Source organism: Stenella coeruleoalba (assembly GCF_951394435.1).
Source record: "Stenella coeruleoalba genome assembly, chromosome: 1".
NCBI classification, from domain to species: domain Eukaryota; kingdom Metazoa; phylum Chordata; class Mammalia; order Artiodactyla; family Delphinidae; genus Stenella; species Stenella coeruleoalba.
Window position 1 is genome coordinate 34,065,601 of NC_137169.1, and position 230,401 is coordinate 34,296,001.

Sequence of the window (230,401 nt, forward strand, 5' to 3'; positions counted from 1 at the left end):
CAGATATGAAGTCATGGAAGAAAGTCTATTAAATTCTTCATACTCATAAGAGTAAAGGTCAAAGTCCGTATTCAAAGCAAGACAAAGGAAATACCAAAGTTCACTCAAGCTGTTTTCATTTCACCCCCAAGAAAAGAAAGAAGGAGGTGAGCATTTCAGGCAGGTGGAAAGCAGCAGCAGAATCACGAGATGGGATTAGGCTCGCGCAAGGAGGATCAGCCTTAGGGAATACAGTGACATCAGATTTTAGCCACAGGCTGGAGAGTGGTCCTGAAATAGACAGATGGGCTATCTGGGCTTCAATTCAATGTTACGCACGGGGCACCTACCGCACACCAGGCCTGGCAGAGCAGAGCCCTGGGACGGATGCTGTGGACAGCTGCCTTGGCTGGCAGTGGTGATGACGCCCTTGTAGACTTTGCCCACTTCTCCCTGACCCAGCCTTCAATCACGGAGGTCGTAGGTCATGCACTGCCCCGCATGGCAACTGTGAAATGAAGGGACCTGTGACAGCACGAGTTACCCCCAGATGAGAACGAGCTCAGGCGGGCCCAGCCCCATCAACTCTCACAGCGACCTCTTGTGGTGGATTCTATCATTATGCCCATTTGATGGAAGAGAAAACTAAGGCTCAGTCAGAGTCGATGTGACTTGCCAAGGTCACGCGGCTGCGGCAGGATCAGGATTCGAACCCAGGTCAATCTGTCTCCAAGGCAGGTGCTCTTTCCTCCATACTGGGGTAGGCTATTGGCTTCTGAAAGTCACCGACAGGTGAGATGGACAATACCTGGCCTGAGTGTACCCATCACCATGGGAAATGGCAGGCAGAGGCAGGTTGAGGGCTGGGCAGGGACTGATCGGGATGGTCCTTAACTAGAACTGGGGAGAGGGGAGTGGGAGAGACATGGGTCTGAGGGCATGGAGAACTCTGAGGTCAGCCTTGTATCTGCCCACCTTGCCCTGGACCAACCTGTCTGTCTGCACCTTTTGACCTGAGAAAGAACCCTAGGCTGAGCTGGGTCAGATGCCTGAGGACCTGCCCTGCTATCGACTAGCTCTGTCACCTGGGACAAGACACTTTACCTCTGGAGCCTCACTTTCCCTTTCTGTGAAATGGCCTCCCTCTCACCCCACTCGCTCGCTGTCTTGTGCACAAGGCAGGCGCTTAACACTGCATCATGCTCGGGTGTGCTCTGGGCCTCCTTACCCCTATCATTCCCAACCCCTTTCCCGGGAATGGGCTCTGGGCTTGTCAGGATGCCAGCCAGCTGTTCAGCCCCACCCTGGCTGGCCAGTTAATGAGTGACCAGGGAGCTGGAACCCGGCCTATAAAGAGCTGTCAGCTGGGGAAGCAGGTGGGAGCCTGGTGGACGGTGGCGAGACACAGAGGGAACGAGATGGCTCACAGGGCACTGTCAGGGCTGCTGCTGTGTGGCGTTGCTGCGGTCTTCCTGGTACTGCTGCAGGGCGCACAGTCAGTCTACATCCAGGTTTGTCCTGAAGGTCCCCATGGTGAGAGGCTGGGATGGAGAGGGAATGCTGGGCAATTCACTGAGGAGAGCTGAGGACCCAGGGCTCAGCCCAACACCCAATCACAGCCCAGGGACACAGCTGGTTGGGGGGAGCAGCTGGGATGTCAATGGGGGCTATGATGGTGATGATAATAACAATAAATTATGGTCGTTCAGCATCGCTCTCCTCAAATGCCCCTCTCGGTCAGAGTTCAGATGTGGAACAAGACGTGATCCCTGCCCTTGAAGAGCCCAGAGGGGAAGGGAGATTTCTTTGATGCTCCCACAACTCTCTGTATTCACCCATGTATGGGGAGGAGGGCGGAGGGTCACCAGAAAAAGTTGCCCTGGCTGGTAACTCGAGCTGACATTGCAGCATGAGCAGGAGGTAGCCCGGCGCAGAGGTCACCAACTGCTCCAGACAGAGGGCACAGCATATGCAAAGGCCCAGAGAGAAGACAGCAGGGAATCTGGGTCTCCTTCCAGGGCAGCTGTGAGACTAGGAGTCTTCTGGAAACAGGGTCTGCCTGTGGGTGTGGCAGGTTGCCCGCTGGGCTCCTGGGTGGCACATTCCTGACTCTGGGCGGGGCCTCCTTGGGAAGGAATAAGGGAATCCTGGGGAAGCGGTGTCAGCTTCCCCCTGCAGCCTTGGCTTTGGAGCCCAGCTGGCTAGACTAGGCATTGCCATCATTTTACCATGTCAGTTCAAGGGCAATCAGGCAGTTATCGAGGGTGCCCTGGGTACCAGGCACCAGAGAGCAGTGGAGTTTGATTATCTCCATTTGTCAGATGAGGCTCAGAGTGGGGAAGAGATGGTCAGCCAGTCGGGAAGAGCTGGGATTTGAACCGAAGTCCCCTGGCCTTCAAAGCCCACGCCTTGAACCAACGTGCTCCACGGCCCTGCTCGACCTCATCTCCCAGTTAGCCTGTGACACAGGGGTGTGAAGTACCAGGCCCCACCTTCCACGCAGGCGGTCTTCCAAGTGTGACCTTGACGTTCCCACTCCGTGAGAACACGGAAGCTCTGCGGGGCCCAGGAAACCCTGGTCTCCCGGCAGTGCCCCACTCCCTTCCTGCTCAGGTTTTGATACCCTCCCGTCTCCTCTCTCTCTTCCTCCAGTACCAAGGCTTCCAGGTCCAGCTGGAATCGGTGAAGAAGCTGAATGACCTGGAGGGGCAATGGGTGCCCAGCCCTGACCTGAAAACCCAGAGATCCCAGTCCTCCATGTGCCACTACCCGTCCCTGCCACTGGACCTCCAGCCCATCTGTGCCTCTGGGGAAGCAGACAGCATTTTCGAGGACTTGAGTGAGTCCCCCCACCCCTGGCAAGACTCCTGCCCCTCATTCTCTCTCCTCCCCACACCCTAGCTCCTCTACCTCGTGTGGTTTCTGTTAAACACCCAGTGGCTGAGAACAGGGAGATTCAAGAAACTCAAGCCCCTGGCCTCCCCGGTTGGGGCACTGAAATCAGGCATGCCAGGAACCCCTTCAGTCCCTGGCAGCCTGGACGGGGTGATCAGCCTACTTCCAAGACTACACAGATTGGGGGGAAAGGGACACAGGAAACGGACCCATAAAAATGATTGCAATGCAGTGGGATGATGGGGGAGGCACAGTGGGGACACGGGAGAGAGATGGCTCACGTCCACAGTGGCATAAGTGTTACTGAGTCCAACTGCACGACAGGCCAATAAATCAGAGACGAGGTGTTGAGGCATGAAATACAACTTTATTTGGAAAGCCAGCAGACCGAGATGATGGCAGACTAAGGTCTCCAGAAAACCATCTTATCGGGGTTTGGATGCCAGTTTCTTTTATAGAACAGAGACGGGGAGGAGATGAGGAAATAAAGTAAAAAGGCCATAAGTTTTGCAAATGTCCCTTGGAATGGCCAGCCTCTGGGAGGGGATGTGTTAATTTCTTCTTTCTTGCAGCCATCCACAGGGTGGACAGTGTCAGGATGCTTCCCTGAACAATAGCACTTTGGTTTAACATTCAGGCAAAGGGGCAGGGTTCCCCAAGGCAGGCCATTATGTGTAGACAGTATCCTTTTAGTGAACAAAAGCAGCGGAAAGAAAAGGATAAAGTAAAAGAAACAACAGATCCAACATGTAGTCAGATTTGACTCTTCCCTGTTACATAACGGGATCTGAAATGTTTCCAAGACGGGGTGACATCTCAGCTGAAATGTGAGGGATGAAACAGCTGGCCAGGAGAACGCGGCAACTGGCTAGTATTTTTTCTTTTTTTCTTTTGATTTTATTGGAGTATCATTGATTTACAATATTGTGTTAGTTTCAGGTGTACAGCCAAGTGATTCAGTTATACATACACATCTATTCATTCTTTTTTAGATTCTTTTCTCATATAGGTTATCACAGAATATTGAGTAGAGCTCCCTGTGCTATACAGTAGGTCCTTGTTGGTTATCTATCTTATATATAGTAGTGTGTGTATGTTCATCCCAAGCTCCTGATTTATCCCCCCCCCCCACTCTTCCCATTTGGTAACCACAAGTTTGTTTTCGACATCTGTTAAGTCTGTTTCTGTTTGTGAATAAGCTTATTTGTAACTTTTTAAATTAGATTCCACATGAGTGATAGCATAGGATATTTGTCTTTCTCTGACTTACTTCACTTAGTATGATAATCTCTAGTAGCTAGTATTTATTGAGCACCTACTAAGTGCCAGGCCCTGGGTCAATCTCTTTGCCTGCAAGCTCTCCTCACAACCCCTCTGTCAGGCTGACACAGTCGAGCAGGCAGGAAAACTCAGGCACAGAGTTTAAGTGACTTGCCCAGGCACTGCTAGGAGGACAGAACCTGGGACTTGAGCCCAAGCTGCTCACACTTCTAAACTTTCTTGCTCTTAATCTATGAGAAGGATGCCAGGCCCCTGCCTCCAACCCTCTCAGAAGCAGGCCTTCTCTGGCTGCCTGGTCAGTGGCTCCTTGGACCACAGATGTTTCAGGTTCAGGTTCAGCTGACCAGTTTTCTCCTCTGCCCAGGGACCATCGCTGATGATGACTGCGAGCTGTGCGTGAATGTTGCCTGTACTGGCTGCAGCTAAGATGGCCTGGGTGCCCTGAGCCCACCCTGGACACCGTGCCCCACCCCCGCCCACTGCCTTCACAGCACCCACCCCCATCCAGGCTCTGGGGGTCCCCGCCACCACGGTCATCCCTGCCCCCCACCCCGCCCTGCAGGGCCCGAGCAGCTGGATCTGACACAAAGCAGTTGGACCCACGGTTGGAGGAGAGTGTGGCCCCTGAGGCAGCCCTGCTGCTGAATAAAGATTCCCCACCTACACGCAGAGTCAGGCGTCCATTTGTTCACCCCCAGGAGCCACAGGCAGAGCTGCCTGGGAAGCTGGGGGGGTTGGGCTCCTGTGTCAGGCGTTTTCATGGCTTCCTCGCCTGAGGAGTTGCTCTGTTTCATATCGAAGGAGTGAGGCTCTGGGTGGAAAGGAGTCGCCCATGATCACCGGGCTGGGAAGCTACAGAGCACCCAGATCCATCTGACCTCCCAAGCTGAGCTCAAGTCCTGGCCCAGCTGCAGCGCCAGAGCTTCTGTGCTCCTGGTGGGGCTGGGGAAGGGACAGGGGGCTCCCTCCCGTAGGTGGGACTGCAGTGGAGGGGGTGGAGGGAGGAACCACGTGGTGTCCCTTCGGGGCTGATTCTGCCCCGGGCCTGCCTGAGTTCACCTTTACCCTCCTTCTGGGGCTCCCCGGGACTGCCTGGCCAGCTCCATATGGAAGGCCTTCCTTCCCTCGCTCCATCCTGGTGGCCCTAAGGAATACTAATAGTACCAGCATCTTCTGAGCATTTGCTATACCCTAGGTACTGTTTTAAACGCTTTGTAGGTATTAACTCACCGAGTCCTCACAACAGTTCAGTGAAGCAGGTAATATTCGCATTACCTTTACGAATGAGGAGACCCAGGTACAGAGAGAACTAATTAGTCCAGGGTCACAGGTTCAGCAAAGTGGCAAAGCAGGCTTCTTCCCAGGAAGTCTGGGCCAGAGTCTATACTTTGAACCATCATGTTACCGCCTCCCTGTGACTCCAGGCCCCAGCTGCAGCTAATGACACTCAAGGGAGGATGTCCTGCAGCCACTGCATTCCCCCAGGGGCCTTCAGTGCTCTACTAAAGGCCAAGAGACAAGACTGGGAATTCCTGGGAGAAGGGCTTTCCACAGGGTGGCTTCCTCCCCGGCCTCTGTCCCGGGCAGCCAGAGAGGAGAAAAGCCAGGTACAAAGGGGCCATGCCCTCTGAACTCAGCTCCCAGGGCCAAGCCCATGGTGGATTCCCCCAGACCAGCTGCTCCTCCTGTCTGCCCAGTTGTGCTCCATCGTCCTGTAACCTCCCAGCCTCCCAGGCCACACCCCTCGGAGCTCTGGCTCCTTCTGGTCCTCCCCCCACAGCAAGTCTGGCTAGGGGCCTTTGCAATGCCTCCTGCGTCTCTCTGGGCGCCTCCCATCCCTCTATCATCACTGCCTCCCTCCCTGTCCCATCCTCTCTCCCCCGCGAGGCCAGAGCTTCCTCCCTGCCCTACATCCTGCAGGCTCTCCATGCCCACCAAGCCAGAGGAACACTGCAGTGCTGCTCCAGCAGTGCCCCTTACCCTTCTGTGCCTCCCCAGTACCAACCCGCAAGTCTAAACTGAGCCCACTCACCATCTGGCCTCGTCTCCCACCTGCCTGGGAAGGAGGCAATAATGGGAACTGCCACTGAGGGAGCACCTGCTATGTGCCAGGCACAAGGCAGAGCCATCTAGACAGAAATAATAATAATAATAATAGCATCAGCACAGTGCTCGCTCACACTGGGCCCGGTGGAGCTCTAAGAGTTTTCCCTGTATTACCTCATTTAATCTTCACTCACCCCTGTGAAGTAGGGGAGAGAACAGGCTAAGTAACCTGCCCAAAGTCACACAGCTGGTAACAAGCAGTGCCTGGACTGACACCCAGAGAGTCTGGCTCCAGAGTAGGAGCATTAAATAATTCTACCCCACCACCCATCTCATCAGGCACCCCTGCAACCTTGGGAGGAGGGATCTCCCAAGAGATCAGGGGTGAGCAGAGGTGAGGGGAGCAGAGGACATAGTGAGAACTATGGCTTGGGGTGTGGGCCCTGGGGGGAGGGCAGGAGGCATTGCTGAAGTGGTCAGGACGGGGCCAGATTCTGAGGCCCCTTGAACACTCTCCGGCCAGGGGCTGATCTCATAGCCCCTCAGTGCTTGTGTCGGTCATCCAAACCAGCACAGGAGCTCACATGTGGCTTACGGATCATGAAAGAAAAGCAGAAGTTCCACCTCCTCCATTGGTGGTCGTTGGATTCAAGTCTCCTCGGCGTCTGTGAGTGGGGGGCAGTACCGATACTGGCTTAGCAGGAAGAGCAGGGTTCTTGCACTTAGCACACTAAACCCTGAGCTGGCGAGGGCAGGGTAGGCATTCATAAAGTGGGATGAAAGAAGGAATGAAAGCAACACCAGGAGGACTCTGGAATCTGGTTTATTATCCGCCGGTGGGGGTGGATCTTGGAAAGTACCGGCAGCTCGGATGCGGGCAGGGGCTGGGCCTCCCCAGGCTGCCCTCTCGTCACTCCTCCATTCTGGGTAGGTGGAGCTGCGAGGAGGGGGAGCGGCCTGCGGGGGAGGGACAGAAGGTAGCGAGCACCCGCCGTCCTAGCATCCAGCACAGGCAGCGTAGGCACAGATCTCACACGTGCTCGGATCCTCGGCGATGGCCTCTGGACAGGAGAAACGGGGCCCCGTGAGAGCAGCTTCCTCTGCCCAAAGCTCCCGCCGTCCCTTGAGCCAGAGTTTGAACATCCGCTACCCAGGAGAAACCCAGGCCTGTCCTCTCTGACCAGCGGCACTTCCCACCCCAAACCAGGACACAAGTACGGCAAGCCGGCCAATCAGGGCGGAGAGCCTACCCAGAAAGGCGTTACAGCCGAGACCAGACAAACCAGGACACACAGCAGAGGGCTTAATCAGAGCAGAGCTCATCCTCGGAATCCCACCAATCAGAACACACCTCTCCTTCAAGTGCCACCAATCAGGGAATTCCTGGGCCCCGCCCTTCAGAGAGGGGGTTACTCACCGAGCCTCTCCAGGATCTCCTGGGCATTGGGCTCCTTGCAGAGAGGCTTGAGTTCTTCGGGAAACCTCAGGGAGCTACAGAGGATGGGAACGAGGGATCCACCAGTATTTCTAGACCTCCTAGGCTCCTGGAGCTGCTGGAGGTCCTTGAGCTTCTTCACTGACTCCAGAGAAAAGGAGAACTCTCCATCCTGAGAGAGACATGTCCAGGGTGTGAGGCCAGGCTACATACAGCCTGCTCCCTGGCCGCTTCCCCGAGGACCGCCCCCTCTCCAGCCCCGGTGCTCACACTCAAACAGTGTTTGCGGCACACGGGAGCCAGGTGCTCCACTGCGGGGCAATATAAGGTGGTCAGAGCTCAGAGCCAGACACTGGGCTTGAATCCTGGTTTTGCTCTGCGACCATGGACGGGTCATTACACTCTGGGATCCTAGGGTCTGCCTGTTATATGAGGAATGGAGAAGACAGATGCGAAGCGGCAGGGACACAATAGGTGCCTATTAGTGGGAGCCACTGTGCTGATTTGTAGGGAGAGGCACAGAGCTGGGACCAAGGCTCAGGCATCCTGAATCCACGTGGCTGTGCCCCAGTTGTCTTCACCCCTGCCTGAGAGCAGTGTGGGCTGATCCCCTGGCCCCCGGCTCCAGCCTGCTGCCTGGCTGATGTTTGAGAAGCAGTAAAAGGCCTCCCGGGGCCTGGCTGTGATAGAATGCGGCCCCCGATGAGTACCAGGCTGGCCTACGGCCGGCATCCACACCAATGGGCACACCCTTCCGTCAGGACCTCCAGGCTGTCCAGGTGATTCCTGAGACCCAGGCCAGGGCTGTGGCTGAGGAGGAAGGTCTGGAACTGAATCAAGCTCCTTCCCTTCCCAACCATGTGCCCACGCCCAGTTACAGAATCTCTCTGAGGCTCTATTTGACGCCTCTGAAAACTGAGACTAATACTCCCTCTTGCCACGGTGATCCTGGCGTCACGGTGACATACTGGAGGAACCTGGTCATGGCAGGCACTCTGTAAATTGGCTAATCACCTGCCTTTCCCAAACTGTTTCTCTTTTCTCTACCTGATGTTCTTTCTCCAAGTTTGAAGAGGAAGGCGTAAGAGGCAGGACTGAGAAGGGGGTCCCTGGGGAAGAGTCAAGCCTTAGACATACTCCCCACTCCGTCCCCAGAGGGGTGCTCTATCAGGGGACAGGCCCTGGGCCCTGGACATAGAGAGCCAGCTGGGCCACAGTAGGGACGGAGAATTTACCTTCACGGTGACTCCCCCTGCTAGGGCGGCCCAGGCCCCCAGGAGGCACAGTGCAGAGAGCAGGAAGGTGTTCGTGGCAGCAGCGCCCAAGAGAGAAGAGGGCTTGGTTCTGCATGCAAGGGGAGAACAGTGGGACTTTTAAAGAGAGCAGGGTTACTGAGTAACCCAGGAGTCTTTGCCAGTGTCTCATCTGCTTGCTTGTCAACTTAACCCTAATCAGATAAGGCCCAAGACAGCCCTGGCCGGTAAGAAATCAGTCGGGGGAGGCCGTCAGAGCCCCAGCCCCTTCCTGGACTCCCACTTTAACCCATGGCTGGGCTGGGTCCTGCATTCAGGACCAACCACTCACACTCACTGATGGCTGTGGGCCACGCCATGCGCCAGGGTGGGGCTGCAGACCCAGCCCAGCCCTTAAAGAGGGAGGACCAGTGGCGATGCAGGGTGATTAGGGGAGTGGGTGGGCATGAGGAATGGAGGGGCCATTCGACCAGCCAAGGGGCGGGGCAGTTCAAGAAGCTTTCCCAAAGGAGGTTTAGAGAATGGGTGGAGATTTTCTTGGAGAAGGGGCTGAGGGTAGAAGGCCGTTTCTTGCAGAGGATACTACACGTGAGACAGCAGGGAGGTGAAATAGGCCTGGAATAATCGAGGAAATGTGAGTAATTCAGCCTGCGGGGGAGGAGGAGGTTGCCAGGGGGCTTCAAGTGTTAAGAAATGAGATTACCAAGGCAGGCATTAAGTTTGGCCACTGTGACTTTGAGGAAGGACTCAGCTCTGCCATCCACAGGCCTGGTTCGAGTCCCATCTACTGCCCCATTCCTATGTGTGTGAATCTGGACAAATTGTTTCCCTCTCTGAACATCAGGACCCCTTGTATCCTCTCTGGGGACCAATATAATAATACGTACCTCGTGGGGTTATTTTGAGAATTAAATGAGGTTATAAAAATGCTTACCTCAATGCCTGGCATACAGAAAGCACTCAGTAAAAGATCCTTCAGTTATCATTACTTTGTTCAACAGCCACAACAGCTTCTGGTCCCCGTTGGCCCCTCTGGAGACCACCTGCCGATCTGAGCCACAGCCTGTTCTCATCTGGTGCTGGGCCTGCTGTCCTGCCTGTCCTGCAGCCTCAGATCATCCTTGGATGTGCTCTCCCCACTCCCTCCTGATTCCCTTGCCCCCTGCCCCTCTAACCATCCCCCCCACCCCCTGCCCACACCGTGTCCCTCCTCTTTTTGCTCTGCTTCCCCCAACTAACTCAGCCTAATCTCCCCCACCCTGGCCTTTCCTGCCAGGCTCAACTCTCCCAGCATCCCTGCCTTTGAATATGCTACTCCATCTGCCTGGAAGGTTTTTCCTTCCTTGTCACTAGGTGAACTCCTACTTAAACTTTAAGGCCCAGATCAAATAACCCCCACTGCATCCTCAGCTAAATAACCTCTCTTTGTTCTCACAGAACCAGATACATTCCCCTACTGGGGATCTTGTTGAGTTGGATTACTTGGGTGTGTGTCTCTGCCCCTCTAGACTCTGACCCTCATGAGGACTGTACCCCGGCATAGTGTGTGCTCATTGTATTCTTTTGTGAGCAGAGCCTCCAGGACACGGAGGAAGGGGAGTCCTGGGAGCTGCTTTGTTCTAATCTACAAACCAATCTGGCTGCAAGCCAGGATGGCTCCAAAGAAAGGAGTGGGGGTGGGAATCCCTGGGTGGGAAAAGTCAACACTGCAGGGGAAATTGGAGGGTACTTCAAAGGGGTTCAGCCCAAGGGAGGGGCAGGAAACACTTGGCCAACCTGCCCTCTCAGGCTAGTCCTCAGAACCAGACTAAGATTCCCTCCCTTTTCTAGTGTGTGTGTGTGTACACTGAGGAGTGTGTGTAAGTTGAAGTGTGTTAGTATATGCAAGGTGTGTGTGTGTGTACGCTGAAGTCTACATGTCCAGTCCAGCCACATGGTGGCCGCTGCTAGCTGAGAGCTGGGTGGGAATGAGCCCCAGCAGAGGGTTAGGGATGGGATAGGGTACCTTAGGGTTACGGATGGAGTTTGGGTTGAAGGTGAGGCTAGAGATACACATAAGGGTAGAATGTATTGTGATTGGGATGGTGGTGAGCACAGGTAGAGATCAGGAGTGCAGCTGAGGCTGGCGCTGGGGTTGGAATTGGGGTTGGGTGGACTTGAGCTGGGTTAGGGTGAAAGCTGGGTTAAGATCAGTCTTAGGTTACCAACTGGGACTGGAGTTACATTAGGGCAAGATGAAGTAGCAGATAGTGATAGGAGTTCAAGTTAGGACTCAGATTGGGGTTTGAGTCAGGGTCAGGATGGAGCTGAGCTTGGGTGTGGGGTGAGGGTCAGGGTTAGGTTTGGAATCAGGGGTGTAGCTAGGATTGGGTCGATGTGGGGATTGTAGCTGACATGGAGGTTGGTTTGGGGTTAGCTTAGGGTTCTGTGGTAGGGTTAAGGCGGGAGCTGAGTCTGCAGTTTAAGTTGGAGGTGTGGGTGGGGTCAGGTTTATGACTGGGGCTGGGTCTGGGGTTAAGTGCGGGGCTCAGGCTGGACTGGGGTTTGGTTTAGCATGAAGGATGGGGTTCGGTGTGGCCGCTGTGGGCTGCAGGAGCCCTGTTTCTGGCTCCCTTTGGCTTTTCAGTCTTTCCCCTCCTAGGTTACAGTGGGATTGGGGGTAAAGGGAGGGGCCTCTGGTTCCTGAAGCCTCTTTCTCCCATAACCCCTTAGCCGGGGCTTACCTGCTGCAAGGCTGGGGTGGAGCGGGTGTGTGGGAGTGATGTAAGCTCCACACTGTGAGAAAGAGGAAACGGCTCACAGGCCTCAGCACTTCGGGCCCTGACCTACCCAACCCTACCTCTGACATCTCCCCTGGGAAATGTGAACCAACGCCCCTCCCACCCCTGCCAATTCCCTGGCCCAGCCTGGGCCTAGGTGTGAGTTCAGACCCCCTCCCTCCTCTCCTGCATCGAAGCTGCTGGATCTTGGGGTCCTCTTGGAAGCCTGGGGTTCTGGATCACCCCAGGCCCCCACCTGAGTCCTGTGGCCTCGGTTCCCCAGCACCCCAACACCCCTCATCATTTCTTAAGGGGGGTGAGTGGGTCTGGGTTGTTTGGGCACCTCACATCCAAAGGCCACCCCTTCTGGCAAACTCTCACACCTCCATAGCCTCCCAGGCCATGCCACCTCTACCTGCCTCCCCACCTGAAAACCCATCAGTGGCTGCCCCAAACCTTCAGAAGGAAGCCCAGACTCCCTGGCCTGGCATTCAAGGCCCATCATGGTCAGGCCCCTGCTCACCCTTCACCCAGGATCCCGAAAGACTCCCTAGGAGTGGGCCAGGAAGAAGGGGCCCATACCTGGGGTGCTGTAGGTGAAAAAGCTCCAGCTTTGGAGCCAGGCAGCCCTGGGGTAGAGTCCTAGCTCCATCAGTGAACAGCTGTGTGCCCTTTCTGAACCTCAGTTTTTGCGTCAGAAAAATGGAGACAATAACAACTACACTGAATTTTGGGTTGCCGAGAAAACTGTCCTCACTGACTTCCAGCCCCAGCAGGCCTGTGTTAAGACCATCCCCACCACCTCTGGGCTCCACCAGCCTCCTATACTCTCCCCTTATAAAACCTACCAAACTATCTGTCCTGCCCACTTTCCTACGAGCTTCTGAGAGCAGAGCCTGTGTCTTGCTCCATCGTGGCCCCAGTACCCATACAAGGCCTGGCACTTAGTGGGTAGCCCCGATCTCTCAGGAGACCAGGAAGGCCGTGGTATTAGTAATAATCATAACATTAAGAATAGCAGCGAATGTTGATCAAACACTCACTCTAGGCTACGTGCTTTACAGGTGTGAAAACCAGACCCAGCCCTGCAGCCCAGCCACCCCTCACCCACTGCTGGCAGCTGCGTGGGTTTCCCCTGCTGTCGGGCCGCCCTCTGGTCTCTGTGAGGATGCTGATGCCATTCCTTTTGGCCTAGAGATTGTTGAACTCTTGTGTTTGGGTGACCTCGTCATGGTTCCAGGGTGCCTGTTAAAGTTGGGTCCACTGAGGCCCAGCCCTCCCAGGCCTGGCTCTGCTTCCCTGCAGGCTGGAGGCCTCAGCTGACCCTAGGGAGAAAGGCCTGGAACAGAGCCCGGGTGGGAGTCTGAAGACTCCCATGCTGATCTGTGTGACCATGAAGAGGCTGTGGCCCACACTTTACAGCCTCCGCATCCTGCTTGCATACATGTCCTGGAGGTTCTTCTGAGAGCCCAGAACTGCATGAGGAAGGCATCACGATGTATGTGAACCTCCCAATAGCTCTGGGAATACATAAGAAATCACTATAGAACCCCATTTTATAGGTGGGCACACTGAAGCTCAGAGGCCCAGAGAGGGTAAGAAAGCATGACTCTCCCGAGGGTGCGGACAGAAGCTCTGGGAGCAGTTTCACTGGTGGCTCTCTGCACGAGGGCACCCAGCCAACAGCGAGGGAAGCACAGACACAGGTGTGCGGCTAGCTCAGCCTAGAGGAAGGCACAACTTTTCAGACTCATTGCCAGGTGGACTTGGCACCAGCTGCAGTCACAAAGCTGTAAATTCCAGAACAGAGGCCAGTTCTCACAAGTGCCAAAGAAAAGCTAAACTTCTATTCGGTTCATACCTCCTGTCCTGTCTTCCTAGCCCCAGACCCCCATCTTTGGGGAAGGAGAAGAAGAAAGGCCTAACCACTGAGTCAGACCCTGTTTTACAGGGCAGCGATACCCGTTGTACAGAGGGGGAAACCAGGCTCCTGGAAGAGTGCCCAGGGCCACAGAGAAAGTGGATGGCTGAGTGGGAATTTGAAGCCTGTTGGCCTGAGCCCAAGTCCAGGCAGGGGTGGCGGGCTCCCTCCCCTCCCCCAGGCGTTGGGGTGGGCAGGATCTTTCCCGTGATGCTCTGCGGGGGCAGCTGGGGAGTAGACAGAGGGTGTGTCTGGTTGTTTGCTCAGCAGTGTCATCTCACATCCCCATGGTCTGGCCGGGACAAGGCACTGGGGGAGCTCCATTCACCATCTGCTCCCCACACAGCAGGGCTTCCTTTTGCCACACCCTGGCCTGCTCTGGGCGTTGGCCATGGAAACAACCCATCACACCCGAAGGCTGTCAGGGAAGGAGGGAGACCCACCTGCAGCTCCTGCCATGTGCCTCAGAGCCCACAGGCTAGAGGGAGGATAGGACACGGGCACAAACTCCCTGGGGCTCCGCAGGGAGAAAAGGTCCCCCCGTGGCCGGGTCTAGGGATGCTTGCCAGACCAGGTGGCATTTGAACTGGGAGGATTTGATCAATGGGAGGATTTGGACCCACAGAGAAGGGGGCTATATGGCAAAGGCCTGGCAACAGGAAGCACACAGGGGAAGGGAGGGAGGATGGGCTGAAGCAGAGAGTGTCTCAAGAGGGGCTGTGGGTGGGCAGCCAGAGGAGGCTTTAAACACCAGGCTAAGGCATTTTGCCCTTCACCCGGTGACAGTGGGAAGCTAGGGGAAGACCATGAGAAGAGCTCTGATTTAGAAAGATCATCATGGCCCTTGGTGTTGGGAGCGGACTGTCTAGGTATGGCTGCTGCACTGGTCCAGGAGGGAAGGGGTGTGTTCCACCCCCAGCAGTACCCTGGGAGGGCCAGGGGTGATTGGAAGGATGGTGTGCTGGGGTATCCATGGGTCTTGGCGTGTGCAAGAGAAGCAAGGGAGGAGGGCAGACAGGGAAGGCAGATGGGTCCTTGGGACCAACAGCGTGCCAGGGCCCGTGCTGGCTGCTTCCATCTGACTTCTCATGGATGAGCCCATCAACACTTTAATCCCATTATACAGATGAGGAGGCTGAGGCTCAGAGAGAGCAACGTCTTGCCCAGATGGAACTTTAGGTTCTTTTGACTCCAGAGTTCGTGTTCTTTCCATTGCCTCATGTATTTTTCTGGGCTTTGACGCCTGCAGAAAACACGGTCAGCCACAGGCCAGCAACTCACAATGGACCAGCTTCTGGTCTGGCCAGGAAGCTTTGCGGGGTGCAAGGAGGAGGGTAGGAGCTGCCTGGGGGCAGGAGCAGGTATAGATAGATCTGGGATCCAGTCCAAAGGGCCACAGTGGGGAGAAGCAGTGACAGCGGCCAGGCCAAGGATGTGATGAGAAAAGGGGAAGAATTCATCTGTATTGGACTTGCAGGGCCTAACCCTGAGTGTGCCTGGGAACCCGGCTCTATCCCAGGCAAATGTCTCTGGGGACGTGGGCTGCTGGGGAAGACTCGAGTGGCTAACAAGGTTAGGAAGGGAGGAGGAAGCCAGAACCTGCGTGGGGAGCCATCCCGCCCTCCCTGCCCTGGGCAGAATGCTTTCTCTCCTGTCTGCGGCTTACGATCACACACAGACACACTGAGGCACACAGACGCAATCATGCAGGCGACACAATCACATATCCAGGCACAGACACACGAGCACACCATCACAAGACACACAAGCACCAACATACAAGGTCTGGCTCACACACACGGAGGGCCTCGTGAGCACAATCGGAGTCACACAAGCACTCGCAGTTACCCTGACTTCTAGGACCTACACCGCACCCCCCCACACCCAGTCACAGAGTTCACGCACTCACACGTTCTCGCACGGAACCAGAGGACCGTTCCCAGGAAGGCCTCTGCCTATGGACGTCACTCAGGCATGGGAAGGGTGGGAAGTGCGCTCGGACGTCTTTATTGCCATTGTCTGGGACAGGAAGTTGCCTCTCTGACATTCTGGGGGCTGCGTCATGAGAGGGGTGGCCTTCACCCAGTGACATCAGCTCAGGCCCCGTGCTAGGGTAGGGTGGGTTGGGATGGGTGTGGTGAATGGCCCTGAGGGAGATCAAGGGCAACTGGGGAGTGCTGTGGAAGAGGCCAAGGCCCTCGGTGGGAAGAGCAGACCAGAATAAGGCAGCTCTGGGTTCCCGTCCCCTTGCCAACCTCTCACTGATGGTGACCTGGGGCAAATGACTTCACCTCTCTGAGTGGCAATGTCCAGCAGTAAAAGGAGGATAATGACACCAACCTCCAAGGTAACTGGGAGTGCTAACTCAGATAATTGCTGTCAAGTACTGGGAACAGGGCCTGGCAAATAGTGGCAATAATCATCATGTTTGTGACGGCCCCGGGACTCGCTGTGTGAGCGTGTGTGGGCTCAGAGGCAGGGCTGGGAGGACAAGGGTAGATGCCCCGTGGCAAGGTGTGTGGCAGGCCCGGCCACTTGCCTAAACAAGACGTCAACTGGTCCCAGGAATGCAGAGCCTCAGGAAACTCAGATCTGGGGTTGATGGTGGGGTGACCTTCCCCACCCTAACCTCAGAGTAGGTGACAGTGGGCATCAGGAGGGCTGGGCCCAGGCAGCAGACTCAGAGGCCACTCTGCAGTGGGCCCCCCCAGTGTTTATCGCCGAGGACTAGAGGGCTCCTCGGCTCCCTCCAGCAAGCTCTGATGCGGGAGCAGAGTCTGAGAGCTGGCCACTGGGGTCCCTACCTGGCTGTAGGAGCTCCCAGCTCTGGGGGCTGCAGAGGAAGAGAACACAGCCCCTGTGGTAAAGGAAACCTTCCAAACAAGGAAAGGCACACAGCTGGCAGCCCTGCGCCCTCTGGCGGCCTCCGGTGCTCACTGCGGCCTCATGGCTTTGTTCTAAGGCTCCCCGTTCTTTGCCCTGTAAGGACTGACAGCACAGCGCACTGCAGTGTAGACACTGGGGCTGGATGGCCTGGGTTTGAAATCCTGGCTCTCCTGCTCCAGCTATTGTTACCTCTACCACTTACGAGCGGATGACCCTGGGCAGGTGACTTAATCTCTTTGTGGCTCAGATTTTTCCTTTGCAATAGGTTGATAACAATAGTATCCACCACACAGTTGTTTTGAAGGCGAAATCGGATAACCCACAAGTACTTAGAATAAGTAACGTGAAGTAACAAGGAATACATGGTGGCCGTCCTACTCTGGACTTCCAGGGTCAGCGTTGCTGAAGGCACAGCTTCAGGGCTGGGTTGAAGCAGCCTTGACCTGGGGTTAGACTCCGGCTCTGGTGCACTTACCAAATGTGTGCTTTGCACATGTTGACTAGTTGCTTATCATGTGAGGGAGACACACAGGGAGGTAAGTCCAAAATCCTCTGGAAAACCCTTTAGGAAGGCACCACACTGGGGAAAAACACACCATCTCAATAAGCCCAACATGGTCATTTTTCCTAATTCTTGGTTACAGTCTGTCTTTGAAGTAGCTGGCTTGCATCCAAGTGCAATGTTGTACAGAATGTGTATCTTTACCCACTGGAACGACACTCAGTGGTGAGACGCTCAGGCAGAGAGGCACCTGGAAGCAGACATCAGTTATGGTCTCAGGTTTGAATCTTCCAACTTGCACTCACTGAGGGGCACACGTTCATCACAGGTAGGTACTCTCACATTAAGATTTCCCTTCTTTCTCTTTTTGGCCAAGTGTGTCTAATTAAATTCCCATGCTTTGATTGAATGCATTCAGGATGCTGCTGCCTTGCGCCTTACCTCTCTAAAGCAGTTTGCTTTTCTGTAAGGCGGAGCAATAACTACAGTAACTATACTACAGCATCACCTTCTTGTGTAGATCAAGACAATGTGTGAGGAATTTTAAATTCCTGCCGGGAAGATGACTTTCTCCACTCCTCCCCTTCCCCCAAATTTCCCCTAACTAATGTATGACTTCGAGCAAGTCACTTTCCCCTCTGGGTCTCAATGTTCTCAACTGCAAAATGTGGGTGTTTTATAATATTAGATGATTTCAAAGGCCCCTCCCAGCTTGAAGCTTTCAAGATAGTTCTGTGATCCTAGGGCCTTTTGATGCGGTCAACCCTTCTATGAATGCTAACTGATGCTTACGTGGTTCTTCCAGGACTGCTCTGTCTGACTGGTAAGGGCACATCTATAAACAGCAGCCCTTAACACACTGCAACATGGTAAAGCCACAAGAATGAAACATGCATCTTTATGATCTTTTTCTCATTTGATCAGCACAAAGGTGCACTTTAGCTGTGCCTGAATCAGCACAAAGTGACCATATCTAACCGTGCCCCCTACTACAGTCTTTCAGAGGCACTGATGGAAAAGCAGAGCTCCTCCAAGTCACACACACACACACAGGATGGGTAGGCACTATCCCTGGGTGGAGCAAAAGGAAATGGGCTTTGGAGTCAGGCCCAGACTGAATGATCCCAGATCCTCCACTACCTATGAGAACTTAATTAAGGCAAGTTAATCTTTCTGAGCCTCAGTTTCCCATCGGTAAAATGGTTAAAAATAGGTTTTCCTGACAGTGTTGTATGGGTTAAGTTAGAAGTAGTGAGGGGTCCTGAGCAGGATTATGGGATTGGTGGGAATCTCTCCCCTTCCTGAGTGAGACAGACCGCAGCTTCAAGTCCACTTCCACCAGTGTCGTTGGTCTGCCCATTGGTAGCCTCTCTGAGCCTGTTTCCACAATCAGGTCGGGACACCAGCACTCATCCCAACTTCAGGGATTGCTGGTGCTTGGCTCTTAACTAGCAAACCGTCACTTCTTTGGCTTCAACCTCACCCTGCGCCCATGCTAATCTAGCTTCCATGCCTGGCTCAGAGCAGTGGTATAAATGGAAACACCTTCTCCCGTTGAGTCCTTTGAAAACTCAACTTAAAAAGCCCATGCCCACCCCAAGGCTTTCCTAAGCCAATGCCCTAGCCTCAGCATGACCTAACTGCTCACCAACAGAATCTTGCCTTGCCAGGGGGCATCTTCAGAGTAGCTTCCCTGGGCAAGTTCCCTGGGCTGGCATTTGCTCCCTGTCCTGGGTAAGTCTGTACCCCCTACAGCCAGGAACCGTGGCTTTTTCATCTCTAAATTTCTCATGGGAAGGGCTGACACAGTGTGGGCTCAGCAAATGTTAAGAAGCTCCACTTTCACCTTTTGGAAAGAGCACTCTGGGAAGGCAGTGCTGGGGGCAAGACTAGGGTCCAGGGTAGGGGTAGAGGGACCGGGGTGTTCCACTGGAAGTAATAGAGGACGGTGTAAAAAACATGACGTTGGAGTCAAATGCTCTGGATTCAAACCTTTGCTCTACCACTTACCAATAAAGGATGTGGGGAAGCCATTATACCTCTACTTGAGTTGTTCCCACATGTAAGCTGAGGATAACAATATCTACTTAGCACAGCATGTGGCACATACTGAGTACTTTTCATGTTTCAGATGCTGTTCTAAATGCCTTAATTAATTTAATCCCTCTACAACTCTAGGAGGTAGGTATTATTCTCATTTTATAGGCACTGTAAATGAGGAAAATGAAAGCTCAGACAAATGAAATAACTTCCTCAAGTTCACAGAGCAAGTGAGATGTTCAATAAACAGCAGCAATGACTGTTCTCAGGCAGCAGTACATGGGACACAACCTCTGAGACCCCAAGGAATGACTAACTCCAGGCTTTCTGCTTCTGGACTAGCTCCAATCTTGTTCCCTCAACTGCAGCAAATGACACAGACCAATTGGTGTTGTAAATAGAGTTAACATAATATATTTATTTTAAGTGCCATTCATGCATATCACTTCTGGCAGCAACAATCCTAATGACACTTGGGATATTTCTTTACAGCACTAAACAGTTACAAAGAATGGGTGCCGTTCATCATAGAGGCAAAATATGAAATCGTGCAATAGCAAAACTGTAGAAACATTAAAACACTGACTGTCCAACAGCAGTACAGAGAGCAGATTGTGTCTGCACAAAAAGCCAATGCATTTTCATCACATATATACAATATAGATATGTACACATCACCCTCTGAATGAACAATATCAAAATACTCTATTCCATTTGAAATAATCCCCAGATTGATTCCCTCCCACTTCAAAGGACATCTGAGAGACATGTATTTACAAGAACATACATGAATACATTTACATTTCAAACACTGCCACAAATGCCAGTCGGATTATTCTCCTGGACAGAGTACCCCCATTTGATTACATGCATTTAGGATTCGTTTCCCCAAAAGTCTTCAGTCAATTTAAGTCCAAGACAGAACTGCTCTGCATTTACAACTACCAACTGAGATGGCCACTAGAGGGATGCTCTGCACCTCACTAGGGAGCCTTGTCTGGCTGGAGCCCGTGAGAAAGCCTGTCCCGGGCTCCCTGGCCACATGAATCACTAGTGTGGGATGGGTCTGGATGGAGGCTCTGCCTCCAGGGCCATTCATGGTAAGTTTAAATTCTCACAAAAATATTGATCACTGCAAATCAGTAAATGATTACCAAATGGGAAATTAGCTTCACACAATTTGTAACATCTTCATCAGCGGTTTCTACTTGAATAACTCAGTATAAGCTACTGCATTCTAACACCCAAATTGTTTAAAGTGCACACTGCTACCCATACAATTTATAGTTTCAAAACAGCTATTTTGGTATCTAGAGAACCGTGACTTGAGCAGACTACTGAGAATCACCCCCTTTTTTCCAAGCTTTTACTCTGCAGGCTGCTATCTCATCTTGATTGGCTGCCTTTCCAGAATCCTCTGATTTTTACTGATCCAAGGGGCTGGAACTGAGTTTCCTTTTTCATGCCAAGCAGGATCCAAACAACAGGAATATAAAGCCCTTCCCTCCTCCCCAACCTCACCAGCCTTTACCATGGCTGGCTTCCCAGTGATTCATTCAAGGCAACACTCCACTAAAAAAAATACCCAAAGACGTTCGCAAACACTCTCACATACACACACAGAGAAACAAAGGTGTTTGTTTAGTTCAAGTAGAGATTACTCAACCACAGAATCAGTAAGGGTAATTAAAGTGACTTAATAAGCATGGCTGATAGAGACTAGAGATGCTAAAAGGCAACCAGTGAGCAGTTAGTACTCCTTGATTTGATGGAACATCGTTTCCCCATTAGAACTGAAAAATTCTGCTTTTTTTTTCTGGTCTAAAGAACCAATTCAAAATCTATTCATTAAAAAAAGAAATCTCATTTCTCTTAGTTTCATTACAAAACTAAGACAATCAATCCATGCAAAGTAACTGTGAAATAAAACAAAACAAAAAACAAACAACTAATAAAAACCCCTAAGAGGCAGGCTGCATTTCAAAGAAAGGAACCAAACGTCATGCATACACAGACACACAGGACAACAGAAACAGCAGGCCACTCGACAGTAACTGCACTGAAGACGGAGGCAAATAAAATCCATGTGTGGCTCTACCCTCCTTTCAGTGCTTCCTAAATGGAAAGAGAATGAGGGGGAAACTTGCTATACAAACACTGCCCTGCTGTCCCGTTGCCCAAATGAACTCTGATTCAAATTCCAGAAAATCCTACTTAGCAAATAAGTCTCAATTAGCAGGAATGCAAAGATAGAGAATATACTCACATGGCAGGAGTAATGATAAAGAGAATGACACAATCTCTCTCTGATTGTCTTGTCTGTAAACTCTTATCAAGAAAAATAATTCTGTGCTTTCAGACACTGCATTTCTCCTTAATGAACCCAAGAGGAGCTGAGCATTCACAGAAGATAGCAATAAATATTAAAATAACACTTTTGAATAATAAATACATAAGTGAATGTGGAGACATTGATTTGTTTCAAAAGCCAAGCAGTGCCCAGCTTCTAATCAAACACATTGAATACTGGCATACAATGCAGACTTAGAAAACCAGATGCTGACACGGTGCAACATGAACTCTAGAATCCCCCAGGCATCAAAAAAACATTGGTCAGTCCTTCATGCTGCTCAGGAACAACATGCCCCTTTGGACTGTTTGGAGAGTATCAAACTCTGGGTTCTCTGGCTTACTGAGTAGAACTCAATACTCACATTTCCGAAAAAGATTAAATAAGGGGAACTGGGCTTTGAAAAAATCTATTTCCTTTCAGTTGCCTACATCAGTTAAAAGCATCCTGCCGAAAATAGCCTAACAAGGAATAAAAACTCACAGTAACTTTTCTTTTCAAGACATAATAATCCAATTAGAAAAAATTGAAGCCTTTCAATAATTTTTGTACATGTATTTACATATATGCATCTATAAACTGCTTGCAGCAAAATAGGCTCTGTCTGAAAAATCAGTCTGGCACTTGTGGTCAACATCAAACTGACACAAATATGCAAAAGCCGTTCAAATCACACAACAATTAGGAGCTACATAGGGCAGCTGGCAGGGAGACAAACATGTAGTACTTGTCTGGGTCAGATAAAAGCAGTAAGTTATCCAGCTAAAATCTTTTTGATTGTCTTCAAAAAAAATTTCAATAACATTGGTAAAATGATTAGAAACTTTGTTTTCTCAACTGGATTCTCTCAAACCTTTCCCTTCACTGCACAGAAAGGTAACGCTTGGGTCTGTCTGGTGCCTTAAGAAACAAGCTCTACACAATTGAATCCCAATCAAAGTCATCCTGGATGTCATCTGGAGGCAGAGAGCGCCGCATCTGGAAGGCTTGGGAAGGCATCATGTGCTGCTGGTTCATGGCTCCGTGATGGCCTGGAAGGAAGGAGGCAATGTCAGCAGTGACTTGGGAGAGGACAAAGGAAGAAAGAAACACACACCTATTGAACACTTCCTATGTGTGCCAGGAACTCAGCGCATATGCTCTCACTTACCCACCCAGAAGCCTCTACAAGGTGGCTCTTCTGATCCTCATCTTACAGGTATTCTGCACCCCACCCCTCTGAAACAGGGAGTTCACCCGCTCCTGAGGCAGCCTCCTTCCCTGTCGGGGCAGCTAAAGCCTTTTTCAATATTAAACTCCAAGTACCAACCCCAACACACCACACCCCAAATCACCTGCAATTGTTGTTCCTGGAGTGCTGAGTGCCTGCGGGATGTGAGGATAACCAGGGGGAGGCATCACTGAAGGAGCGAGATTTTGCCTGGAGTCTATGTACAAATTTCCTGATCAGATTGTGAAGAAGACAGAAGGAAAACATAGTACCGTAAGTAAAGCAAATCAAACATAAAAATCTTAATAGAACTGTTACCTAAAACTAAATTAAGCTGGTAAAGTGAGGAAGGAAAGGGAAGGAAAGATCACTCCTTTTAGATGCTACAACTCTGCCAAAGGTGGTGCTGGATTTTCAAACATGGTGCCAGGCTGGGTGTGAGTACACTGGTACTAATTCTGGCACTGCCTCTAACTCTCTGGAAGCTCGTAGGTAAGTTATGTCTGTTGTTGTTACATACCTCATTATAGTTCAAAAGCATTTTCATATCCCATTACTTCATCTGAGTCTCCCCCTAGACCCACAGTGAAGGCAAGACAGGGATTACCCCCATTTTATGGATGAGGCAACAGAGGCTCAGAAGGCTGAGGAGATTTGCCCAAAGACACATCAGTTTGACAGGGCCTAGGGCTAGAATTCAGTTCTCCTAACTCATGGGCTCTTTCCAGTAATGGTTGTCTCTATTGCCCTGATTTTCGCATCCTTAAAGCAGACCTAAGTGTGCCCTAGCTGATTAACAAAGTGACTGGAGGCACAAAGTGACAGGAAAGATTTGCATAAAGTAAAAGAGCTATATCAAAGGTGATTAAAAACATATTATTTAGAAGATGTGTAGATGGAAAACACAGATCTCATTTAAATAGCATTTCAGAAGGTTCTTAAGTTAATATGCTTTCACTGACAGCAGCCATCAAGTATAATAGCTCCAGAATGTCAATTATATTGCATCCTAATGCAAAATAGAAAGGGAGGGGAGGAAACATCATGCAACCTCCCACAATAACTCCTGGGGAAGAACCACCGTAACACTGGTTTATATTATATGAAACATCCAGAATTCTGGAAAGGCTATTTCCCTAAGGTATTCTAGTGTTTCACACAAACTATACTTGCATTCTAGGAATGCTGTAATCAAACTAGAAAACAGCAATCATTTTCCCAGAGGAAACTAGAAAGGGAAGAAAAATCTCCGTTTTATATTCATGGTAGGGCACACTATATTTGGCTGCTCACAAGTTTCCACCTGCCACTGGAAAGTCAGACTGTCCAAGTGTGAGACAGCCTCAGAGATAATCTAATCCAGCCCTACTTCTGTTCATGTAGGTGAGGAAATGAGACGAGAGAAAATGAGAAAGAACCAGGAACAGAACCCAAGAGTTCTGACTTCCAGCCACTGCCTCCCAAGATAACATGTCTTTTTAGAGTAAAGTTTAAAGTCAGAACTGATCTCTCTGACCAATTTACCACACTGAAGATTTAGGAAGAAAAGAAGAGAAAAGTTATACTAATAAAAGTTATACTAAGTTACAGCTCTAGTATATTTGTGCAGGAGAAAAAATGTGATCGGCCTTCACGTTCGTGGCTGATGTACCTTTTAAAGGTTGCATCCGGCTAGAGGGGCTGCCCTCCTCTGAGTAATATGGTCATTCACTTACGAACAACATCCCAGCCTCCATCCTGCAAAATCTTAGCTCTCTTTCTACTTATCCTTAACAACTCAAGTCATAAGACAAAACCTAATTTTTATTGGAGATTAAATTAATCTGTTTTTATATATTTTTTTTTCATTTCTCTTTTTTTTGGCTTAGTAATTCTTACCTTAAAGGAGGAGACAGGTGAGAATTAGAGAATTATGGAAATAAACAAGATTAAGGGAATAAACAGACACCCACATTAAACAAATGGCCTTAACTTTTTGAAACTTGTCACATTCATAAGACTTTATTTTCATATAGAGATTCTCATTACTCCTCATTTTTTCCCCATGTTCTCATTACAGATTGAACAATGAGAGTCTACTTGGACTTTTTAAGCAAGAAATTAACTTATAATGCAGTTTCAAAGATGTCTGAGATCCTATAACATTTAGAATGTAGTTATGAGAATTTATAAATCTATACTGTGCTGTACACCTAAAACTAATATAATATTGCAAATCAACTATACTTCAATAAAAATCTAATCACACAACATATTTCTTGAAAGTAGACTGTTGTTGAATGACCATTCATTCATTCAAGAAGTATTTGTGCTAGGCACAGCTCTATGCACTAGAAATACATAAATAAAGAAACAAACTCCCTGTCTTTTTGGAGCTGGTTCTCAGGGGATTGGGAGGGGTGAAGACGGGAGGGAGGAAAATAAAGTAAATTATATAGTATGTTATACACGCTACAGAGAAAAATAAAGCAGGGAGAGGGGAAAAGGAGAGCTGAGTAGGTGCCATTTAAGTAGGATGGTCAGGGAAGGTATCACTGTAGTAGGTGCTTTTTTACGGAAAAACTTGAGTCATGTGTCTATCTGGGGAAGCTCACTCAAGATAGAGGAAAGAGCAAGTACAAAGGCCCTGAGGTAGGGGGAGGGGAGAGGAAGGGAAAAAGAGACAAGGTCAGAGAGTAATGGGGGACCAGACTCTGTAGGGCCATATAGGCCACAGTAAGGTCTTTGGTTTTTACTGAGAAAAACGGACACTAATAAAGGGTTTTGAGCAGAGAAATGATCAGACTTCTCTGTCATATAGAATCCCACTTATCCTGCAAAGTCCAGCTGAAATGTGTCATCTTGTATGAAGCTTTTCTTTCTCCCTAGGACAAGTAAGCCCCTTTCTCTTATTCCCATTGCCCTGTGGTAGAAATGTAGTCCTCATAATACTGTATTTGATAGACTTGTCTCACCTATCAGGCTGTGAGCTTCTTGAAATTAGGGATTATTCTAGAGTCACCTCATTATTCCTAGTCCCCACTATGTAGTCAGGCACAGGAAAGGTGTAAATAAATGTTTGCTGAATTAATGCACTTCTACTTGTATTTAATGACCTTTAAGCAGAGCATCAAATTAAGAACAGCACAACTAGAGGACTTAAACATTACTGGAGGATTTAAACATTTTGGGCAAGACAAATTGTAAATACAGGTAAAATGATTTAGGAAGAAGAGGGAATACACTGTGTACTACAACATCTTTTTCTCCTTCCCCCTTCCACACTAACACATTACAACACTAGTTTCTGGCATCTCTAAGGAGGCCAAAGAGGTATTTACCAAAAGGGGAGTCTTGAAGACAGACGGGACAGGGAAAGTTTGAAGGATATGGAAAGGCTGTATTCTGGGAGTCAAGACCTATATCTAAATGAACTTTGTAATTTCAGGCAAGTCACTTTCTCTCTTTGGATCAGTTTCCTTACCTGTTAAATAAAAGGATAACAGCTTTAACAGCTCTCTGAAGTCCCCTCTTACACTACATTTCTAAGAAAATGTGGTAAAGAATTATTGGGTGGTAGAGATAAGAGAAATGAGATATCTGAATAAATGTGAAACACAGGGATGCAAGAAGGAGAATAAAAGAATGACAGAAAGTGGCTAGGACTTAAAACAAAAGGAAGCAGGCTGGCATGTAAAAAACCTGAACATGGGACTTCCCTGGTGGCGCAGTGATTAAGAATCTGCTTGCCAATGCAGGGGACATGGGTTCAAGCCCTGGTCTGGGAAGATCCCACATGCAGAGAAGTAACCAAGCCTGTGTGCCACAACTACTGAGCCTGCGCTCTACAGCCCGTGAGCCACAACTACTGAGCCCACGTGCCAAAACTACTGAAGCCCACGTGCCCAGAGCCTGTGCTCTGCAACAAGAGAAGCCACCGCAATGAGAAGCCCAAGCACTGCAACAAAGAGTAGCCCCCGCTCACTGCAACTAGAAAAAGCCAGTGTGCAGCAACAAAGATCCAATGCAGCCAAAAATTTTTTTAAAAATTTTAGTTAAAAACAAACAAACAAATAAAACCCCTGAATGTTTGTGAAAAGACATCAGCAGGCATGAGGTGATAGATACTTAACACCAGAGCTGATCACACAAAGTGTTGACAAAGGTCAACATGGCTTGGCAGGTCAGGGCTCGCTAAAGTTCTTTTGACTCAGAAGGGAAAGACTAAAGGGGAAGGAAATTGGGAGACAAATAAACACTGAGGGAAAACTACAGGTCTTCTGCATCTAATAGGCTATGAATGGAGTAGCACTGAGAATCAAGGAGGAGCTGGGGGGACCCTAGAGGGAAAGGAAGTGCTGGCAACAAAAGGGAAAGATGGCAGAAAAAATTAAGAGAATCATAAAAACCAGAACCAAATAATCAAGGTCAAGGATCAAGCAGAGATGACCACAGAGGTCTACTAACAAAGGGCTTTAGGGGAATAACCCAGGATCTCAGTCTAGAGAGAATCTAGAAGAGATGCCTGGCCACTCTGACAGAGGACAGCAGCAGATGGAAAGTGCTTTTTCCATGACCAAGAGTACCCAGTTCCAAAATCAAAAGGTACTTTTGGACCTTTCTTAGAGATTTAGGCCACAAACTTGAAGAAAGTCTTGTTTCATCCTACAGCTTTGAAATTGCAGAAAGGGGAGCTACTGGCAAGCATGTACAATGGCCTTCTGAAATGGCCTTAAGACTGACCCACATCTTCTACCTGTCTTTCCTAGAATTCCCTGATCTGAAGGCAACGATCTGAGCAACACAGGGGCTCACCCCCAAACACACATGCATACTGATGTACATATAAACTACTCAAATTCACTTAGTACTTTTAAGGTTGACTGAAATGGTTTAAGGTGATTTGGAAAAGAGAATGTGGCAGCACTTAGAAGGGACAATTTTCGTTGAACAGGGAAAGAAAGGAAGAGAGGAGAACGAAGAAACAATGGACAAAGTATGGTACACCTGGTCTAGGACTTCAAGCAAGCTAGAAAAGTAAGTGATGTATCCTGAAAGGGACAAGTTATAGGCTTAGAACCTATCAGAGGACCAAAGATAAGCTGTCCACATAGAAGAATAGATTAAAAAGATGGAATGGAGGGCTTCCCTGGTGGCGCAGTGGTTGAGAGTCCACCTGCCGATGCAGGGGACACGGGTTCGTGCCCTGGTCCAGGAAGATCCCACATGCTGCAGAGCGGCTAGGCCCATAAGCCATGGCCGCTGAGCCAGCATGTCCGGAGCCTGTGCTCCGCAACGAGAGAGGCCACGACAGTGAGAGGCCCACATAACGCAAAAAAAAAAAAAAAAAAAAAAAAAGATGGAATGGAAGAAGACAAATAAGTAAAAATACATGCCAACATCAACAGTCAAAAACAACCAAAAACAGTAACAAAATCCTGCAAACCCTTGGGAAGAGGAAGAATCTGATTTCCACAGGTATCACATTAATAGATTCAAGTGTATAGTTTTCAACAACAACAAAAAAAATCACAAGGCATAAAAATAAACAGGAAAGTATGACCCATTCAAAGCAAAAACAAATCCACAGAAACCGTCCTTGAAAAAAAATCCTAATGGCAGATCTACTATACAAAGATTTTAAAACAACTTTACAGATGTTCAAAGACTAAAGGAAGAGGTGGAGAAAATTAAGAAAGCAATGCATAAACACAATGAAATATCAACTAAGAGACAGAAAACATAAAAAGAAACCAAAAAGAAATTCTGGAACTGAAAAGTACAATAACTGAAATTAAAAATTCACCTAAGGGACTCAAAGAAGAGAAGGCAGAAGAAAGAATCAGCAAATGTGAAGATAGGATAGGACAATGGAAATTATCAAGGCTGATTAACAGAAAGAAAAAAGACTGAAGAAAAGCAAACAGAGCCAAAGGGACCTATGAGACACTATCAAGCAGACCAATTATGCATTGTGGGAGTCCTAGAAGAGAGAGAAGAGGGGCCCGAAAGAATATCTGAACAAATAAGAGCTGAAAACTTCCCAAATTTGATGAAACACAGGAATATAAACATCCAAGAAACTCAGCGAACTCCAGGTAAGATGAAGTCAAAGGGACCCACACCAAGACAGATTATCATCACATTTTCAAAAGCCAAAGATATAGAGAGAATCCTGAAAGCAGCAAGAGAGAAGTGACTTGTCACATATAAGGGATCCTCAATAAGACTATAAGCAGATTTCTCATCAGAAATTTTACAGGCCAGAGGTAGTGGGCCAATCTATCCAAAGTGCTAAAAGAAAAGTGTCAACAAAGAATCCTATACCTGGTAAAAGTGTCCTTTCAAGAGTGAGAGAGAAATTAAGACATTCCCAGATAAATAAAAGCTAATAGAGTTTGTTACTGTTAGACCTGCCCCGGAAGATAATGCTCAAGAGAGTCCTGCAGGAAGAAATGAAAGGACACTACACAGTAACACAAAGCCGTATGAAAAAAGTAAAGATCTCAATGAAGGTAAATACGTGGGCAATTATAGAGACAGCATTAGCATAACAATGATTTTTAACTCCACTTTTTGTTCTATACATGATTTAAGAGGCTAAAATGTTTTCTAAAAACTATTAGTATAAAAGCTCATATTATTGTAACTTTGGCTTGTAACTTCACATATTGTTGTCTACATGATTTAAGAGATTTAATGCATTTGAAATAATTATTAGTATATGTTTTGGGCCACACAATGTAGAAAAATGTAATTTTGAGACATCAACAACCAAAAGAGGTGGAGGTGGAGCCGAAAAGGAGCAGAGTTTTTGCATGTTATAGAAGTTACATTGGTATAAATTCAAATTAGAGTGTAGTAAGTTTAGGATGTTAAATGCAATCCCCAAGGTAACCACAAAGAGCTACAGAACATACACAAGAAGAAATGAGAAAGGAATTTCAACATTTCACTACAAAAAATCAACTAAACACAAACGAAGACAGTAATGCAGGAAATAAGGGACAAAAAAGCTACAAGCCACAGCAAAGAAATAGCAAAACACAGAATTCACTCCTTACCAGTAATTCTTTTAAATATAAATGGATTAAACCCTCCAATCAAAAGACAGAATTGGCAGAACTGGATAAGAACACATGATCCAACCATATGCTGACTATAGAAGACTCACTTTCTGATCCAAAGACACAAACAGATTGAAAGTGAAAGGATGAAAAAAGATATTCCATGCAAATAGTAACCAAAGGAGAACAGGGATTGTCGTACTAATATCAGACAAAATAGACTTTAAATCAAAAAATGTTACAAGAGATGTCTTGTGAAGTCCTACTTCTTGTAAAGAAGGACATTATATATCAACAAAAGGTGCAATACAGCAAGAAGACAGAACAATTACAAACATTTATGCACCTAATAACATACTGCAAAACATATGAAGCAAAAACTGACAGAACTGAAAGGAGAAATAAACAGCTCTACCATTACTGTTGCAGACTTAAATACCCACTATCTCAATAATGGATAGAGTAACCAGACAGAAGATAAGCAAATAGAGGATTTAACACAATAAATCAACCCGATCTAACAGGCATATATAGAACATTCTACCCAACAACAACAGCATACACATTCTTCTCAAGTGCACATGGGACATTTTCCAGAACAGACCATATGTTAGGCTACAAATCAAGTCTCAATAGATTTTAAGTGATAGGTACCATATAAAGTATCTTCTCTGACCACAGCAGGATGAAGTTAGAAATCAAAAACAGAAGTAAAAATGGAAAATTATCAGATTTGTGGAAATTAAACAACACAAACTTAACCAATGGATTAAAGAAGAAATTACAAGGGGAATTAGAACATACTTAGAGATGAAGGAAAACAAAAATACAACATACCAAAGCTTACAGGAAACAGCAAAAGCAGTGTTAAGGGGGAAATTTATAGCTATAAAGACTTACATTAAAAAACAGACCTAAAAAAGAAGAAGAAACCAAACCCAAAGCTAAGAAAGGAAGAAATAATAAAGATTAGAGCAGAGATAAATGAAACAGAGAACATAAAAACATTAGAGAAAAATCTTTAACACCAAAAGTTGTTCTTTGAAAAAAAACAACAAAGTTGACAAACCTTTAACTAAATGGACTAAGAAAAAAAGGACTCAAATTACTAAAATGAGAATTTAAAGTGGTGACATTACTATTGATTCTACAGAAATAAAAAGGATAAGAGAGTTCTTTGAACAACTGTATACCAACAAACTGGACAACTCAGATGAAACAGACAAATTCCTAGAAACACAAAATCAACACAGACTGAATCATGAAGAAAGACAAAAATCTGAATAGACCTATAACGAGTAAGAAGATTGAATACTTAATCAAAAGTTTCCTGTACAAAGAAAATCCCTGGATCTGATGGCTTCATGGGTGAATTCTACCAAACATTTAAAGAAGAACTAAAACTACAGACCAATATCCCTTATGAACCTTGATGCAAAAATTCTCAAGACAATAGCAAAATGAATTCAATAACATGACAGAAGGATTATGCACACCATGCATGACCAAGTGAGATTTATTCCTGGAATACAAGAACAGTTCAACATATGAAAACTGACCAGTGCAATATACCACATTAACATAATGAAGGGGATAAAAACCCACATGATCATCTCAACTGACACAGAAAAAGTATTTGACAAAAGTCAACACATTTCATGATAAAAACACTCAACAAATTAGGAATAGAAGGAAACTACTTCAACATAACAAAAGCCATGTATGAAAATCCCATAGTGAACATCATATTCAGTGGTGAAAGACTGAAAGCTTTTCCTCTAAGATCAGGAACAAAGCAAAGATGTCCACTTTCACCACTTCTATTCAACACAGTACTGGAAGTCCTAGCCAGAGCAATCAGGCAAGAAAGAGAAACAAAAGGCATCCAAACTAAAAATGGAGAAGTAAATTTATCTCTGTTCACAGATATAATCTCATACATAAAAATCCCTAAAGATTACACACAGAAAAACTGTTAGAATAAATGAATTCAGCAAAGTAGTAGGATACAAAGTCAACATGCAAAATTCAGTCACATTTCTATATACAAACAATGAACAATCTGAAAAGGAAATTACAAAAACAATTCCATTTTTCACTGAGATCAAAAAGAATAAACTACTTAGGAATAAATTAATTACAGATGAAAAACTTGTACAATGAAAACTAAAAAACATTGCTGAAGAATTAAAGAAGACATAAATAAACAGAAATGCATCTCATGTTCATGGACTGCAAGAAAATATTGTTAAGATGTCAAAGCAATCTACAGATTCAATGTAATCCATATAAAAAATCTCAATGACAGAGAAGGAAAAGACCTATAATAACGAACCCAAAACAATTTAGAAAATGGGAATAGGAACATACATATCGATAATTACCTTAAATGTAAATGGACTAAATGCTCCAACCAAAAGACACAGATTAGCTGAATGGATACAAAAACAAGACCCTTATATATGCTGTCTACAAGAGACCCACTTCAGACCTAGAGACACATACAGACTGAAAGTAAGGGGATGGAAAAAGATATTCCATGCAAATGGAAACCAAAAGAAAGCTGGAGTAGCAATTCTCATATCAGACAAAATAGACTTTAAAATAAGGACTATTAAAAGAGACAAAGAAGGACACTACATAATGATCAAGGGATCGATCCAAGAAGAAGATATAACAATTGTAAATATTTATGCACCCAACATAGGAGCACCTCAATACATAAGGCAAATACTAACAGCCATAAAAGGGGAAATCGACAGTAACACATTCATAGTAGGGGACTTAAACACCCCACTTTCACCCATGAACAGATCATCCAAAATAAAAATAAATAAGGAAACACAAGCTTTAAATGATACATTAAACAAGATGGACTTAATTGATATTTCTAGGACACTCCATCCAAAAACAACAGAATACACATTTTTCTCAAGTGCTCATGGAACATTCTCCAGGATAGATCATATCTTGGGTCACAAATCAAGCCTTGGTAAATTTAAGAAAATTGAAATTGTATCAAGTATCTTTTCTGACCACAATGCCATGAGACTAGATATCAATTACAGGAAAAGATCTGTAAAAAATACAAACACATGGAGGCTAAACAATACACTACTTAATAATGAAGTGATCACTGAAGAAATCAAAGAGGAAATCAAAAAATACCTAGAAACAAATGACAATGGAGACACAACGACTCAAAACCTATGGGATGCAGCAAAAGCAGTTCTAAGGGGGAAGTTTATAGCAATACAAGCCCACCTTAAGAAGCAGGAAACATCTCGAATAAACAACCTAACCTTGCACCTCAAGCAATTAGAGAAAGAAGAACAAAAAAACCCCAAAGCTAGCAGAAGGAAAGAAATCATAAAAATCAGATCAGAAATAAATGAAAAAGAAATGAAGGAAACAGTAGCAAAGGTCAATAAAACTAAAAGCTGGTTCTTTGAGAAGATAAACAAAATAGAAAAACCACTAGCCAGACTCATCAAGAATAAAAGGGAGAAGACTCAAATCAATAGAATTAGAAATGAAAAAGGAGAGGTAACAACTGACACTGCAGAAATAAGAAAGATCATGAGAGACTACTACAAGCAACTCTATGCCAATAAAATGGACAATCTGGAAGAAATGGACAAATTCTTAGAAATGCACAACCTGCCAAGACTGAATCAGGAAGAAATAGAAAATATGAACAGACCAATCACAAGCACTGAAATTGAACCTGTGATTAAAAATCTTCCAACAAACAAAAGCCCAGGACCAGATGGCTTCACAGGCGAATTCTATCAAACATTTAGAGAAGAGCTAACACGTATCCTTCTCAAACTCTTCCAAAATATAGCAGAGGGAGGAACACTCCCAAATCCCTTCTACAAGGCCACCATCACCTTGATACCAAAATCAGACAAGGATGTCACAAAGAAAGAAAACTACAGGCCAATATCACTGATGAACATAGATGCAAAAATCCTCAACAAAATACTAGCAAACAGAATCCAACAGCACATTAAAAGGATCATACACCATGATCAAGTGGGGTTTATTCCAGGAATGCAAGGATTCTTCAGTATACGCAAATCATCTCAATAGATGCAGAGAAAGCTTTTGACAAAATTCAACACCCATTTATGATAAAAACCCTGCAGAAAGTAGGCATAGAGGGAACTTTCCTCAACATAATAAAGGCCATATATGACAAGCCCACAGCAAACATCATCCTCAATGGTGAAAAACTGAAAGCATTTCCACTAAGATCAGGAACAAGACAAGGTTGCCCACTCTCACCACTCTTATTCAACATAGTTTTGGAAGTTTTAGCCACAGCAATCAGAGAAGAAAAGGAAATAAAAGGAATCCAAATCGGAAAAGAAGAAGTAAAGCTGTCACTGTTTGCAGATGACATGATCCTATACATAGAGAATCCTAAAGATGCTACCAGAAAACTACTAGAGCTAATCAATGAATTTGGTAAAGTGGCAGAATACAAAATTAATGCACAGAAATCTCTGGCATCCCTATATACTAATGATGAAAAATCTGAAAGTGAAATCAAGAAAACACTCCCATTTACCACTGCAACAAAAAGAATAAAATATCTAGGAATAAACCTACCTAAGGAGACAAAAGACCTGTATGCAGAAAATTATAAGACACTCATGAAAGAAATTAAAGATGATACAAATAGATGGAGAGATATACCATGTTTTTGGATTGGAAGAATCAACATTGTGAAAATGACTCTACTACCCAAAGCAATCTACAGATTCAATGCAATCCCTATCAAACTACCACTGGCATTTTTCACAGAACTAGAACAAAAAATTTTGCAATTTGTATGGAAACACAAAAGACCCCGAATAGCCAAAGCAATCTTGAGAACGAAAAAAGGAACTGGAGGAATTAGGCTCCCTGACTTCAGACTATACTACAAAGCTACAGTTATCAAGACGGTATGGTACTGGCACAAAAACAGAAAGATAGATCAATGGAACAGGATAGAAAGCCCAGAGATAAACCCATGCACATATGGACACCTTATCTTTGATAAAGGTGGCAGGAATGTACAGTGGTGAAAGGACAGCCTCTTCAATAAGTGGTGCTGGGAAAACTGGACAGGTACATGTAAAAGTATGAGATTAGATCACTCCCTAACACCATACACAAAAATAAGCTCAAAATGGATTAAAGACCTAAATGTAAGGCCAGAGACTATCAAACTCTTAGAGGAAAACATAGGCAGACCACTCTATGACATAAGTCACAGCAAGATCCTTTCTGATCCACCTCCTAGAGTAATGGAAATAAAAACAAAAATAAACAACTGGGACCTAATGAAACTTCAACGCTTTTGCACAGCAAAGGAAACCATAAACAAGACCAAAAGACAACCCTCAGAATGGGAGGAAATATTTGCAAATGAAGCAACTGACAAAGGATCAATCTCCAAAATTTACAAGCAGCTCATGCAGCTTAATAACAAAAAAACAAACAACCCAATCCAAAAATGGGCAGAAGACCTAAATAGACATTTCTCCAAAGAAGATATACAGACTGCCAACAAACACATGAAAGAATGCTCAACATCATTAATCATTAGAGAAATGCAAATCCAAACTAGAATGAGATATCATCTCACACCAGTCAGAATGGCCATCATCAAAAAATCTACAAACAATAAATGCTGGAGAGGGTGTGGAGAAAAGGGAACACTCTTGCACTGCTGGTGGGAATGTGAATTGGTTCAGCCACTATGGAGAACAGTATGGAGGTTCCTTAAAAAACTACAAATAGAACTACCATATGACCCAGCAATCCCACTACTGGGTATATACCCTGAGAAAACCGAAATTCAAAAAGAGTCATGTACCAAAATGTTCATTGCAGATCTATTTACAATAGCCCGGAGATGGAAACAACCTAAGTGCCCATCATCGGATGAATGGATAAAGAAGATGTGGCACATATATACAATGGAATATTACTCAGCCATAAAAAGAAACGAAATTGAGCTATTTGTAATGAGGTGGATAGACCTAGAGTCTGTCATACAGAGTGAAGTAAGTCAGAAAGAAAAAGACAAATACCGTATGCTAACACATATATATGGAATTTAAGAAAAAAAAATGTCATGAAGAACCTAGGGGTAAGGCAGGAATAAAGACGCAGACCTCCTAGAGAACGGACTTGAGGTTATGGGGAGGGGGAAGGGTGAGCTGTGACAGGGCGAGAGAGAGTCATGGACATATACACACTAACAAACGTAGTAAGGTAGATAGCTAGTGGGAAGCAGCCGCATGGCACAGGGATATTGGCTCGGTGCTTTGTGACAGCCTGGAGGGGTGGGATAGGGAGGGTGGGAGGGAGGGAGATGCAAGAGGGAAGACATATGGGAACATATGTTTATGTATGACTGATTCACTTTGTTATAAAGCAGAAACTAACACACCATTGTAAAGCAATTATACCCCAATAAAGATGTTAAAAAAAAAAATCTCAATGACATTTTTTGCAAAAATAGAAAATCCCATCCTAAAATTCATATGGAAGCTCATGGGACTGTGAATAGCCAAAACTATCCTGAAAAAGAACAGCAAAGCTGGAAGACTCACACTTCCTGATTTCAAAACTTACTACAGAGCTAACTACAGTCAGACAGTGTACTGGCATAAAGACCAATGGAACAGAATAGAGAACCCAGCAATACATACATAGATAGTCAAAATGATTTTTAACAAGGTGTCAACACCATTCAATGGGGAAAAGACAGTCTTTCAAGAAATGGTAATAGGAAAATTGGATATCCACACACAAAAGAAACTGGACCCTTATATAACACCATATACAAAAATTCACTCAAAATGGGTCAGACTTACATGTAAGACCTAAAACTTTAAAACTCTTAGAAGAAAACAGAGGGCAAGAGCTTCATGACATTGAATTCCATAATGATTTCTTGGATACTATACCAAAGGCATACACAACAAAAGAAAAAAAAAAAAAAAGACACTAACAACACAGTAAAAAAGAAAACAAAAGAATAGGAGAAAATATTTGCAAATCATATATCTGGTAAGGAGTTAATACCCAGAAATACAGAGAATTCCTAAAACTCAGCAGCAACAAAAACCCAATCAAGAAATGGGCAAAGCTATTAAAAAAAAAGAAAATAACAAATGTTGGTGAGGATAGAGAAAATGGAACCCTTATGACTGTTAGTGGAAATGTAAAATGGTACAGCTGCTGCGAAAAAGAGTATGATGGTTCCTCAAAAAATGAAACATAGAATTACCATAGGATCTAGCAATTCCACTTGAGTATATACCAAAATAATTGAAAGCAGGGTCTTGAAAATATCTGTACACTCATGCTCACAGCAACATTATTCACAATAGCTAAAACATGGCAGCAACCCAAGTGTTCATTAACAGATGAATGGATAAGCAAAATGTGGTATGTATTATATATACAATAGCCTTAAAAATAGCCTTATACATACATTCAGCCTTAAAAATGAAGAAAATTCTAACATATGCTACAATATGGATGAACCCTGAAGACATTATGCTAAGTGACAGCCACAAAAAGACAAACATTGTATGATTCCACTTATACGAAGTACTTAGAATAGTTAAAACTCAAGACACAAGAGGTAGAATGTTGGTTGCCACGGGCTGGTGAAGGGTTGAAATGGGTGGAGAGGTCTTGTTGAATAAGTATAGAGTATCTGCTTTACAAAAATGAAAAGAGTTACGGAGATGGATGGTGTTGATAATTGCACAACATTATGAATGTATTTAAATACCACTGAACTGCACACTTAAGGATGATTGGGACAGTGAATTTTATGTGTATTTTACCACAATAAAAATAAAGTTTTTGAAATTTATTTTAACAGGAACCAAAAAAGAAGTGACAAAAGGAGAGAGAGAGAGAGAGAGAGAGAGAGAGAGAGAGAGAGAGAGAGAACCTAAAGAGTTATTAAAAAAAAAAAAGTTTACTGGCTTAGTATCTGGCACATAGAGGGCATTCAATAAATTCAGTTAATACTAAGTACCTCCTATATATGCCAGGCATTGAATGAGGCTCTTCTATGAATATGATTTATGAAATGAGTAAGTCACCAAAATCACACAACCACTGAGATTTTCAAGTTAGGTAAGCTATTCAAGTGGAAGAAGCAAAGATGGAAGGTTTCTTTTGTACCAAAAGACACAAATGAAGATTTCACAAAAAGGACTAGGGATCTTGAGAACTTAGAAAAACCAAGTATGTGAAATAATTTAGGATAATGACTGAAGGAAGCCACTCAGGATAGAAAAGAGAGCTTTTTAGCATCAACTCTAAAAACTAGACAATGTACAGAAAAGAAGTCAACTTGGAGATAAAAGCATCAAGAAATTAAAATGAAGAGAGAAAGAACTTGGATATTAAACACAGAATGTAAACTTGAGAAAACTGTAGGCTCTGCAATCAGAGTAAACGAGATGGCTACAAGGGTAAAAAGTAAAGGAAGAAAGTAAGATGAAAAAATACAAAGCACAAATTTTGAGTTCAGAGTAAAACATAAATGAGACTACCGTTATGTATACTCTTCATATACACTCTGAACTTTAATTTTTTTTAACATTCTTAGAAGATATATAAAGATATGTTGATTTTCATTGCAAGTCTATACAAATTTAAATTGGTAACACCTCATAACTATGTTCTTCTTAAAATTAAAATGTACATATCTTTAAGACATTTAATTCTTGTTTGGTAACTTGAAAGGTTAAAGTTCACAAAGGAAAGTCAATTATAAACAATAAAATAATCATGTAAATGAGAGAAAAACATACAGTCTCTTTTATCTCAATTTTTCTAAGATATATCTTAAATAAATTACTTGATTTCATTCATTTCTTAGAAATAAAAAGATATAAATGGATCACTACTATCATTAACAACATATCAAGCAGCCCCAGACAGTTACTGAATTTCATATGAATGAGAAAAAGAGAAAATCAGGAAGATAATTAAATCCATACCTGTTCCAATGTGTTGGGAAGGTTTTGTTGGATGCATGGCACCATGACAGACATTCTGCTGAACATTACTCTGTGAGTGGATAAGGCCAGTTTGTGTAAAGAACTGATTAAGAGAAGAACAGAGATCAGCAAATTGAACCTGATCTAAAGACCAGTTCTTGAGATCTGCCTGTCTCATACTCTCCATCAAACCTATGAGGAAAGCATTAGAAATACAGTTAGCATGGTTCTGCAAACACTGCAAAGAAAACAGCACTTCTTTTTTCCAGCCCTCAAAATTTCCACCGGTAATCTTCTGCCCATGCAATGAAGAATGACATTTTAAAAATTATTCAAAATCTGATTCTTTTAAATGTGGCCAAATTTCCTTCAGAACTCTTGTCTGTGAACCTCCACTACATCACCTGGCTGAAAGGCTTCATTACGAATTTTGCAAAGTGTTGTTTTTAAGCATACTACCAACTGCAAAAGAAACACTATATAAGGAGATACTTATTTCCACTAAAAAGAGACTTAAAATCTATTCAAAAACACATGATATGTGTATTTGGTTATAAGTCAGAAGGAACCAATACTCACCTTGGAACTGTGAAAGGTCTACATCTGACCAATTAACACTGCTGGCGATTCGACAGCTTTCTTTTAGCATATCAAGTGTTGCATACCAATCATTTGAAACACCTATAAAAATAATATTGGCAATCTTATAAATCTTGGATAGCAAAAGTTTGAGCTGGCCTTACTCCTGATATTGGCCGATCCCAATTCAGTTTTACAAATGGATTCAAAGCCAATATATCATGCATTGGGGCAATCTGCTCTGTGAGACAGGCAGGAAAGGTATTATTTCCCTGCATTTTACAAACAAAAGAAAGGAGGGGGCATGACTTAGCAAGGCCACTATGATGAATCCAAGACTTGAAGCCAGCTGTACTCTGCACCATTCCAAGAGGCCCCATTCAACTTGTAGTCTATGTCTGTGGTACCCTCTGGAGTTCTGCAGTGCAGAGACTGCCTGGTCTGTGAGCAATGTCAGTTAAGCATCTCACCAGAAACCATCAAGACCTATCTTAAGAGAAACAGACATTTTTTTTTCTTTTAAAATCAGGGTATGAATCTATCATTCTAAACGAAATACTTGGCAGGAATATGCAAAGAAAGAAAAAGTGGGAACATTCACTGAATACGTAAATGCAAGGTACTAGACTGGGCATTTCATATTTTGTATCCTCAATATGATCCGCATAACAACACTGTATACCCGTGTTGTTCTACAGCTAACAAAATAATAAGACCAGAAGAGTTAATGCACCAAAGGTCATAAAAAGCCATAATGAGGATTCGAATACAGGTCTTTCAGACATAAATCTATACTCTTTCTTCTATATCACACTAAATCACAATAGATTGCAGACAGACTCTGCATTCCACTCTTCTTTCAAACGCTCACAAAAACATTTGTTTTCCAGAAGGACAAAAGAGTTAAAACCAAAACCTGCAGGGGTTGCTGAGTTTGCCTATGTTACCACATAAATTGTAATCAAGACAATATCCAGGGGCTTCCCTGGTGGCACAGTGGTTGAGAGTCCGCCTGCCGATGCAGGGGACGCGGGTTCATGCCCCAGTCCGGGAGGATCCCACATGCCGCGGAGCGGCTGGGCCTGTGAGCCATGGCCGCTGAGCCTGCGCGTCCGGAGCCTGTGCTCCGCAATGGGAGAGGCCACAACAGTGAGAGGCACGCGTACAGAAAAAAAAAAGGTGAATCTATAGACTGAAGGACTTAACAACTCTAGGACTATGGCAAGGAAACACAAAAGAAGATGGATAAGAAAAGTACTGGTAGAAAATATATATAAGCCCCAGATAACAGATCCAAATTCACAGTTAGCCAAACACACGTCAGAAGACAAAAACTTACCAGAATTACAGGATACCTGTTGTGGGGGAGGGGGTGCCTGATGTGTTAACGTCTGGTGCTGATGGTTCGGATGGTGCTGTACGTGCTGGTGTGGAGAGGGATGCTGGGGGTGAGGGGACTGGAGCTGGCTGTGTTGCTGCGGGTGTGGTGCTGGGTGCTGGGGACGCTGTGGATGCTGTGGTAAACCATGCGGTCGATGGGACGGATGTGGAGACGGCTGTGTGTGCATCTGGGGGTGGGACAGTGAGACCTGTGCAACCGAATTACTGCCTGTGGTGTTGAGGCCACTGCCATGATTGTTGGTCAGGCTGCTTTGGTTGCTGTGTGGGTGAGAGCTCACTGTACTGCCGGGAGAGTGCTGATAGGAACAAGAAGTGTGGGACTGCTGGGAAGATTCAGAAGGGATGTTCATCAAACCTGAAAAGAGACAAAGCAAGATCACTGATGGTCAGATTTCAGTTATACCTTATGACAAACATTTGCAAAATTATTTACAGAGCAAAGGTATATGCTGTCAGGAAGCGATTTTGGTTCAGTTTAACAAGTACTGATAGAGTATCCATCATACCCTGGGGCTCTGGGGCTACCAAGAAAAAACATCATTCTCTGCCCTCAAGTAGCTCGTGGTCCAGTGGAAGAGACAGACACTTGAGGAGATTACGTCCAACACTGTAAATACTAAGGCAAAAGTATACAGAGGGTATACAGGAACTCTGCTTCTTCCCCGTTTTACCTAGGAAGGGGCTCTGAATACAGAGAAGCCTTCCTTGAAAAGGCAATATCTGGGTTGAGTCTTGAAAGATGAGTAAAATGTTAAGGGAGAAGTGGGAGAGGTGTTGGGTCACATTGAGGATGGTTCTCTATAGGTCTGAAGACCTTTGACAAAAGAGGAGGGTAGAAATAAAGCCCAGTTATTTCTGATCTCTTTCTCTGACTACTCCAAAAACTTTAAGTCCAAGATGGCTAGAATCCTTAAGAATAAGCAAAACAAAACAGCCATCTCCACTGCTCTTTTTCATTACTCTTATGGAACATTCTTGAGACAGACACAGTTTAGGGATTAAGATTACATATTTCTTAACACCAGAAAAGAGGAACTAAAATCTCTGCACTATAATTTACACATTTGGTAACTCTGGAGAATTATTAACCGCTCCAAGCCACAATTACCTCAATTATAAATGGGTATGATAATAGTACCTGCTTCGTAGAGTTGTTGTGAGGATTACATGCCATGGTACAAGCGCAGGCTGTAGCCTTAGCTCAGTAAATATTAGCCACTATGATGATAATGATGATTAGGCCAGAAGTGCTTAATGTTAAAAATAATGTATGTTTGGTTTACAGGTAGACACTCACTTTAACAAACCTTATTGCAACATGTGGTTCTATATAACTACACTATTTTCATATCCCATAAGATAACATATGTTTTGCTGAACCAAACACAAAAAAGTTTTACTTGAATGAAATGAAAATAAAGCCCCATACCATACTGTCAGTCAATAAAAGAATCAAAAATTTTAAACAAAAATAAAAGTATTCTCATACTTGTTATTAGGAGTAAAATCATATCAGAGTACATTATAAGATAATCTCAAAACATAATAAATTAAGGTTTTATAGGTAGAAGTGTTAATAAGAGTGCTTGCCTTAACCCTGGGAAAAATGTCATTTACAGGGAATCTATAGGGTTACTACAATAAGATGAAAGAAAGCAGTTATTTCATTATCTATTTCCAATAAAGTCCTAACATTTTAAGAGGGCACCCAGATATAATCTCTACCAACATTTTTTTTTTTTTTCGGTACGCGGGCCTCTCACTGTTGTGGCCTCTCCTGTTGCGGAGCACAGGCTCCGGACGCGCAGGCTCAGCGGCCATGGCTCACAGGCCCAGCCGCTCCGCAGCATGTGGGATCTTCCCGGACCAGGGCACGAACCCGCATCCCCTGCACCGGCAGGCGGACTCTCAACCACTGCGCCACCAGGGAAGCCCTCTACCAACATTTTTAATCCCAAATTGTTTTTAAAATAAAACAAAACATCTTTTAGAAGCCCAGTATGTAAAACTAATAAATGTAAAGTTGTTTTCTGGGAAGCCATGAAAAGGAACCTGTTAGGTCTCCCTCTTCATCTGCACCCTTCTCTCTGAAACCTCCAGAAAACCCAACAGCTCCAAAGAGAACAATTTGGAAAGCACTGATCTAGTCTAATCTTCTTCACTGTACAATGGGAATGCTTAGGTCTAAAGAGGTGAAGTTAACTCAGTTGACTTGATGGTAGAACCTGGACTAGAACCCAAAATTCCTATCAATATTCTTTTCTTTTTTTTATTAGTGTAATGAAATAGCATTATGGGTTTCAGAAATTGTCGCCATTGTTATTTCAAAGCCAGTATTTTTCTACTATGATCAGCAAAGCTGGATCTGCTTAGCAAAGTCTTAGTTGTTTTTTTTTTGTACTTTTATAGAAAATTTAATATAAAATTTGAGAAAATACACGACACTTTAACCAGAAAACCAACTTCCTAAACAAACTACTGATATTCATCAATATATATAACACTTACATATAACATTAACTTTCATAATATCTGACAATGATGTGTATTAAAATGTAAACTCGGGGCTTCCCTGGTAGCGCAGTGGTTGAGAGTCCGCCTGCCGATGCAGGGGACACGGGTTCGTGCCCCGGTCCGGGAAGATCCCACATGCTGCAGAGCAGCTGGGCCCATGAGCCATGGCCGCTGAGCCCGCACGTCCGGAGCCTGTGCTCCGCAACGGGAGAGGCCACAACAGTTAGAGGCCCGCATACCACAAAAAAAAAAAAGTAAACTCTTTAAAGGCAGGGATTTTTTGTCTATTTTGTCTACTGCCGTGAGGTAAACCCTCTGAGTTGGGGTGTAAGTAGTCAATCTGCCAAACAAAGCAATGCTTCATTGTTTGAGTTCCCAACAATTTCTGGCTAGTGTTCGTTCTATGGTGGAACAACGAGACACCTTGATCCCATTAAATGACTCTGATTAAAATTAAACCAGCAGCTAATAGGACAGTAATACATAATAGCAACAATCTAGCATTTGGTTGAGATAATAGTACATCTCAACCAGTGTCACTTTTAGTGTTAAATCTGACTTAAGTATGTTGTACAAAATAATGACCACTAACTAATGTGTTCACTTATAAGTGCCGTACATGAAACTGCAAATTTGGTGCTACCATATTCCAAAAGTTATCTCTTTGCTAACAGCAGTCAGAACAGAAAAGCAAGGCACATCTATTCTTGTGGTGCAACATTTACCACTCAAACACTTCACATGCTAGACATCACTAATTAATCATGGCAGTCTTTCCCACATGGCAATAAATGCAGTGTCAGAATCCTTTAACACAATGCTTCAGGACACCACTAGTAATCAAACGAAGTAGGCATGCATGAAGAGATAGATTTATCTGCCATTCTTGTGCTATGATAAAAATATATACAGACTATAGTAAAGGCACAAAGAACCTTCAGTCCTTATCATGATGGTAATGTTCTAAGATTAAGGAACTATAACAGCTGCGATGTGAAAATAATTCTTTAAAAAATTTCAATAAAAAATGACAAAAGAGGTATTAAAAAACTCACCTTGTTGACTAAGTGACTGCTCAAAAACTGACTTATAAAGGCTCCGAAATGAGGCACTGAGATCTTCAAAATTATATTCTGAGAAAAGTAGTTGTTTGTCTCGGTCTGAAAGGTTGTACTGTGGCTGCTGTTGAGGAGTTAATGACTGAGAGACTGGTTCTGGATGATTTGTCACCTAACATTGAAGAAAAAAACTACTAATTTAGTAGCTCTATATCAGAATTGGTTTATTACATATGATATAAAACTGAAAATATCAGAACAGTTATTAGAATTCAAAGGAATTAACTTCCCTGTCTTTGGCTTTCCTATCGTCTGTTAAGTTGGGTATACATAAAAGGACAGACCAAAAGTTGTTAACTTAGGTCTTGAAGAATCTCAGAAATCTAATCCAACCTCCACATTTCACAGTAGGGGGGAAAATTCAAAGTTAAAGGACCTTCCCAAGGTCATAATAAGTGATAAGCTAAGCCTGGAACCCTTCCAGTTTCTGTGGAGTCTTCATCTTGATTTCCACAGAAGCAATTTCATCTCAAACTCACTATACTCTGAAACTACTAACATTTCTCATTCATTTATTCAATTAATCTTTAAGTATTTAAACTCAAATACTGTGAGTCAGGTTGTATGGCACTGCCCAAAGCAGCAAGGAACTTCAACACACCTAACTCTTCACTGTAGGTAAATTTTTCTTTTTTAAATGAAACTTAAGGAAAGTAAGAAATGAAGGGTAAAAGACAAAGGAGATTCTGAGAAAAACAGAATAGATCAGGGCCTCGAGCTATGCAAGGAAAAAGAGCACCATGAACACCTAAAAAATAAGAATTATCTCTGAAGACAGCACAACTAGAAATAAAATAAAACATGATCCAGCAATATATCTTAAAGATCATATCAAGCAGTAACAAACTACCATTGGTTTAGTGTTTTGAAAAAATTAAGATATGAACACTGGCTACAGATTTATGCAGCCTTTCAAAATGATGCTCACAAGGAGTCTACAATGACATGGAAAAATATGAGTTTTGTGTAGGGGAATGGCTCCACCACTGGCACATGACTTCATCATTACTGAGTACTTTAATTCACCACCTGATCAGCTAAATATGTAATTTTTTTCAGGAAGGGTGCATGAAAACAAGGGTAGGATGCTTTCTAAACTCTGTGTATCAAAGAATTAATGTCTTTTTCTTGACTTCACAACTGAATGAAAATTTGGTGGGCCTAATATTTATAATTCCAAATCTATTCCCTTGACACTCTGTATAAAGTGCTCCATCATTTTCTGGCATTTAGTATTATGGAAGAGAGGTATGATTTGTGTTTCTCTGAATGTACCTTATTTCTTCTGCTAGAGTATCTATGATTACTTCTGAAATTTAAAAATTTGTCATGATGTGTCTAGATATAGTTTTTTTCCCATTAACTTTTCTTAGAACTCAGTAACCCTTTTGTTCTCTATTTCTTCTGAAAACTGCTTCTGTACCAACTATTTGGGGACACCTATAATTCGCAATTCTCCATATCTATCGTATTCTTTTACATAATTGGTATTCCTTTATCTGTTTCTTCTGCATTCTCGAAAAATATTTAAAATTTTTTCCCCCAGAGCACTGTTAACAGTTTTGCGTTGTCTTCTTTCTCCTACATTCAAGGTGAGTTTTAAAACTGCTCTCTGAATTTCTGTTTTCCTCGTGTTATTTTCTTATTTCAGGTCCCCCATCCCCCTTATATCTTTTCTCTGTGTAAAGTTTTTACCTATTATTCATCTTGGAACAGGGAGAGATGTGATGAGATCAAATTTATACCATGAACAGTGTGGTGTATGGCTCTCTCGGGCTCTGTTCTGTCTACCCAGGAGGACAGGTGCAAGATGATTTGAAAAGAAGTATCAGATAAGGGAAGGGTCAGCACAGGAGCAAAAATACTCACACAGGTCCCTTTATAGCATAGCTTTGTTTTCCAGACCCAAACTGAAAATACAAGACTGGTTAACAACTGAGTACCAGGTCATCCTAAGCTTTGGGGTTTGTAGAATCCCCTTCTTAGATCTGCTTCTGGAAAACTAGGTGATATACATATCCTCTAAGCTCTTTTACCAAGGACTGTAAAATATCATTAAACACAGCTTTAGAAGACTAAAGTAAAAATTCTTTTCCTATTCCAATTGTGTTTCACTTGGACAGAGAACAGATGAAGTAGACCAAAATATATAACATAGTACAACAATATATTTGTATCTAACTTGCTAAAATATAATAGAAATCTGCTCTACTTATCTAAGCTAATGATCAATTTCATCAGTGAGAAATATACATCTTCACTTTTTATTTGTATTTCAATTACGTTTGGTTCCATTTTAAGCTCTAAATGAGTACTCAACAAAGGAGTTAACTTCACCAAGGCTTACCGGTGTGTAACTATGCACACTTCCAACACTGTTCAAATTAACAGATGCCAAACTCTGATCTGAGAGACTGTTGTTAAGGCTACTGCGTGGGCTATCACTACCATCCTGATCAGTGTTGTACAATGTTACCTACAAGGAAAAGAACAGCAATATTTGAATAAGTAGTTCCTACTCTAAAAAGTACTTTTTAAGCAACTCTAGAAGAATACAACTAACCTGGTAGATGGAAGGAAAACAAAATGTTATTGGTCTTTCCTTTGGTGTTTACCTACCCCAAATCCATGCTCTACATCGCTCACTCCATGTTCACCATGAAATATTGATAATTTACTTTCAAACTAAAGGATATATCCCATCCAGAGGTATATAAATTCAATTTTCTAAAAGGTATAATTAGTTCATCGACATTTAATAAGAGGGGATTATAACAGATTTTTACTGTTAAATATTTCTATAATGCATAAACTTATTTTTACTCAAGCTTTAAGCAAAATCAGTTTTCTTCTTTAAAAATCTTAGGCATCAAAAAAAAAGAACACAAAAAATAGAATTTAGGCATCATAGTGTTTATAATATTGAAAACTGTAAACTGTCCAACACAATTGCAGAATCATAAATATGTGATCTGATTTTTAAAATAATAATAATATGCTAACATATGCGTTAGACATGAAAGAACTATGTATCAAACTGTTAACAATGGTTAACTGGCAGGGGGCTGGGTATTCCTGAAGACTTCTGTCACTGATAGTGTATATTTTTACAATGCTTGAGTATGTTTATAATGTGCATTATCATTTTTAATTAGAAACAACAAAAAAGATATTTTTAAAACAGAAAACTCGTCTAAATATCCTTTAAAGTTCCATTCAGATGCTACTACCAATTTTCCTTTCTATGCTCCTACTTTCATGGGAAAAATTAATACTTTTGATTTTATGGTGTAACTAATTTTTATCAAATTTTTATCCACTACTAGACTGTTAGCAACTTGAGTTCCCCAATAAATAATCATAAGCAGCATAATGTTTTCTACTCAGTATACACATAAAAAATACTTGCTGAATTTAATGACCAATTGAGCTATTACCACCCTTCTGTCTGTGCTGAAAATGGGGTCATGCTCAATGCTCATTTGCCAAAAGAGGCCAAAACCTGGAAAACTAGGCATCTATGCCTCAATACTTAAGGCAAAACCAAACTGTCTCACATTCACATCAGCTAGGAACAATTATGTGTCTAGGAACTAATAAGGGAAAAGAGTATAAGGAAATTGAGAGAAAATAAAACTATGGCAAAGATTTTTCTGGTCAATTATTTCCAGTGTAAATTTCATTTTTTAAAAAACTCAACCTTATGGGCTCTTAAGCAATACAATATCAGCAAATTACAAGCATCCCATGGTCATTCTGTTGGCTGCTCATTCTCTCCTGTGCATGCTTAGTTACCTATCAGTCAAGTCAGAAATACTTCCCACCATCTTAGACAAATCCTCATAGCAAGGAGTATAAGATTTTTATTAAAATGTAACATATTATGGAGAGGAAAATACACGAGTTGTTATAGTTTATTAATTATAAAATGGGCATACTCATGGAATCATGTAATCAATAGCAACTCTCAAACTTTGATCTTAGAACCCTTTTACAGCCTTAAATATTAAGGAGTCAAGAAGCTTTTGTTTGATATATTTATCAATAACTGGCATATTAGAAATTTAAAAAATTTTAAATACTAACTTAAAAATAACTATTACAAACTCAACTATATGTTAACAAAAAAAAATTTTCTCTCAATAAGTAAACTTAGAAGGGTGCCACTGTTTTACATTTTCGTAAATTTCAAAGCCTGCCCTAACAGGAAACAGCTAGATTCTCATATCTGCTTCTGCATTCCATCTGTTGCAATATGTTGTTTAGGTGGAAGTATAGAAAGAAAACCCAGCATCATATATACATATATATGTGTGTGTGTGTTTGGAAAAGGGAAGCATATTTTAATAGACTTTTCAGATAATTGTGGATAGTCTTTTTTGATACTACACGAAAACATGACAAGTGACAATTTTTTAAAGATTAGTTGCAATGTAAAATCTGAAACCATATGAATAAAATTTTCACACTCTTTTACATTATAATCCACTTTCCACCTCGGACTCTGAATGGATCATTTACCCACGCATGATTTTATAACATTATGCATTGGTCATTTGGAAAATATCATTCACTAAGTTATGCACATCTTCCAAATACTGACATATTTCATTACACAACATCAAAACATCACACCTGTTAACATTACCAATAATCTCATTGGAAAAGTGTGTAAAGACTGTGAAGCTACCAGACTCACTGTGGTGGATGTAAGTTTTCCGAACCTGTATGTTTTGCTTAAAAGCTCAAATTTTACCATTGGCAAGAGATTCTGTCAATTGTTTTCCTTTAAGTGAGAGGCTTACTTTATTCATTTTCAAGAAAATATCTGCCAAATACCCAAATCTGAATAATAGTGTCAGTTGTTCTTTCAAGTAAAATCAATGCTCCATGAACAAAGTGGCTAGTTCAACACAAATGCTCTTCGTTGAAGCAACCACTGTACCTCGGTATACACAGTTTAAGCGTTTTATGTGTACTTCCCATTTCACCATACAGATTCTTAAAAACGTTTACTCAAAGGTCACAATTTAATAAAATTATTTTTCCTGCATCACCAAGGATATTCTTAACTAGTATTTGTTTTTTTTAATCTGAAGGGTGTGTGGTTGTGAAGAACACAATGACTACTAGTACAGTCAGGTGTCACTGCCTTGACTTGTGCTAATGTTTACATATTATTGCTTTTGCTGCATCTGTGAAAACACAAAAATAAAGGAAAAGGCAAATAGCATTTTAGTATTATCATGGAATCCCCAAAAGGGTATTGGTTACTCAAGTGTCCACAGATCACAGAACCACTGATACAGAACATACCTGCACACCAGAAGGCCCACTCATGAACTCTCCCAATCATCATTCACCAGCCAGTCATTATCCATCCGCATATCTCCTATTACAGGTAACCACCATACAGACTTCTACCATTAATGACTGGTTTCATACAACGTATATATATCCTTCTCTGTCCTTTTGCAGTAAATTTAGCTAAAGGATTATGTAAAGCTTTGTTGTGTGTTGCGTTAGCATCGGCTCTTAATCTTTTATTACTTCCTTCATTCCACTTTTTAAAACATATTTTATTCTTTTTCATCCATCTGAGAACTTTATCATTTATATTAAGGTCTCAAATCCATCTGAAATTGATTTTTTTTAACATCTTTACTGGGGTATGAAACTGATTTCTGTGCAAGAAAAAAATCTCACTTTTCTATTGATTCAGCACCATTTGTTGAAAGACATCACTGAACTCTGTTCCATAATTCTATGTGTCTATTCTTATGCCAATATTACACTTTCAATTATTGTAGGTTTACTCGATATTTGGAAGTATAAATCCTCTTTTATCTTTTTCTTCAACATTTTCTTCAACTACTGTTTACCATTTGGAGTCTCATTTATCTTTCAAAATCAGCTGGTCATTTCCTAATATCTTCTTTCCCCTAAAAAAAGCACTGTGGAATTTTGATTGGGATATTATATCTGTAGATAAACTCAGGAAAAACTGACTTCTTTACAATAATCTTCTCTATGAAAATTATATACCTAGTTATTTATACACCCTTTGTTCTCTCTCAGTAATTTTTTATAGTTTTCTGTGCAGAGTTCATCTTTCATTTAATCCTAGCTACCTCAGAGATATTGCGGGTTTGGTTCCAGACCACTGCAATAAAGCAAGTATTGAAATAAAGCAAGTCACATGAATTTTCTGGTTTCCCAGTGCATATAAAAGTTACGTTTACAATGTACTGTAGTCTATTAAGGTGCAATAGCATTATGTCTACAGAAACAATGTATATACCTTAATTTAAAAATACTTTATTGGTTAAGAATGCTAACCATCAGCTGACAACACAGGGTTGCCACAAACCTTCAATTTGTAAAAAGCCCAATATCTGGGGAGCACAATACAGCGAAGCACAATAAAATGAAGTGTCTCTGTGTTTGATGTTTTTGAATGCTAATGTAAGTATTACCTTTTAAATTGTATTTTCTAACTGTCCATGACTAATACACAGAAAAATAACTGACTTCTAAAATCCAACACTGATCTAATATTGACACCTTGGTAAATTCACTTATTAATTCCAAGAGTTTGTCTGTAGATTCTTTTGAATTTTCCATATGAATAATGATGTCTTCTGTGAACGATGGCTTCACTTTTGCCTTCCCAAATTTTAAACATTTTCTCTTTTCATAACTTTCATTTCTCCTCTCCTTGCCCCAACACTACTGTCATATATTTTACTTCTATGTGTTATAAACCCACAATGCATTTTTGTAATTTTTGCTTTACAGTTATCTTTTAAAGAGATTTAAATTTTAAAAAAAAAAGCTTTATATTTACCCACATAGTTACCATTTCTGGTGTACTTAATTGCTCTGTATAGATCCTGATTTACATCAGGAACTTCAATTACACATATTACAGGTTGCCTGAAGCTGTCCCCACAGCTCACTAATTTACTTTCTTCTTTCTTTTTTTTTTTTTCGGTACGCGGGCCTCTCACTGCTGTGGCCTCTCCCATTGCGGAGCACAGGCTCCGGACGCGCAGGCTCAGCAGCCATGGCTCACGAGCCCAGGCGCTCCGCTGCATGTGGGATCTTCCCAGACCGGGGCACAAACCCGTGTCCCCTGCATCGGCAGGCAGACCCTCAACCATTGTGCCACCAGGGAAGCCCTTTCTTGCCTACTTTTGGATTAACCAAGGATTTATTATTTTTCCTTACTTGGTAATATTCTTTTTATTCTTGTAGTAACCTAGAGCAGTGGTTCATAAGGTAAGGAACTTGGACCAGTACGTGACCAGTATCTGAGAACGTGTCAGAAACGCAATTTTTCAGACCCCAACTTAGACCTAGAGAATCAGAAACTCTCAGGGTAGGGCCCAGTAATCTGGGTTTTAACAAGCCCTCCTAGTTATTCTGATATATGCTGAAGTGTTAAGAATCACTGCCCTAGATTTTACCACATGCCCTTGACTTAGTACTTTTACCACTTCCCATACAATGCAAAGACATCAACTGCAATATATTTGCTAATGCTTTACTCTAGTATTGTCACGTACTTTAACCTCTACAAGTATTTTAGACTCCAAAGCATTGTGTTCTATAACAGCACTGCTATTGTTTTAATCACTCGATACATATTTTTATTTACTGACATGCATACTCTTTTGGTGTTCTTCATTCTTTTCTGCACAGGATAATTTTCCTTCTATCTGAAAAATTAACCTCCTTTAATTTTTTAATACTGTTATTCTCTCACATTTTGTTTCTGTAAAAGCCTATTTACTTAACCTTCATTTTTCATAGAAATTCTAATTTTAGAATTCTGGATTGGCAGTTATTTCCTTTCAGCACTACAAAAATTTCATTCTGGTGGTATCTGACTTTTATCATTTCTATTCAGAATTCAGTGTGTTCCTTTGAAGTTGCCTATTATTTTCCTCTGATTTTAAGATAAAAAAAAAATCCTTGTTTTTTAGCAGTTTGACTTTTATTTGCCTGATAAGGTTTTCTTTTAATTAGTCCTTCTTGGGGTTCTCAGAACTTCTTGAATCTGTATTGTGTTATCTTTCATCAGTCTTAGAAAATTCAAATATTGCTTCTTCTCTATTCCCTTTTGCTTCTCTTCTGGAACACTAATGACAAGTTTGTTAGATCTTTTCCCTGTATCCCATTTACCTCTTAAGCTTCTCTGAATTTTCCATTCTTTTGTTTTTCAACCTGCATATTTTCTATTGACCTATCTTCCAGTTCACTGATTCTCTCCTCTGCTGTGTCTAATCTGCTGTTAAATCCATCTATTTAATTCTTAATTTCAGTTATTATATTTTTCAGTTCTCTTGATTCTTCCATACAGATTCCAATTCTGATAAATTTTCTATAATTCATCTATTTTCTTCAACATATTAGTCATAGTTATTTAAAAATCAATATCTAGATCACTTGTGGATATGTTTATACTATCTTTCAATCTTGGCATTTAATTATTTGGTCTTGTTTCTTGGAATGTCTGAAAATTCTGACTGAAAGTAAGACCTTACTTATGAAAACTTGCAAAAGCTCGGGATATGTTATCTTCCAGAAAGGATTTAGTTTTCTTTTGGCAAGTGGAATATTAGCATACCACCCTAATAACAGTTTGCGACTGGTGTTATTTTGATTTGCTCTTACGTATAGAACATAATCTTTCTTAAGTATCAATTTGTAAAACTGGGGTGTTTACCATGGCTCCCTCTTTAAAGAACTACAACTTTTGTCCCCCCCACCTCTGTGAGACTGCTGAATTCTGGCTAGTGAAAAATCCACATGATTTGCCTGTGTCTGAGTTGAAGCACACACAGGTTAGGGATTAGCAAATGCCTTAACTGGATATCGCTTGCAAAAAGTTGAGGTAACTTCTGAGATTCCTCAGGATCTTGGTCCTTAAGCCCTGGCTCTTTGGTAGCCTCACACTCTCATTTTTACATCCCTAGCTCAGTGACTGCTCTAGGTTGTAGCTTTCTGTGCAGCCTCTATGCCATGCACTGAGAAGTGGGAAATGTCCCCAGGGAAAACATGTAGGGCTTATCTCAATGTGCTTCCCTTTTTTCTGAGATCTTTGCTTCTTAAGTCCTGCTTGTCTTTTTCTCCAATGCCTTTCTTTTTTATTGGTGGGCAGGGTGGTAATTTTATATAGATAGGGAGAAGGGTTAATCCGATACTAGCTATTCTATCATATCTGAAAGCAGAAGTCCCAAAACTCCAGTTTCTTTATTTAGTCACAAAGTCCCAGCATTACTACTTTCTAATTGTTTCCTAATAGCCACAACTGTCTATGTTTAGGCCTCAGTATCTCCTGCTTGGACTATCGCAAAGAGCAGTACTGGATACCTCTGATTCCAACCCATCTATTTCACTGGAAATTCTCAAGTCTAGCTGGGTATCATTAGGGATGATTTTTAAAAGTACAGATTCCTGGGCCCTACCCACAAGGATAAAGTAACTGATTTGGTAGGACTGCAATGGAATCTGGGAATTACTACCACCACCAAACACACGTACACACTAACAACCCCACCCCTCCCTCAAGTGATTCTGATGGAATCAGTCCATGTATTGCTATTTGGGAAAAATTATCACTTTACACCTCAGTTGCCAGTTTCCTATCTAAATTGGAATTCTGATTAGTAACTCTGATTATAATCTGTCTTCTATCTGCTTATTCAATACCTTTTATCAATACAAAGATACTACGTATATTAGTGCAACTGAGTATGTATACATGTTTGTGTTTTATGCGTGTGCACAAGAAAGTAGAAGAGTGAGATTTAAAACAAAAAAAAAGAGCAACTGAAAGCAAGGGAGATGGGGAGAGGGTAAAAGCAAGACTGACAGACCGTATGAGTACAAGAGTGAGAAATATTACGGCTTCAAGGTGCTCTTGATGGTCTAGTAAGGGAGGAAATAGATGCACAGAACTGAGATATTTTATGAACCTCCCAGAGCCTTTTTAGGGTTTTGAGATATGAGATTAAGAAATTACCTTGTAAAGAAGAGATATTTGTACCCTACTAGGTATCTAATGAGTTAGCACAAAGTTCTGACCCTTGCTTCAATAACAAAAACAAAACAAATACTGCAGCAGACTACCACATACTACACTTCTGGGTATGTACCTAGACTTGAATATCATGAAAGAGGGTGACCACCGTTCTAATGGACTCTGAGTTTGTCTGAATTATTTACTTTACTGGATTCTGTTGACGCCCTGGTTATTTGTCAATCTCTTTTTAAATCACATATTTAGAGGGGTAATCAATGATTTTGAAACAAATTGATTCAGTAAAATGCTGGACTCAAAAATTCAATGGGATTGGTAGTGTCAAGAATTTAGATTTAATATAGAGCTTCCCAATAAGCATCTTCCAATTTTTCTAGAGAATTATTTATTTACCTCTAACTTGTGTAAAGCTAAAAGCATTGTGGATTCAGCTTTCAAACTGCCATGTATGGTTTGGTCAAATTTATATCATCTTTAAATTCAACCATACAGAAATCTACTGTTACTATAAAAGCAAATTAAATGTATTACTCAATGACATTTCAAAAGTGTTCAAAAAATAGAATTACTTTGTTAGTCACAGTGTTGATTGCCAGAGTTGGAGAGGCACTTCCCGAAATAATACACTCCATTCCCAAAGAATCTGAATCTATGCTATATGGAGTTGAGGCCTAAAATACAAGAACAAAATAAATAATTATTAGCTCATAAAACCACCAACTTTAACACAATTTTAAGTTATTTCATCAAATTCTCCAACATCCAGTTTTGTGCTTTGTTTCTGAAAATAAACTTAAAATCATTACTGAATTCTCTTCTACTATATTTTATTATGCTACTAACCTGATAATCACCAAGTCCATTGGTATGGCTACTCCTTACCAACTCTTTTAACTGGCTGTGGGATAGGTTTGCAAAAATTAGAGATAAACTTCTGTGGTGGAGACGACTAATAATCGGGTAACACTCATTCTCCCCTCTTCTCCCTTTTAGCAATAGATCCCTGTAGTTATCAATGCATCTCTAGCCAGCTAAAGACCACCTTTTCCAGACTCATTTGCAGCTAGCTGTAGCCATGTGATTAAGGTGCAACAAATGGGATGTGAGGAAGAGTGATGTGTGCAACTTCTGGGTCATGTCTTTGAAAGGAACTTGCTTGCCCTCCATCCTCTTTCCCTCTTATTGCAGGCCTGTGACACAGATGTGCTGGTGGTGATCCTGCATAACCAGAAAGCTGAGGGTAATACCCTGGGGAACACCATAAAGATAAGATTAGAAGGAAACATCTGAATGACCTTGTGGAACAGAGCTGGTTATCCATCTGATTCACCTCTCAGCTTGGACTTTTACCTAAGAGAGAAATAAATCTCTCTGGTTTAAGCCTTTCAGATGTAGTTTTCTCTTCCTTTGTCTGTTAATGCAACTGAACAATATCCTAAATAACACAATTTCATATACATTGTTTACAAAGCTAACATGGGTGTCAAAAATCAATATAGGTTTTCTACATTTAGAATTCTGGATATAGATTGTGACAACTCCTTTCTCTCTCTCAAAAGAAACAGTAATTTCACTGAAAAACATTTCTAAGGTTGATTTATTTATCACTTAATCCCTTGGCATGAATTTCTTTCATCAGATAATCCAAGAGGGTAGGGAACAGACATCTTGAAAAAAGGAAAAGACAAGGGTCACCCCAAGAAGGTAGAATCTAGTACTTACGTGCTGGGTACACACTGAGAGTTAGGTGAACATGGAAAAGCACTTCAGAAATACAAATGGAAGAACTACAAAGACAGCTCTGTCTATGCCCCAACTTTGGTGTCTGCCAATTTAGCTACAATTTATGCCCCAACTTTGGTGCCAGCTAATTTAGCTAAATTAACACAGAAGATTACTTTAGAAAGCTGCAAATCTCATGTTCCTCTAACTCAACTCAGTCATCTCGCTCCAGACTACTGGTTCACTATCTAATTCTCACTCCTCCCCACTGGTAACAAGAAGCAAGCCTGTGTTGTGTGATTTCATGCAAATTACTCAACCTTTATACTCTTTTCCTCATGTATAAGAGGATTATGCCACTTCCTTTAGAGGTCTGTAAAGAGCATTAATGAAATAATTCATGTAAAGCACTTAGCATAGTACCTGAAATGCACAGCAAGTGCTGGCTTCTATGATGACTACTAACATGTATATACTACTGATGCTGAGAACCTACTGATAGAGAGGAATATTCAATGGTGATTAATGAAAAGGAGACAGCTTTGGTATGCGGCACTGCATTCCCACAAGACCAGATTCACAGCTTTAGCTAGAAAATCTTTTAATTAGATATTCTTCATGGACACTAAAAATCTGGTACAATCAAGAGAATAAAAGACATTCACAGAAAGACAGACAAGATGAAAAGGCAGAGAGTTATGTACCAGACGAAGAAACAAGATAAAACCACAGAAAAAAAACTAAATGAAGTGGAGATAGGCAACCTTCCAGAAAAAGAATTCAGAATAATGATAGTGAAGATGATCCAGGACCTCGGAAAAAGAATGGAGGCAAAGATCGAGAAGAAGCAAGACATGTTTAACAAAAACCTAGAAGAATTAAAGAACAAAAAAACAGAGATGAACAATACAATAAATGAAATGATAACTACACTAGAAGGAATCAATAGCAGAATAACTGAGGCAGAAGAACGGATAAGTGACCTGGAAGACAGAATGGTGGAATTCACTGCTGCGGAACACAGTAAAGAAAAAAGAATGAAAAGAAATGAAGAAAGCCTAAGAGAGCTCTAGGACAACATTAAACTCAACAACATTCGCATTATAGGGGTCCCAGAAGGAGAAGAGAGAGAAAGGACCCGAGAAAATATTTGAAGAGATTATAGTCGAAAACTTCCCTAACATGGGAAAGCAAACAGCCACCCAACTCCTGGAAGTGCAGTGAGTCCCACACAGGGTAAACTCAAGGAGAAAAATGCCGAGACACACAGTAATCAAATTGGCAAAAATTAAAGACAAAGAAAAATTATTGAAAGCAGCAACGGAAAAACGACAAATAACATACAAGGGAACTCCCATAATGTTAAGAGCTGATTTCTCAGCAGAAACTCTACCAAGCCAGAAGGGAGTGGCATGATACACTTAAAGTGATGAAAGGGAAGAACCTACAACCAAGATTACTCTACCAGGCAAGGATCTCATTCAGATTCGATGGAGAAATCAAAAGCTTTACAGACAAGCAAAAGCTAAGAGAATTCAGCACCACCAAACCAGCTTTACAACAAACACTAAAGGAACTTCTCTAAGTGGGAAACACAAGAGAAGAAAAGGACCTACAAAAACAAACCCAAAACAATTAAGAAAATGGTCATAGGAACATACATATAAATAATTACCTTAAATGTGAATGGATTAAAGGCTCCAACCAAAAGACACAGGCTTGCTGAATGGACACAAAAACAAGACCCATCTATATGCTGTCTACAAGAAGCCCAGTTCAGACCTAGGGACACATACAGACTGAAAGTGAGGGGATGGAAAAAGACATTCCATACAAATGCAAATCAAAAGAAAGTTGGAGTAGCTATATTCGTATCAGATAAAACAGACTTTAAAATAAAGACTGTGGGCTTCCCTGGTGGCGCAGTGGTTGAGAGTCCACCTGCTGATGCAGGGGACACGGGTTCGTGCCCTGGTCCGGGAAGATCCCACATGCCACAGAGCGGCTGGGCCTGTGAGCCATGGCTGCTGAGCCTGCGCGTCCGGAGCCTGTGCTCCGCAACAGGAGAGGCCACAACAGTGAGAGGCCCGTGTACCGGAAAAAAATAATAATAAAAAATAAAGACTGTTACAAAAGACAAGGAAGGACACTACATAATGATCAAGGGATCAATCCAAGAAGAAGATATAACAATTATAAATATATATGCACCCAACATAGGAGCACCTCAATACATAAGGCAACTGCTAACAGCTCTAAAAGAGGGAATTGACAGTAAAACAATAATGGTGGGGGACTTTAACACCTCACTTACATCAACGGACAGATCATCCAAAATGAAAATAAATAAGGAAACAGAAGCTTTAAATGACACAATAGTCCAGATAGATTTAATTGATATTTATAGGACATTCCATCCCAAAACAGCAAATTACACTTTCTTCTCAAGTGCACACGGAACATTCTCCAGGACAGATCACATCTTGGGTCACAAATCAAGCCTCAGTAAATTTAAGAAAATTGAAATCATGTCAAGCATCTTTTCTGACCACAACACTATGAGATTAGAAATGAATTACAAGGAAAAAACACAAACACATGGAGGGTAAACAATATGCTACTAAATAACCAAGAGAAGACTGAAGAAATCGAAGAGAAAATCAAAGATTACCTAGAGACAAATGACAATGAAAATACAATGATCCAAAACCTATGGGATGCAGCAAAAGCAGTTCTAAGAGGGAAGTTTATAGCTATACAAGCCTACCTCAAGAAACAAGAAAAATCTCAAGTAAACAATCTAACGTTACACCTAAAGGAACAAGAGAAAGAAGAACAAACAAAACCCAAAGTTAGCAGAAGGAAAGAAATCATAAAGATCAGAGCAGAAATAAATGAAATAGAAACACAGAAAACAATAGCAAAGATCAATAAAACTAAAAGCTGGTTCTTTGAGAAGATAAACAAAATTAATAAACCATTAGCCAGACTCATCAAGAAAAAGAGGAAGAGGACTCAAATCAATAAAATTAGAAATGAAAAAGGAGAAGTTACAACAGACACTGCAGAAATACAAAGCATCCTAAGAGACTACCACAAGCACCTCTATGCCAATAAAATGCACAACCTGAAAGACATGGACAAATTCTTAGAAAGGTATAATCTTGCAAGACTGAACCAGGAAGAAATAGAAAATATGAACAGACCAATCACAAGTAATGAAATTGAAACTGTGATTAAAAATCTTCCAACAAACAAAAGTCCAGGACCAGATGGCTTCACAGGTGAATTCTACCAAACACTTAGAGATGATCTAACACCCATCCTTCTCAAACTCTTCCAAAAAACTGCAGAGGAAGGAACACTCCCAAACTCATTCTATGAGGCCACCATCACCCTGGTACCAAAACCAGACAAAGATACTACAAAAAAAGGAAATTACAGACCAATATCACTGATGAATACAGATGCAAAAATCCTCAACAAAATACTAGCAAACAGAATCCAACGACACATTAAAAGGATCATACATCACGATCAAGTGGGATTTATCCCAGGGATGCAAGGATTCTTCAATATATGCAAATCAATCAATGTGATACACCATATTAACAAACTGCAGAATAAAAACCATATGATCATCTCAATAGATGTGGAAAAAGCTTTTGACAAAATTCAACACCCATTTGTGATAAAAACTCTCCAGAAAGCGGGCAGAGAGGGAACCTACCTCAACATAATAAAGGCCATATACGACAAACCCACAGCAAACATCATTCTCAATGGTGAAAAACTGAAAGTATTTCCTCTAAGATCAGGAACGAGACAAGGATGTCCACTCTCACCACTATTATTCAACATAGTTTTGGAAGTCCTAGTCATGGCAATCAGAGAAGAGAAGGAAATAAAAGGAATACAAATTGGAAAAGAAGAAGTAAAACTGTCACTTTTGCAGATGACATGATACTATACATAGAGAATCCTAAAAATCCCACCAGAAAACTACTAGAGCTAATCAATGAATTTGGTAAAGCTGCAGGATACAAAATTAATGCACAGATATCTCTTGCATTCCTATACACTAATGATGAAAAATCTGAAACAGAAATTATGGAAACATTCCCATTTACCATTGAAACAAAAAGAATAAAATACCTCGGAATAAACCTACCTAGGGAGACAGAAGACCTGTATGCAGAAAACTTTAGACATTGATGAAAGAAATTAAATTGGTACCAACAGATGGAGAGACATACCATGTTATTGGATTGGAAGAATCAATACTGTGAAAATGACTATACTACCCAAAGCAATCTACAGATTCAATGCAATCCCTATCAAATTACCAATGGCATTTTTTACGGAACTAGAACAAATCATCTTAAAATTTGTATCAAGACACAAAAAACCCTGAGTAGCCAAAGCAGTCTTGAGAGAAAAAAATGAAGCTGGAGGAATCAGACTCCCTGACTTCAGACTATACTACAAAGCTACAGTAATCAAGACAATATGATACTGGCACAAAAACAGAAACATAGATCAATGGAACAAGATAGAAAGCCCAGAGATAAACCCATGCACCTATGGTCAACTAACCTATGACAAAGGAGGCAAAGATATACAATGGAGAAAAGACAGTGTCTTCAGTAAGTGGTGCTGGGAAAACTGGACAGCTACATGTAAAAGAATGAAATTAGAACACTCCCTAACACCATATACAAAAATAAACTCAAAATGGATTCGAGACCTAAATGTAAGAGCGGACACTATAAAACTCTTAGAGGAAAACATAGGAAGAACACTCTTTGACATAAATCACAGCAAGACCTTTTTTGATCCACCTCCTAGAGTAATGGAAATAAAAACAAAAATAAACAAATGGGACCTAATGAAACTTCAAAGCTTTTGCACAGCAAAGGAAACCATAAACAAGACGAAAAGACAACCTACAGAATGGGAGAAAATATTTGCAAACGAATCAACGGACAAAGGATTAATTTCCAAAATATATAAACAGCTCATGCAGCTCAATATTAAAGAAACAAACAACCCAATCCAAAAATGGGCAGAAGACCTAAACAGACATTTCGCTAAAAAAGACATACAGATGGCCAAGAAGCACATGAAAAGCTGCTCAACATCACTAACTATTAGAGAAATGCAAATCAAAACTACAATGAGGTAGCACCTCACACCAGTTAGAATGGGCATCATCAGAAAATCTACGAACAACAAATGCTGGCGAGGCTGTGGTGGAGAAAAGGGAACCCTCTTGCACTGTTGGTGGGAATGTAAATTGATACAGCCATTATGGAGAACAGTATGGAGGTTCCTTAAAAAACTAAAAATAGAATTACCATATGATCCAGCAATCCCACTACTGGGCATATACCCAGAGAAAACCATAATTCAAAAAGACACATGCACCGCAATGTTCACTGCAGCACTATTTACAATAGCTAGGTCATGGAAGCAACCTAAATGCCCATCGACAGACTAACGGATAAAGAAGTTGTGGTACATATATATAATGGAATATTACTCAGCCATAAAAAGGAACGAAATTGAGTCATTTGTTGAGATGTGGATGGATCTACAGACTGTCATACAGAGTGAAGTAAGTCAGAAAGAGAAAAACAAATATCGTATATTAACGCATGTATGTGGAACCTAGAAAAATGGTATAGATGAACCGGTTTGCAGGGCAGAAGTTGAGACACTGATATAGAGAACAAACGTATCGACACCAAGGGGGGAAAACCACGGTGGGGTGGGGACGGTGGTGTGCTGAATTGGGTGATTGGGATTGACATGTATACACTGATGTGTATAAAACTGATGACTAATAAGAACCTGCAATATAGAAATACAAACAAAAAAAACAACTAATACTAAACTTTCTTTGGGTTATTTGTATGGAAATATGTTAATATAAATGTTTCAGACATCACATGAAATTTCTAAAAATTTTATATGTTCTGGTATAATGTTATAAGTCATAATTCTAGTTATTACTTTAAGATGTATATCTCAGAAATAACTAAATTTCCTTGTCAATTGCATTATTATGAACTTTCATCAAATCTTTAACCGTGGTCATTTTTAAGTCTTGTCATTTACAGACAGTTCTGGGTGTACGCTGATGCTTTTGCAAAAATGTTCCTATAAAAGGGTTTCATCTTCAAGGAATTCATGGAAAAAACTCTGACAAGTACAGGTTTCTGGTAACTGACTATACTGCTGAACTGAATGAATAAGCATTTTCAGAACTCTAATAGAAAACTGATGAACTCATAAAAGTGCTAACAAAAGATCAAGATAAAAAAAATTAATTACATGGGACTGAGTGAACTGATGAGGATGATTATAATTTTTGTGACTTTGTTTGAAAAAAAAAATCCCACAAGGACTCAGAGGCAAAAAAATATACAAATCAATTTTCACTGCAAAGTAAAGGAGCTGTTACAGTGGAGGATTACTGGACTGAATGTCAATATTATGACATAGTATGAGTGTGTTTCGTGTTTGGTAATTGCAATCATTGTTGCTTTTGTTGTGGTCATCCATTTACAATGCTTGGTGTCAGTTTATTTATCTCTTGTAAAAATAAAATACAGTGTAAGAGAAAAACCAAAAAAACAAGAGAATAAAGGACATTCTCTTTACATGCACTGATATGCTCAATAGTATGGTATATATTTTTATTTGTAGATACACTGATTTGATGTTATTAATAGACAAGTAGCCTGATTAGGAAAGTTAATTTAACTTGCAATCTACAGATCCCAAAATGTATTTGAATAACTGTTATTACTGCAGCCAAAATCCAAATTACGGACAAAGAAAAGTATCAATGAATCTAATCTAGGTGGCATCACTCAGCTTATGAAAGATCATTTCTGGAGTTTCCTCATACCTCATGTCAAAATCCTACTCATTCAGTTTCTACTTCCAAAACGGTAGTGTGACACCTACCTTCTGCTGATAACTACCAATTTGGGGTGGGGGAAGCGGTAAGGGACGTGGGATGACAACTAGCTGAGGAGTCTGATGGATAAATAAAACAGGCAGATTGTGGAGAGAAGGCAAAATTTGGGAGAGACCTGCTTGAATTTCCTGTTTTGCTGTAGCTTTTTCCCAAGGTCAGGCAGTAGATGCAGAGTATGAGCAGCTAAAATTGTCTTTCTGTCAGTAGGAACTAGGGAAAAGAGCCCAGGTAAACACAACCAGCTACTAAAGAGAGAAAGGAACCTCACAGGGGATAAAGTCAAAAGAGATCCCCTAAAACTGTATACGAAACACTGCAAAAGTCTCAGGCTGACCCCTGAACCATGCATATGCAGATTAGAATAAGGCAGAAGCTTAAAGAATCAAATTGAAATTGGAACCACTGCCCACAGACGGTGAGAGAGAACTTACAGTTTGAGTCTAACATGGTTAACTGCCAGCTAAAATAAAAATACCAATATTTTACTGAAGATTATAACAGAACCCAGAGTCTCTATAACATTCATAATGTCCAGGATACAATCCAAAATTACCTGATATATAAGTAATAGAAAAATGAAACCCATTCTCAAGAGAAAAGATAATCTACAGAAGCCCACCACAAGAAGACTAAGATGTTGGAATTACGAGAAAAGGATTTTAAAGTAGCTATTATAATTATGCTCAGTGATAAAAAGGAGAAAAAATCTGAATGAAAATAACATAATAATAGAAATATCAGTGGAGAAATACAAAAAAATATAAAAAGAACAAAATTTACCAATGAAAAATATAATATCTGAATTTTAAAAGTCAATGGATAGACTTAATATCAGAATGGAGATTAAAGAGGAAAGAATCAGTGAACTCAAAGGCAGATCAACAGAAATAATCCAATCTAAAAAGCAAAAAGACTGATTCTTTTTAAAAAAGAGAGAAAAAAAGAAAAAGCCTCAGAAAGCTATGGGATAATCTCAAAAGGCCTAGCATGTATATATGAGTTCCAGAAGGACAGAAAAGAGAGAAAACAGCAGGAAAAAACATGGAAGAAATGATGACTGAACACTTCAGAAATTTACTGAAAGACAAATTTACAGATCCAAGAAGCTCAGTAAACCTCCATCAGGATAAATTAAAAGAAAAATCACACTTGGATATATCATAACTGAACTGTTGAAAAATAAAGGTAGAAAGCAGGCAGAGAATAATGGCATATCACATAAAGAAAAAACATTGATTGGAAAATGTCTGAATTTCTCATAAAAATAATGGAGGTCATTAGACAGTGAATATCGTTGAAATACTGAAAGGAAAAAAAATACCTAGGCTGTATATCTAACAAAAATATTATTTAGGAAGGCACATTTTCAGAAAAGGAAAACTAAGAGAATTTGTTGCCAGGAGATCTACAACATAAGAAAGTTCATTAGGCTAAAGGGAAATTATAGCAGAGGGAAACTTGGACCTTGAGGAATGAAAGCACCAGAAATGGTAAATATCTATGTAAATTTAAAACACCACTGTTTTCTCTTAGGTTTTAAAAATCACGTTATCTTTATTTAAGGCAAAACTTATAACACTGTCTTCTAAGATTATCAGTATACACAGATGTAATATTATGGGGAATGGTGAGGAAAGGGACAAAGGAGACATATATGATTGGAAGATCTCTACATTTTATATGTACAATATTAACTCTGAATAGACTGCAGAAGGTTAGGAATATATACTGAAATCCCAATATATAAATATAAAAAGAGGTATACCTAAAAAGCCAGTAGATAAGAATACAAAAATATATCCAAACAATCTAAAAGGCAAGAAAAGTGGAAAAAAGGAACTAAAAATACAGAGTGTTACCAGAAAAACTGGGTTCGCCTCTTGGTGGGTGTAGAGCTAAAAGACACAACCAAGGCAAAGAGTGGGAGAAGGAACGATTTATTACTTGCAGCAAGTAAGGGGATCTTTCCCAAAGCAGTGTCTCTGCCAACAGCAAAAGTGAAGCAAGTTTTAAGCTAAGGGTACATGCATATTCATGAAGGGGATGGGGGTGGGGCCAGAGAGTCCAACCTTTACTTGACTGAAGTCACTTGACTGAAGGGTCAGAAAAGGTCAACATCATCCTCCCTTAGGTTCCAGTTGATCTGGTACTTGAGCGCCTGCCAGAGGGGTTTAAATTCTGCAAAAACAGCCCAAGAAAGCACTCGGGCTAGCCTTTGAAACAGAACTGGGAATGTTACAACTGATTTATTATCTTTGCTATTGTCACTTCTCATGACTGGTAACAGTTTGTTCTTTTGTTCTCTTAAAGATAATTATTACTGAGACCTGTTCAAGAGCAAGCATTATGGCCAGGCTTAGATCACAAAATGGCTTAGGCCAAAAATGCTTTTTCTTATGTCAAGAAAGCCATGTCTGGTTCTCTTTCTCTGGGAACCCCCTACCTGCTTATGAGATATCAAACAGAAAACAGTATCATTAATTACATTAATAACAATATCGATAATTATGTTAGGTAGCTAGCTAGTCAGACAGGAGGGGGTCCCGCCCCACCCTGGATGGTTCATCTTTCCCTGCCCCACCTGGACACTGGTGATTGGAGCACACCCAGAGTCCTCCCTCTGTGGTCAAGGACCACCACTAGGTTTCCAGCCATATCAGGACCAAGCAAGATGAAACCACCAGCACAGGTTGGCGCAGGCACACCAAGACCTAAAAGGTGACTCAAGGTAACATAGGGTTCATTATGCTTTATAGGTAATAAATTAGCATTACAGTTTTTGCATCCCCGCCCCCCTACCGTGGGTTTCACTTGGGTGCTTATGAGTAAGCACCTGCGCACTAAGAGAAAAGTGATATAACCTAAAGCTGTCAGTCAAATGATGCAAGACACGGAGGAAACACCACTCTAAAAAACCCAACCCTACCCCATCATGAGGCTGCTTCTCATTTCCAGACAGCCCGCTTTCATCCTTTCTCAGGAGTGTACTTTCGCTCTACTTAACAACACTCTTGCTACTTAAAACTGTTCTATGCCTTCTCGACTAAATTCTTTCCCTCAAGAAGGGCAAGAACTGAGGAAATCACCCATTTTGCCGGTGACAACTGCATTAATGTTGATGGTCTAAACACTCCAATAAAAAGGCAGAGATTGTCAAAAAGATGTTAAAAAAGCAAGACTAAGCTAAATGCAGCCTACGAGAGTCACAACTTCAAATGAGACTAATAACAGAGCTTCAAGATATATGAAGCAAAAACTAACAATTAAAAATCAGTAAAGAAAAAGAACACGAATAAATTAGTAAATGCCTTGATCTAATTGATATTAGAGAACACTATATTGAACAACTGTAGAACACATACTCTTTTCAAGTGCACACAGACATTCACCAAGATACAGCACATGCTGAGTCCCAGCACAAGTCCCAATAAATATGTACAGACTGAAATGAAAAAAAAATTATATTATAAAACAGTAAGATACCTAGGAAAACCCAATATTTGGAATATTTGGAAAAAGTAATTCATGGGTCAGAGAAGACTCAAAAGAGAATTTTTTTAATATTTTGAATTAAATGATAATGAAAATGCAACATACCAAAATTTGTGAGATGCAGTTAAAGCAGTGCTTAGAGGTAAACCTACAGCTTTGAATTCTTATATTACAAAGGGGAAAGGTCTCAAATCAATTATTTAAGCTGGAAACTGAAGAAGCTAGAAATATTAATAAGAAAAACTGGTAACTAGAAAGAAGTAAATGATAAAGATAAAAGTAGAAATAAAACAGAAAACCAACAACAGAAAAAAATTTTTAAAGACAAAACCTAGTTCTTTGAAAAGACAAACAAAATCAACAAACCTTTAGCTATACCAAATGAAGAAAAAAAGAGAAAACAAATCATCAATATCAAAAAATGAAAGAGGATTTATTACTACAGATTCTATAAATATTAGAAGAGAATATTATGATCCACTTTACACCAATAAATTCAACAACTTAGATGAAAGGGACAAATTTCTTAAGCATACAATTTACCAAAACTGGAATAAAAAGAGAAAATTTGAACAGTCCCATAACAAATAAATATCAAAAACCTTCCCACATAAAAACAACTTCAGGTCCAGATGGTTTCACTGATGAATTTTCTCAAACATTCAAGGACGATATACCAAACTACAGAAACTTTTTCAGAAAAGAGAAGGAAAATGGCCCAACCAGTATTATGAGACCAGTACAACCCTAACATCAAAACCTGACAGATACTACTGCAGATGAAAAATATCACCAGCCATATCAGTAAACAAAGGATGTTGAGGCCATCAAGCCATCAGCCACCCTCAAATGTGCACCTTGAGGTGAATCTGGAGAAAAACAGGACACTAGCCCGAGATAGTTAAGGTGCACAACAAAGGAATGATTTCAATGAGCCCAGACTCAAAGGAATGATTTCAATGAGCCCAGACTCTTGCATCTTCCCATATACAGAAAAGCACTAAATTCATTAACTTGAGATGTCAAGTTTTCTTTAATTAACAGTAATCTTTTGATGTCCCAACTACCTGGTTTTTGTTGCAAAAACTATATATCCTGGCTCCTCCCTTACCTCCTCAGAGCAGTCCCTCTAAGCTATCTGAGAAGCTGCCTCCAGGGCTTAAGCCCTTATCAAGTCCACCAAATAAAATATAATTCTCAACTTTAACGTTGTGCATTTTTTTTCAGCTGACATTACAAAGAAAGAAAATTATAAATCCATGTCCTTCATGAACACAGATGCAAAAACACTTAAGATATTAAGAAAATGAATCCAGCAATACATTAAAGGGATAATATAGCATGACTCAGTAAGGGTTTATCCAAGGAATACAAGGTTTAACATTCCAAATGCAATCAATGTTATTCAACATGCAAACAGAATAAAGAAAAGCCATATAACCACTTCGATGTTACAGAAACAGCAGTTAACGAATTCTACACCCATTCATGATAAAAACTCTCACCAAACTGGGCTTACTAGAGAACTTCCTCAACGTGATAAATGGCATCTACAAAAGCCCTACAGCTTATGTCACACTTAGTGGTGAAAGACTGAACAGTTTCTTCCTAAGAATGGAAATAAGGCTGGAGGCCCACTTTCACCACTTCTAGTCAACACTGTACTAGATTTTGGTCACTGCAATAAGGTTCTAGGAAGGGACAGGGGAGGAGAAAGGAAAGGCACAGGAAAAGTGTCTATTTGCAGATGACATAATTGTTTATACAGAAAATCCCAAGGCAACTTTAAAAAATACTAAAACTAACAAGATTGTAGTATACAAGGTTAATATACAAAAATTAAATACATTTTTATTACTAGTAGCAAGCAACTGGATTTTAAAATATATAGCATCCAAATCCAAAATATTCAGGATTAAATCTAACTGGAAACATCCAAGTCCTCTACACTGAAAACTAAAAAACATTCCTGAGAGAAATTAAAGACATAATTAATAGAAAGATACAACACTTCCATGGCTTGAAATAATATTGTTAAGATGTCAATTCTCCCCAGATCAGGTTGCCTGGGGATAAGAATGGAGGGAGGCACATGTTACAAAGGGGCATGAGGAAACTTTTGGGTATGACAGAAATGTTCAGTGTCAACTACTAATAACTTCACATGTCAAAAATCCTCAAACTGTAAACTTTAAACATTCAATTAATTGTACATAAACTATCTCTCAATGGTACTGTAAAAAACAGAGAACTAAATCTCTGATCAAAATAACCCCTTATGAAACACTTTCTGGTCTACAACTCTAACTGTGTAGCATTTCTCCTGCTTTAAAAAGAAATTCTATTTCTACATATCTCCTGGAGGCAACATGTAGTGCCTCCCACCTAATGTACACTCAGTATGCTTGCCCAATTGAAATAAATGTTTTTTTTCATCCTAAGAATAAGTATGTAGACTGCATTCCTTCCTCTGCTCACTTATACCTTTAACTGAACCCTCCCTCATTCAGACTCAGCCTCAGAGAAGGAAGGCACACAGTGGGGGATCACTTAAACAACAAAACCATTCTATGTAACAGTGTGGGATCTTAGTTCCCTGACCAGCAATGAACTGTGCCCCGCTGCAGTGGAAGCGCTGAGTCTTAACCACTGGACCCAGGGAAGTCCCCCATCATTTGCTATTTCCCATGCCAAAAACTTACACTTCTGTATCAAATTCTAAGTCTCACTCCTCTTCCTATAGGCCTTTCCAGGGCAGCATTATCTATTGATATTTTGAGTCACTTTAGTTACCACTGTTTGATCTAACATGTTGATTAATTACTTAGTAATGTGCTCTGTCATTTTTATGACACTTAATTATATATATATGAAGATTAAATGTGGGGGAGTCTCTTAAAATCAAGGACCATTAACCAAAACCAGACAAAGACACTACAAAAAGAGAAAATTACAGGCCAATATCTCTGATGAATATAGATGCAAAAATACTCAACAAAATATTAGCAAACCGAATTCAACAACATATAAAAACACACACATAAAAGCATTTGACAAAATTCAAATCCACTCATGATAAAATCTCTCTTCAAAGATGGTATAGAGGGAAAATATCTCAGCATAAAAAGGTCATGCATGACAAACTCAAAGCCAACGTCGTACTCAATAGTGAAAAGCTGAAAGCCTTTCCTCTAAAATCAGGAACAAGAAAAGAATGCCTACTCTTGCCACTTCTATTACACACAGTACTGAAGTCCTAGCCACAGCAAGCAGACAAGAAAAAGCAAACAAAAAAACCAAGGCACCCAAACTGGAAGGGAATAAGTAGAACTGTCACTACTTGCAGATAACATCATACGATACATAGAAAATCCTAAAGTCTCCAGCAAAAAAACTATTAGAATAAATGAATTCAGTTGTAAGATACAAGATTAATATACAGAAATCTATTGCTCTTCTATATACTAACAATGAACTCTCAGAAAGAGAATGCAAGAAAACAACCCCATTTAAAATTGCATCAAAAAGAATAAAACACCTAGGAATACACTTAACCAAGGAAGTGAAATACCTATACTCTGAAAACTGTAAAACATTGATGAAGGTTTGAAGATGATACAAAGAAATGGAAAGATATGCTGTGTTCCTGGATTGGAAGAACTAATATTGGTAAAATGGTCACACTACAAAGCAACCTACAGACTTAATGCAATTCTTATCAAATACCCATGACATTTTTCTTAGAAGTAGAACAACTAATCCTAAAATTTATATGGAACCACAAAAGATCTTGAATTGCCAAAGCAATCTTGAGAAAAAAGAACAAAGCTCAAGAATTACACTCTCTGGCTTCAAACTATACTACAAAGCTAGAGTAATCAGAACAGCATGGTACTGAGACAAAAACAGACACATAGATCAATGGAGCAGAACAGAGAGCCCAGAAATAAATCCATACACTTATGGTCAATTAATCTATAACAAAGGAGACAAGAATATACAATAAAGAAAAGAGTCTCTTCAATAAATGATGCTGGGAAAATGGACAGCTACATGTAAAAAGTATGAAATTAGAACATTTCCTCACATCATATGCAAAAATAAACTCAAAATGGATTAAAGACCTAAATATAAAATCAAAAACCATAAAACTCCTAGAAAAGACCACAGGCAAAACATTCTTTGAGATAAATCATAGCAATATTATTTTGGATCTGTCTCCTAAGGCCAAAAATTAAAAAAATAAACAGGATCCATCAACAAAACGAAAAGACCACCTACTATATGGGAGAAAAAAGTTGTAAATGATATGACCAATAAGGGGTTAATACCCAAAATATATAAACAAGCTCATACAACTCAACATCAAAAAAACAAACAACCCAATTAAAAAATGGGCAGAAGACCTGAATAGACACTTTTCCAAAGATGTACAGATGGCCAACAAGCACATGAAAAAATGCTCAACATCACTAATCAGAGAAATACAAATCAAAACCACAATGAGATATCACTGCACACCTGTCAAAATAACTATCATCAGAAAGTCTACAAATAAATGTTGGCAAGGATGTGGGAAAAAAAGGAACCCTAGAATGCTGCTGGTGAGATTGTAAATTGGTGCAGTCACTACAGAAAACAGTACGGAGTTCCTCAGAAAACTAAAACAGAGAACTACCATATGATCCAGCGATTCCACTCCTGGGTATATATCTGAAGAAAACAAAAACACTAATTTGAAAAGATATACACACCCCAATGTTCATAGCAGCATTATTTACAATAGTCAAGATATGGAAGCAAACTAACTGTCCCTCAATAGATGAATGGATAAAGAAGTGGGAGATATATATATAAAATACTCCATTTTACATATATACATATATATATGCATACAGGTATTATGTATAATGGAATATTACTCAGCCATAAAAAAGAATGAGGGGGCTTCCCTGGTGGCGCAGTGGTTGAGAGTCCGCCTGCCGATGCAAGGGACACGGGTTTGTGCCCCGGTCAGGGAAGATCCCACATGCCACAGAGTGGCTGGGCCCGTGAACCATGGCCGCTGAGCCTGCGCATCCGGAGCCTGTGCTCCGCAACGGGAGAGGCCACAACAGTGAGAGGCCTGCGTACCGCAAAAAAAAAAAAAAAAAAAAAAAAAGAATGAGGGACTTCTGTGGTGGTGCAGCGGTTAAGAATCCGCCTGCCAATGCAGGGGACACGGGTTCGAGCCCTGGTCCGGGAAGATCGCACATGCTGTGGAGCAACTAAGCCCATGCGCCACAACTACTGAGCCTGTGCTCTAGAGCCCGCAAGCCACAACTACTGAGCCCGCATGCCAAACTACTGAAGCCCGTGTGCCTAGAGCCAGTGCTCCACAACAAAGAGAAGCCACTGCAATGAGAAGCCTGCGCACTGCAACTAAGAGTAGCCCCCGCTCGCTGCAACTAGACAAAGCCCGCGCACAGCAACGAAGACACAACGCAGCCAAAATAAATAAATTTTAAAAATAAATAAATTTATAAAAAATAATAATAATGATGAAATTCTGCCATTTGCAACAATGTGAATGAACCCATAGGGTATTATGCTTAGTGAAAAAGGTCAAATATTCTATGTCATCACTTACATGTTGAATCTAAAGAATAAAATGAATGTATACAACAAAACAGAAATAGACTCACAGATACAGAGAAAAAGCTAGTGGTTACCAGTGAGGGGAGGGAAGTGGGGAGGGGCAAGATAGGGGTATGGGATTAAGAGATAGAAACTACTATGTATAAAGTAAATAAGCAACGAGGATATATTGTACAGCACAGGGGAATATAGCCATTACTTTGTAATAACTTTAAATGGAGTATAATCTATGAAAATACTAAATCATTATCTCATACACCTGAAACTAATATAATAGTGCATATCAAGAAACTAATATAATAGTACATATCAACTATACTTCAATTTTAAAAAAATTTAAATAACATTGAAGAAAAAAATTAGTATTCAAATCCAAAAATAAATAAAGGCCCATTATCTCACAATAAGATATGCATATATAAAAAGAAATCTAATTCAGTCTTGTGATCTTCAGCATAGCAAATACTAGTGGCAGTATAACGCAGTTGTAAACAGCATAGACTCTGAAGGCAGACTACCTGAGTTCATAATCCTGGCCTTGGTACTTACTGTCCTTTGTACCCTTGGATAACAACATCCGTGCCTATCGGTTTCATCATTTGAAGTTACTATAAAAATTACATGAGTTAATATACATAAAATTCTTTAAGAAAAAATCTAGCACATAAACTCAATTATCATTATTATTATTATGCTGTTATCTTAGTTCAGGTTGCTGTAACAGAATACCATAAACTGGGTGGCTTATTAACAACAGAAATTTGTTTTTCACAGTTCTGGAGGCTGGAAGTCCAAGATCATGGTGCCAGCACGGTCAGGTTCTGGTAAGAGCCTTCTTGCAGGTATCTTCATTGCTATTCTCACATGCTAGAAAACAGCTAGCCAGCTCTCTGGCTATTCTTATAAGGGCACTGATCCCATTTATGAGAGCTTCATATTCCTGATCCAATTACCTACCAAAGGCCTCACCTCCAAATACCATCACACTGGGATGAGGGTTTCAACATAAGAATTTGGGGGAAACACAAACATTCAGTCCACAGCAGCTCTTAAGATTTTTATCTTTTCCTTTAAAATAGCTGAGAATACTGAAGCTCAAAAAATCTAACAACGTGCCAGAAGTCACAGAAGAAGTAAATTGTAAAGCCAGAAGAAAAACACAGGACTCCTAGTCAAGGAGCCCACTCATCTTCACCATGCTAAACTTTATCAATAATTCTTTTTAGGTCTTCAGGTCTACTTTATGATAAATAAAGAAAACATGGTAACAGGATGAAAGAAATTAGAAAAAGGAAAATGAAAGGCACTTACATTATTCAAGGATTAAGAAAAAGAAAGGATTACCACAAGGCCAAGAGAGAACAAGGGTTTGTGTTCATGTAAATGGAGGGAACAGGAAGGCAGTCCAGACAACTGCATTAAGAATACTAGACTGGAGATAACAATCAGGCTTTAATTTTCATTTAAGACATAAAGATACTGTTACTTGCATTTTTAAAAATTGCTTCTCTTTACATGAAAAGCTCTTCTCTCTTCAAAAATGTGTGAAATACTTTGATGTTTCACATATAACTCTGATATTTACACATGGACAAAGAAGTAACATTTCAAAAATTTAATAAGGAAATTTTAGGGACGTCAACATATTTACCATCTGCATTTTAAAATCCTTTGAAGTTTCAAGTTATGGGTCATGTTTCGTTTTTGACAAAACTTTAAATGTTTAAAAATCGTACTCACTATTTGACCATCTTAGGCATTTCCTTAGATAACCCAATGGTTACTTAAATACAAACTCTGTCCTAATAAAAATACTACCCCCCCCAAAGCCTCTAAAAAAAATAGACATATCAGTTTATCAGGACACAAAATTATGTTTTTTAAGAAGAGTATCTTTCAGAGTGTTTGTTAAACAATATCTGTCTCCCTGTTTAGACATACTCTGATTACAGCTGTTCTCTTTCTATAGGTTTCTCTCCTACAGTAGCAACCAACACATAGCTCAGGCCAAAATAAATATCAATATACTAACTGAAAGGCTCTGGTACTGGATATATTATGGAACTACACTACAAAGGCAAATTGTTGAAGATTTTACATGCTTTAAACTTAAAAGATAAAAAGATAAACAGCAGGAAATAAATACAGAAAATATATGTCCAAAATGTACATTCAAGAACATACATAAAACATAATTCTGTAATCAGAATTCTATATTTCTCTATAGACTTCCATTATAAAACTGACAATATGGTCTTCAGGAAAAAAAGGGGGCTCTCAGAAATAAAGAAGTATTGCTCTAAGAACTATGAAACAAAGCAACAGAAAAAAAGTCAGGCTTAATATCCAAAAGGAATGCCCAGTTGTCAACCCAACTAAGAATTCAATTTTCCAAAAATAATTCAAGTTCTAGGAACTTCAGAAGAAGAGAGCAAATGGTAGAGAAGACCACAATTCCTCAGCCCTTCAACATATACATCCTTGCTAATGCTCTGAGTTAAACAATGTGGATTCTCCTCTTCCTTTTAAAATCTGGCAATAGATGCTAAACATTTTATACTCCACTTTCTCACACAATTAAAGTCCATGTGCTCAATATGTTTTAAAAAGCAAAAGATGGAAGGCAATAAGTGAGATTCATTCCCTCTCAAATTTTTACATACGTATCTCAGCCTTAAAACTCTATTACCAGAAGACTATGCCACCAATACTAAACTTTATCTTTTTAAATTTTGGTTTGTATAAAACCAAAAAGTGTTCTGACCTAAGAGTTCACTTCTAATTCTGCAGAGCTTAGTAACTGGAGTACTGAATTCCCTCTGCTGGCACCATAAATCTGCCTGACTAAATCCCGTTGCTGCTATACCTCATGGCTCACCCAATCCCAACTTAAACTCAGCTTGAGGTCCTTAGAGACTCTGTGTACAAAATAATTATTACATGGTTGGAAGCAGGAAAAAACATTTTGAGGATAATCAGGAAAATTCAATATAATCAGAACGATTATCTTCAGTGAAAGGGAACGGTTTTGTTATATAAAACCAGTCCTCAGTGGTGTAGACACAGAGTAAAGAGTACCAATTAAAACTCAAGAGACCTGGATTCTCCCTCAGTTAAACAACAGCTGTGCCCTAATTACAAAACAAACAAACAAACAAAACCCCTTTTACTTAATTCCTAAACTGCCCACCTCATTCAAGAGTTGTTGAGATCAAATAATAAGTCTGAAAGTGCTTTGAAAAAATAGAAAATGCTATCCAAATAAAATATTACCTTCATTACAGTTATACTTACTGTATTACTGGAAATGAACTTTTAAGATCTATATTTCTGACATAATAACCCCATCAAACTAAATATGTGATAAAGAGCTTTTACCCGTTCTACAGATCGTGCTCTCTTCTTTGGCCGAGTAGGCAGCGCATCTTCCTTCGGATTGGTGTCTATTGCCCAATAGGACCCCTAAAGGTAAAGAAATAAATTATATTAACAGTATTTTACAGGAACTCTGTAACATTAAAATGGACTTTCACAATCCTCTGCTTCAAAAGCAAACATTCTGCAGTTACAACAATGGAAAAGTAGCATGAGAAGAAATACTAGTTTTGAATGGAGAAAAGTAAAGTTTATACAAGAAAAAAAAGTCCATTTATAACTATGTTATTAAAGAGAGGAAAAAATCACAATCTGAAGAAGCCAAGTCCAAGAAATCTGCCACAGCCAAATTAAAAACGGAAATGATCAACCGAACACATTTAAAACATATATATATTAATTCTTAATTGAACATATAAGATAATTACAACAGCATATGACATTCAAGTCTAACAGAATTTTGTATTATATGTAGTTTCTGCACCCGGGGACCTCACAAAACTAAACAGGTAAGTGAAACAATTTATAAAAACAACTTTCTTGACCACGTTTTAAAACAATAAGTGCAATGGTCTGCACATAAATCTTTTATTGCTTATTCTATCACAGTTAATTTTAACTATCTTCTCTTACGTTTTGATACAAATTCTCAGACCACTCTTTCAAAAACACATACTGAGGACCTACTGTGTTCCAGGCACTCAGAAATTGTGACTCCCTTGAAAAATAACTTGAAAAGCATAGATCATACAGTTTGCACATATACAAATGAGACCAAAGCTCAGAAAAATAAAAGTGGTCTGTTCAACCAAGGATTTGAGAGTCAGGACCAGAATCATGTTCTTTGCCTCTATCATTTCATTAATCTTCCTAAGCTGCTTTTTCAGGCAATATTTGACAACAAGGGGAAATACAGCTTTCATCTATCAATTTTCACACTTTGTGCCCAACATGAATTATCTCCTTATATCTCCTTAAATATATCATGTTCTTTCATGCATCTGTGCCTGTCCTACATACTTATCTCCTTGCCTATAATATCCATCTTACCACTGACAAACTCATATTCTACCTCCAAAACTTAGCTCAGATGTTATCTAAAGGAATCCTTCTCTGATCCTCCTACAATACTCAAGAATTCATCTCTCTCTCCCTCTGCAAGATCTCTATACCATTTATACATTTAGATGATTGTCTGCACTTAACATTACAATTTTATTTACAGGTCTGTATCCCTTCTAGGCTACAAGTTCCTTAAGTGTAGAAACTCATTCCTATATCCACAGTGCACGACAGAATCAGACACAGAGCAAGTACTCAATAAACATGTGTTAAAATGGCGGGGGTGGGGTGGGCGTGGGGGAAGATGTTGAACAAATTGTGCCAAAAATGTCAGAGTACAGGGTATAATGCCAGGCCTCCCCAGGTCCTAATCTAGGCAGTATATGAACTCAGCACTCACTTCACACACAGCCATACTGGGGCATTCTTCCATGTTATCTTTTCTGCATTTCAGCTAATGAGCCTACCGGACCTGATGTAAACTTGCCAAGAACCACGTAAAATGTTAAGCACTAATTATGAGTATGAGTATGGTTATGAGTATGGTTCAGGCTAGCAAGTTGCAAAATAAACAAAGCAGGAAAATGTGCTACACTCAGTTGTTGCTGAAGTTGAAACTGAAGCAGGAAGAAAAATACCCAAACTCACTGGACAACAGTTTAAAAACCACTGTTTATGGAAATGATAAATTTCAGTGTTTAGTTTGCTTTGCATGGTTGTGTATATTTGTATTAATCTGGGAAACCACTCACTGTCCAAACATTTCACTGATTTATTAAACATTTTAATAAAACTACAAAAACAAATATGTATCTGTCCTTCCACACAAAATATAATTGGCTGTAGCTTATCACAAATCAACAAAAGAGAAAAAAATCGTTCATAAGCCTAACCCATCCATTATGTACTTACAAAACCCTGAATGCCCATATATCTGAACAAAACTGTATTTCGAAAAGATACATGCACCCCTATATTAACAGCAGCACTATTCACAATAGCCAAGACAGAGAAACAACCTAAATGTCCACTGACAGATGAATGGATAAAGAAGATGTGTTATATATATACAATGGAATATTACTCAGCCATAAAAAAGAATGAAATAATGCCATTTGCAGCTACATGGATAGACCTAGAGATTATCAGACTAAGTTAAGTCAGAAAGACAAATACCATATGATATCACTGTTACGTGGAATCTAAAATGTGACACAAATGAACTTAACTACAAAACAGAAACAGACTCATATAGAGAACAGATTTGTGGTTGCCAAGGGGGAAGTAGGGCAGGGGAGGATTGGACTAGGAGTCTGGGACTAGCAGATGCAAACTATTATATATAAAATAGATAAACAACAAGGTCCTATCATATAACACTAGGGAACTATATTCAATATCCTGTAATAAACCATAATGGAAAAGAACACATATGTATAACTGAATCACTCTGTTGTACACCAGAAACTAACATAACACTGTAAATCAACTATACTTAAAAAAAAAAACAAAAAAACCCCTGAAAGCTCAAATGCAAAAGCAATTGAAATGATTCACAAAAGAAATTGTAAAATCTTCCACCTAGTGGCTCTTGCTAACCTATTATCTGAGTTTCACCTGTGAACTCACCCGTTTGGATTAAATGACTTAAAACTTCCCTTCACAAATCAAAACTGCAAGGTAACATTTGATACCCATTAGGATATCTATCATCAATAAAACAGAAAATAACAAGTGCTGGCAGGGATGTGGAGAAACTGGAACCTTTGTGCATAGCTAGTGGGAATATAAAGTGGTACAGCTACTGTGGAAAATGGTATGGCAGTTGCTCAAAAACTTAAACATAAAATTACCGTATGATCTATCAATTTCACTTTAAGGTATATACCCAAGAATCAAAAGCAGGGACTTGAATAGATATTTGTACTCTCATGTTCATAGCAAGTTATTCACAATAGCTGAAACGTGAAAGCAACCCAAGTGTCAATCGATGGATGAACATATAAATAAAATATGGTACACACATACAATGGAATATTATTCACTCTATAAAAGGAAGGAAATTCTGACACATGTATGCTATAACATGAGTAAACCCTGAAGACATGCTGAGTTAAACAAGTCAGTCACAAAAAGGAAAATACTTTGTAATTCTACTTACATGAGGTACCTTAGACAGTCAAAATTATAAAGACAGAAAGTAGAATGGTGGTTGCCAGGAGCTGGGGGGAGGGAGGATGGGGAACTATTGTTTAATGGGTACAGAGTTTCAGTTTGGGAAGATGAACAACTTCTGGAGATGGATGGTGGTGATGGTTGCACAACAGTATTAATGGACTTAATGCCACTGAACTATACACTTAACAACAATGACTACAACAGGGAGATGAACTCAATGCTTTGTGATGACCTAGAGGATGGGATAGGGAGGGTGGGAGGGAGGCTCAAGAGGGAGGGGATATGGGGATATATGTATACATACAGCTGATTCACTTTGTTGTACAGCAGAAACTGACACAACATTATAAATAAAGCAATTATACTCCAATAAAGATGTGGGAAAAAAAAAGTTAATCAGAAAAAAAAATGATTACAATGGTTAATTTTATGTTATATATATTTTACCACACACACAAAAAATCCCTTTCAGCTACCTTTAAAAAGCAGCTACCTTTTCTCTTCCATATTAAACAATATTTCTCGCAGAAACTGAACTGCTTAAATACAGCCAATCAACAAACACACATTCCTTCCCAGAGTAGGGCCTACTCCTCTAGGCTTATGTGGAGCAAGTAAGAAACAAGAGTTTTCTGTTTTCTGGTTTTATTTTTTCAAGTCAACTTTACTTAAGTATATTTTTTAAAAAAATAACGTGCACCCATTTTAAGCATACAGTTAAAGGCGTTTTGACAAATGTATACATGCACGCAACTAACACCAAAATCAAGATAAAGAACATTTCCATCACCCTAAAAAGCTCCTTTGTGTGACTCAACAAGCAACCCCTCTTCCTTTGCCCCCACATGTCCATCCCATACAACTACTCATCTGCTTCCTATTATTATAGTTTTGCATTTTATAAAATTTCATATAAATAAACTCAAACCGTCACACTATTTTCTACTACTATTAGCAATGTAAGAATCGAGTTGCTCCATGTCTTTGCCAATACTTGGTATTTTAAGCCTTTTCAATTACAGCCATCCTAGTGGATGTATAGTTGTACCTCAGTGATTTTTGTGTGCATTTCCATAATAATGTTGATACGCATCTTTGCAAGTGCTTACTGGCATCCATGTATTATCCTTTGTGAAGCAGTTATTCATAAATTTTGCTGCATGTTTTATTTGGTTTATAAGATTTTTTGTTTTTTGTGTTACAAGGATTTTTTTTATACTTTTTAAATAGCAAGTCCTTTGTCAGAGATAGATACATAGTTAAGTTTCTGTGTAAGTGTGAGGTAAGGATCAATACAAATTTTTCTTTCACCAAGGTATACACTATTTCTTGAAAAGACTATGTCCTTTCCCCATTGAATTCACTGGCATCTCTATCAAAAATCAGATGAATATATATGTGAGTCTACTTCTGAACTCTAGTCTGTTCCATTGATCTACATGTCTACCCTTGTGCTAATACCATTTTGTCTTGATTATTGTAGCTATATAGAAAGTCTTGAAATCAAGCACTGTAAGTCCTACAACCTTGGTTTTTTTCAAAATTGTTTTGCCTGGTCTAGGTCCTTCGCATTTCCACATGACTATGAGAAACAGCTTGTCAATTTCTAAAAAAAAAAAAAAAAAAGAAAGAAAATGAAAGAAAGAAAAAGAAGTCTGCTAGGACTTTTAAACTCTATAAATCAATTTGAGGAAGACTGACATCTAACAATATGTCCTCTTTTCCACATGCTATATCTCTCCATTTACTTAGGTCTTGTTTTATTTCTCTCGGTAATGTTTTACAGTTTTCAGTAAACATGTCTGCATATATTTTGTTAAAACATATCACTAAAGTATTTCATTATTTTGGATGCTATTGTAAATGAAATTGCTTTATTTTCCAACCATTAGTTGGTAGCATAAAAAAATTATACTGACCTTGTATCTTGCGACTTTGCTAAACTCATTTATTACTTCTAGTGGCTATTCCATAGACTCCTTAGGATTTTCGACATATGCAATAAAGTTGTTTGCAAACAAAGAAAATTTTACTTATTCTTTTTCAAACTGGATGTCTTCTATTTTTTTCTTGCCTTATTCCATTGGCTTGGACCTCTAACAGAAGGTTGAATAACAGTGAATGCAAGCATTCTTGTTTGTTCTCAACCTCAGAGGAAAAGCTTTCAGTGTCTCACCATTAAATATGATATAAACTTGGTTTTTTATAGATGCCTTTAATCAAATAAAGGAAATTCCTTTTTATTCCTAGTGTGCTGAATGAGTGTCAAATTTTGTCAAACTTTTCTACACTTGAGATAACATGATTTTTCAGTTTTCTTCTACTCACATGGTGAGTTAAATCAATAGGTTTTTAAATTTTAACCTGCACTGCACTGCTGGGACAAATCCCTCCTGGTCATGATGTATTCTCCTTTTCATATATCAATAAATTTAATTTGCTAATATTGTGTTAAAGATTACTGGGTCTATGTTCAAAGATTATTGGGTCTATGTTCACAAAGATATTGTTCTGTACTTTTCTTATTATTTCTTTGCCATCATAGTGATGGTGACCTCATGAAATAAACTGAAAACTGTTCCTTCATCCACTTTTTTGTGGGGGACGGGGGGTGGTGGTAAGAGTTTCTGTAAGACTGGCATTGCTTTTTCCTTAAATATTTTAGCTTCTTGTTTCATTGCTTTTTTGTTCATTTTCTGTTTTATTGATTTCCCTTTATTATTTCCTTTTTTCTACTTACTTTGGACTCACCTGGCTCTTATTTTTCTAACTTCTTAAGATACATGCTTAAGTAATTGATTTTGGACCCTTCTTATTTTTCAACTAAAAGCATTTAAATTTTGATATTTTCTGCTCTCATCACTCAGCTCAAAATATTTTCTAATAACCCTTATGATTTCTTCTTTGACCCAGAGGTACTTTAAAACTATATAAATTTCTAAACTTTTGAGATTTTCTAAGCATCTTTTTGTTTTTTATTCCTAATTTAATTCTGCTAGTCAGAAAACATGCGTCTGTAAAATTTCATCATTTAGAAGGGATTAATATCAACTTAACAGCTCATACAACTCAACATCAAAAAAAAAAAAACCCTGATAAAAAAATGGGCAGAAGACCTGAATATTTTTCCAAAGACATACAGATGTCCAATAGGCACATGAAAGGATGCTCAACTTCACTAATCATCAGGGAAATGCAAATCAAAACCACAAGATATCACTTCACACCTGTCAGAATGGCTATCATCAGAAAGACCACAAATAACAAATGCTGGAGAGAGTGTGGAAAAAAGGAAACTCCTGTACACTGTTGGTGGGATTGTAAATTGGTGCAGCCACTGTGGAAAACAGTATGGAGGTTCCCCAAAAAACCTAAAAGTAGAACTACCATGTGATCCAGCAATTCCACTCCTGGGTATATATGTATTAAAAAAAATGAAAACATAGGGCTTCCCTGGTGGCACAGTGGTTGAGGGTCCGCCTGCCGATACAGGGGACACGGGTTCGTACCCTGGTCCAGGAAGATCCAACATGCCGTGGAGCGGCTGGGCCCGTGAGCCATGGCCACTAAGCCTGTGCATCCGGAGCCTGTGCTCCGCAACAGGAGAGGCCACAGCAGTGAGAGGCCTGCGTACCACCAAAAAAAAAAAAAAAAAGGAAACATTAATTCAAAAGATACATGCACCCCAATGATCATAGCAGCATTATTTACAATGGTCAAGATATGGAAGTAACCTAAGTGCCCATCAACATAGAAATGGATAAAGAAGAGGTGGCATACATACACAATGGAATACTACTCTGCCATAAAAAAGAATGAAAGTTTGCCATTTGCAACAACATGGATAGACTTGGAGGGTTATTATGCTTAGTGAAATAAAACAGAGAAAGACATATACTGTATTTTATCACTTATATGTGGAATCTAAAAAAATAAAACAAACTAGTAGATATTAAAAAAAGAAATAAACTCACAGATATAGAAAACAAACTAATGGTTACCAGTGGGGAGAGGGAAGTGGGGACGAGCAAGACAGGGGTAGGGGTTTAAGAGGTTGGAACTACTATGTATAAAATAAATAAGCTACAAGGATATATTATACAGCACAGGGAACATAGCCAATATTTTATAACAACTATAAATGGAGTACCTGAAACTTATATAATATACCACATCAACTACACAATTAAAAGTCTGTGGATTTGTTGATTTCTCTTTTTAGTTCTGTAGTTTTTGTCTGGTGTTTTTGAAGCTCTACTTTTGGGCACATACATTTATAATTCTTAGATGTTCCTGATCAATTGATCTTTTCTTCTGCTGTATGCAATATTCTGTTAAGGCCATTCAGTGAACTATTCATTTAGTTATTGCATTTTTCAGCTCTACAATTCATTCATTCATTACGAGAATATGTTTTATTTTAATTCTTTCAACATATTTATAATGGCTGTTTTGAAATTTGTGTCTGCTAAATCCACTATCTGGGCCACCTGTTCCACCTGATTCAGGAGCTAACTCCAACTCTTATCTAAGCCATACTGATATCAATCTCTTTCACTTCCTTCACTTCAAGGCAAGCTCCCCATAAAGGTTTCTTTAAGTAATATACAATGCTGAATTCCAACAAAAGTACTACAGGCATACCTCAGAGATACCACAGGTTCGGCTGCAGACCACTGCAATAAAATGAATATCACAATAAAGCAAGTCATGAATTTTTTAGTTTCCCAGTTCATATAAAAGTTATGTTTACACTATAGTCTATTAAGTGTGCAATATCATTATGCCTAAAAAAAACAATGTATGTACCTTAATTTAAAAATACTTCATTGCTAAAAAATACTAACCATCATCTGAGCCATCAACTAGTCATAATCTTTTTGCTGGTGGAGGGTCCTGCCCCAATGTTGATGGCTGCTGACTAATCAGGGTAGTAGTTGCTGGTAGCTGTGGCAATTTAATAAAATAAGACAATAATGAAGTTTGCCCCATCAATTGATTCTTCCTTTCATGAACAATTTCTCTGTAGCATGCAATGCTGTTTGATAGGATTTTACCCACAGAATTTCTTTCAATAGTGGAATCAATCCTCTCAAACCCTGCTGCTGTTTTCTCAACTAAGTTTATGTAATATTCTAAATCCTTTGCTGTTGTTTCAACAATCTTCACCTTCACCAGGAGTAGATTCCATCTCAAGAAACCATTTTCTTTGCTCATCCCTAAGAAGCTACTCCTCAACCATTAAAGTTTTGTCAAGAGTTTGCAGCAGTTCAGTCCCATCTTCAGGCTCCACTTTTAATTCTAGTTCTCTTGATGTTCCCACTCCACATCTGCAGTTACCTCCTCCACTGAAGTCTAGAACCCCTCAAAGCCATCCATGAGGGTTGGAATCAACTTCTTCCAAACTCCTGTTAATGTTGATGTTTGACCTCTTCCAGTGAATTCGTGAGTGTTCCTAAAAGCATATGGAATGCTGAATCCTTTCCAGAACACTTTTAATTTCCTTTGCCCAGATCCATCAGAGGAATCACTATGGCAGCTATAGCTTTATGAAATATATTTCTTAAATAGTAAGGTTTAAAAGTCAAAATTGTTTGTTGATCCATGGGCTGCACAATGATGTTGTGTTATTAGCAGGCATGAAAACAACATTAATCTCATTGTACATCTCCACCAGAGCTCTTGGGTGACCAGGTACAATTTCAATGAGCAGTAATAGTTTGAAAGGAATCTTTTTTTCTGAGCAGTAAGTCTCAACAGTAGGCTTAACATATTCAGTAAACCATGTTGTTAGCAGATGTACCTTGGTGGTCAGAATGGTAAATGAGCACTGCCTTCAACTTAAATCCACCAGTTACATTAGCTCCTAACAAGAGAGTCAGCCTGTCCTTTGAAGCTTTGCAGCCAGGCAGTACTTCTCTTTAGCTATGGCAGTCCTAGACGGCACCTTCTTCCAATAGAAGGCTGTTTTGTCTACACTGAAAATCTATTGTTTACTGTCACCATCATAATGAATTATCTTAGCCAGAACTTCTACATAACTTGCTGCAGCTTCTGCATCAGCACTTGCTGCTTCACCTTGCACTTTGATGTTATAGAGACAGCTTTGTTCCTTAAACCTCACGAACCAATCTCTGCTAGCTTCAAACTTTTCTTCTGCAGCTTCCTCACCACATTCAGCCTTCATATAACTGTAGAGAGTTAGGGCCTTGCTCTGGATTATGCTTTGGCTTAGGGGAATGTTGAAGCTGGTTTGATCTTCTATCCATACCACTACAACTTTCTCCATATCAGTAATTTCACTTTCTTATCATTTGTATGTTCAGTGGAGTAGGACTTTTAACTTCCTTCAAGAACTTTTCCTTTGCATTCACAACTTGGCTAAATGTTCAGCACAAGAGGCCTAGCTTTTGGTCTATCTCAGCTTTCGACATGCCTTCTTCACTAAGCTTAATCATTTTCAGCTTCTGATGTAAAGTGAGAGATGTGCAACTCTTCCTTTCACTTGAATACTTGGGGGCCACTGTAGGGTTATCAGCTGGCCTAACTTCAATATTGGTGTGTCTCAGGGAATAGGGAGGCCCAAGGAGAGGGAGAGAGAAATGCAGGAAAGTCCAGTAAGTGTAACAGTCAGGATACAAACAACATTTATCAATTAAATTTGCAGTCTTATGTGGGCATGGTTCATGGTACCCCAAACAAGAGTAACATCAAAGACCGCTGATCACAAATCACCATCACAATTATAACAATAATGAAAAAGCTTAAAATATTGCAAGAATTATCGAAATGTGACACAGAGACGTGAAGTGAGCAAATGCTGTTGGAAAAATGGTGCCCAACAGACTTGCTTAACACAGGGTTGCCACAAACCTTCAATTTATTAAAAATGCAGTATCTGCAAAGCACAATAAAATGATGTATGCCTATACAATACTTAAAAGGTCATGTGATATCCTGAAGAGATCATCTATTAACCCACAGACCTGGATTCAAATCCCAGATCTGGTTCGATAACCTCGGACAAGTTACAAAACCTTTGATCCACTTTCCTCATATCTCTTTCATAGAGTAATCATGACAATCAGCCCTAAGTGTACATCAGGAAAACTAGTCATCAGCATTTATTTACCACCTGTGTCCAATAGACACTTCTTGTTTATAGTTAAGTCACTTTGCAAATAATTTACAGAATAAATAACAAAAGGATTGTGGAAAAAAACCTTGTATGAGATATTTTAGTAGGAATTTAAACATATCAAACCCCCCCAAAAAAATAAACATAGCAAACCCAAACTTTCTATATTTTATATATATAATACATATTTAAAACAGTCAATTTTTCTGGTTTTGAAGGTATGTATATCAAATGGTCAGTATCTTTTGAATGTAAGTGCTTAAACTGTCGTGTATGAAACTAAAACATCTATCTTGTAAATACTGATTCCAGATTTCCAATCTCTAAAATGTTCTACTTTATTACTTGTGGGGTTTTTTTCCTTATATTTTGCTATCAAAAGGCAATGCTGATTCCAGATTAGAAATATATATTTAATAGATTCTAGCATATTATTACTTCTTGTTCTTCATCTACTTTTCAAAATGCAATACATTTGTAATTTCTGATGGCTCAGAATTTTGTTGAAGGATGGCCATCTCTGCTCCATAACTGCAAAAAACATTTTCATATTTGGTTTATAAATCCCAAATAGAATGATGAATCCAATTAATGTTTTCATTTCTATATCAGTTATTTCCTTGTAAGCACTTCTGTTTACACATCAGACTTCAGGATCTGTCCACTTATGAACCATATCAAGTGAATTTTGGTGCACAAACATCATAAAAGGTGAAAAATACTGTAACATGACTTCCTAGGGAAAAATGGGATGATTCAGATTCTAGTCACAAAGTACTGCATGATGAACACCTTCTTGTTGAATGACTAAATGGATGAGAATAGCAGGTATCTTTTTGTTCTTAGAAATATATCACTAACCCAGTATTTCTTGGGTTTGGGAAAACTAATCTATAATATCATCCACTCAATTTCACCATCATAATTAGAGTGTTGCTCTCTGTATTTATCTTCTGATTCTACTGATAACAGTAAACAATTTTCCTCTGTCAATTTTCATCTCTTTGCCATTTTGAGCAGGAAAAAAATACCTAAACTCTCAACTATGTTCAATGAAAACTAAAGGGGAAAAAAACAAAAAAAGACTAGACTTAAATGGCATCTACAGACTTTTATTACACCTTCTTGAAGGATGCTATACTTTGGGCAACACAATAAGAAAACTGAAGGATAATAGTGATAATTTCGTTACTTCATTGTCCTTCTAGGTCATTCAATCATTCTGCTATATTCTTGTTATTTTAGTGGTTGGGCATGATGGAGAAAAACTGATGGGTAATGATGAAATAATTCTTAAGATGATGATAAATTTTCTAATTGTGCTTTGGAAGACTTCTTATAAAGAATAAAAGTCATAAAGTAAAAATCTTAACAAATTAGAACCACTCAAAATACATACTCAAAAACGAAATTGGGTCCAACAGACCCTGATGATATACTATGGGTTAAATAAAATATATATGAAATATTCCCTCCTCCATTATTTGATCACATATTATTTTGTATTAATCTTCTAGTATTCTTTCTCATCTCCTACAATTTCTATCAAAGAGCACGCTAACATGCACATAAAAAGATGATCATCATCATCTGCCGTCAGGGCAATGCAAATCAAGCCCATTATACAATGAGATACCACTTCACATCCTAGGATGGCTATAATAGAAAAGGCACACAATAAAAGGTGTTGGCAAGGATATGAAAAACTGGAAGCCTCGTAATTGTTAGAGTAAACTGGTGCAGCCTCTTTAGAAAACAGTCGAGGCAGTACAAAAGATTAAACATATGACCCAACAATTCCACTCCTAGAGAAATGAAAACATGTCCAAGAGAAATGAAAACATTACGGCCCTACAAAACCTTATACACAAATAATCATAGCATTTTTCATAACAGCCCAAAGTGAAAACCACCCAAATGTCCATCAACTGATGAACAGATAAACAACTGTGATATACCCATACAATGAAATATCATTCAGTCATAAAAAAGGAATAAAATGCCGCTATATGCTACAACATAGATGACCCTGAAAGCCTTACATTAAATGAAAGAAGCCAGACACAGTAGGTCACATATTGTATGATTCCATTTATATAAAATGTCCAAAATAAGCAAATCTATAGAGATGGAAAGTAAATTACTGGTTGCCAGAAGTTTGGAGGATGAGGGAGGGTACCTGGTAATGAGAAGTGGGTTTCTTTTTGGACTGATAAAATGAAAATGTCGGACTTCCCTGGTGGTGCAGTGGTTAAGAATCTGCCTGCCAATGCAGGGGACACGGGTTCGAGCCCTGGTCTGGGAAGATCCCACATGCCGCAGAGCAACTAAGTCCATGCACCACAACTATTGAGCATTCACTCTAGAGCCCACGAGCCACAACTACTGAGCCCACGCGTCACAACTACTGAAGCCCGCGCGCTCTAAGGGCCCACATGCCGCAACTACTGAGCCCGTGTGCCACAACTTCTGAGTCCGTGTGCTGCAACTACTGAAGCCCGCACACCTAGAGCCCGTGCTCCACAGCAAGAGAAGCCACTGCAATGAGAAGCCTGCACGACACAACGAAGAGCAGCCCCCCTCACCTCAACTAGGGAAAGCCCGTGCGCAGCAACGAAGACCCAACGCAGCCAATAAAGAAATTAACTAATTAATTAAAAATGAAATGTCCTGGAATTAGATAGTGGTGGTTGCACAACTTTGCAAATATACTGAAAACCACTGAATCACACACTTTTAAAGGGTAAATTTTAAGGTATGTGAATTATATCTCAATAAAAAATATTTTTTAATTAAGAAAAAAACTGGAATCAAGGAGCTCTAATCTAATATAGTGGTATGCCCAACAGAGTCAAAAGTCACTTGTCACAAAGCAAAGTAGGTGGTAATGTCCATAAAGAATTCAAGTTTCTTGATTTCAAGCTGTTTCCTGGCTTTCCTTTGGACCACATTAGTCTTGATAAAAGTTCTAAATAGTCATTAATGTCAGAGTAAGTCAAGCAGTTCACCCACCCAAAGAATAGGAACTCCAAAGTCTCTCAAATTCAAAGTATATGTGAGTTAATATTAAGAAGTGAAATAAATTATCTTGACCCCTGGCTTGCTGATCAAAAGAAAAGGTCTGAGTGAAAAGAAGCAAAGTGACAATTTCTAGAACATCTAAAGACCAGCCTTTAATTTAAAACAGCAAGAGAATTAATATACAATTAGAAAAGTTTCCTTAAGAAGAACAGAACAGCTACTTCTTAGTTAATTAGGAAAAGACATGTTTATTCTTGTGATAAACATGTATTAAACATCTGCTATGTATCAAATATTATGCTAGGTGCTACGGGCCTATGAAAATGAAAAAGACCCAATCCTTGTCAACGAAAAACTCACAACTGGGTGGAATAGATCAAAATACAGATAGCTACACCATTTAGGAGCTGTAACAGTGGTATATTCAAAGAACTATGGTAATAAAAGGAAGAAAGAGGTGAAAATAGGGAAGGAGGGAGGAAGGAAAGCAGGAATGGAGGGAGGGAAGGAGGAAGGAAAAAGGTGAAACAAAGAGAAAAAGGAAGGTTACCTCCTTTCAGAGTAATGCTGACACTTGAGCTGGGCATTAAACAATGAGTAAAATAGAAAGGAAGACTACCTAGATACAATGAAGAGTATGGGCAACAACATGAAGATATTTAACTGCATCATAAATCCAAAAACAATGGTGCAGTATAGCATCAATATAAAGTTCAGGGAGATGAAGCTGAGGGCTAGGGTTGAAAATGTGGCATTAGAGGTAGGTCTGTGTGTTTATTAGTGTACCACAGCTTAAGGCAGCAATGTTATAGATGGAGCAAAGGTAACAGAGATTAGAGGAAGGAGACAATTGGAGGTGACACAATAATCCATGCTATTTATCATTAAAATAATTGTTTTTTTAAATCTCATTTCTTCTAATTACTTTGTTTTCATATAAAAACCCAGAATCTCAAAACATCAGGGATGATGTAAGGAATCAGATGAAAGAATGGATTAGGTTCTAAACCCTATATAGATCAGGACACTACTACATACCTTCTTCTTATAAAAAGCCACAGTGAAGCAGAAGCTCCTAGGCATGTCTCATGTCCACAAACTGGCTGGAGACAACACAGAAGCCCTAATGTTCCAGCATCAAAGCAAATGGTTAAACTCATTTCACCAATTTTCTCTTAACATACACAAAAAAGGATCAAATGGAAATTCTAGAAACAAAAAGTCCAATAATTCACCAGATGTGACAGAACAGAGTCAGAGAGCCAGAGATCTTGAAGCTAGATCAGTGAAAAGTACCCAATATAAGAAACAAAAAGGAAAAGAACAAAGGAAAATTAGTAAAGCCAGAATGACCTATGAAACAATGTCAAATAGTCTATCATATTTTAATTGGACACTAAAAGCAAAGGAGAGAAAATGGGGCCATATTTTTTTTAAAAGAAATAATGACCAAAAATATCTCAAATTTGGATGAAAACCCCTTCTTATTGATCCTAGGTTAGCAAATTCCAAGCAGAATAAAGAAAACCACACTGAGGCACATCACAGACTGCTTAAATCTAAAGATAAAGAAAAAAATCTTGAACGCTATCAGAGGAGGTAGGACTGGGGAAGGGCATATTACATACAAGAAAATAAAAGTATATTATAAATGACAGCTGACTTTTCTCCAGAAATAATGGAGACCAAGGATGATGGAACATCTTCAAAGGTCTGAAAGATGGGGAAAACCCAAAAAACTCAATATTCCACACCCCCAAAAAATATGAGGATGAAATAAAGACCTTTGCAAGTAAACAAAAGCCTACAAAATGTGTTGCCTACAGTCCTGCACTACAAGAAATGCCAAAGGATGTTGTTAGGCTAAAGGGGAAAGATATCAGATTGAAATTTGGATTTATAGAAAAGAACATCAGAAAAGATAAAAAATTAGGAAAATATTTTAGTCAAAATAACTTCCTTAAAACACAACTAACCTTTTAAGGCAAATAAAACAAATCCTAAGGTAGGATTTATGATGCAAGGAGAAGTACAAGATATGACAACAGCACAAAGAAAAGGATGGGTAGATAAATGGAATTATACTGTTGTAGGGTTATTACGCTTGTGAAACGGATGGGAAGAGGCAAGTAGTAAGTGGTATGAAGTGTGAGGTGTAAAGTGAAAAGTGGTATAATATTACATCAAAATAGACTCTGATAAGTTAATAATACATACTGTTAAGCTCTAGAATGACTACTGAAAAATAAAGAAAAGGAGCATATAGCTAATAAGTCATTAGAGAAAATAAAACAGAATACTATATTTGATTAACCACAAAGGTTGCAAAAATGAAGCAACACAGAAACAAAAGGAAAAAAAAGAACAACCAAACCAATAATCATATTAAATACAGACTAAGCACTCCAATTAGAAGGCAGACTGTTACCCTGAATTTAAGAAGGAAGAGTCAATGGCTACATGCTGTTTATAAGACACACACTTTAAATACAAAGACATTTATAGATTAAAAGCAAAATACTAGAGGGGCTTCCCTGGTGGCGCAGTGGTTGAGAGTCTGCCTGCCGATGCAGGAGACACGGGTTCGTGCCCCAGTCCGGGAGGATCCCACATGCCGCGGAGCCGCTGAGCCTGCGCGTCCGGAGCCTGTGCCCCGCAATGGGAGAGGCCACAACAGTGAGAGGCCCACGTACCGCAAAAAAAAAAAAAAAAAAAAAAAAAAAAAAGCCAAATACTAGAAAAAAATATACCATGAAGTTGCACAAGAAAGCTTTAGTAGCTATATTAATATCAGACAAATAAAGTTTTAAGACAAAGAGTATTTGAAGAAATTAAGAAAAACATTTCATAAAGATAAAAGAACAATTCAACAGGAAGATTAAACACTCCATACATAAATATTAATTTGAAATGGATCACAGACCTAAATGTAAAAACTGAAACTATAAAACCTACAGAAGAAAACAGAGGAGAAAATATTTATGACCTTGGTTGATTTCCTGGACAAGACACACAAGTCGTTAATCATTAAATGAAAAATTAATAAATTAGACTTCATCAAATCTAAAACTTCTCTTTTTAAGACATTATTATGAAAACAAAAAGGCAAATCACATTTTGAAAAAATGTTTACACAATATAAATCCAAGAAAAGACATATCTAAAATATACATAAAACTCTTACAACTCAGTAATAATGACAACCAAATTTTAAAAGAAAAAAATTGCAAAAGACTTTAAAAGAACTTTAAGAAGTGAAGATATACAAATGACAGCTAAGCACATAAAAAAGATGCTCAAAATCAATGGTCATCAGGAAAGTTCAAAATAAAACCATTATGAGACACTACATCACATCCTCTAAAATGACTAAAATTAAAAAGATAGAGGGAACTCTACTCAGTACTCTGTAATAACCTATATGGGAAAAGAATCTTTAAAAAAGTGGATATATGTATATGTATAACTGATTCACTTTGCTGTACAGCAGAAACTAACACAACACTGGAAATCAACTATACTCCAATAAAAAGTAATTTAAAAAAAGATAGGTGATATCAACTGTCAGTCAGGATATGGAGCAACTGGAACTCACATGTCTTGCTACTGGGAATGTAAAATACACAACCACTTTGGAGAAAGATTTAGCAGTTTCTTATCAAGTTAATGTTCCATCTACCCTTTAACATAACAATCCTTCCATTATTCAAGAGAAACAAAAGCATATGTCCATAGAAAACTTGTATAAGAATTTCTTAGTAGCTTGTTCATAATAGCCCTAAACTGAAAACAACCCAAATGTCCACCAACAGATAAATGGACAAAAAATTGTGGTATAGTCATACAATGGAATACTACTTAGCAATAATAAGAAACAACTGACATATGCAATAGCATCACAGACATTATGCTGAATGAAAGAAGATAGACACAGAGTATATACCAAATGATTCCATTTATGTGACGTTCCATTATATGAGATTTACGTGAACTAATCTGTTATGGAAAAATCTACTATGGACTTAAAGATCACTATCTAAAACTGAGGCCTGAATACAACTTTGTTTTAAAGATTGAGATAATGCATGTAAAATAGCCCCCTTGGGCTTCCCTGGTGGCGCAGTGGTTGAGAGTCCGCCTGCCGATGCAGGGGACACGGGTTCGTGCCCCGGTCTGGGAAGATCCCACATGCCGCGGAGCAGCTGGGCCTGTGAGCCATGGCCACTGAGCCTGTGCGTCCGGAGCCTGTGCTCCGCAACGCGAGAGGCCACAACAGTGAGAGGCCCGTGTACGGCAAAAAAAAAAAAAAAAAAAAAATAGCCCCTTAGTCTGTAAAGCTATATACAAATGTAGGCATTATTATTAACTTACATCAACAATTCTGGTACAGCAAGTTAACGTCCTCCTGGAGAAGAAGGCAATGTCTTAGTCTGTAAAATCCCAAAGAAAGATCACAAACTAGAATTGTCCAGCTCTGAACACATCTTCCAAAACCGAATCACCTGCCAACTTCAAGATGTATCAAAGATGAACAATGGACTTAAATGCCTTTATTTTCATCATTACAAAATATCACTTCAAATAAAGTACAATTATTCCAATAATTTCTGACTGAAATTTTATGTCAGTACAAAGCCCCCTGCTCTACTACACACTGATATGACCTTTCTTTAACAGCTCTTAGATTAGAAACAGCCTAATAAAAATGCCATTACCTGATTAAATATAAATAAACCCAAGAAGTTAATATTAATTTCATATTCCTGGGGAAAGCAGTCCCTGTCATAAATAGCTAGCCATTCCAAATGGCTAAATCTGTGAATTTTATGTTTTAACTAACTATATTATCATGTATATATGCTCATTGGTAAAGTGAATCATCACAGACTATTCTCTGCTCTCAGTGCACACCGTATCAAGAGCCTCAGACATAGTACTGGATCCCTTTTGCCCCTGACTTCTTTGGCTTCAGACCATGTGTCTCAATGTTTTTTCTCTCCCAGTTTAGATACGGCAATCCAATTTTATAGGTTTTTTTTTTTTTTTTTTTACCCTCCATCATCTTAGGGTGCTGCTCCTGGGTAGCTGCCCACAACTCCAAGGTACAGCATTTGCATGCACCAAATAGACAGAGTGAACATCCTTCCCGGTTTTAGTTTTGGTTTATACCTATTGCCTATACATAATTGAGAAAAATGTCTTTTTATTCTCAGAAGTTTCTAGTTTGGGCAACAGGTTAATAATCACTCTACTCAGACCACAAAAATAGGCTACCAACAGTCAATACACAGTAGGCACTCAAAGGCAGGTAGCTTGGGTGGCTAACTGGCTGAATGAATGTATGGACAAAAACTATTCCAGGGCTTCCCTGGTGGTGCAGTGGTTGAGAGTCCGCCTGCTGATGCAGGGGACACGGGTTCGTGCCCCGGTCTGGGAAGATCCCACGTGCCGCGGAGCGGCTGGGCCCGTGAGCCATGGCCGCTGAGCCTGCGCGTCCGGAGCCTGTGCTCTGCAACGGGAGAGGCCACAACAGTGAGAGGCCCGCGTAATGCAAAAAAAAAATAATAAATAAATAAATAAATAAATAAAAACTATTCCAATGCCAGCTCAGGTCTCTGGAACATTCTTGTTGAACAAATAGTCTTTTATTACTTTTACATTGATTATCAAATTAATCTAAGTGTTGCCCAGAAAAGATTATTAAGGAACTCACTCTTAATCAATGGATTAAAAATACTATGTAAGAGTGAAGTAAGTCAGAAAGAGAAAAACAAATACCGTATGTTAACACATATATATGGAATCTAAAAAAAAAAAAAAAAAAGGTTCTGAAGAACCTAGGGGCAGGACAGGAATAAAGACTCAGACGTAGAGAATGGACTTGAGGACATGGGGAGGGCGAAGGGTAAGCTGAGATGAAGTGAGAGAGTGGTATGGACATATATACACTACCAAATGTAAAATAGCTAGCTAGTGCGAAGTAGCCACATAGCACAGGGAGATCAGCTCGGTGCTTTGTGACCACCTAGAGGGGTGGGATAGGGAGGGTGGGAGGGAGACGCAAGAGGGAGGGGATATGGGGATATATGTATACATATAGCTGATTCACTCTGTTATACAGCAGAAACTAACACAACACTGTAAAGCAATTATACTCCAATAAAGATGTTAAAAAAATTAATAATATGTAATTAGTATACTGATTGTAGTATAGTAAATGGTTTCTCTAAATGTTAAGGATACTTAAAAACAGTATATTCTATTAAGCAATTAATAGTTGGCCACATTTTGTTTTTAAATCATCAGTGCCTTAACCTAATCTTTTTAGAAATTATTTAAGTTGAAGATAAATAAGGTTTTACTACATCACAACTGATTTCCAAGAGACAGACAGCTCACCTATATTTACTATATAACTCATATAATATTTACTATAACTCACACATGATAGATAGTATGACTTGTATGTTACTAGTTTAGGTTAATTCAACACTGTCTTGTATCTCAGTATTTATCAAATTAACTATTGAATCTAAGCCTAAAAGAAAAAAACTTGATGCTCAAATGAACTTATGACTGGCAACAACCCACATGCTCTTCAAATGGTGACTAAACTGGTAAATCCATAAGATGAACTATATGAAATAAAATGGAACTGCTGATACTAACAGCACAGATGGATCTTAAATGCATTATGCTAAGCGAAAGAAGTCAGACTCAAAAGGCCACCTACTGTATGAGACCCACTTATACGAATTTCTGGAAAAGGCAAAATTATAAGAACAAAAAATAGATCAGTGGTTGCCAGGACTTGGAGTGGGAGCAGGGGGGCACTGACTACCAAGGGGCAATACTGTTCTGTATCTTGACCATGGTGATGCTCACACTGTATGCACTGGTCAAACTACTAGAATTACACGCCAAAGAGTAAATTTTACCATGTATAATTTTTAAAAAAATTAATCTGAGGGCAAAAAAATTATTTTTTAAAAAGCAGTTTAGATCTGGAAAAGAAAAAAGGCCAACAGCAACAAACTGTTATTTCCCACCCTTAAGAACAGAGACTACTGCATGTGCAAGTAAAAGGCAGCTCTAACTAAACTGCTTTGACTAACAGTGTATTGTCAGGGTCTGTGCCAGCACTACTTTCTGTTTCTGCAGTGTTGTCTCTCTGAATCAGACCCTCATCTCTTATCTAACCCAATTTTTCAAATCCTCTCTGAATGCCTCTCTCAATGCTTAGTCTGGGTTTTCTAACCCTGGTTTGTCTAACTGACCGCCTTACATTCATAATCCACTTCTGCCTTAACATGCACTCTTGGCATCAACCCATTTCTTCACTCTTGACCTCATGTTAGTACTTACATTAATTCCCTTAATTCCTGATTCCATCTCAACTTTGTTCTGATGGGTTGCTCTTGATCATGTCCTCTTCTCAGCCTTCAAAAGGGAGTTCTTACCTATCATGAGTTAAAACTACGAAGGGTAATAATTTCTGCTCTCCTTGAAGTGCTTTAGAAGTGGCAAACTCTAAAGCCTCCCTTGGGAACCCTATGAGTGTTTTTTCACTCCAATAATATGATGTACTTATTTCTGTCCAACAGAACTCTTGCCTATCTTTAAGTTCTACTTCCTGCTTGGTTTTATTCAAAGACACAGATAAGACATCAACTTCTTCCTTACAAAAATCATACATCTACTTTAAGACTATTATTAAACTTAATACTATCTTCCTTCTTCAAGGTACGTACCTATGATTCCTGCAACACTGTTTATCACTTAATGCTATATCTTATGTTCTCTCAAACCTCTCCAGTCTTTCTACAACCCTTTACAAATGAAATGACCAAAACAGGATACTAACAAATAACAGACAATTGACAAATAAATACAACACAATACTAACATGGCCAAAAAAGAATACCCTTTGAACAAAAGCAATCAGTCAACTATGTTATGGTCTCTTACATTATGACAGAGGGCAGGAGTAGAAAATAATCACAATCTCAGAACTTCCAAAAGTTAATTCTCTAGCAGTGAGCTGCTGTCTCCTCACAAACCAGGAGACCCCCAATCTCCACAGCCATTGAGCACTTACAACCTCCCCACCCCAGGGAAGAAAAAGCATCCAAAAAACAAAAACCTCTTCTTCCTATGAATTCACTGTAGTTATCTCTCCCAGGCCAGGCAGGGGGCCTTCAGGGGGTCTTAAACTTCTTAGCTATCATCTCATTTCTCTTAGAGCCCAATTGCTGCTATTTAATTATGCAATTGTTAAAACTACTTCTTATCATCTTTTATTTCCTTTAAAGTCAAAGTATCATTTTCCTGAGCCAGAGAAGAGGGAACAAGGTTGAGAAAAGATTAAGCTGGAAAGCAAAAAAGAGAACTCTAGTTTTTTAGAACACTGAATTTAGCTGATAGGATTTGTCTTTCCATAATGTGAGCAAAATACTTACCTTGAAGATAATTAAGAGGCATTTGTGAATTCCAGAATAAGAAGGCTTTTACCAAAAAAATTAGATCAAAAAACCAGACAAAAATACAAAAAACAAAGCTAATGATAAGAGGAGAGATAAGAGACAGAATTAAAAAACAAAAAAACAAAACAAACAAACAAAAAAACAGACTGCAGGATACAGAAACAGGGCTATAATCAAGGGAAAAGAAAACAGAAATCTATCCCCAAAAAAGCAGCAGAGCTATGGATGCAAAATGTAATTTCATTTTGGGTTTCTTTTTAAAGAAAGCAATAATGTAGCTGTTTGTATTTAGTTTCAGGGAACTGAGAAAAATAGATTTCAGACCATCAATGTACATGGGAGAGTATCAAATATTAAGGGCTTTTATGACAAAAGCTTCTAGAAAATAAAGGATTGAGTCAGGAATAAATAATCATATAAAAGCACCTGTAATTAAACAATACTTTTCAAGTTGAAGTTGGCTTCTACACTTCTCCTGGTAACACACTGAACAGAGTTATACCATAAAAGTATAGGGAAGAAGAAGCTGTATGAGCTACTTCTAACTCTACCTCTTGGACCCATCTGGATCATGGCAGCAGGTAGCAAAATCCTAAGGGGTTAAAGTACACCCATCACCCAAGACCAAAAACTACTCCCACCCCACCTTGGCTCAATGGTTTTCTCCCACTGTGGTGAGGGTGGTTTTGGAAAAGCTCCTCAAATGCCAGGAAACACTGTAATACAAAAAGAAAAAACAATTCATAAGTACCAAAACTTAACTAACATTTTGGCTTCCCTTTCAAGGAAAACTGGTATAGTGGAAAAAACACCAGTCTAGGAACCAAGAAACCAAGTGTATTCTGCTTGTTGGGCACTCATTCTAAGATGTTTGTGGTACTCCAGGGGATTTGGTGGGGAGGGCACCACTCACTCACTCACTGCTAAGGGTTACTAAACTAGTAGAATATATGCCAGAAGCTCCTGATGGCCATCTCTGTCACGAATTGGGCTGAAAATGAAGCCATCAGAGAAGCTAGCAGGACTAAGGGATGTAAAGAGACATCTCCGGTGATACAACTGAAGAATCCTCTCCAGTTCCAGCCCTTCCTGCAGATATTTTCTCCCTTAAGTTAGTCTGTAATAGGTTTCTGTGACTTGCAAGTAAGTCTGGCCAATACACTTGGGTTCTAATTCCACACTGAACTTGGGCAAGTCATTCCTCATTTACTGGCCTTACTTAGTTCCTCGTCTATAAAATGGGCCAGATCTGAGGTTTTCAAAACTTTTTTTAAGCAATAGAACTTTTTTAAACAAAAATCTTATTTTGATATCAAAAACTAAAATGATTTTATTCATATAAATGTATTTTATAAGATCAGATTTACAACATTTACTTCTGACCAAAATTAATAAGAACAATGGGTATTTAAATCTCACCTTGAGACTGAAAATAAAGATGACTGTTAGTAGAAATGTATTATCAAATGTATGATATTTATCACATCAGTGATAAATGTATGATACTTATCATATCAAATGTATATTTACTATAATCACCAAAGTCAATGAGAACAATGATGTGTTTTGATAAAAGTGAAACTTTAAAATTAAAGACTAATGGTAAAAGTTGAAAGCTTTTATTAACCTCCCAGGATTCAATTTATTTCTGTACTGTTTTGGTTGCATAGGAGTAAGACAACCCTGATTCAAAATGAATAGTTGCAAAGAATAACATGGTATTACTTATTCACCTGCCTTACCCCATGATATTATTTAATTAAAGGTAGAAAAAGCTTTTAAGTTCTGCACAAAAAAAAAAACCTAACAGCACAAGATTTTTAAAATAGATATCCAATTGGTTAAAATTTAGTACATAATATAGTTCAGCATTCATGGGTGTTGTTTTTTTCTTTTTTAATGATTTTAACCTCATTTAAAAATCAAATCTGAATCAAATGTTTACAGATTCCAATTAGTATCTTCACAGAACTCTAATAAAACAGCTAATCTCTAAACTCGTTTAAGAAGATTTTTAGTCAGATTCACATACACTCACTACCCATCAGAAATTGTAATGAAGCAAATATAAAAAGTTATAATTCCTCTTTTTTTATAATAAGCCTGCTTTAAAGGAAAGAAAAATTTCACCAATTCCTATTCACAATCTTAGAGAGTTATGAATACAGACAAATAATAAACTGGGTCAAATAAGACTATTACAATAATCTATTCAATCTTATTGAGAACCAACTTGATGGGGCAGATCATAGAAGGTGCTATAAAACATTCATCATGTAAGAGTGCCTGCTTTACAATTGAGATGAATAACTCTCCATGCCCAACCTCAAGAAGTTAACAGTCTAGCAGAGGATACAATACAGCTGACCTTGAACAACACAGGTTTGAACTGCACGGGTCCACTCATACATGGATTTTTTTCAACATTAAATACTACAATTGCAGTTGGTTGCATCTGGAGATGTAGAACTGTGGATTCGCAGAAACCGTTTATACCAAGGGCTGACTATAAATTATACTTGGGATTTTCGACTGTGCAGAGGGTCAGTGCCTTTAACCCACGCATTGTTCAAGGGTGAACTTTACGTTCATTCACTCATTCAACAAGAGTGTCTCCTCAGTGCCACCAGCCACTGTGCAAGAAACAGGGGCTAAAAAGTGAACAATACACATACTGTCCCTACCCTCTTAAGTTCAGACTTTAACCTAAAGGCAACAGATAACCAATGAAGATTTTAAACAAAGAGACCATATGATTAGGTTAACCTTTCTGAAAGATGGCTGGCTACTATAAACTGGAGATACTAAGCCCCAGGATAGAGAAACCAGTTAGGAACTACTACGATGCTGACAAAGTAACGGGAACTCAAAAGATGGAACAACAAACTCAGCTGAAGTATGTGAAAACAAAAAAACTTCAGAGGGTAATGTTGCAGCTCAATCTTAAAAAACAAGGAGTATGCAGACAAGTAGAGGGAGTTTGTGCAATAAGAGAAAACCATAGGAAAGGCATGTCTGGGAAACCTCAAGTATCGATAGTTCCTCACAGTGAGTCTTGAATGAGGTAAAATCATTGCTAGAAAGGCAGATTAAGGAAAAGATAGTAAAGGATATTTTATAACAAAGAAACATCTCCAGGACACTGGGGAGTGCTTTTAAGCAGGGTGATAACATGACCAGGCTTACATTTTAGAAAAATTCTTCCAGGGACAGTAGCCTGAAGAAGATGACAAGAAGTCTAACCATCCAAAAAAGAATGCGTGCTTGACAACAGATAATCTATCTCAAAGTCTTAATCTAACTAACAATTTATCATGACAACCAAATATGGCCCAAGCAAGTACTCTGAGCTTTAGAAACCAAGCAACTAGTACCAAGTTCAGGCCACATGTATTTGACATGGCTTTGAAACCCAAAAAAAGGGACATTTCTGCAGATAAAATACTAAAAATGTAACAATGGCAAAAGATAAATGGAATGAAGAGGAAAAAACAGCAACTAAGAAAACAAGGATATAACAGAGAAAATTTTACTTCAGGGTAAGAGTTACTTCCACTTGTCAATTACATACAGATTCTCTTCTTCTATGTAATAATAAATTGTGGTTTCAACAAGCAATTCAAAAGCCAAATTTAATTTAATGCATAACACTTAAGAAAATAACCAAACAAAAACTAGATTAGAAACAGCAAACTATAACAGAGGGCCAGCTCTATACTAGCTAGCTAGCTTCTCACTGCTTAAAAAGAAATCTCTCCCTGCCTGGCTGGTCCTTGAAGCATATCAACTAAAAGGGTAAGGTAAGGTGAGGTGGAATAGGGCAGGGTGGGTAAAGGAGGACTTGCTCTTTCACAAAGGTTCCTTATCAATGAACTAGACGAGTTCCTAAATGCTTTCATTCCAATTCTGTTCCTAAATGCTTTCATTCCAATTCTCTTTCTTTATATAACAAATATAACTCAGATTCAAACATGCCAACAGATACAACGAAGAATCCAATTATTTTATCTTAAGAAAATGAATCCTACCTTTCCGGGGTCATCCTTGGATCGAGGCACTTTAAGGAAACACTTGTTCAGCGACAGATTATGTCGTATGGAATTCTGAAATTTAAAAAGAAAGAAAAGCCATAAGGTCATTGGAATCCAAAAACCAAAACCCCCTTTAGAAACAATCAGAAACCTAAATATCTCTATGCACTGGAATACAATTACAAATGGAATAAGTTGTTTAAATGAGCTTCAAATTTAAACCTTTCTGATTTTCAAATTATGAATGCTACAAAGGGGAGTAGTTATTGGAAAAGACAGTTTCTAGTGCATTTTGCAAAACTCCAAATAATGGACTATATGTCCCATTTTAAATGTTTAGTAAGACCTTTCAATGATGCAGGAAGATGTCTGTGATTAACGTTAAATACCAAATATAAAATTGTATGCATATTATGATTTTAATTGTGATATATATATTTATTAGCTAATTTATTTATTCTTGGAAACAAGCCATAATGCAAAATGCTAAGAGTTATTCTACATGGAATTATAAGTGATGATTATTTTCCTCCATTCACTTTTCTGCAATGTTCAAATGATTTACAAGGCACATGTGTTACCACTTTTTAATGAGTTTAAAAAGTTATAAACAAAAAAATGTCACTGCTCCATTACAAGAGTACATAAAAACCAATTAGGTTCTCACTACAATATTTAAGAAAGAAAACCACATGGGAAGACACTGACTAGAGAAGCCAGCAAGAACATGTAGGTTCCTCAATGTAGCAAGAAGAATAAACAACTTGGATGGAAGGAAAACGCACTTAGAGACCTGGAGAATCTGTGAAACAGGAAATCTTTCATGAATAAACAGGACTATGCCACAACTTTTACAGAAAATACCCAAAGGCCATTTCTTCTTAATTAAATGCTCTAAAATCCATTTCATAATTTTGTTTGTTCCAAAATGGCCAGGTATCTGGTGGAGGGGCTCCAATTGCATTTAGCCACTACTTAGAATTGGATGTTGGGCAGAGGGTTATTTTTTGGCATAATGTCATTTTATTTTTAATATAAAATTCGGAACTCTAACAATGCCTACATTAAAACTTGCCTCTCATGAGGCAATATTGGGATTAAAGAAGTTTTTAAAAGATGACCAGAGAATGTAAATTCAAGCCTATCTTATTACCAAACATCAATTAAAACTTATGAATGGGAGTTCCACCTCTACCTGGAATGTAAACAGCTACAAAGACTGATGATCCCTCCCAAACAATGAGAAACCAATGGGTAAGCCAAAAAAAAAGTCTATTTTTAAGCCACATCAGAGAGCTGAGGTTGCAAAGCAGCCCAACAAATAAAATTCCTAAGAGGGATAAGCCCATTCAAGGAGAAAGGGGACAAACTGTCTCACTTTTCGGCAGAATATGGGAGAAAGAGATGGCCACCATCCAAGCACCCAAGAAATTAGCTAAAATTTGAAAGGCCAAGCATGGTATCAGTTTAAAGTAGCAAGGATCCCAGACACAAGGGAAATTTCCACTCACTCTCAAGCTCAGAAGAAGCTCTTGGACCTTCACCGTATGCTCACAAGAAAGATTGGGGGCAGGAAAGGAAAACAGAGAAAGTCTCCTTTGTGGCATAAGCAGGAAGGAGGTAACTGATGGCCACGAGGGGGAAAAAAGCCACACCACCTTCTACAGATCTTACAAAGCAAAAAACTTAAGTTTGAGGTAGGGGTAACAAAACTTCCCACCCACAGGGCTCTGGCAAAGATTACTTCTGAGGAAAGAATGGAAACAAAGCCCTTCTGCCTCTAGGGAGGGATAGGAAACACCTTCCCAGGATACAGGCAAAGACCTGCTGATGGAGGAAGCAAAATCCTTTTACCTACGAGACAAGTGTCAGAAACTACCCAGGGGCCAGTATCCTACACCAATACACCATGCTGAGGTGGAGGGTGACTGTAGCTGGGAAAGGGACAGGAAACTCCCACGCAAAGGTAACTGGATAAGCAAGGATAACTAACCTGGCTGAGGGGAAAAAAACCACTGAAAAAGCCCCACCCCCAAGTCCAACGGCCTGAATAAGACTAAGGCTGGATCAAGACACCCCACCCCCCACCAAAAAAAAAAAAACACCAGCCCCTACCACAAGCCCAGCAGTGAATAACAAGTAGTGACAACCTTCAGAGAGAGGAGGGGCAGGAGCATGGACAGAGACCCCTATCTGTAGCAAGGTGGGCAGAGACAACTAAACCTAAAGAGAAAACAGGAAAACTGAGAAAACCCTACAGCACCCAAGCCTCCCACTCCAAGCACAAGGTAACAGGAGTCTACTGCAGGAGGAATGTAAAGTCTGTGGTATACTAAAGGCAAAGGTACCAACAACAAAACCCAAATCCAGCTCAATTACTGATGAGTGTAATTCGACTCCCCACACAAATGGCCTGTGAAAAAAGATGCTTGTCCATTTACAGGTACAAATAGCATTTACTTCTATCTCTACCATTCTTCTACACATGTAGCTGGAACTCAATCAAAAACTGCAAGACACATGGAAAAGCAAGAAAAAAGAAAAAAGCCCATTGTCAAGAGATACAGTAATCAACAAAACCCAACTGAGAGATGACGCTATCAGACAAGAACTTTTAAAAAGCTATGACTAATATGTTCAGGCACCAAGTAGAAAAAAGTGCACAACTTGCATAAAGAGATGGGGAATTTCAACAGAGATGTGTAAGCTATAAGAAAGAGTCAAATGTCAATGATAGAAATAAAAAACATGATAAAAGATAAAGGATTCCCTAGATGGTTCATCAGTAGACTGGACCCAATTAGGGAAAGGCTCAGGTTATCTTGAGGCTAGATCAATAGAAATTATCCAAAATAACACACATGCACGTAGGCATGCACATATACACAGATACAAAAAAAAAAAAGATCATCCAAGAACTGTGGAACAATACATGTAATTAGAGTCCCAGAAGGAGAAATGGAAAAGAATAGGGTAGAAGAAAAATTTGAAGATGTAACAGACAAGAATCATCCAAAAGTAATGCAGGACGTCAAATCACAGATGCAAGAATTTCAGAGAACACCAAGCAGAAGGAATTAAAAATCCACACAACTATATTCATTATAGTCCAAAAGCTGAAAATCAAAATGAAGAGAATATCTTGAAGGGCAGCAAGAGAAAAAACGAAAGATTATGTACAGAGAAATAAAGATTAGAATTACAGTGATGTCTCAAAAACCATGCAAGTTAGAAGACAACAAAGTGACATCTTTAAAACACTAAGAGAAAAAAAAAGTCAATTCTATATGCAGTAAAAATATCTCTCAAAAATGAAGGCAAAGTAAAGACTTCTAGACAAACAAAAGCTGAAAGAAGTCATTTCTTGTACCGCCAGTTGGCTGGCAATATTGGAAGGAAGTTCTTCAGGCAGAAGTATGATACCAAATGGAAACCTGGATCTACAAAAAGAAATAAAGAGTTCCAGAAACTGTGAAAATGAAAGCAAATTTTAAAAATCACTTTTTCTTATCTGTAATGCCTTTAAAAGATAACTGTCTAAAGCAAATATAACAATTATTTATGAGATTTATAACATGTAAAAGTAAAATGTACAATAACAATAACACAAAGGTTGGCTCAGGGGAATTAGAAGTACAGCTGACCCATGAACAACACGGGTTTGAATTATATGGGTCCACTTATATGCGGACTTTTCCAATAAATACATACTACAGTACTATACAATCCAAGGTTGGCTGAATCCACAGATGAGGAACCATGGATATGGGGGGCCAATTGTAAAGTTATACATTCGACTGTGCAGGGGTTAGTGCCCCCTTAGTCCTCGGGTTGTTCAAGGGTCAACTGTATAAGGTTTATAAAGTTCTTACACTATACATAAAATGGTATAATGAAGGTAGGGTGGGATAAGTTAAAGAGGTGGGTGGTAAACCCTAGAGTAATCACATCTTAAAACAAAATTTAGGAAGAGGTATAACTAATAAAATAATAGTGAAGATAAAATGAAATCATAAACAATACTCCAAATCCAAAAGAAGACAAGGAAAAGAAGGAACTAATCAGAAAAATTACCCATCTAAAAAGTTCAAGATGGGAAAAAACCAAAATCAAGATGGTCAGAAGAAGAAATCAAAATGGTCATGTTTTCTAAATGGCTTCACAGTGGAAGAACACATCTCTACTTAGATCTTCCTCCTCTACAAAAAGCTTAAAAGCTGGAAATCTTCAAGACTCTGACACTGTCCTTTTTTCACTTCTACATTTGCTGCCTAGGCAATCTCATCTACAGCCATGGCTTCAATAACCATCTGTGACCTTTCTCCTGAGTTAACACATATTTTCAACAATCTACTAGACATCTCCAGAAACACCTCCAACTCAACATGTTTAAAACTAAACTCAATCTTTATTCTCAGTGTGGTCTTCTGCCAGTTTTCCCTTCTCTATTTAAAGACAGTTATTCATATAACTGTTCCAATCAGAAACCTGTAAGACCTCCTTAACTCCTCCCTCCTTCTCACCATCTAAAACAAATCTGTCACCAAATCTTGTAGGTCTACCTTCAATCTACCTACTTTATCCATCTCTTCTGTTACTACCTCAGTCCAGGACACCAGTCTCACCAAAACTAGTACAACAGCTTCCTAACTGGTGTCCACCCTCTACCTTCCTCTCTTTACCCTTCCTCCACCATTCTCTACCCAACAGGCAGTTACCTCTTCACAAGGCAAATCTGACATTACTGTTTCAATTAAAACCTTTCAGTAACTTCTCATTGCACTTAGGATAAAACCTAAAATCCTTAAAGCCTCCACAAGACTCTTCATAATCTCACCCTATCCTGCTGTCATACTCTCTATACTAACCCCTTCCAATGGTCTCTCTCACCTCTAGGCTTTCTATTTATTGCTCCCCCTGCAAAAGTTACTGCTGCCAGCCTTCCTCCATCCCTTTCACCCAACTGAGTCTACTTAACTTTCAATTCATTCTTGGTTTAAACATTAGTTCTTTAAGGAAGTCCTTTCTGACTTTCATAAATTATTAGCTTAGGCCAAGTGTGGATTTCTCACCACACAGTTATTTGTTTAATGGTCTTCCTCCTCCATACTGTATTCTATATCAAAATATAAGTAGGCTCCATAAGGGTAGGGATCTTGTCTACCAACTCAGAACCTAGAATATAATGCTTTTCATATGGGAATCACAAATCTGTTGGAAAAAATGCCAAAAGCATATTTAGAAAATAAAAACACCTGGAGAGATATGAGAGCCAACACATGTATTTACAACACACAATGAAGAAAAGAGATGACTTCAGACCTCACAACTTGGGGAGACACTACCTCTAACAACCCTAAGAAAAGAAGTTGGGAGAGCAGAGGTAGAGATAACTAGGATGGCAGAGAGTAAGCTGGAGGAAAATGGCCCGGGTTAAATAACTGATAATGGTATATTGCTTGGCCTTGAAAACCCAGCTTCAAAAGTAGTTTCTCAAAAGTACAGTCTACTTACACCAGAATCACTTGAGATGAATTTTAATGCAGATTCCTAGGTTCTAAGATGACTAATTCAAAATCTCTGGAGTTGTGACCCAGGAATCTGAATTTAAAAGCACTCTCACTGATTTTTATTTTCACTTGAGTTTAAACTGGCATCTCTCATTCAAATCAACCACCACATTCCCACCTTTACTTCTCTTCTCCCACTGTGAGAGCCCTGACTCCCCAAAACACTAATATACGTACTCATTTGTTCTATCCTACCATGCACATAAGATTGTTTCAGAATTGCTCCCAACTCTCAACTTCTTTTCTTGTGGTCACACAAGGTACAGACTGCCTCTAGCAAATTACCACTACCAAAGACAAATCTACTAAATGAAGTCCATGATTCTTTTGTAATTCTTTTCAACCTTGGTATGCTCTTTTCAAAACTTCTTGAATTTTTCTGTGCGATTATGTTATACATTTGATATAAGGCTTATTTATTTCTACTTATATTCAGTTTTAAGGTTTTCTTTTTTCATCCTTTTTGATTCCCTTATATTTTTTTGGATGTGTAAAACACTTAGATGTTTCAAAACTCAAAACTATATAAAAAGGTACACTCATAATCTTATTCCCTTCCTTATCTCTTCTACCTCAGTTCCGTCCATCCCTATAGGTAACTATGTTTACTATATTTCTAGTTTATTATTCCTAACTTTCTTTTACAACAATAAGCAAACACATAATATATTCTTATTTCTCTTTTTTCTTCACATAGAAAAGTAGAATACACCCCCACATGCCCATACCACACTCTTTTATATTTTTCTTTTTATTACTCTAAATTCCAATAACTTAATAGGTTAATTTTCTTTAGTAAGGTGAACAGCATAAAAAAAATTCCTTTTCCTCTAGTTCAGATTACAAAATCATTCAATTATGGAAATTCAAAGAGTTTTTATAACTCTTATGGACTATTCAAAGAATTGTTTTTAATATGTAATCTCCCTTCAATGCCCTGGCACAAAATGAAAGGGAGTTCATCTAAATATTAAAATTCTATTTGAATCCTTTTAAGCGACCACGACAACATTTTCTCCTCTGGGTGACTTTAGTTGGCTCTACATTTCTGGAAAGGTGGTTGACAACTGCTTTAGGATCTTTCTTCCATCCTCTCTTCAAACAACACAAGCTAATTTCACAAGTTCTATATGACCTTCCATTTTCACCTAACCCATCCCTTCCATACCTGAAGGAGAAACAGTAAGCAGCAAGTTGTACAAGTAATGCTAAACAAATCTTAGGACAGTGAATGGGAACTAAAACATGAAAACAGAGATAGGACCTGAGCAAAGGAGAAGATAAACCACTTTCCATTTGTCTCCATGTGAGATGTTCAAAATATTTCTATGTTTACAAAAATAAAATTTAAAGTAATCATGGCAAGTTCTAGGCTCCTGAAATTGGGTGGAAGAAACTTTTTTAAAAGAATAATTATGAAACCGCAATCCCCAGGAATATTCAAGGTCTGCCTAAAGCAACAGACTGGACCAGATAATCTCCCTGGCGTATCTTTTAGTTCTAAAAAGCAACATTATCCTTCTCAACCTATTCCCATTTTTCGCTTTCCATCCTTCCTTCTTCACTACATCCAAACCATGTATCTTCCAGATGAAACTGTATCACTACTTCTAAACCAGTTTCAGACCATAACTTGGGGTGGCCAGCAGCAAGAAATCCAGCAGACTGAATCTGGCACTCTCAAGGTGGACTTAGATGAAACAAGATCCCTGAACAAAGATCTGTAAGTTCTATAATAGAGTTATTAATAAAACATATGGAAACACAAAAGATTAATTCTACAGGGAAAAGAGAGATTACATATGAGCTTAAAGAATAAACAGAATAATGCCAACTGGACAAAGGGCAAGAGAAAGTCCAAGGACAAGTAAGAGAAAAACAAAAGCAAGAAAAATCAAAATATTTATTTCTAGGACAACTAATAGGCTGGAATATGTAGAAGAAACAGTACATGAGAGGGAACTAGCAAAAATTAAAGCTAGGAAAGAAAGCTGGGACCAGGATTCTGGCCTTCATTCAAGCTGCATTTACTGAGGCTTACTAAATGGAAGTACTGTGCTAGTGCATGGAATAGAGGAAAAGATACAAAAAAAATCCCTTCCCATAAGGTACTTGATTATCTGGCATGATATACAGCACACATCACGGGTGCAGAGTAATTCAGTAAATGCCTTTAATAAGTATATCCAAACAAAAAAGACAAAGGTGTTGAGACATGAAAGCTTAAGAGAAACAAGTGGAACTACCAGCTGATGGCAGACCTAAAGCCCCGTAAGTCCCCTTCTTCCACATGCACACACACAAATACACACACCCCACACTGCACACAACTGGATAACTCCTACATAAGAATATGAATGTAAAATGTGCAGATACAAAAGAAAACTGAATTATTTGTCATATAACATAGATTAGGTAGGTAACTAATCTGAAGGTTCCTCAAAAAGCTTCGATGAGGAGCTAAGCCTTCTTTAAGAAGTAGCTGATTCTAGAGCTGAGGCAGGAAAGGTACGAGATGAGCCTGGAACATCTTGTGGTGCCAGAAAGTTAAGAAGTGGTAAATAAACAAAAGAACTCTACCGTATCAAAGGGCACAGGAGCCAACCTGTAAGAGCTCCCAATGCAAAAGCAGCAAAAATCTGAGCAACAAATAACGACAGCACAAAAAATAAAATAAATATCCATGAGTGCATACTATTACAAATATACGATTGAATAAATAAATAAAAGGGGAGGAAGGGACAAGGCTTCCATATTAATTGGGAAGGATCCCAATTAATATGGAAGGAATAAAGGAAAAAAGAAAACCACCACTAGAAAACAATAAAAACTGCTGTAATGATCTACCAACGAACACTAAAATTAATGAACAAAAATTTAAGAAAAACAGGGTACTGCATGCTGTCAAAGTATCTCCTCCAAAACATTTCATAATTTACAAAGTGATAAATAGTAATTTTATAGTGGAGAAACCTCGCAGACACCACCTTAACCAAAGAACCATGGTGAACATTACCAGTAGTAAGACATACTGACATCAAGTTCCCCCTGATATGACTGATAGACAGAGAAGGGCACATCACCTCTGCATTATTCTTCCCCAAAATGCATTACCTCAATCTAACTGAGAAAATATCAGACATATCCAAACTGAGGAACATTCTACAAAATACCTGACAAGTACTCTTCAAAAGTGTCAAGGTCATAAAAGACAAGAAAAGATTGAGGGACTGTTACAGATTGGAGAAGACTAAGGAGACATAACAAATGACAGCTAAATGTAATGTGGGATCCTAGATTAGATCCTGAATTGAATCCTGGAACATAAAAAAAACATTAGTGGGAAAAACTGGTGAAATCTGAACGAAGTCTGTAATTTACTTAGTAGCTAACAGTACTGCTTAGTCAAAAGTATTAATTTCTTAGTTTTGATAATGGTACTATGGTTATATAAGGTGTTAAAAAAGAGGAATTGGTTGAAGGATATATGGGAACCCTTTGTACTACTTACAAAACTCTGCTATAAATCTAGAATTCTTTCAAAATAGAGTTTTTTTAAAAAATCTTTGATGATAAAAACAGTACTAGTTGCAATACTATGCTATTTTTTTTTTAAACCTCAGACACACTATCAACTTAACTGAACTGTGGGTATTGTTTTCTAGTGAATGCTACATTATCTCTGCTCCAATACCTTATGCTATGTCAGTCCTCTAATATAAGAAAGCTCTAACAAATTAATATTCTACCCAAAATAAAGTTATTCATCTAATTTAAAACATTTAATTTCCTTTTTTAACCCTAAAAATGACTAGTAATCAGAATTTCATCTTTAATTATATAAGCCTCCACAAAGCTTTATCTTCAATAAAAGCTAGTATTGTTATTGTTTACAGCATAAAAATAAAAATTTAAATAAAATCCTTACCTTCCATCCACTGCCAGCCTCTCTATAATATGGGAAGTTATCACAAATCCACTGATAAATCTCACTTAGAGTCATTTTCTTTTTGGGTGAGCTATTAATTGCAAATGTAATGAGGCTGGCATAACTGTATGGAGGCTTCCCATCTTTGTGCTGTTGGACTTCTTCCTGGTCCAGGGTTGTATTTGGGTCAAGAAGTGTATTCTTCTTGGAAATTCCTGTTCCATGTGCATTTTGTGTAGCATCAGATTTTTGGATGGCTGCTCTCATGGTGAGCTGTGGTAACCAGTCCATAGATGTTAGGCTGCTCTCCAGTTCAGATGTCATCCTGAAGGTAAATAGACTCCTTAGTCAATATCAAGGAAAGAACCCCCGCTTCTCAAAATATCCAATATTCACAAATCTAGGAGTTCCAAAGTGAGGGAAAGCCTGAGTTAAATCTGGAGGAAAAAGATTGAGTATATTAATGACCAAACCAAATATTTAAGGGATCAACATTTCCAATCTTTTTTCTTAATTTCTTCCTCTCCAAACACAACAAATTTGGTTTTAAACTGTTTAAGAGATAGAACAATACATACACACAAAGTGATTCTGAGGCCAGTTTTCTTAAAAAGACTATCTGTCACTTTAAACAGGGAGACAGGATCATAGTATGAATAAATCTGTCTGCAGTCCAGCTCTTTACTCACCAACACTGCAGGCCCTTTTAAAACTTAAGATTGTATATCTGGCATTTCTTTTACACAAATTTTAGGGAAATCATACAAAAGAATACCAAAATTAAAGTGTAGGCAAGAGGTCAGAGAAGTAACTGAGGAATTTACATGGAGGAAAGAAGGTAAAGTTGAGCAGGTGGGAGATAGGAAGAGTAAAGCAGGGTAGACAAGAATAGCAAGGAGACAAGCTAGCTGGGGGAGTTGACTGAAAAAAGAAATGCAAACTCAAGGACACTGATGAACTAGAGAAAAGGAGAACAGGCAGTGCCAGGAAGTTTAAAAAAAAAAAAAAGTCAAAGAACAAGCTTAAGAAAACTAAAGATCTGGGAGTGTAGGATATGAGATAAAATCACATAAATGGACAGCAAGAAAAGAAACATTAAAAACTCAACGACAGGCTTACAAAAACATCCAGTGATCTGGATTCTGTAATCTATTTCTCTCCAAGGCTGAAAAATTCAAACCATTATCACCCAAAGAAAGAAAAAAGAAAAAACAACATCTGCCAGGTTAACACATATTCTGGAGAAAGAAGGAAGCCGCTCTAAGAATGGAAGATAAAAATATAGAAACAAAGATTGACACCTCACACTGGAATGGCAAACTTTCAACAAAAGGTACAAACTTTCCTATCCTGGGATCAAAGAAGCAGGAAAAGTGAGCCTGACAACAAAGCAGAGAGGAATGAAAGGCTTCTAAGTGATATAAAAATAAAGGGAAAAAGAAAACAAAATAAGAAACTTAAAGTATCTCAGTAAAAAGAAAAAAACTGTGGCTAAGAATCCCATATATACCCTTCATTCCAAATGGCTGCAGGCAAAAAGCAACCTGGAGTATGTGCTTAGGATCTGAACTTCTGGGAGGCAATGTAGATTAATAAAAAACACAGGCTCTGGAGTCAGGCAGATCAGAATTCAAGTACTTATGCTACCAGTTACTATCTGTGAGACTATGAAAGTGTTACTATCTCTAAACCCCATCTCATCTGTAAAATGAAACAATAATAGTACCTACGGTTGAAATATTACTTTGAGAAATAAATGGGATAACTTATGCATAGAAGAAACATTCAATAAGTATTAGTTAATAATATTACTCTAGGAGTATCTTGGGAGGGTACTAATGAACCATAAAGTAAATAAGATTAAGCAATAGCAATTATAAATCAAGAGCTAGCCACGAGGATTCTATCTGCATTGCCAGTAGAATATTAACTACTGGCAATGCAGATAGAATATTTTCCAATATTTGATTAACAGTTTTACATTTTTCATTTTCCCTCCCCATCTCTGCTGTATGCATTCCTCTGAAACCTGAACTTTAAATTCCTCTATACAGCACCTTGCTCTACAATCTCAGCCAGAAATGCTTGTTCCCATCATGAAATAAGTGATAGAAACTTGTGGAATAAGAAGCCAAGATAATTTAGAGATCACAGAATGTCAAAGAGTGGGCAAAGTATCCTAGAGATTAGAGAACAAAGCCACCAATCTAAAGATGAAAAACTAAGGTCTACTGAAGTTAAAGACTTGTCCAAATTCACACAAATAGTTAACAGCGGAACTAAAACCAGAGCTCAGATCTCCTGATGCCCAACCCAGCAGTTTTTCTACCATACCTTACCTGTAAAATTAAAATAATAGTACCTACCTCTCACTGATATAAAGTACTCAGAACAGCCACTGGCAAATAGTAAAGAGTCAATAAATGTTAGCTACTGGTAGTGGTGATAACAGTAGTTGCTGCTATTATTATTCACATTTTATTCTACGAACATTGGCTATTATTATACCATGCTATCATCCTATTTGCCTCAATTAAGTCTCCACTGAGTAGCTTTATTTTGTTCAAATTCCCAAAGCAGCCAGTCACATACATTTTCAAAGATAATGTAAAAGTACATTCCAAATTGGAATATAACTGATACAGCAGATGCTCCCTGTTGAGAACCATCTTTAACTTCTGTTTCCTTCCCCCAGTGCCACTAACTGAGACTTTAGGAGAGTCTCAGTAATATAACATGAACACATACTAAGTAGGTACTTAATACTGTTATAAAAATAAACAAGAATTTATAATTACACACGTGTACAAGGCTATCCTAGAGTAAAATCTTATACACACAGCAAGTATGATAAAAATTTCTGTCCTCTAGAAACCTGTACTCCAATTAGGAAGGTCAAACACAAGAAAGAGCTGGAAAAGAGCTCTGGGTGCTGCAATGGCTCAGAAAAAGGTGGAGGACAACATGGGCTGCAGCCTTAAGAGGTAGAGAAGGAAGAACTTCAGCTAAGACTTAAAGAAAGTTAAGATCTAAATAGGCTGGAAAGAATTTGGTGCCTAGCCATCAAAGGCATCATGAGTAAGAATTATTCATTGAAGTAGAGTATAAAAATCTTTCTCAAATTTAAAATCTGAAAAAGCGGGGCTGCTGTTTTCTTTGCAATTTGTTATATTTTACATATTCTTGGTAGTGAGGTAAAAAGTGCCTCTATTGTTGCTGCTTAGGCTGGTTATTGCAGTGGTTCTCCACTAAGAACACAAAAAGTGACCATTAGATTTGACCAGATCTTCAAGTAACTTTAGAAAGAAACCTCTTAGTGGAATGGTGATGACAGAAGTCCACTTGTATAAGAGAACAGATGGTGGCAGATTTAAAAACAGCATGGGAGGCTCTGAGGAATCTGGTTATGGAAATCTGGTTAAGAAATGTCAGGCCCTCATTACCTCACCTCATTCCAAAAGCTTCCTAGCTGGCCTCCTAGGCTCTGATTTCTCACCACTCCTCCCTGCTAATCACCTCCAGAGTACATGTATATACTCCAAGAGAAATGCCAGCAATGTTTTCATGTCACTGTGCCCAAAAACTTTAAATGGTTCCCCTTCTCATATTATACTAAATCTGAATGCCTCATTTTCAACTACTTTAGCTTCATTAACCTTTTATTAATCCTTCTCTATTAATTCCTAGAGCAATTATAACCTCAGTTTGGCTTTACCATGCTGTTTCACATGTATAACTGGAACATAAGCTTTCTACCCTCACTCCCTTTTCCCCCACCTCCCCATTGAGGATAGTGACCGTACACTAGTACTTCAGATGCTACCCAACACCATGCCAGGTACACATTATCTGAAAAATAACACAGTATTTGGATAAGGAATGAGTCTTCCTTTCTGGAATGCCTTTTCCTTCCCACTCTGTCTAGCTGGCTTCTATTTTTTCATCAAGACTCAAACCAAACACCTCCCCCTCCAGAAAGCCTGATCAATCCACTCTTCCCATCCTCCATCTCCTAAATTGAACTAGATCCTACCCCCATTGACTATAAATACTTCTATCACAGAACTTACACAGAATTAAATTACCTTTATCTACCTCTCTCCCATGAGGCCATGAGCTCCTTAGAAGAAGGAACTTTCTTATTCTTTTCTGTTCCCACAATGCCTAGGAGCACAGTAGGTAAAGGGTCAATAAATGGTGGTTAAATGATTGAAACAGTGACTAGCCAATGAAGGTGTGGGTGTGCTGCTCCCCAAGCAAACAAGACCAAACCCATTTAAAAGCTAAAAGGAAGAGGTGAAAGAGGACTCAATAGTATGAGGTAAGGATAACCACAGGATAGAAGTCCTTTATGAACTGGAAAAAAGCATGACTCAGCACAGACTGACAAGTTAGTACTACACAGGAACAGAGAGTTCTACTGAAAAAGTAGAGAAAAATGGGAAGATGGAAGCCAAAGATAAGAAGATAATGTTACTTGTGGGATAAACCAAGGCATGAAAAAATTATGTCTGAAGTTCTTAAATCTATGATGGTATCTATTGCTTAAAAGAATAAGGAATTTTTTCTGCATACAATGAAAAGGTAAAGAGCATCCAGATATAACAACTCCACACTAATTTATGACATAAGAGGAGGGAGGGGGTTCTGACCTCACTTAATGAAATTCTGCCACTGATACAATCCCAAATATGCATTTTAGCTACTTTAGCACATTGCCTGGCTTCCCTCTGTAACTTCCCTAACAACTGAGGAGTAGCCAAGGCTTACACAGAAAATTTGCAACAGGATAAAAAGGTAGGAAATGGGTAGAGATATTGTTGGCTTTCCTAAATGGAGGTAAGACGAAGACATCAAGGAAAATAAAGTAAGAATAATGAAGGTAATGATGATGTGACCTAGATATTCCTGAATCCTCTCCCTCCCTTCCTAGCACTTGGCATTTTGTCTTAACACTTGGCATGTGAAAAACTGAGCAACTGAGAACTCAAAAGAAATCCTTGTAATTACCACAGCAGTAATTCTGATCACACACATCTCAGGGGGTCAAAAAATACATATATTTAAACATAATATTCATATATAAAAAACGTAATTCCTGTTACTGCATCTCGGCAGCCAGAAGCAAGGTCTATGGCAGAGACCACTAACTGCCACTTCATACCTGTTCTGGCCTTCTTCCTTAGGAATACAACCCCAATTTTATTCTGGATGGTATTATGCCTTTTGCCCTTCCTGCTCTCTGGAATGTGGATACAATAGCTATTGCTCCAACAGTCATCTTGGACCATAAGGTGACCTTTGAGAATGAAAGCCATACACTGAGGACATGGGAGCAGAGAGAAAGGATCTGGGTCCCTGATTTTTTTGGTGAAGCAATTGTGAAGTTGCCACCCCAGCCCTGAACTGCCTACCTTCCAGACTTTTTATGTGTTTAACCACTATAAAAAGATCTCTACCAGCAGGTGAATGCAATTCCTAACAAACATGGAATGTGGGACATGGAAGTGAGGTGATACAAGTAACAGGACCTAAAATAAGACACTCTCTTAGAGGAATTGATGAGGTAAACATTAAGAACTCTAATACTGCAGGATGGAAAGCTTGTTACACTTATTCAAGAGTGACAAAGGATTTGGTCAAATTGTCACCTACTGTAACTGGAAAACAAACCATATGCCAACTGAGGCTATAGAGCAAGGAGAGAAATACTATAGGAAAAATTGAGAATATTGGCATGTGTTGGCTCCTTCTAGCCGCTTAAAACAAAGTCCTAAAAGGCAAATAAACTTCAATTAAGTTGCAAGCAGAGAAAATGCAGGTTTGCTAAGGGAGGTACTCCCTGCCTATGGCCTGCAATTCAAGCTAAAATTCCTGTAATTTAAAGCCCTACATGGTTGAAAAAAAACCACCAAGTGCTTCTGAAGTAGCAAACTTAAGTAACTGAGTGATAGCTGCAAAACTACAGCCTTGGCAGTAGAGAAGACTGGTGCCTTGCCACACAAAAGCAATGTTGTGAGGGTGTTGACATTCCACCCAAGACTATCACTTCAAATGGCCCCACCCAGAGCCATCATTCCCTTAGGAGCTAAAAGAGGTGAATGAACTTGGATGGGGGAAAATATATTCTTTATTTCCACTAACTTGTAACTGAAACTTAGCATTTCCTTTAATTACAAAAGTAGACAACAAATCACAGCAGCATTAACAAGTACCTGTGACTTTGCCATCAATAAAAATCACAAATATATTCATATGTGACAAATGCTGCAGAATCTCAACTTTTTAAACTCATCGACTACTTCAGATTTATGACAGTGTATAGATTTGCCACTAGATTTTTTATTTAATGTGTTAATTCAAAGGCATATATATTACTATGTTTTAAAGTTAATATTTTGCTAACCATATTTCAATATAATTAATTAGTTTCTTCTGTAATCCTAAGTATTTTATTTTATGAATTTTGAGACCTTATTCTGAGAAGGGTCCACAAGTTTCACCAGACTTTGAAGGGGTTCCATGGCACCAAAAGGTTAGAAATCCCAGAGGTAAGTAGAGCACAAAGGGCAGAGTTTTCATATTAAAAAATTCTGCCTAGGCATGTCCTCTGGCTCAAAGCAGCAAAAAGTCTAGAAACTAAGCTTTTTAAGATAACTGTAAAGCGGCAGAGGGGTGTCTAGACTGCAAAAGTCTCTTAAGTTTCCAAAATAATACCCAAGCTAATCAACAAGAAGTGAGCTATAAAGCCTATGCATTTCCCAGATAGGGCATCTTCACCAATACCCACCACAGATGTGGCCATGGAGGATACTGGACAAGGTGAGAACTTTCAGAGGGCACAGGGGACAATGGACAGCCCAGCAAAGAGCAGAATCAAGGAACTTATTATACTTTCATGGAGTCTCTGCCACTGCTACCCAGGAGGATTTTATAATCGATATGGCCTAGTGACTATTTTGTGTTTCCCATTATCCTGTTTTCTGAATAAAAGATTTTATTGCTATTATCCTATTCCTTCACCACTATAAACCAAAAAGCCACTCTGGGATCTAATGAAAGTGAATGCACCCAGAGAGCTTAGAATTTCGGCTGGATATAATAACTGGATGAAACTCTGGGTTGTTTCCCTTGGGAAAAGGGCAAGTAAGTTCTATTTATAGGAAGAACAGTACATGTGGATATTCAGGTACCCAAGGCTGATTGTGGCAGAAACCTAACAAGAAAGAAAATAAACTACTACAGATTGACCTTACATTTTGGAAGCATGTGATATAAAAAAACAATTTTTTTAATTTATAAATGAAGCAATAATTTAAGCTATTTCCAAGCAAAAGTAGCCGCTGTTATTTTTCAAAATTAGTTATCATACACCGGCAAAGCCAAAGTTTCTACTCTTAGTTCAATTTCAGGAAAATAACACAGTCAATGTCCTACATTAGAAAAGATATGGTGATTAAGAACACAGGCTCTGGAGCAAGACTGCCTGGATTGGAATCTAAGCTCTTCCACTTTTAGCTATGTGACCTTAAACAAGTAAATTAGCCTCTCTATACCTCAGTTTCCTCATGTGTAAGGTGAGGATTAAAAGCAGTACCCACCCCAAAGGATTGTTGTGAGGATTAAATGAGTTAAATATACAAAGCACTAAGAAGAGTTTCTAACACACAGTAAATAAGCATTCAATAAATGTTAGCTATTATTCCTATCAAATTCTTACTCTTCAGAATTTTCTAAATTTTAAATGACTGTCACTCTTACTCAGTGGTTTTAGACTTACATGCCCTAAATCACACAATAATCATTTATCAACCTCAATGGAAATGAGCCCCTCATTCAATTATTTACTCTAAAGAAAAGATCCAGAAAAGACTGTGCTTTTAAATTTTGTTTGTAGATTGCATATGAAAATTGAACATACACTTTTCCCACAGAAATAAGATTCTATGATGATGATTCCTGAAGCAGCCCACAAAATCCTACCTATTCTATAAAGGAGTTCTATAAATCAAATTTCTAAGAGTATAAAAGCCCCAGTTGGATATTCTGCAGCAGAGAGACAGAAGTGTAACAAGGAAAATAAATAAGTTTTTCCATTTTCCTGGTGTAGGACCAGCTTGTTCCTAATAAAATTTCAATACACATAGCTTATATCTGGCATACTTCTAAGTACCTTCTTCTATACCTTGGCTCTCCCATCTCACACTGCCATAAGCCTCCAAGATTGGCCCCTAAAGTTGGTATTATAAACTCCAAAATTAATTACTTGCTCTTCTCCTCCAGGAAAAACTCTAACCTTTTCAAAGCAGTTGATCTCTGCTCTATTTAGGAAGAAAGTGGACAGCATCAAACTAATCACCCCTAAGGTATGAATAACTGAGCCTTTAAATTTCCTATGAGCAATGATCTTTTTAAAGGACAAGTCCAAAAAATCCTCATTGGTTTGAAGTGAAAATATAGGAAGAAGAATCATAATTTAGGATAGAGAATCCAATACACAAATAGAAGTTCACATTTCAAAACTCTTGACTTTCACAACTTTTGTTTCACCCCTAAGATTCCAAAAATATTCACAACACAGCTTATGCAAAAACTTGAGGGATTTAGTGAGACAACTGTTATTTGTAAACAGAACTGTGGTTTCAGAGCTATTTATCATAAAATCAGAGATGAAAAAGAACCTCACTATGTCATTTTTAAAAGCCCTGCTATTACCTATTTTGGAAACCAACAATATTCTTTAACTCCAAGGGAAGAAAAGTTCACCAAATGTATACAGTAATTCATTTTGTTTAAAATAATAATAAATTTTAACAGACTAATCTATGTATCTCCCTTGCTACAGAGAAGAAAATTTCTTTAAATTCTATCCTGGAAAGTGAGAACTGGTCAGAGTTCTCTTCACAACGATGCTTCACATATTTTACAATATTAACACCATTTAGGTTCCTTCTCAAAAGTTTGAAGTCCAGAACTCCAACAGGATCTGATTTAAGAACCATAATATAGTTACTGCTCTTCTCTAGATTCTCTCCAAATTACTCTATTACTCAAATATATAATCTTAGAGTCATAAAACTGTATTCTAAATTCATACAAGCCATACTCATAGTTAGAACTCCGTTCAGGCTAAAACTTAGGGATCATATGGTCAAAAGACATCTTTATGCCATAAATGTAATTCTTATCTTAAAAATATTTTACTCTACAATTTAAGGAGGAAAAATAAATATTTTTGGACATTAACCACTGAACTACATTCTGTCATCAAGTAAGTACCGTATTTTGCATTTAATCTCACTCTATCTATTGGAATCTCTATGTCTCTTGAGTAGCTGGAAAGCTAATAAGAGTCCCTTTGATACAAGAACACTCAAAGCCATCTTTGCAGATATTATTTAAAAACCCAGACAGAATCTGCTATTAATACTTCTTATACTTAGTTTTTAAAAATATGTGTAGAGTCCATGAGCCACAACTACTGAAGTCCGCGTGCCTAGAGCCCGTGCTCCGCAACAAGAGAAGCCATCGCAATGAGAAGCCCTTGCACCACAAGGAAGGGCAGCCCCCACTCGCCGCAACTAGAGAAAGCCTGTGCGCGGCAACAAAAACCCAATGCAGCCAAAAATAAAACAAATTAAAAAAAAAAAAGAAAAAGCCTCAAATTTTGATAAATACTGACAGCCAAGAGGCAGAATTTAGTGCATGGGCACTGGAGCAAGACCTCTGTATGAATCCCAGCTCCGTCCCTTATTCATTGCATGTCCTTGAGTTGCTGAACTTTTTTACCTCTGTTTCCTCATTTGTGAAATGAAAATAATCATAACACCAACCTCATAGGGTTGTTAGGGGAAATTTAATTAATATACCATAAAATGCTTAAATAATGCCTGGTCTAATATATTAGTAAGAACACCATAAAGCTAGTTATCCAAGTCAATATTTAGTCCCATAAGTAACTTTTATAATATGTCCTTAAGTCAGTGACTAGTCACTGGTACTCTTCAATACCTTATGCTCAGAAATGGAAGCCCAATAAGTCAGCTTAAAGATTAAATTACATTTAGGATGCTCTAGACCAGCACTGTCCAACAGAACTTTTCTACAACAATGGAAATGTTTGTGTGTTATCCAATATGACAGTCAGTAGCCATGTGTAGCTAACCAAGCACTTAAAATGTGGCTAGTGTGACTGAGGAACTGATTTTTTTTAGATTTAAACAGCCACATGAGGCTAGCGGCTACCATATGAGACAGTAAGCCTTAGAAGATAAGACAAAAAGTTCAAAATACATTTTAGAAAAAGTCTCTGTAATGGTCAAAATTAAGACGGTTTCTCATTACTCTTCATTTAATTGGAACATGTCAGAATTAAACATGCAAATTAATAGATTTTATCAATTATAAAAAAAGTTTGATAAATATAACAATGATGAACTACGGCATGATAATGAAAGTTATTTCTGCCAGTGTGTGGGACTGACTTAAAAGCATATAACTATATTAATTATAAATATGATAAAAATGTAGTATTAAATGTCAGCAACATCCTTAGCCTGAGGTCAGTTGCAAACCTGAATGCTACTGGTAGATACTCTAGAATCTAAGAATTTAGATTATCATACTAGAGATTATCAAAATAAATGAATTAAGCCAGACAGAAAGGCAAATATCATTTGATATCACTTATATATATGTAGAATCTAAAAAAATCACACAAAACGTATTTAACAAAACAGAAACAGACTCACAGACATAGAAAACAAACTTATGGTTACCTGAGGGGGGAAGGGGAGGGATAAATTAGGAACCTGGGATTAACAGATACACACTACCATATGTAAAACATAAACAACAAGGTCCTACTGTATAGCACAGGGAACTATATTCAATATCTTGTAATAACCTATAATGGAAAAAAATCTGAAAAATATACATATATATGTGTATGTATAACTGAATCACTTTGCTGTACACCAGAAACTAACAACACTGTAAATCAACAATACTTCAATTAAGAAAAAATTTGTTTTAATTTTTAAAAATAAGAATTTAGGGTAAAGGGGAAATAGAAAGAAGGGGAAAAAGAAATCGTCTTCTACCCCATGTTCTTGAGCTGAGAGCAAAGAATACAAACATGTCCTTTTTTCTTTTTCTTTTTTAAGTCTTTTTCATTGAATTTGTTACAATACTGTTTCTCTTTTTTATGTTTTGCGTTTTTTGGCCCCGAGGCAAGTGGGGTCTTAGCTCCCCAACCAGGGATGAACCCGAACCCCCTGCACTGGAAGGCGAAGTCTTAACCACTGGACTGCCAGGGGAGTCCCCAAATATGTCCTCTTTTATTCTAAAAACAATAATTATCCCTTTTGCTTTCTACTATAGGAAAATGCAAATATGCCAGATGCTTTATGTAATCAATATATAGTTTATCCCATGAATCCTAACAGGCCAAGGAGGTAAACATTAACATCCCTATTACAGCAAAACCAGGAAAAGTGAAGTAACTTACCCATGATCATATGAATAATACGCGGCAGAGGTCTGAACCTGCATCTACCCAATTCTAAGACTAAATACCAGAGCTGCCTTAACAATAACAAGTCTGCTACTAGAAACAAGACAGCAAGACGCCTTAAAATAAATCTACCCTCCTCTGGTCATTCTAAATAGCAGGTTATCAATATCAAATGGAGGGAAATGAGAAAACAGATGGACAGGAAATTCACTTGGGACACAACACACAATCTTCTCTGGTGCTAAAAATCCCTATGTGTTCCCCAACATATCCTAAACAAACAGACTGGATCAATAATAAAAGGCATCTTTAAGGGAGAAGCGTAACAAAAAAGGAAAAGATGAGTGTGAACAAGAAAGAAAGAAAAAGATAACAAAAGGAAGAGATCTCAGGTAGAAGATCAGAAACTACTTAAAGTACTACTGATAACTCAGCATCCTAGGCCGAATACACATGTGAACCATAAAATCAATCCTCATAAATGTTAGGCAATTCAGAAATGCAGAAAGGGCCCCATTTAACAAGTCCAAAGAAATATCAAATTTTATTTTGCTTTAATCAAACCAAATTATAACAGTCTAATGCCATAATATGTGAAAGAAATATGTTATATACATATATGTGTTTACCTGTCTACATAAAGCAAATGTTCAAGGAAAGCTTTTGCTTTTTTGGTAAGCTTTTGCTATTACTGAGTCTATACCTGGAAATAAAATGCAGGTAACCTCAGGATTCAAATCCATCTTATATAAACTCAGTAACCGGATTCTGCTAAATTTTTAAGATTCTATTGTCTGACAGAAACTGTATCCATCATTATCTGAACTCTCACTCTTGCCTTCCAAAACTCAGGAATTAAATAGATGTAGATGACCCAGTATTCACTATCCAGACTTACTATCCAAACTCAGGATACGAATGCAGTAGATTCGGATTGCAAGGAATACTTGCAAATCTTATATAAATTTTTAATATAATTTCACGTGATTTACAAAATTAGCATTTTTAGCAACATGCAAGTATCCTACTAAAATCACATAAACACTGGCTGCAAAACAGATCTGAGAAAACTTTTTTTTAAATATTTTTATTTATTTGGCTGCGCTGGGTCTTAGTTGCAGCACGTGGGATCTTTGTTGTGGCATGCATGTGGGATCTAGTTCCCTGACCAGGGATTGAACCTAGGCCCTCTGCACTGGGAGCGCAGAGTCTTAACCACTGGACCACCAGGGAAGTCCCAAGAAAACACTTTTTAATACCATATTTCTTAGTAATTTGCTGAAACAAGTTATTAAGTTATTGCTCCTCAATTCCAAACCCGCATCCCTTCTTCCCAATCTGCCTTAATGACACTGGAACTGGGACTCTGCAAACCACATTTCTACTTTGCCAGCTGACTTCCTATAAGGCTCTGCCAAGAGGAAGCACTAAAGATGGACTGCAAGCCTGGAGAAGAAAAAAGATACTTGGGCCTTCCTGTCTATTCTTTGGACTTCATAAGAGCATTACCCCAGCAAAGGTTTCTTCACCCCTGCAGAAGGTCCCCCTCACAGTAGTAAGTGAATAAAGTTTGCAGTTTTTCTAACACTTATGGAACTAGCTTAATCATACCCCACTCAAAGACCCCAGCACCAGCCAGCACCCTTCCCCAGAGTTCTGAGTTTCAAATCTATGGGATTTCTATTCTGAGCTCGACACAAGCACTAGCATGTAGTACCTTCTCCTCGGAGATCTGAATTTTGTTTCCACAGGACCCTTCCTCTAAGTCTCTAGGTTTTCCCTTTGGTCCCCAAGCACTTAGGGCTCACAGCTGCTTCTAGAAGTGCCTATCTCCATGATAACTTCAAGTTTTATTTTTATCCTTTCTGTTACCTAGTTAACAACTTTAAATCTAGTTAATGATTCTATTAAAGTCTCTGTTCAAATAACTGGTGTGGTTTCTGCCTCCTGATAGAACCCCAACTGATAAAAGAAAACAGTCTCATTATACTGTAATAGTATATGATGTTATCATAATAACGTTTGTTAAAATGCAATTCTACCCATACTAGCAATTAAAGAAGAACAAAATGATAATTAAGAGCAATTTGATTAAAATTAAGAGTATACTTAGCTATCACTACAAAATCTTTTGCAACCATTCTTTTAAAGAAAATTTGGGGGGGGGGGTGCCTTTTTCTAACACACATAGCATCTACTGGAATAAAATTACATAAGACAACATTAACAAGGGCTATCTCTGTCTTCCCAAATTTTCTACAATAATTGGGTTAACATAACTTTTTTTTTTTTTTTTTTGAGGTATGCGGGCCTCTCACTGTTGTGGCCTCTCCCATTGCGGAGCACAGGCTTCAGACGCGCAGGCTCAGCGGCCACGGCTCACGGGCCTAGCTGCTCCGCGGCATGTGGGATCTTCCCCGACCAGGGCACGAACCCATGTCCCCTGCATCGGCAGGCAGACTCTCAACCACTGCGCCACCAGGGAAGCCCTAAGATTACTTTTTAATCATAAAAATACAGTAAGTAAATTTTTAAAAATAATTTTAAAATGTTCAGATTAAACAAGGATCCAATATCATCTATAGAAAACAATATTTAACTTGTTTACCCTAAATATTTAAAGGGCAGAGGAAGAGATTTAATTCATTTACTAAGTACCCTCTCCTACCCAACAAATTTTTAAAATGTCACATACTTTCATTCCACCCCCCATCTTCACTTCACATAAGTCATCTACTCCACTCCCACCTATGTTTACAACCCCCCACCTGCCTACCCATTTTCTCATTCCTAGACACACGGTCCAGTTCTTCTCCACCAACTCAAATGCTTTCCTGTCTTGAGGCTAGCCACTTTCTAGATATATAGGTAGTATATGCAGGCATACACAAGATATAAAGGTAGTATATACAAAGAGAGTTATGGCAAACAAGCAATGTTTGTCAGCGGATTTGAGATTTCCTGGGGTTCCCTGGTGGCGCAGTGGTTAAGAAACCGCCTGCCAATGCATGAGACACGGGTTTGAGCCCTCGTCCGGGAAGATCCCACGTGCCACGGAGCAACTAAGCCTGTGTGCCACAACTACTGAGCCTGTGTTCTACAGCCTGTGAGCCACAACTACTGAGCCCACGTGCCACAACTACTGAAGCCCACGCGCCTAGAGCTCATACTCTGCAACGAGAAGCCACCGCACCGAGAAGCCCGCACACCACAAAAAAGAGCAGGCCCCGCTCGCAGCAACCAGAGAAAGCCCGCATGCAGCAACGAAGATCCAATGCAGCCAAAAATGAATGAATTAATTTTAAAAATTTTTTTAAAAAAGACTTCCTGCTCTACTTCTATTTGGATAGTATAGTTGGGAGGTCGTTTCTGGCTTGAGGAAGACTCTATGGGAAAGTAGACTAAAATTTATTGTGGTTTTAAGTAATCCAGTTTCTCTTCCCTTTACCAAAAAATAGTTATTCTTTTCCTTTCCTTATATCAAACCAAAGCTAGCTTTCAGTTAGAAAAATCAATGACAAACAATGGTCTTCTACCCATACATCTGAGAATGCGAATTCTCTGCTTCACAGAAGGACCATATAGAATATTACAAAAAATGAAAGATTAGGATATAAGGATACTAAATATCTCAACTCAAATGCCAGAGAGTTTCTCAGTTTATTAACTAAATGCTAAACTTATAGGTATATCCACAAAAATTTGATTCTAGGATATTATACACTAGAATTATAACAGTGAGCAGGTTATAAAATAATTCATGGCATCTCTTTCATCATCTCTTCCAATTATATAATTCTATCAAGCAAAAAAGGTTAGGCATATATCATTCCTAACCCAATGTCATATACAATCTTCACCTAAACATAACTATTCAAATTAAGGGATTTAAAATCCCAGTAAATGACTTTAATATATGACTGTTTTGGCATAACCCACAAATAAAATATCTTTAAGGGACTCTATGATCAGTGGAAGATCAAAGTCTGCAAAAATATCTTGATATGGTCATATCTAAAGTTTTAAATATTCAATAAAAGGGTAAAATGATTCCTCCAACCACATTAAACAAAAGGACTCAAGTGAAATTAGTTCTACAGCAGCTTTGGGGATTAAAGTCTTTTTTTTTTTTTTAAGTTCTTTTCAAAACTATACAGGTGTCCCTTGTTGGGAGGTGGGGGTGGGGGCACATGGACTCCAACAAGATAGAAAAGTAATCACTCTACCTACTTCCATTATAAGCTGGAAGATGCATTCTCAGGCAAAGAAATGCCATAAGGATGTGGAGTAAAGCTCTCCTACTGAAGGAAAGGAGAGCCAGCCTTAGTCTCATAAAAATTCAAGTATATAAAAACTAAAAAGGCAACTTTATTTTTCTTTGGTGGCATTCTGAACCACCAGAATTTCTTTCATGCCTAAGGACTCCTTGACTTCACATTCATGGCTCTAATAATTTTGTATCCCTCCTCTCTCTCTTTCCTGCCCTCCAAAGCTGGTCAATTCCACCTCTCTTCATCACTTACTCTGTTCCAGCCACAATGACCTCCGTCATTGCTCCTCCAACCTAACGAGGCAAGTCTCCTGCCCCAGCAGCTCCTGAATCCCCTCTGCCCAGAACGCTTATCTTCTACCTACCCAGATATGGTTCATTCCATCACTCTTTCAGGTCTTCATTCAAATGTCGCCTGTTCAGTAAAGCTTTCCCTGGCTACCCTATCTAAAATAACCCTATCTATATTTCCTATTCCCATTCTCTATTTTATTCTTCATCTTAGCTCTTAACACTGTCACTATCTAACATATACTTCTTACTTTTTTATTAATTACCCCGTCACCAAAATGTAAGCCCAATAATTACAGGATTTTTATCTGTTATGTTCACAACTGTAGTCCCAGCATTTAGAATAGCTCCTGACAACATATTAGGTGCTCAATATGCTGAACAAATAAATGATACAGCTAGCTACAACACCACATGTAACTGGTAGGTGCTGCCATCAACAATTCATATTCTAGTCTGAAAGATCCCAATTAACAGATTAGATTTAGGTTATTTTTTCAAACTGTGTGCTGGGAGCTAGAGTAATCCCTCAGGGGCAACCGTGGGGGTAGAAAATGGAAGCCCAAGCAAGCAGAAAAGCCCGGCATTCATCTGCTTTATTCACAGGTTTTCACTTAAGATTTAATTTATAGAAAGGATTTAGCAACTTGGAAAAAATCTAAAACCACTGGGTTGAATACAACTTAGTTCCTATTTTTTTACATTTTACTTATTTATTGTAAATGAGGATAATCTAGGTATCACATTTATATCATCCTTTAAAGAGATTTAAATTACCATCTAGTCTTATTTAATAATCTGCTACAAAGGCAATAAAAATTTACTATGTATTTTCTAATTAAACTAAGTAGAAACAAGATTAGTGTTTTTTTAAAAACGGAATAACAAAGAAGAGTAAAATTGTTATTTCATGTACAAGAACATATGTAAATTCACTAAGTGGAGATTAAGATCCAAATCCCACTACCACAAATATCTCTGTAAGCAAAAATATGTCCCAATCTCACAAAATAGCACTATTTACCAAAACAGACTACAATATTTTATTCTGAACCTTACAGTAAAACTGATTCTAATATGACTTGACCAGCATAACTTTTAAAATGTTACATGTTCTAATAAAAAGAAGAGCACTAACCTTAATGAAGTTACAGATGGACAAGCCTGTCCATACAAACCCATCTGGCCACAAAGAGAATCTGAAAAGTAAAGGAGAGTTAGTTATCAGATGCTCCAAAATAAATTAAACTATAAATCACACTACCATTCTAAAACAGAAATAGAACGCTAAAAGATTCACCATTATTTGAACACATACCCACAAAATTTAAAAATGCTGTTAAGCAATAAGACATTACGCTGAGGAAGACTGACAATACGAGGAAGCACAAGAAAAATAGGCACACTATAACTGTAACATCCAAAAAAGCTAAAAACTCATAAAATTTAACAAACTGTTATTACGCTTAGTTACAGATAGAGAGTGTCCCAACTGTTTAGTAGAATCCCAAGGATTCCAGAGAGGTGCCTAAAGGCTACCAAAGAGCTGAGCATGCAGGTTCCCATCCCCACATAATTGTCTCCCATCCCATCTACCCTTCAATCAAAGCAGTGCTATCTTTGTTGGTTTTGCATAATGGACTTCACTAAAACTTCATTTGAAGAACAGTTCCACTGCTTAAAAAAAAAAAAAACGTTAAGAATAGCATTGAACAGAAGGAGCTTTGTTCAAATTCTAGCTGTGACACTAAGAGACCTTGAAGAATTTATATAACCTCAGTGAACCTCCATTTCTTCATCTGTAACTTGGGGATAATACCACCTGTAACTTTATTTATTCATCAGGGATAAACTGCAGGTTTGTTATTAGAATTAACCAAATCACTAAACAAATGTGAAACTGTCTATTAGCACTACTACCTGGCACAAGGATGATCCACAAGTGTCTACAGGTAACATGAATGAGAGAAGCTGGAATGGGTATAAATATGCATACACAGCACAAATGGAGATTGTGTGCCTGCAACTAAAGAAAACAGGTTCACTCTGAAAAGATCAGCTGCTATTCCCAGTTCTAGCCAATTGTTGCTAAGCAGGATTGAAAGCCCAGTACTGTTAAGAACTTCTAATTTTTCAAGAGAAGCAAGATACCCAAAATTTTATCTGAAATCTCCTGATTTTTATTTTCTAAATACTATGTGGGCCAAACAAACCACTGGATGTTGTCCCAAGTTTATAACTTTTAACTTAGTGGCTGACTGAATTCCCTGCATCTTACTGTCCCGTGCATGCACTGAAGAGAGATGGACACTTTACTTCTGCTAGAACAACAGAATAGATAGCTTGATCAACATGCCCACTGGAAATAACAAACGCTGGATAAATTTTTTTAATCTTTACATATTAATCAATAACCTGAAAGAAAATAAAGTATGATCAAGGCTAAAAACTAAGTGAAAGAGGGAAACTAGAGATGTATGCAGAGTACTGAAACCAGCTTTCATTCACCTTCAGGGCATTTTGCCAAACCCTATGAATTTCAGCTTGCAATTCCAAGGCCTATTAGGGCTCAAGGTACAAGAGGCAAAGTCCAGGTGTTACCCAAGAGAACTGCAAGGGAAACTTAACCTTGGCACTGAGTGCTGGTGAGGGATTGGGGGGCTATGAGAGCAGTTCGACAGTATCTCCTCAGACACTCACAACCAGAAGCTGACCCTCACCTAGATTATGGTTTAAAAAGCTTCATACTTAGAATTTTGTTTAGGGTAGTCCTAGAATGGTAATGTCTCCCACCCAAACTTGACAGAAGGAAATGAAAATCCTCTCTGGGGAATCTGCCTTTGATCTAGGCCTGGGAGAATTCTCAAGGATAAGGTCCCAAAATAAATAAATTCACAATCAAAAATCACAAAACCAGAAGGAAACAAGGCACTCAAGAGTAAGATACAGCTGAAACATCAGCTGGCAGACTCAAAACCTCAAAGACCTCAGATACGGGAATTACTAGTCACTTTTCTCTACTGTTTTTTACTTTATGGGTGACTTACCTACTCTTGTATTTCAAACGCCTATAATGCAGATGAATCTCAAATCTACATCTCTATCAGGGATCAAACTCCTGATCTCTGAACATAAATATCTAACATTCCCTCCGGAAATCCCAAATTTACTATGTCTAAAACTGAATTATCTTTTTTTAATGTATTTCCTATCTTGATAAAATGGCACAGTCCTTTATCTAAGAATGGCTTTCTTTTCCTTTGTTAGAGCAGGAAACTTCTTTTCAATTCTTGATTTCTATGAGGAATGACTTCTCTAAACATCCCTGGGCTCCCAGCCCACTCCTCACCAAGTGCGTAGAGCTAACTCCAGGACTCTACATCCAGTATTCTACAAGGTAGTTACCTGGGTATGACTGCTCTGTTGACTCTAACAACCTAGACATCAGGTAAGCTGTCCAAATTGGGTGGGCAGGGACAAGAGAATGTGGAGAGTCAGCCAGCCCATTTGTCTCTTAAACCTAAATCACATTCTACAACATTCTACAATATCAGCTTTATCAAAAACAAAGGTAAATTCTTACAAAAGATATCACAGGACCCAGCAATTCTACTCTTAGGGGTACGTGTGTGTGTGTATTTTTATGTATAAAAATTTTAAATATATGTATATATACATATATATATATATATATATATATATATATATATATATATATATAAATCCTCTTGGGAATACATATATATGCACATATATGTATCCCCAAGAGAACGTAAAACATATGTTCACACAAAAACTTGCATACAGCTTCCTTTTCCAGTAAGCAGCCTGAGGTGACCTCTAAAAATGGTTCGCTATTCACTTGACCCAGAAAACCCCACAAAATCATGCAAGTCAGGAGGTTCAAATCTTCGTGTTCACTTTAAGAACACTCATGAAACTGCCCAGGCCATTAAGGGTATGCATATCCGAAAATCCACCAAGTATCTGAAAGATGTCACTTTAAAGAAGCAATGTGTGGCATTCCATCATTACAATGGTGGAGTTGGTAGGTGTGCCCAGGCCAAACAGCGGGGCTGGACGCAGGGTTGATGGCCCAGAAAGAGTGCTGAATTTTTACTGCACATACTCAAAAATGCTGAACGTAAGGGCTTAGATGTAGATTCTCTAGTCACTGAGCACATCCAGGTGAACAAAGTTCCCAAGATGCAGCACAGAACTTAGAGAGCTCATGGTTGGATCAACCCATACATGAGCTCTCCCTGCCACACTGAGACGGTCCTTACTGAATAAGAACAGACTGTTCCTAAACCAGAAGAGGAGGTTGCCCCAAAGAAAAAGATATCCCAGAAGAAACTGAAGAAACAAAAACTTATGGCCCGGGAATAAATGCCACAAAAAATAAATGCAAATAAAAATAAATTTAAAAAAAGAAAAACACAAGCAAAAAACGTGCATACAAATGTTCATAGCAGCATTATTTATAAAGCTAAAAGTGGATATAAACCAAATGTCCATCAACTGATAAACAGATAAACAAAATATGACATATCTGTACAATATCCATATAATATACAGTGGAATATTATTCAGCCATAAAAAAGGAATGCCGTACTGTTACATGCCACAATATGAATGAACTTTGAGAGCCTTATGCTTAGTGAAAGAAGTCAGACACAAAAGACCACATATTGTATGACTCCATTTATACAAAATATTCAGAATGGGGCAAATCCTAGAGATGGAAGGTAGATAGTAGTTGCCAGGAGATAGGGGGATGGGAGGAGGAATGGGGGTAGGGAATGACTGCTAACAGGTTTCTTTTGGGATTGATGAAAATGTTCTGGAATTAGATAGTGTTGATAGTTGCACGACCTTGTGAAGAAAAACCTTTTGTATACAACCACCAAATTTTACACTTTAAAATGGTGAAGTTTTACTACCAACTCCAGCTCCTAAATGTCTTTCTAATCTACTGTGGCCTCAATGCCTTAGTTTCAGTTTTCTCCACTTTTAATTTAGATTACTGCGCCTAAATGGTGTCTTGAACACCAGTCTGGTTAACTGGAAGAACAAATGTACCAATCATCTTCTCCCTACCCAGGCAGATGCCCAGCAACATGGAACTCTCACAAAAGAAGGCTATGATTCACAGTGAAATCAGGAAAATCTCAGTGTCCTCCAAATCACAAACTCACATTTCTGAAGCCAACTATGTTGAACAATTATATTAATTTGTTCAATTACATCCAAAATTCATACAGTTTAAGTTGGTGCCAACAGCACCTAGTAGCATTTTCTGCAAATCCTTTGAAAATCAACATACAAGAAACTTTGCATAGCATGACACCACCAGAGGACAGGGAGTAAAAACCAGTCATTCACTGATGGGTATGCTACAAGAAAAACTACTGCAGTATATCCCATCACCAACAGAAAGAATATGGAATTCCTTTTAATATAAGCAGTCTTCATGTGTACATTAAAATGAGTTACAAACTATTCACATTTAGGAAGCAGATGTTTAACTAACAGGTATATAACAATACATTATCTGGGAGGAGGAGGTGAAATGGGACTAAGAATTTTGAAAAAGCTCCCAAGTAATTCTTATGAGCCCTTCTCTCCTCTCTCCCACCACACAGATATGCTTTATAGTTTACAAAGAACTTGCAACATTCATGACCTTGCATCAAGAACCCAACTGAGAATCTCAATTGTGACCTTGGGAATACTGTTAAAAGGAAAAATTCATGCCTCAGTTACTGTGATAGTAGCTTGAATGAAAGTAACACCATATCAGATAAAAGTAGGAATTAGGGCTTCCCTGGTGGCCCAGTGGTTGAGAGTCCACCTGCCGATACAGGGGACGCGGGTTCGTGCCCCGGTCCGGGAAGATCCCACATGCAGCGGAGCGGCTGGGCCCGTGAGCCATGGCCGCTGAGCCTGAGTGTCCGGAGCCTGTGCTCCGCAACGGGAGAGGCCACAACAGTGAGAGGCCCGCGTACCGCAAAAAAAAAAGAAAAAGAAAAAGTAAGAATTAAAACTTTGTTGAAAATGAATACTATAAGCACTAGAGGTCAAGAGATTATTCCTTCTTTTTCTAACTTCGGAATTTAGCTCTTTCAAAAGACCTGAAAGTAAAAAATTCACTAGCACCCATGAAGGAACAACCCCTCTGAATCAGGTTCCTTGACTGAACACTGTGAATTGTTATACCATTAGTCACAGGTAATCATTAAAGCAGTCATGGAAATAACCCGTGTCTTAATCAGCCTAAACAGGAAAAATCTGTCAGAGGAAGGCATAAAGGGAAAAGAATCCTGCTGAGTGAGTAGCAATCAAGCTGTCCACTGCAGCTTCACTAGTTAAACCTGAAGGCAGTGATGCAGCTATAGCTAGAAAGTGAGAACTCAAGAGTCACATGCTCTCAGAAAGCAAAAAATCATGTGAGAATGATCAATTCACCATGGTAATGTTAGAGGGAGAAGAGAGGCCAAAACTTAAATTTGGAGAACTCTAACAGATTTAGAGAAGACGAACCAGTTAAATAAAAAAAAAAACTTGAGAAAACTGTACTGGAGGTTGCAGCAAGTGATTTAATGGATAGAAAGGCAATAGTGCTACACACAGATTAAGATGGGCATAAACTGAAAAGACAATACTGGCTTTTAATAGAAGATCATTATTACTATAGAGGGTGGATCTTGTGGACTAGTGAAAGCAAAAATTAGACTGCAAGGGTGTTAAGAATAAGGAGAGAGAGTGAAGTAAAAGTTTAGCCACAAACTACATACAATGAAAATAAACAGAAAACGCAAAAAAGGTCAAACAGAGCAGAGAGGAACAGATTAAGAAATCAGGAAAGGTGAAGAATATGTTAGAAAGCTCATCACAGTATATCCCCATTATCCTGTTTTATTCTTCATAGCTCGTCATCATCTGATATGATTTGATATGACTTTTGTTTCACTATCTGTTTCTCTCCCGCTAGAATGCAGATAAAAGTTTCTGTTTCATTCTCTGTTATATCCCCAAATCCTGGTATACAGTCTGCAGCCATATTTGTTCAATGAATGGATAAACCAGGTTCCTCAAGAGTTGGAAAAAGAGAATAAACGTAAAATAAGAACAACTAAAATCTAACTGAAAACTCACCAGATTTTTTTTAATGTAGTCTTTGTATCCATTACTTCTCTCTGCCTCCAAGCAAGTAATTTCAGACAAATTCACAGTTAGAAAAGCAAGTTAGGTATCCAGAATATATAAAGGACCCTTACAACTCAATAATAAAAAGACAACCCAACTTATAAATGGGCAAAGATTTGGAGATACAGCACAGAGGAAGAGCATTTGACTGCAAAAAAAAAAAAAAAAAAAAGGGGGCAGAGATTTGAATACACATTTCTACAAAGAAGATATTAAAATGTCCAATAAGATATGAAAAGATGTTCAACGTCATTAGTTATTAGGGAAATGCAAATCGAAATAATGAGATACCACTTCACACCAGCTAGGATGGCTATAATCAAAACAACAGATAATAACAAAGGTTGCAAAGATGTGAAGAAACTGAAGCCCTCATACATTGATAGTGAAAAACGTAAAACAGTGCAGCCACTTTGGAAAACAGCTTGGCAGTTTGTCAAAAAGTTAAACATAGAGTAATCATATGACACAGCCATTCCACTCCCAGGGAATATACCCAAGAAACGAAAACATACCTCCACAGAAAAATCTGTACACGAACGTTCACAGCAGCAAAAAATCATAATAGCAATAGTGGAAACAATCCAAATGCCCAGTAACTTGACGAATGGATAAATAAGATGTTATAACCATACAGCAGAATATTATTTGGCAATAAAAAGGAATGGTACGTGCTACAACATATATGACCCTTGAAAACATGCTAAGTGAAAGAAGTCAGTAACAAAACTACACATTACACGATTCCATTTATATCAAATGTCCAAAACAAATTTATATTAATAGTTAGATTATGGATTAGTAGTTAGATTAGTAGTTTCATAGGGCTGGGGAGGCAGGTAAAGTGGATTGACTGCTAATGAGTGTGGGGTTTCTTTTAGAGGGAGAGGAAAACATTCTATAATTAGACTGCAGCAATGATTACACAACCCTATGAATATGTTAAAAAAAAAAACATTGGGGCTTCCCTGCTGGCACAGTGGTTAAGAATCCGCCTGCCAATGCAGGGGACATGGGTTCGAGCCCTGGTCCAGGAAGATTCCACATGCTGCAGAGCAGCTGGGCCCGTGCACCACAACTACTGAGCCTGTGCTCTAGAGCCCGTGCTCTGCAACCAGAGAAGCCACCACAATGAGAAGCCTGTGCACCGCAATGAAGAATAGCCCCCACGCTCAGCAACAAAGACCCAACGCAGCCAAAACTAAATAAAATAAATTTATAAAAAAACAAAACCATTGAATTTTACACCTTAAACAGGTGAATTATATGGTATGTGAATTTTATCTCAATAAAGCTGGGGGGGTTCCTTTGGTTTTTTTAAAAGAGCAAGTTTAAGAACCATCACACACAAAATGTTCTCTTGTTCTGTAAGCTGCTGCTTCACTAGTGCCATATGAGTGCCCCCCGCACCCCACAAAATGGAAAAGGGGAGAGTAAAAGTAATGACTTCACCAGAAAGCAACTCTACTATAGCAATTATTTTGAAATCTATAACCCCTTGAACCATTAGTGGTTCAAGAAAGTTTGTTTTCTGGTGGGCTCCACCATTTCCAAACCATACTGTTTATTAATTAAACATGTTTAATGAAGATACACTTATGTATACACCTCTATATACCCTGAAAAAATTCTATAGGAAACCACTCTAACACTATATATCAACTACTTAGGTTATAACCCTCTCTTCCTAAAAACAACACTAGGGCCAGGTGTTGTTATTCTCTTATAACAGAAGATGAAAAAAAGCATGCCAACCAACAATCAGCTTCAGCTTTATAAGACTGTTCCTGTAGGAGTAGGAAGTGTAAGGCTGAACTGTCTCTTTACCCTCCATAGTTTAGGATTGCTGTCAATAAAACAGGTGGTAAATGTGGGTGAGGGGAGCTTCTTGGCCAAACATCACAGAGCTGTAACTTCTTCCAAACCCCAAACCTAACTTCCTGAAATTTATGTAAGCAGATCACAGGCCACCCTCTTCAAACCAAATCATAACCCAAGCAAATAACACAGGATTCTATTTCTGGGTCTGTCATTAACTCACTGGATAGTCCTGAAACTTCAGTCTCTCTACTATGCTCAATAACTTAACCACAATTTCCAGTCTCAAAATCAAATCATGTGGTCTAATAAAGAACATTTCCCCAACTTGTAGGTGTACTTTTATGGAAAATCTAACAAAGGTGTATGAAGTTAAATCACATTATATGTTTAAATCATCTTTAATGAATATACATGAAGTATGAAAAATTCAAAAGACTGTTTACTCCAAAAATGTTGAACTCTTCCATTTTAAAGTTTTAAAGGTATTCACTAAACAGAGAAAGAATAAGTTTCCAGAGGGCTGAAGGGTTCTGAGGCTTTAAATTTAATCTCAGTTATATTTAGAAAACCAAGATGCCACCTCTCTGGATCCCATATCTTTATCTTGGGCATTTGATGCATGTGTTTTGCCTGGTATAATTCAAAGCAAGAGATCCTACCATATCTCTGAAATGTAAATTGAACATATCAGGGATTTCCCTGGTAGTGCAGTGGTTAAGAATCCACCTGCCAATGCAGGCAACATGGGTTCGATCCCTGGTCCGGGAAGATCCCACATGCCGCGGAGCAACTAAGCCCATGCACCACAATTAATGAGTCTGCGCTCTAGAGCCCGTGAGCCACAACTACTGAAGGCTGTGCGCCTAGAGCCGTGATCCGCAACAAAAGAAGCCACCAAGAGGAGAAGCCTGCGCACCACAATGAAGAGTAGCGCCCGCTCACCGCAGCTAGAGAAAGCCCGCACACAGCAAAGCATAACCAACGCAGCCAAAAATAAATTAATTTAAAAAATAATAAAATAAATTGAACATGTCAGAACAACATATTGGTTGTCAGAGGAATGAGATGCTATACACCTAAAAAGATGGGCAGCTATAGTCTCCACTCCTAGAGCTGTTTAACAAAATTAAAATTACCTGCCTGGTCCTCAAAGCAAGTCTACAAACCATGGCCAACTTTATAAGAATCATTTCTATCCAATTCCTGGAAATCCTAATTCAACAGTCTAGAGCAAAACCTAGGAAATCTATTCATTACAAGTATCAGGTGATTCTGATACACAGCTTAATTCAGGAACTATTGGTTTAGGAGAAGGATAGCAGAAAGGTTTCATATCATTTGCCAATTATACTCGATAGGTAGTAGCTGCCTGAAGTGCTACACTGCGAAGGTCATGTCTAAAAACAAGAAATTAGTAGTTTGCCATGGACACGGTGATGGGGAAGTGGCAACATCCAAACCATGTATCTGCCATTATGTGATTCAGACCACTGAATGGGCTTTTTTCTATTTTTAAGGAGGCTTTTGGGGTAAAAGAAGAGACCCAGAACTGGATTATTTACTTTTATTTTATTTTATTTATTTTTAATTTTTGGCTGCGTTGGGCCTTCGTTGCTGCATGTGGGCTTTCTCTGGTTGCGGCGAGCAGGGGCTACTCTTCTTTGTGGTGCACAGGCTTCTTATTGCGGTGGCTTCTACTGTTGTGGAGCATAGGCTCTAGGCACGCGGGCTTCAGTAGTTGTGGCTTGCGGGCTTCAGTAGTTGTGGCTCGCGGGCTCTAGAGCGCAGGCTCAATAGTTGTGGCGCACGGGCTTAGTTGCTCCACGGCATGTGGGATCTTCCCAGACCAGGACTCGAACCCGTGTCCCCTGCGTTGGCAGGCAGATTCTTAACCACTGCGTCACCAGGGAAGCCCCTGGATTATTTACTTCTAACTGGCAGAAGCTCTGTCTCTGGAAAGGTAGTAGGCAGGAAGAACAGCCCTACTGGCATATGTGCCAGGACTCTCCAAAAGTTAATTATTAAGCTTTCCAATATTATACAGAAAAAGAAGACAAGATTTTTGCTCTCAAAATATCTATAATCTTGTTTGAGAAATGAAAATTCTACATGACAATATAAATTTGGTCCAAAAAAGGATATTTGTGTCTTGAGAAGTTCCACGTTCCACTAAAGGTGGGAATTAGTGGAGCATTGAGTGCCAGGCCCAAAACAGTATAGTTTGGATTGATTCAAAAGGCAATCAACTGTGGGATCCTGATCAGGACATGCCTGAAGTAATGTACTAAGAAGATACCACTAGCAGCATTTTCCAGGAAAATATATGGGAGGATATATAATCAAGGCATGACCCATCCGAAGGCAAATAATCTCTTTCGTATTGTTTCTGTATGTACCTGTCTCTGCCACTGGATTGCAGGCCTCCTAGTAGGCCAGGCACATGTCAAATTAACCTTTCTACCTCCCATAATGCCTAGGACATGTTTTGTACATAACAGTCCAAAATGTTTGCTGAATTCCTGTAAATGAAGGAAAACTCTTAGGGCTATTTCAAAAGAAACAGTAACAGAACTTGGTATAGAGACAGGAAAGGTCAAAGAAGTGGACACAATGAAATTATGCCAAAAAGTAAGGGGGGAACTGTGTTAGGCTAAAAGAGACAACAAACGTAACAACTAGATGTAATGCGTAGACCTTGTCTGAATCCTGATTCAATTAAAAACCGACTGTAAAAAGACACAAATAGTCAAGGACACATTTATTATGAACTGGATATTGTGATAACACTAGTAGGAAATATTGTTAATTTCGTTAGCTACAATAATGGCATATGGTTATGTAAGAAATGTCTATACTTTTTATAGATGCATACTGATGTTTGTAGGGGTGAAAAGACAATGCCTATGATTTTCTTTAAAACACTTAAGCAAAAGATAGTTGAGGCATATACAGCAAACAGCTTAATAATTATTAAATCTGTAATGGGTATAGAGGGATTCATTATATTTTATCTAGTTTTGAGTATACTCAGCAGTGATGGACTTTTATGTTACTCCAGCATTGTACAACTAATTCTTTTTCTTTTCTTTCTCAGATTTCAGGAAACTTAAGAATCACTAGTACTTCTGAGAAAACAACCTAGACTCAATCAGAAAAAAAAATGGGCATTCATGTGTTAGCTCTACTAATAGGAAATCAGAGAATCTACTCAAAGAACTTCTTGTAAATGAATATGAGAACTGAATATGAGCCAAGACAGTGACTCAGCTGCTAAAACGAAAACACAGTCTTAGGGTTCATTAGAAGAACAGTATCCAGATCAACGAGGGTAGCAGTCCCATTCACTCTTCACTGGTTAGCTCACAACTGGAGTATTGTGTTCTGTTTGAGTACCACGTTTTAAGAACACTTATGAGCTAGAATGCTTGCAGGGAGGGAAATCAGCCTAGTGAAGAGTTTAGAAGCCAAATGTCAAGTATAGAATGAAGAAAATGGGTGTGTTTAGCGTGAAGAAAACACTTTCCAGCATTCCCTGTCTCCTCTACCGTAGAGACTCAGTGTAATATTTTCCAGAGCTGTTAACAGGCATTCCATAATCAAGTAAGTTTGAGTCAAGTATTTTTTTTCTCTCTAAGGGACTTATCAAAGTGTTCAATATCCTAAAGCGCTTTATCACTCTTCAAGAAGTTGTTCAGTATTTCCCAAATGTAACCATCCATTCATTCAACAAATATTTACTGAGCACCTATTATTTACGAACACTCCTCCAGGCGCTGAGAATAAACAATGAACATTTTCAATATCCTTGAGGATAGTTTGTCAAACAGCCAGGCTGGGCCTCTTGCTACTCCTCTAACTTGCATTGTTCTTCCTCATCTCTAGGTTTTTGATTATGCAGTCAGCCTAGTCGACCCCATCACTAATCTTAATTCAAACATTATTGTTTCCAAGAAGTTTCCTGATCATCATAAGCAAAACCACTCTTTTCAACAAACCCATGACTTTCTCTGTATCAGTTCTCTGAGAAGAGACTATGCCTCTTAATTACCTTTGGATCTCTCACAATGCCCCGGACCATGTTTTGCATATGTAGGTGCTGACAAAATATTTGCTGAATGAACAATCGCATTCATGTATTTAGAGTTATCTTGTCAAAGAAGGCAAACTAGGTGTCTAATGTTCTGCAGAGAAGGACTAGGAAAAAGAGATGAAGTTACAAGCAAATTTTGCCCCAATTAGAGCTAACAACAAACAGGCTACCTTACGGCTATCGGTGACTACAGGTGTTCTAAGAGTAGGCGAATGACTCTTTCTCAAGTGTTTTAGTGGGATATCTCGCTGGCCTGAATAAAAGATTAACTCTTAAGATGTTAGGAACTACTATATATCTATATATTACATATATAGACATACATACATATATATATTAGACAAAAGGTAACTTTTGATACAATGTATCGATGTTAATATTCTTAAAGTTAAGCTCAAATATGAAATATCCTTCCATTTACTAGTACAGTTGATCCTGGAACAACATGGGGGTTTACCCGAGTATAACTTACAGTTGCCCCTCCATATCTGCAGTTCCTCCGCATCGGCAGATTCAAACCATGGACCGTGTAGTACTGTCATAGTCACAATAAAAAAGTATCCTCCTACAAGTGGTCCTGTGCAGTTCAAACCCTTGTTGTTCAAGGATCAACAGTAGAGAGAATAAAAGACAACAAAAGACACTGTCTCCATCCTAGAAGAATCAACACAGGTTTCTTAATTATGCTCCCAAAGCAAATCGGATATAAATATAAACGCCTGGGTCATCTACCTCAGTAAACAACGCTCCTTAGATAAGGCAATTCTCTAGATCAAGGATTTTCAATATTTTGGAGTCAGAAAAATAATTATGAAACCATCAGCTCCTCTTAAAGCCATCTAACCACACCACCAAAAGCATTAAATTCTTCAAACAAGCTAGTCATGCTGCTTTTTAGTTAAAAACTAGAAAAACAGAAAAAATGGGTCTCTCCATATGCCTAGGATCTCTCTTCTGATGTCTCTCCCAAACCAAAAGCTGTAGTCCTTGATGGCAGGGACCCTATCAGTTACTTGTGTCCCCAGCATTTAGTACAGTTCCCAGGACATAACACATGGTGAATAAATGAGCAAATGAATGAGAGAAACTGAGTCCAATGTCCCCAGATGAAAACAAGTACCTTAAAGAATCAATGACAATTTGGTTTTTCTTATTAGAAGTCTGCCAAGGAAATTAAAGCAGATGAGTAGGTTCTTAAATCCAGTTTTCACTATAAGTCAGAGTGCTACTTTTAGGTCATTTATTGATAAGTAATTACTATATGTAAACCTAAGTTCCTGGTTGCTTCTGGGGGACTAAAATTAATTTATTGACCACCAGAGCTAAATGACCAATTTCTACAAAGAAAAACCCAAAACACTTAATACACCCACAACCTGACCTATAAGATTATAATCAAATAATTTATCAAACTGATTTATTAACATAACTGCCTAAAAAGCAAAATACTTTGATAGCACCAGTGTTTAAACTACTCTTCAAAAGTGCTACGATTCACATTTTTCCAAATTCTCATTTGAACCATAAAAATCATACATGTTTATTTTTTAAAGACTAGAAAACAGAAGACTATAAAAATGATATATGCTCACTGTAGAGAACTTATAGAAAATATAAACAGGTTCAAAGGTGAAAATAAAGACTACCCAACGTGATGCTTTCTTTCCCAGTCTTTTTTTCTGTGTAGTTATAAGTTCTTTATATACTGTCACTCTTCCTGCCCATCGGCAAAAAACAATATGTTCGCACTATGGCAGTAACCCAAGCACCCTCAATCTCTAAATGTTCCAGATACAATTCCTCATTCTCTATATTTTTATAGATGTATACTTTCATAATAATAAGACCAAATCTGCTATTTAGTAATCCTTAAAAGTTTCCCTTCTGATTCCATCTCCTCACTTCCAGAATTCACAAAGAATGCAAGTTCAAGTAAAAATACAACCAATTACTGGAAATGGACCCAAATTTAACAAAGGAAGAAGCTGCTCTCAACAGTTGTATGTACCCTAGTCTGACATTATCACAAGACAATGCTCCAAGGAGCCCAGGTCCTTTGGGGTTCTTAAACTTTAATTTCTACCTCAGAAATCCAAGCGTGTGCTGCATAAAAACCTTGTCAGCTGGGCTTCCATGGGGGCGCAGTGGTTAAGAATCCGCCTGCCAATGCAGGAGACATGGGTTTGAGCCCTGGTCCGGGAAGATCCCACATGCCACAGAGCAACTAAGCCTGTGCGCCACAACTATGGAGCCTGCGCTCTAAAGCCCATGAGCCACAACTACTGAGCCCACGTGCCACAACTACTGAAGCCCGCGTACCTAGAGCCTGTGCTCTACAACAAGAGAAGCCACCAGTGAGAAGCCCGCACACCACAAGGAAGAGCAGCCCCCGCTCACCACAACTAGAGAAAGCCCACGTGCAGCAATCAATCAATGAATAAATAAGAACGCAATGTAAGTTTAAAAAAAAAAACCTTGTCAGCTTTCTACTAAAAAGTACAAGACTAGAGACAGAATGCAGGATCTAGGCTCCTGTCTCTGCTCTATTAAATAACTAAGTGACACTAAGTCAATCTTAGCTTGTATCTCATTTTCTCCATTTATCAACAGGAATACGAATATTATTGCCTTACCTATATCACAGGACTGTTTTTCTAATAGATCAGAGAAAAAGCTTTTCATAAAGTATTATTCAAATTAAGGTGGAAATCTTTCCAACGCACACACGCCCTATAACAGACATAAAACATGACTTCCCTGATACACAAAGACGCCATTTCTGATGGTGATTACTATCTACATATACACGTGAGACAATACCATCAACAGGTCCTTACACAGGGTAGACAAGTAAAGCATGTCACAGATTCACAGACCCAACCACACTAGCAAAAACTGATGCCATATATGGTTTATCTCCTGCCATGACAGTCTGCTCCATCTTCATTCAGAAGAGTCAACCTGCTCCTGACTGCAGCATATTTGACTGTTGTGTCTGTAATTAATTTCCCAAAGTTCTACAGACAAGCCACAGAAACTTTTTAGTTCTTTTTAATAATTTAATAAGCACCCATATACACACCAGCCAAAGTCTAGGATATTAATAACTTCTTTCTACCATACTGCACCCCTCCCAATCCCATCTCTCTGTAAACAAACAGAATTTGAAATTGTTATTAATGAGTTCTAGCAGTCTTCCTCCCTTCATCCATGCTCTCATAAATCTATGTTTCACAGTAAGGCCAGGTCTCAGCCGTAGAAAAAGCCAATTCCAACTTCTGAAATGTTTAATAAGGTGACACTGGCACCACACTTTACCAATCAATCAGAAGATCAGTCTTATATCCTTGACACCACTATACCACTGGGCAGGACTCCATCTAGGTAGAATTCATTTACACGTTTTAGCTTTGTACTCCAGGTAAAAACTTTAGCTAAAACTAAGTTACTAGATAAAGTCTCCTTCACACACAGGGTCATCCTAGGATAATCAGTCAAGTCTTCAATGGAATCCATGACATATATATTATTTGAAAATAATGAAAAAATAGCCAATGCTACAGTTTAAATGTTTGTGTCCCTCCAAAATTTGTATGTTGAAATCCTAACCCCCAAAGATGACGATATTAGGACGTGGGGTCTTTGGGAGGTAGTTAGATCATGAGGGCAGAGCCTTCATGAATAGGACTAGCCTCTTCTAAAAGATCCAGGAGGGATCCCTTGCCCCTTCCACTATGTGAGGACACAGCAAGAAAGTGCCAATTATGACCCAAGAAGGGGACCCTCACCAGAAGGTGACCATGCTGGCACTTGATCTTAAGACTTTCCAGCCTCCAAAACGATGAGCAATAAATTTCTGTTGTTTATAAGTTACCCAATCTGTGGCATTTTGTTACAGCAGCCCAAACAAAGACAGTCAACATGCCAGGTTTCTAGACTCTCTCTAAACACTTCCACCCAAGGACTTTGCCCATCTCCAAATTGTTAGCATTCAACTCAGAAGAGTCTTCTAGGACTATGTTCTAACAAGTTTCTCTTATTGCATCCCACAACAGACCTGTTGATGGGAAATAAGTCAGACAGAGCAGTGTTAATGTAGGTCTGATTATACCAAAATGAAATCACTTTAGATTTACAGTAAAATTCTTAGAGCAACCAAAGTAGTTTAGTAATTACTAGAAACTAAACTTAATGGTGCCAAAGAGTTCTTATTGAAAATGGTCCTAATTAGCTTATATCATATTCATACTTACCCAGTATTTTCTGTTGTTACAGCATTAAAGTTTGACACCATATATGAGTCTCATTTGCTCTCCATTTGTTGTTTTGTCTCAATTCTACAGAAAAGTAATAACCACTTTGAAAGACATTGCTTTCTCAGGTTATCAGCTGATATACCAAGTAAAATAGCAGCCAAGGTACGTAACTACAAAAGATTACTTAAAATAAGTAGAATGCCATTGTTATAAATATAAATACATCGGGTTCCATATAACAAAGCTATTTCCATGTCCCAGCAGATGGCTCACAGTAATAATGCTCAGTGGATCTGGTTATAACAAATTCTATTAAATCCAAAATCCTGTATAGCAGATGCCTTTTCCAATTTCAGTATAAGTCAATCTCTTTAACCAAAACACTGTGCTTTGGTTCTTGTTATTTGTGCACTAAAATCCAGTTCTGCCAAATAAGATGGTCAAATTTTTTGACCGTTGTTATAAAATGCCTCTGTGGTGTTTTCTGAGTTTTGGGGTGGAGGAGGTAAAGAGTACCTCCATCTAGGACTGAAAGGCTAACTGTTCAAAATGGAAAACAAAGATTCACAGTTAAAGGGAGGCTCAGGAGAGGTTAAAGTAAGCTTCAGCTGTCCTAAGCCAAGGTTTCTGAATAGCGACAATGTGGAAAGCTAATGACTAACAAAGCTGACAGTGAAGAGCACTGAAAATAATGCAGTTTCTGAGTTGAGAGGCTATTAGCAGGGATAAACAGAAAAAAAATGTACCTGGATGCCTACACAACACGTATCTCTGTACACTGAAGTGTTAGATTGATATTTAAAAGAAATATGGATGCAATGTCAACTTAATTTTGCTGTTTGTTTCCCCAACTACATTCAAAATCCAATCTTCATATTCTGGTCATACCCTTACTTGAAATAATACCCTCTATTAATTCATAACACAGTTAACAGTACAGTGATTAAGAGTCACTGAGTTCTGAAAATAGACTGCAGGGGTTCAAATCCTGGTTCTTTCCATCCCTAGCTACATACCCTTAGGCAAGTTACTTAACCTCTCTATGCCTGTATCCTCATCTATAAATTTTTGATAACAAAAAAACCTACCTTTTAGAGTTGTTGTGAGGATTATATGAATAATAAATGAAAAACAGAACACTTTCGAGCCCATCCTAAGGCCTCAGAAAATGTTAGCTATTATTATTACCACTACCACTATCACCATCATCACATTAATCCCCAGTAAAGTTCTGAAAGAAAGGCAGAAATATGAAATGACTTATCTAAATCACAAACAAGTGACAGAACGAAGTAAGAAAAAATCTCATTTTATGTCCTGAAGATCAAACATTACAAGTTACTGATTCCCTAAGCAAGGGGATTTTCCAACTCTCTAATTCTCCAGGAATTCACAAGAGGCTCCTTTAAGTTAGAATAGCAGCATAGAGAAGTGGAAAGAGCAATGCGCATGCACTAAGATGATCTAATTGCTCCAACACTGACTTAACTGGGCAATCTTGGGCAAGTCACCTAATCTAAACTTCAAAATTACTCATCTTAAAAAACGCTTTGCCTACATCACAGGGTTGTTGCATGATAAAATAGATAACACATGAGAAAACATATGTAAACCATAAACACACCATATGAATGTTCAAAAGCCATGTCATACTCATCTTTATATCCCCAGTGCCTAGCAGAATGCATAGTAGAGGTTATAATCTAAAAGACAAGCCATGAGAGGGATGGAGTTGGCAGGGTGAAGATTAAAATGAAGATAGGGAGGATTTTTAAAAGAGTAAGAAACCCCGATGTCCATCAACTGATAAGTAGATACTTAAGGTAGTAGAGCCATACAATGGAATATTCAACAATAAAAAGGAATGACATACTGATACATACTACAAAAATGGATAACCCTTGAAACACTATGCTAAGTGAAAAAAGCCAGACACAAAAGACCACATGTTGTATGATTCCATTTATACAAAATGTTCAGAATAGGCAAATCTACAGAGATGGTAAGTACATTAGTGGTTGCCTAGGACTGGGGAATGAGGGGGAAATGGAGAGTGACTGTTAATGGTTACAGACTTTCTCTTTTGGGATGATGATTGTGGTGATGGCTGCACAATTTGGTGAATATACTAAAAATCACTGAACTGTATGTACACTTTAAATGGGTGAATTGTATAGTATGTGAATTATCTCAGTAAAACTGTTTAAAAAAAGAATAAAAAGTGTGAGAGAAAGTATTAAATCACTGGCTTTAGAACATGTTTCTTTTTTTTTTTTTAAGAAAAAAGTGAGTTTTCTGATATTTGAGTAGCTTGGACATGTGGACAAGAATGGGACTGGAGGAAGCAATAGGAGAAAATACTAAGAATTACCACACCAGACCACAAAATCTCTACAAAGCCTTCTGCGGAAAGCAAATCTGGCATCTCTTCTTATCCTTCCTTTCAAAATTCTAAGGTTATAAATCACCTCCTGGTTCAATAGTCTTTTCATCATGATGATTGTTTCTGAACTTTGAGACTACATCTGATACTGTCTACCACACTATCCTTCCTATCCTTGGCTTCTGTGGCACTGATGTACTTCCTGGTTCTTCTCAGAATGCTTTACCTATTAGCCTATAATGTCACCCACAGTTCCAAACCTCAAAGTTCTCTCGCCATCATGCTACTAACCTCCCAACACTCATCTACTCACATATTTTTTTTTACTACCAAATACAGTCCTGGTAAGTGCACAATCTACATTGCATCTCTGTTCATCTTATAGTGATATACTACAGGATTCCTCTATTCAAATCTTATCTTCACTAAGGTTGGGAAGCAGTGGTATGACTCAACCAAAATAATTCCTATATATTTTTTCTTTTGAATAGATCTGTTTTTCTAATTGTTGTGCTTAGATTAATATTAAACTAGCCTGCATTTCCAGAGCAAAACCAGCAAGGAGAAAAGGCTATCGGGAGTTGCAGAAGACTAGCCTTTTATTGAAAACTTGATTGAATACAATCGAAGTGCTGACCATAACCCACCTTAGCTCATTTATCTTCACAGTGACGCTTTCCTAATTTCCTCATCATTATCAGCCATTCTCCCAGGATTCTAGGCTTTAATCTTTTAATGTTTAATTTGCTCTCTTCCCTTGGCACACATTCAATCATCACTAAGTTCAAATTAATTTTTACTCAAACATACATCCTCTTATATATTCTATACACCCTTTCATAGGACAATATAAAGATTAAATGCATAGGCTCAAAGGCAAGACTGCCTGGGTTCAAATCCTGGCTCTGCTGCTTACTCTCTATAGGATTTAGGGCAAGTTACTTAACCTTTCTGTAACTCGGTTTCTTCACAGGAATAATAAGACCTTATTATGAAGATTTTATGAGTTAAATACATGTGAATACCTTAGAACATTGTGCCTGGCATACAGTACTCAATAAATGCTAGCTATTATTTTATTCCAAACATCACCATTTTATCTCAGACTCTCATCATCTTGTTCCTAAAATTCTCCAAGAGCCTTCTAGTCAGTCTTCCTACTCCAGGACATTCAACTAATTATGAAAACCTTCCTCAGGAACAATATGCATCATCTTACTCTCAATCTTTAGAACCCACTGCGGTACCCCATCAAATTAAACCCTATATCCTTAATAAGGTCCTCCACCAATACACACTCACCAAGCCTAAACTCATTTATTCTTATTCACCAATACAGATTCCCTATGCCAGTCAAACTGCTCAATATCTTTTGTACATTGCCACGTCTATGTCTTTGCAAATACCCCTTAACTAAATACATCTCTTGCCCTTTGAAAATTCCAAATTTTCCAAATCTCACTTATACCTTTGACTTTGGCTGCACTGTTATCCCAACCAGGAGCTTGATGTTGCTTGGAATTATGAATGATGCATGTTACATGTTGTTTCCCCAACAGAAGTGTGAAGAGACCACATATTTTATTCCTTGTGTCTCTTCATACAGACCACTTCACACGTAGCACTGTATTTTGCAGAAGTACACAAATGCTGACTTAACTAAATAAATATGCCTCAGAATGTATCAGAACTGCATTCTCTATTTTCCACTGCCCCACCCATACTTACCATGGTGAGGGCGGACAGAATCTGTATTTAAATATTTTTATTTTACATACCTAGAAAGAGAATATACTAACAATTGTACCAGATAAAAGAAAAAACAAACATACACTTAAAGAGAATGCACATGTGAAAAACCAAGAAAAAGTGAGAACTGGCCATTTTGGAATCTAAAAAGTGACTTCAAAATATGAGGATTTTTCATTTCACCAAACTAATGAATCAAAAAGAGCCAAAATAAACATGTCCTGACCCCATCCAAAAAAAAAACCTAATAAAAGCATGAGGAAGACCCCAGCACCTTCAGCAGCACAAAACCAAGAAAATGATTCACCTTAACTCCAAGAACACAAAAAGAAAACAGGTATCTAAAAAATTCAATCAAATCTCTAGATACTACCCAAAGAGAAAAACAGAGAGGAGTTATTGCTTTTCTATAAATATCTGCTAAAGTCTAGGAGGAATACAAGGCTTCTCTCACTGCTGCCGTGTCCTGCTCCCAGTTAAGGGAGCAATCTGTGGTCACAAAAGAGCAAAACACAGGAAGATGGAAACCTTAACCTGGAAGAGACATTAAGGAAAGAAACTACTCAAAACACGTTTCAAAAACAGTTTCAAAAACCAGAGAGTGCAATGATACTCAACAGAAAGAGAGGAAAAGTGAAATAAAAGAGCTCCCACGAAATGAGTGACTCAGTGAAACTACCTAGTGCTGCCTTGCAAATAAAGAGCTATGCACGTAACACATCCATGACATGCACGCCTGCTTCACTGGCAAACAAAACAGAAGGAAAAAATAAAGTAAATGTTAGGAAAAGACAAGGAAGATGCCCACCAATCTCTAACTCCCTGGCCAGCCCAACTCAGCTCATTCAGGAATCCAACTAGGAACAACTGAGACGTGGATTGCACAACACAGAAAAGAAAACGCTTCGCCAATCATACACAGAAAAAGTAAAATGGAGAAGTGAAAACTATGCACCTCAATGCATCAGCAGCTAAAGCATATTATTCTCTCTTTAGGATTAAATGGTAAAGAAAAGAACAAGAGCTAAAGGAAGAGGAGGAAGATGTCAATGAAACCAAGTCCCCTACTGGTCTCAATTTCAGAGACTACAAGTCTTGCTTCTTCCAGCTGACCAACAGTACGCCTCGGCAAAGCAAAATGACCCTAACACATTCCACGCCACCCGGAGGAAATCAGAGTAAAAACCACCCCGCTTTAACCTCCCTCCTCACTAGCTGCAAAAATGGAGGGGGGGGGGAACACCCTACCACGTGGGCAGGATGCAACACACACAGGACAGCAACACGTCCGCATGGAACGGCTGCCTCTGCCCAATGCCGGTAAAGGACACGGCGACAGGATGGGTGGGAACGCAGGCCCCCGCACGGGCCTCCTCACCCCGAAGGGCACCCCCGATGCGCGAGATACTGGCCGCCTCGCCGGCCGAAAAGCACCCCGGAGCTTGAAAGGAAGAAGCTGCATCGTGCCGGGAAAGGGGGCTAGTCCAGGCCAGAGGCAGGTCACGGAAGGAAGACGGCCACTGTCCTCGGACTCTACGCCCCCGGGAACTCAGTCTGGCTCCCCCGGGCCCCGCCTGGGGGAGGGGCGGGAGGTGCGGAGCCGCCGCTTCCCCGCTGAGGAGCAGCAGCAGCTGAGAAGCGCCGCGGGGGAGGGAGCGACACAGCCCTCGCCGCCCGCCAGGCCTCAGCTTGGGCCCGGGCCCCCTGCCCCGCCCCGCCCGCCGCCGGCCCCGCGACGCGACCGCGGCTGTGAGGAGGGAGACGGCGTCTCGAGGAGGGCAGCCCCTACCTCCGTCCCGGGAGATGCCCCGGCCCCGCCTCCTCGCCCGCCGTCCCGGCCCGACCACCCCGGCAGCGGGCGCTCACCTCAGGCTGCGCAGGCCGGTACGGCCCGGCCGAGCCCCCGGCCGCTGTGTGCGTCTCCGCCCCCCGGGAAACGTCCCAACTGTGCCTGGTGCGAGCGGCCGAGGCCCGGAGCAGCGCCGAGAGCGGCGGCGGCAGCGGGAGCAGCCAACATCCGGGGCCGCGCACCCGGAACTACTTCCCAACCCGCTCCCCCTCCCGCCCCCGCCGCCGCCGCCGCCGCCCCCGCCCCCGCCCCCGCCTCCTGCGACGTCGCTGCGCCACCGGCACGGCGTCAGCGGCGTCACGACTCCTCCGCGGTCACAGTCGTGGCAACGCGCTTGTGATCCTTCCGCTGGAACAAGTAGTGCCCTGGGACTCCCGGGGCCTTGGTTCTGTGCTGCGGGTATCAGCCAGCCGCCGGCACCTCCGAGCGACTTGGGGCGGGGATGATGGCTTGGACCAGGTCTCTGCTCCTCAGAGTGGCGGCCGGGGAGGGAGGGCGGCGGGGGCGGCTCTTTAGTTGAGGACAGCAGGGACCTCTGCCTGGGATCCTGCCCAGGGATTCCAGAGTCCCGTCCTCCGGGGGAATGGCGCCTTGTGACCTCTCCGCTAACCTCCTCCACCTCACCTTAGCGATAGGCACCTTAGCCTCTCCGGAAGACTGGGCACCACGGATTCTACGACCCCCACAAAGGCACCTTGGGCCTTCAGGACACTTCTTCCAGAACGTCACAAGTCCCGGGTTCTAGACCCATCTCTTCCGAGGCCTCTCCCGTACCTAGCCTTGGTTTCCTACTCCTTAAAACAAAGGATTTGTAACTGAAAGACCTTCTGATTCTAAAGCTGCTGCCCAGGTTATGGTCCTTGCTGTCAACAGGTGGAGCGCTTAGAAGGGTAGTTGGGCGACTTGTGAACTTTGGAATTTAATTCTAGTCCGTCTTCACTGATTCTTTCTCTAAAGTATCAGCACTGCAAAGCTTCCCTGTAATTTCACATTTAATTACATTCAGACTTATTACTTGCTGTTGCTTCTTCGCGTTAGTCACATATAGCACCAAGCATGCTTTTGAACTCATAATAGGTACTCAATATTTGGAAACTCAGATAATTTGTTAGATGAATACTAGGTTGATTGGACGAGATGAAAAGGAGAGGCCTGAGTGAATTGACCTTGGGAACCTCTTTTGATGTAGTCTCATATAGATAGATGAAGACCTCTGGTAAAGAGCTGAGTACCCAATGGCTTCAGCAAACATTGAACACCTGCCATTTACCAAGCATTTCTAGGCACTGAGGATTCAAAGTACTCCTATATTCCTTTTCTACATAAGACTCCAGCAAGATTCTGAATATTAAAAGATTCATTCACTCATTCATCCAACAAATATTTGCTGATCGCTACTAAGGTTGTCAGACACTATTTTAGTGTTTGGGTTGGATCAGTGAATAGAAGAGTGGGGCAGGGTGGAAATACCCTTCCCTCTTAGAGCTATCATCTGAGTATGGAGAGAAAGATGATAAACGTAACAAGAAAAGAATTTGGTGTGATAGAAGGTGTTCAGTGCGGGGAAAAAAAATAGACCGGGGTAAGAGGTATGAGGAAAACTGGAGGTAGGGGGGTGGGATTTTTTTTTTAACATCAACCATTGCTTCATCAATAATGTGTTCATTTACTTCAACTGAACCATGTGTTAGGTGCTGGGGTTTCAGTGGAGAATAAGCCAACCTTCTGCAGCTAGTAGAGACCACATGCCAGGTGCTTTCACTTGACCTCTCATTCAGTGCTTTCACCAGGTCCCTAAGGTAGGACTCCTGTGTTCATTTTTACAGCTGATGAAATTGAAGCTGAGAGGGCTAAAAAGTTGAGCCGGGACTCAAACCTAATGTCTTCTGAGTCCAACTCCCTTTCCAGCTTCTCCTCAGCTGAGAACACATATTTTTCTGTTTCAGTACACCTCACCTCTTTCGTCAAGTAAACTCATGCATTAATATAGGTGAATGGCCTTAGATCTGCACTGGAGCAAAAGGAAGGAAGAAAGGAAAATATTTAGAGGAAAAGAGGGGGCAGTTATCCAAAAAAATCTAGACTCAGAGCAAAGTAATAGGGTTGGCAAAGAAGACTTAGTGGAAGAGAAATGAAGGTAGATTCATAACAGCTATTCCAATTCCAGTTTTACAGAATGGGATTTTAAATAGAGCCATCAGGCAGAGCCCAATTCATAAGGTGACTTTAATGAGCAACTTGAAAGAGGTGAGGGAGTGAGCCATGCGTTGTATGGGAAAGAGTGTCCCAGGCAGAAGGAACAGCTAGTGGAAAGGCCCTGAAGTGAAAGTATTCCTGGAAGTGTTAAAAATAGTGGAGGCCAGGACAACTGGTGCCGGGTAAGCAAATGAGAGAGGAATAGGAGATAAGGTCAGAGAGTGGGGTCTTGTAGGCCATTGTAAGGATCTTGGCTAAAGAGGAACCACCACAGGGCTTCAAACAGAGGAGTGATATGATCCGATTCGTGCTTTCAAAAGATCACCCTGGCTGTGTGCTAAGAGTAGATGGTGTATGGACATTGGTGGAAGCCAGAGGCTCCATTAGTTAGGTGCAGGATGATGGCTTGGACCAGGCTGGTAGCAGTCAGTAGGATAAATGAGATACAGTCTCTATACTTTAAGAACTCACAGTCTAGCGGGAAGCAAATGGATAATTACAGTACACTGTGATAAGGGAGATAGAAGTGGCCACCCTTGCCAGCTTGCCTGACAGAAGGATAGAATTTCCCTTTTCTACCGAGTTGCCAAGGGAATTGGAAGTTCCTGGTTCTTTGTTGGGCCACTGGGTGGATCCTTTATAACACAGGTAACACTTGTCTTCTTCTCAGCCCTTTAGGTCTGAAAGCCCACTATCATCTGAGTGGTGCTATAAGCAGAAGGGTACTGAAGGACAGTCTGGGTCATGCATTTAAGGAGATGGGCAAAACTGAGACTATACCTATTTGCCAGAAGAAGAAACTGAGGCCAACAGTCACCAGGTTTTAACCTGAGACTGGGAATCGAGGTTATCAAAGTCCCAAACCAGGAATCTCTCTGAGCCACTTGAGTGGAGTTAGCCGATGATGGAATAAGAGAGTAGAAAGACGTTTCTGGATAGCTGCCAGGGGCTTGGGATCAGCAGTCTTTGAGAATGAAAGAATCACAAGCCCCAGAATGTCAAAGGCTGAGGAGTACCCCGCCTCCCACCGCCCCTAAAAAAGTTGTAAGGGCCATAGAAGCAAGGGGGATTCTGGAACAGCGGGGGCGGGGTTGGGGATGGGCAGGAAAAGCTTAAAGCTCAGATTGAGAAGACAGACTTGGGTTCAATCTCACGTTTTACATCTTACTTCCTGTGTGCCTACGTCAAGTTATTTAGTTTCTCTTAGTCTCCATTTCCTGGCCTATTAAATAGGAACTATAATCATAGCTATGTAGCAAAAGAGATCAGGCACAGGCTGCCGTAAAATAAAGGCCGCCAAAGACAATCATCATTATGGACAAGGTCGAGCGTCAGCACAGAAGAGTAGTTCATAGTCTCTGGAGATGAGAGTGGTCTGGGAGGGAGAGTGTGGAGCAGGTGAGCCTGCAAAAGAGACAATGGTATCCAACTCAGGGGACAGATCCTTAAGAGAAATAGATTGCTCAAAGCAATGAGATAGAAGTTTTATTGTTTTGTGTTGTTTGCAATCTTTTCCCAGCCTCGCCTGTATTATAAATTCCCTAAAAGAAACACAGTCCCAAACTGGACTGCGATAGCCCTACAAAACCTTGATTCGGCATTGGCTGTGCATCAGCAGTGGGGTGTTCAACACTTCACATGACCCACAGCCGCCTTTAGACAAATGAGGATTCACCCGACCCTTTCTCCCTCTTTATTTATGGTAAGAGGAAAGCAGAAAATGAGAAATGAATTTAAAATGAGCCAAGACCTGCAAAGGGGAGAGAGAAAAACATGAGACAGCCCTTCCTATCATTCCCAGCCCTGAAGGAGCCTTCCAGGTTCCCTGGGTATCTTTATATAATACTTGATATTTCATGTATTAGATTTTCTAAAAATACAGAGGCCACTGGGAAGCTCTCAGCACCACTAACTGCTATTTAATGATAACACTTGGGTGTTAGGAGTTGGTCACTCTGCATAGTTAAAAAGCATTCAAGAATCATTTATCAAACAACGACTCTATACCAGGTGTTGGGCTAAACACTAGGGAATCAAAAGGGGATAAATAAATTTCCCACCTTCAATGGGCTCCTAGCCTTCTGGAAAAACAGACATGTCAAAAGTTAATGCCTGTGTAATTTGTAGAGATTTGTACTTGTGCCATGGGAACAAAAAAAAAAGCAAGGCTTAACTCTGTCAGATTGGATGGGGATGGGGACACCAAAGAAAGCTTCACTCTTAAAGGTAAAGTTAAGGCTAAGTCTGACTAAATAAGTAGGAGTTTGCCATAGAGACAGAAGCAGGCCTGGGAGTAAAGAAAGAAAATTTGGGGTACAGGAGGAAAGCCTGTGCAAAGAGGTTGGGTGGGTATGAGAAAAGTAGAGGCCACAGAAATTACAGTCTTATAAGTGGTCATTAAACACTAGTGGCTGATGAAAAGAACTAACTGATGAATCTAGACTATATCTCTCTACGTAAACCATCCATAAATTGAGTTCCTGCCCTCTAGGAGCTTGGTGTTAACCTCAGATTTTATCAGTAAGGCAAAATGTGATCCTTCCCAAACACTCTACTGCTTAATCATTCTCACAAGAAAGGGGTAACTTAGACTATTTCTCCCCAATAGAAGGCAGAAGCCTAAATTTTTTTCGTAGCTCTGGCAATGAATTTGCACTAGTGCACTCATACCACCTACCTCCCCAACACCCCCTCCCATCCATCTTCCTTGTAACTACCTGGCTCAAACCTTGGCTTACCTCCACTCTCAGAATCAACCGAGCTAATTAAAAGCATAATGAAAGACACAACAGCATGGAAGCAGCTGAACAAACATGAACAAATGCATAGATTAAATAAAGTCCTTACATTACGTACAAGCAATGGTGAAGATGAAACTTGGGTGGTGCTGGGAAGAGTGAGTCAGAAGATGTTCAAGTACAGTGGAGCAGAGGAGATCTCCTCTCTTCCTGTGAGTAAGCAGCATCTTTTGGAATCATAGAATGAAAGGAAACTGGTGAGTAGGAAAGAGCAGCCAAGATTTGCAACCTGAAGGATCCTGAAACTCGGGGTACAAACATGGTATTTAAGAAGCAATTATTTGATTTCAAGTTGTGAACTTATTGACCTACTCTGTGCCTAATGGGCTGAATAAGAATGATCAAGAAACCCCAATGCTGGGTGGAGAGTGGTGGGGAGTGGGTAATATTTATTGAGCGTTTCTTGTGTGATTAGGAACATGATAGACCCTTGGCAAATGTTTTCACTTACTCATTAGAGCAAAACTACGAGGTGGTTGTCCCCATTTTAAAGAAGACGAAATACAGAAGCTCAGTAGTTTGAGAGTGGTAGAGTGAGAATTTACCCAAGAAAGTTTACCCAAGAAAGGGTAAAGTGACCATATTATTGTTCCTAAACATTTCCTATGTCTCCGGGGGAAGGGAGGGGGTGAGTCGATTTTACTTCCCCAAGTCCCTCGACAGCAGGCTTGGTTATGTGATTTGCATTAGTCAGTGAAATGGGAGTGGCTGGATGAGCCACCTCCAGGTGGAAGCTTTGAGTCAAGCTGCAAGGTTTGAGTCAGAGTGCTTCACTATGATTTCCTTTCCTGCTGCCCTGATGACCAGCAACATTCAGGATAGAGACTGATCCATCTGCCTCTGTCCCAGAACAAAGACCATGTGCAGCAAAGCTGACCTGGGAAGGACACACAGCATAAGTGAGAAAAACAACTTTTGGGGCTTCCCTGGTGGTGCAGTGGTTAAGAATCCACCTGCCAATGCAGGGGACATGGGTTTGAGCCTTGGTCCGGGAAGATCCCACATGCCTCAGAGCAACTAAGCCCGTGCGCCACAACTACTGAGCCTGTGCGCCACAACTACTGAAGCCCGCACGTCTAGAGCCCATGCTCCGCAGCAAGAGAAGCTACCACAATGAGAAGCCTGCACACTACAACAAAGAGTAGCACCCACTCGCCACAACTAGAGAAAGCCCACGTGTAGCAACAAAGACCCAACAATAACAACTTTTGCTGATTGGGCCATTGAAAATTGGGAGTTGCTCTCATAGTGTAACAGCACCTATACTGACTAATGCAGACCCTTACTGATTTTTTTTTTCTTTTGCTTATGCAAATTTCTGGTGTCATCCCCAGGTGAAAGAGGTTGCTTGGGAATTATGAGAAAATATAGGAAATGGGATGGTTGGTGTAATGTAGTGAAAGGCTTTAAAATACAGGATTTGAAATTCAATCCTGATCTGTGGGCTCAGACAAGCCTTTATAAGATAGATTCCATGGACCAAATCATGTCCCAGAGGAAGTTACAAAGAAGGTTAAAATACAGTCCCTGTTCTTCAGGCAAGGCCCATCTCATTCATTTTTAAACCTAGAACCCTACTGGGTACCTGGCACCCACTAGGTACTCAATAAAATTTTTTTAAACTAATGCTAAGGAATGATCTGGAACCATAACTCAGGTCTCCTAACTTCCCAAAAAGGCTCTTCCAGTGTTATGGTATATTGCCCACTTCGGTTAAGGGATCTCAGAGGGAGGGGAAGGCTGTGGTAATATTGTTAGCCAATTTTTATATAATACTTTACAAGTTATATGCACCTCATTTATATGAAATGCCACATAATTGAAAAATAGCTGGAACATCAGGATCTGCAGGGCTGGAACAGAGTAGGCAGTCAGTAAAGGCACACAAATCTCCCTGAGGATATTACAAAGAGTAGAAAACCTTGAAGGAGAGCCCAGGGGACTTGGCAAGGAGAACACTAGCTTGAAGTGCACTGTGGATCAAGTTTTTTAATGTGCCAGATTAAGAGAATATGGAGGTGAAGGTTAAACTCAGGCAAACAAAGGAGCAGGGCCCCAAGGCACCTCCAAACAGTACAGGGCAGTAACTGGAAAACTTTCCATGAAATATCCTTGAAGCAAGCATTGAAATAAGTTCTGCATTGAAGGAGAAAAACCATATGATCATCTCAATAGATGCAGAAAAAGCTTTCGACAAAATTCAATACCCATTTATGATAAAAACCCTGCAGAAAGTAGGCATAGAGGGAACTTACCTCAACATAATAAAAGCCATATATGACAAACCCACAGCCAACATCGTCCTCAATGGTGAACAACTGAAACCATTTCCACTAAGATCAGGAACAAGACAAGGTTGCCCATTCTCACTACTATTATTCAACATAGTTTTGAAAGTTTTAGCTGCAGCAATCAGAGAAGAAAAAGAAATAAAAGGAATCCAAATCGTAAAAGAAGAAGTAAAACCATTACTGTTTGCAGATGACATAATACTATACATAGAGAATCCTAAAGATGCTACCAGGAAACTACTAGAGCTAATCAATGAATTTGGTAAAGTAGCAGGATACAAAATTAGTGCACAGAAATCTCTTGAATTCCTATACACTAATGATGAAAAATCTGAGAGAGAAATTAAGTAAACACTCCCATTTACCACTGCAGCAAAAACAGTAAAATACCTAGGAATAAACCTACCTAAGGAGACAAAAGACCTGTATGCAGAAAACTATAAGACACTGATGAAAGAAATTAAAGATGATACAAGCAGATGGAGAGACATACCATGTTCTTGGATTAGAAGAATCAACATTGTGAAAATGACTATACCATCCAAAGCAATCTACAAATTCAATGCAATCCCTATCAAACTACCACTGGCATTTTTCAAAGAACTAGAATAAAAATTCCACAATTTGTATGGAAACACAAAAGACCCCGAATAGCCAAAGCAATCTTGAGAAAGAAAAACGGAGCTGGAGGAATCAGGCTCCCTGATTTCAGACTATACTACAAAGCTACAGTAATCAAGACAGTATGCTACTATCAATGGAACAGGATAAAAAGCCCAGAGATAAACGCATGCACATATGGTCACCTTATTTTTGATAAAGTAGGAAAGAATATACAGTGGAGAAAAGACAGCCTCTTCAATAAGTGGTGCTGGGAAAACTGGACAGCTACGTGTAAAAGAATGAAATTAGAACACTCCCTAACACCATACACAAAAATAAACACAGAATGAATCAAAGACCTAAATGTAACACCAGACAATATAAAACTCTTAGAGGAAAACATAGGCAGAGCACTCCATGACATAAATTACAGCAAGGTCCCTTTTGACCCACCACCTAGATAGATGGAAATAAAAACAAAAATAAACAAATGGGACCTAATGAAACTTAAAAGCTTTTGTACAGCAAAGGAAACTATAAACAAGATGAAAAGACAACCCTCAGAATGGGAGAAAATATTTGCAAATGAAGCAACTGACAAAGGATTAATCTCCAAAATTTACAAGCAGCTCATGCAGCTCAATATCAAAAAAGCAAACAAACCAATCCAAAAATGGGCAGAAGACCTAAATAGACATTTCTCCAAAGAAGATATACAGATTGCCAACAAACACATGAAAGAATGCTCAACATCACTAATCATTAGAGAAACGCAAATCAAAACTACAATGAGGTATCACTTCACACCAGTCAGGATGGCCATCAACAAAAAATCTACAAACAATAAATGCTGGAGAGGGTGTGGAGAAAAGGGAACCCTCTTGCACTGTTGGTGGGAATGTAAATTGATACAGCCATTATGGAGAACAGTATGGAGGTTCCTCAAAAAACTAAAAATAGAACTAACATACGACCCAGCAACCCCACTACCGGGCATATACCCTGAGAAAACCATAATTCAAAAAGAGTCATGTACCAAAATGTTCATTGCAGTTCTATTTACAATAGCCAGGACATGGAAGTAACCTAAGTGTCCATCAACAGATGAATGGATAAAGAAGATGTGGCACATATATAAAATGGAATATTACTCAGCCATATAAAGAAATGAAATTGAGTTATTTGTAGTGAGGTGGATGGACCTAGAATCTGTCATACAGAGTGAAGTAAGTCAGAAAGAGAAAAATAAATACCATATGCTAACATATATATATGGAATCTAAAAAAAAAAAAGGTCATGAAGAACATAGGGGCTTGATGGGAATAAAGATGCAGACCTACTAGAGAATGGACTTCAGGATACGGGTAGGGGGAAGGGTAAGCTGGGACGAAGTGAGAGAGTGGCATGGACTTATATATACTACCAAATGTAAAATAGATAGCTAGTGGGAAGCAGCACATACACAGGGAGATCAGCTCAGTGCTTTGTGACCACCTAGAGGGGTGGATAGGGAGGGTGGGAGAGAGACGCAAGAGGGAGGAGATATGGGGATATATGTATATGTATAGCTGATTCACTTTGTTATAAAGCAGAAACTAACACACCACTGTAAAACAATTATACTCCAATAAAGATGTTTTTAAAAAAAAGAAGAAAGAAAAAAGTCCTGCAAATGAATTAGGACTGCCCAAATTTGTAAATCAATGTTTCAAAACCAGGAAGAGATTCACCTGTTACTACCACTCACTCTAACAGTTAAGATACTGCAAATATGACATGCATCTAATTCCAAAGTATAACAACGCTAGGCATAATTAGTATATTCAAAGGGCTAACACAAAGCACAGAAATGAAGAGTGATCCAGTGAACCCATTAGGGTTAACCTTGATACGTTAACCAAACTGAATAAGATGTGCAAAACAATTATTTTTTTTTCACCAGGAGATTACATTGGGGTTTCTTTTGGTGTAAAGTAACAGAAATCCTTGCAATTAAAATATTTAAGATGAACTGACATGTCTGAGATTTGCTTTGAAATACTCCAGAAAAAAAGAATGTGTGGGAGATCTATGAAACAAGACAGGCAAAATGTTGATGTCTATAGAAGTTCAGAGGTGGGAACAATGGCTTCCATCAAGAACAGGAAGTAATATTTTACTTTACTAAATCTCCACAATGATCCTAAAAGTTAGAGATTGTTGTCCCCATTTTATAGGCAAGAAAACTGAGGTCACGTTGCTAGCAAATAGCAACGTAAAGACTTGAGCGTCAATCCTATGGCTTCCAAATCCTTCCTTTTGCTAATATCCCATACTGATTGTCCAAGTGTATTTTCTCAGATTCTGATATTTTAATGGAAAAGGAGAAGAGTTTTTTTCTATATAATGGAAACATTTATAATTCCTGTATCTTCTACTGCTCCTTATAGGTTCTCATCTCCACTTTTGAGCAACTAGCTTGAATACTTCTTGACTCAGGAAGTTGTTTTAATTTCATTTAATCGAAATTCATGCTCTACCTGTGTCTTCCCCCACCATTCAGTGTAGTAAAAGGAATGTGGAATGTTTCTTTTTGTAATGATTCTCAAGGCAAGAGGTGACAAAAGGCCTGCATGCACACGTATGCACACACAAACACAAAATTTATGTTCAAGTACCTAAGTACAGTTTTTCCTTTTTAACCATTTAGCAGTTAATTTATGGCCTACATGCCCACTCCCCGCATCTGTCTCTTTTACTGCCACTTTGAGTAGAGCCAAGCATCGTTCTTCTAGTGGGGTTTCTTGCTCCTTGTTACCTTGAAATATGTCATCCTTGTGCCGGATCAAATTGCATCTGGATCTGATCTGTTTCTAAAATGAAATTTGCTAGAAATGCTGATCAGATGACTTTCCATTCATTCAGTCACCATGTATTAAATGCTAACTCTAGGCTGGGTACTGTGCTCAGGGCTTGGAGTACAAAGATAAAAGCAGTAGCTAGGGGGCAGCCCAGCATAACAGTGATTGAGTTTGTGCTAGTGATAAGTGAATAATAGTGATAAGTGAGTAAGTATGGGCTCCCTTGCTTGGCATTAAATCCCACTCGCTAGCTCAATGACTTTAGCTGGGCAAAATTGGTTAATTTCTCTGAGACTCAGTTTCCTCATATGTAAATGCAGATAATGGTATCAACTGCAAATGCACATGTAGAGTCCTTAACACCGCACCTAGCACGTAATAAATGTTATAAATGTGAGCTCTTCCTATTCCCCTGTATGGTTCATAGAGAAAGAAGAGGGGAGGAAGGAATTGGATCTGACTGGGGATGGATGTTTTAAGGAAGAGTTCGCAGACACAGAAATATTTGACCTCAGCCTTGAAGGATGAGTTCAAGTTTGTTGCGGTAAAGAGGGTGATTCCAAACATAAAGGCCTGGCCCCACTGCTCAAGGAGGGACATATTGGAAGAGCCCTTCCATCTTCTGAGCTCCCAAGGGGTTGGGGGTCTGGCTCAGATGAGATCTGTTTGGCAACTGTATAACTGTTCAACTCCTTCCTCTGCCCACTCCTCTTTACTTCACTCCTCGACTAGGACTGATCACAAAAGCATACCTCTCTACCCTCCCCCTAAAAAACATCTTGTCCACACATTCCCTCTCAGGGAATGTTTTTCTAGGAATATAACTTACAACATCGTTAGTGATACTGATTGTAATTTGAAATAAAAAAATATCATTGATGTGTCCAATGTAGAAACCGCACTTTGGAGGACTAGCTAGGGGAAATATACTTTAATTTATTCATTAAACCATCACAATACATTTGTCCACCACTGTACCAAAGAATAGTCTGTATTTCCTTACATCTGAGCATCTTTACTGTGCATACAATCTTGGATGAATGCACTTAATCTTTTAAATATAATTCCTTAATCTTTTCCAAACTTCTTTATTTTCTATGAAAAACTTCAAGCAGATGTGCAAATAAACAAATAGCACAATGAACCCTCATAGCCATCATTCAGCTTCAACAATTATCAAGTTGTAGCCAATCTTGTTTCATCTAGATTCCCACCCTCACACTCACATTGTCCCATCTCTGTTATTTTGAAGCAAATTCCAGATACCATACTTCATCAATACACACATATTTAAAAACTGTTCTCTCCAAAAGATAAGAACTCTTATTTTACTAAGACATACCATTTTCTTATCTAAAAATGAATGAGAATTTCTAAAGTCCCTGGTATCAAGATGTATCTTTGACCTATCCTGTCAGTGTTCAAATTTCCAATCACCTTATGAATTTTTAAAATATTTGTTTGTTTGACTCAAGGTTCAAATAATGCATGGAAATTAATGATATGTCCCTTACATCTCTTTGTTTTTTTGGGTTTTTGTTTGTTTGTTTTGTCTCTTAAAGGGGTGTATATTTCATGTATTTCCTTAGACTTCCACATGGAATTCCAAACCTGCATATCATTCAGCAACTTCTGTTGACCACAGTGCATTTTATTATGCCATAACAAAACGCTTAAATCTTTTTTAATTTATAAGTTCCCTCTCTGCTCTTTTTTTCTTGCAAAGTGTTTGTTGAAGAAACTACACTGTTTTTCCTATAGTATTTCTCACAATATGGATCTTGCTGATTGCTTCCCCGTGGTGGTTTTTAACATGTGCTCTGCCCTCTGTGTTTCCTGTAAATCAGTAATTGGATCTAGAGGCTGAATTAGATTCATGTGTGATTTTTTGTTCTGTTTTGGACACAACTAGTTCATTGGCAGTATGTTCTTCCCTCAGGAGGCACAAAATACCTAGTTATCTCTTCTCTCGTTTTTCCTAATTAAATACTTTAAATTTTTTTCTCCCAAGATGTTACAATCAGCATAACTTTGATTGATAGTTAAGACTGCAGCTGACATATAGTTGGGCCACCATAGGACAACAGAACTTTAAGGACCCTGAAGATTAAATCTAGTCCTACTGTTATCCTATCATCTGTCATCATTATCTTATTACTTATCAAGCATTACCAACATGGGCTGGGCACCATATTATAATAATTGGGACCATTTACTGAGTCCCCACTGTAGGCCAGCTACTTTATGTAGGTTATCTGTAATCGTCACAACAATCTCACAGTGCAAGTTTTTTTATCCTTGTTTTATAGAAGAAAATGAAATCTCAAGAAGATAAAATGACTTTCCTAAGGCCACACAATTGGCAAACGGCAGAAGCAGGGGTGGTAAGTAAACACACATATGTCTGGCTCCCAAAGGTCTGTCTTTTTCCACTAACCCCCGGTCTTTTAAAAACACAACTGAATTATATGATCCCTGCCTTCAACAGGATTATATCTGTGTAGGAGAAAGAGTTAAATTAATAAACAATTAAAGGGATTTCCTTGGCGGTCCAGTGGTAAGACTTCGCCTTCCAGTGCAGGGAGTGCGTGTTCGATCCCTTGTCAGGGAGCTAAGATCCCACATGCCTCGCAGCTAAAAAACCAAACCGTAAAAACAGAGGCAATATTGTAACAAATTCAATAACGACTTTAAAAATGGTCCACATCAAAAAAAATCTTAAAAAAAATAAATTAAAAAAAACAATTAAAGACTATCAGATAAGGAAACACTATATGGAACATGAACAATGAAAATGTGTGCATTTTGCAAGCAATGATTTCTATAAATGAACAGGAAGAAGGAGGGAGGACATCGATGTTCATTGAAGTTCCTGGGGGAGGTTTCATCAAATGATGCAGAAATTATTGCAAATATAAAAGCTTTAACAATGAGCAAAGGGTCCTTTGCACAAGCATCCTCTCCCTTGGGATCCATGTCACACTGACACAAAGATTTTGTCACCATGGCAACTGGTCATTGAGCCAATGAAATAATCAGTTGTTATGGCAACACGATCTCCATCTTACTCCCACCAGGCACCTGTTCCAAATCATCACATCCTCCAACAACCTCATACCACTTTAGTTCTCCTTTCTTCTTCCCCCTAGTCACCCTATTATCCCTAGCCACCTGTATCTGAGCCCCTAAATTTATGGCTAGATGTATATATGAGACTATTAAAGGCAGAGCAAAGGAAAATGTAGTGTAAAGCTTCACTACAGACAGGGGGAATACCTCTAAAATATAAGAGTTGAATGAGCCAGAGCATTGAAGAAAGAAATCACATGATGCTTTTCCCCCACTACATTTTCCTAAGTGAAATTCCTTTGGATTTTGAAACATTGCACTACCTTTGTCTACTCCTTCACTGGCTCATTTTCCTCCTCCTGTCTTCTAAATGCAGAAGTCTCTCAAGGCTCCATTCTTTGCGCACTTTCTCTAAACTGCACTGTCCGATATAGTAGCCACTAGCCACATGATGGTTAGAGCCCTTGAAATTAATTATAGATGTGCTGCACTGAGATATGCTGTGAGTGTAAAATGTACAACAGATTTTAAAGACTTTATACCAAGAAAAAGAATGTAAAATGTCTCATTAATAATTTCTATAGTGATTGCATGTTGAAATGATAATTTGGATATGTGAGTACAATGAAATATATTATTAAAATTTAATTTCGTCTGGTTTTTTAATATGTTTTTAATGTGGTTACTGAAAATTTTAAATTGCAAATCTGGCTCACGTTCACGGCTTGTGTTATATTTCTATTGGACAGCACTTCTGTAAACTTTCTCCTTAAATCCATCTCACCCATTCTCTAGGTGTCAAGCATCTCCTCAATGAAATTATTCTAGAATCCCAAATCCCAACTTCTTTTCTGAGATCCAAACCCACATTTCCAATGACCTTCTGGCACTTTCACAGATAACCACCAGCTCCTCAGCTCAGCACCAGCAAAGCCAGAAACTTGCCCTCAAAACCTGTTCTTTCTCCTGATCATCTTTATTAACTTTTTTTTATTACTTTCTTACTGCTGCCTTAACAAATTACCGCAAGCTTGGTGGCTTAAAACAAAGCAAATGTGTTATCTTATAGTTCTGCAGGTCAGAAGTCTGAAATGGGTAGCACTGGGCTAAAATCAATGTGTCTCAGGGCTGCATTCCTCTGGAGGCTCTAGGAGAGAATCCATTTCCTTTCCTTTTCCAGTTTCTAGAAGCTGACGGTATTCTTTGTATCATGACCCCCTTCCCTCTTCAAAGCCAGCAATGACTGGTGAAGTCTTCCTCATGCTGCATCACTCTGGCACTGCTCTCCTGCTTCCTCTTTCACTTTAAAGAACACTTTTTTTTTTTTTTTTTTGCGGTACGCGGGCCTCTCCCGTTGCGGAGCACAGGCTCCGGACGCGCAGGCTCAGCGGCCACCGCTCACGGGCCCAGCCGCTCCGCGGCATGTGGGATCTTCCCGGACCGGGGCACCCCTGCATCGGCAGGCGGACTCTCAACCACTGCGCCACCAGGGAAGCCCTAAAGAACCCTTTTGATTACACTGGGCTCATCAGGATAATCCAGGCTAATCTCCCAATCTTACGGTCAGTTGATTAGCAATTTTTTTTTCATCTTCAGTCTTAATTCTCCCTTGCCATGTAAAACAACACAGTCACAGTTTCCAGGGACTAGGGAGTGGACATCTCATCTGAAAACGCCAGGCAGAGAGGGAGAATCTGTGTGTAAGGTCAATAAGAAAAGAAATGGTCATGAGGGGAGATCAGAGGATAGTTCTGCTTTCAAGGCAATTGCTAACAGATAGGGAGCAGTTAAAGTGGCCGATTGGTGTAGATATCAATGGTCCAACTCCTCTCAGTTCATAGCAGAATCTATCTCCTCTTTTTTTTTTTTCTATCTCCTCTTAAACTTGTTTCCTGATCACTCTTTTCCCCCAGTTACACCTTCCCTCCATGATAGCTTTTGTACCTCCTTAGACATCCGTCTTACTCTTTCTATCTCATTGTGACGTATGTAAGCACTCAGTCTTAACCTCTCTACAAGATTGCAAAATATTTTGTGAACAGGAACTATCTGCTTCACCTTTGTGTTTAACCATGATGCCTAACATGGTACTTAATGCATAGTAATTTCTCAAGAACTATTTCTTGAACGTGGTTGGATGGAGACAACTCATGTTGACTTACAGAACATGTTCTTTGTCACCCTGGCCACTGATTTCCTTAAACAGTGAACACTTTGTTAATTGACTTCCACTTAACTGATATTCTCCATTCTCCGTTCTGTCTTAAAAGAACCATCAGTGTAATCCTGGTGGGTAATGGGCTGCTGTGCACTTGAGTTTTATACTTATCCAGGGTCAATTGTATTTTATTTCATAACCTACTGAGGCCAGGTGCACTTGATATTGTAATTATATAATTTAAATTAAAATTATGTCAAGCAATGTAATATGAATGTCAAAAGAATGAGGATTGTTTCTACAAAGAATAAGTTGATTATCCGGGAAATACAAGGAAATGCAGCATCCTAAAATCTACTGACCATTTAAACAGATTAAAGGAGAAAAATTGACCATTCCAATGAATGTCAAAAAGACATCAACAAAATTTAACACTCATTCATGATTTTTACAAATCCTTACAACTGGGATTAGAAGGCCACTGTCCTTATTTATAGATAAATATGATTGATTACATACAAAATCCTAAAATAATCCACAGAATAGAATCTATTAAAACTAATAAGGGGGGCTTTCCTGGTGGCGTAGTGGTTGAGAATCTGCCTGCCAATGCAGGGGACACAGATTCGAGCCCTGGTCTGGGAAGATCCCACATGCCGTGGAGCAACTAAGCCCACATGCCACAACTACTGAGCCTGCACTCTAGAGCCCATAGCCACAACTACTGAGCCCACGTGTCACAACTACTGAAGCCTATGCACCTAGAGCCTGTGCTCCACAACAAGAGAAGCCACCACAATGAGAAGCCCGCGCACTGCAAGGAAGAGTAGCCCCCACTCGCCACAACTAGAGAAAGCCCGCGCGCAGCAATGAAGACCCAAAACAGCCAAAAATTAATTAATTAATTTTAAAAGATAAAAAGAAAAACACACACACACACACGCAGACCTGAATAAAAGGAGAGATCTATCAGGTTCATGAACTGGAAGAGTCAATACCATAAAGTTGTAAATTCTTCCCAAGTTAGTTTATAAATTCAATATAATTCTAAATAAAATCCAAATATGACTATTTGTGGAACTAAACAGACTGATCTTAAAATTCATATAGAAGAGGAAAAGGACAAGACAATTTTGAAGATACAGAACAAAATAGAAAGACTGTCCCACCAGATATCCACTTAGTTTAAAGATGCAGGGTTTGAGATGGCCTGATATTGGTGTAGGGACAGACAAATTGGTGAATGGAACAGAAAAGAGACCCCAGAAAGAGGTTCATGAATATGTGCAGATTTGATATATTCCAAGGTGGCATTACAAATGAACTATTCAATAAGTGAGAACATTTATTGGTAAGGATCCAAATAATGCACCTGGACTCACCTCTCCATTGGGAGCCCCAGTCGCTACTGACGTTTCTTCATCTCCTAACACCTCTAGTTGTCTCAGTCTTACCACAGAGCAAGAGTTCAACTTTGGTGTGGCCTCCATTGCTCCCAACACAGCAGAAGACACAATGGCTCTGATGTTCAGGTCCCACCCTACCAGACTCATGGAGGATATGGCTTTTCCATCACTATCAGGCTCAAATAAAGCAACAGGCACCATCTAACAGCCCTGGAGACGGGCTTCCCCCCTGGGTTGGTGTAACAACACAGAAGTGACTTAACTTCCAATGGAATAAACTTCAACCGAGAACAGGGAGGAGAAAAGAGAAGGCAGAAGATAAATTGTTCAACCTTCCTCTTCTCTCTGATGGACTGTTCTGAGGTGTGGTGCTTCCATAGAACCTGCTGGGAAGATGTCCTGGGTGACCAAGGCTGGATTTCCTTGGGAAGCTGTGGCCAGCTTGGTAACATATCAACTTGTATTTGCTTTCTTTTCTCTCACACCTCACTTCCCTTTTCCCTAATTATTGCTGCTCGGGCATTGCCCCTCTTAGTACCTTAGCATGTAGGTGGCACCTCAGGCTCTGTTTTTCAGAGAACCTGGGGTAAGACGACTGTATATACAGGAAAAAAAAAAAAGGAAAAAAACTAAGTTAGGTTCCTATCCCCAAAACATACCCAAAACCATATCTATGTGAAACAAAGACATAGATGTGAAAAATAAAGGTTCAAAACATTTTGAAGAGAACATAAGGAGAAACTTTCTCTCAGAATAAGCAAGTATTTCCTAAAACCCAAAAGTATAAACCATGACAGAAAAGACTGATAAATGTGATTAATTCTATTTTAAAAACATTTATTCAACAAAATAAGACATGAACAAAGATAAATTACAAGCTGCAATCTGAGAAAGATATTTGCAATTTAACTGACAAAGATGGATATCTAGAGTTTAACAAAATTTCTGCAAATCAAGAATAACAGATAAACAATAGAGAAATGGGCAAAGGACAGAAGCAAGCAATTTCTAGAAGAGGACATCTGGATGGCCAATGAACATATGAAAAGATAATGAACCTCATTATAGATAAGGCAAATCAAAATAAAACCACTTGAGATACCATTTCACACCCACCTAACTGGGAAAAAAATTTTAAAGACTGATAACATGAGTGTTGAATATAGAGCAATGAACTCACTCACTGCTAGTGAGAGCATAAATTGTTACAACCATATTAGAAAATAATTTGACAATATACTTGTGAAGATGTGCATGCCCTTTGTCCCCCAAATTCCATTTCTTGTTATATTTGCTAGGCTAGAGAAACTCTCACATATATATACAAGGAGATATATGAAGGAATGATCACTGCAGTATTGTTTGTAATGGGAAAAGAATGGAAATAACCCAATTATTCAACCAGAGAGAAAATAAAATAAATAAGTTTTGGAATATTTGCAAAATAGAATACAATGCAGCAGTTCAAATGAGTAAACTAGAGCTACATTTATCAACAAGGATAAATCTCAAACACATAATGAGAGAAAAATACAGTATGATACAGCTTATACATAGATTCAAAACATGTAAAACAAAGCCATATATATATATTTATTGGTACACATATTACTAAGTATAAAAATGCATAGGGGAAAGCTAAACACTGAATTCAGGATAGTTGTTACGGATGGGGAGAGTGGAATAGAAATGAAATCGGTGTGGAGTGTGCAGGAGGTTTCAACTCTCTGTAATATTGATTCCTTTTTGAAAAATCTGAAGCAAGTATGGTAGCATTCATACAGCTGAGTGTGGGAACAGGTGTCCTTTCTATTTTTCTCCTTCTATGTTTACAACATTTCATTAAATTGTTTTTAAACTTAGTGGAATGCTTTGAAAAGACAATAAAGACTGAGTTACTGAAAAACAAAAAATAAAAACAAAAGCTATCATTGAAATAAGTGTGGGCAAAACAACTGTAAAAATTTGGGTAAATAATTCTAAGTAAAGTCCTGCACACAGATTTCTTTCCCAGGTGTGTTTAAGCTCTTGCTTCACTTTAAAGAAACCCAAACTGGAAATCATAAAAATGCATGCTGTGAGTATGGTATGTTCAAGAAAGATAATGCAGAGCTCCAATCCATGGACTCATTCTCAACCTTGTTTTACATTAAAACATTGGTGAATGAATATATATAAATATGCTCAAAGTTAAAATAAAATATTTAAAGTAAATATAGATGACATTTTGTGGTTTCTGAGTTTAACTGAATTATTCCATTGACAGTCCTGATCCTGTTGGATAAGAAGGCTTCTACTGCAGTCATTCCAGATCTATTAACACATAGTAAAAGCTTCCGTGCTCTGCATCAAACTAGATGCTGGTGGTCCCCTGAACCAAAGAGGTGGGGGGTGCAAACATCTTGGGCAGAGGATTAAATGGGAACAAATTGAGCAAAACATGGGCAGGAAACAGCATGGATTTCTCCTACTAGAAGGTGTAGGAGGAGGGGAGAGAGAAGGTTGGGAAGATAATTTATGGTAAGACTTAAGAAAGAGGTACTTGAATTTTGTCTTAATCTCAATTTTAACATACTGTAGTTTCCAAATTGAAAGCATTTTATTCATTGTTGTGTCAGAAAGTTGTCGTGTCAGACAGTAGTCATCTCCAGTTTTCAAAGCACTGTGAATAGGCTTATGCTGATGTCTTTTCTAAGACTAACAAATTAAGTGCAATAAGTTATCTCTTTAACCTTCTATGATAATTGGTAAGTTGTCATTTCTTTTTAAATAAATTTTTATTGACTCAAAAAGTTCATGCACCTTAAAAAAATAAAGACATTACATATTAGGCCATGATTCCCTTTGACCACCACCCCAATCCCAGTCCTCCCTTCCCACATATAATCAAATTTAAGACTGATAACTCTTGGAGCTAGAGTATCCAAGCTTGAGTCTGGATTCTGCAACTTACTCATGACTTTGGACAAGTTATTTAATCTCTCTTCATCTTAAACAGTTGTTCTAAGGATAGAATGAGTTAAATCTCACAAACGGCTTAGAGCAATTTCTTTTAATATTATAGAAAGCACTCAATATCATGTTAATGGCCATCATTCACTATTAGTTCAATAGTATCTCAGACTTTCTCTTATGTTTAAATGACATACCTGCAGATAACATTGTTTTATGTGTTTGTTTTTACAACATGGTATCATATCAAACATATTATTCTGCAGATTTGCTTTGTCACCCAATAATAAATCCTGGAGGTCATTCTCTATATATAGAAATGAACCTTTTCTTTTAAATTTTACATAGTCAGTCCACTTCTGAATAGACCTTAGACCTTTAGATTGTTCCCAGTTTGTCCTGCGATGACAATACTACAATGAACACCTTTGTACAAGTGTCTTGTGCACATGGGTAAGTTCGTTACTCCAGTAGATGCCTAGAGGGGGAATTCCTAAATCATAGTATACACACATTTTTTGTTTGTTTGTTTGTTTGTTTGCTGTGGGTTTGTCATATATGATCTTTATTATGTTGAGGTAGGTTCCCTCTGTGCCCACTCTCTGGAGAGTTTTTATCATAAATGGGGGTTGAATTTTGTCAAAAGCTTTTTCTGCATCTATTGACATGATCATATGGTTTTTATTCTTCAATGTGTTAATATGGTGTATCACATTGATTGATTTGCATATATTGAAGAATCCTTGCATCCCTGGGATAAATCCCACTCTATCATGGTGTATGATCCTTTTAATGTGTTGTTGGATTCTGTTTGCTGGTATTTTGTTGAGGATTTTTGCATCTATATTCATCTGTGATATTGGTCTATAATTTTCTTTTTTTGTAGTATCTTTGTCTGGTTTTGGTATCAGTGTGATGGTGGCCTCATAGAATGAGTTTGGGAGTGTTCCTTCCTCTGCAATTTTTTGGAAGAGTTTGAGAAGGATGGGTGTTAGCTTTTCTCTAAATGTTTGATCGAATTCACCTGTGAAGCCATCTGGTCCAGGACTTTTGTTTGTTGGAAGATTTTTAATTACAGTTTCAATTTCATTACTTGTGATTGGTCTGTTCATATTTTCTGTTTCTTCCTGGTTCAGTCCTGGAAGTTTATACCTTTCTAAGAATTTGTCCATTTCTTCCAGGTTGTCCATTTTATTGGCATAGAGTTGCTTGTAGTAGTCTCTTAGGATGCTTTGTATTTCTGCAGTGTCTGTTGTAACTTCTCCTTTTTCATTTCTAATTTTATTGATTTGAGTCCTCTTCCTCTTTTTCTTGATGAGTCTGGAGAATGTTTTATCAATTTTGTTTATCTCCTCAACGAACCAGCTTTTAGTTTTATTGATCTTTGCTATTGTTTTCTTTGTTTCTATTTCATTTATTTCTCCTATGATCTTTATGATTTCTTTCCTTCTGCTAACTTTGGGATTTGTTTGCTCTTCTTTCTCTAGTTCCTTTAGGTGTAAGGTTAGATTGTTTATTTGAGATTTTTCTTGTTTCTTGAGGTAGGTTGTATTGCTATAAACTTCCCTCTTAGAACTGCTTTTGCTCCATCTCATAGGTTTTGGATTGCTGTGTTTTCGTCATCATTTGTCTCTAAGTATTTTTTTATTTCCTCTTTGATTTCTTCAGTGATTTCTTGGTTATTTAGTAACATACTGTTTAGCCTCCATGTGTTTGTGTTTTTTATGTTTTTTTCCCTGTAATTGATTTCTAATCTCATAGCGTTGTGGTCACAAAAGATGCTTGATATGATTTCAATTTTCTTAAATTTACTGAGGCTTGATTTGTGACCCAAGATGTGATGTATCCTGGAGAATGTTCCGTGCACACTTGAGAAGAAAGTGTAATCTGCTGTTTTTGGATGGAATGTCCTATAAATATCAATTAAATCTATCTGGTCTGTTGTGTCATTTAAAGCTTGTGTTTCCTTATTAATTTTCTGTTTGGATGATCTGTCCATTGGTTTAAATGAGGTGTTAAAGTCCCCCACTATTATTCTGTTGCTGTCAATTTCCTCTTTTAGAGCTGTTAGCAGTTGTCTTATGTATTGAGGTGTTCTTATATTGGGTACATATATAATTGTTTTATCTTCTTGGATTGATCCCTTGATCATTATCTAGTGTCCTCCCTTTTCTCTTGTAACATTCTTTATTTTAAAGTCTGTTTTATCTGATATGAGTATTGCTACTCAAGCTTTCTTTTGATTTCCATTTGCATGGAATATCTTTTTCCATCCCCTCACTTTCAGTCTGTATGTGTCCCTAGGTCTGAAGTGGGTCTCTCGTAAACAGCATATAGATGGGTCTTGTTTTTGTATCCATTCAGCGAGCCTGTGTCTTTTGGTTGGAGCATTTAATCCATTCACGTTTAAGGTAATTATCAATATGTATGCTCCTAGTACCATTTTCTTAATTGTTTTGCATTTGTCTTTGTAGGTCCTTTTCTTCTCCTGTGTTTCCCACTTAGAGAAATTCCTTTAGCATTTGTTGTAGAGCTGGTTTGGTGGTGCTGAATTAACTTAGTTTTTGCTTGTCTGTAAAGCTTTTGATTTCTCCCTAGAATCTGAATGAGATCCTTGCTGGGTTGAGTAATCTTGGTTGTAGGTTCTTCCCTTTCATCACTTTAAATATATCATGCCACTCCCTTCTGGCTTGTAGAGTTTCTGCCGATAAATCAGCTGTTAACCTTATGGGAGTTCCCTTGTATGTTATTTGTCATTTTTCCCTTGTTGCTTTCAATAATTTTTCTTTGTCTTTAATTTTTGTCAATTTGATTACTATGTTTCTCGGCATGTTTCTCCTTGGGTTTATCCTGCCTGGGACTCTCTGTGCTTCCTGGACTTGGGTGGCTATTTCCTTTCCCATGTTAGGGAAGTTTTTGACTATAATCTCTTCAAATATTTTCTCGGGTCCTTTTTTCTCTCTCTCTCTTCTCCTTCTGGGACCCCTACAATGCAAATGTTGTTGCATTTAAAGTTGTCCCAACCATTGTAAAGCAATTATACTCCAATAAAGATGTAAAAAATAAAAAATAAAAAAAATAAAGTTGTCCCATATGTCTCTTAGGCTGTCTTTATTTCTTTTCACTCTTTTTTCTTTATTCTGTTCCATGGCAGTGAGTTCCACCATTCTGTCTTCCAGGTCACTTATCCATTCTTCTGCCTCAGTTATTCTGCTATTGATTCCTTCTAGTGTATTTTTCATTTCATTTATTGTATTGTTCATCTCTGTTTGTTTGTTCTTTAATTCTTCTAGGTGTTTGTTCTTAAATTCTTCTAGGTCTTTGTTAAACATTTCTTGCATCTTCTCGATCTTTGCCTCCATTCTTTTTCCGAGGTCCTGTATCATCTTCACTACCATTATTCTGAATTCTTTTTCTGGAAGGTTGCCTATCTCTACTTCACTTAGTTGTTTTTCTGGGGTTTTATCTTGTTTCTTCATCTGGTACGTAGCCCTCTGGCTTTTCATCTTGTCTATCTCTCTGTGAATGTGGTTTTTGTTCCACAGGCTGCAGGATTGTAGTTCTTCTTGCTTCTGCTGTCTGCCCTCTGGTGGATGAGCCTATCTAAGAGGCTTGTCTACACACATTTTAAATTTCAGTCTGTGCTGCCAATTTGCCCTCCAAAGAGGCTATACCAATTTATATTCCTACAGCAGTCTCTGAAAATTACCCATTTCACCTTCGTGAAAGTTTTTCATATCCTTTTTAACACAATATTAACAAACTTTTAAATTCCTTAAAAATCTGATGGGTGAAAAAAAAATTTTTTTTGGCCTTATGGCTTATGGGATTTTAGTTCTCTGACCAAGAATCGAACCCAGGCCCTCAGCAGTGAGAGTGCAGAGTCCTAACCACTGGACTGCCAGGGAATTACCAAAATTTTTTATTTTAAATTTTCCTGATTCCTAGGAGAGTTGGTCAAATGTATATTTTAATATGTATATCAGCCACTTGTGTTTTCCCATTTGTAAATTGTCTGTTGGTATCCTATGTTCTTTTCCTTTTTAAATTAATTATAGCAGTTTTTTATACATTTTGAGTCTTAATTCTCTGATACTTATACTATAAATATTTTCTCTCAGTCTGTTACCTGCCTTAAGCTTTAGATACCATAAACGTATTTATTGTTTTACAGAAGTCTTTATGACTGATATAGTCAAATGTATAACTTTTCTTTTAAATCTTTTTTCTATTTGAATCTTCTTCCACAAGATTTTCCTTACTCCAAAGGCCATAAACATTTTTTCTACAGTTTTCTCCTAATAAATTCATAGCATTTTTTAAAAACATATGTAAAAAAAATTTTTTTTAACTTATTTTTTGACTGCACCATGCAGCATGTGGGATCTTAGTTCCCCGACTAGGGATCAAACCTGCACCCCTGCATTAGAAGCGCGGAGTCCTAACCACGGGACCAACAGGGAAGTCCCTCATAGCATTTTTTATATTTAGGTTTTTAATTTATCAGGAAGGTATATTTTTAGTGATATTGGTAAGAATCCACCTTGACTCTTTTCCTCAGTAGGACTTCCAACACCATTTTTTGGGTATCAGCTTTATTGAGAGATAATTCACATCTTTATTGAGAGATCATTCACATTCAAAATGTACAATTCAGTGTTTTCTAGTATATTCACAGAGTAGCACAATCATCACTACAATAAATTTTGGAATATTTTTATCATCCCAAAAAGAAACCTCGTACCCTTTTTACCCCAACTCTTCCTGCTGCCCTAGACAACCATTAATCTACTTTCTGTCTCTACAGATTTGCCTGTTCTGGACATTTCATATAAATGGGATCACATATCATGTGGTTCTTTCTGACTGGCTCCTTTCACTTAGCATGATGTTTCAATGATCATCCATGTTGTAGCATGTATCTCACTCCTTTTCATTATCAAATAATATGCCACTGTATGGCTATACAACATTTTATTTATCCATGCATCAGCTGATGGACATTTGGGTTATTTCTATTTTTTAGCTATTATGAATGGCGCTATGATGAACATTATGGCTCCAAACAATCACTGATCTGGTTCCTGTCACTGTAGGTTAGTATTCCCTTTTCTAGAATTTCATATAAATGAAATCATATAGTATGTACTCTTTTGTGTCTGGCTTTTTCCATTGAGCATATTGTTTTTATGATTCACCCATGTTATTGTACATATCTGTAGTTCACACGTTTTTATGGCTGAATAGTATTCCATTGTGTAGAAACATCCCCAAATCTTTTAATTTTCATGAAATCTAATTTACCAATTTTTTAAAATTTTATGCTTTTTGGATCTTATTTACAATGTGCCTTTAAAATTTATTCATTGGGACACTTTCCCTTCCACTCCAGATGAATCTTGGGCATTCACATGGTGCTTAGATAATAAAGGGTCCCATGGTCATGACAGTCTCTGTTCAGGCATTAGAATGCCCAATTATATAATAATCAAAATGACAAACTTTATTTAAAGTGAAAACTCCTCTCCTCCCCTAACTTGGACCTTCTTCATGAATACTTACAGCAGGAACGGAGGGTGGTAGGGCCATAGTTATATTCTCATTTTCTACCTTGGGTATCTATCTCCTTCTGTCCCAGCTGGCTCTCTCACATTTGGGAGAGAAACACTCTTGTTAAATAGTCTCATGTTCTCTGGGATTGGGAAATATTAAAAGCTGACTCTTCCTCACTTGAGGTATGTTTGTGGGTTCTGCAGAGGCTCCCAGTAGGAACATTCTGTTGTTCTTGCCACTATGCAGGTGACACCATTTCCCTTCCATTGGCCTCTCCCATCTCAGCTTTGGTTTTTGGTGGTCCATGCTACACTGGGTCATTCTGTTGGAGTCCCATGGCTCTTCCAGGCAGTTCTCTTGGGCAGGAGTTGAAAGGATTTAAGCCAGCTCTCCCTCCAAAGAAACCTTTCACCCTGACTTACTCTTGGAGTACAGGCCACTTGATTCATTTCCCCTTTACCCTTGTGACAGGATCAGCTAGCCAGCCCATCTCTGCCTTTCACATGTTCCAGGCATGAGTCAGACACTTGTCTACTACCTGGAGGAGTTATATATCAAGGTATCCAGAGTGTCCCATTGAAATGGCTCCCTCTTAACTTGAGGAGAAGGGGAATGCATCCCCTACCCCTGCTCACTGAGAGAGAGGAGGAGAGACACTCACAGCCTAGCTCTTTCCAGAAAAGTCCTATTTACAAAGTCCTGCACCAACAACTTTTACACCCTGAGGGTAAGGGAGTTGAGAATTGTGAAACTAGGTTTTGACTCTCTACTCTGAAATTCTTACAAAATGGTCTACTGACAACATTGTTATCTAATATCTACTGCCTTGGTGTTTCTGGCTGAAACTTCCAATTTAAAGTCTTTTTACACTTGCATTTGTTGGCTAAACTCTACTTGGATGTGATGTATTATTCTTTTACTATCTTAATGGATTAAATTTGCCAATGTTTTATTTAAGATTATGGAATCCATGTTCATAAATGAAATTGACCTATAATTGTGCTTTTTTTTGTACTGACCTGTGTCATCTAGCAGGATAGAAATTTGCATACCATGACTCAGAGGTACAAAAGAAAGAATATAACATTCATTGTTTTTCACAATTAATTCTTAGACTCAAGCCTCTACTCCTGCTAGTAGCAGAGAAAACATTGTGTTTAAGTCTTTATGAGTTTAAATTAAATTTTGTCAATTCAGAATTTACATTTCCTGCTGGCTGTTTTTCTCCCTCAGTAAGAGTGGGGGAGGAAACCCACACTGTCCTGTGGCCTTCCCTGCTCCCACTTCTGAAGCCCACCAAGGGAAGGCTGGTTCCACCTTATCTTTTGGAGTATCATTCTGATGTCTACTATTGATTCATCCTCTCTGCATTCTGAACTTCCCTCATGTCAACTTCAGGCAGGGAAATCATTCAAATTATTAAGAAGGGAAAATGCTTTAAGTGATGTTTCTAAACATTTTAACTAGCTCACTTACATTTAAATCCAAGACGTTTATTGTTCTTATGCTTTTGTTGCTAAATCAAGATCCAATCACATATAATGGTCCTCCATTACACTGGCACTATTTCCTACAAGTGCTTTAATCAGCTCCTCAGAATCCTCTTGTGAAACTTATGCTAATAACTATTCCATATAATAGCTATGGCCCAGGTGCCTTACTTATATTTCTTTCCTTGCAATAACCCAGTGGAGTATATAATTCCATTGCCATTTTACAGAAGAATAAATCGAGGCCCAGATAGTTAGCTGTATTAGTTAGGATACAGGTTAAGTTGCTCTAACAAAGAGATACCAAAATATAGTGACTTGAACAAGGTGGAGGTTTATTTCTCTCTCATAAAACACAACAGTTAGACAAAAAGTCCAGGATGGCGGGTGGCTTTGCCTCACACAGTTATCCAGGGACCCAGTAGTTTCTTGCTACCTCACCATCATCAAGGGCGTTATCCTCATCTGGATCGTAAAAGCTGGCTCACCACTACCCAGACATGTCCCAGCCTGTGGGAAGGAGGAAGAGAGAGGATGAAGGACAGCCAGTTCCTTTTTCCAGGAAACTGCACAAGGACACTTCAGCTCACATCCCGTTGTCCGGAAAGATCACAGTCACGTGGCCACAACTAACTGCAAGAGAGACTGAAAAATGTAGCCTCTACTTAGTAGGTACTAGCCAAGGTAAAACTAGTGGTGGATAGGTATGGTGGTGATTCTGTTACTAAAAGAAGAAGGAAATCATGGGCGTTGGGGATTGTTTAGGCATCTCTGCCACAGAATCCAATGTGATTCTCTCCTTCCAAAATTGGAGCAGTGTGCCCCGATGAAAACACTACATTTCCCATATTGCCCTTACAGAGAGGAGCAGCCAGATAGACAGAAGCAGAAGTCACTGGGTGGGGCTTCCTGGAAAGTTCTGGTTGCTCTTCAGCCTTCCTGCTGCTTGGAAAGCAGATGAGGTGGCTAGAGCAACAAAAGCCATATCAGATCATGAGTGACCTAGAATATGGAAGCTGTGTGCTAAAGATCGTGGGGCATGCAGAAAGGAAGAACCTAGAAACTTAATGACCAAGGAGCCACCACAAGTCCTGAACTGCTTAATTCTGCACTTCTTTATTTTGAGGAAGAAGTAAGACTCTTTCATATTTAAATTGCTTTAATTAGAATCTTCTGCAAATAACCAAATGTAATTCCTAACTAACTCTAATGATTCAGTGAAGCAATATATTTGAAGTCATGCAGCCAGTAAGATGTTCATACTCAGACTTACCTAGCTCCAAAGTCCATATTCTTGCCTCTCCAGGATTATATTAGTCTTTCACAAGACAGAAATGGTTTCCTTTTAAAATGACTCTCCAATACAATGAAGAAAGTGTAGTTGGCTCCACCATATTTAGAAAGATATTTATCCTTTACATGTGGGGTTCTTTACATGAGAAAGCCTTTTGGCTAGCAAAGTATTCCTTTGCATGCAACATGAAATTACAGAAAAGCACCATAAGCTATCAGACTAGACAGGATTTGTTATTTCTTTTCCTTTTTTTTTTTTTTTTGGCCGCACACACAGCTTGCCGGTTCTCAGTTCTGCTACCAGGGATTGAACCCAGGCCACGGCCGTGAAAGTGCCGACTCCTAATCACTAGACCACCAGGGAACTCCTGACTTGTTATTTCTTATCTGTTAACTTTCTTGTTAATATTAATTGGCTTCTTGTTCATTTCTTTTGTTGTCAGCTAGCATGTGTTGACAGACTAGCAGTATGAGGTTATCAGCGTTAAGGAAAATTAATGGGGAACATTTTTGAAATGTATAACATTCTATTCATCACTATAACTTTTTTCTCCATTGGGGAAAAAATTCACAAGTATTTAAATTTAAGTCTAATATATTGGGTCTGTCTTATGGGACACATAATTGGAGATTCCCTGATCTATGTGATTGACTGATGGATGGGGCTTATACTTCCAGTATGGAAAAGATGTAGAAGATAAGAAATAGGCATTGAGAGCCATCATGGCCCTATGAGCCTGGATAAAGGCTTTAGCCTTTCTTGTTTAGAGATCATTTGGTTAGAGTAGGAAATCAACCACATGAACTATTTAACCTGAATTTTCTAAATGGCTACTGGGCAAAATATCACTAGAATTAGTGAGGAAAATTGTGCTACTTTTCTGGGCAAAATACCAAAAAGTGGCATAAGTTGTTTAGGGAGGTTTATCAAATAATATTGTTATTATTAGCTCTTTTGGGGAAAAGCAGAAATGATTGTCTGAGGCTGAAAATGTTTAGATTTAGAATGTCCTGTGTGGCATAAAGGAAATAGGTAAAACTGATTTATCAGCAAATGTCACGTTTTGGTTTTAGGATTTTGTGGTAGATAGAACAATGACCTTCCAAAGATGTTCATGTTCTAATCCCCAGAACTTGTGACTATGTCACCTTACATGACAAAAGGGACTTTGCAGATATGATTAAATTAAAGGTTTTAAAATAGGGAGATTATTCTAGATAATCTGGGTGGGCCCAATGTAATAACAAGGGTCCTTAAAAGATGGAAGAGGAAGGCTGAAGAGAGAGAAAGAGAGGATTGACTATGAAAGCAGAGGTTAGTGTGATACCATAGCTGGAAGGCGGCCATGAGCTAAGGAATGCAGATAGCCATAAGAAGTTGAAAAAGGCAAGGAACCGATTCTCCCCTAGAACCTTCAGAAGGAACGCAGCCCTGCCAACACTTGATTTTAGCCCCAGAAGACCCATTTCAGACTTCTGCGCTCCAGAAGTATAAGATAATAAATGTGTGTTGTTTTAAGCCACTAAGTTTATGGTAATTTGTTATAGCAGCAATAAGAAATAGCATATGTTACAGCAACAATAGGAAACAAATATAGACTTCAAACTTTTGCGGGGGTAAGCAAGGTAATATAGCTGAATCAGTAAGAAATGGGAACCCACCCGTTCTGCTCCCAATCTCCCTCACCACGTTTTAATGAGTTTGTTGTAGATGTAAATATCTAAATCAAGAATGAACTCTGCCTCTTTGGAAAAATGGCTTATTCTAGGATTGGGATGGGAAATATACAACATGCACCTGAAGTATCTTGTAGTGCTAAAAAAAACAAAACAAACAAAACAAAACAGATAAACACAATAAGACGAAGATGGGGGTATGTCAAAGGGACGATGGGAACCAACTGAAAGAGCTCCTAATGGCCAAAGTTGGAACAATTCAAACAGTAAAATAATCAAATCAGTATTGGGTTGTAATCCAACACACAAAACAAATATCCGTAAGAATCCAGTTTGAGTTTCTCCTGAATTCTAAGCATGTGGCCAGATGAAAATCTACATGTAAGAAGTCAGTGGGTGATATAAATAAGTGACTGAATAAATAAGTAAATGGGGAAGACGAGACATACCTCCTGTGCAAAAAAGTTCCAAATAATTTATGTAGATGTTCTGCCCTCTAGGAGGTGGAGCATAACTCCCCATCCCTTACATGCGAGCTGCACATAGTAACTTCCTTCCAAACAGAGAAGTATGGAAAGGGGGAAAAAAAGAGTAATTTTATGGTGGAAAAACCTGACCAACACTACCTCAGCCCGGTGATCAAGGTCAGCATCAGTAGTAATAAGTTAGGTTGATGGTATGTACTCTTGATTTGATGTGATGAAAAATGGTACCTTGCTTCTCTGGTCTTCCTCCCAAAAGGCCATAACCCCTGTCTAATCATGAGAAAAACATCAGACAAATCCAGTTGAGAGACATCCTACAAAATACTTGACCAATTTTCCTCAAAACTGTCAAGGTCACCAAAAACAAGGTAAGTTCTGAGAAAGTGGCACAGCCAAGAAGAGCCTAAGGAAGTATAACAAGTAAATGTAATGTCGTATCCTGGATGGAATACTGGAACAGAAAAAGGGCATTTGGTAAAAACTAAACAATCATCACCTCATACCTGTTAGACTGGCCATCATCAAAAAGACAAGAGATACCAAATGCTGGCATAGATGTGGAGAAAAAAGAACCTTTGTACACTCTTGGTGGGAACGTAAATTGGTGCAGACACTTTGGTAAAGCGTATGGAGATTCCTCAAAAAGTTAAAAATAGAGCTACTGTATGATCCAGCAATTCTACTTCTGGGAATACATCCAAAGGAAACGAAAACACTAGCTCAGAAAGATATCTGCACCCAATGTTCACTGCAGCATTATTTACAATAGCCAAGACACTAAAACAACCCAAGTGTCCATCAATGGCTGAATGGATAAGGAAGCTGTGGTATATATAATATACACAATGGAACACTATTAAGACATAAAAAAAACAAGGAAATCCTACTGTTTGTGACAACATGGGTGGACCTTGAAGGCATTATGCTCAGTGAAATAAAGCAGACAAAGAAAGACCAAAACTGTATGATCTCATCTATATGTAGAATCTAAAAAAACAAAACACCAAATTCACCTAAAAAGAAAACAGATTTGTGATTACCAGGGCAGGGGGTGGAGGGAGGGAGAACTGGAGGAAAGTGGTCAAAAAGTACAAACTTCAGCTTATAAGATAAATAAGTGCTAGGGATGTAATGTACAACATGATGACTGTAGCTAACACTGTTGTATGATCTATAGGTAAGTTGTTAAGAGAGTAGATCCTAAGACTTCTCATCACAAGGAGAACTGTTTTTCTTTTTACTGTACCTATATGAGATGATGGATGTTAACTAAACTGATATGGTAATCATTTCATAATACATGTAAATTAAACCATCATGCTGTACACCTTAAACCTAATACAGTATGCACGTCAATTATTTCTCAATAAAACTAGAAGGAAAAAAGCAAAACAAATCTGAATAACATAGACTTTAGTTAACAATAATGTATCAATATTGTTTCATTAACTATAACAAGTGTACCACACTAATGTAAAATGTTACTAATAGGAGAAACTGAGTTTGGGATTTATGGGAATTCTCTTTACTACCATGGCAAAATCTAAATTTTTCTGTAAATCGAATACTGTTAAAAAATATATATATAAACCTTATTTTAAAAAAAGAAAAAAAAGTGAATCCTGGTTTCTGAGGTAGTACCCTTAAGGAGAATGGGCCAAAGATAAGCAAGTTTTTGATTTTGTGTCAGTTGGCATGTGAATACCATACTCTGGGATGGTCCCACTCTATTCTTTGGTTTTCCCTAAAATAAAACCCTCCAGGATCTCTGGACAAGAATTCAGATGCTGCCAAGTAATTATTCAGTAATTGTTACCATCCCCATACCCTGTGCCAGCCACGGTTATCCCAAAGGAGGAACGGACCCTGGGATGCAGTGTCGGAAGAAAGCAGGACGGGCAGACTATTTCCTTCTTTGTTTACTGAACCCCTAATGAACAGTTTTCTGCCTAGTATTATGAGCACTTAATTTGTTTTGTCCCAAGGGGTGGGTTAGAAAGGGAGGAAATGTGTCGTTTCACTGCTGAAACTTTAGGTCTCCCTATGAGCCTGGGAAAAGGTCTTGGGCTTTGTTAATGGGGAAGGGAGGCTGGGTGGAGCGATGCTTCCTCTCAATTTCAAATCCCTTCCATTTGGCAGGAGCAGCGTTATTAGCATAATACTGGGGAAGACAGTAATTTATCTGACTGGTAAGTTTGGAAAGACAAACTAGGCATGCACAGCAGAACACCTTCTTATCTCCTTCCTTTGGGGAGCAGGTCTGGCTACAGATAGCAGGTTCTCTGCTCTGCTTCTCCTTCATGTTGTGTGTTTCATAAATGTCCTTCCCTTATGGAGGAGTCCTACAGAAATTCAGTGACTTCTCTGACCAGGTGGTAAGTCTGTCTGACCCTGAGGTTCAGCATTAAGAAGACAGCTTGACTCTCACATCTAAGTCACATTCTCCAATACATTGAAAATAAACATTAATTTGTCCTCCATCTGCCAGCTCTTGTCTTGCTTATTAGGTGGTTCAGAACTTGTATGGAAAAGAGAAGTGTTATCAATCACCCCCAGAAGGACTAAGTTTTGGGGTAGTACTCCCCAGGGAAGCCATGGCCATGGTATACTGAAAGCAAGTGATTGCAGTAGGATGCCTTGACTCAGGACTCTTGTATTGGGACATAAGAGTTGGTACGTAGACTGTGACTGTCTTTTGGAAATGGTGGTATTCAGAAAGACTTTCTAAGCCTCTCATTTGTCTTGTCTGCAGTCTCTGGATATGTGATGTGTATTGCCCACACCTAGACTAAGCCATAGCTCCTGTGAGCTAGGGCCCTTTCTCCTATTCTCAGAGACAACTACGAGGGCACACAGAATCTAAGCTGTGACATCAACAAAGTACACATTGTATCTTGTGAATATGAACAAGACTGTAGATCAAGCAAGGTCAGGGGGTCCCGCTAACCTTTGGGCCACAGTTTGATACAACCAGAATGGCCACAACATAGTTCTTTATGCTAGCATTACCACTTATCTGTTATTTGTACACAGCCTCTATAGGTACCACAAAGAACTTTACTGGGTGAGTAGGTCTTTTTGGAGATATTTCCCTTGAGATGTGATATCAGACCAAAAAGTGTATATACATAGCAAGTCATGGGAAACATTTAGTTGTATCTCAAGTCTCATACCTAGACTGAAAGGAACATTTAGTGAGCCCATGACTAAATTATTTCGCAGTACTATCTGTCACGCCCCTGTGCCCAGCCATCACACAACTTCCTGGAAAACAAGTGTGGACTTTGTAGCTACATCTCTGGTCTTCACCATCGTGGGTTTGTTTCCTCTTGGTAGTTGGCTCAGTTCAGCTAATTTGCGCTTGATCCAGGTGTTTGTCTATGAGTTTCTTGAACACCTTGTGCCACTTCCAATGAGACTATGGAATTAGCATTTTAGAGCTGGCCTTAGAAGTTAGTTAATTTAAATAATAGGTTATCTAATTTTAAACCCTTCACTTTACACTTAAGGCTAGTGGGTTTAAGTGACTTTCCTAATGTCATACTGCTGGCTAGTTAGCAGTGCTAGGCAGGACAAGAATTTGGGTCCCCTAGTTCAGTGTTTTTTTCCTACTACCTTTGCTGCCTCCTCTATATTCAACCTGAACTCTGCTGTGTACAGTACATTCACTTCCACTGAACGTGACTAACTTATATGATGCTGTCAAATAACAACCGTTCCTAGGAACCTGTAGCTGGCTTCATGATTAAAACAAATAAAATCGGAAGGCTTCAGCAAGACGTGACAAAATAAATACCAAACACTGATAGTATGATGTCAGCTTCCCAGGCAAGAAGGGACACTATTAATTTTTCCAAGTAATGGGTGTGAGTCATCTAACTTTTGCTTTTTACCAAGAATTTAGCTCAGCAGGTACAGGAATGACTCTCAGTTGGCAGATCAGTTTGAAAGCCAATTATCCAAAGTTGTTTCATTTCCATTGCTGAAATTATCTTTTCTTTTATTTCCTTTAATCTGATCAGTCAGAGCTAAGCTCCCATGGTTAGGGGCATCTACTTCACTGTTCTCGCTATCTCTACATTAGGTCCTTCTAATCCTCTTTGCTGTAGTCAGGAACTCCTCAGGACACATCCCTTCCACACCTCCCTCTTACCCTGTCCTATCCTCGGCTAGAACCCCATCTAGTTTTATTGGTGATAACACAAAAGGGACACAAAAGAATGTCTCTGGGTGGCAGATTAGGAAGCACCCCTACTCCGTCAGTTTCATGCCCTTCTGCAGAAAAATAGAGTCATAGGGGAGCAGTATGAGAGACACAGATTGAGAAATGTGCACATGTGTTTGACCACCTTTGATTTCACTAAGTCACTGGTCCAAAGGACGTACCATGTGGCACCAGTAGCCACATTCTCTTCTATTGCTATTGAAGGTAGTGCCTACTGGGATGTAACTGGGATTTGGATATTGCTGGAGTATAGTGAGATAACATCTCTTCCAGTTTTCTACTGCACTCTCTGTTTTGCCTGTTGAGAAGACTTCTAGGGAAAGAACTCAAACCGTATCCACGATTCATGTATAGGTACATCTGAAGAGATGGGGAAAACAGGCAGGGGGAGAGTTGACAGGGGCAAATTGTAGGCAGGACTCCAGATTCCTAGGAGATCATTCATCATGAAATGGTGTGGTGTGACCAGCCACAAGCAGCATCAGGGCTGGAGGACTGGTCAGCATGGAAGTTGTAGAACCAACATGGTGGCTATTACCCAAACCTGTCCAGACCCAGCTACTGCCCATTGGTGTCTTGCGTAAGTTCTGGGGAGGAGGGAGAGGGGCAGGTTTAGGCTGCAGGTAACACTAAAAGACCTGCCTGTGAGAGCTATCACAATCTGTGTGATTAAATGTGAACCTGGGTTACTTGGGCGTGGTAATGGTTGGTATCTCTGTGAGACGATTCTCATAGTTTTTCTTTGTTTTTATTTTCTATCTTGATGAATAATTTGCCAATTTCATAAGACAGAGAACCCAACAGGCTTTCCATTTACATAGCTGATTTCTGCATGCTTTTGATAATGCTGTCACATTTGTGATAGTCTTTCATTATTTTTTGCTCCGGCATATTGGGAGGGCATGTGAGGATGTTATAGTTAGATGGTGGGGTAGGGAGCCTGTGATCCTTGCTGTTCTCCCAGCCTTATGTTTATGGTAGTGGCATCCCTCTGATACAATAGCAAACAGAAGAGAAGGAGCTGTTCCTTTCCTTTTCAAAGGAAACAGCAAGATCTTCACTACTGCTAGCCCTTAGGGAGCCTTCATCTGAATTAGAAAAAGTCATCTGGGGGGATTCACAGCTCCTGGGAGCATGGATTGGTACCCCTGTACTAGTAGAAAAAGTGCTTCTTCTTCTTGGAGTACATGTGGGAGGGTGTATAACTTGAGCTTAGTGAACTGCATTTCATGCTAGATTTTAGTCCCCATGTGTGCCCTTGTGCACCAAACAACCCTCACAACTGTGAATGATTGCACAACCGTATGTACTGGTCCCTGTCAGAACATCTGAGAGGCTCATGGGCACATCTCCAAATAGAGCACTGAGAGGAGAGAGGTCCAGGAAAAAAACGCAGCACAAGCATTGGCCTGAGCAGCAGAGTGGCCAACAGTGGTCCAGCTAAGTGGTATCAGTGTTAAGTGACAGTCCAAGGGAATCATGGAGCAGGAATCCACACAGAAGGCAAGTACTGGTCAGTGTGGAGCAGTAAGAGTAGAAGCAAGCAAAAGTATGAAATAAAGCCTGGGCTGTTTGGTGGGGACACCTAAGATATTTACTGGGGACTCTCAGGCCTTAGACGGGAGAGCGTGGTGGGTACGTCTTGTTTTGTCTGCCCAAACCCACACAAACTGTGTGAGCCTGGTGAGGCTGCTAATCACACCATCTTGCTTCACAGCCATAGGGCCCAGCCAACCAAGGTACCACACAGCCTTGGCCAGAATGACTGGTCCAGGGGTAGGCCGATCAAAATTCTTCTGGGGATTCTTTTTGTTTAGAGGTAGAAAAAAATGCACCTGGTCTTCCAAATAAAGCACATTGAGAATGTGAAGGGGTCTAACTTCCCTGCCAGGTTGAAGAAGGTACCTCTTGTGGAAGAGAATGGGATCAACACACAGAAATAAGAAGAGTGAGAGCGAGAATGAGAGCGAGAGAGAGACAGAGAGAGAGAGAGACAGAGAGAGAGAGAGAGACAGAGAGAGAGAGAGAGAGAGAGGGAATGGAGGGGAAAGGGGTTGAAAGAGTGAGAAAGACCAGTTTGGAAAATGTATATTAGTCCCTAGATCTAGTTGTGACTGAAGTCCATTCCTACACTTCCAAGGACTGAAAGCCAGTACATTCTCTTTTTGCTTATACTAGTTTAAACTGTATTTCTGACATTTGTAAATGAATGACTTCTAACTAATACAGGCAGGGAAACTTGGAAGGGCTCTGAGCACTTGAGCTATGCAGCTATCTCTAACTCTTAAGTGACCTTTTGAAGCTGGGAACTTAGCTTCAATTCATTACAAATTGCCAATACATCTTCATCTCATCAAGAACACTAGGGGGGGTGTGGCCAAGATGGCAGAGTAGGAAGACCCTGAGCTCACCTCCTCCCATGAGCACACCAAAATTACAACAATGTACAGAGCAACTATCAATGAGAATGACCTGAAGACTAGCAGAAAAGGTTTTCCACAACTAAAGCTATAAAGAAGGAACCACAATGAGACAGGTAGGAGGGATGGAGGTACAGTATAGTCAAGACTCAGGTAGGTGAACCACAAATGGGAGGATAATCACAACTGTGGAGATTCTCCCCAAGGAGCAAGGGATCCAAGCCCCACATCAGGCTCTCCAGCCCTGGGGTCCTGCACTGGGATGATGACCTCCCCAGAATGTCTGGCTTTAAAGGGGGCTTGCATATGGGAGACCCAGAGGGCTGTGGGAAACAAAGACTCCACTCTTAAAGGGCTCCCACAAAATCTCACGCTCCAAGATCCAGTATAGAGCCTGGATCTTGAAAGGAGCCTGGGTCAGACCAAATTGCTGATCCTGGAGAGCCTCCAGGAGAATCAGGAAGCAATTGTGACTCCCCCTGGGGACAGAGGTGTTGGTGGAAGTCATTTTGGGGAGCTCACTCTACCGTGAAGACACTGGTGCTGGAAAGTGCCATTTTGGAGCCTTCCCTCTCCCTTATTAGCACTCAGGGCTCATCTGCCTACCAGCCAGTTGGCACCAGTCCTGGGACCCTGTGAACTGCGCAGCCAGCTGCCCCAGGACCCAGCCCTGCCTCCCAGTGGGCTGGCAGCCTCTGCATGAGGCAGGACCTGGCAACCAGCCAGGCCAATATGCCCAATATGGTATTTACCAATATGCCCACAGTAGTTGACTCTTTTACAATAGAAGGGCCTATGCAGCCCACATAGAGGGCACCCCTAGAGCATATAGCTCTGGTCACCAGAGGGGCAGTGCCACTGGACTCTAAAGGATGTCACCTACAAAGAGTCACTTCTTCAAGATTGGGAAACAAAACCGACCTACCTGATACATAGAAATAAAAACAGAATTAGACAAAATGAGATGATAGAAGAATATGTTCCAAATGAAGGAATAAAATAAAACCCCAGAAGAAGAACTAAGTGAAGTGGATGAAGATAAGCAATCTACCCAATAAAGAGTTCAAGGTGATGACCATAAAGATGCTCAATAAACTCGGGAGAAGAATGGATGAACACAGTGAAAAGGCTAGAGTTATAAAATACAAAAAAGAACCACAGACAAAGAACACATAACTAAAATAAAAAATACACTAGAAGGAAACAATAGTAGATTAGATAATACAGAGGACTGGATCAAGAGTAAGAAGAAGACAGAGTAATGGAAATCACCCAAGCTGAACAGAAAACAGAAAAAAGAATTTAAAAAATGAGGATAGTTTAAGTGACCTCTGAGAAGACATCAAGTATGTTAACATTCTCATTATAGGGATACCAGAAGGAGAAAAGAAAGAGAAAGGGGTAGAGAACTTATTTGAAAAGATAATAGCTGAAAACTTCCCTAACCTGAGAAAGGAAACAGATATCCAGGTCCAGAATCAAAGAGTCCCAAGTAAGAAGAATCCAAAGAGATCCACACCAAGACACATTGTAATTAACATGGCAAAAGGTAAAGAGAGAATGTTAAAAGCAGAAAGGGAAAGGCAACTAGTTACATATAAGGGAACTACCATAAGACTACAAGCTGACTTTTCAGCAGAAACTTTGTAGGCAAGAAGGGAGTGGCACAATGTATTCAAAGTGATGAAATGGAAAAACTTACAACCAGGAATACTCTACCTGGCAAGGCTATCATTCAGATTTGAAGATGAGATAAAGAGTTTTACAGACAAGCAAAAGTTAAAAGAGTTCAGCACCACTAAACTGGTTTTACAAGAAATGTGAAAGGGATTTCTCTAAGTGGAAATGAAAAGGCCAAAAGTAGAAATATGAAAATTTAGAAAGGAAAAATCTCATTGGTAAAGGCAAATATACAGTAAAGGTAGTAGATCAACCAATTATAGAGCTAGTCAGAAGGTTAAAACAAAAGTAGTAAAATCATCTATATCCACAATAAGTAGTTCAGGGATACACAAACAAAAATATGTAAAATATGAAGTCAAAAACATTAAATGTGGGGCAAGGGGTAAAAATGCAGGGTTGTTAGAATGCATTCAAACTTGAGAGATTATCAACTTAATACAATCACATATATATGGGATGTTATATATAAACCTCATGGTAACCACAGATCAAAAATCTATGATAGGGCTTCCCTGGTGGCGCAGGGGTTGAGAGTCTGCCTGCCGATGCAGGGGACACGGGTTCGCGCCCCGGTCCGGGATGATCCCACATGCCGTGGAGCTGCTAGGCCCGTGAGCCATGGTCGCTGAGCCTGCGCATCCAGAGCCTGCGCTCCACAATGGGAGAGGCCACAACAGTGAGAGGCCCGCGTACCACAAAAAAAAAAAAAAAATCTATGATAGATACACACAAAAAAAGGAGAAAGGAACCCAAACATAACAATAGAGATTACAGTCATCAAATCACAAGGGAAGAGAGCAAAACAAGAAGAAAGGAACAAAAAAGAACTACAAAAATAAACAGTTAACAAAATGGCAAGAAGTGCATACCCATCAATAATTACTTTACACGTAAATGGACTAAATGCTCCAATCAAAAGACATAGCATGGCTGAATGGATTAAAACAAACAAACAAACAAAAACAAAACAAGACCCATGTATATGCTGCCTACAAGAGACTCACTTCAGGTCTAAAGACACACAAAGACTGAAAGTGAGAGGATGGAAAATGTATTCCATGAAAATGGAAACAAAAAGAAATCTGGGGTGGCAATACTGATATCAGACAAAATAGACTTTAAAACAAAGACTGTCACAAAAGACAAAGAAGGACATTACATAATGGTAAAGGGATCAATCCAACAAAAAGATATAACAATTGTAAATATGCACTCAACATAGGAGCACCTAGATACACACAGCAGATATTAACAAACATAAAGAAAAAAATGGACAGTAACATAATAATAGTAGCGGACTTTTAACACCCACTTACATCAATGGCCAGAAAAATCAATAAGGAAACATTGACCTTAAATGACATATTAGAACAGATAGACTTAATAGATATCTGCAGAACTTTCCATCCAAAAGCAATAGACTACACATTCTTTTCAAGTGCATATGGAACTTTCTCCAGGACAGACATAAGCTGCCTCACTGAACAATGACTAAAGTTATACCCAAAAAAGAGAGAGATTAATTCCCAAGACTGGTCAATCCTTTTGTGAAATAAAGAATATGTGCCAAATGAGAATCCCTCTCAATATACTGGTTTTGCATACTCAAATATTCCTATTTTAAAGGCACATATATTTTAAGATACATATGTTTTAAGATATATATATATATATATATCTTCATCTAAAGAAAGCCTATACAAATTGCATTTTGTGTCAGTGATATGCCACAAATCTGAGAATCCGTTCCCATCTTGGACCAGTTAGCTTCAAACACAAGGTATCAACAATACTTATTAATCCTAACATGGGCAAATTCATTCATAGGTCAGGCATGATAAAGCCTTAGCAGGATGAACCAGTGATAAGGGGGAAATAGCCAGAGCCCAGTAGGAGCAGAACTGGGGGAAACTGACCTAGCCAGGGCTGTGTCATGCCCTGGCTCTGGGTTAGCAGTCAGCCCCTAGGGAGTAACAAAACAGGTCTTAGGCCCCCCAGAGGCAGGAATTCACAAAACCTAGCAAGAGGATCAGTATCCTAGGTCAGCAGGGGTTTCAGGCTAGTGCTTCCATCCAAATGGAAAGAATGCCCACGTATACAGTCTGGCCATTACAGGTGAAAGCCACAACTCAGTGGGCATGCAGGGGGTCAGGCGATAGTGCAAGTTATTTTCCCCACTGGTGGGCAAAAGGAATTTAGCACAGTTAGGTACTAAGGATTCAAATAAGTCTGCGACAGAGCACATTTGCTCTCAAGTTGCTTACAATCTAGATGGAGACGTAGCCATAAAGAGATGATTTCGAGCTTGTGCTGATAGTGGGGGAATTTGACAAGTGCCAAAGGAGAGGAATGCATAGTACGCTATGAGAACACAAAGAAGGTTCACTTATGCCAAACTAAGGTTTAGAAGACTTCTTGGAGAAGATGCTGCTTGAGCTGGTTGTAGCAGGCAAAGAAAGGCGAGCAAGATTTACCATGAACAGTCACGGAGGTAAGACACACAAAACTGTATCCAGGGCAGTTCAAGGAATTCTATACTATTAGAGTGGAAAGCCGAAGGTCCATAGGGTCACTTATGCCATGCTAAGAAGTTTATCTCACACAGGGATAAGGAGCTATGGTGGAAACCACTCATCATCCCCATCTCCAGTTCCTCTTCCTTTTAGTAATAGAACCCCTTCTTCCCTCCACTGAGTTTTAGGTGGGCACATATCTGTCCAATTAAAGAATACATTCTCCAGCCTCCCTTGCAGTAGATGTGACCATGTGACCAAGTTCTTGGGATGTAATGAAAGTTAGGAGTATAATGTTCATGTTACATCATTAAAAGGAAGCTACTTGTCTCCACTTTTTCTTTCTCCTTCCAGAGGTCTGGAACACAGATGTGGTTGATAAAGCCAGCCTCGAACATGCCAACAATGACCACATTGCTGGAGCAGGCAACACACTAAGATGGAAGGAACCTGGGTCCCAGGTTGAACAAGGGGAAGAAGCTACCTTTTCATGCCGGACACCCACCTTACTAGACTATTAAGTGAGAGAGAAATAAATTCCTTGTAGAGTCTCTTTGTTATAGCAGCATAGCCTGTATCGTAACATGAGAGGAAAGGAAAGATAGTGCTGAGGCTTCTAATATAATTCTTGATTTGTCAGAAATGGCTAAGGAACTAGGAAAGACTGAGACAACGAACATCTATCTTTAATGATTATAGCTGAGTGAGGCTAAGGCTGGCAGAGAGCAAGATAAGCAATTACGCAGCCTTGTCTCAAGAGAGATAGGGCAAGCCCCTTGAAAACTAGAAACTTCTACCTGGTTCTGAGAGCCTAGCTCATCCAGAGCCAGACAGCAGCTAGCAACCACCTGAATGTCTTCCTTGCACTCTGCCCTGCAAAGCTGTATCTACTGTCATCTTCAAAAGCTGACTCCAACAAGCTTCCAATGAAGACTTCATTGACTAACCCCATTTAGTCATTTTGTGTTAATTGTATCTGCAACAGGGAAAAATTATTTATAATCCCCCTCTATTTCCTGAAGAAGATGGATCTGTTAATTGAAAGGCTTGTTTTGCTAAACAGTAATTCATCAGGGGTGCAAGTTTGGAAGTAGAGCTGGGGTAAAATGCATTCCTCCCAATAACGAAAGGTTGAGGAATCTGCATAGGACTCTGGGAAGGGAAGTTAAGAGCAACAAGACTGGAGGCTGGGGAGTGGAGTGGAAAAAGAGCCGTACTGGCAGAAGCAGAGAGTACTCTGAAAAAAGAGGTGTGTTGGGATTCCCTGGTGGCGCAGTGGTTGAGAGTCCGCCTGCCGATGCAGGGGTGCCCCGGTCTGGGAAGATCCCACATGCCACGGAGCGGCTGGGCCCGTGAGCCATGGCCGCTGAGCCTGCGCGTCCGGAGCCTGTGCTCCGCAACGGGAGAGGCCACAACAGTGAGAGGCCCGCGTACCGCTATAAGAAAAAAAAAAGAGAGATGTGTTGTAGGGTATTTTCAAGTGAATTACTGCAGTGTACAAGATGTACATCGTGTCTCCCCTTCAGTAAATTCTGCCTTGTTCCTTAAGACCCTGGTGTGAGAGGGAATAAGGGGTGGGAGCTTGAATAAGAGGATGAGGGAAAAGCAGACATCTGGATTACTAGACCAAGGAAAGTGAGAGAGTCAGTGCCAGTAATGCAAAATTCTAGAATTTGAGACCGCTTCCTTTAGTCATTAATTCTATAATTTTGAAATTATGTATATTGGATTTTCATAATCTGAGAGTTACCATTCACCCAATAATTACTGAGAGCCCATGACTAGAATAAAATTAATTATATTTCATAATTATAATTAAATACCTATTAATTATAATTAATGTAAGCTAGCAGTTATTAACTGCTTATGAGGATTCAGAAACGGAGAGCTTTCCTCTAGGTGAGGGTAAGGTAAATTTTAGGAAAGATAACGTGGAAGAATTGTATCTCAGCTGGGTCTTGAAGAGTGGATAGGCATTGATCACGCAAAGGCTTTCGGAGGGACACAATAGCATGAACAATCTGACCAAAGCCACACAATTTTTTTCAATAACTATTTATCAACATGCAGTGTGCCGGGCACCGTGCTAGGTCCCAGGGATATGAAGGTGAATTTGGCCTTGTAGACTTCTGTTAATATAGCCCACCATTTTTCTATTCATTGTGTTATTGGTTTGCCACAACTGTCAGGTCTTTCTTGGCCACATTCCTGCATGGCCAGTTTTCCTCTCTTTAACCTACGCATGTGTGACGCTTCTTTTGCTCCTTCGATGTACCACTTTCCATTTATCCTAGTGCACTTTAACCTGTTATTGATGACCATTTTTCTAATTTATTGAGGTCAATTGAATTTTGATCTTCTAACTTGACATATCAATCTGCTTGGGGTCACGTGTAATATTTACAAAGACTTTCACTTTCTTTCCACTGTCCAGACCCACATGTCAGCACCCTTTTGTGCCAATATATAGAAGGTTGGAAGTAAGATAAGAAATAGGGCCCCAGAATCCCAGGTTACAAAAACCTAGTATATCTGTAACTGACCACAGTTTTCTCAACTGAAATTGCAGTGATGTCTTTTACACGACAGTCCTAACTTTATCAACAGATACTTGAGTACCTACCATAGGTGGAAACAGTGATGCACGATGCATTGGCCCTTGTTCTTGAGAGGCTTACAGTCTAGATGAGGAGGCAAATAGACAAGGCATGTTCGTTTGTTTGGCAGAAGACTTTTCTACCCCTCTTCCTAATGGATTAAGAGAGAACAAAATTGAGAATGTGAGAACATAGGAAGGAATTCCCTTTTCCTCTGCCCTGGCCTCTGACTGGCTACCTTCAGAAGGAAGACGTTTTCAATCTGATTGGTCAGAGCCCAGGACACTAACAAGTTCACATCTTTCTGGTGGTTGGGTCACTTTGTGTTGAAAGGGCACATGGTCAGGAGCCCTTGCTCCAGGTAGGACCAGCCCAGTTTCCATTTGACTCTCACTTGGTTGAGTAAAGCTGGTCTGCTCACAGATCTGATCATCTTCTCCCCTCTTTCCACAGGCATGCCTATGCATGACAGTCCCAAAATCTAGAGGGTGGAGGCGAAGCAGGGAATTACGAAGCTTCACTTCAGCCTTACACATAAGCTGTATGATTCAGTCTTTTGGCACAGTTCTGTTCTAGAGGTTACTGGGTGCTAGCTCAGTTATGAATAAAATGATCCTTTGGTTTCTATTCCAATTTCTTTCTTTTATATAGTTCCCCTGGGAACTCTAAAGGGAGTAGAGACGACTAGCAGAGTAGGATTTGGCTATTTCTCATCCTTGAGTGTGGCAGACTATATTGTTGGTTATAGTTTTTCACAAATTTTTGTTGCCCTTGCCAGGAAAGAATAAGACTTTGCTACCCTACTAATGTCAGACTTGGCCAGGTGAACTTGTTCTGACCGAGCAAATGTAAGCTCTAGCATGTAAAAGTTCCAGGCAGCAGCATTAAGAACCAGCGTGTGAGTCACCGTGATCATTTTCCCCCTTCCACGAGACCAACATTATTCCAGAAAAAGGTTACACTATCAGCCTGGGTCCTGGCATGAAGACAACCTCAAATATGCCAAACTGATCTGTTATGGGCATGTACAGTATTTCAAGAAATAAAACTTTGTTGTTGTAAGCCACTTTGGAATCACTTGTTACCACAGCCTAACCTGGCTTATCCTGATACATTTACCTTATTGCCCTCTGTATCAAACACCATTGTTTGTCCTCCCAACATTTATTCTCCCTTTATTCCTAAGAGAACCCCAATTTTGCCCAGGTGTTCACTTAACTCTACATGTGCTTGGTGGGATTCCAATTCCCAGCCACAGTGGGTAAACCATGATTACATTAAGCCACTCATGATGGCTTCTTACTCTCTGCTGGTGACTGGTTTAGATGTGGGAGAGTGTGAGAAGCCTGCCTGCGGTCTCCTGAGACAGGTTTTCCTTGCTAATAAAGAGAGACACAGGGAAAGAAACAGTTTCTCTACTTCCATTGGACATTGTATGTATGCACGTGTCAGCTGAAATTATGGCAGCCATTTTGTAACTATGAGGGGCCTAAGGTAGTCAGAGTGAAAAGATGGAAAGAATTTGGGTCCCTGATAAATTTACTGAGCTGTTAAATGAATAAACCTTAGAACTGACCTACCTGGATTTCTTGTTACATGAGATAATACATTTTCCTTATTGTTTAAGACAGCTGAATCTGGAATGAAGGGGAAAAGAATGAGTTTAGCTCTAGGGACATTGAGGTGATGGCAGGACAGCATGTTTCTATATTGTTGAAGCTCAGGAGGCATCAGGGTCAAAATTGAATTTGGGGACTTCCCTGGCAGGCCAGTGGTAAGACTCTGCGCTTCCACTGCAGGGGGCATGGGTTCGATCCCTGGTCAGGGGACTGAATTTGGGAGTCATCTATGCAGAAATATTATATAAGGTAATACATCTTAGAAAATAACCCAAATCTGGGGCAGTTACCTCTGTGCTTGATAATTTTGATAATAGAACAAACCATAACAACATAAGTTTAGCTATGTCCTAACTGGATATGCCACTGTCCCACGTTCTCACTTATCACCCATCCTAGAAAAGGGAGATCACAGCGGTGTTAGCAACCTTCTAGAGAGGCTGAGCAAAGACAGTGAAGAAGTGATCACAACATCTGGATCCCCAGATCCTGTTCTCCTCAAGCTTGGGTTTTGGGAATCTTGGCATCCATCTGCATATGAATTAAACATTCTCGACTTATGAAGATGACTATGAAAATGGATTGTAAGCAACTTCTAAATTTAGTGACTCTTATATACAAATTATCGTTCCAGACAGCCATGGTTCTGATCATCTTATAGACAGCCTATGTATTATGATCCTGCAGAAGCAAGTAGAAAGCATCAGGGTGTACAAAATACATACCATAGGACATGAAGGAAATGATCAAGGTACAAGATAGAGCCTCTAGTGCCCAAGTTGATCTGTGGTTAGAAGATAGTTTTGAAAGTTACTAAGTCATAGGGCACTAGGTTACTGTTACTTTAAGAAAATACATTCATGGGGGGGCAGGTATTTTGCAACACAAAAAGATTTACTTAACATTGCTGGAAAAATAATTAATGTTTGAAATTCCATTTAGACAGCATTTTTCCAATGGCACATCAAGTGGGTCAATGCACACACCTGCAAAATATATATAGTGAAGCCTATACCTTACCTGAGATATCTTACCCCTTTTCTAAATTATTGTTTGGCCTGCTTTGAAATTCCTCTTGCCCCCCTAAGCCAAAAAAAAAAAAAAAAAGACAAATATTTTAATAAGCCAGAAGAGCAAATGCAATCTCCAAAGATGGCTAACTTCAGTCTTTCAGTTATTTAGAGAGGGAAGTCAAACATAGTTGATTCAAACATAGTTGTTTGTTGGCAGAATTTGCGATTGGCTAGGACCAAGGACAGTATTTAAAGATGACTCAGTTGTACGGGCTGAGGGGATGGGGGAAGACCAGCTGGTGGTCCTTCTAACTAAAAGGAGTCCATTTTCTTCACATTGAGGTTGTGCAGGCCCAGAACCGCTGAATCCTGGGAGGGGGTGTCCAGTTAAAGAAAACCTGAGACCCTGAGAAACGCACCTTCAAATTATCTGAACCCTCAATCCCCACCCCAGCTCCAGGCCAGGATTTGGGCAGAGCATTCCAAGGCCAGGGTCCACCTGGAGGCCTAGCTGTGTGACCTTCGCCAGCCGCCCGAGTCTCCTTTGGGACGTCCCCGAGGCCCTGCCCCAGGCTCTGTAGGGGGACGCCAATGCTCCCAGCCCCCGGGTGCTCGGGACGGCCTTTGGGAAGCATCCCGCTGCCCGCTGCGGACCACTATTCCATCAGCCCGGACACCCTCTCGGCTTCACTGGGTCGCCGCCCTAGCCCCTCCCGCTCCGGCCGCCCCACCCCGGCCAGCAGCGCCACGCCCGCCGGGGTCCAGCGCGGGACAGGGATGCCCTCCCTCAGCCTCCCCGCCGCACTCCTCGCTCGGGGCTTCCCGGGGTCGCTAACCCCACCCGGGTCTCCTCTCCCGGCCGCAGCAAGCTTGGGCCCTGCCGCGGCCGCCTCTGCAGCTGGCCCCGCGGCCGGCCCGCGCCCGCCGCCGCGCGCTGATTGGCTGGCCGGGATCGGCGGCGGCGCTGAGTGGCCGGGCAGATTCGCTGGGTCAGGGCTGCAGAGGCTCCTGGCGCACCGGCGGGAGCGGAGCCGCGGCGCGCGCTCGCCCGGGACGCCGGCCGCCCGCCAGCCAGAGCGAGCGGCCCGGGTCGCCGAGGGGGCCCGCGCCCCGCCGGGCGCCGCCGCCCTGGCCGCCATGTGCTCCCAGCTCTGGTTCCTGACGGACCGGCGCATCCGCGAGGACTACCCTCAGGTGCAGATCTTGCGCGCCCTGAGGCAGCGCTGCTCCGAGCAGGACGTGCGCTTCCGGGCGGTGCTCATGGACCAGATCGCCGTCACCATCGTCGGCGGCAACCTCGGTGAGCTAGGCGGGCCCGGGAGGGCAGGGAGGCGCTCCGGGATCTCCGAGGGCCAGAGGGTGGGCGCGCGCACCGGGCCCCCCCAGGCCAAATCTCCTTCCGGGCCTCCAAACCTGCCGCTCTCCCCTGAGAGACCTCTTTGGGTTAGAGAAAGCCCCTAACCTTGAGAGCTTCTTTGACCACTAGCATCTGCCCTGAGGCCAAGATTTGAGAACAGGATTTAATTCACTTAGGAGACTTAGTTTGGAAGGAACTCAAATTCACCTGAAGCCTCCTGGAGGTCCGAAGAAAATCAAGCTAACCCCAAATTAGCCAATTGTGCTCTCACTGATACGCTGTCAGTTTAGATTTATAGAAACCCGCACTAAATTTACAAAATTGCCATTAGGATGAATGTTTTTAAAAGTTTTCCAAGAGTGTCTAAGCATCATTAATGCGCTACATAGAATATTATTCCCAAGCTAGGAACCTGCAGATGGGGAGAAATCTGAGAAAGATTGGAGTCACCTCTTGAGGGTAAGGTGGGAGAGAAGACCTTTGATGGGTTTTCTTTAAACTCATCCTCCTCCCTGAAGGTACTGAATTCCGATTCCAGAAAAGCCAAGATTTCAGGTACAGACCATTCTGGCCTCACCGATTTCTCTACTGCTGTGTCCAAGAGATTTTTTGGGGTAAGACATGGTTATCATCTGTGACCATGACCTCAAGAGGTTACGTATGTTTTTAGATATTCTTAATTATCCCAACACAGACAATCTCTGACTTAGGAATCCTGGCTTAGGAACCTCCCCCTGGCCTGCAGTTTTGAGTCTCTCCAGCCTCCAGTCTGGAGGTATCCAGTCACTTCAGGGGGTCCAGGACTCAAGGGGCGTTGGGCCCAGTGAGAGTGCTTCTTGGAATACCATTCATATTATTTCAATCATGCCTGGTTAAATTAACTCACAATTTGTTACTTTTCTTTGGCAGGGGAAAGGGGTTCCAAATTCTGAACAGGCTCCTTAGAAATGAGATTTTGAATATGACCTGTTTCTAAGTAGAACATATCTGTCCCGGATGTTTCATCTATAAATTTATCTAAACCCTTCATAAGTAATATCAGATTGTATAGTCTGTTGGAGAAATATACTACAGACATCAGGTATCATACATTTAGTCTAAAACAATGGCTGTCAGCCATAAAGGGCACCATCTCTCTAGTCTTGATTTGCTAAAACTCTCAGTTAGTTAATATAGAACTAATTCTTGGACAGAGAATCAGTAGAATTGGATTCTTATTACAACTTTGCTGCTAATGAGTATCTTGGCTTTGCCTTGGCCAAGTCACTTTATGTCTTTGAATCTCAGGTTTCTCATTTATAAAACTAAGGGTTAGGGTTCCTCCAGCTCTAAAATTCTGCATCAGTACCATACTTAAATGGAATAATCTGTTATATTTTACTGATCTAAATCTAGTATACACATCTTTCCACACCAAGAGTTTGCTCTTTATTTATTTGTTTTACAGCCTATAAATATGCCTTTATTGAGTTACAGGCATATCATTCCACATCATGTTCCTTTTTGTAGACCCATCATGCATTCTGTGAAGGAGAAGAGGAATGCTGTTTGTTTTGTATCTAAAACCCCATGTTAAAGAATCAGTCATAGGAAAAGAAAAAATTAAATTCTAATGCTGCAGGAAACATTTCACCCCTTTCGTTTAGTGTCTTAAAATTGTTCTGGAATTCATGTGTGAATGTATCCCAGTCTATTCAGAAACAAGGAGTTACTTCTTTTTAAACTACATAGTTATTTACCTAGTCGATGGAGAAACTGAAGACAGGGATTTTTGGAAGCAGTTTTCATTTTTTTGCTAATTCAGAGATTGCCCCACACAAATCACAACACATAAAACAAACCTATTAGATCACTGTTTCTGCTGTCCAAAGCAGTCAAAAGATTTATTTGGTGCATGACGGGATTAATTAAACACAAGGAAGTGAATTCCATGAGAAGACTGAGCTCGTTTGCTTTGTTCAGGGCTGTAACAGTGTCTAAATAGTGCCTCACACCTTAATAGGCACTGAAGAAATATTTTTGAATGAATAAAGATATGCAGTCTACTTCCCAGTTTCTTCTAGAGTCAACTGTAGAAAACTGTTGGTAATTTGCTGAGCCAAAGTATTCCTCCGAAATAAACTCTAGAACTTACTAGCTTCGAAATAGAGAAAGAGTTACAATGATATCGATGCTATTTCCCATTTGGGAATTATTGTGAGAGCTGGGAAGGAGTTTGGGATCACCCATTCTGACCTCTTCATTTTACAAATGAAAAACCTGGTGCTCAAAAAAACGAAGTGACTTGCTCAGTGCCATCCAGCTAGTTGGCAGCAAACTGAAGTTTAAAAACCTGGTCTCCTAATTCCCAGCCAGTGATAATGGAATAAGTATGCCTTAGGACATCAGATGTGGAACTGAACTGAATTATATTAAATTGAGGCTAGACAGTGACGTTGCAAAGTAATGTGATAGTTTAGGAAGTTAAGGTACCACCTTTACTCAGGCTCCTTTCTGTTCTTTCTTGAGATTCGTGTGGGAGTAGATGAAGGGGACAGTTTGGGACAGGTATGGGCGGTGACTCTACCAGTTTCTTAAATTCATTGCCAGTCTTCCCTCCATGGAGGCTAGTGGGAACTCAAATACAGAGATGAGAATTTCAGGTTATATCTGAAATAGATTCAGACAAGAGGTTAAAAGTTGGGGATTTAAAGATTGCAGTTATTTTAAACTAGATAATACAAGTAAGCTGAAGAAGCTGTGCAAATGTAAGGTTTTATGGTTATTCTTTTTAACCCAGTGGTCTGCCCTACCCAGCATAGATTTGGGTGGGGGAGACTACTGGGAAGAGTGAATGACCTTCAGATGACTGAAGCAATCCTGCAGAAAACACTTTCCCTTCACCTTCCTGCTGGATGTAGCATTATGAGAATCCTATCCATTGCCATTTCCTTCTTAGAAACCACAAGTTCTTCATTCATTCAACACATATTTATTAATTTTTCTCAATCCTGAGAATAAGGTGGTGATGAACGCGACACCAAAATGCACATAGTAATATTCAAAGCAAAATTCGTGGAGTGTTTATCATGAGCCAGGCGTAGGTCTAGGTTCTTTTTACACATTAATCTGATAAACGTCAGTCAGGGTGTCTGGGCACATAGTGCTGGCTGGCAGTTGGGACCAACACTCAGTAATTCTGGGCTCAGCACTTTCTGTTTCCTCTCTTCCACTCCACCCTATGCTTCAGCCTATACTGACCTCTCTGCCCCTTGCACTGAAATTGCCTCTGCCTGAGATGCCTGTCTGGTCCAGCTCCCTCCCCCATGGGGAACTTTTATTCACCCTGCATATCCAGCTCAAGTCACGCTTCTCTATACAGTCTGTCTTGACTCCTTACCCAGCCCCCAGGAATCTCTCTCTGCTATCTGCTGCCGAACAACATTGTGCAGACCTTCAAAGGTAGCATTCATCATGTTTTACTGTAATTTATCTATTTACAAAGTTTATCTTGGGCTTCCCTGGTGGCGCAGTGGTTGAGAGTCCGCCTGCCGATGCAGGGGACACGGGTTCGTGCCCCGGTCCAGGAAGATCCTACGTGCTGCGGAGCGCCTGGGCCCGTGAGCCATGGCCGCTGAGCCTGTGCATCCGGAGCCTGTGCTCCGCAACGGGAGCGGCCACAACAGTGAGAGGCCCATGTACCACAAAAAAAAAAAAAAAAAAAAAGTTTATCTTCTCTCACCCCCTAAATGACTGGGTATTCCTCAAATATATGCTCTGGAACAGGTACATAGTAGGCCTTCAGTTGATGTTTGTTGGATGACTGAGTGAAGTGCCTTAAAGGCTAATTCAGGTATGTGAGATGTACTGTAATTAGCTGCTGTGTCTGGGAGATCATGATTGGACGCATAACTGTTTTTGTGACGAGCACATTTACTTATTGGAGGGCAGAGTCACTGGTGCAAATCAAGTTTTTTGACCACCCAAAGGTCTTTACAATTAGCTGTCTCAAGAAAAAAGTATAGTCCCAAACTCAGGGACAGATACCAAGACAGAAGAAATGAACCTGCCCTGGAAATGAGGATGTGTTACAGTTCGGCTTCTAGGAGCAGGGTGATTCAGCATTCTTCCCTTACTTTCAGACCTAAAACCTTGGTGGCCATATGGCAGTTTCTAGGTCAGGTTCTTTACGTTAAGGTGTTCTGGACTACTTTCACTTTGTTCTTTGTAGTGACCAGGTGAGTAATATTTTAAAAGTTTGGGTAGGGGGAAATCCTAAGTAAACTTGAATGAGGAAATGGTCTTATCGCAGCCTTCCAAAAGACAACAGGGGCCTCACAGAGAAAGGATGGACTCCCATTACTGTGCAAGAAGACACTAGCAGAAAAGGGTACCATGCTCACCTTTGTGCACAAAGGTTGATCTTTAACCTCAGTCCCTGCTAAAGGCCTGTGCCTGACACCCTGTAATCCAAAGAAACCACCATCCAGCACTAGTGGAAAGGTCAGTAGGTGGAAGCACCAACCATGTAATGTTTCCAAACATGTGAGTGCTGAATGGATACGCTTTACCCTATGGGTCCACATTTATAACTGTGGGCTGACCTCAAGGGCTGAGGATGGGTTGAAGTGTTGATGTTTCTAACAGCTGTTTTTAGGGACAGCTCATGAACTGTGTTGGAAAACGTTCTAGAACCAATAGATTGGGATCCTTAGTGGATCTCAAAGCCCTGCTTTATAGGTTTCTGAACCACCTGTTGTTGCTACCATACACCTCCACCAAATTTGTTAGGCTTGCCTGGTGGAAGGGACACAGCCATCATCAGAGAGGTCCACGTCATCTCCATCCGTCCATACCTCCTTGTCATCCCCCTTATTAGCAGAGAGTCCATGGACATCCAGGTACATCACTGCTAGCCTCACATCACTCCACCCACTCCTCCAGTAGGTAGGTGGGTCACCTTACCCACTTCCTGGAGAGACTTCACCTTATTAGGGCTTTATATTATTTAATACAAAACTTCACCTTATTAGGGCTTTATATTATTTTAATACAAAACTCCAACAAGATCTGAAATTCTCAATCTAGTTCTACTTGTTCCTTCACTATTAAAAAGTAATTCAAGGGGCTTCCCTGGTGGCGCAGTTATCGAGAATCTTCCTGCCAATGCAGGGGACACGGGTTCGAGCCCTGGTCTGGGAAGATCCCACATGCCGCAGAGCAACGAGGCCCGTGAGCCACAACTACTGAGCCTGCGCGTCTGGAGCTTGTGCTCCGCAACAAGAGAGGCCGAGATAGTGAGAGGCCCTGCGCACCGCGATGAAGAGTGGCCCCCGCTTGCCGCAACTAGAGAAAGCCCTCGCACAGAAACAAAGACCCAACACAGCCAAAAATAAATAAATAAATATTTTTAAAAAAAAAAGTAATTCAAGACTCCTGCTATGAGGAAGTGATACATTTAAGTTACTTTGCATTGCGGAATGAACGGGAATAATGGTTCTTCATTCCTGTAACTCTGTTATTAATACTTAAATATCTTTTATGTGTCAGTTAATCTTCACAACAATCCTATTCATTCCTTTACTTCATTCCACAAATATCAATTGGGTGCCCACTCTGTGCCAGGCCAGGCACTGTGCTAGGTGCTGGAGATATAACAGAGAGTAAGAACAGACACAGTCTCCCTCATTATAATGATTTCATTCATTCATTTGCTCAACAATATCTGTTGACTGCCTACTACGTGAGGGGTGTTGATCTAGGCACCAGAACAAAACAGGCAGAAATCCCTGCCTCTGAAGGAGATTACCTTCTAGATGGGGAGATAGAATACAAACAGGTTAAAACACATTAGTATTTGGTGAAAAGAGCTAAGGAGGAAAAAAGTAAGGAAGGGAAAAGGAGGAAAAAGTAGCACATTTCTGGGGGCAGGAAAAGGGATTGTAATTTTAGGTGGGGTGGCTGGAGTGGTCCTCACCCAGAACATGATGTTTAAGTAAGACCTGAAGGAGATGAGGATGCAAGCTGTTTGGATATCTGGGAGTAGAGTGGTTCAGGCAAGAGGGAACAACAAGGAAACCAGTGTGGCCAAAGCAGAGAGTTAATGAGCATTAGGAGAGGTGGTCAGAGAGGTGGGGTGGGGGGAGCCAATGTATAGGGCCTTGTGGGTCATGGGGGGAGCCAATGTATAGGGCCTTGTGGGTCATGGAAGGACATTGTATTTTACTCTGGAATGAGCTGGGAATCTACTGAAGAGTTTTGAACAGAGGGGTGACATGACCTGCCCTATGTTCACAGGGTCACACTGGCCACAGTGTTGAGAATAGACTGATGACAGCAAGGGCAGAAGCAGAGAGATGGCTTAGGAGTTTCTTGCTGCAGTTCAGGTAACAGATGATGGATGATGGTTGTTGGACTAGAATGATTTCAGGGGAGGAGGTGAAAAGTGACTGGATTTTTGGATATATTTTGAAGACAGAGTTGTCAGAATGTGCCTACTGGATCAGACATTGGATGTGTAGACATTGGACTGATCAAGGAGGACTCCAAAGTTTGTCCTGAGCAGCTGCAAGAATAAAGTTTGCCATTTACTCATATGGAAAGTGTGTGAGAGGAGTAGGTTTGGTCAGGTGATGAGGATCAGGTCTCAGTCTAAGGTACCCATTAAACATCCAAATGGAAATGGCAAGTAGGCAGTTGATCATATCCACTTGGGATTCAGGGGAAAGCCCTGGCCTGAAGCTATCAAAAGTAGGAGCATCTCCATACACCTATCGTGGGAGTGACTGTCGACAGAAAAGAGGTCCAAGGACTGAGCTCTGGGGCACTCCACTGTTTAGTGGTTGGGAAGAGGGGGAGGAACCAGCAAAGAATTCTAAGTAAAAGAAATAAACCCTGGAGAGTGTGGCGTCCTGGAAGCCGAGTGGAGAATGTGTTTAAAGAAGGAAGACATGATGAGACTGTTTCAGCTATTGCTGGTAAATCAAGTTAAGATGAGGACTGAGAACTGAACATTGGATGTAGAATGTGGACTTAGCATTAGTGACTCTGATAAGAGCAGTTTCAATGAAGTAATGGAAAACAGGGAATATACACACTGCCTTAAGAGTTTTGTTATAAAGAGAAAGTGAAAAATGGGTTGATAACTTGCTATGGACTGAATTGTATTCTCCCAAAATTCATACGTTGAAGCCCTAACCCCCAATGTGATGGTATTTGGAGGTGGGGCCTTTGGAAGGTCATTAGGTTTAGATGAGGTCATGAGGTGGTACCCTCATGAATGGTATTAGTGCCTTTATAAGAAGAGATGAGAGAACTTGACACCTCTCTCTCCCTCTCTCCCTCTCTCCCTCTCTCCCTCTCTCCCTCTCTCCCTCTCTCCCTCTCTCCCTCTCTCCCTCTCTCCCTCTCCCTTTCCCTCTCCCTCTCCCTCCCTCCCTCCCTCTCCTTGCCATGTGAGGATATAGCAAGAAGGCTGCTGTCTGCAAGCCAGGAACAGAACCCAATAATGCTGGCACCCCGATATCAGACTTCTAGTCCCCATAACTGTGAGAAATAAATGTCTGTTGTTTAAGCCACCAAACCTATAGTATTTTGTAATAGCAGCCTGAGCTAAGATATTGCTCAAAGATGGATTTGAGAGGATTTTCTTAAAGAAGGGAGAAATAACAGAATATTGCATGCTGGTGTGAATGATCCAATAGAGAGAGAAATTGGTGATGTAGGAGAGAGAGGTGACTTGCTGGAGCAGTGCCTTACGTGACTGAGAGGGATTGGGATCTAGTGCCTATTTCGAGGAGTTGACCTAAGCCAGGAACAAGGACACTTCAGCCATTATAATAGAGAAGGTCACCTATTGGCACAGGTGCAGGTGGGTAGATGTGATAGTGGGAAGTTACAGAGAAGTTCTTTTCTGATTGCTTCAGTTTTTCTCCCTGAAATAGGAAGAGTGAGAATGAGGAGGAGGGAGGAAGAAGTGAAGATCTGAAGCAAGAAAAGAAAGTGTGCAATAGATGTCCGGTGTTGAGGGAGAGTGAATGGACTAGGGAAACAGTGCTTAGCAGGCAGCAACAAGGATGCCCTTGAGATCAGTCAGCAGGTTTGTGTATTTTTTCTTCAGACATGCTCCATTGCACAGGAGGGCACATGAGGTAGGCAGAGTTGGATCAGTCCCACTGGGGTTGTGGTTTAGCCAAGCAAGAAATGGGTGCAAGGATTTGTGGATATATGTTGTGGTGCTTGACTATGGAAATGAAATAGGGTATGAAGGGGGCGAGGGACAGTGAAAAGATGGGGGAGCCATGCATGGTAGTTCCAGGTGGTGTCAAAGTGTGGCTGGAGTTGGGGTACTATAGAGTGAGCTGGAAAGATAGGAGACGGTGTTTGGAGATGGGAGTTATGATCACTGCATAAAGTCTAGAATGTAACTGGTACTGGTGGCTGGGGTGGGATGGTGGACAAGATCCTTGGAGGAAAGGAGGTCAAGAAACAGAGAGGCCTGGGAATTGGAAGAATTCTTCATGGGGATATTGAAATCACCAATATCTGTGACAGCACAGGAGAGTCAGTGAGTCTGGAGCTAGAGCTTCAAGGACAGGGAAGTGACTGGGGTCTTTAGATGACCTGTACAAGTGGGGAGATGTGTGGTGTTGTCAGATGAGAGGCAAGTTGGGTGTTTTAGGAGGAGAGAAGGATGCTGGTCAAGCTGCGATGAGAGTAGGAAGGAGCACGTCTCTCCTACCTCTAGGCCCAGTAACCCCAGGTGAGAGGGAGAGGAAACCCGCCACAGCTTGGGAGGGCTGGTGGGGAAGCAGAGTCAGGGTTCAGTTAGACTCAGAAAAAGAAGGGGAAGGGAACAGTTGCTGAAAAGTTCAAGGACAGGAGATTTGCTGTCCATTGAGTCCCATTGATTGAGTCCCCGAGGGCACCGGGGAGATGGGCAGGAGTGGAAGGTGGGAGTAGAAAAGGCAGTGTCAGGGACTTCCCTGGTGGTCCAGTAGTTAAGAATCTGCCTTCCAATGCAGGGGACATAGGTTCAATCCTTGGTCAGGGAACTAAGATCCCACATGCCTTGGGGCAACTGAGCCCGTGCACTGCAATGAAGTGAAGATCCAGAGCAGCCAAAATGTTAAAAAAAAAAAAAAAAGAAAGAAAGAAAGAAAGAAAAGGCAATGTCAGAGCCAGGTGGGGTTCAGAGTCCAGGGAAGTGACACGGCCTTGGAGACTGGAATCCTGAGAGCCTGAGAGGAAAAGAGAAAAGGGCCTGATGAGATTTGTCTTCGTGGCTGCGAGGAAGCATTGTGTTGGTGAGGTGTGGGAGAGAGGAAGGTTTTCAAGTTCTTCCATTTTACAGAAGAGGAAACTGAGACCCAGGGACATTTTCTGTGTCTTGCCAAGCTGTTAAATGACGGCGCAGAACTAAATCAAGTCTCTGACTTGGAGACCAGGACTTTATCTACTTTGCCATAATTGCCTTTCATCTCATGTGTCCTCAACTTCTTGAAAGGCCTTTGCAAATACGTTTGCCCTGAGCTGTCGCAGAACTCAGTGCTTATGTGTTGCCATGCCTTTACCATCGACTTGTTTCTGAAGGGTAGACATTATGCATTTATTAGTTTTACACATTTCTTCTGTGCCCAGAAGCTCTACGAGTCCACATCTCCTTTCTGAAACTTTCCTTGATTCTCAGAAATAATCACCTAACTGTTCCCTCCTCCTTCGCTGTCACTGTACCCTGATATATATGCCTGCTAGAGCAGTTCTCACGTTGCATTAGAACCTCCCCACCCCCTGCCCAAACCAGACTGATAACTCTTCTTAATACCCAGGTGCTCTGCATAGAGCATCAGTGACATTAGTTACAGTTGTCTGTTTTCTTTCTTCTTAAATTCCAGGGATATTGTTTGTTACACTCACACCTCAACCCCTATGCCCAGCCTTTTAGACGGTGCCTGTCAGAGGCCCTCCCATGTCCCTTTTGCTCTTACCATTTGATGGCATTGTGTCCGTCCTCCCCTCTTGCCCTACACTGCCGCCGCCACCGGTCTAACCATCAGCACCTGAATCTCTGCCTGAGGGCTTTCTCTGGTCACAGAAGCTCACTTTGCCCACACATGCATGGCAAGCCGGAAGGACCAGGGAATTAATACCACACCCCTCGATCAGCTCTCAACCAAAGACAGGGTTGGTATATAAATATTATAAATTGCTAGCTTCATCGCCCCTTGGGTGGGGTAACCAAGGAGTGTGCACTAAACCGTTTCTTATTGTCGCCCAGCAAGATTAAGCCCTGGGTGCCAAGGTGATCACTCACTTCATAACACACCTTTTATTTGCAGCATTGCCTTCTCTACTTCCCCTTCCAGTGTTTCCTGAAATTGCCACCGTGATAATAGACCTCTTGCACTTCAGTCCTTATCTCCAGCAGTCCTTCTGGGGAAACCCAAACTAACACTGGGCTTGGCCCAAAGTAGGTGCTCAATAAATCTTCACTGAATGAATGCATGAAACAATAAATATGTGTTGAGTGACTGAATGAATTAAAATTATGTTGATATATTTCTCTGTAAGGAGATGATAAGCTCCTGGTATGCAGAGATCACCTGGCTCATCTTTGTATTCCTGCTTCAGAGTATGTCTGATTCATCTCAACAGTTCAGTGAAGGTTGAATTGAATTAAATGACCTCAAATTAGCAGTTGGTGGAAAGAGAAGGTGGCCACATCATGACTGTGGGTCTTAATGAGGTAGAGGTGAGATGTCTCTGGGCATCGTAACAAAGACCTTTAAAAGGGAAAGAGGAGTGGCATAGCATCTACTCGGTAAGAATAAAAGTAACTTCCTTATGAGAAAATGCTGTGGGGTAGGGTAGAAAGAGACCAGAGAAGAACTGGAGAGTGATTGAGCAGAGCCAGATCATGTTTGGGATGACACCTCTCCCTCCTAACACAACACAGTCATGTGCAGCACTTAATGGATTATTATCCGCTTATGTTATTTGTAGTGTTGATTCATTTTTAACAACTCTCAGAGCTTCGCTACCAGCCATGGTTACATGATCCTGCCCAAATGTAATGGTCCTAAAAGCTGCTGTAAGTGAGGTCCTTGCTTGCTCTCCTGCTACAGTGTCCTGCTGTTTTCTTATTTCTGCCACTTGCTTTGTACATGAAGGGGTTTTGTGGGGTTTTTTTTCCTAGCGTACAAGAAGCCAGTTTAGTTTTGAAGCTTGCTTTTTAGTTGTGAAGCCAGGGATGCATATGTGTGTACATGAATGAGTGTTGTGTGCCCACTGGTCTGGACCCACTGTGCATCAGTTCTGTGTAAATGCAAAGACTTTGACAGTCAGATCTAGTGCAGGGATGCATATACAAGATGTCTTCTTTTTTTAATTGAAGCGTAGTTGATTTACAATGTCGTGCTAATTTCTGCTGTATGGCAAAGTGACTCAGTTATACATATATATACATTCTTTTTTTATATTCTTTTCCATTATGGTTTATCCCAGGATACTGAATACAGTTCCCTGTGCTATATAGCAGGACCTTGTTGTTTATTTACTCTAAATGTAATAGTTTGCATCTGCTAACCCCAAACTCCCAGTCCATCCCTCTCCCTCCCTCCCTCCCCCTTGGCAACCACAAGTCTGTTCTCTATGTTGTTTTGTTTTTTTTCTTTAACAAGATGCCTTTAATTTAAATGCAATAATACATATGAATGTTCTTGGCAAAGTTCCTCAGACACAGTAGATGATCAGTAAAAATGTTAGGCAAATGCAGATCTGGATGACTGCACCTTTTATTTTCCATGCTTCTTCCCTGTATTGGTATGAATGATTGAGAATGGGTTTTAATTCTTAGAGCTCTACTTTCCAGTAATGACTTGTTTCTTTCTAAAGCTATTTCTCTGTATTATTAACACATTTCTTTGCTGTTGTACATATAAATGCAAAAGTCTAGTTTTGTAGAATTAATTTAATCCAATATATAGGTTAGAAAAAAAACAGCCTCAGTTCTTTGGAAAAGTTACTCATTTTTCCATCTTGTTTTTAATAATTAAAATATTTCCAAATATAAATAATAGAGTCAAAAACATAATTACCCATAAAAGTATATTATTCTTTTTAGAAGTAATATGGAGAAAATATTGTGGTTTCAAAAAGTTGATTTAGACTAGGTTGGCTATTGGTCATTATACTAACTAGTTTGGGGACTGATCTTTTTCACGATCTTATTGACCTGTTGGGGGACATAGTGATCATTTTAGTTTTAAAAAAAAAGTGGTTTGAGGCTAAATAGTAAATCTCAATCCCAGTCTAGCAATCTGGGAGATCCCCAAATATCCCAGAAGTAACTCAGCTCCTTTCCCCCCACCTTGCTTCCCAGGTCAAGGTGATGCCTGAGGGCACTAGGGCACTCAATCACGTGAAATCCCTTGTTATTGAGGGCACGAGGCCCTCATTGTTCAGGGCTTTCCTTCCATTGCTGGCAGCCAAGCAGAGCCCTGCCCTCCTTGGGGTCCTGCATCAGCACTTCATTCCCTTGGTTTAAGGCCCATAGATTGCAGTGGGAACATTAAGGATCCCAGGAAAGGTGACACATTAAGCTCCATCCTTTCCCAAGAGGAGATATCAATGGGGAGAGGGAGAGAGATCACTAAGTGGTTAAAGGCTTCAGAATTCACTGACAGGTTTGCCAAGTGCCAGCCTTAAACCCAAACTGTGCTTGGCCGTGGCTCTGTGGAATTGCTCTTCCTGCTAAAGGATGCCACGGTGAGCAGCAGACTCTTGTCTCCTACTTCTAGAAATGGTGATTTAGACAACGTGCAAACAGCAAAGAAAATGGGCATGAACATGGGACAAGTGATGTTGCCCCTTAGCAAGGATGCTGGAGCTGGGTCAATGGGCAGAGAAGTAACTGGTTGTGCATATGTTTTCCCTAAACACGTCACGTCCCTCTCTGCACAGAGCCGGACGGCCAGCACAGCCAGAGACCAGACCTGTCTAATTGCTTGGGAGAGCCTTTTCAGCTCCACGTTAACCCATTCCATTCTTCATTTATTAAAGGCTTCAGTTGGAATGAGCCAGGCCCAAAGATTTACCTTTGGAGAAGAGAGATGAAATCCTGGTAAGACTTCCTAGGTGTACGTGAATCTGCTTATCGAGGCTGAGCTGTCTCTCTCCACTTGTGGTTGGTATTTCCAGAAATGACTGAATTCTTTTCTTCCCATTTAGAAGTTTTACCGTTTGTCTGTGGTCTCATGTTGAGATTTAAAACCCAGACGTTTCTGCTGCTTCTCATCTCTCTAGGTCACTTTTCTGTTGCAAAGCCATTTTTTGTCATCAGGTGGTACAAATCTCCATACAGTGTCCTACCTTGCTCTGCAGAGTGTCTGTGCAATAATAACGCCAGTGCCTTGCATATCTATAGCGTTTTGTGGTTCTCAAAGCATTTTTGCATATATTATCTCATTATGTAATGTTGTTCTGGGCTGTTGCTTTTCCCCTCAGTGTTCTGTATTTTACTTGCCATTTTCACCAACTTGAATACTTTTCTTTCTTCTCCTACCAGTTTTGAGGATATTATTCAGGGTTTACTCTTTTCCCCCTTTCATATTATTTTCCCCAGGGGCGCTAAGTGGCAAAGGAAAAAGCATGTATAAATGATACTGTTTTCTGATGGCAAAGTAAAGATAACCTGAATGCTCTTTACAAATCACCCCTGAGAATTATATTCCATTTCCTTGGGTTCACACTATCAGCAGAAGTACTAAAAACAATTTAACTTAATGATTGTGCTTACTCTCTTTTTTTTAAATTGGTGAAACCTCTAGAATGAGAGGAAACTGTGCAAGTTAGATCCATGTAGTAGTTTTGTGGTTTTGGTTTTTCTGTTTGCTTGCTTTTGTTTTGTTTTGCTTAGAGTTTTTATATTGATATTATTCATCCCACAATAGAGGAATAGTAACTTCCTTAGTACCTTTTGTTTTCTTGGAGTTGTATGGTTGTACACTTTTATCACTTATGAAAGCGAAGGTGCTTTAGGTTAAAGCCTAAAAGACGGTTCTCAAACTGTGTTTAAAATGTTTTCTGTAGAGCACTTTAGAGACTCCTTTAAGGTTCACTAAGGCAGACCAAGTAGTTCCCTGAACTCACTTCTCATTGCCCTATCCAGTCTATTTCCTGTCTCCATCATTCCATCCCCAGATGCTGGGTGCACCGGAGATGCCTACGTAACTACTTAGAGTAATGCAAACCATAAGATATCAGGGTTGAAAGAGATCAGGCAGGTTGCTGTGAACTTATTAACTTTTGCATTCCTTCTGTGCCATCCTCGGATGACTCATGAGCCTCACTCAGCCCATTCCATCCTAAGGCAGAGGAAAAGTATCCCTTTTGTTGAGCCCAAATCTATCTCCATGTAGCTTCTGTATAATTAAACAAACACTGAGTGCCTATCAAGCAGCAGATACTGTTCTAGGCGCTGGGGATACAGAAGTGAACAGTCAGACAAAATAATGCTCTTTTGGATAGCTCCTCAGCTGTACCTCCTGAGGTCATAGAAGACAAGCCAAATAATTCTTCTGCATGGAGCCGCACAGATAATTGAGACTGCACTCCTGTTCCTCTGAGTCTTCACTACAAGCTAATACTACCAGTTCATCCAGTATCATACAGGTTTAAGTCCTTTGGCTATATAGACCAATTGTTCTGTGATGCATTCTAGTTTTTCTTAATATTGAATTGATTTTTAGTATATTGATTTTTTTAAAGTTTTTTGGTATCAAGGTAATACACAGTTGGAGATATTTTGGAAAATACTGATAAGTATAAATAGAAAATCATCTATAGTCCCATTACCCACTGTTAAAATGTTGGTATATTTCCTTCTAGCGTTTTCTAACTTGTACTGATAATTTTGTATCCTGTTTTTTTTTACCTAACATTGACATTTTTACATTCATTATATTCGTAATATTCCAGATGACTTTTAAAGATGAAGTCATAAGAGTGGTAAAGATACCATAAGTGACCTACTGCATTCCTTGTCATTAAGTCTCCAGCCTCCTAAGCCACTACATTTTGAGTAACACTAGTCCTACATGGAAGGAGGGTGCTGGACTGCATTGTCTCCTATGGATTCTTCTAACTTGGATTATTCTTGATATGCTGCTCTTCCCCCCCACCCCCGACCCCACCCTGTTCATTCTTTTGTGTTTCCTCAATGTCGTGCTCTGCCCATGTGTTTGGAGTATAGGGTGGACGGTAGCTTCTCATTACAACAGGATATCCAAGTGCCGTTTTCAAGGCTATCTTCCTGCTAGGTTCAGTCTTGAGGAGTCTGTTGGAACCAGTGCTTCTGGTGGGACTAGATGATGGCCAGCCCAGAGCTCATTTTCTTCCTTTGATTGCAGGCCTGCAGCTGAACCAGAAGGCGCTCACCACTTTCCCAGACGTGGTGCTCGTCCGGGTGCCCACACCCTCAGTGCAGTCGGACAGTGACATCACCGTCCTGCGACACCTGGAGAAGTTGGGCTGCCGCTTAGTCAACCGCCCACAGAGCATTCTAAACTGCATCAACAAATTCTGGACATTCCAGGAGCTGGCTGGACATGGGGTCCCCATGCCGGACACCTTCTCCTATGGTGAGTGTCCTTAAAATAGGATTGAGACTTGTCTTTCCAAATAGCCTGCATCCCTATGTTCTCTCTCCCCAGAAGGCCTCTGGCATCTCTTGTTGGTTTTCAAGGCGAATCTGTTCATCTTAGATGATTCAACACCTTGAGTCTTTATCATAGTCATTCCCTCTGTCTGAAATGTCTTTGCTTCTTTCTCTCTGGAATTCATTCATTAAATATGTAGCTGGTACACACTGTGTGCCAACTACCACAATAGGCTCTAGGCTCTAGCAACAAGTAAGAGAGTCCTACCCTCAGGGCATTCCCAGTTCATCAGAGGCAGTTTCAGTGCAGTGCCAGGATAAGAGTTAGCGCAAGGTGGTATGGGAATACACAGGAGAGCTCCTAATTTCGTTTAGTAGGTGATGAGGAAAGAAGGCTTCCCAAAAGAGAGAACATCTAAACTAGCTGAAGTTATCCAGCTAAAGCAAGGGGGACAGGGGAGCAGTCTAAGAAGAAAGCAGAATATAGAAAGACCTAGAGGCAAGAGAGAACATGACCGATTGGTGGTATTTTGAGTAGTTTGTGGAACGTCAAGGAGATAGGGTTGAGATATAAGGCTAGAAAGATAAGAAGTCACCATATACAGTACATGAAAGAGATCAGGGGTAATCCTGAGACTAACAGGAAGTTATTGGAGGGCTTTAAGCAAGGAAATGGCCTGATCGGAGTTCAGAATGTCACTTTGGCTACACTGTGGAGAAGGAATTGGACCAGGGGCAAAGTAGAGACAGGATATGTACTGGTAGGCTTTATAAACAATGCAAATGAGCAATGATAGTCTAAACTAAGGTGGCCATAGTAAGAATGAAGATAAGTGAACAGATTCAGGACTTAGGAAGGAGACAGAAATATTAGGACATGATGATTGAGTGGCTATGAGGAGCATGGAGAGGAATCAAGAGTGACTCTGGTTTCTGGTTTGGGCAACCAGATGTGAAAGCGAACACTCACTGAGACTAGAACCAGCGGGGAGGAGAAACAGATTGGTGGGTAGGGCAAGGCATTGTCGGAAGAGGTTATTATAGTCTGGGACACATTCTGTTTGAGGTGTCTGTAGTATATAAAAGTAAAACTATTCAGTAGGCAGCAGATAAATGGATCTGGAGCTCCTGAGAGAGGTGTAGACGAAGGAAGTGGATTTGGAAACTTCCATTATGTTAAGTGAAGTAGCAAGACTGGACGAGATTACTCAGGGAGAAGATGCAGAATGAAGAGAGGCCTGAGCTGTACACCTAAAATGGTTCAAATGGTAACTTTTACGTTATGTCTATTTTACCACAATAAAATAACAACATTTAATAAAAGAGGGTTCGAGAGGGAATCCTTTAGGGAATAGGAAAAGGAAGAAGGACCTATGCAAGAGGCCAAGTAAGAGCACCTGGAGAGGTGAGAACAGAAAGAAGAGAGATGACAGAAGCCAATGGAAAGAACATCCCAAGAAGGATGGTGTAATTAAAAGGGGTGTTTAATTCTGAGAGGATGCGTAACGTACTCATGGAGATGTGTGTTGGATTTAGCAACAGGGAATTCAATGAATACAGCTTCAGTTCAACCATAGGGAGAAAAGCCAACTTGTCAAGGATGAGGAAGTGAATGGGAAGTGAGGAAACTGAAACCCTTTGAGTAGCTTGATTGTAAGGATACAAGGTTGTAGTTAAGAGATGATGCAGGGTGAAGGAATGGGTTTTATTTGTTTAAGATGGGAGATTACTGAGCATGTTTAAAATGCTGCTGGAATTCTGAACTGAGAGGTTGAAGATACAGCAGAGAGGGGACACTTAATGGTGCAAGATCCCTGAGGAGGTGAGAGGGAAAGGGGTCCGAGGCACAGGTGCGGGGATGGCCTCAGATAAGCAGGACCCCTCTTGCACTGTATTATAAGGGAAGGACAAAAGGATGGCTAGAAAGGAGTTATATTTATCAGTGGGTGTCAGGAAGCTGGGAGTTCTCTTCTTATAAAATGTCCTCATTGTAAAGATGCCCCTGATTATCTACACAGCCTTTTCATGCTGCTTTATTTTTTTTTAATCATTAGCACTTTTGGGACAGGTCTTATTAGTATCCCAGAGTATTTTGCTTTGCAAAAAATTGATGAACTGGGCTTCCCTGGTGACGCAGTGGTTGAGAGTCCGCCTGCCGTTGCAGGGGATGCGGGTTCGTGCCCAGGTCCGGGAAGATCCCACATGCTGTGGAGTGGCTGGGCCCGTGAGCCATGGCCACTGAGCCTGTGCGTCTGGAGCCTGTGCTCCGCAATGGGAGAGGCTGCAGCAGTGAGAGGCCCGCATACTGCAAAAAAAAAAAAAAAAAAAAAAATTGATGAACTACAGTATCACCTGTGGTAGGTAGAATAATGGTCCCCCAAAGATTAACATTCATATTTTTTAAATGAAGGCTTAAAGGAGTGTAGTGGAGCCAATTCGGGCTTTCAAATCATGCCTTACCTTTGGGTGAGAAATATCCCAGGCTTGGTTTCTTTGGGTATTGGTTTTCTACTGCAGTACAACAATCTACTGAAAACTTAGCAGCTTAAACAACACCCATTTATCATCTCACAGTTTCTGGAGGTCTGAAGTCCAGCCACAGCATAGCTGGACTCTTTGCTTAGGTCTCGCCAGGGCAGCTGGGCTGGGACCACATCTGAGGTCTGGGGTCTTCCAGGCTTACTGTTGGCATTCAGTTCCTTGTAGTTGTAGGACTGAGGTTCCCACTTACTTGCTGGCTGTCAACTGAGGGCCATTCTCAGCTCTTAGAGGCTGCCTGTTGGCCCTGTCACATGGACTTCTCTCCAACATGGCAGTTTGCTCCCTCAAGGCCAGCAGGAGAGTTTCTCTGATGCTTCACCTTCTTTTACAGGGCTCTCCTGATTAGGTCAGGTCCACCAAGAATCATCTCCCTTTTGATTAACTCAAAGTCAACTGATTATTAGCCTAATTGCAGGAATGCTATCCCAGCATAGTCACTTGTCCCCCCTACACTCAGGAGAGGGGGTTATACAGAGCACGTACACCAGCAGGTAGGAATCTTGGGGGCCTTCTTAGAATTCTGCCTACCACAGCCAAGGTAAGGGAAGAATCCCTGCCCTGCCTGCGGGGTTGTCATGACGACTGCGTGAACCAGAGCGCGTGAAGCCGCTGCCAGGTGGCCGCGCGTGGTAATGCTGCTTTCCTGATCTCTCTGTTCCCACCTTTTGTGTGGCACTTGCACAGTGCATGTCTGTCCGATGGAATGGGTTCACATTGCCTTAAGCAGAGGGATGTGAGGGCTCCAAAGAATTCCCCCAGAGCCCTGGACCATCAGCCTCACCTTCACTGACTTTTGCTTTTCTTGACAGGTGGGCATGAAGACTTTTCAAAAATGATTGATGAAGCCGAGCCTCTGGGCTACCCAGTCGTGGTGAAGAGCACGCGCGGACACCGGGGTCAGTGCCCCTCTTCCCGGACTTCTGTTTGGGCCTCCTCTCTGCTCGGAGGAGACGGAGCTCCCCCTCGCGGAGCTTGTGGTGTAGTCCCTACTTCTGTCCCCTCCTCGCTGTCCGCACTGTCCTTGCTTTGTTCAGACCCTTCCCAGCCCTTCCCTGGACTCTGGCAGCAGACTCCTGACTTGATTCTGACTGCTTTCCCTAACTTCACTGCCAGGGCATCCTGTATTCGTTGGGGGGAGCAATTTCTCTGAAACAAAGATCTCTTCTTGTCACTCCTTTGCTGAAAAACCCTCCCAAGAACTGGTGTTGCCTATTACATACTGTTTATATTCCTCACCGTGGCACTGAAGGCCCTGGACTAACAGCATCCATCTTCCTTTGCAACTTTCTCTAGCCACGTGAACCCTCTGTAATCCATTCCAGACTAGACCATGTATTCTGCTGTTTTTAAACCTCTGCTCTCTTCCCTTTGCTGGGAACGCCATCTTCCTCTGCCCTCTAGTGAACTTCTGCTCGGGCTTTAAGGCCAGCTCCACGTCATTTCTTCTCTGTCCACATCCCTGGTCTCCTTCCCTCTCTTCCAGACAAAATTAATTGCCCTTCCCTTTGTGTTTCCGAAGCACTTCATCCATGCCGCTAGCATAGTACTACGGCTTATGACAGTTATAGATTTATGTGCCTTTTCCCCTTTTTGACTGTGAGCTGCTCAGGGGGTGGGAACCAGGTCCTGCCCATCTCTGTCTCCAAGACCTACTACAGTGCTCAAGACATAGTAGTTGAAGAGGACGTATGCAGCAGAAAGCCATCCCCCTCCCTTGTGGTATGAGAGCGAGTACCTCCTGATGATACCCAGATGGCATCCTTAACTGCTCAGGGCGTCTGGAATGAGAGGAGGTACCCTAATGGACATGGAATGAGCAGTTCCCATGAACTTGACACACTCACTGCTCTCATCTCCATTGTGTAGAGAGTAGAGAAGTAGCACTTCAGGGCGATGGCTGGTGAATGCCTGTCTGAGCCAAACGGAGGGAGGGGCCCACTCTGCCCTGAGTCAGGGAAGGCTTCGGTGGAAGAAAAGGAGACTTAAGTTGGAATGTGGAGTTTGAACCGGATGAGCAACATACAGAAACAGGTGTGGGCAAAGCAACCTGGGAAAGGAAAGGGGTCCTGCTAAGAAGTGAGAGAAATGAGTTTGGGTGGCGAGATGGGGCTGAGTATGATTCACATGTACTACAGTGCAAAAATGCAATGTCTCAACTGGTTTTTTATTGTGGTAAAATATACATAAAATAAAACTCAGCTAATCTTTATTGAGTGCCCACAAAGTGCCAAGGAGATACAGAAAGGAACAGAACAAAAATTCCTGCCCTCCAGGAGCTCACATTGTAGAAGGGAAAGACAGACAATAAACAAATTAAATAGAAGATATAGTATTTTTAGATATTTTTAAAATTGAGATATAATTCACAAAACAAAAATGTACCATTTTAAATTATATAATTCAGAGGATTTTAGTATCTTCACTCTTCTGTACAACCATTACACTATCTCATTCCATAACATTTCCATCACCCCAAAAAGAAACCCTGTACTTGTTAAAGGTCAGTCCCAAGGGCCCCTCCCCTAGTCCCTGGCAACCACTAATCTGTTTTCTGTTTCTATGGCTTTGCCTCTTTTGGACATTTCATATCAATGGAACCATACAATATGTGGCCTTTTGTGTGGGTTTCTCTGACTTAGCGTAATGTTTGCAAGGATCATCATGTTGCAGCATGGATCCATTTTTTATCCCTTTTTATGACTCAGTAATGTTCTATTGTATGGATATGCCACATTTTGTTTATCTGTTCATCTGGTGGTGGACATTTGGGTTGCTTTACTTTGTGGCTATTATAAATAATGCTGCTATGAACATTCATGTACAAGTTTTTGTGTGAATATATGTTTTCTTTTCTCTTGGGTATACACCTAAGAGTAGAATTGCAGGGTCGTATGGTAACTCTGTGTTTAACTTTAGGGGAGCTGCCAAACTGTTTTCCACAGCAGTTATGCCATTTTACATTCCCACCAGCAATGTATGAAGTTCCAATTTCTTCACATACTAAACAAAACTTTTATATTGGGTATATTAATTTGCCTCGACAAATTATGCAAATGGTCACCATACCTCCACCATAAAAACAAGCCACAAGCCACAATGCGTGTTTTCCAAGCATTAGTAATGTGTGGGCTCACTTTATATATTTATTTTTAAAGTCTTTTTTAAACTTGAAGTATAATTGACATGCAAACATTATATTAGCTTCAGGTGTACAACGTAGTGATTCGATATTTGTCTATATTGCAAAATGATCACAATAGGTCTAGTTAACATCTGTCACCATACATAGTTACATAATTTTTTTCTCTTATTATGAAAACTTTTAAGATTTACTTTCTTAGCAACTTTTAAATGTGTAATTTGTTTTTATTATAGCCATCCTACTGGGTGTAATGTGGTATATTATTATGGTTTTGATCTGTAGTTCCCTAATGACTAACATTGAACATCTTTTCATAGTATTGGCCATTTGTATATCTTCTTTGAAGGAATGACTATTCAAATCCTTTGCCCATTTTCCAGTTGGCTTATTGGTCTTTTATTGACTTTTTTACAGCTCTTTATATATTGTGGCTACTACTGTCTTATCAGATACATAATTTGAGCATGATGTTTTCCCACTCTGTAGGTCGTGTTTTCACTTTTTTGATAGTATTCTTTGATACACAAAAGTTTTAATGAAGTTCAATTTATCTATTTTTTCCTTTGGTTACTTGTATTTTTGATGTCATTTTGTGCTTGCCTAATCCAAGGTCACACAGATTTACACCTATCTCTCCCCCTAAGAGTTTTACAGTTTTAGCGGTTACATTTGGGTCTTTGAGCCATTTTAAATTAATTTTTGTATATGGTGTGATGAAGGTCCAACTTCATCCTTTTGCCTGTGGATATCCAGTTTTCCCAGTATTATTTGTTGAAGAGACTGTTAGTTCCCCACTGAATGCTCTTGGAATTCTTGCCAAAAATCAAAAATTGACCATCTGTACGAGAGTTTATTCTGGGCTCTCAATTGTATTCCATATCCTTATGCCAGGCCACACTATCTTGTTACTGTAACTTGGTAGAAAGTTTTGAAATTGGGAAATACAAGTCCTCCAACTTTGTCCTTCTTTCTCAAGATTGCATTGGCTATTTGGGGTCCCTTGCATTTACATATGAATTTTAGGATCATCATATCGATTTCTGCAAAACAGGAAGTTGGAATTTTGGTGGGGATTGCCCTGAGTTTGTAGATCAATTTGAGGAGTATTGCCATCTTAACAATATTAATCTTCCAATTTCTGAACATGGAATGTCTTTGCATTTATTTCAATCTTTAAGTTCTTTCAAATATTTTGTAGTTTTCAGTGTATAAGTCTTGAGCTTCTTTGGTTAAATGTATTCCTAAGTTTTTTTATTCCTTTTGATACTATCGTAAATGGAATTGTGATCTTAATTTTATTTTCAGATTGGTCGTTGCTAGTGTAGCACACACATCTTAGGGAAAATGGATAGGGAGTAAACAAAGTCACAGCAGTTGTTAGGCTCTAGTATATGGAAATAAATCTAAAGAAGGCAGTGGACTCATGCAGGCTATGCCTTTGAGAAAGTTACTAATCCTGTGGACCTTTATTTTCCTCTTCTGTAAAACAAAAATAACTATCCTTGTCCTAATGGCTTCATAGAGCTAGTATGAAGTGTAAGAGAAATAATTTTTTTAAAAAATAAAGTGTTTGGGGCTTCCCTGGTGGCGCAGTGGTTGAGAGTCCGCCTGCCGATGCAGGGGACACGGGTTCGTGCCCCGGTCCGGGAAGATCCCACATGCCGCAGCGCAGCTGGGCCCGTGAGCCATGGCTGCTGAGCCTGCGCGTCCGGAGCCTGTGCCCTGCAGCGGGAGAGGCCACAGCAGTGAGAGGCCCGCGTACCGAAAAAATAAAAAAATAAAAAAATAAATAAATAAAGTGTTTGGCACACAGTAGATTATTAACTAATCTTAGTGCCCTTCCCCCTGCCCAGTTTTTTTCCTCCTTGCTTTCAAACTGTAACTCCTTTATTAACTGCAGACTAAGCCCCATATTAGAACCTCTGTGCCAGGAACCAAGGAACAGAGTCCATATTTTTAGCCCCCATCTCTGCTGAAAATCCTACCTATGTCCAGAGAATCCCCAGTGCCTATCATTGAATCCCAGCCATCTGCTGCCAGATGCCAGATCTCCTGGTGCCAGATGTCCAATGATTGAGACATGTTTTGGAGGTTACTTTTTGGTCTTATATGCCACTAGGGGCTGATACCCATCCCTCTTTTTATTAAGACTTCAGAAATGTCCCACTCTTTTTAAGGTGGTGACACATATCTTAGGAAAACCGTCTCTTTTTTCCATGTTTGCGAACAAGAAGGATCAGGGTATGGTATGCTTATGTCAGGTTTACAGAGCAAACCTGTCAGGGCCCCCTGCTCATACCTGTTAGCTAATATGCAAATGGAAAAGCAGATGCCAAATAACTGCAAAAGCGTAAGTGATTCAAGCAGAAAATACAGAACTTGGAGTCAGGAAGGAATGCTTTTCCCAGAGATCAGTAGAAGTATGGATCATTCCTTTCAGAATTAAACGGGTACAGCCAAATAATAAGTTTCTTATGTTTAAAAGGAGGAAGCACGTCTGGCAGTGGCTCCCTCTTTGAACCCCCATAGTATCTTGCACAGACCTCTCCTGATGCTATATCAGCCTGTGTCATTATCTTTTGTGGGTCTCTCTCCATCTTGACTGGGAATTCCTCTAAAGTATGTTCAGTTAGTTATGTTCTGTAAGCATTGATTGACACTTGCTTTGTGCATCGAGCCTAGTGTGAGGTGTGAGGATTTAGAAAAAAAAGTGAGTGAGACATGGACTCTACCAAATCAGCATCCTGGGGTGATAGGCAGTGCTGACTGTTTCTGGAACCGAATTGACTAGATCCCTAGGAAGTTATTTTGGCCTCTTCTGGGCGTTTCTGGAATACATTTCGATTTCATTTTGAAAAAAGAGTTGTGAAAGGAGAAGGACCTGAGTAAAACCCAGAAAAAAATGAGGTTCGACGGCCATTTGATAAGACGCAAGAGTCGACTCAGAGAAGTTGAAGGGGCCACAGTGAGGCGAGTTGGGAAAGAATGGATGACTCTGGACCCGGAGGTGGGATAGCAAGGACTGTGCTCAGAGGCTTCTCTAACTACTTCTCTTGCTCTTTGTCTTTCTTCTTAAAGGAAAAGCTGTTTTTCTCGCAAGAGATAAACACCACCTCTCAGACATCTGCCATGTGATCCGCCACGATGTGCCCTACCTGTTCCAGAAGTACGTGAAGGAGTCCCACGGAAAGGATATCCGGGTGGTGGTAGTAGGTGGCCAGGTGATAGGCTCTATGCTTCGCTGCTCCACAGACGGACGGATGCAGAGCAACTGCTCTCTCGGTGAGGCACGAAAGCTCAGTCGGACTGTTGGTCAGGGGAGGCCACCAGGGTTTTTCATTAGGATGTTTGCACCCAGCCAGTGAATGTGTCTCGATCCCTCCTACCTGGTCAGACCGTCTGCAAGGCGCCAGGATCACAGAGAGGAATTAGAAACAAGCCCTTTCCCTTAGCAGCAAGCAGTCCAGGAGGGTGGCAGGTGGGTGTAAGTGCCATGACGGAGGTCAGGCCAGGGAGGTCAGGACACTGAGATTTGAACCCTGTCCTGTAGGTGTTAGGACTTGGCAGTCAGCTTTAAACAAGGGAGTGACATGAGGATTGGTGTTTGAGAAAAACTGACATCTGGGAAGAGGATGGATTGAAGGCATGAGAGGGAGGCAGGGAGTTGAGTTTGGAAGCTGTGGCAATAGCTCAGGCAAGAAGCAAGGAGGGTCTCAACTAAGGCTATGGGGAACTCCCTGGCAATCCAGTGGTTAAGACTCCACGCTTTCACTGCTGAGGGGGCTCGGGTTCGATTCCTGGTCCAGGAACTCCAGCAAGCCATGTGGTGCAGCCAAAAATAATAATTAAAAAAAAAAAAAGAAACTGAAAAATAAGGCTATGGCTGGAGACATAGCATATTCTGCTTTTCCGTTGTAATTGAAGATTGTGTTTCTTTTTTCTTTTGAAAATTGTGTTTTTCTTATATGTTTGACGTTATTAGAAAGCTGCAGTTTATGTCTGGGTCAAATGCATAACCTCATCCCATTAACCTATTGATAAAGCTTGTTTTCAGTTTTGGTGCATGGAGATGGTCCCGGGGGAATGGGAATGTTCATCTTCATCACAGAAATCTATTGTCAGCCTCACGAGTGGAATTTGTATGTTGGTAATGTGAAAGAGTACCCAGTCGTTATTTCCTAGATCGCCAGATGAGTATACCAAGTCTGGTGACTAATGAAGAGGCTGAAACACCAATCTGGTCCTTCTTCCTGAGTGTGATTGAGCAGCCTCCCCAAGTGGACTCCAGGGTAGAGGCTGACAGTGTAGTAATTAATGAGAGTCCTTGCCCTTGGGCAGCTTATGGGCCAGTAAAGGAGAAGACGCATAAACAGATCATCATAAGGTACTGTGACTAAAGCGCTGTGATAGAAGCAAATGCTAGGCGCAGGTTGACACAGTGCTAAGTACCTAATATATTATCTCATTTAATTTTCATGACAATCCCATGTCTTACCACAGTATCGAACCTTATGTATTATCAGTTTGTCTTTTTCAGTCAGCTCACAAAATCCATTCTTTGGGGACTTCCCTGGTGGTCCAGTGGTTAGGACTCTGCAATTCCACTGCTGGGGCCCTAGGTTCGATCCCTGGTCAGGGAACTAAGATCCCACAAGCCATACGGCCAAAAGAAAAAACAAACAAAAAAATCCATTCTTTAACTAGAAAGTACACTGTTTTGTAATTTATCCATATTCCTGTTTTTGATGAGCTGTTTTAAAGCTGTTCAGTAGCCTTTTCGTCCCTCCACCACAGTAGAGGGTGGAAGGGGCAGAGTTAAGGTAAAGCCATTGGTTCCTGAGAATACAAGTGTTAAGTCTTTGCAAAGAGACTGAAGGAAGACAATTAAATCTGAGGTCTTAGCTTTTTAACAAGTAAGGGCAATCAGACTCTCTCTGACCTCGGTATGAGATTTTTGTCTCACAGGCCTCTCTCTTCTTAGAAAATAATAATTTTGTTTCTTCTAATTTCTAAAAGGAATTCATTCTCAATGTAGAAAATACAGCAAAGCCAAATGGAAAACGATATTTGTCATTAATCCCGCCATCTAGAGACAACCAATGTTAACATTTTGGTGTCGTTTCTGATGATGTTTTTTTGCATAATTATGGTCATACTGTACAGCCTTCAATCCTTTTGAGTATTTTCCCATGTGATCACGAACTCTATCATTTTTACTAATGATTGTAAACTATGCTAATTAGCTACTGTGAGCTACTGTGAGCTAATTAGATTATAATTTTTCATTTACTCATCAACAAATATCGAGTGCCTACTATGTACCAGTATTTTGACTTTCCAGTATTTTAAGTGACTGCCATCAGCATCTTTGTGCATAAGCTTTTTTTCCCGATATGTAAGATTATTTCCTTCATGGTGGGATGACTGGGTCAGAGGATGTAAACATTTTTTAAACTCTAGGAAAGAAACAATCATTACTTTCTCAAAGGGTGTCCTGATTTCCATCCGGACCCTTTGTTGGTAATAAAAATGCCCATCTTGCTGCCCTCCCCCGACATCCCTCACCTCTTCCTTGAAGGGTCATTTGACTCATTTGTCCAGTCGGTGCCTGGTGTTGTTGCCAAAATTCGGCCTCCGTACACTGGGGCCAGATTAAATCTCAGAGACAGAGTTTTGGTGAAGTATCATGGAAAGGAATAGTTTTATTGCTTTGCCAGGCAAAGGGGGCCACAGTGGGCTAATGCCCACAGGACTGTGTGTCCTGCCCTGGAGGGGGTAGTGAGGAGTCTTATAGTGTTCACGGAGCAGGGCGTGATCAGCTCGTGGACATTCTTCTGATTGGCTGGTGGTGAGGTAATGGGCTCTCAGCATCATCAACCTTCTGGTTCCAACCGGTCTGGGGTCTCCGTGCTTGTGGGCAGCATACATTTAACTTCTTCCACCTGCTGGGGGTTTCAGTATCTGCAAAACAGCTCACAGGATGTGGCTCAGAATATTAACTGCAGTCCTTGAGGAAGAGCTAAAGGTCCTTGACTTTGTTTAATGGCTAAAGTATTATTATCTTACCTTGCTTGACTGTTTTCCTTTCTTTCCGCATTTTCTCACTTCTCTGATTAAATTTATTCTTTGACTAAAGTTTTTCTACGACAAAGGGCAGGCAGAGGATATGGGTAGGGGTCTCTTCTAGGAAGGCCTTATACGGTCCTGCTCGGTTACAGTGTCACCATTACATCACTGCACTTTCCCCACAGGTGGCGTGGGCGTCATGTGCCCACTGACAGAACAAGGCAAGCAGCTGGCTATCCAGGTGTCCAACATCCTGGGCATGGACTTCTGTGGCATCGACCTCCTCATCATGGACGATGGGTCCTTTATGGTGTGCGAAGCAAACGCCAACGTGGGTTTCCTAGCCTTCGACCAGGCCTGCAACTTAGATGTGGGCGGGATCATTGCAGACTACACCATGTCCTTGCTGCCCAACAGGCAGACCGGGAAGATGGCTGTCCTCCCAGGACTGTCTAGTCCCAGGGAGAAGAAAGAGCCAGACAGCTGTGCTTCAGCTCAGGGAGTCACAGAGAGCGTCTACGCCATCAACAGCGGGTCTACCTCTAGCGAGAGCGAGCCTGAACTGGGAGAGATCCGGGGGTCCTCAGCAAGCACAGCGGGGGGCCCGGCCCCCATGCTGCCCGACCCTGGCTACAACATTAACGCCAGGATTGCTTCAGAATTAAAACTTCAGTGAGTTCCTGCTTTTTGGCAGCATTGAAACCAAATCCTACTGCTTCCCTAGTAGTTTTGAGCGAATAAAATCTGGACTAGTGTGATTTCATTTGCACAGAAACTAGAAATCCCATCTGGGCACTCAGCATTCTTTCTAACGATGATTGAAGCAAATGGCCTAGCTTTGTGGTTTTTATAAACACTAATATAAAACCCTCGCCGAGAACAACATCCCGACTGATGGATTTGAGACCGATGTCTGCTGCAAGCAATTGGATGTTACGGCTGACTCTGTGCTGTGCTTCTGGCTTTTAGCAGTGGAGCCCATTAACTCAACGGCTCCTGGAAATACTGTACAAAAGAGCAACCACCAGACAGAGGCACGTGCAGAAGAGGTGGAACGTGACTGCAGTTGTGTGCTCTTCATTAAGTGTGTGTGTGTGTGTGTGTGTGTGTGAGAGAGAGAGAGAGAGAGAGAGAGAGAGAGAGAGAGAGAGAGAGATGCTCGGAGTATACACAGTCCCAGTGCTATTAGAGAATCAATCTCTGCTCCCCATCAATCACCATCTTGACCATATTTCTCTGACACTCAGGATATGGTGTTTTAAAGGGAGCTTCCTCCTTAGCATCTTCAATGCAGCACTCTGTAGAAAGTGAAATTGAGCGTCCTTTGACTTCACTCATTGGCAAACATCCTGCTCTGTAACTGGGGCTTTCTACAGATTGCTTTGCCACTCCAAATATATAGATCCTGCTTCAACTAGCGCCAGCCCCAGCAGCCTCTTGCACCTTTGCTGCCTTTGGCCTCAGCTGGAAATGCACTTCAATGACCTAGTGGCCACACACTTTCTTCCTTAAGCATGCACTAGAACACCATGGACTTCTTTTCAATTGACTATTCACTTGACATTAGAAGCGAGTGGGTTTTTAATCCTAGAAAGCTACTGGAAGATAATCATTTCCCCCTCTCTTCTACTGAAACTTTACGTAATTAGCTATAGGAGATTTTCTTGTATGAGTCGGTGTTGTGAGCCTGTTGGGTAGCTAGAGCCATTGGAAACACTCCAATCCCCTTGACATACTAGTCTTACCCAGGTTCCAGAGACCTGTCCTTACCCACTTTTCCACACTGGGGAGACTCAGGTATCAGGAATAACTCATTGCACATTTGGTGGGGGGGATGGGGGGTGGGGGGAGTGGATAATGTAGACATGACACCAAGTGCTTTTCATTTTAACTCTTCCAGCAGTAGATGATGACACTGCCCTTGGGAGAAGTCACGGACATGGAGTGTTTCATTTCTGCTTCTGTGAAGTATGACAAAAATGAGCAAGGCTACCTTTTTAACCAAATACACTAGAACATATGCACTCAAGAGTCAACATGGGGCTTCCCTGGTGGCGCGGTGGTTGAGAGTCCGCCTGCCGATGCGGGGGACACGGGTTCGTGCCCCGGTCTGGGAAGATCCCACATGCCACGGAGCGGCTGGGCCCGTAAGCCATGGACGCTGAGCCTGCGCGTCCGGAGCCTGTGCTCCGCAATGGAAGAGGCTACAGCGGTGAGAGGCCCGCGTACCTCAAAAAAAAAAAAAAAAAAAGAGTCACCATGATTGTACTTATTTCCCTGGGAGACCTTACTCTTGAGCTGTGATGTTGCATGTACCAAGAGCACTAAACTTCCTCTTTGGAGTTACCTTTGAAGCCATGCAAGAAAAGAGGCCTCATAACCTTATAGTCAGACCTCGGTTTTTTACACCACCCTTCCCCAGAGTTCATCCCGAGCTCCATCACCCATTTTATTGATCAGACTTATCTTCTAATGCTCCTTGGCTGTTAAAAAATATCATTCCTCAAAAGAATAAATCTACCCTTAAAAGACAAAGACTTATCAATGTTAAGGATGCTTACAAGTGGACAGTTTCCAAGGAAGGTTCTAGAAATGTTATGCGTAAGGTCAGCTTCCCTGGACTAAAATACATCTTCCCAACGTGACCAGTTTGAAGGCAACACCACCCATTTGGGTGTACGAATTCCTGTACTTATTCTGCTGTAAATGTAAAATGTGTATAAAGTCAAACTATTACATTTTTTCCACAACACATTTAAATAGAAATTGGCTTTGAAAATACTGCGGCTAAAATCAGATCTCACCAAGTAACTGAAACTGAAAAATGTTTGGCACCATGCAATGGAGATGTTGCACTACACAGTAGTAGTTTAAATACAGTCAACGTAGGGTGCATGCCACTGAACTGTAGTTCCAGTCATGTGTCTGTACAGTTGAAAAACGATAATCCTTCACCTTTATATAGGTTAAGACACGTACCTTATCTTTACCACTCAGGGTGGGTTTAGAAGGATGGTCCTAGGTCTGTTCTCATTGGATTTCGCCAGATGCTTTCTACGTAAACCTCTGAACCAAGTGATGACTTTCTGGAAGCTGCATTCACTCCTTCCCACAGTTTAGTGTAAGCCCAGTCTCTCCACTTTACCTAAATAGATGCTAGTGTGCCCCATCCTGAGCACAGCAGCTAGAGGGTGCTTCCAGACTTGTCAAAGGGGGCCCGTTTTCCAGCCGCCAGTGACATCTATCGTCATTGGCATCATTGCTTGGAACCCTGTCTAGAGAGCTGGGGCACAGCTGGATCATAGCCTCCCTCCAGGATTTCCCATACTGGCTGTGGGCCCTGGGAGCCTCAGCCAGGTGGCTGGGCCACACTCGTCACAGCTGCCCACAGGGCCTGCTGGAAGGAACATGGGGCACAGAGCCAGATGCCGGTTCTGGTTCTCCCCTAAAATAGCTGATTAACCTTATACAATCAAGTTGACTCTGTGCCTCGATTTTTCCATTCTCCTGCTCGGGGAGATGCCTATTCTATTTAGCTCTTGGGGCGGGTGTTTTGAGGTTGGAGTTAATTAATGAAACTGTACATTGCGTGGGAGGTGGTAGAAGGACGCCTCCCACATCTGGTTTTTAGCAGTTTCCTATCACCCCTCCTCTGGGGGGAGTTAAAGAGGCCAGAAATTCTTGGCATTAGCACACTAAACAGTGGTAGAGGGCCTGAAAAAGGATGCAGCTTCTCAGAGGGTTATGACCTGAAAGACGTAAGGCTCTTAGTGTATTCAGCCTTCTGGATGGATCGTATCTAACCTGAAACTCTTGACTCTCGTGTATCAGCTGACAGTCTTCCTCATGTAACATAAATTGCAGTGTCTGTATACAGTCTTCCCATTGTCTGGTAGTAGCATCTTGAAACTGGTCAGAACTTGAATGCCAACAGCTCCGTCACTCAGAATATATATAACTTTGCACTTGGGAAAAATGTCTTCATGCTGTTTGTCTGATTGCTGAGGGGTATGGGGTTCCCCCAGAAGGTGGATTTGGGGCTTTAGGTCTCGAGGATCTGATCAACAATATACGTGGATCTTAAGCCATTAGTGTCACAATTGCAGACTCAATTCTCCCAGCTCAGAGGGGATTCCATGAATGTTGGGGATGGACGAGGAGGAAGGAGAGGAGAGAAAGGTCTGGGGTAGTTTTGTGACATTTCAGTGGAAGAAATAAGTTGGGATCATCTGGAATTCTAGTGGGAAGGAGGAAGAAATGGCTCTTCCTTGGGTGGTTTGAATGAAAGAATTGTGAATATGTATTGCTTATAGAGATAGGGGTCTTTAAAACTATTCTGTATAGAGAAAATGAGTTGCATGGGTTCTCATCCACCTCAGCGGAAGTAAGAGAGACATACCTCATCCCCCTTTTTTAAAATGATTAA

At 40.3% G+C, this 230,401-nt stretch overlaps 4 protein-coding genes, 1 long non-coding RNA gene and 1 pseudogene across 10 annotated transcripts; 3 read left to right on the plus strand and 3 right to left on the minus strand.

The window, feature by feature from the left end:
• Positions 1–1,397: 1,397 nt before the first annotated feature.
• Positions 1,398–4,581, plus strand: GUCA2B (guanylate cyclase activator 2B; the record flags this gene model as incomplete). The annotated part of the gene is made up of 3 exons (XM_079941256.1): positions 1,398–1,490; positions 2,632–2,818; positions 4,520–4,581. The coding sequence occupies 3 exons, from the start codon at positions 1,398–1,400 to the stop codon at positions 4,579–4,581; spliced, it is 342 nt and encodes a 113-aa protein (XP_079797382.1).
• Positions 4,582–7,197: 2,616 nt separating this feature from the next.
• GUCA2A (guanylate cyclase activator 2A) lies at positions 7,198–12,880 on the minus strand (the record flags this gene model as incomplete). Its single annotated transcript, XM_079929702.1, has 4 exons — positions 7,198–7,262; positions 7,619–7,808; positions 8,872–8,980; positions 12,756–12,880. 4 exons carry the CDS (start codon positions 12,878–12,880, stop codon positions 7,198–7,200), a joined length of 489 nt encoding a protein of 162 aa, XP_079785828.1.
• An 8,578-nt stretch (positions 12,881–21,458) lies between these two features.
• FOXJ3 (forkhead box J3) lies at positions 21,459–150,542 on the minus strand. 5 transcript variants are annotated; one of them, XM_079901502.1, is made up of 13 exons: positions 150,371–150,542; positions 128,135–128,195; positions 110,921–111,245; positions 101,420–101,494; positions 75,513–75,596; positions 54,865–54,966; positions 46,595–46,723; positions 44,185–44,359; positions 40,554–40,970; positions 39,215–39,316; positions 38,636–38,827; positions 22,682–22,789; positions 21,459–22,378 (listed from the first exon to the last, which is right to left on the minus strand). In XM_079901502.1, the coding sequence occupies exons 2-13, from the start codon at positions 128,176–128,178 to the stop codon at positions 22,263–22,265; spliced, it is 1,869 nt and encodes a 622-aa protein (XP_079757628.1). In that variant the 5' UTR covers positions 128,179–128,195; positions 150,371–150,542; the 3' UTR covers positions 21,459–22,262. The 5 variants fall into 5 exon arrangements, with proteins under 5 accessions (XP_079757628.1, XP_079757629.1, XP_079757631.1 ...); XM_079901503.1 differs by having other exon boundaries at positions 110,921–111,357; XM_079901505.1 differs by lacking the exon at positions 54,865–54,966.
• On the plus strand, positions 130,732–131,470 carry LOC307175879 (large ribosomal subunit protein uL22-like; annotated as a pseudogene). Its single transcript has one exon. The product of its transcript is annotated as a large ribosomal subunit protein uL22-like (transcript).
• Positions 150,543–194,635: 44,093 nt separating the features above from the next.
• Positions 194,636–196,701, minus strand: LOC307184175. The gene is made up of 3 exons (XR_013827677.1): positions 196,651–196,701; positions 196,184–196,240; positions 194,636–194,754 (listed from the first exon to the last, which is right to left on the minus strand). It is a non-coding gene; the product is annotated as an uncharacterized lncRNA (long non-coding RNA).
• A 1,671-nt stretch (positions 196,702–198,372) lies between these two features.
• RIMKLA (ribosomal modification protein rimK like family member A) lies at positions 198,373–227,011 on the plus strand (the record flags this gene model as incomplete). The annotated part of the gene is made up of 5 exons (XM_079923668.1): positions 198,373–198,535; positions 213,979–214,209; positions 217,577–217,663; positions 222,988–223,191; positions 226,161–227,011. 5 exons carry the CDS (start codon positions 198,373–198,375, stop codon positions 226,649–226,651), a joined length of 1,176 nt encoding a protein of 391 aa, XP_079779794.1. The 3' UTR covers positions 226,652–227,011.
• Positions 227,012–230,401: the final 3,390 nt, after the last annotated feature.

What these genes read in the sequence shown, in the direction of transcription:
- FOXJ3 (XM_079901502.1), bottom strand. Translation starts at nt 128,178, where the DNA reads ATGGGTTTGTATGGACAGGCTTGTCCATCTGTAACTTCATTAAG. An exon ending in TCAACACTGTGACTAACAAA is followed by an intron (nt 46,724 to 54,864) that starts GTAATTCTATTT and finishes TTTTCCTTGTAG; the next exon opens with GTAACATTGTACAACACTGA. An exon ending in GTGTGCATAGTTACACACCG is followed by an intron (nt 44,360 to 46,594) that starts GTAAGCCTTGGT and finishes CTTCAATGTTAG; the next exon opens with GTGACAAATCATCCAGAACC.